We start from the raw sequence: 218,945 nt of genomic DNA, 5'->3' as shown, positions 1-218,945 counted from the left end.
TCTGCTCAGCAGGGAGCCTGCTTCCTCCTCTCTCTGCCTACTTGTGATGTCTGTCAAATAAATAAATCTTTAAGAAAAAAAAAGAAATCTCAACTTTTAGATCAAGAAATTGGGTAATTGATTTAATGAGGAGAATTTTATACACCAAGCTTCTCATTTGGGGGGATGCAGCTCTTTTGGATAAAGCATAGAGACTATTATAGTATATTATTAGAAATCGGTTATGACTGTCCTAACCAGTAAGACTAAGAAAGAGCTAATACAGTTTTCTTTATGTTATATAAACAAGTGATTTTATTTCTAGGTTTTTTTTTTTTTTTTTATTTCTAGGTTTTGTGTTCTATCTATGGCTTTTAATTGTAATCATCTTTTGTTCCAAATACCATCTGGAATATGTTAACAGGAAATTCTTCTTTTGAGAATTACTCAGGACAAAATCTTTAGTTTGGCAAATCACCAATGGTTATTAGCCTACAGCTACCCAAGAACTCTGACTCAGTTGCTGACTGGCCACATCCTTGAGCTTTTGCAATAAATAGGGAGGTGCATATATCTTTTTGAATTAGTGTTTTTGTTTTCTTCAAGTAAATACCCAGAAGTAGAATTACTGGGGAAATGCAAATCAAAACCACAATGAGATATCACCTCACAGCCGTTAGAAAAAAAGACAAGGAACAAGTGTGAGTAAGGTACAGAGAAAAGGGAACTTTTATTCACAGTTGGTGGGAATGTAAATTGGTGCAGCTACTATGAAAAACAGTATGGAGGTTCCTCAAAAAATTAAAAATAGAAATATGACCCAGTAATTCCACTAGTGGGTATTTACCCAAAGGAAACAAAAACTAATTCAAAAAGATACATGCAGGGGCGCCTGGGTGGCTCAGTGGGTTAAAGCCTCTGCCCTCGGCTCAGGTCATGATCCCAGGGTTCTGGGATCGAGCCCCACATCGGGCTCTCTGCTCAGTAGGGAGCCTGCTTCCTCCTCTCTCTCTGCCTGCCTCTCTGCCAGCTTGTGATCTCTCTCTCTGTCAAATAAATTAATTAATTAAAAAAAAAGATACATGCATCCCTAGTTTATTGCAACATTATTTACAACAGCCAAGCTATGGGAGCACCCAAGTGTCTATTGATAGATGAATGGATTAAGAATATGTCCTTAAAATTTATACATCACAACGTGTAGTTGAGTATTAGCTTACGTATTCCAAACCAGTGCTGCTTTGGCTCCGTACATATTTATCCACATCCTTTTCATTTCTAATATTTTATAATAAAATACTTGAGAAGTAAACAGATCAAACATGAGACGCCCCTCCCCCACCCCACAGCATTGGCTTACCTTTCTTGATTTGGTGAAGCTAATCTACTAGAGGATTTAAAATACTGGAGATTTGCTCCTGTTTTCATCTGTTTGTGCCCCAGACTAGTGGGAAACAGCAGTTTTGCCTAAGCGAATCTTCACTGAACCAAACTTTCCCTCAGGTAGACTGTTGCAAGATCTGTTTGGAAGATGGAATATTAGTGAGCCCTTTTCTCTACAGATACACACCCATTTTCCCAATGACACTTCCAGTATTAAAGTTGATATTTTAAGCTCCCTTTATATGTCTCATAACTATTTCCCAGGCTTAATATGATTCAAATTTGATTATTTGAATAATTTGATTCAAAGCTTGGAAGGGAAAAACGGGGTATTGTTTATTTGCCTTCTAAAGCCTGGTTCTATACTTTGGGTTAAATGTATTTTTGTATAATCCAAATGTTTGAAATTGAAAATGCATATTGACACTGAAAAAGAATATTCTGTAAGTCAAAATAGAGAGCTCTTTTTCCAGTTTAGGAAAGTGATAGTGTGCTGTACCCTTACTAGAGATCTACCTCTTAGCAGCAAGTGCACAAAGATGATACAGTATCTGTAGAATTTAGAGCCAGCCTACACAGAAACACCTGACTTGCGTTATAAACCACGGCTAATGTGCACATCTGTGTACTTGAAAAGAGGTCCTGGGAAAGAGATCCAGCACTGTTATCAAATACAAGGACCTCTAACACAATTGCTGTTTGTGGCTAGCAACATCTTGCTAGCTCTGCCAGAAGGATCACTTCATGATCCAACCTGCAAATCCAACACCTGAGTGGAAGCAGAATTTTAATTGTGCAAACACAAGATGAATGCCACCAAGCAGAACGTTAGACTGTAATTAGTAACTTCAAATGACCCTCTTAAATAAAAAATAAGGACATCAAAAATAAGAAAAGACATCAAAAATAAGAAAGACATTCATGCCCTTGAAAACATAAGTAAAAAACTGATACATATATAAGGTGAATGTCCTATATGTATTTTCATTTATGTATATGTATTTATAAATACACAGAAGAATTTACCTATGACAGCAGCTTTTATCAGAGTTTTTAAATTATTGTGCTTAGGAGACTTTAAGCATTTAATTCACCTTTTAACATGGAATCACATTTAAAATCATCCCAGATATTTTTTCTTTGAAAGATGTATTAGCAGTCTTCCATTTTATTTTAAAACCCCATATTGGCAGGACATGTACCCCATGTCTGACTGACCTAAATCTGAAATGCTATGGATTCTGTCATCTTTGTCTTTTTTGATCTTCAGTAAACATACCTCCTTATCCCCATATTTAAAAGTCCATGTTCTAATCAGTTCTGTTCAATAGAAATAAAATGTGGACCATATATGTCATTTTAAATGTTTTATTAGCCATATTTAAAAAAGTAAAAAGAAGCAGGTGAAATAAATTTTTTTTATATTTATCTCCCCAAGGAGCAATTTTTTTAAATTATTATATATTTATTTGACAGAGAGAGAGAGAGAGAGATCACAAGTAGGCAGAGAGGCAGGCAGAGAGAGGAGGAAGCAGGCTCACCGCTGAGCAGAGAGCCCGATGCGGGGCTCGATCCCAGGACCCTGAGATCATGACCTGAGCCGAAGGCAGAGGCTTAACCCACTGAGCCACCCAGGTGCCCCAATTTTTATAATATTTTTAAAATCACATTATCATCAGAAAAGTCTTTTTTTTAATTGAGATTTAATTGGCATACATTATATTAGTTTCGGGTGTACAAATTTGATATTTGTGTATATTGCAAAATGATCACTATAATAAATCTAGTTACTATCCATTATCATTAGAACTTTCTTTCTTGTGGGGAGAACTTTTTAAGATTTACTCTCTTAACTATTTTAAAATATGCACTACAGTATTATTAACTATAGTTATGATTTTGTATATTGCATCCTCATGACTTTTTTATTTTATAATTGAAAATTTCCACCTTTGACTCCCTTTACCTACTTTGCCCAACCCCCAAACCCCAAACCCCATCTCTCGCAACCTCCCACCTGTTTTCTATTCATGAATTTGGTAGTTTTGTTTTGGTTTGGTTTGGTTTGGTTTTGTACTCTGGGTATAAGTGAGATCATACAGCATTTATCTTCCTTTGTCTGACTTATTTCACTTAGCATAATGCCTTCAAAATCCATTCATATGGTCACAAATGGCAAGATTTCATTCTTTCTCTTTTTTAAAGATTTTATTCATTTATTTGACAGAGTGAGAGAGAGAACACAAGTAGGCGGGCTGGGGCCGGGGGCAAGTAGGCAGGCTGCCACGGTGGGTGAGGGGGAAGGCTTCCTGCTGAGCAGAGAGCCAGATGTTTTAGATCCTAGGAGCCTGAGATCCTTACCTGAGCCAAAGGCCAAGGCTTAACCCACTGAACCACCCAGGCCCCCTGCAAGATTTTATTCTTATTTACGGATATATATACATATCTATCTATCTATCTATCTATCTATCTATCTATCTATCTATCTATCTCTCTATATATATATACCACAGTGTCTTCATCCATTCATCTGCCAATGGACACTTAGAGTGTTTCTGTGTCTTGGCTACCATAAATAATGCTTCACGTTAGTTTTCATTTTCTCTGAATAAATACCCAGAAGTGGAATTGGATCATATGGTAGTTTTATTTTTAATTTTTTTGGTGAACCTCCATGCTGTTTTCCTCAGTAGCTGTGCCAATTTACCTTTATACCAACAGTGCATGAGGGTTCCTTTTTCTCCATATCTTCACCAACACTTGTTATATCTCATCTTTTTGATAAGTCTTTCTGACAGGTGTGAGGTGATACATTTTGTGGTTTTTGATTTGCATTTTTGTGATGATTAGGAAAGATAATTAGAGAAGATGTTGAGCATCTTTTCATGTGCTTGTTGGCCATCAGTATGTCGTCTTTGGAAAAATGTCCATTTGAATCCTCTGTCAGTTTTTTAATCGGATTGTTTGGGTTTTGTTTTTTTTTTTTTTCTCTATTCGGTTGTATGAGTCCTTTATATATTTTGTATATCAGCCCCTTATCAGATATATGGTTTGCAAATATTTTCTCCCATTCAGTAGCTTGACTTATTTTGTTGATGGCTGCCTTTCCAGTGCAGGTGAAATCAGTTTTTGTATTTTCAACCGAACATATCAAAATATTTTCATTTCAACATGCACTCAATATAAAAAGTCATTAATGAGCTATTTGCCATTCTTTCTTTCATATGAAGTTTTCAAAATTTGTGGTATATTTTTTCCATACAGCACACCTGAATTCAGACCAGCCGCATTTTAAGTGTTATTAGATACCTGTGAATCATGGCTACCATATTCAATTGCATAGTTCCAAATGATTGCCCTTAATTTTTTCCTTAGAATTTAGATGAATATTAGACTCAGGTTTGGCTGCACTGAAAAGAAAAAAAAATAATCATAGCTTTATAAAGATGGAAATTTATTTCTCTCTTATACAAAATTAGGAGATAGTGGTGTGGGCCTTGTAAGGTGTCAGTACCCAGCTTCCTACCTTGTTTCTCTTCTGTGTATGTCCTTTATTAGCAGGGTCACCTCATGGTCACCTCAAGATCCTTGCTTCTTCTCCAATCATCACATCTGCCTGCCAGCCAGCAGATGGCGGTGGGGAGGCGGGGGGAAAGAAGGAGAAAGTTTTATGTAATAATTGTATACTATCAGCCAGAACTTAGTGACGGGTCCACAGATTGCTGCAAGAGAGGCAGAATATTTAATGTTAATTTAAGGTAGCCCTATGTCCAGCTCAAAATCGGAGCTTTTGCTACTGCAGAAGATAAAGAACTAGATAAGGAGGGAAAACCAGTAATCTTTATTTCAAGAGGGTCTTTGAAAAAACTCAGTAGGATTTCAAAAAGATTATCTTAAATATACCCACCATCAGAACTAAAACAGACCTCTTTAGGGTTATACCTTCTTTAGTAGAATTAACCCACAGATTTCTTAGTTTACTGGCAAACCTACTGATATTCAACATTCTATAAGGTAGAGATTCCAACAGGTTGTGTGACCTTACCACTTGAACAGCACAGAACTATGCTTGGGTGATGAACATTCAGAGAAGTTTCTGCCATAGTAGAAAGGTGCCCTCAGTCTTGCTTTTAGCCAGATCTTGTGACATGACCCAGTCTTGTATTCCACATGCAGATGTTTAATTGCCCAGTTATTACATTTGGGTTGTATTAAATCAAGAATTTCTCTGAATGTGGAACTGTTTTCTAGGGAGAAAATGGGCTAAATGGAGGATAGTGTCACTTTCCCCCTTTTGGCAGGTGGATTTGCTACCATTTAACCATTTTGTTCGGTATCTTTTTTTCTGCTTAAGTATCTATAAATAACCAGAAGGCAAGGGCCTGTACATTATTGCTTTTGTGTTTCCCACACACAACTTTAGTATTTAAATAAACAGATATTTGATATTTCTAATTAAACCACGGCTCCTTTAAAGCTATGAGATCTAGGGTAAATACCCATGGATCAGGGTTACAGATTGTACAAACACTCAAAGCCATACCCTTCCTGCTTTTATTCAAAGCCAATTTGCCTACTTTCTCAAGATATATCTTGAAAGTTGAAATCAAAATTCTCTCATTCTTCCTCCCTCAGTCAATATTCTTGACTTCTGATCCCACAGAAAGCATCACTGTTCCAGAAAATTATTTAAATTGTGTGGAGACTTGAAGCCTGGTGATAAGTAATTGAGTTCCCAGCACAAGTTTTATTACAGTGACTTGAGTAATCTAAACAGATACAACAAAATTCTTAACATGAACTCATTTTTACTTAATTTAGTAAGTGAGTGCACTAATAGACAGCTTGGGTTTGTTTGAGAAAGAGCAGGAGAGAGGAACAAATGAAGGGAAGTAAAATGTCATCCAGTCAAATAAATGGGAGAGATTCACTACGTGCTTTTGAGCCTCACTGCTATTTTCTCTACCAGACTGGGCAGCCCTCAGGGAATGGGATCCCCCTCTCAATCTCTGTCTTCAGGCCTCAGAAATGCTCTTTCCACATAGTGGTTAGTGGGCAAGTGTTAATTGTGAAATGATGGATACTCTTCCTCATTGCAGTGGCCCCAGGAAATATTGGCTGAAATACTGCCAATATCTTTTTACTAACCAAAGGTGGTTGAGTTAAAAGGATAGTTGAGTAGAACACCTGGGTGGCTCAGTTGGTTAAGCATCTGCCTTCAGCTCAGGTCATGATCCCAGGGTCCTGGGACTGAGCCCCACGTTGGGCTCCCTGCTTAGCAGGGAGTCTGCTTCTCCCTCCCCCTCTGCCTGCCACTCCCCCTGCTTGTACTTTATCTCTGTCTCTGTCAAATAAATAGAATCTTTAAAAAAAATGATGATTTTAAAGAAAGCACTTGCCCTTCCCACACCAAATTCTTTTTAATGTGTTTAATCATGGTTGTGATTCTCATTTAGAACTATTTCTGCAGCCTCTCAACTGGGTTCAAAAAGGGAAAAGAAACTAGAAAAGATTGAAGTCCCTTCTAAAGATGTAGATCAGAGAATGGAGACGAGAGAATAAATGAAATGCTTGCAGATGAATCTTTGTGTTCTTTGGTTGTAGATGTTTCTCCTTCCCTCGGATGCACTTTCTGTCTTGAATTCTTCACTTATCATCTTTACTTCTTCTTATTCAGTTGAAGTGATTATTTAATTCATCTGCAATCATTGTTTTGAATGCCCCAATGCTTTAAATTGCCATTAAGAATTTTCCAACCGGAAATTCCATTGGAAGAAAAGAAAATGTTCATTTCTTCAAGGCTTTTCAAAACATTCTTAGATTTTTATCACTAATTTTCTTCCCTTTGGTTTTATTTATTAATTTCTAAGTTCAATTTAAATGTGTTCCTAAGCATTAGGGGTACTATTTGAGCCATAAATATAGGGACTCATGAGAGAGCGATACTAGACATTCATGAACAGCTGTAATGAGTGACTGACAGTTACTTCAAATTACAAGTTTATTGTGTTGTGGGTTTTTTAAATAATAATAACACATTGTCCTAATTTGCAGAATATCCCTGTCTTTCCCAGTTTTCTAGACTATCAAAGCATATTTACTAGAGAGAGCTTTAAGTTCTAAACTTCATTACAAAATTTTCTTAATTAGAACAAGTATTCTCAAGCTTTTGGGTCTCCTTTATACTCTTAAAAATTACTGAGAACCCCAAAGAACTTCTGTTGGTGTGAGTTATACCCAACTGATACTTACCATATTAGAAATTAAAACTCAGAAATTCAAAACATTTTTATTTTAAAAAGAATAAATGATTACAGTTAGCATAAATAACATGTTTGTACAAATAATTGTACTTTTTGAAAGAAAAACTTTAGTGAGAAACCCAGCTTTGTTTTACAAGTTCTTTAGTATCTGACTTCAGAGAATATGTCTGACTCAAGTGTCTGACTTAAGATTCTTACATGTGCTTTTGAAGTTGGTCTGTTGCAAAATCTCAGCTCATGTAGCTTCATACACTCATAAGAGAATGAGAATGAAAGGCAAATTACACCCTAATATTGTTATGAAATAGTTTTGATCTCATAGACCATGAAGGTCATCCACCACACGTTGAGAACTACTGGTCTTGAACAACATTTGGGCCACGAAGAAAAAAATTTTAATATTCATAACTGAGAGGAAAGGAGTTTGGAATTCTAGGCCTAGAAGCTACTCCATTAGTTATTGGAACAATTGTTTTAAATCCATTTCAAATAATGTCCTCTCTATTTTGCTTGTGAAGGTCAAGATCCGTTTCAAAATTCTAAAAAATTCTACATATGTGCTTGGCATTATTGAGTATATTGACATTATTGACATAATATAAGGATATATACACACATTGAGCAGAACTTTATTTTTTTTTAAGATTTTTTAAAAAATTTATATGCCAGAGAGAGGGAGAGAGAGCACAAGCTGGGGGGGGGGGGGGGCGGCAGGCAGAGGGAGAAGCAGGCTCCCCGCCAAACAGGGAGCCCAATTGGGGACTCGATCCCAGGACCCTGGGATCACACCCGAGCCAAAGGCAGACGCCCAAGCGTCCCACATTGAACAGAACTTTATAAAAAAATGTCATCAGAAGTTGTCATTGTTGTGATAGTACTATTTTAAGTAGTTACCACCAACATATTGCCCAATAGTGTCAGCATGGTGCTGGATAAACAGCTCAAGGTTTTGAGTTGTAACTTCAACACTGACTGGCTTTGTGAATGGGCAAGTTACTTCACTCCTCTAAGACTCAGTGTCCCCCTTTGTAAAATGGGAATAAACGCGCCTGTGTTGCAAAACTGTCAGGACTGGAGGGTGTGTGTGTGCGGATGCGCGTGCGCAGGGGAGAGTTAGCGAGCTAACCGCTGGGACTAGGGGGATGAAGCTTCCGCCTCACAGCTGAGCATGGATTTTGACCGACAGCCATGCTGAATTCCACCTGGAAACAGGTGGGGGCAGTGGTGAATTGCACGAGTAGGAAGGCTTTGGCAAACCTTAGCGGCAGATCGGCTGCAGAGACCCTACTGATCCAAGCAAGAAGTGGCGGTGGCATCAGAGGAGTGCGCGTATCAGTTACCCTGAGGTACAGAGACACAGAACCCAGTGTGAACCAAGAATGAAAGCCAAAGGGGCGCCCGGGCGGCTCTGTGGGTTAAGCCTCTGCTTTCGGCTCAGGTCATATCTCAGGGTCCTGGGATGGAGCCCCCTCTGCCTCTGGCTCTAAGCTCTGCGGGGAGTCTGCTTCCCCCTCTCTGCCTACTTGTGATCTCTATCAAATACATAAATAAAATCTTTTTTTTTTTTTTTTCTTTTTTAAAGGAAGAATGAAAGCCAAAGAGCAGGCCGCCACATCATCAGAGCGGAGAGTCGGATCAAGGCCAGGAATTAGGAACAGTTAAGGACCGGGAGAGGATGCAAAGAATCTCAGGAGAGACATTTCAGGATCTCTTTTGAGGTGGAGGCGTGGGCAGTCATACAGGCCCCGCCTGATCTAAAAGACAGCTCTTCCCAGTGTGGCCATAGAGAAGGGGAAGAAGCTTTGACCATGCTTCTGCTCAGGCGCCGGATGAATCCGGCCTGGGTGAAGTAAATACTCCCCATACTCCAGCCTCTCTCCTTCATCTTGTAAAGGAAGTGTTTATTCCTGTGGGGAACCTCGTGCCACATAGAAAAAGTAAGGTGGCCAGTTTTCCCAGTTTGACTGGAACTGAGGGGATTTCCCAGGACATAGACTTTCAGCTTTAAAACTGGAAAAATTCCTGGGGTGCCTGGGTGGCTCAGTGGGTGAAGCGACCCACTCTTGCTCTGGGCTCAAGTCATGATCTCAGGGTTGTGAGATCAAGCCCTACGTGGCTCTGGTGGCTCTGGCCTGGGTGTGGAGCCTGCTTAAGATTCTCTCTCTTCCTCTGCCCCTCTATCTCCCTCTCTAAAAAACAAACAATCTGGGAGAATTCTAAGCAGACCGGGACATGTTGGTCACCTTGGCCCATAGGACAACCAATCCCCACTCTAAAGCAATGCACATATCACAAGTGAGGCTGGTGGAAGTCAACCCCCGAGAGTGTTCTTTTCAGAGCTTTCAGTAAAGACATTTCTATGGCTCCTGGCTGAACTGAGTTAGTGGGATGGATGTCAGGATCTGCCAAAGGTAATTTCCACCACTATAGCAAGAATTTCTGTCTGAGAGATAAAGAAAAATCCTGATCCCTGATGATCATCTTGATCCAGCTGAGCCTGAAGCAGCACTACCCAGGGAGCTTTCAGTGACATAAACTTACAAATTCTTTCTTCTGCATAATTTTGGATTTGATTTCTAGCCCGGCTTAATATAGTGGGTACCTTGAACAGAAGGCAGCTTATAAATCATGGCATACACTTAGCTACTAAGACCCTTTCGCACTTTGTGAGAAATTAGAGCTGACTGGGTTAAAAGCTATAATAAGGGACTCCTAGACTATAAATAGCTCTGCCTTTACCAATGTCCTATGACTGACTGTCTTATATTGACTTGATGTGTCTGGTAATATAGCCTTTACTAGCTTAGCGTGTTTCTCAAATTCTGCTGGGTATTGTCAGTGATGTCTTCCTGCTGTAACTGTCCTCACACACCCCTCTGTCTTAACTCTTCTAGCACTATACCTTGGTTTAAACCCCATTTCTCCCAGCTACTTGCTAGTATTTAATGCTCCCAGCTCCACCAGTCTTTCTGGGTTCCTAGCTATAAACACTTCTTGACCTACTTGACTACAACTTGGCCATGGTTACCTGCTCTAGTCTCTGCTTAACTTGGTCTGCCCTGACCTTGGCAGGCCAGTAGGGACTGACAACCAGTGAATAGAACTTTGGCTTAATCTTCAGACACTTGACTGCTGTTCTTGGTTGCAACAGCCTGTTTTTGTCATTATTGGAAACACGGTCCTTTTCCAAATAATTCTTTCAGGCTTTATGCTCCTTTAGTGGTCAAGAACTTCCTCTAGTTCTTGACCAGAACTCGAAGTGTTCTCGACTAGGTGGTTGGGTAGGGCGGGGGATGGGGAATGGTAAATTTGCAGAATAGATTTGTGAAAATGATGAGTCAGGGCTGAGTAAAGAAGGATGCTGCTACAGCTATAGTTTTCAGATTTTAGTGACTATAAGAATTACTTGAGGGGCTTATTTAAATTGCATATTTCTGAGCATGTTTCCAGTGAATCTGACTCAGTAGGTCTGGATAGGGCCTAGGATTAAGCATGTTAAGCAAGAATACCAAGTGATTCTGATGTAGTTAGTCTCTAGAGCATACTTTGGGAAATATTCCTCCATGTTGTGTTCAGAACATGTGCTTGGGGGAGGAAAGACCCCGATAGTTTGGGTGTGCTAGAATAGCTACAGGGGTGGATAATCTTTGTGATTTTCAGATCCTTTTGGATCTTTTATGATGCTTGGCTTGTTTTCCATAAGCAGTTTGGTAAGCTTGGAAGTCAGGATGGAGAAATATGGAGATATATATATCTATATATATATATATCTCCCACAACTATGCCATAATATTCCACAAAACCCAAATTTACCAGAGACTTGGAACTCGATGGCCTGCCTAATCCATGTATATCATTGAATGTCTTGGGGGGAAATGATTCTAGAGAACTGGCCTTTACAGTATTATATTTTGATTGATTCAGCTCAGCAAAGAACCAAAATTACTAGCAGCAATTCAAGGTTATAAGAGAGAGTGGGCCAGGTCCCTGGAGTTGTGAGACAATCATCCAGAATACAATTGTACCTCAATCCAACATGTACTGAAAGAGGATATTCCTGTTTGCGGCACCTTCACAGACTGGTTGGAAGGAAGTTTTGGAGTAACTGCATCTATATTCTGGGAACAATGAACATGGCTCATTAGAACCGGGGCTGCTAGCACCAAGAAGGTAGCTTCCACGATACCACAAGTGTTCTGGAATTCTTGACACTTCCAGCATATCTCAGGAAGGCTTTGTTTGGCTGATGGTTTCTGGACAGAATCCAGGAAAACCACAGACCTATCTAGGGGAGCAAAGTGCCAGGTCTACCCTAGACCACAAATTTTGGCACCTATATGGAAAAGTGAGATACATATTACACTAAGGGTTAGAGTCTTTTATAAAACTGAATAATTATCAGGAGTAGCTGGTTTGTCAAGTTTGGCCACCAATGGTCTCAGTTTCAGTGAGGCAACAAAATGGCTGCAGCATTTGGCTTTTGGAACCTCATCCACATAGAATGCAATGGCCATGGAGCTCCATGTAATATTTGTATTTGTAAAATAATAACACTGGGGACAAGGTTGTATAAAAAGAAATGTGGTCTCTAGTTATTGGGCAAAGTGTATAGTTCCTGAAACTAATTAGGTTGGTAGAACTTTTGGAGGATGTAACTTGATAGATGGAGGTCCTGGGGTGGTTCTATGATGAGATTTATCCTTTGATAGGGGCCTCATTTACATCAGCTGATTTTTTTTTCTTCTACTCTTTCTCCACTGGGGCTTGTAAATGGCATAGTGCCTCACCTGCCCAAGCTCAAAGAAGAGAAAGGTTGGAGCCAAGTTAACTTAAGTGCATCAGTTTAAGGTGACCCCAATGGAGGCCACCAAATTGGAGCATAATGAAGACACCTGAGCTGGTATTTAAGGGGCCTTGAATCAGCTTCAGTCAGTAGGCACAGTAATCTAGACGGAATCACTACAATTTCCACTTGGGTGGCCCACATGGATTATTGAGAACTTCCCAAAACTCATAAAGTGGCTTTATTCCAGTCCAAACTGAATAAGCTAAATGAAATTAGCAGTATAGGCTAAGACTAAGCTATAGCTCTGCTACTATTAGCACTGACACTTCCAGACCCATTCATCACCTTTTGAACATCCTTCAAAATCCACCACAATTAAGCTCTGGATTACCCAAAACAGCAAAGTGAAGAACTGTATTTATTATTGTCAGAGGTTTTGGGTTTTGGGGTTTTGTTGTTGTTGTTGTTTTGTTTTGTTTTTTCATCTCTCATCCTCCTGGAGTGGTAGTGTATGAGGAAGTCCAAACTTTTTTTTTTTTTAAAGCTTTTATTTATTCATTCGACATAGAGAGATCACAAGTAGGCAGAGAGGCAGGCAGAGAGAGAGGAGGAAGCAGGTTCCCCGCTGTGCAGAGAGCCTGATGCGGGCGGGACTCGATCCCAGGACCCTGAGATCATGACCTGAGCCAAAGGCAGAGGCTTAACCCACTGAGCCACCCAGGCACCCCGAGGAAGTCCAAACTTTAAGGCACCTGTGCTGGTCTATAGTTCTATAGCTAGAACTAAAGCCATGCCAACAGGCTGGACAGGGTCTTAATGTTTCTTTCAAATGTATTTGGGAGGCTAAGGAGAAAGATTACAGGAGAAACCAGAGAATTAAGTGAGGGACTTCAGTTTTAAAAATATTTAGGAATGGTATGAACTTCTACATGACCTTGAGCTAGAGGTAGTATTTCTCTATGCATATTTGAGGTCAATGGGTAGCATAGGCACAACTGACAGAACCCAAGAGGTTAACTTCAGAGACTGCAGGTACCAGAGCTGCACAGAAACCTCTATCTCATAGGTATCAGATGTAGAGAGCAGAAAGCCAAGGAGTAGAGAGCCAATGACTTGGGTTTCACTGGGAAATGGGTGGAGACTTGCAAGGTAAAAGGAGGCTGAAATGAAACTAGGGGAGGGCAGATCACCAGAAGTGAAGCCATATCTGGGGAGAAACCAGGACAAGCAGGGATTAAAACCTGAAATCTAAGTCAGTTCGTCTCCAGGAGGAAAAGAATAGTCAAAGTCAGGACCCAGAATATCACAGTATCTGGAGGTGCCAGGTAGAGATGTCTCAGGGTTGGAATGGAAGAGCAGCACCCCTTAAGGAGGTGATCCTGCTTAAACTAAAAGATCCCCAATGTGTCTTCCAATCAGGACACCACACTTCACTCATTTATTCATCTATCATTTATTAAGTATCTACTATATGCTAATCTATAAATCAGTGAGAAAAAAGATATCCAAGAACTCAGTGCTACTCTGTTCAACACAATATATAGGAAGCAGTTCATTTTTATAGGACCAAAATAACTCCTTTAGTCAACATGAATCCATCTTCACGATGCTCTTTCACAATCCCTCTCCTGGCAGCCGGCCCAGCTGGTCGGCCCAACACTGCTGTTTCCTAGCATTTCTTAACCAAGAAGGACCATCATTGCCTGTAGCTCTGTGTTCATTGATTTTTATGGTGTTTCTTCAGCTTGAAGTTATATCACTTTTTGGTTCATGTCAGAGCAGCTACTTAAAATCTTGAGAGCATTCATGCTTTATATGTATCTGCTCAGATGCAGTGTTAAATGCACCCTTATCTCTAGCATATTTTAGTGTTCCAACTTTCTACAACTGTGTAAAAACATATTCCATGAACCATAGTTGGAATGCTGGCATTGCCAATTAGACTTTAGGTAAACCAATGTTTATTATTGGATCAGAATCATCTCGAAGAGACATTTGGAACATTCCCTTTAGAATAATTTGATACCATTTATTGAGTCTTGACTATACGTCAGGCATTGTGCTGAACATATCATAATAGTAGTGTTTATTTAGAACTCACTATAGGGGCACCTGGGTGGCTCAGTCATTAAGCGTCTGCCTTCAGCTCAGGTCATGATCCTAGGGTCCTGGGATTGAGAACTGCATTGGGCTCCCTGCTCAGTGGGGAACTTGCTTCGTCCTTTCCTACTCCTCCAGCTTGTGTTCCCTCTCTTGCTGTCTCTCTCTCTGTCAAATAAATAAATAAATAAAATCTTAAACATTAAGGGCTTTATATTATCACTCAATCTTCACAACAGTTCTCTGAAGATGGTACCCTTAAAACAATTTTGAGTTGAGAAAACTGAGGCATAGAGGCTAGCTCACCTAAACATCTCACAGCTAGACTGTGGCAGAGCTGGTATTCTAACTCAAGCAGCCTGATTGCAGAGCTTGTGCTCTTAACCCTAAATTTATGATCCACCTCATGGAATGTTCACAATAATCCTATAAGGTCTACATTAGGACAGCTGCTTTATAGGTTATAATACCATTATTAAGGATGTTAGAAACAGGTTTTCGGGGAGTCATTTGAGCTCATTAATTCACAATTTGGACCCAGGAAGTCTGATGCCACAACGTCCTTCTGCCCTTTTTTGCTTTACTATACTGTCAGGACGTGGCACAATTGGAAATCAAATCCTGCCTGACTTCAGAGTTCCTAACCATTTCAATATCAGTCTGTTGCACACAGTTCTCTTTGTGTTTGTTTGTTTGTTTTGGTTAATGATTTGTACTAAGTCTTAGAAGCAGTGGGCTAACTACTGCAGCTATTTTACTCCACTGGAATTATTGAAGAACTTTTAGAAATAGAATATCTTAAAATGCTTTATGTATGAAAGTTCAAGTTGATTATTCATTCGACTATATTGCCTTCCAGGGAGAGCATATTAGAATCCCTTTGATTAAAAAAACAAAACAAAACAAAACAAAACAAAAAAAAAAACAGTCAGAAAGCTCTTTGATAGGGGCGCCTGGGTGGCTCAGTGGGTTAAAGCCTCTGCCTTCGGCTCAGGTCATGATTCCAGGGTCCTGGGATCGAGTCTCGCATTGGGCCCTCTGCTCAGCAGGGAGCCTGCTTCCCCACCTCCCCCCTGCCTGCCTCTTTGTCTACTCATGATCTCTGTCAAATAAATAAATAAAATCTTAAAAACAAAACAAAACAGAAAGCTCTTTGATAATGTTGCCATTCTCCATTTGAAGGATTACAGTCTAGCAGATCGGAGGACAAATGTATATAGTCGTCAATTGGAAAAAGCAATACAAATTACAAATATTGGGCTTACACACAACCTTTTCTATTCTGAAACCCTTTGATTGCTGCCTTCATGCACTGACCATGACTCGGCCTTATACTTCACTGAAAAGTTATAGGCCATTTGACTTGAACATCCCTCATCTGCAGCTCAGACTTTTTTTCAGTATTCATCTCCTTTGTGTTCTCTTTTCTATCTCTGAGAAAGATGTAAATTTCCTACATTCTTTTCTTTTTTTTTAGTTTTCATTTAGTTTTAGTTTATTTATTTATTTGACAGACAGAGATCACAAGTAGGCAGAGAGGCAGGCAAAGAGACAGAGGAGGAAGCAGGCTCTCCACTGAGCAGAGAGCTCAATTCGGGGCTCGATCCCAGGACTCTGGGATCATCACCTGAGCCAAAGGCAGAGGCTTTAGCCCACTGAGCCACCCAGGCACCCATAAATTTCCTACACTCTAAATTTTTTTTTTAATTTTTTTAAAGATTTTATTTATTTATTTGACAGAGAGAGATCACAAGTAGGCAGAGAGGCAGGCAGAGAGAGAGGGAAGCAGGCTCCTTGCAGAGCAGAGAGCCCGATGCGGGGCTCGATCCCAGAACCCTGAGATCATGACCTGAGCCGAAGGCAGAGGCTTTAACCCACTGAGCCACCCAGGCGCCCCATCCTACACTCTAAATTTAATCCTTGCCCTTAAGGGCCTGCACCAGGTTGGGGGTCCTATGGAGACTAGATTAAGTAGGATGTTTTAGCTGGCCAAATTCTAGGGGGTGAGTGTGAGCTGTGGACCAAAAAGGCGAACATTAGTATTAGAGGTAAATATCAAGCTCCCACTTCAAGGAGAGCCTTCAAGGCTATAGCAAAGCGGGCAGGATCAAAGAGAGGCGGGAACTGACCAGGAAGTGGAGTTCTGGAGGGTCCAGATGAAATAGTTTAGGACATAGGCAAAAACAAAGAGAACGAATGATAAGTTGCTTCTTTTGGGTGATGAATATAGCAAGTGAGGAGAACCAGGTGCTGATTCCATCCTCATCCACTGGCTTCATCAATATCTCTTCTTTTTCTTGAATCTACTGTTTTTCCTCCCCATTTTATATTTTCCCTTAGCCTATACACTTTTTCTCTCCCTTTCCAAAAGGCCACACTGTCCCTTAATCTTTTTATTTCTTTAAGCAAGTGTCACCTTTTCCCCTCTTCCCTTCCAGTGGCCAAATTCAGTGGCCAATTGAGTTATCATCACCAACAGGCTCTCTGTAGCATTAAATATTGTTGAAAGTGTCCGCACTTGAATCTCCTCCCTTGGCTGTTCTTTCCCGCTACCTCCCTGGATTTTCTTCTCCTTTGGACTCTTAAATATGTATTTCTTAAGAATATGTTCTTGGCCTACTTCTTAGCCCTTTACTGTCTGTCTCCCACAGTATACCTATCAAACCTTATGACTTGGATTACCCTCTCTACCCAGGTGATGCCTCCATCTGAATCACCATCTTTGACTTTGGCCTCCTTTTCACATTTCTAGTATCCTGCTAGGTACCTTCATCTGTGTCTCATCTGCACATTAAATTCTGCATGGCCAAACATTAACTATTTATTCTTCCACAACCAGCTTCTCTTCCCATGTTTTTTTTTAATTTCCTGTTAATGACACTTATGAACTCTCCATCCCTCAAATTCAGGACCTTTGGGTCAAACTTTACTCTTACCACATTTAATCAGGTATCAAATTCTGTTGGCTGAAATATTTTTAATATATGTCACCCCATTTCTATTATTATTTCCTTTTTCCCAGTTGCCCTTCATCAAAACAACTTTAATAGCCTGATAGCTAGCCTCCCTCCCATTAATTTTTTTCCACTTCAAACCATTTTAATTGCTACTACCTTTTCCTGAATAGCATCTGTCATACCTCTCATTGAAACTCTTATCTATATTTAAAAAAAAAAATCCCAACATCTTAACCTAGCATTCTAGTTCCTTCACAAGCCAATTTTTCTGTTTTTATTTCTGACTTTGCTGGACCTTTGCTCTAGAAAAAAACAGGCTTATTCTTCTCTGTAAGTGCCCTGTAATTTCTCTCTCCCACGTTCTTACTGTTTCTGAGACCAGAATTGTCTCTATTCATCAGCTCTTCATGTAGAAATCCTACAACTTTCAAAGCCTAGCTCAAATACTTCTCATCCCATGAAGCTTTTCTTGATCTCTTCAGATAGCAGGAATCTTTATATCTTCTGATTTACCATAGCACTTTATCTGTACCTTTTTCCTAGTGCTTATCACCCTCTACCTTCTTCTTATTATTATTCACATGCACATTTTATTATCTTTGTGATTTGATTAAATAAATATTGAAAAACAGATTCATCTTTGTAGTCTCAAAGTGCCTGGTATAAATATTTGAACAAATTTGATTGGACTCGCCAAATATTCCATGTACTTTTTAATATTTTACAGTATCCTTTGCCATTAGACTTGGGGCATATGACTAGTTCTGGCAGATCTCTGTAAGCAGTTACATGCAACACTTTCAGTTTGAAGTATTTTGGAACAGATGAGAATTCTCCACTCGTTGTCCTTCTTCTCCTTCCGTGGCAGTCCACAAGGCCATGTGTTCCAGCTGCAACTTGGTAGAGTTTCTATGTCTGAGTCCTGGTTGATCGTGTGGATCAGGGTCCCCCATGAACTGTACTAGATGTGAGTCTAGGAATTCTGTAGTGCTAAGCCACTGAAATTTCAGAATTAATATTTTACTGAAGCATAGTCCACCCTAACCTGACAAATAGAGGAAGTATTCAATACATTTACGAATGAGCACATAAAGAGGGTGTCTATCAGATAAATTGTGTTATTATTCAAGAATTATTATTATTATTCAATTATTCAAGAGGCTTGATCCACAGTTCAGTTTGTAGGCGATTCGTTTCATAGGTGTCTGCACCAAAGGACAATATCACATTGTAAGTGGTCTACCATTTGATATCATTCTCCTTATGAATATCTTATAAACCTTTTGCTTTAAAAAATTCATTTGGTAGTTTACTGTGTATGTAGTTTCATGGGTTTTTGGAGGGGGTAGCAAAATTTGAAGTTAGGTATTAGAGATGCATTGCTCATTGAATGGTATATGTGAGGTTTTCTTGATGCAGTTGAATGCATAATCCTTATCTTCCTCTGGCTTACTGATGGCTTGTAGTGCTCTTTTCATGAATTGATTCTTTTTTCTTTTTTAAAAGATTTTATTTATTTATTTGACAGACAGAGATCACAAGCAGGCAGAGAGGCAGGCAGAGAGAGGGAAAGGGATCAGGCTCCATGCTGAGCGGAGATCCCGATTCGGGGCTCAATCCCAGGACCCTGGGATCATGACCCAAGCCAAAGGCAGAGGCTTTAATCCACTGAGCCGCCCAGACGCCCCATGAGTCGATTCTTGATGCTTAAAATGACTTTATCTGAAAAATTTATAAGCAAAACTTCCTAGCATCCAAAAAATGCTGGCCGTTTACCTTTGGGACTTTTAATATAACTGCTTTTTCTTCTTAGGGAGTTCAGAAAAAATAAAAAACATTTAAAGAAGAAAATAAATGTTTTCACAATCCTAGAGATAATTTCTGTTACAATATTACAACCGGCAAGGATTGGTAAATAGGTTTATAGTTTGTAGAAATGAATTCAGTCCTGGGGAAGTTAAGCATCTTCCTCTGATCCTCAAGGGGCTGCAGTTGTAATACTGTGGACTGTCTTCCCTGGGTGATGTGGAACACTTTGACTCTAGCCTTCTCTCCTTATCAAAATCTAAGCTCAGCTTAGTAAAGTTATCTGGTAATTCTCTATGAGATATCAATACTATGAATGCCAAGTTACCATTTCTGGGGATGCTACCATTTATAACAGTACTGACCTGACACATTTATAAAGTCAAATTGTTGTATTTCCAATACCAATTACAGGCTAGAGTAGGAGCAACGTTTGGCATAATTCTGTTGAAGAATGACATTATTTCAGAGTAACAACTTGATGCTTCTGCAGAGCAGTTGTCTAAGATAGCTGACCTATTGCTTATAAAACAGGAAGCTAACCCCATGACTGATGCTGTAATATGCTATACCCATTTCCAAGAGACATAGTTCAAGATTCTCTTTTTCTCTTATTTCTTCAAGTGAAATGAAACAGATCCAAAGTGCTTCTGTCTCTTGGTTATGTGATAGATATCCTGGACTATCTTCATGCTCAGGAGTTTTATTTGGAAGCTTCTACCATCATCAGGATTTTCACTTAGGTTGATTTGCCAGTCATTATAGGTTTATCCTGATTTATTACTATTTTACACCTTACCCCAATAGGGCTGCAGTGAGATAGATGACTGATGTCTCAGGACAGCTCATAAGTGCATACAAGCCACAGAGGTTTTTTTAAATTTTTTTCTTTTCCAAGTTCTATTTAAATTCCAGTTAGTTAACATACAGTATAATATTAATTTCAGGTATAGAATTTAGTAATTCTAAGCCATAGAGTTTTGTGTGGTCCCATCTGCTCTATGACACCAGTGGGTCAAACCTGTGTTAATGGTATATATGGAATCATAAAGATATCCTGGCTCTGAGCACTTTTACATCAGTATTCCCCTCAACTCTTCCTGGAACTCTCATGTGAACTTAAGCTTTTGCCAAGTAATGTCTCAGGACACCACTTATAGTGGAGTTCCTGCCAGCCCTTAAATTTGATGGAAAATCAGCTTTCTAAATAAATCTCTAAACAAGGATAGAAAGAAACAATTTCTCCTCAGACTGGACTAACCCCTAAGGAGCCCCAGGTAACTTGAATTTCTTACTATATTGGTCAGGCCCAAAGATGAGGCCATGTCACCTCACAAAAACAACAGACTCTTGGAAGATGGTATGACATTTTCCTCAGGAAAGACTGAGGCCATATGAATAAGGCCGGTGCCCTTTAAGTTGGGACTTACTGCATAATTTTGGACCAACCACAACTCTGGAGTTTTACTAATTATAGTCTGAAGTTAGAAGAAAAGTCTAGCGTTTGGCTAAGGCGCCTACTGAGCTGTCCAGGGTTCTGACTTCCACACACGCCATCAGTACCTTCTTTATCCTTGGTCTTGATGCTGATAATTTTGCTTTAAACCTGGAATACTTTGGATCTACTTTGTGATTCCTAATCTTGAATACCTTTGTGGTCTCAATGAGCTCTGCTGGACCAGGCTCTTGTCAATGGCATAGTATATGCAAACTGAGAAATTGATTATGCTATGTCAGGATTTTAATTTGGAGAGCTTAAGTCCTAGAGTCAGAAGGCTCAGAGTTTAGTGACAGCTGATATAGCCATGTGACTTTTAAGAAATCTCTGAAGGTTTTTTCAGAACCTTGGGTTTTCTCATCGTGCCTGAACAATAAAAGGTGACAAATATCTGCAACATAAATGACAAAAATAAATACAAAGAGCATTTTAAAATATTTAAGGAAAAAATACCTGATTAGAAAAGGCAATTGGACTGGACACAAAAGGCAATTCACAAAATAAGAAAGATAAATTATCCACATGATATATAAAAATTAACTCAAAATGGGCCAAAGACCTAAACATTAGTGGTAAAACTATGAAACTCTTAGAAGAAAATTTAGCTTTATGTCTTTGGACCTGGAATTAGGCAATGGTTTCTTAGATATGACACCAAAACCATAAGCAGCGAAAGGTAAAGTAGATGAATTGGACTTCATGAAAATTAAACACATTTGTGCTGCAAAGGACACTCCCAAGAAAGTAAAAAGACAATCCACAGAATGGGAGAAAAAATTTGCAAGTCACATATCTGATAAAGACTTCTATCCAGAATTATAGAGAACTTCTACAACTAAATAATAAGAGACAAACAACCCAATTTAAAAGTAAGCATGGGGGCGCCTGGGTGGCTCAGTGGGTTAAAGCCTTTGCCTTCGGCTCAGGTCATGATCTCAGGGTCCTGGGATCCAGCCCCGCATCGGGCTCTCTGCTCAGCAGGGAGCCTGCTTCCTCCTCTTTCTCTGCCTGCCTCTCTGCCTACTTGTGATCTCTGTCTGTCAAATAAATAAATAAATAAAATCTTTTTTAAAAATAAATAAAAGTAAGCATGGGATTGAATAGATATTTCTCCACAGGAGGTATCCAAATGGCCAATAAGCACATGAAAGGATGCTGAACATCATTAAGTATCAGGGAAATGCAAATCAAAACTAAAATGTGATATTACTTCACACCCACTAGGATGGCTGTAATAGAAAAAGGCAGATAATGACAAGTGCTGACAAGAATGTGGACAAATTGAAACCCTCAGACACTGCCAACAGAATTTTAAAATGGTGCAGTTAATGTGGAAAACAAATTCTCTAAAAACTTGACAGTTTCTCAAACAATGAAACACAGACCCTATATGACCCAGCAATTCTAATCCTAGGTATAAATGCAAGATAAAAGAAACATGCTCCCAAAAATCTTGTATGCAAACAATTATAACAGCTTTTTTTATAACAGCCCAAAAGGAGAAACAACCTAAATGTCTATCAACTGATGAATGGTTAAACAAGTCATAGCATATTCATACAATGAAGAGTCCATGCAAGAAAAAGGAGTGAAGTACTGATACATGTTATAACATAGGTAGACTTTGAAAACATCATGCTAAGAAAAGAAGCCAGTCACAAAAGGGGTCATAATGTATAATTCCATCCATATGGAATATCCAGAATAGGTAAAATTATGGAGTCAGAAAGTAAATCAGTGATTGCCTAGGACTGCATTTGGGTTGTGGGGGTGGAGAGTGACTACGAAGGGGCATGAAGTTTCTTTTTGGAGAATTAAAAATGTTGTACAGTTGATTGTGGTGATGGTTACACAACTATGTGACTATACTTAAAACCATTGCATAAGACACTTTAAATTATATTGTATGCAAATTAAATCTCCATAAAGCTGTTATTTAAACAAATAAATACAAATTACCAAGAACCACATTTGAGATCTTCTAATTCATTGGTCATCAAATAAATAAAAAAACTTACTGGGAGGATACCATATCTCTCATCATATTTTGGAAATTGAAAGTTGGCATGTGTGTGTAGTCAATGAGATCTGTTTGCAAAATGCAAAGAACTGTTCAAAGGCAATTTACCTCCATCGTGCAGATTTTGGTTTGCTTCTCAATCTCAGAGTATCTTAAAAGGTGTTTTGTGATTCCAAAGCATGGAGAATTCATGTTACAGATCTCCTAATTCATGTTTTTGCCCAAAGAAATAGCACATCTTTGCAGTTTTGCTCAAATTCACAAATTCTTTAAGAAAACCAAAACTGGACAAGGGGAGATGGAGAGGAGAAGAGAGTTGAGGGAAATTGGAAGGGGAGGTGAACCATGAGAGACTATGGACTCTGAAAAACGATCTGAGAATTTTGAAGGGGTGGGGGGTGGGAGGTTGGGGGCACCAGGTGGTGGGTATTGTAGAGGGCACGGATTGCATGGAGCACTGGGTGTGGTGCAAAAATAATGAATACTGTTATGCTGAAAAAAATAAAAAATTAAAAAAAAAAAAAAGAAAACCAAAACTGGATTACTGAAAAGCAATCAATTCTCTTCTTTCCTTCCCTACTGGAGGACATTAGAAGCATCTATGTTTTATTCCCTTGGATGGCAGAGTCAGAAACAGCAGCCATTCCCTATGGAAGACAGGAACCTGGTGTGTTCCGAATGTGTTGTCAGACATTTGTGAGTGTTGTAGTGGTCTCCTGGAGAAAACACAGCTGTCTTGTGCACAAGCCTGTGGTCTCTATAAATTAGTTTCAATCTAAATATTCTTTCACTGCCATAGGACATGGAGGACTCTTTTCCATATAAAATTCAGGAGCTTCCATCCTTGTAGTAGAGTAAAAACCATGTTGCAAAATGAGCTTGGTGCTACAGACATGATAAGCTTGAACCAACCCCCCACACAATGATTTCATAAAATTTGAGGCTGCAGAATGAGTCTCATCGTGAGTCAAACACTTTATCTTACTAAGTCACTGGGAGTGATTTCACAGTTGCATTCTTTCCCCAAAAGTTTCAAAGGTAGAAACTAGGTTTGGGTGTTGATAAACATATAACCCAGAGAAGGCAAATGTGTTGGCATATGTGGTCACCTCTCCTTCACTTGCCTGCATGTAGCTATTGCTTATCCTTCTAGGCACTGTTTCCTACTGAATCTGAACATAGCCCAAGACTCTCAGTACAGTGCCCCAGGCATTCAGTACTATTCAATGATTTCTATTTGCCATTCCCATACCAGCTATTCCAAGTTGAGGTGTGTGTGTGTGTGTGTGTGTGTGTGTGTGTGTGTGTTTGACAGCTACTTCAGAGAACATTTGAAGTATATTTATCTTTATGTAAGTTTTGCCTTTCAGAATTATAGATTTTTCAAGTGGAAACAGACCAATAGTCACTCAATATAGGGGAACATTTCTCATCTAATTTGTTTTAAATGCCTTCAAATTGTTTTAAATGAATTCTTTGATTCTTTGGCATTGACTCTTCGATCTTTGCAAACATAAAATCTGAAGGCAGAGCTTTTACCAATAGAAGCCATTTTCTGGAAATAATCTGGCGTGTGCTCTTCTACGTTAATAACATACCTACTATGTCAGCCCGTTTGGTGCTCCCTCAAACCCTGTACAGATGATACTATTAAAATCTCCAGGTTACGGTTGAGGAAACTGAGGCACAGAGCTCTTCTGTAACTTTAATGTTGAAGCTGGAAAGGATTTCATCTTGGTTAAAATTTGTTACTTGTGGTGCTCTTTTTGCCTGTCCCTATACTCCTTTCCCCATAAGGTTTGGTCTAAGTTAAGAAACTAGGGATAAATAAACGCTCCTCACCACATTCCTTCTTTTGAAATAATGAACAAAACTTTTCTAAAGAACAATAGCTTTGTCTTTGAAGACAAAACCTGACAGTTCTTTTATCTCAACTCTTCTTGCTAAGAATTCTTTGTAAGTGAGAACCTTATTTTTCTTTTTTAATCTCCAAAGCATGTTAAAGCATTCATAACTTAGAGCAACTACGCAAGCCCTGGAATTCCACATCTGACCGTGTGTTATGCCCATAAATCTCCAAAATAGTTAAGCTTTGTCAGTACACAGGTGCTCAAATATAAAATAACACGGATAAACATTGGTAATTTCAAACCAAAGCACAAACCTGAAAATTTCTTCAACCAAATAGGCAATAATTTATATCCATCCAGAGGTGGAATCTAAAAAAGTAAAGATGGTTGCTAAGACTGAAAAGTGAACACATTTCTTTTCAGCAGAGCAAAACAGAATCATTTATCAAAATGGAATTTCAATTAAATTGGAAATGAAAATGGACAATTTCAATTTCCTCTAACAAGTAAAATTCAAATGCACTGGCTATTTCCTCCTCACATTCTCAATTAGAGTATTGATCAGCATCTGATGAAATATGGAAGATAATTAGAATCCTATTCCCAAATTTCTTATCTATTTAGGCATAAGGAAGTTAAGAGGCTTGCATAAATACTCCAGTTTTTAAAAAATTTTTTATTTATTTGAGTGTGTGTGTGTGAGAGAGAAAGAGAACATGAGAGAGGTCAGTGGGAGAAGCAGACTCCCTGCTGAGCAGGGAGCCTGATGTGGGACTAGATCCCAGGACTCCAGGATCATGACCTGAGGCGAAGGCAGTCACTTAACCAACTGTGCCATCCAGGCACCTGACACTCCAGTTTTTTAATGATGACTTTCATTAGTGCTTCCCAGGGAAACAAAATAACACACTGTGTAATTCTGTATGTAATTGCCTTACCCTAACAATTTTCAAATGTCCAGTACCCATCCAAAACTGCTTAATGTTACATCAGTAGAGTTTACTGTGTTCTTGGCATGTTCTCAATAATGAAACTGAGAAATTCCCATCTGGTATTTCTGATGCATCAAGGAATTCTAAACAATAGATCTGAGAAAGTCTCACAAGTACCCCCTGATTATACAACAGGATTAAGCTCCATGGAAAGACAGTAGTAGAATAGCTTTTCATCTTAAAGATTTCTTAAACAAAGTTTTTTTTCCCATGGAAAGATTTCAAAAACTATGATGATTCATGATAACCAAGAAGTTTTTTGGTGGTTTTTGTTGGAGGGGGTAATTTTTTATAGCTTTATTGATATAAATATATATATGTTAAATTACACATATTTATAGTGAACAATTTGTTTTTTTAAAAGATTTTATTTATTTATTTGACAAAGAGATCACAAGCAGGCAGAGAGGCAGGCAGAGAGAGAGGAGGAAGCAGGCTCCCTGCTGAGCAGAGAGCCCGATGCGGGGCTCGATCCCAGGACTCCGAGATCATGACCTGAGCCGAAGGCAGCAGCTTAACCCACTGAGCCACCCAGGCGCCCCTATAGTGAACAATTTGATTAGTTCTGACATATGTATACACCTGTGAAGCTATCACCGTTATCAAAAAAATGAGCGTGTCCATGATCATTTTTAAAGATACCAGTAATGCAAAATTTTGGTGATCATCATCTCTCCAGGGACATCCGGCACTAGTAGGCCATATTTATTGTCTACTGAGTGAATGCATTTTTTCTAATTTATTATCACTGGACATCTTTTGGACATTAGTGTACTAGAAGAACAAAGGGTTGGACAGAATTAGGCTTTTAAGTATCAGCATTTTAGAGGAGCATCCGAACAGTGCTGAAGTTGGCCTTTGAATATAAAAATGAAAAGATATGGGTGCCTAGGTGGCTCAGGGGTTTAAGCATCTGCCTTCAGCTGAGGTCATGATCCCAAGGACCTGGGATGGAGTCCTGCGGCTGGCTCCATGCTCAGCAGGTAGTCTGCTTCTCCCTCTGCCTCTCCCTCACCTCTCATGCCCGTGATATTTCTCTCTCGCTCTTGCAAAAATAAATAAAATCTTTTTAAAAAAAAATCAACAGGTATGAAACCCTTGATAGGCCTATGGTGGCTTAGCTGTCTCACCATATCCCAAGTACTTCTATTCCATGCCCCACCTTTCTGGAGAAAGATCAATGGATAAGCCTATTCTTCTACCCTGTGTGTTGGCTTGAAATTTATTTTTTCCCAAACCACCTCATGTTGTAGACAATTTAGGAAGAAACAACGCACAAGTTTTGTTTGAAAAGATGGGTCCATATATGGGAATAATACATCATAAGCCAACTTCTCTGAGTTCGGTTTATCTTTCAAGTATCCTCCACTTTGTCAGAGACAGCTGTAAAGAAAAAAAAAAAAAGCAAGCAGCAGCAGCAGCAGCAGCAGCAGCAGCAGCAGCAGCAGGAAGATTCCCCAGATGTCCACATTCTCAAATAAAATAGACTGCCCAGGCAGCTTATCTTTTGTATGGCTTTTGGCTCAGTGTTTCTGAAAGGAAGCATAGCCGCTTTTTGCCCTGCCTAGTGAGATCCTACTTGCTTTCAGTGCTGGTACGGATAAGGTCTGGTAAGCTTTTCTCTTCGGAGGCTCTCCTGGTAGTTCTTTCCCGTACTCCACTGTTTTCAGCCCTGTTCTGGAAACAACAGTTTTTAAGGACTCAGGATTTAACCTCGGGGTTGCACCTCCCCCTCTCCTGCCAACATTCATCCTCAGCCTTCCCCGCGCAAATCCACGTCCCCTCCACAGCTGATGCTGGTCATCCTCAGAACCGTGGCCTGGAGGTCTCTAAGCTCCCTTCCTTTGCCCTGAGTCCGGGCTCAACTTTAGGAGTTGGGAGGGCGTCTTGCTTCATCCGTTACGCTTCAGCTGGGGACTGTTTCCACCTGCTCATCTCCTTAGATTATCACCCCAAAAGAGAGGAAGATTCAGGTGGATTTGGCCCATCCCCTAATCGGGGCCTGCCACTAGCAGGCCGGGGGCTGGTGTGGGCCGAGGGAGACTAGGACGAAGCAGGCCATTTCCACCTGCGTAATAACAGGCTTGGGAGTAGCGAAGCGGCGGCGGCGGCTGGAGTAGGAGGAGGAGGAGCGCAAGCAGCGGGCCGCGGCGGGGCCGGGAGGAAGAGGAGGGGGAGGAGGAGGAGCTGAAGCGGGGAGAGCGGCAGCCAGCAGCTCGGCCGGAGTTGCAGCAGCGGCGGCGGCGCTGACACCGCAGCTTCCCCGAGCCCCGAGTCCAGGCGGGGACAGCAGCAGGGAGAGCCCGGTCGCACAGGCACCGCACCTCGGCCCCGCCAAACCGCCCTCGCTGCGCCGGGCGGGACCGCCAGCCATGGCCACGCCGCCGGATCCCCGAGACGAGCAGCTGCCGCTGGCAGGCTCCGGGTCCCAGTGGTTCGGGGACCGGGGGGAGGGGGAGAACGAAGCGGTGACGCCGACGGGGGCCAAGCCGGCGCCGCAGGCGGGGGAGCCCGGCCGGGGGTTGGGCGCCGGGGCCGGGGCCGGAGTAGCGGCGCCGCGGGAACCGGACTCGGGCCCCGCCCGACCGCCGCCCGTTGCTATGGAAACTGCATCCACAGGTAAGGCGGGCGTCGGGCGCCGCTGCCCCGCAAATGGCGTCGGGGACCGGGTCCCCCAGCCGGTCCCCTTCTCCGCATCTCGGCTCTGCACCTCGCTGGCGCTCTCTACCTTGAGCACCAACCTCAGCCCGCTTCGCCACGGGCGACTGTAAATATTGGCGCACTGGTAAAAAACAGGAAATTTTCTTTTTTTCCCTAAAGGCTCGGAAGAAAACGAAATACTATCTATTCATTTTATTTTATTTTCATTGTTATCTCGGCTTTAAAAATTGTCCTCGGAGGCAAACAGCAGCATCGTGGCTGCTGGCGCGCCCGCGTACAAGTTTCTTCCTTCTGCCAAGGGGTTGGGGGCTGTAGGGCCCGCTTGGCCAGTTGCAATGATTTTTTGGGGCGTGTTTGCGCTCGGCGTGCGCGCCGGCTACGAGGCACGCTGACAACAAAGCGACCGGCAGGCGGGCTGCCACCACATCCGGCCCGGTCCGGGGCAGAGATGTGGCTGGAAGTGTTCCTTACCCCTTCCCTCCACAATTCGCCACACCCTACTCCCTTCCAGTTCCCCCTCCCATTCTCCATCTCCCGCTGCCGGCCGCGGAAAACAGAAATCCCAAGGTGTGCGTGTCTCATTCAGGAGGGGCAGCGTTGCAGGAGGGTTGGGAGTTGTGACTGTCCTCGCCCAGAACTGCCCAGATGTCCCCATCTTGCTGAGAGCATTGAAACTTGGAACCCACAAAAGCGGCCGGCCTGGCTGCGGTGTGAGAGGGCTTGAGTGGTGGTGGTGAGTGAACGAGGCACAGCTTCTCTGCAGTCTGGACCCGCCTGGGCATTTGGAAATTGCCTTGGGTTCGGTCACCCTTAGCCTTCAAGCCCGAGCGCGCGGGTGCCCAGCTGGGACCAGGGCGTTGGAACATCCCGACCAAAGGATTCGGGAGGCCAGCTTTGGGGAGGGTCTGCCGGCCTGGGTAGTCCTGTGTTTCCAGGAAGGGGGGGTTAGAGGGGGCCGTGCTGTGTTGTTTTCTGAAAAAGCTTTGCTGTAGTGGCATGGGAGTTGTGTAGATTTGGACAAGCAACCCTCGAGGATCTGGGGTGGTGGGTGCTTCCGGAAGACGGAAAGGGGATGGGACTGCTTGCGAGTTCTTGGCAGCTGACTTAGGGAAACCCCTTTCTTAAGCCACCGCCTCTCTTAAGGGTCGTGTGGAGTGCGTTAGGTAGTCTTTAACTCTGGTCGAGTCAAAAGATTTGTGCTGAGGAAAGGAGGTTTAGGGAATGCAGTCATTAAAACATAACATTCTGATGGGAAGAGAAAAAATTCGGACCATGATTAGGAAAAAAAGGAAAGAAAGAAAGAAAGAAAGAAAGAAAGAAAAGGAAAAGAAACGAAACTCCAAGGCAGAAAACCCCATTTGTCATATATTATTTTATGAGAGTGCGGGGGTGGGAAGGATTTGAGACTAAGAAAGGCTGCCTAGCCTCTCTTTCAACTTATTCATCTAAATGAAAACAAAACTCCTTATAATTGCAAAGGAAGATGGAAGAAGATAAAAGACAAAGGGAGGTAGCTTTTTTGTTGGTTTGACATTACTGTTCTTTGTAGGGTATAGTTTAGAACCTTTATCCACCATTATCAAAGTAAATTTTTTTTTTAATAAATATTTCTCACCTCCCACTAGTGTCACCAAGGTTAGGGGAAGCTGGGAAAGAAAGCTAGTGCCCTGTGTTCCATAACACACTATACACTAAAATGAGTTGCTATATATAAAATGTTTGGAGCAACTCCTGTCACAATGTAGCCATTTGCAATTTTAACATTATTATTATAGAAAATTATAGAAACATTTACTTTGCTGAATATATTGGGGGTTTCCTGTTCTAGATAACAAATACACGAATGACATGGAACATGATGATGCTGAGTTTGGATAGGAGGGGGATGAAGGGACTGGAAAGGAGCATATATTTTGCATATTTATATAGAATATTTTTAGTTTATTATTGCTGCTTGAAGGAATGTCTCATATAGCTGTTGATTGTTAAATGTTTTAAATCCATATGTTTCATATTTCTTATACTGGAGAGACTGCTGTAAGAAACCTAATTGCTGGAAATAATATCTAAACAGCTAGGTCTTGAAAAATCCAAACAGATTCTGGGCCAGCTTCCTTGTCTGTTACCATGATAATTTTATTGCTATAAGCAAAGTCAGTAACTACATATTTAACTTTATCAGAGACAAAGTCCAGAGAGAGCCTATTAAGTACACTGATCTACTTTTTGAAAAAGAATGGTGTTCTTTGGGACTCAAACTAAGAAGTAACTTAGGCTTTGAGCATGATGCACTGTAAACAGATTTTGTTTCTTTTTCAGATGGGATTATGAAGTGTAAGACAGATATTGATATTTTAAAAGCTTTCTTTTTTCTGAAAAACAGCACTAATCATGCCATCTGGACAGAAATTCTGTTATTTATTTTTATACATTGATGGTAATTAAAGTTCCTAAAGAAACGTTTCCGAAAATATTTCTTAGTAATGTCCTGCAGTGAATATATGTTTAGACATTGTTAAAACTCCACTGTATTTTCAGGTATTCTCATTTCTCCTGTCCCTTTTGTGGATTGGAAATGTTCTTAATCAAAAGTAATGCTTTTTTTTTTTTTGTAATGCTTTCTTTTAAAGCTACAATTTTTCATGTTGAAAACTGTTAATGGCTGAACACCTGGGTAGCTCAGTTGGTTAAACACCTGCCTTCGGGTTGGGTCATGATACCAGGGTTTTGGGATCGAGCATGAGCATCGGGCTCCCTATTTGGTGGGGAGCCTGCTTCTCCCTCTCCCTCTGCTGCTCTGCTTGCTTGTGCTCTCTCGTTCTCTCTGTCAAATAAATAAATGAAATAATTTAAAAAAAAAGAAAATTGATAATGGGCATGTGAAATGATGTCTGTTGCCAAGGGAACATTTAAAACACCATGTGTAGGCTATAACATGTTAAAGTTGTTAAATCATGAATCAGCACTGTCATCTAATAACTTCATACAAAGGATGGTAAGAGCAACTGTTTTGATTTCTCATGATCATGATTATTTTATTCCTGGAAACTATTCAAAGGTAGCATACAATAACACAAGGATAGAAGAATGGCCCTTTGTTTAAAGGAATAATTTAAAATAGAACATTTGAACAAAATGCAGTGGTGAGAAGTTAACTCATGATTGCTTTGGAAATTAGCTCATCGTTTGCTGCATGCATGCAGGCAGAAGGAACAGAATGGAGAATGGTCCAGAGAAATCAATATGTTTGGCTTCTGTAATATTGACTTACAGATAATTTGACTTAAATTTCTAGATGATTGGAGAGAGATGTTTTTACTTTATTTGGACCACAATGCTCATAAATTTATGTTTTTCAAAGGCTGAATGTGATACTCTGTTGGAAAAACTCTCTCATAACTTAAGTAACTTCAGAATATTTATATACGCTGTGTTTATTGTTTAGTATAATAAATTTGTACTGTATACATCACTGAGATCATCTTCTAAAATTCACATGGAGGCTGGATTGAATCTCTTGTGGGTGTGTTTGATAGATGTGTCTACATTTTTTTAATTTGGAGTCATTCCCAGTAATCCCCTTCAGAAGGTGTAAATTTCAATTTTCTGTTTTCTTTCATCTTTTTAGAAAGCTGCAGTTATGTTGAAATGAGAAGGAATACTACACTTAACTTTTACAATATTTTACAGAACATTTAAGAAGAATAAAAGAGTTTCTAATGTAATTTATTTCTCTGGACATAGCCTCTGGTTACAATCAGTAACAAATTTCAGCAGAAAGTATGGTATATGGGGGCACCTGGGTGGCTCAGTGGGTTAAGCCTCTGCCTTCCCGCTCAGGTCATGATCTCAGGGTCCTGGGATCGAGCCCCACATCACATCGGGCTCTCTGCTCAGCGGGGGAGCCTGTTTCCTCCTCTCTCTCTGCCTGCCGTTCTGCCTACTTGTGATCTCTCTCCCTCTGTCCAATAAAGAAATAAAATCTTAAAAAAAAAAAAAAGGTATGGTATATGTCCTTTCATTTAGGGAAATTTTCATTCCTTAAATTTTCATTTAGGGAATTCAAATCCGGGTGAATTAAAATTTAGAAACACTCACATGCCCTAAAAATACATTAATAATAAATTTTATCAAGGCTTCCAGCAGCATTTCCTCTTCATGAACTCACCCTTCCAGGATACCCATCCTGGTTGTTACCTCTCAAATCTACCATAGGCCTTCTTGCCTCCTGTCTCTTTTCTAGGGTGTTCATCTACTTCTGTTCCTGCAGGTTTGGAGACAAGTTGTGGCTTTTCTTACTCATTATACTGTATCCTGAATAGCATTGGTTCCAGAAAGTTTTTGTTACCTGTAAAGTGAGAAACCATTGCAGTTCAATTCAGTCTAGTAAACATTCATTGGAGGCCTCCTTTTTGAAAGTTTCTGTGCTACACCCAGATCATGGTTGCTGGGAGTAGTGCATCTGTCTGTTTCACATTAGTATTTAGTTTAATGAAACAGTTCCTTTGGTGTCATTTTTCATTTTCTTTATTCCCAAGTCATCGCTGGAAACGTGACTAGAAGGGCATTATAATAATCTAACCCCATGGGCACAAGGGCATGAGTTAGTTTTCGGAGGTCAACACGGGATAAATAAACATGAGCACAACTTGCTCAGACCACACAGCTGTGGGAAAACAAAATGTATCTATGTATCTTTCATTCTATGGGATTGAAAGAGAAGGGAACCTTTTATTTATTTTTTTACTCTGGGGGATTTTAAAGCATATTTATAAAGTGATGGCAAGATGGATAGTGTAGGAGGGAGAGTGTGTTTCCTGTAACTGAGTAGGTGAGGGGAATGGATCCAGGGTACGGCAGAGGGCTGCTGTTCGATGGACTTAAGGACAGCTTGTGGATATAATTGAGCAAAGACAGGCAAGCGGGGCATAGGGGTGGGACACAGAACAGCGACAGATCCCTTCCAGCTGCTTCTATTTGCCATGACCTAGGAAGCAAGGTCAAGAGAAGAGTGAGGGCAGGAGTGGAGTTGGAAGTTTGACAGGAGGGGAGAAAGTATAAAATTGTTGCTAGAACGGGAGAGTGAAAGCATTAACGGAAATGGAATTCTGAGCTGTCATAGGGCTCACTCGGAGTTTGTGGTCATGAGCTTGATGTGAGACCAATTTACCATATATGTTATCTATTTTTTTTTCAGCCATATTCAGCTGCCTGAGTATGGTTTGGAGTAAGTGGATGGTTGAACTGGTTTTATTTATTTTTTTCCAGTGAGCTGGACAGGAAGAGAGGTGCCATGGAGGTGAACAGTGTGTAAGGCAGTGAGGATACTGATGGGTTATAGAATCTGGGGAGGAGGGAAGGAGGACAAGAGGGGGCTGATGCTCAGTGAGAAGATGATATAAATGGTTTGCATGTGCTGGTAGGGTGGGAGAACAGATGGGACAGGGATTCCTGAATAAGGGAATTGCGAGGATAAGAGTTGGTGCTTTCAGAGTGGGTGTTTGAGACAGAGATTAAAGAGGAAGTGCAGTTATTGAGTAGGAGACCGAGGTGGAGTGGAAGCCAAGGTCATTTGAGGAATAGAGTCCAGAAGAATGGCAAGGGCAGGAGTAAAATAATCACCTGTATGATTGCTGAAATCACAAAGAACTGTGGCAGAGATTGGAGAGAGACAGTGAACTTGATGCTGGTATCTTTAGGAAAGTGGCCTGGGCTTCAAAGCTAGTGGTTTCTGGAGGGGGGAGGGAAGAACAGTGGCCTGTAAAGTGATAAATGTAAAGTCCTGACTGTAGGTTCCACAGACTTTGTTTAATATGTACAGAACGTAGGAAATGCAACTTAAAATAGTTTATTGTGGGGGATGGGAACTCTGAGGGTTAATTACAACCTAGATATTACAACACATACCTAGTGGTATGGTGAAATTACTAAAAATCTCTTATGTAATTTTAGATAGTATTAATAGACAGTCTTGGGTACACATTATATAAGGTAATAATTCCTCTAGATTTTGTTCTAGCCAGATTTGGAGTCTTGTACTTAATGATGGGTACCATGCTGTGAGAGACATTAATGAACTGCAGAATGCTGAGAGGTGTGGCTTCTAGACTGGTGTGGCTTCTAGAAAAAATGCCATTTGAGAAATGGCTGAAGAAATTAATAATTTTTTTGCCACAAGAAAGGAAGAATTAAGGGAGATTTGAATGTTAAATTCAAATACCAGAAGCACTCTTCTGAAGCCCAGACATGACCCAGACATTTTCACAGGGCACAGTTGGGAGAGTGGTCAAATTAGAGATGCAGTTTCCTACTTAATGAAGGAGAAAGTTCTACTAAGTAGTACTACCTGGAAAAGAGATAGGTTGCCTGTCAGTTAATGGAATTCAAGCAAAAGTGAGGTGGTTGTTTATTGGAGGAAACTTTGAAAGGCAGGTATTATTTATACCAAGACCTTTATACCTTCCTAAAATGTGCCTAACTTACATTGTGGTTGTTAACATGGGCATATTTCTCAAAAGTGAACAGCTTCCTAATGAGACCAGAAACAGAGTCCACCACAAAACCCATAGTTAACTTCAAATTGACTATCTAAAATGCACTCTCCACAAAATTGTGGCCTCCTTGAAATTCTGTAGTTCTCCATTGTCGAGAAATATTCCTTAATGTAACATACTTGCTTAAGAACTACACAAATTAAAGAAAAAAAAGAGAACTACACAATATTATCCAATTTGGGGTTATTAACCTAAATGAGAAGCATGATATTTGCAAGTATCTCTTTTATTTTTTTCTTGAACTATCTTTTCCACTTTTTGTTAATATATCTAATTCCATAGATACTCAGCATATTCTAAAATGTTTGGAGAATTCATTAAATAATTCTTTAGTGCTAAAAGAATCATCTGAATCTCTACTTAGTCCTCTGCCTCCCTACCTGTACATTTTTGTGAGATTATTCATTGTAAAACTATGTTTGCTGGGTTTCCTAATGAATTACCTTACTAGCTGGAATAGTTCTGTTTTAACTTCCATCTCGAATCCCCAAATGGATTTTCTAATTCATCTACTGCATGAGATTATTAGAAAACCAGTTATAGATGAAATTCTTGCTTCTTGAATGTAGGGAATTTGTTGAATATATCCTATCTTTCAAAATACCCAGACCTAGAATTTTGTTTCGGGCATAGGAAATCTTCATGCGTTTTCAAAGAACAACTCTTGGGGCGCCTGGGTGGCTCAGTGGGTTAAGCCGCTGCCTTCGGCTCAGGTCATGATCCCAGGTCCTGGGTTCGAGCCCCACATCGGGCTTTCTGCTCAGCAGGGAGCCTGCTTCCTCCTCTCTCTCTGCCTGCCTCTCTGCTTACTTGTGATTTCTCTCTGTCAAATAAACAAAGAACAACTCTTGGATAACAAAAAATTGCATGTGTTCAAGTTATTGCTGATCTAGTTGATGAGCGTAAGAATAAAAACCAATGTCACGTCTATCTTTGGCATGAATTTTGCAACCGATCCTGAAAAATCAGGACTTACGAAAATGTGGTCTGTAGACTGTCTGCTTCAAGATCACATGAGGTAATCCACAGACTTCTGACTAGGGAAACAAGCCTGCCAGATGCATATTAAAACTTCAAGAAGCACCAGTGTATCGAGTCTCCTCCTTATGCTTGGCATTTTGCTAAGAGCTGTGGGGGAATAGAGAACATGAGCTATGTCCTCTTTTCCCCATTCTTCTGAGCTTACTGTCTAGATGGGAGATAAGACTAACTCCCACAAAATGAAGGTAAACAAGTCAGAGTACAGTCTGCTGGTTGGACGGATGGTATAACCTCTAAGTGCTGGGCACAGTTCATGATTTCATGGGTCCCAGAGTACCTGGTCTTTTCAAAGGGTGGAGTGTGACATACATATAGGATAGACAAGGATATAAAGATATAAGGATATAATGGAGTAGGAATAAGCAGAAGTGAGCTGAAAGACAGTTTGGGTGAGGGGAGAAACATGGGTGATATGACCTGGGGATGACCAGTGACTAGACTGGTTTAACCTGTCCATCTGGGTGAGGGGAGACAGATTCTGGGGGGTTTGAAAGCTACAGAAGGGACTGTAGACTTCTTGTATATGGATTCTGGGACCTTTGAAGGTTTATGGGTGGGGGAAGTAATATTATAAAGCTGTGTCAGGGAGGATATTCATTGGCATAGAATATGAACTTTGTGGGGAAGGCTGACCCACTATCAGTGTCAGGGCCTTGAATAAATAGCCATGGGAAGTAATAGGAAGAAAGATGAGTGGCTTCCCAGGAACGTTCCATAAGACTTGTGACTGATAGGATGTAGGGTGTGAGGAAAGGAATAAGTCAACTCTATAAAGTTCCATGTCCTATGGCTGGGAGAATGTCGTCATTCTGGGGAGGTAAGAAGGGGGAACTCGTTTAGGATCATGGAGTCATTTTTAGTCTTGATATGATGTGGGGCTCGATACGGTGATATGCCCCTTGAGTGGAAATCTCCACTTGGCACTGAAGATAAAGGAATGGAATTTAGAGATGAAAACAGGATTGTTGATATAGATTTAGAAAGCTATAAGGGAAGTCATAGTAAAATTAGATTTTTGAAAGAGTATGTTGTATGGGATGAAAAAAAGGCCAAGAAGGGAGCACGAGCTCCTTGCCTCTTACTAGTGGTAATGCTGAGTGGCATTAGGCAAGTTTTTGAACCTCCCTGAGCTTCAGATTCCATAGTAGATATATGGTACTGGGTCTTGCAGAGGGTCTGGCAATCAAATGGTAATTACTCTTTTTAAAAAAAGAAGTTTTTATTTATTTGAGAGAGAGAGAGTGCACATAAGCAGGGGGGTGGCTCAAATGGTAATTACTCTTAGAGTATCATGGAAGACAAAATGGCGTGGTGTAGAATGAGCTCTGACTGAGAAAACAGATATTTAAAGAAGATTTATTTATTTATTTCAGAGAGACAAAGCACATGAGCAGGGGGAGGGGCAGTGGGAGAGGGAGACAGACTCACTGCTGCGCAGGGGGCCCATCACTGACTGGCTCAGTCTCAGAGCCCTGAGATCATGACCTGAGCCGAAATCCAGAGTCGGAAGCTTCTCCAACTGAGCCACCCAGGCGCCTCTGAGAGCTTTATCTCCTCTTGATTTTGGCACCTAATATCATGGCAATGTGGGCAAATCTGCTTTATGTCTCAGTTTCTTCATGTATAAAATGGGCATGATACTGTTGTCCTGGCTATGTTACAGAGGTGTTGGTGAAGATAAAATTAAGTAACATGGGGAGGTAAAAGCAAATTGCAAATAACTAATAATCTGGAAGATGCTATTAATAGGAAACCTGGTGAGCACACTGTCAGACGCAGAAGAGAGGTCTAGGAGAACAAAGACTGAGAAAAAGTCATGCTACCATAGTCTTAGGCTTTTTAATAGAAAATGCTTGTTGTGCTGACCTGGACCTCAGCCAGATCTCAGCAGGGAGTGGCAGGAGAGCATGAAGGATGGGGGAGAGGAGAAGTCCGTTCTGGTGAAGCAGAGAGGAAGACATTTTGACTTCGGGGAGTGCAGCTAGAGCTGTGACTTGCCTCATTCCTCAGGTCCTAAGGAGGGGTCTGTGACCGGAGCAGGGTTGAAGCGTGCCAGTGGGGGCCAGCTGGAGTAGATGCAAACAGCAGGCGGAAGGGCAGTAAATGCAGGAAGCTGTCCTAGGTATGCGTGGGAGTTGGTCTGAAGGAGGCTGCTTCTCTCACCAAAGAGGGTATGACAGTGAAAGCCAGCTCCTGCCACTACCTAGTCCCCTCACCCCCCACCTCTTACCCCCAGGGCAAGACTAAATCAGCTGATCCTGTGGGCTCCTGGGTATATGCCTGCTAGTCCTAGAGCTCGGTAGGTTAAAGTCTTTTATAAATAGACTAATGCCTCTGGAAAGATGGAGCAAATACACTTTTCGGTATCCTCCTGCTAAGTATAGCCAAATGCCTAAACATTGTGTATAAAATAAACATAAAAAGACTCTGAAAGGTGGAGAGAAGAAGGCAGACTTACTAGGGACCTTGGGACCTGGGAAGGGACACAGGGTGAGTTCTCTGGGTTTTCCTTTTCCCTCATCTAGTTCAGACTCGATATGGTAGAAGCCAGCCATAGGGAAAAAGGCCAATGGGCACAGACAAAAAGCACATACAAGAAAGCCTGTTCTCTTTAGCCAGATGACTAGGAAAGGAGCAGCCTAGCAAGACTGAGAACTTTGTGACAATAAATTCTCTGCTCCAGCTAAACACCATGAAATAAACTGCTTGCCCCCATCACTATCCCACCAGCAAAAGCCAAGCATGGAGTCTAGACTTCACCCCTCTGAAGCTGTAAGAGGCACCCCAACAACCCTCCCCGCCCCAAGTGCCAGTGGACACCACGTGGGAAGCCTAGACTACCACTCAGCATAGCAAGGCTTTGGACCTAAAAGGCCTCTCAGCTAGTGTGGTGTCAGAGGAAGCTGAATGGAGAGGCAGGCGTTTTAACACCGCTCACTGGTAACCAGACTGAGAGGAGAACCTAAACTCCACCCCCCTCCCTGCCCCCACCCCAATTGGTGGTAATAAGGCAGCACCCTTCTTCCCTCTTAGTTGTGGCATTTACATAAGATCTGTAGTCTCATAACAAAACACCCCAAATGTCCAGATTTTAATTGAAAATCACTTGTCATACCAAACCCCAGGAAGATCTGAATGTAAATGACAAGGGCTAATCAACACCAAGATGACACAGATGTTGGAATTATCTGACAAGAATTTTAAAGCAGTCATCACAAGAATGCTTCCATAAGCAATTATGAACACACTTGAAACAAGTAATAAAATGGGAAGTCCCGGTAAGGAAATAAAACGTTTCAGTGAAAAATGTAGAAGATATAGTGAAGAACCAAAGGGACATTTTAGAACTGACAAATATAATCACTGAAAAACTTGAAGAGAAAAAAAAACACAACAGTTCAGCGGGTGAGCTCAGTAGTAGAATGGAAAGGATAGAGGCGAGAATCAGTGAACTCGCAGATAAACAATAGAAATGACCAATCTGAACAACAGAGAGAAAAGAGACTGGAAATAAAAGTGAATGAATAGTAAAACCCTTCCAACTCTGTAGCTCAGGCATGTTTTCCAGGCCTTGTGTCCTTTCTCCACTGTTCCCTGAGTGTTCACGGTGAAAACAGACTGAGAGGTATGTACCTCAGCTTTGCTAAGTACATCAAGTCTAAGCTGTGTTGGTCTGGATGTGGACTGTAGGAAGAAGAACCCAATAGCACTATTTTAAGTCTTTGAGCTATTTTCTGCATTTACAATACTCACTTGGTTTTTGACTCTCTCGTACTTAGGTAACTAAATAGATGAACATATTACCTAAAGTATTTATTTAACAAACACTTACATAGCACGAGTTCTGGGCTCCTTACATTTTATTGTTATTGTTATAACTACCCAATGAAGCGGGTGTAGTTGTCTCTTCCATTTTACAGATGAGTAAGTGGAAAAAGAGGTTAAGTGACTTGCCTCAGGCCATACATTAGTAAGTGGCAGCCCCGAGATTTGGGTCTAGAGTCTGTACCCTTAATTAGCCCACCCTTGCCTATTTTGGGCTTTTCTTACGCAACATCTTTTTTATGATCCGTGCAGTAGAAGTTGCACGCTCAGGAAAGCCTATCTGAACTAGAATGAGAGAGAGAGAGACGCTAGGTGACGGGGACATAGCTAAAATGTGGATTGATAGAACTTGAGAGTCTATAGGAACCTCAGGGGAAAAAAACTGGTTACATTTCAAGTGGAAGTTTGACAAGGACAGTTGTCAAATGTTGCGATGGGATCGTCAAACTATTAAAAAACAAAATGGGAGGGTCATGGGGAAACTGTCACACATAGAAAGAAAAAAAAATGCAGTGATCTTACTTAACTAGAAGTTAAGTTACTTCAGTGGGGTGAACCAGCTGCCCCCACGGTGATGGTTGGTCTCTGTTTAGCAGGGGTATGTGGCTTGGGCTGGGGCAGGGGTAAGGGGCTGCTGGGTAGGTGCTGACCACCCGTGTGGCCAGGTGGCGTCCCGAGTGCAGTGAGAGTGCCAGAATGGAGATGGTGCCGATGGTAGCAGAACATTGGCTCTGGTTGAAAGAACTGAGGGTTTGCAGCCTGCACAAGGAGAAGATAGGATGGGTTATGACAGCTATCTAAAAATACATGAAGAATGTCAAGTGGCATAGGCACTGAATATGTTCTGTGTGACTCTGGAGGATGGAGCTGTGGTCAATCAGAAGTTATGCTGTGAAATATAAAAGCAGCCAGGACCACCCCATATGGTGATGAGTTTCTTGTCCCAGGAGGTATGTAAGCATACCTGGACCACTCAGATATATGATAGAAGGGATATAATAGGATACATTGGGTTAGTAATTCTTTATCTTTTCAGGTTCATAGACCGCCCCCCCCCTTAGAGAATATGATGAGAGCTTTGTGATCTCTGCCCAGGAATATGCACTTATAAACACCATTTTGCACACCGATTCTGGGATTTTTCAGAGGCCTTTTATGGATGGAGGAATTAAATAACTTTCTGACTCTTAGCAATGGATCATGCCAGATAACCTTATATAGATCACTGTTTATACAAGGCCACTAGTTTTACAACTCAGTAAAATCTCAGTGAATCATCCATTTATTTATTCAACGAATATTTATTAAGCACTCTCTAGATTGTGTGTGTGTGTGCGTGTGCAAGGTATATACTAGGTACAAGTAGGTGACACTTAAATGCGTCGCTAGAATATAAAAACAAATGCAGGAGAATAACAATATAGCCAGACTACAAGGAAGAACAGTCTATATTAAGGAAAAAGTCTACATTCCATAAATGTTGTGTCGTTAGTTTCAAGAATATGCCGTGACTGAGTTTGAACTGAATCTCTCAAAGGGTTACCAAGCCATGCTCTTTCTAAACCAGCTGTGGCGAAGTGGAAGAGAGTGTGGACTTAGAGATGCCATCCCGGATTCTAGTCTCCGCTCTTCCAATGTCCAGTAGCTAGTCGTCGCCTCTGTGGACGGCTAAATGGTGGCTCTAGGGTGAACCTTCAGTCTCCAGATAAATGAGGTATCACTTGTTCATACGCTGCTTTTGTGTATCCTGTACTTCTGTGCACACTTCAGTTTTCGGAACCAGTTACTTAAGGCAACATCCTTTTACTGTCAGTATCAGGACATGCTTGGGGAAGGGGTAAGAGAAGACATTCCTTCTCCCTCTAGTATCCCCACCAGCCATCAAATGCTAGAGTAAGTAAATAAACAAGCAAACAAGTAATCTCTGATGTGGACAAGTGATGTTTTCTCAGTTTGATGTAAAGTGTGCATACGATTTTTAAAAATTCTGTACTGCTTTTATTTGTGTCTGAATACATCAGTTGTCAAGGTAGAAACAGGGTGATTGCTGCCCAAAGGTAGCTTCAAAATAAGTCACCTGGCTCTTTCTTCTCCAACTAGCTTGCAGCCCCTAAGTACTACAATCTAGGAAAGTTTGGAGTGGCCCCTACTATTAATTTGTTTATCAAACCTTTTATTATAGATAATACAAGGGTAAATTGTGACTCAGCATGTTTGCATCACCGGACTTGAACTTGAGTGAGTTTATTTTTTTAATCAATCCATGGTGTTAGAGAAGTCTTTCTATTTTATTTCAGCAGGAATGTGAAAAAGAACAAACACCATTTGTTCTTGTAGTACCGTTTCCTAGAAATTGCATAACCTTTTAAAGGCCAAGCAGTTTATAATTTGGATGCTTGCATATCAGAAGTCTCGGAAGAATCAGTTTCATTTCTGTAAATGATGTGGAACAATTTTTAAAAATTTGTTTGAAAAGGGAGGCAATATACTTTCTAGAGAAATGAGCCCCAGAAATGTCCTGTCTTGAAGGTAAATGCGTATTAGGAGTAGGGAACAGTTTTTGGTGGGCTGTCAGGCCGTTTGTGTTACCTTTTTTTTTTCTTTTTAGGTATAGTACTGATCTCTGTGCTCAATACTTATTTAGCCATTATAATAACTTCCAGGAACATTGGTTCCTAAATGAAATCTCCACCAATTTGTTAATCAGAAAGTTCTGCCATTCTGTCAGGTAGGGGCCTCTCAGAGTATCACTTAACAAATTATGATTGGGTTTCCCCTGTGATCCTTTGTGTGAAAATGTCTTCTGGGTATTGATTTGATATTGAAGTGCTCCATTATATAATGAATCTTGTGAAGTATAATTTTCAGTTCATAAAAGGGAAAATTGGCACATAGGTTGAAAACAAGAGCCTAGAACTTCTTTTCTTTTTTGAAGGGCCCTGTCTTGCAGGGGAAAAAAGCAATCAGCAGAGGACTGTGTATAAGTTTAATGGAACTTAATTCAGTTGATTTTCTTAGTCATATGGAAATATTTAATTCCACAACCTTGTCTTAAAATTATAGAAACAGGGGCATCTGGGTGGCTCAGTCACTTAAGCATCCGACTCTTGATTTTAGGCTCAGGTTGTGATCTCAGGGTTGTGGGATCAAGCTGGGCTCGGTGCTTAGCAGGGACTCTGCTTGAGATTCTCTCTCCCTCTCCCTGTGCTCCTCCCCGACCCTGCATGTATGTGAAGGCATGATTTCTCTCTCTCTCAAATAATAAATCTTTAAAGAATATATGAAAACAATGTTTGCAAGAGAAAAAACTTATCATCTCCTCTTCACACACTTCCCTAGAGTCAACCTTGTATAGTGATTTGAAAGGTCAATGAAATATTTGTAATGCTTGACACTTAGGACCTTGTGTTTGCCATTTTTATTGTTGTTTTAATTCCCTATTAATTTATTTCATAATAATCACTAACCTATAATGCATAATAATCACTAACCTTCCTTAAGTGCTTTAGAATGGATGAAGTGCTGTTGTTGTTTATCTAGTGATCCTCATTTTATAAATGTCAATTCTGAGAAAGAGGAAAACCACATCTCTGACTGAGGTGATGGGGAGGAGGAGGGGGATGGTGATGGAGGGAGAAAGCTTGACACTAAATAGACTAATGAGGGGAGGGAGGGAAGGCGGGGAAATAGATATGTGCATTTGTTGGGGAAAAAAAAAGGAAAAGAGAGTTTTCTAAATTCTGGAATTGAAGTTCTTGGTCTTACTTTCCTCTGAAATTCTAATTTGCATCTTTTTAATTTTTTAGAGACTTTTTCTAAATAGAGTGACTTCAGCAGGCCCCTGGGGCTCAGGGGTAGAAACTTGAGGTGTTCTATGTAGGGCTGCCCAGAGATTTCTGACCCGCAGGCTGAATGAGACCAAGTAGTGGGCTGAATCGGGCCTGGGGGCTAAAATGTTCCTTCTTCCATCTGGGGAATTTCCAAAGGATTTACATTAGCTTTATCTAAATGGAGAAAAAATGAGCTCAGAGTTTTCTCTTGGAAACAAGGGATTATTTGTAAACTTTTCTCTGTGCAACCAGCCCTGAGGTTCACAAATGCTATGGTTTGGATAGCAATATCAGAGAATTAACTGGTTTTCCTTTACCATACTCATGTATAAAAATGTACTCTATACCTTGACTGAGAAGTGGGGGTGGTCGAGGGAAAGAGAGGAAGCAGAACAAAGTGAAGAATTAAAATTTATTTAGCGCATAGGGCAACGCAGGCAGCACATGATACACATTTAATATACCTTCTTAGCTTTAGTATCAGTGGCCTATTGAATAGGTAGCAGAAAACTACATTGTCATTTGGTTTAAACCGAGCAGCAGTGACCACTAATTTTTTTTTTAAAGATTTTATTTATTTATTTGACAGAGAGAGAGATCACAAGTAGGCAGAGAGGCAGGCAGAGAGAGGGAAGCAGGCTCCCTGCTGAGCAGAGAGCCCAATGCGGGACTCGATCCCAGGACCCCGGGATCATGACCTGAGCTGAAGGCAGAGGCTTAACCCACTGAGCCACCCAGGCGCCCAGACCACTGATTTTTATAAGTCCGTTTATCTGCTTCAGAAATTAGACGTAGAACAGGAGTTGTCCATTGAGATCGCACTAGGCTGCTTAGGAGAGGGGACAGTTGTTGGGTTTTGAGTTCTAGCTGGTGATACATAGGCATTTTCAGGAATGTTTATTTAAACCCCATTCTCTTTGGGGGGGCCTGCTGAAATAGCCAGCTAAGGATTTGGGGTCCTCCCCATCTTTTATCAATGATCATTTATGTATGTGTACTTGTTCACACTGCATTGAGTACAGGAATGTTTTTTCTCCTCATCTAGATGGAAGCCCCCCGAGGCAGGCGTCATCTCCAGTAATCTATAATCCCTAGCAAAGGATCAAACACAACAGTGTCAAAATTTCATCATTTGATGATTTATTTCATTCCTTGCTTACATAAAAAGATCTCAATATCATACTGGGGCGATAGCACGTTTTCATAAGCTTTCAGCAGTCACAGAATCGATGACAATTTGAATTTAGAAGTAAGAGATTGGATCTTTTTGTATAACTCATGTGGCCACGATTACAATGTAAACTATTATTCCTGTTTATATGATTTATAAGAATAAATGGCAAAAAATTGTCATATGTCCTACCACTTTGAATTTCTTTAAAAACTCTCGGGTGCTGACTTAAAAAAAAAAAAAAAGAGTCCTTGGCAGTTATGATTAAAAATGATGATAAATGAATTCTGTTAACATTTTTTTAAATTAATTGAGTGGATGCCCTTGATGAGGTGTTCAATTATCCTGGGAATTCACATAATAAAATGCAGTAGTTTGTACCGAGATTAGTTTGACACAATTGTCATTAACAGCCTCTCCTTAACACCTGAGGCCTCACCTGGCAGCTCAGCCTTCAAACAGGGCATGTGGCATTGGGTCGCAGACCATTAGGAATAGCAGTGGTGAATTAATCTTTCATTAGTTGGTAGGCAGCAAGACATCACAGTCTTTTCCATTCCATTCTCGCCCTTTGAAATCTGGGCATTTACTTGGGATGAAAGAGGCTCCACAGAAATGGGCCTTGAAAACAGGCTTGGGCCTGGTGAAAAAATTATTTCAGGTAGCCTGGTGAAGATGGCCTGGCTAGAAGTCCTCGTATGGGATTTGAGAATCAGTTTGGGTCTTGGGCCCACTTCCTGCCCGCCAGGTTGGCCACTCTGTGCCAGCTTCCTCCATCTCTCCTCGGCCCTGCCTGTGTATGCTGCTGTCTCTTCATGTGGCAGGAACCGTCTGTGGGTTCGGCAGTTAGACCTGTTCAGAAGCAAACAGAGCAGGAAGTAGGACATTCTTCATGTGGAAGGTTTGAGCAGAGACTGCATGATCTCTTCTCAGCGATGTTTAAGAGGAGGCTTATTTTCGAGTGGGAAGTTGAACTAGATTACTTCAAATTTTCTTTATATTCCTTTTGTCTCAGGAGTCCATGATTTTACCATAAAAACTGGGATTTTGTATGCGCATGTGAATGACTCTAAATTGCCACATACATTTTTAATATCGGGGCATTATATCTTGAGCTAAAACTTGCAGGAGCCCGTATAAGTAAGCCAAAGCACAGGTCATTTTAATACTGAAAAACATTTTCTACTTGTTATTTTTATGGCATGGTCTGATTAAGTGTCTTTGATTAGTAAAGTGGAAACGTTGATTAATCATTATGTTCTCTAAAATGCTGTTGGTAGACAAAAATATTTTATAAAGTAGTGCTCATGAGGGGCAATGATGAAAGACGGGCACTAAATATTCATTATTATACACTTAAATGTCAGGTATTATGCTAAGTGCTATTTTTAAGAATTTAAGAATTTTTTTAAAAAACTCTTTTCTCAAGAAACTGATAGCTAATGAAGGAGATAAGTAAGGCAACAATTATATTTTATTGTGAAGGAATATGATAAAAGTATCTACGTAATGCCTTCTCAAGCATCTTAACAGAAGGGAAGGTTGGAAAAAGTTTTTACTGCCACTGCTTCTGAAACTGACTTTTAAAAAATGAGGAATTAGCAAGATAAGGCATGGGGAAGACCATTCAGAAAGAACAGCCCTGCTTAGAACCATATTTCTCCCTTCTTGCTGTTTCAGAAAGGAATCCTTTTTTTTTTTTTTTAAAGATTTTATTTATTTATTTGACAGAGAGAAATCACAAGTAAGCAGAGAGGCAGGCAGAGAGAGAGGAGGAAGCAGGCTCCCCGCCGAGCAGAAAGCCCGACACGGGGCTCGAACCCAGGACCCGGGATCATGACCTGAGCCGAAGGCAGCGGCCCAACCCACTGAGCCACCCAGGCGCCCCGGAATCCTTTTTTTTTTTTAAGAGTCTCTCAGACTCTAGGTTCTAGAATAGTGATGAAGGGGTACAGAGCTCTTTTTTTCCATTTGTCTTTAAGCCTCTGAATTACTCCTGGTTCACAAGCAAAATCAGCTGCCTTGAAGTAGCTGCTTCCATGAGAGAGTGTATAGTTTACAGAACTGGACAGACTGTATGTCACAAACAGGCGTGCAGACACCCGGCTAAGGGCCAGGGGCACTCAGAGGCAGACTAAACAAAGTCAGTTTTCTCCAGTAGTAAGCCTTTTAAGATATTGATTTTTATTATAAAATAAATGGATGTATTAAGGAGGAAATTCACATGCAATTGACAAATGTGAGACTTTAAACTTCATCATGCATTTAGGTTTCATTCAGGAGCCCTTAGGATACATACTTCCTCTTCTTTTTTCTGTGATGCTTACTTTGTTGGAAATATTTGAGGAACACCAGGCAGAAAGGTGTCTGTGTAGGTGCTCTGGGGTGAGGACTGAGAACCTCAAGAACAAGGTGGCAGATGGGTATGTATGTGTGTGTGGACATGTGTATGTACCAGCTCATAGGTATGGGTGCTGAGAGGAGAAGAATGCCATGGAAAAGAATGCTGGCCTTGATGAGTGATGTCTGCCACGTGTGAAAGTGAGAAGGGAGAGAAGGAAAGCTGGGCCAGAATTTATCCCTTGGGTCACTTTATTTCTCTTTCCTTAAAAGCACCAGTGACCCTGTAGCCAGGAACGGGTAGGAAAGATGTCACAGTTCTGGTCCTGATTCTTTCTTTCAGGATCCATTCCTTGTGCTCCCATGTCACTGACCAGCTCTTATATCCTACGCTGGTTCTTGGCCCTTAATGGTCCACCCCCGACTGATGGCTTATGGATGGCAAGGTTGCTGTTATAGAGGGTTTTCAGGTTTTTGCAATTGTTCCAAGTTTATTTTTATATAAAGAGCCTTCATCAACTCTATGTTTATCATTCCAACGACTGCTGTTCCTAATCTACAATAATGCCCGCATGTATGACACTGGAGTTCAAGGGACTTTTTCTCCTCTAGCATGTGCTCTACAGAATTGTCCAGAATAGTCATGCCTGAACTAGCTTCTTTCTTTGGGTCTAGAAGAATATCCTGTGCTGGAAAATGGTGGGGGAGGACTTTTTAGGAAGAGGGTTCAGTGAGTACAAATGAATCAACTTGTAAAGTTGGCATGAGGGGATACAGACAAGTGGTTCCAAGTGGTTCTGTGTGTGCGGAGACTCTCCTGGGAAAACAGGACGGACAAGGGAAGGCTGGAGAGGGATTGGGGCAGTGAAACACTTGGAACTGTTGGATGCTACACTAAGAACTTTAAGTTTTATTTTCTGTTGATAATGGAGAATCATTTGAGGTTTTCTCATCGAGATAGGAACTCCCTCATTTGGCGTTAAGTAAGCACTCTGGCAAATGTGGAGGATGGGAGTGAGGAGCACGGCAGGTGGTGGGAGGTGAGTTAGGGGACTTCCATGGCAGTCCCATGAGACGTAGTAAGACCAGAACTGTGGCAGTGAATAGCAAGAGGGCTTGGGATGGAGAGATTTTAGGAAGTACAGTGGATAGAACTAGGAGATGAGAAAGACTTAAAAATTATTTCTGTTCCTGGCTTGAACACGTGGGTACACAGTGATACTGTTAATTGAAATGCAGATACAGAAAGAATCAACGTAAAACACTTTCAGAGATAATAGCACTCTATTGCAAATGTAATATATTAATATTAAAATCACATTTCACTGAACTTATCTTTAAGGTAATGGTCATCCACAGTATTGATTATACAGATGTAGAGAAACCATTAGGAATCACAAAGCCAGTGCTTTTATAAACACCATAACAAAAAATGCAAACAATAAACCCTTTTAATTTTTAATTGATGCAGAGAATCTACAATGTCAAGTTCATGTATAAGATGATTAGATTTTACTTTGGTTATAGGTCTTACTTTAGTAGCAATTTATGATATGGAGAAATAGTAACCAGTCCTGACAGAATATAGGTTGATTGTACAACTGCATCCTTATAATATCATTATTTAGCATCCATAAATATTAACTGAAATTGCTAAGTCTTAGAGAACAAATAAAGCTTGACAAATTCTAAGAAGATGTATCAGAAAGATATTTGATTATATATTAACCTATTTGGTAATTTATTAATATTTTTTAAGGATTTTAATTATGTATTTGAGAGAGAGAGAGTGAGAGAGAGCATGAGCAGGATGAGAGGGAAAGGGAGAATCTGGCTCCCTGCAGGGAGCCAGATGCAAACTCCATCCCAGGACCCTGGGATCATGACCTGAGGTGAAGGCAGACGCTTAGCTGACTGAGCCACCTAGGCGCCCCCCCCCGCCCAATTTGGTAATTTATTAAAGCAACAGGAGGATTCATTACTTTTTTAACTTTTCCCCATGATTATCTTTTTAAATATTGTTTTAAACTGTGGTAAAATGCACATAATGTAATTATCATCTTAACTATTTTAAAATGTACAGTTTACTGGTATGAAGTACATTCTCACATTATTGCACAACCATCACTGCCATCCATCTGGAGAACTCACACAGTCCATGAAACAATGGCCCGCCATTCTCTCCACCCCCAGTCCCTGGCAACCAGCATTCTATTCTCTGTCTGTAAATCTGAGTACACTAGGAGGATTCACTACTTTTTTAGCAAGAGAAAATAATAGCGTTTTCCTCTAACCTCTGGCTGGTTCTCTGTGTTGGCTCCCATGTAACTGACTCATTGTCGGAGTAACTTTTAAAAGGTCTTAAAGCAGCACAGTGCAGTGGGCTGGGTAGAAAAGTCACACCTTGGTGATCCTTCCTTGGACAGGCCCTTCAGATGCTGCCCAGTTCAGATCAGGAGCTAACCAGCAGTCTCCTGAGAGCATAGTATCTGGAGTTGCTTTTGGTTCAAATCAGGGGCTATCATTTCCTAATTGTGCAACGTTGGGCAAATTGATTGAACTTCGAGAGTCCCAGTTTCTTCATCTGTAAATCAGTAGAACCTTCCTTAGAGTGTGGTCGAGGCTTCAAATTGTTATTCTCTACAAAAGCATTTAGAACAGAGGCTGGCTTACCATAAGCGTTTCATCAATGTTAAATACTATTATTTCTCAGTTGAGCTGTTACTCCTAGTGCCTTGTGTTGTCAGTCTGAGCTGACCAGGGAGCACAACTGAATCATGGTTATAGAATATTTTAAAACATTGCTGCAGTGTATTTGAAATTAGCTAGAACTGGAATTGTGAACTATGGTCATGGTTAGTAAAGTTTACGGGGTTCTACTCGGCCTGATGCACTTCTACAGTTTTAATAATGAAAATATGAAGCATGAAAATTAAGAAGGCCTTAATGGGTCAACTCACACCCCTGAATACACTGTACACTATTCAAAAAGATTGTGAATCAAAGCATCACATACTAGAGGGATTGCCCAGATTCCTCTGTATCACAACAGAATCTTGCCTTGAGGTAGGCTGTGGCCCCAGGTAGGGATTTTCTTCCCTTTGATTAGCTGGAGCCCTCCTCCCTCTCCCGCAGGGCATCGTGGAAGAAATGAATTGCTCTAGTTGAAAACTCTAGAGTTTTCCCCCATCCCACCCTATCCTTCCATAATTTTTATCCCATTCCACATTCACAGACTAAAACAGGGTTGTTCTTTCTCTAAGGATAGAGGTTTTGACCATCACTTGTTCCAAATATTTGCTGACTGACGTGGTGAGGCAAAGAAGGATTATATCAGCAGCTGTATAGTCAGAAACCCAGTGACAGCAACTTACTTGTGAATACCTGGTTCATTTTTCTTGTTTGAAAATTTTATGTTCCCTGAAGTCTAAGTCTAAGCCCTAAAATTTCCAGGCACTCCATTTAATTCTTCCCTATTAAGAAGGTGAAGCATGCTTCTTCATTGTACCTTGCCTATTTTACTTTTGTATTTTTCTATCTTAAAACACATTTTTTTAAAACATAATGATCACGAACTCTTTTTCTTCTCATGCAAGTAACAAGGCTACTATCACAAACTCTTTTTTATCCCCCTTCCATCCTGAAGTTGTGTTAGAAGACCCGCGTGCTTGTGCCCATGAGAACACCCACAAGCTTTCCTTGTTCTTTTGCCCAGACCAGACTCAGTCCTCAATTGCTAAACCAGCTTGTATTTCCTGCGGAGGGGCTGGGAGTAAGGACATCCCAAGAGGATGCCGAGATTCTCAAAGCAGCTTTTTTCATGGAGCAAATTAAGGACAAACACAAATCATTGTGGGATTTTGACCTAAATCTTAACCCATTTATTTTCTTAAAATAAATCTCTTTTTTTCTAGTGCCTCGAAAATGTTTGTAAAAAAGCACTACACTCTAATTGTTGCTTTCTACATAGAAGACTGTAAAACTCCAGTGGCTAAGTAATTTATGAACATTTTATGAAGTTTATCTAACAATTTATAGGGCACGCACTCTACAAATTTTGTATTTTTTCCAGCGTCTCACTTTTGTGAAATTGCAAGCACAAATTCCTTTCTTAAATCACAGGTGCCTTCCTTTTTCAATTTGTTTTAGCTTATCTTTCCAAGTGTGTACAGTGACACTTGCTAAGCAGATGTTAGTAGCAGATATTTAAGTTAGAATAACATTAATAGGTATAATCTGTTAAATGTCATCAGGCTGATTTCGTGATTTAACTTAATGATACCATTTAATCTTTTAAAAATACAGAGGTGTACTTTACATATAGAAAAGTAAACAAATCTCATTTGTTCTGGTAGGGGGCTGCACACTCATGTAACCATCACCCAGATCAAGAAAGAACATTTCCATGATCTAGGAAGGCTCATTCATACCACTTTTTCCAGTCAATCCTCCATTCCCAGAGGCAACCATTATTCTGGCTTCTATCACCACATGATAGTTCTGTCTTTGAACATACACAAAGGGGAAATTTTTGTATTTAGCTTTCCCCCCTTCTTTTCTTTAATTCCAGTTAACATAGTGTTATGTTATTTTCAGGTGTACAATAGAGTGATTCAACAATTCCATACATCAGACCGCGCTCATCCCAAGTGCGCTCCTTAATCCTGTTTCACCCATCCCGCCCACCCCCTCCCCTCTGGTAACCGTCAGTTTGTTCTCTATAGTTAAGAGTCCAGTTTCTTGGTTTTTCTGTTTCTTTCTCTTTCTCTCTTTTTTTTTTCCTTTGCTCATTTGTTTTGTTTCTTAAATTCCATACAGGAGTGAGATCATAACGGTATTTGTCTCTGACTTATTTTGCTTAGCATTATACTCTCTAGCTCCACCCATGTTGTTGCAAATGGCCAGCTTTCGTTAGTTTTTATGGCTAAATAATATTCCAGTGTGTGTGTGTACATGTGTACCACAGCTTCTTTATCCATTCATTAATCAATGGACACTTGGGCTGCTTCCATATCTTGGCTATCATAAATAATCCTGCTATAAACATAAGGGTACACATATCCCTTTGAATTAGTGTTTTTGTATTTTGGGGGTAAATCCCCAGTAGTGCAATTGCTGGATCACAAGGTAGCTCTATTTTTTAACTTTCTGAAGAACCTTCATATTGTTTTCCACAGTGGCTGCTCTGGTTGGCATTCCCACCAGCAATACAGGAGGATTCCTTTTTCTCCCCATCCTGGCCAGCACTTGTCTTTTGGTGTTTTTTTTATTTTAGCCGTTCTGTCAGGTGTGAGGGGATAGACATCCTGTTGCAATTTTGATTTGCATTTCCCTGATGATGAGTGACGTGGAGCATCTTTTCATGTGTTTGGCTTTTTTTTCTTTTTTTCCTAACAAGATGTTTTTGAGATTCATTCAATGTTATTATGTATATTGAGAGTTTGTTATTTTTTGTATTGTTGTGAGATATTCTATAATATAAATATACCACAATTTGTTTATCCATTTACTTGTTGATGAACATTTGTATTCTGCCTTATTTTTTGGCTATCACGAATAAAGCTGCTATGCACATTCTTGAACATATTATTTTATGGACCTGTAGAAATATTTCTCTTAATTATGTGGCTAGAAGTATAATGAAAAGGCATAGGGTGGGTCTTTTTTAATTTCACTAGGAACACCTGAACAGTTTTCCAAAGTAGCAGTATCTTTTTACTCCTGTCAACAATATATAAAAGTGAAGTTTTCCACATCTTCCTCATTACTTGTTATTGTCAGACTCCTTTATTTCAGACATTCCGGTGGATGGGTCATGGAATCTCCTTGTGTTTTTTTTCCCCACTGAAATGTATCAAGATGTAATTTACATATAATAAAATACACCCATGTTAAGCAAATAGGTTGATGAGTTTCCAAAAATGTATAAAACTGTGTAAGTACCACCCCAATCCATTTTTAGGTATAAATGTTCTGTCTGTAATTGCCAATTGGGTCAGGTTAATAAATAATGTTTTTCATATCTTCTGTACCACCTGCAGAAGTCATAATCTTTTCTTTTTTTAAAGGTTTTATTTATTTTATTTGACAGACAACGATCACAAGTAGGCAAAGGCAGGCAGAGAGAGAGTAAGGGAAGCAGGCTCCCTGCTGAGGGTCTGGATCCCAGGACTCTGGGATTATGACCTGAGCCGAAGGCAGAAGCTTTAACCCACTGCGCCATCCAGGCGCCCCCAGAAGTCACAATCTTAATGCATCTGTTGTATGGCTCTGGAATGGTGTTAGTTATATACCATCTTTGGAAAACTTGAAAAAAAAAAGTTATTCAAAACACTTGTTAAGTGCTTAAATTTTTTTTGCACAATTCTAGCTCAGGAAGGCTGTTTGCTCTATGCCTTATCGTTTTTTGTCTTATTTTAACTACTTATGAAAGAGGGAGTTTTAAGTTTCCAATAATAGTTGATTTTTCTCTTTATCCCTTTAGTTTTTTCAATCTTTGCTTCATATAATTGAAGCTCTGTTATTAGTTGGATACATGGTTATGAATGTTATGTCTTTCTGATAGTTGTCCTTCAAATAATTATAAAACTATGCTAAAACTCCTTAAAGTGTACCTCATCTTGCTTTCTCATGTTTATTGTCTGAATGTATGTCTTTGTCTATTCCTCAACTTTGTCTATCTAAATCTTTATAAAGCATGTCTCTTATAGACAGCATACTTTTGAGTTTTGCTGTTTTATTCAGTCTAAAAATCCCTACTTTTTCCCCTTCAATTTTATTTTTATTTTTAAATTAATTAAAATTTAAATTGAAATATAGTTGACATACAATGTTACCTTGGTTTCATCTACAACATAGTGAATTGACAAGTTTCAATGTTATGCTGTGCTTACTGCAAGTGTAGCTACCATCTGCTCCCATACAATGCTATTACTAACAATTTTTAATAGATGGAGTGTTTAGATGCTTACATTTATGTAATTTATTGATACTGATATTTAGTGATATGACTGGGTTTATGTCTACATTTTTATTGTTTTTATTGGTCTCATCTGGTTTTTGTTCCTGTTACTTTGTTTCTTTCTTCTTTTCAGTTGATCAAAAATTTATTACCACCAGGGTGCCGGTGGCTCAGTCGGGTAAGCGTTGCCTTCAGCTCAGGTCATGATCCCAAGGTCTTGGGATGGAGCTCTGCCCTGGGCTCCCTGCTTAGTGGGAAGTCTGCTTTTCCCTCTGCCTCTGCTACTCCCCCTGCTTGTGCTCTCTCTCTCTTTGTCAAATAAATACAATCTTAAAAAAATTATTACTATCAATTTTATTTCTTTGATTGTCTTTTTTAGCTATTATTTTTAATGGTTGCTATACAGCTAATATCCTTAACTTATCAAATTCTACTTGGGATGGAAATTAGCATTTTTAACCACTTAATCTTCACATCTGCTCTGTGAAGTATGTATTATTATCCAGACTTTCTAGATGGATGAGAAATCATGTCCAAAGAGGTTATGTAGGTTGTTGAAATATAGGAAGAGGTGGAAGAAAGACAGCATCTAAAGAATGTGAGGTGCTTAAATGGTCCTGATGATATTTATTCAGTAGTTCTCTCTCTATAGTCATTGCTTCTGCTGTTTACCTTTGTGAATAGCATCCAAAAAATAGTTGTGCTGAGGACTTAGTGAAAGTTCTGCTTGATTGGTCATCAAATGCTTCTCATGAGAGAAACGGACATCTCGAGGCTATAAGACTGAATGGTTTCTCTTTGAAAGATTTCTTTAATCACATGGAAATATTATTGGTATGTTTCTCCAAGAAAGCCATCCATGGAAGGGAAATAATAGAGGGAAAATAGTGAATATTTTGAAGTTTGGAGTTGGAAGAATATTTGATTTTGGATATTTTATGAGAATGAAAGACTGAAGTGATATAAAGTGATCATATACCATGTAGTGCTTTTCAGAGATCATCACATTTTTTTCTCTTTATTTCTTTATGTATGTTGACCAAGGTCTTCCTATTTCCTTTACCGCCTAACCTCTGGTAACTATGCTTCTACTCTTTGCTTCTGTGAGTTCAAATTTTTTGGCTTCCACGCAGAAGTGAGATCATAAAGTACTTATCTTTCTATATCTGGCTTAACATAATGTCCTCCAGGTTCAATCATGTTGTCATGAATGGCAGGATTTTCTTCCTTTTTGAAGGCCAAGCAATATTTCATTATCTATGTATATTCTGTTATATATTCCATTATACATATATGTATTCATTTATCTATTGACAGGTAAAGCTCATTTACACATCTTGGCTTCTGTGAATAATGCTGTAATGAGCATGGAAGTGCAGATATGTCTGTGATATGTTTTCTTTGGATATGTACCTGGAAGTGGGACTGCTGGGTCCAGATATTAACAACTATACGTGGTGGGCATGTTTTTATCTCTAGTTTGCAGATGAGGGAAATTAAGGCACAGAAAGGATATGATGTGTCCAAGATCACACACCTGGAAAAAGAGAGAACTAGTCAGGTCAACTTGAAAATCTGTGTTCTTAACCACTATGTAAATTGAAGGTAGAGAAGAGAGGGTGGTTTTCAGTCTACAGCTCTTCTGAACTCTATTTCACAGAGGCCTTACAACAACTTTCTGAGGTTGCCGATAAATGCAGTTATTTTAATGATGGGAAGATGGAGACAGTGGTTAGGTGAGCTCAGCAACATCCAGTATTGCCTTCCCTGAGTCCAGAACTCCTCTTGGTCATCAGGATGGGTCTGTACTGGGGTGGAATAGAAGCAGAAGAGGCGGACCATGTCAAATGAAGAGCAGAGAATGCAGTGGGTTCCAAAGGTTAAAAATGGAAGTGGTTGACAATGACTCTGGATACCTATTTTGAAAAGTTTGGGAGAATAACAGTAACAAAAAGGCCAAAAGGTGGAAAGAAAGTTTAATTATAGAGCACAAAAAAATCAGGTAATCTTAGAACCTAGGAAAGGCTACATTTACAATGCAGAAGAGATCTAATTAAAATTTTTTTCCTGCTTGTTTAACACTAAAAAAGAGATTTTCAGTTATTCTGTATATGAATGAGAATTCTGCAAAGGAAATTCACTGTCTAAAATTAATTCTATGTATTAGAGAAAAAGCTGAGTTTTCCCTGTAGGTGAGGCTGAATTTATTGAAGTTTTGGCTTTAATTTATAGAAAAAATTTCCTGCTTCACAATTGAAGTTAGTAAGGGTTCTGAATCACTTTTGATATATTTCTATTGATTTTCTTATAAGTATATAGATTCATACTTTGCAAAACCGCAACATATTTTGCTAATGGCCCGAACTTTTTCTTTTTAAACCTATAAAATCAAAGTAAAATAAGTGTTTTAGAGAGTGCCAAAGGACAACAGCCCAACAGTTAACCTTGGTTCCTCAGTAGAATGGATTTAGTGGAGGGAGGAAGATTACCAACTCTTTCAATTTTTCCGAGCTGTTTGAAGGTTACAATAAACAGGCATTGCTTTGAAATAGCAATAATTATAATAAGAGAAGGGAATCATAATGTATTTTATGAGCTAAAGCTAAAGACAAGCTCATGTGCATTTTGAACGTCTGAGAGGAAAAATGGGTTTATTTAGAAAGTATTTTTTTAAAGATTTTGTTTATTTTTTGAGAGAGAGAAAGAGAGCACAAGCAGAGGGAGGGGCAGAGGGAGAAGGAGAAGCAGACTCCCTGCTGAGCAGAGAGCATTAGGAGGGGCTCAAGTCTAGGACACTGAGATCATTACCTGAGCCCAAGACAAACGCTTAACTGACTAAGCCACCCAGGTACCCCAGAAAGTATTTTTGTAATAGTGGATATATTGAACTTTGATTTCTAGTATAAACTGAGTTACATCTGCATATATTTGTTAGGAACATGAAAAAAAATAGAAAGCAAAAAAAAATCTGAATATTATCCATTCAAATGAATTCACTTGATAATCCAATTTTATTGATCGTTTTCAGTCTTTCTCTTTGATTCATAATGAGGAATCTCAATGAGAAATCTGGGAGATTTTGCTAGTAAAATAGTCTGGAGAATGCTTCTCTATTTTTGTCTGTGGCTGTCTCTTTATCAAAGCTTTAGTAATAAACATTTGGATTCACCTTTACCTACTACGTCCAAATCCTTTTCCCTTTACAGTCCAGCTTCCACTTTTATCTCCTCTTCCTCCCCAACACAGGCCTTCTGCCCTGGACAATCTGGCCTTCTTGCCTTCCCTCAGTGAAGCATTTTAGCCTTCCTGCCTCTACCTCTTGGTTCACATACTTCTCTCTGTCTGGGTTATCATCCCTCCTGTTTTTTTCTACTAGTCGCAAGTTGTAACAGGTCCACAGATGAGAAGAAGAGACTACGGGGGTGCCTGGGTGGCTCAGTGGTTTAAATAAAGCCTCTGCCTTCGGCTCAGGTCATGATCCCAGGCGCCCATCTGCCTACTTGTGATCTCTGTCTGTCAAATAAATAAATAAAATCTTTAAAAAAAAAAAAAAAGGAAGAGACTACGACCTCTGGACACCATGAGTTATGAAGAAGAGTTGTGAGAACTGACAGAATTAGGTATATGACCTGGGAAGGCCCTTAATGCTCCTGAGCCTTAAGTAATCATTCTGTAGAATGGGGACAAGAATAGGACCCACCTCTTATGATTAATAAGGACCTTGAGGTGGGGGAGATTATCCTGGATTATCCAGGTGGGCCTCATAAGGGGCCTCATAAGAGAGGGACCCTCATAAGAGAGGGTCAGAGTCAGAGAAGGAGATGTGATTACAGCAGCAGAGGGCAGAGTGATGGCAGGAGGGGATCAAGGCAGGGAAATGATTCTCCCCCAGAACCTCCAGAAAGAACGAAACTCTGATGACAATTTGATTTCAGACCAGACTTTGGATCGGCATAAATACAGGCTAAAACACGTGTGTCTAAATCTTAAGCCCTTTAAGCTTGTGGTAATTTGTTATTGCATTAGTAGGAAATGAACACAGTGCTATAATTAATTTCATCATCATCATTATCATAATTATTAAACCTGGAAAAAAAAAGTCTTAGGATATGATCATAGTTTTAATACATTTAACAGATTTTCATATGGAAGAGTGATTCTGCATGGTCCAGGGGGCAGAACCAAGGTCAATGGTTGGAGATTATAAGGAAAGACATTTTGAGGTGATTAAAAAAATGACTTCCTGAAAGTACAGTAAAGGTAAATTACTGCTCTATTAATCGAGGCAGCCATGGGATAACCTCTTATGGAATAAGCTGTACGTGCACCTTGTAGAGTCAGACAAAATTTCAGTCTTTGAGCCTAGCTTGCATGCCTTTCCCTTTAGTGTGTTTTCATTGTCATGCCAGCAAAAGGAAATGCTTATGCACATTCTCTCTCTCTGCTACTCCCATTACTCTTGGATGTGTTGCTTCCATGGTATTCATCACATAAGACCTTATGTTAAATATTTAGATTCAGGGCTCCCGAAGACCTGGGCAGCATCTTGCACAACTTGGTAATTTACACATGGTTTGGCATGGTTTCTTTGAACTCACCAAAAATATGCTGAAGGAAAGATGGATTTCATCACAGTTCAAGTGTGTAAAATATCCAAACTTCCGTTCATCTTCCTTTGAGTTGGTTCATGGAATTAGGGACTGTTTCCGCAATTATTTTAAGGTTGATTCAAATTTTTATTTTAATGAAGTTATGAAACCCAGGATATGTGGGTCATACCCGTTGACAGGAATACCTATTTCTCTGCCTTCGAAACTGTAAGATAATTAGCATTGTTTGTGGGCTTCCTGTTATTGAATGCTTTCCCCTTGTCTTTTATATGATTTGCCTATAGGATTTTTGAAATCCATGTAGTCTCCTGGAACCTTGAATTCTATTCCTGATCTGTACCAACTTTAAACCCAGACCAGTGGGAACCCTGACCTGAATCTTGCTCTTAAGAGGGCTCTGTTTATCACGAACACCAAGACACTAAGACTTAAAAAAAAAAAACACAAAAAAAAACCCCTCTCTTCCATCTTGCAAAATTCATCATTTTTCCAAGTTCAGAAACCAGCTGAGCAAATGAAGGGAGTGTTTGAGCCTTTTGCCCAGGCAAGGACTCAGAAGTCCTTGGGGGATTACAGAAGATTGTGGGAAGTCCATAAAGGAAGGAGGAGAAAATGAGAGCTTCTGTCCTACATAGCAGAGGGTGCTTGAGCAGATGGAGTGCCCCAGGTACCTGTGCTCCTGCTGTTTGCTCCGCTCACGCAGTGTCCTTTTGGGAGGCACCCCGAGTCTGGGAATTGAGGCTTGTGGGAGAAGCGTGGTTCTGGTAGTCCTCTCCGGATTCAGGGAGGGCCAGCTCCTACCCCACCCCGACACGTTCATGCCCTCATTCAGCTTGCAGGGAGCAGGGCTGGCTCACTAGGAGCAGATCCTTAGCCTCTAGCTCTTGGGGCCCAGGAGAGAACGTGGGCTGGGAAGAGGCACGGTTTGATTTATTGCTCTGATATATTAAATTTGTGCTGTGAGCCTCTATTTGCACTCTTGCCTCAGGCCCAGCGTTATGTTAGGGGAGGACCCGTTCCTGACTCTCTCAGTTTCTAACTTTTTTCCTGGACTTAAAGTTTAAGTAATTTAAAAAAAAATAAAAATGAAGATCATGTCTTTGCTTAGAGAGGAACACAGAATGGATTTTGGTCTATTTTGTTCACTGTTACATCCTATGTCTACTGGTGCCTGGCACACAGTGAGTGCTCAACACATTTTTGGTGACTAAAGCTATGAAATTGTTATTTTCTTTTTTAGAGAAATAGTTTTATTGAGGTACAATTGACATATAATATGCTACACATATTTAAAGAGTATATTGAATATAATATATATATAAATCTGTATAACCATCACACCGATCAAAATAATGAATATTCCCATGCCTCAAAAAGTTTTTGGTGCCCCTTGGTAATCCAACCTCCTACTCCTACCCCCAGTCAACTTTCTTTTAATATACAAGTTTACATTTTTCTAGGACCTAATATAAATTCAAGAGCACAATATGTACTCTTTATGTATCTAGCTTCTTTTATTCAGTATAATTATTAAAAATTCATCTGTATTGGGGCTCCTGGGTGACTCAGTGGGTTGAGCCTCTGCCTTTGGCTCAGGTCATGATCTCAGGGTCCTGGGATCGAGCCCTGCATCGGGTTCTCTGTTCATTGGGGAGCCTGCTTCCTGCTCTCTCTCTCTGCCTGCCTCTCTGCCTACTTGTGATCTCTCTCTGTGTCAAATAAGTAAATAAGGTTTAAAAAAAAATTCATCTGTATTATGTGTATAAATATTTCACTCCTTTTTATTGCTGAGTCCATTACATGGACCACCAACATTTGTGGTCAAATTCACACACCAGAATTTGTCTTTCCATTTTATCAATTGAGAACTATTTGAATTGTGTCCGGTTTTTGGCTGCTACAAATAAAGCTGCTATGAAGGTTACGTACAAATCTTCCTGGGCACATATACTTTCATTTCTCTTAGGTAAACACCTGGGAGTAGAATGGCTGGATCGTAAGATAGGTATACGTTTAACTTTGTAAGAAACAGCCAAACTTTTTTTCTTTTTTTAAAATTTACTTAACAGACAGAGATCACAAGTAGGCAGAGAGGCAGGCAGAGAGAGAGGAAGGGAAGCGGGCTCACCGCTGAGCAGAGAGCCCAACGTGGGGCTCAATCCCAGGACCCTGGGATCATGACCTGAATCGAAGGCAGAGGCTTTAACCCACTGAGCCACCCAGGTGCCCCGAAACTGCCAAACTTTTTTGGAAAGTGCTTGTATGAGGCTTGCGGTGGCTCAGTCAGTTAAGCGTCTGCCTTTGGCTCAGGTCATGATCCCAGAGTCCTTGGATTGAGAACTGCATTGGGCTCCCTGCTCAGCGAGGAGTCCACTTTTCTCTCTGATTCTGCCTGCTGCTACCCCCGCTTGTGCTCTTTCTTTCTCTCTCTCTCAAATAAATGAATCTTTTTTTTTAAAGGTTAAAAAAAAAAAAAAGAAAAAAGTACTTGACTGTGTCCCTTCCCACCACCATTGTATGAGAGTTCCAGTCCCTTTATAGCCTCACTGACATTTGGTACTCTCAGTCTTTTCAATTTTGGCCATTCTGATAGATGTATAGTGATATTTCATTGCAATTTTAACTTAAATTTCCCTAATGACTCATGATGTTGAGGAACTCCTTTTTTCATATTTGCCATCCATACACCTTTTTTGGTGGAGTATCTGTTCAAATCTTTTGCCCATATTATTATTAGATTTTTATCTCACTGAGTTTTGAATGTACTTTACATATTCTGCACACAAATCCTTTATCAGGTATGATTTACAGATGTTTTCTCTCAGTCTGTGACTTGTCTTTTCATTCTCTTAACAGTCTCTTTGAAGAGCAGAAGACTTATTTTGTTATAAGTCCAATTAATTGATTTACTCTGTTACAGATTGCTGTCTTTTATGGATTTTCATCTTGTATGTAAGAAATCTTTGCATAACTCAAGGTTGCAAAGGTTTTTTTCTATTTTTTTTTTCTGGAACTTTTATAATTTCATATTTGCATTTTGGTTTAAGGTCCATTTTGAGTTAATTTTGGATGTGATGTGAAATATGAATAGAAGTGTTTACTTTCCTTCCTTCCTCTCTTCCTCCCACCATCCCTCTCTCCCTTCCTTTGTTCCTTTCTTCCTTCTTTCTAACAGTAGATATCCAGGTTTGGGGGGCACTATTCATGGAAAGACACTTCTTTCTCTGAATTGCCTTTGTTGAAAATAAGTTGTCCATGAACCCTCTTGCATTGTTGCTGGGAATGCAAACTGGTGCAGCCACTATGGAAAACAGTATAGAAGTTCCTCAGAAAGTTAAAAATAGGACTATCCCGTGATACAGCAATCATACTACTGGGTATTTACCCAAAGAATACAAAAATACTAATTCAAAAAGCTACATGCACCCCAATGTTTTAGCAGCATTATGCACAATAGCCAAATTATGGAAGCAGCCTAATTGTCCATTCATTGATGAATGGATAAAGAAGATGTGGTATAGAGACACACTGGAATAATATTTAACCATAAAAAAGAATGAAAGCTTGCCATTTGCAATGACATGGGTGGAGCTAGAGAGTATAATGCTAAGTGAAATAAGCCGGTCAGAGAAAGTTAATATACACGTTTATATATAGTTAATAAAATTTATTGTTATTTTTTTTAAAGGTTTTATTTATTTATTTGACAGACAGAGATCACAAGTAGTCCGAGAGGCAGGCAGAGAGAGGGGGGAAGCAGGCTCCCTGCTGAGCAGAGAGCCCGATGCAGGGCTCAATCCCAGGACCCTGAGATCATGACCTGAGCCGAAGACAGAGGCTTTAACCCACTGAGCCACCCAGGCGCCCCGAGAATTGTATTTAATAATAATAAAAAGTTAATATACAAATATACATATACAGTTAATATACAAATACCATATATAGTTAATATATATACAAGTTAATATACAAATACCATATGATTTCACTCATATGTGGAATTTACGAAACAAAATAAACAAGCAAAGGGAAAAAGAGAGAGACAAACCAAGAAACAGACTCTTAACTATAGAGAACAAATTGATGCTGACCAGAGGGGAAGTGGGCGGGGGGATGGATGAAATATGTGGTGGGGATTAAGGAGCGCATGTGTTGTGAGGGGCACCGGGTGTTGTATGGAAGTGTTGAATCATTGTATTGTACACCTGAAACTAATATCACACTGTATGTTAACTCTACTGGAATTAAAATTTAAAAATTTTTTAAAAAGTAGTTCATGTAAGTGTGGGGTCTATTTCTGGACTCTATTCTGTTCTATTGATCTATTTATCTTTAAACTAATACTACACTCTCTTGGTTATTATAGCTTTACAATATGTTTTGAAATTAGGTAGTGTTTGTCCTCCAACTTGGTGTTCATGATTTTTAAGACAAATGATTTTTAAGTGAAAGGAAAATTCTCAAATATTATTTAGAAGAATTTTGGAATGTTTTAGACTTGCATTTGCTTTGGGGAGCAAATATATCTCGTGACCTTTCTTAATGTTTGTGCTCTGAGAAAAATGGAAGTTACCGTATTATTTACTAGAGCCTGCATAGTCTCTAAAGCTAATGTATAAATTATGTCATTAAATTTTAACTATTGTTTAATGTTTTCCTACAGTTAAAAACTCTATTACTACTTTGAATATTTGCCAACCATGAGATAGTCAATATTTATTCTTTTTCTTTCTTTCTGTACCCCTTAGATTTATATCACCCATAGGAAACTCATGTGGATATAAATGTCTCATTTTCAGATAAATCTCTGCGTTATGAGCCATTTCTCTAGGTTTGTAAGCACTGGGTCTTGGAAAATATTTGTTCAAGCTTCAGTTTGGCAGTTACCCAGATGTGTCTTGTTGTTTATTTTTCTCCTGAGGCCCTTTGTCATATTTTCTTCCAGACATGGTCTGGGTACCTCACTTATAAAGATGCTTCCTGATGGGTAATCTTTTTAGAGTGCAGTCTTGACTTTCTTTGCATAGTTTTTTTTTTTTTTTCCCCTTGACTACCTGTGCTCTAAGGGGAATGAGGGGGAAAGTGACAAAGTGGATTCAATGATTTTTCCTAGGTAAAAGAGAAAAGATACATACATTTTCTATAACTTATTATGGATAATTATAAATAATTAGGAAGTGAAGAGCAAATATAATTATTTTTATCTTTATAAAAAATTCAACCTTTTCATCTTTTTTCAACCTTTTCATCTTTATAAAAATATAGATATCATATAGATATGTGATATATGATAAATAATGATATCATATAGATATCATTACTTATATTCATAGGTAAATATATTGACACTTTTCTGATCCTTACAGCCCTAATTTCAGATTATAATTTTTCCTGTCTCTGCTCATCAGGTTCTTGGTATGAGCTGTGACTCTTGGAAGCCCAAGGTCTTGAGTCTAAATCAGATTTGCCAGGGTGCAGGGAGATTGTCAGTGTGATGCTAGGGAAATGCTGCCTCCAAAGGCTTCGACTAGAGGGGCCATCTTCTGTGCCCCAGAGGGTGAGAGGGGAACAGGCAGAGTGTTGGCAGTGTGGCCCTCCTTTCAAGTACAGTGGAAGGCAATTGGTTTTTTTTTTCTAATCTCAAGAGGCTAGCAAAGTAATAACTTAACATTTTTTCTTTTGATTTATAACCTGTAATTTTATCTTTTATCTTTAAACCCATACTCACTGGGCAACTGATCTAAAATACACTTGTATCTTCTTGCGAACTTGTCTGGGACACAGAGCTGAGAGTTCTAAGTGTTGTTCCTGTGTCTCTGACTTTAAATTACTAATAGTAATAACAATGATAATAGTAGGTAGTAATTATTTAGCTCTTACTACATACCAGGCACTGTTACATATGTTAATTCATTTATTCATTACAACCACCCTGTGGGTGACATCTATTTCTATCCTTATTTTACAGAAAATTGAGGCACTTGAGAGGTTAAGCACTTGCTGATGTCATACTGCTAGTTAGGGGGCAGAGTTGTTATTTAAACACGAACGATCTGTTTCTTTTTTTTTTTTTTAACTTTATTTTATTTTTTCAGTGTTCCAAGATTCATTATTTATGCATCACACCCAGTGCTCCATGTACTACCTGCCCTCCTTAATACCCACCACCAGGCTCACCCAACCCGCCGCCGCCCTCCCTCTCCAGAACCCTCAGTTTGTTTCTCAGAGTCCACAGTCTCTCAAGCTGCGTCTCCCCTTCTGATTTTCCCAACTTCCTTCTCCTCTCTTTATGTTTCTTAATTGGGAACAGGCTCTATTCTCTGATTCTAAAGGAAGAGGGGATGGGAAGAGGGTAACTGATTTGCTGAGAGGCACTTGACCTCTAGGAAGCAGAGCTGGGAATTGTCCTTGGGTACCTGTCACCCCCCTCTAGGGTGCTTTTCCATAGTGCTGTCCCTCAGATGCCTGCCCAGACCCCTTCCCCACATTGAGCACTTCCCCTTCTCCCTGCCTGGGCTGGAGAGCTCCCTGAGCTTCCGGCCTGGCTTTCGGGAACAGTACTGCAGGTATGTGGGTGAGGGTGTCCAGACATCTCTCTTGTGGCTTGCTGTTGGGTCATTTCCTTACAACGTGCACTTGAAGAGTCAGCACAGAGCATCTTTAATGCTGGCAGTGAACAAGTTTGGCTCCTATCACAGTCAGCCTCCCGTCGGATGGAGCCAGGGCTGCTTTCCGGCAGGCATCTCCTACATCGATCCAGATTCTCTACAATGCCTTCTGGAAAGCATTGTAACAGCTGCGTGCTGCTGGTGGCCAAGAGAGTCGAGCTGGCAGAGATGCCTTCCCCGCTGCTCCCTCTGGGGCTGGCTTGTTTGTGTGACTGTTCCCGTGGAACTCATTTCAGAGTTTACTCCGTTGTCACAAGAAAATCATCCTTAAGAGCAAACATGTGCCCCAAACACTTACTGTCTTTCATTGAAGACTCTTAAAGAACCAGTGCCCAATTATATACAGTTTGTGTCCTTTGTGTACCGTAGTCCTTAGTGCTATTTGCCAGATGTTTTTGGTTCTCCTCTGGGCCCATCCCTATTCCCTGAAAGTGAGGAATGGCTGTGTGATTGGCTTTGGATCCTGGAACGTGAGTGGCAGTGTCATGCGCTTCTTCAAGGTGAAAGCTTCCAGAGCCACGTGTGCTCCAAGATGCTGGCTTTGCCCTGCTGGGTGCAGAGTATGTGTTGGGGGGTGCCCTCCCACCGGTCAGGGTGTGAGGACCCCAGAGCACCGTGCCCAGCCAGCCTGCCTGCACAAGCTGCAGGAGTGAGACCTAAATCATTGCTCTTTGCTCCCTCACTTGCCTGTTTATTTGGACTTTTCATCTTGCAGTAATTACAGATTTATAAGAAATTGCAAAAATAGTACAGAGAGGTCCCTTGTACCCTTCACCCAGTTTTCCCTAAGGTTTCTATCTTACATAATCATAAAATGCTACTTTAAGTCACTGAGATTTGGAGGTTACCTCAGCATTAGCTATTCTAACAGAGATGTTTTCCTTTTTAAATGTATGTACCTTAATTGCAGAGACATGAAACTCTTTCAGACTCATCATATTTTGATTTCCTCTCTTTAATCAAACAGAATGCTTTTTTCCTCCTATATTGTAGTCACTCATCTATATATTTATTCTTTTTCAGATCACAGGCTCCCTAAAAGAGCACATCTGATTAGCCTTTGAATCTTTCCCAATACGGTAGTGTGTGTTGTGCACTCTAAAATGTTTATTAGTCAATGAGTACTGGATTGCTGTGTAGGTGCCAGCTTCTTAGGTAGAAAGGATGGGAAATAAGAAGCTCATCTGTGGACCTAAAAGGTGCTAAATATTCAAAGGTGCTGAAATTCATCATTATCCAGCTGCTTCAATATTGTGCTATGAGATCAACCGGAGATAGGGTGAAAGCCTAGGACGTTGCATAATACATTATTTGGCAGAAGTGGGGCTGGCAGGGAAGGCACTTACCATACAGCTTTACTTCATTAGGCATAGTATTCTGCCCTGCACCATTTATAGGCCACCTTGGTTCCTTATTGCCTATAGCTTTTTAAGTGCTTTAGAAACTTCATCTGTGAATGTATGTCTTTTTATAGTTGGATTTTCATACTGAAATCATGATACCTCCCCCTCCCCCACTATTCGATTTTTTTTTTTAACCATCTACCTCTGTGCCATGGGGAGCAAAAAATCACACTGTCATTTGCAGCCAGCAGTGCATTTCCCCCTAGCAGAGGGCATAGTAGGGAGGAGCTGGCCGGGTGTCACACGACAGAGGACTCTTCCATAGCGGCATCGGTAGCAAGCCATCGCCTGAGACAAAAACTGGGACATATCTGGACCACTGGTATCTGATTTTAAGGCAGTTTGCAATTCCTGTGCTGCTGGTATGCAAATGGAGGCTCAGCAGCCCTCCCTGCGGGCCACATAATACCCGCTCATCCTCACCAATCTCTTCTTTCAGGCTTCTGTCGTCTTCTGTCTGTGCTCCTATCTAGTGTCTTCTGCAATCCTCTTAAAGTGGGGTTTGTCCAGCCCAGAAATGAGCACAGCTCTCCAGGGAGAGTCAGGCTAGTCGGAACATAATCCCTGGCTTCTGCTGAGGTATTACAGCTAGCCTCTCTCTCCCCCACCCTCTCTCCCTCCCTCGCCCCCTGGTCCTCCCCCCACCCCTGCACCTCCCCTCCTCCACTAATGGTAAACTTAACCCAATACTTCAGTACTGAGAAAATGATTCCCTCATGGTGTATACTTGATCACCTGTGTTTAATTCTTTAGCTTTCCTTTTAGAATAAAAACTAAGGACAAATGTTTGAAGGTCTTTCTTCGGGAAATAATAGCAAAGACACACAGAAAAAAATAACCGTGGCAGGAGAGATGATTCTGAATGGTCGGTGAAGACGTAAGGTTGCATTTGCCAAGCTACATTCCAACATGAGGTGAACAAAAGTAAGGAAGCCTCCCCTGAACTAATTTCTTGGGAGGTAAAGAGGGTGATAACTTATTTTGGTCCTACATGGCCCATTAAACATGAAAGTGCCCTGTCCATTTGCTCGCATGGGAGAACTTAAAGTAGGTACCAGAGATGAGTAGGAACAAATCATACATAGGCTACAACTGCTGGGAGTACGTCTTTACAAAGTATCTGAAATCAAAACACTTGCCTCAAATGAAAGTACATCCAGAGGAAAGGACATAAGGAAGTTTGACTACAGGGCAAGGGAGAGAGGAACATTGTAGGTATCAGGCAAGGCTATTATGACTCACACGGGTTGGCTGACGCCAGCCTTTTGCCTTTTGTTGAAAGCCAGGTAGAATCTGGTTTGAGAAGGCTGAGCTTATTATTTGTGAAGGAGAGGCAATGACTGAGGCTTTCTCCTGGGGTAAGCGTGCCTGATTTATTTTCAGTTACAGCCAAATAGTCCTTGGAGCTGATGTAAAGAGTATGGAATCTATTGTTTTCTCAATAATGTTTCCATGACTAGTTGCTAGGGTTGGGGATGCAGTGAGTGTGGGCTGGTGAGTGACTGGGTGGGCAAAATAAAATGGTCTGCCCAGGTTGCCATGGTAGCCAACAGGAGGGCAAGTCCAGTGAAAAAATGAACCCAAATGATGCAAGGAAGAAGAGTGCACTAAGAATCACACTTAGTGCCCCCAGTGTACTTAGTGCCCCCAGATCTTCATCTGGTTGGATGCTTCTTGCCATCCAGACACCAGCTGGGATGTTACTTCCTCAGAGGGCTCCTCCTTGACTAAATACCATGTTCCATGTCCCATCGCTTTCTGCCAGTCAAGTCTGTTAATTTTCTTCTTTGTACTCTTTGTCAGCTGATGTTGTGTTTTCGCTTATTTGCTTGTTGTCACTAGAATGTAATAACCATGAAATCAGGCGCTTGTCCTTCCTCCATGAGATCTATCGTCAGAGCCTTGCATAGATCCTAACACAGAGTAGGAGCTCAGTAAGCATTTGCTAGATGACAAGCTGTATACTGCTTATGGGGGAAACCTTGTGTTACTCATCTTTGAGTTTTAAATTTCTGGCTCTGAAACATTTACTAGCAAATGTAGGCTCCTGTCAAGCCGGGAGATGATTCCTGTGACCTTTGTTTTCCTTGTCCCTTGCACCCAGGAGCCATTTGCCCACGCAAAGTAGTGAAGGAACTCAGAGCTTCCAGTGAGCTGCTCAACATTATGGTTATATGGTCAAACTGGGTTTGGACATGGAGGGGAAACAGACACAGCTTGCTGGAATACAGGACAATAATCACTAATAGTTACAAACTGCTTACTATGTGCCAGCTACTCTGCTGAGCACTTTATAAACACTGTGTCACTTACTCTTCACAACTGTATAAAAGAGTAAGTTCTAGTGTTGTACCCATTTTATAGATGAAGAAGCTGAGGCACAGAGAGTTTAAGTAACTTACTATACAGCTCACCAAGTTTTCAGTGGTGGAACCAGTAGTCAAAGGTACGTCATAGGCTCATGTTCAGTACTGAGAGGATTTACTTAAAAATGTGGTTTGTGTTCCTAAATGTTTTTTCTTCCTCCCTCCTCACTCTTTCTGTCTTCTTATTGCTACTGTTCTGATTCCTTGATATTGTGGTTTCATGCTTTTCTACCAACTTCTCTCTTTTATCTGTCTGGTGGGGAAGTAGATATATACTATAGATTTAGTAGCTCAGAATGTGCAGGTGCACAGAGAAAAGCCAGTGCTGAAGAATGAAGTGTGAAATAGGATCCTGGGAATGGGTGCTACAAACTGTTGGGTGCTTCCTCCCACCATGCCTGGAATGAAGGCCATGAGGTCTGTCTGAACTCAGCTGCTACATAGCTTTGTGACATAGCGTATGCCATGTAGCCTGTACAGCCTCTGTTTTGTTTTCTCTAGAACTGAGGTTCAGGTGGGGCCTTGAGGCAGATAAACTTGAACGTCTATGTGACTTTAGGAATGCATGATAACTTTGTCCTACAGCCTCTTGTGCTTTGTGTGGACTCCAGGGTCTGTGGAGCACTGCATTTGTGTGGCTGGAGCCCTGAAGGCCCAGATGTGACCCTGCGGTATTCTCACACTGCAGGCTATGGAGCAGACAGCTCCCCTTTGGGCTGATCAGACTTTGAAAAATCAGAAAACACATTTAACGACTTTATTATAATTTTACAGCAACTTACTCAGAGTTAAAGCATTTTCCTGGATACCCCAGGGTTTGGACAGTAGGGGAAACTAGAAGGAGAGAAAGCGCAATGTTTGCCTAAAACATTTTAGAGCTGGCAAGCGAGGGTTAGAGGTCAGAGAGCCCAGAGGTTGAGTTCAAGAAGGTTACCTAACTTTCTCAATAGAGGGAGTGATTTTCTCCCTGAGGGACATTTGCTGAGAATTTTGATTGACATGACTCAAGAGTGCCATTGGCATATAGTGGGTAGAAGCCAGGGATGTTGCTAAACATTTTACAGTGCATACGACAGCTGTCCACAACAGAGAGTTATCTGGCCCAAAATGTCAATAGTGCCAAGGTTAAGAAACCTTAAACTATGGTGAGGGGGAATCGCACAAAGAGTCACAGCTAGAAAAATCTGAGATCAGAGATCAGGAACAAGGTAATAAGCAAACTGAATAACAGGAGGGCAGTCAGTGCAAGGTAGGGGGTTTGGCCCATAAACTTGCAGAAACCCAGCTAAGGATTAGGATTTAGGCCACACATCTGGAAATAGGCACAGACCACAAGCAGCATGAAACTTCTAATGTGCGGTCTGTTGTCTGAAGTAGGAGCCTCTTTTCGTTTTTTTCAGGACCTTGCTGATACTAGTTTCTTGCTTCAGGTCAAGTCTGGGATCAAGAAATAGGCATACAGTTCTCGTGTCTGATCCTCCCTATAGCTGCTTAGGTATGGCCCAAAAGATGAAGATGGCCATTATTATTTCCATTTTATTGCTGGGACTTCTGAGGCTGTGGGGGGCTAAGTGGTTGCCACATACGACACAGTAAATAAGTAACAGAGTCTTCAGAGCCCAAGTCTTGCAGTTCTTTGATTGAAAAGGGTAGAGGGCAAAGTCAGATCATGTGACCAGAGCAGGTGAAGTTAGGGGGTTAGGATGAGGGTAGCTCTTCAGAGCGTCCTCCATCAAAGCTGAAAGATGAGGGCGCCTGGTGGCTCAGTCATTAAGCGCCTGCCTTCAGGTCAAGTCATGATCTCAGGGTCCTGGGATGGAGCCCACATTGGGCTTCCTGCTCAGTGGGGAGTCTTCTTCTCCCTTTCCTACTCCTCCTGCTTGTGTCCCCTCTCTCACATCTTTCTCTCTCAATAAAATAAATAAAATCTTTAAAAAAAAGCTGAAAGATGGTAAGGAAGTGGTCAATGAAGGAGTGTGGGATGTGTGCTCAGATTTTAGCATATAGGGATTTGGGAGAATTTTGTCATCTTTTGTTGAACAGATCTCATTAATGAAAACAGGAATTTCATATATTCTGACAACAATTTTTTTTTTAAGATTTTATTTATTTATTTGACAGAGATCACAAGTAGGCAGAGAGGCAGGCAGAGAGAGAGGGGGAAGCAGGCTCCCTACTGAGCAGAGAGCCCGATAAGGGGCTCGATCCCAGGACTCTGGGATCATGACCCGAGCCGAAAGCAGAGGCTTTAACCCACTGAGCCACCCAGGCGCCCCTCTGACAACAATTTTAATGATGCCTTGAAGTTGAGGGTCTAGACTTCTCAGTTGGTAAATAAAAAATCATAAAGTAAAATGGAGTACAGTGTCTTTTTGAGCTAGTTGCTGGCCAAAACTTTTTGTTGCTACAGTTCCTTGAACTATATTTTGAAAAAATTAGCTACCCCTTAGATAAAGAGAGGACTTACAGCATGCTGATAGCACATTTTCCTTCAGGATCCCAAGGCGGGTATTTCCTGAACAACAGATTTTAAAAGGCACCACAAATAGAAACATTTGCATGTAAATACTATACGACATCTTACTTTTCTAGAGATCACATTTTCGGCAATTTTAGGAAATGATTATGAACCAAAGCCTGAGCTCTCTACCCCTACCCTTCCCCCCATAAATTTAAACCATCAATACAGGAGTCACAGGATCCAGAAAATAAAGCTGAAATACTAGCAGAGGTTCACGGGCTCTGCTTCAAAGTGTATTTATTTTACAAAGACTTCTCTTTACAATAAGAACAGGAGCACTAAAATAATAAAGAAAATGGCAGAATCAGAGAAAATATTTTTAATCATTTTGCCAGGTTAATGTTTATCCCATGAAATATGAGAACTTACAAAGGTAAAAGAACACCATTAAATTGATGACAGATAACTAGGCAAATAGTGATCTACTGAATGTTTGCTACACCCTAGATCCTGGGTTTAGCGCCTCAGGAACATTATTTCATTTGATCCTACGCAACACTGTAGGGATAGCTACTCTTACCCCTATTTGACATATGAAGAAGGTTAAGCTTGGAGAAGGTAAAAAAAAATTGTTCAAATGACATAAAAGGAAAAAAAAAAAACCAGTTAATCAGCTTTTGAAAACTGTTTGACCTCATAGCAAAGAAGCAAGAGTTAGACCCGTACCCCTGAAACAACTAATACATTATATGTTAATTAAACAACAACAACAACAACAAAACCTAGCTAACTAAGTAAATAAATAAATAAAACTTAAAAAAAAAAAAAGGCAAGAATTAGGCTTTGGGTTGTATCTTTTCAACTAGCAAAAATAGAGAAGCCATTTGAAACGGGTTGCTGATAGAGCTGTGGACGGCCAGGAGCAGTCCGTGGCCGTCCGCCATTGTGCGCAGCTGCCAGCGTCCTGGGCTGGCAGTGCATTGTGGGAGGCGCGGAAGTGCTTACCGTGCTCACCAGCGCTCCCATTCTCCAGAATTGTTCTTGAGGCAAAGAAAATCAGAGGAAGAAGAAATACGTCCACAGATGTTTTAGTGTGTTCGCCACGGCCCATTAATAAGGAAGCGGTGAAGAGAAGGGTGGCGTATGTGTTCAGAGGGCGGAGTGTCGGTCTCCACAAACGAGAAACATGAAGATGCTCTTCTTCAGGATACCCGCTCTTCGTCAGGATCTTAGAACGTGGGCTTATTTTCACAGACAGTTGGAGGAGATTCTAAGGTAACTTGTTGGTTTTTTAAGAAACTGATTCAGATATGCTTTTCTTCCCCCGCCTTGTTTGGAAAATGCCCTTTCCTGCCTACAAAACATCAGTCCGAATATAGGCTCATAGCACCCTTTATTTTTTTCTTCATATTACTTGTCACCATTTCTAATTATATTTTTATTTTCTTTGCTGCTAGTTCATACATATCGATTTCCCCCACTGGACTATAAGAGGTCCCCTAAGGACAGGGACCATCACTCTTGTAACCCCTAGGGTTCGGCTTGCTGCCTGTCACACACAGGCACTTAGTAACAATTTCCTGAATAAGTGGGTGCACGTGTATTAGAACCTGAGCTCTATGTTTGACTGTTGCCTTCAGAACAAAAATACCTCTTAAGCCGTTCACTCTGTTTTCTTGTGAGTTTACCATGTACCGTTCATCACACTGAGATTTGCCTTTAGAACATATATGAAACAATCTTTATTAGTACTGGGCATTTTATAACTTGATCCTTCACAATATTATTGTTTCACAGCTCTTCACCAAACCCCTCTCCCCCAGCCAGGTCTTAATTTTATGCTGGGTTCTGGCCACGACCTGGTTTGTTTCCTCTATCGCAAAACTCACTTACACATGCAGTAAATATTCCTTAAGCCCCTATTCTGTCTCAGGCACTGTGTGAGGGTTGGAGATATGGAGCTAAATCTGATTCAGTTCTGGTTTCCTAGGAGCTGCTTGGGGATCAGAGAAGGCAGACTGCATACCACATGGCCATGTGGTCAGCTCTACAGTGAGAAAGAAATGGACAAGGTGCTAGTGGAGATGTATGAGGGTGGACAGTGGTTTCCCAGGGTGATGGCTGTTTTATTCTTTTCAACAGATCTGACTCAGCATGAATGAATCACCTGAGCTGCTATTATCTTTGCATTTATGCTTATGTGTGTGGGTATGTACGTTTATTTACATATCTTAGTCTCAGAAATTATGCATGTAGTGTTAAAGATAATCATACAAAGAGTAGGAGATAAGGATCCTGCACTCAAGCATCAGGGAGAAATTATGGTTCTTTGTATCAGGGGATATTGAGTAAAATAAGTGGTATGAGGATTCATCAGGGTAGGCCACATGGTGGTAGTTAATATCTAAGAACAGGTGGTAAAAACAACTTGACATTGGTAGAGAGAAGCCGTGATAATAGAAGTGGAACCCTGAGCAAAGTCTTGAGGAGTTGGTAAACAACACAGGAAATAGCAGATTAACTGGGCTACTGCAAAAGGATGCAGAACCAAAGCGGCCCAAGTTGGGGCTAAGGGAATTTCAGGGCCTGGGAATCAGAATTATGGGAATGAGGAAGAAAGGAGGGCTCTAAGAAGGGAGGAATGGTATTGAGCAGGCTGACCCCAGGACTGGGGGTAGGAAGGGAGGAGTGTGAAATTTCTATGGGATGGAAGAAGCTCTGAAGGATGGAAAGAGCTGGGATGAAGAAGGAGAGTCCATCGGGGAGCATCTTTGTGTCCCTCCAAGGGCACAGGGAAGGTGGGGGTCCGTAGATACCTTCTGCAGAAGTGCCTGCCTGGCTCAGTTGGCATTGGTTGATGGACCAGGTGCTTGTGATGAGTTGAGAGAGTGGGAGTTGAGAGGTGAAGAGAGTGTAGATTACCTACTGTCTAGAACTGACGTGAAGAGATGAGATAGGAAGACCCTGGCACCTGCAGGGGCACATTGTGTTTGGGAGGGGATTCTTAAAGTCAGGAGAGAGTTTTCAGGGCAAGAGAGACTGAGGATGAGCATTGGGGTGACATCTCCAAGCAAGCTGCAGGAAGGGCTCCTGTGGGCTGGAGGGAGACTTGGACTCTGGATCAGGAGGCGCCAAACTCTAGTTCTTCCAGAACTATTACCCTCATAGTGTAAAATCCAAAATTCTGTTTGTTTCAAGTTACAGAATGGAACTTTATACAGTGCAGTGTGCAGGAGTGTCAAGAAGAATCATCATTAGGAGGGTTGTCAGTGCCCGTGATGGTGACTTTAGAGAGAAAACTCTTTGAGAAGAAATCACTTTTCAGAGTAAATATGAGCTGTCTTGCTTTAAGTGGTAGCTTCTCAGAAGTAATGTATTATATGTTTTGTTTGGAGTAAATGAATAATGCACAAGACTTTTTGAGTCTTGAGCAATATAAAATAGTTTGGACATACTGAGCAAGTGATGTGTAATCTTGACCTTAAATATTACTATTTCTGCTAGTTGAGCAAAGTCGCTGATTCTATTACAGAGCAAAAATCTCAAAAATACTACATATGAGAAAATCAGGCAGAACACAAATCAGGACAACTTTTCCTTATCGGAGTAAAATCATCCCAGAGAGAGCTCGGCTGCTATTCTAAGCTGTGGACATTCTTGTATTTATTTCTTTGTTTGGGCTGCCTGTCATAGTTGAAAATCATTGAGGTTGTTTTACATGGACGAATGAATGAGACCATTCATAAGTGAATTGTCAGCATTTCCAGTCAGGGTTTTTCCCAAAGAGTATTTTGAAGTTGGTACCAGTCTGGCTCTTCAAAGCCATTTCAGATGCTCTGATGCTCTGATGCACTGTTGTTCACAAAAATAAGCGAATGGGTTAAAAAGTGTGAGAGGGAGTAGGATGGAGAGAGGTTCGTTTGGCTTTTCTTTCCGATAGTCTTCATCAACATTGAGCTGATGATTCTTTCCAGAGAAGTGATGACTTGATGTCTTCAGAGCCTGCACTTTCCGATGGAGAGCCGGCTCCAGGCTGTTGCCACTGGGGACGCCACGCCCTGGCCCCCAAGCCCTAGGACACAGCTTTCCTTGGCCCCTCACCAACCCACATGTACCAGCCAGTAGTCATGATTCCTGCTCAGTTCTCTCCAGTAACCTTTGTTGAGCCTATCCGTCAGCCTCTGACTCTGTTGTCTGCCTTGATATAGATACAATGCAGAAGGAGTTTTAGTTGATCTCCTGGGATTATTTTTCCCCTGGCTGCCTAGCCCTGGGTTATCTGTCCAAGCTTTTAGCGAATGTGTGTATTCTGTCTTTTTTTTTCTTCACCTTTTCTTCTTCATCCTGCCTGTAAGTTGGACACGGTGTTTAAGAGTGCAGCAGACATCTTGTGTGCATGAGGGTATATCCCTACATTAAATAAGGCTTTCTGAAAAGATAGAGGTTTGGAACTTTCATGTGTCTCAGCCTAGGACCACCTGCATTTGGGCTTCTTTTTGTGGGAAGATTAAACCTCTAAAGTAGGATTTCTGATAACTTGGGGCTGAATGCAGTCTTTTTTTTTTTAATTTATTTTTTTAAAGATTTTATTTATTTATTTATTTATTTTTTTTTTTAAAGATTTTATTTATTTGACAGAGAGAGATCACAAGCAGGCAGAGAGGCAGGCAGAGAGAGAGGAGGAAGCAGGCTCCCCGCCGAGCAGAGAGCCCGATGCGGGGCTCGATCCCAGGACCCTGAGATCATGACCTGAGCCGAAGGCAGCGGCCTAACCCACTGAGCCACCCAGGCGCCCCTTTATTTATTTATTTGACAGAGATCACAAGTAGGCAGAGAGGAAGGCAGGCAGAGAAAGAGGAGGAAGCAGGCTCTCTGTGGAGCAGAGGGCCTGATGTGGGACTCGATTCCAGGATTCCGGGACCATGACCTGAGCTGAAGGGAGAGGCTTTAACCCACTGAGCCACCCACGTGCCTTTTTTTTTTTTTTTTAAAGCGAGATCAAGAGTACCCGTGTGAGCAGGGAAGGGACAGATGGAGAGAGAGGAGACTCTTAAGCAGGCTCCGCACTGGGTGTGGAACCTGATATGGGGCTCGATCTCATCAGGTCTCATGACCAGAGCCAAAATCAAGTTGGGCCCTTAACAGACTAAGCCACCCAGAAGCCCCTTGAACACAGTCTTATTTATTTATTTTTTAAAAAGATTTTATTTATTTATTTGACAGAGATAGCAAGAGAGGGAACACAAGCAGGGGGAGTGGGGGAGGAAGAAGCAGGCTTCCTGCCACGCAGGGAGCCGGATGCAGGTCTTGATTCCAGAACCTGAGCCAAGGCAGAGGTTTAATGACTGAGCCACCCAGGGGTGCCCCCCCTCCCACCCTGAATGCAGTCTTAACTGCTTCACCTGTCTGTGGTCCCTCACTTTTTTATCATAATGTCTAGCAGTTAAAAAAAAAAATTGAAAATGGATTTCTACAAATTTATGTGCATTCTTATTAATCACCCATGTGTACTAGTATATTAGACATAAAGAGATAAAGACAAAAAAAATTAAAAATAATTTCATATTCTATTCTGTTTATTAATGATACAAAATCTTTTTTATTCTCAGTGGTGAGCAAAATAGGGAACAGTGTGACATGATTAATACGCTTTTAATGTTTTTTTTCAAATTCTTGAGAGTCTTAACCTAGCACTGTTGGAATGATCTGAAGGTCTGTCTTTAAGGTTAGCTTAGCTCTATGCTTGGTTTTACTGGCTGTCAAATCTGAGAAAGATGTCTCACAAAGATACATATTTTCATAAGGCATAAGTAGGGCATTGGTTGAACTTATTAAACATGGATACTCATTGTTCAACCCATCTGTCAGTAATGCAAAGTTGTTTTTTTAATTGTTAAATTTGGCTGGTAAACTTCACTCTTTCCTGATGACTTTCCATGAAGACTAATTGGGAGTGATTTTTTTATGTTTTCAACAATTGGCTTCAAAACACAGAGACAGAAATTCCTCAAGTGGAAGATTTTTAGACGGTTTGGGAAATTCAGTTTCCCATTTAATATGTGTAGATATGAGCATTTTTATATATGAAACACATAATTTTCAGCAAAAAAAAACAAAAAAACCTAACAATGGAATCATTTCCAATTATTCACTTTCAAAATGCTCCCTCCAGAGCCCTGATCTCTTTTAAAAAATTGCAGTTTCAAAAAAAAAAAAAATTGCAGTTTCTTCTTATGATTCAAATACCACCTTCATGGTGAAAGGAGACTTTGTGTGTGTGTGTGTGTGTGTGTGTGTGTGTATTTTTATTAAAACTTCTGCTTGGTACCATAACACAAAAGGCATTTGTCATACCAAGAGAGGTCGGCAAATTTAGATTACTTTTGTGTCTGTGGGTAACTCAATTTAATGTTAGAATTCTTTCATTTTCTTTACAGTGAGATAACCAGCAAACCATGATGTCATGGAAAATATTTTCTTAGGCATTGTCCATCTCATTGCAATTGTTCAAAGACTATGCTATATTTCAGTGTATTGTTTCTGTAATCTAAAGCACAATCAGTTATGCTATAAAGCTTATTTGGAAATGTGAGTTTGTTCCAATGCAGTTCATATATTAAGGAATACTTTGAACATAACACAAATTTTGTGTTTGTTATGCAGTTTCCTCCATGAGAAACCAATGGTATATGAACCTAGTTAAATGCAGAAAATACCTGAATCAAGACACACACACACACACACACACACACTCAGCTGTCTACCAGCCACCTCATTTACCATGTTGTGTCCCATGTTATGTGTGTTATGAGCCATACTTCTTTACATCTTTCCATCCAATTTCAAATAACCCTTCTTTACCACATCACGATAATCCACAAACTGCACCTATTTCCACAAACCTTCAGGCCTTTTTCAGTGCACCAGATTTAGTATATATTTATGTATTTCTTAGCCATCAAACCATGTAAAACTCTGTGCTTCTGTTTTTATTATATTTCTACCCTTTTAAAAAATTCATCACTGATGACTTTTTGGATGTTTTGGGTATTTTCTGAATAAGCCTTATGATTTTTCTTACAGTGTTGCATCATATGGTGCTGTGATTTTTAGGAATAGATAGGTCATGTTGTAACAGAACTGACCATATGTTGATGACCTCTGGTAGCAGTTTGTACAATCCTGTCTCTAACTGCTTTGCACAATAGTTTGCTTGTAAATGATTCAAAAATGGGTTTCGTGGTGAGATGTTATCACTGCAACCTTCCTCCCTTTTCTCCTTCCTAATGCAAGAAGTATTTACAGTGATTCTGTTTTAATTGGTCTGGGAAGGGACCTGATCATAAGCATTTTTAAAATGTATTCAGTTAATTCTAATGTGAGGTTAGGGTTGAGAATCAGTGCCTCAGTCCTTCATCAGAAGTAACTCTTTGTGTATTTAATTACTGAAACAGAGTCCAAATACTGTAAGCTAAGACATGTTGAAACCCTAGTACTTTCATCTCTGTAGCAAACCTCCCACATTGTATAATTTGTACTAATACAAGTCTCTTCAAATATGCAGCAACATCTTAATGTATCTTCCAAAAATACTTTCTGGGTTGAAGCACATAATAATATTAAGCAACATTGAAAAAATTATAATTGTTGACTCTGTGTTTAGTATGCTTGGTTTTTAAATGTCTTGCTAATTGTGAGGACTTGACACCAACATTAGCTAATGTATCAAGATTCAACAGACACAATGCAGTTCAACTTTCTCCATCATGGATATAGATCCATATTTCAGTTAACAAGAAAACGAATTCCTGTGGTCGGATCTGATTAAATTGTCATTGATTATCATTTGTAATGTAGCTGATGAAGAAATCAGACTAGAAGTGACAACCTATTTTCAGGTCGTTTGTGTTTGCATTATTACTGCTATGGTCCGTCTGTGGCTTCTTTACGGGAATATTTTTAAGCCATTTGTCCATGTTGTGAGGGTTAGCTTCAAACTGTGTAGTCTAATCTTCACCTATTCTTCACTCAGTGTTCAAAGACAGCAGTGTCCCAACATGCTAAAAGGAGTTTCACACTCTCAAGGATCCCCTATATAGAGATCTTTATATAGATCTATATAAAAGATCTGTGTAACCTGCAAGATCAAAAATACAGATCATCAAGTGAGGGAGTCAATGTCTACAAATTCAATACTAATAAAATTAATTATTTTTCTTTTTTTAAAAGATTTTATTTATTTATTTGACAGAGAGAGATCACAGGTAGGCAGAGAGGCAGGCAGAGAGAGAGGAGGAAGCAGGCTCCCTGCTGAGCAAAGAACCCGAGGAGGGGCTTGATCCCAGGACCCTGGGATCATGACCTGAACCAAATGCAGAGGCTTTAACCCACTGAGCCACCCAGGTGCTCCTAATTATTTTTCAATAAAAGACATATGGAAAGGAAAGGAAATATATGGAATATATGCAAAAATAAAGGAAATATATGGAATAAATATTCCAGTCTATTTTTTGAAGTGCTGCAGTGGATTGCCTCATATGTCTTTCTTTGGAGACCATAGGACAACTAAGATTTCGGCTCGTGGGAGGAGATATGAGGGCTCCATGAGATATAGAATGGTAGATAACAGTTCCAGCCATAGTCTGGTTCAATCCTGGATTCACACTTGATGCTCCTTTCTGGCATCTCCCACAGAGTTGGGAACATAATGGGTACTCAGTAAATATTTGTTGAAGGATGATTGAGAGCAGCTGGAAATTGGAAAAAAAAAAATAGGGGAAGGAGGAAATTAAAAAGGGCCTATTTCAAAAGGTTTCCCTTCAAAAATCTTTGAACAGAGATTAATTTCTTTTAATAGACATCAAAATCATCAAAATCATCCTGAAATTCTCTCTGCCTCACTAGGCACATCTGAGGTGCTCTGTTGTGCCCTCTTGCATTTGGGAAGTGCCCAGCCTTCATTCAGCTGCTCTGTGGCAGTGGGCCCAAGGAGGGAGACTTTCACAGAAAAACCACTGACCACACTTCTAGGTAGCCCTGGGCAGGGGGGTAGTGGGTGGGTGGGGGAGATAGGGGGATGGGGTGGGGGGAGATAGGAGGATAGGATGGGGGGAGATAGGAGGATGGGGATTGTGGGGGACACGACTCTTATTTCCTTATGTTAAAGCTAAATACTGAATGCTGATGCCTATTACAAGGAAGGACAATTAATGGACTCATTAGTTAGGCTTCTGTTTACCCTTATATCACAGTAAATCATTAATTTGTATAATTATGGCCCTTTTCCTTGGCTCAGTGATATTAGCATAAGAAAGAATTTGCTAAATCTGACTCCTGGTGTAAAATATGGGGAAATTCCAACATGCTTGTAGAGATGAAAACCCACTTTTATTTCTTACAACTAAGAACCAATTAATAATGTACTTCAGGGTGTACTGAGGTAACAAGGCTCATGTAGCTCAAACAAAAATTTTACTCCTACCCCGGTCCCCTTTCCTGTCCGTTTTGTGGGGCAAGTTCTTCCTTGCTTTTTTGATGAATGCTAAAGTAGTTCCATCATTTTTCTGGTCATAGTTGGAAAATAAAACATCCTCAGCTACACTGAATAGCAAAACTGTCACATTTTGCATGTCCTTGTAAATGTGACAAACCATCATGTCCTTGTAAACTTCATACCAGTTCCTTGAAAGTCAAAGTTTTCCCCTCCCACAACCTGCAGGGCTATTCCATGTGGGAGGTTGCAGTGGAAAAGAGGAGGCCAGTAAGGTTTTTTTCCCTTCCTTTTTTTTTCTTTTCTTTTCTTTTTTTTTTTTTTTTTTAGATTTTATTTATTTATTTGACAGGGAGAGACACAGTGAGAGAGAGAACACAAGCAGGGGGTGTGGGAGGAGGAGCGGGGAGCTGGATGTGGGGCTTGATTCCGGGACCGTGGGATCATGACCTGAGCCAAAAGCAGATGCTTAATGACTGAGCCACCCAGGTGCCCCCCAGTAAGCTTTTCCATGACTCTGTCATGTCCTAGTGCAGCCTGTGACTTTCCAAGGTTAAGGTGGTGCTGGGGAGAGAAAGCATCAGGAAAGGTTTCATTTGAAAGACATTGATGTAAAGGGCTGTTGACTTCTGAGTGGGGCAGGTGTTGAAAGCCATTATGGGGTATGAGGGATTCTTTGTAGATTGTCCCCTCCCTAAAGATCTCTTTATAGATTGTCCCCTCCCTAGAGATCTCTCATCTGCAATTACTTTGCATCTCTAGTGGACTTTCACATCCTGAGGACCAACTTTGGCCTCATTTGGCAGGAGTGTCCTACCAGGTCCAGGCTGACCTCTGGGAATGCTTCTAAGACAGTGCAGGTCAGCTTGCCTTGGCTGTAATAAATAGGATGTATTTCCTTCTCCAACTCAGCTCTCCACTCTGCAACCACATCCGCCCTTCTGGGCCACCAGACCACAGTGCTTCCAGGCGTTAGAATATATACCAAGGTTGGGTAGGTTTCTCCTGGAAGGCACTGTCATGACTTGAAGGCACACTGACACCTTCCTTCACTGAAACACTCCTTTCAGTTGGTAACTCTCAGCCAGCCCAACTTTAATGCTTTAATCACATTGAATGAGTTAGGGGCAGAGTTACAGATTTAATTTTCCCATTTCATTTGAATTATGGGAGTACTAGCCACCTAGTCTTATTCTCAGCCTTTGGGGCCCCAGCCAAATCTGAGATAAAGAATCTTATTTAAAAAATTTAGCTTTGAAAGGTAAAATATAAAAATACATTGCAATTTATGGTTGTTTGTTGGATTTTGATCAGACTTAGAAAAAAAAATCTCCACAGATCAACATTGAGAAGAATGATGCATAATGGGAAAGAAATATAATTTTATGGGCTGTGATTTATAATTTGATTAAGTCAAACATATATAATTACTTATGTATATAAGTAATATAAACCATAGCAGACACCTGGTCCCAATTTCATGGATGCCTTTCAAGTAGGATTGAATTCAATGAACAAAATGAAAGACATTATGTATTGTTTATTTTTGCTTTGTGCTCTTTCTTTTCTGGGTCTTCTTGATATAATTTTGGGAAAGTACCAAATAATGTAGAATTCATGATATTTCCTTTAATTGTAAAATCAGGAGGTATCATTTAGGAAACCTAACTAATGAAAAATAAAGTCTTTTATAGAAGAAACTTTTTTGTTAATTGAGGTGTAATTGACCTACAAAATCATATTAGTTTCAGGTGTACAACATGATGATTCGTTATTTGTAGATATTGTTAAGTGATCACCATAACAAATCTAGTTAAAGTTCATCCCTACACATATTTACAGAATTTTTTCTCTTGATGAGTACTTTAAAGATCTGCTCTCTTAGCAACTTCCAAAGATGCAATACGGTATTTTTAACAATAGTCACCATGCTGTACGACGTTACATCCCTATGATTTATTTGTTTTATAACTGGAAGTTTGCACCTTTTGATTCTTTTTATTATTTGGCCTACCCTCTTCCTCCAAAATTCTGGGAACTACCAGTCTGTTCTCTGTATCTATGAGCTTGGTTTTTCATTTCTTAGATTCCACATCTAAGTGTTTGTATTCTACATGTAAGTGTTCCACACGTAGTACTGATCTTTCAGTACTTTCTGTCTGACTTATTTCACCTAGCATAATGCCTTCTATGTTTATCCATATTGTTGCAAATGGCAATGATTTCATTCTTTTTTATAGCTGAATAATAGTCACTGTATACATATGTATATGTATGTGTGTGTATATATATACATATATATATATTTCTTTATCTCTTCATCTGTCTATGGACCCTTATATTATTTCCATATCTTGGTTATTGTAAATAAAGTTGCAGTGAACATGGGGGTACATATATCTTTCTGAGTTAGTTTTCTTTTGATAAATACCCAGAAATGGAATTGCCATATCATATAATAGTTCTATTTTTAATTTTTTGAGGAACCTCCATACTGTTTTCCATAATGGCTGCACCAATTTCCATTCCCTCTGACAGTGCACAACTGTTCTCCTTTCTCCACATCCTTGCCAACAATTGTTATCTCTTGTCTTACCATCTTTTTGATGATAGTCATTCTGACAGGTGAGAGGTAATATCTCATTGTGGTTTTGATTCACATTTCCCTGATGATGAGTGATGGAAAAAACTTTTTGACAGTATTTTAGGTCAGACTTTGTCATTTTGTCATAATCACACACTGTAGGCCTTCTAGGAAAGGTTCATTTGTAAGTGTAATTCATTTGAGCATCAGTGGTTTGGGTTCTAAGTTGTTATATGGTCCTAATGTTTTATCCTTTGATATAAATAAGGCCTTATTGGGAGGGAGGTGGGTGGCCATGTCAGTGGTTAGGTTCCAGTCAGGATGTTCAGAGCAGAGACTTGACCAGACATAGCCAGGTTCTTGGGTGCTCCGGGCCTGTGACCTCCCTCTCTTCCCCTACCTTGCTTAAGCCTGTAAGTCAGTGTGCCAGAAACCATTTTGGAATTTGGGGGCAAAGCAGTGAACCAAGAAAAGCCCCTGCTATTGTGGAATTTACATTCTAGTGAAGGTAGGGGAGTATAAAAAACAAACAATGTCAGAGTGTGTAAGTATCACCAAGAAAAATGACCAGAATAAGAAGATAGAGCCTAGCGCTTGGAGGTGCCATTTTTAGATGAAGTGGTTAGGAAAGACCTCCCTGTAGAAGGGACCTTTGTACAAATAATACTCTCCATGAAGATAGATTGTGATAAGCTAAAGTCTTCTATAGTTAGAGAAAATCACAATATTTTGACCTGCTAACATGCTAGTCCATCTTGTGCAGCATTTCCTAAGTGTCCGTGAGTATGGAAACATTTCAGAACTCACTTGTGTCCCAAGAGATGCAGTTTGGCAGTGGTCTGGATATAGCACGTCATGGGCAGTTGAAGTTTTTGAAGCATCTGGTATAATGACTAAGGTTGAGTGAAATCTGCAAAATAAAGGGGGGAGCGCTATTTTTCTCTTTGACTCCATTTACTGACTGGCAAAGTCATGGAAAATTTAAGGATTGATTAATTAAAACCCAGATAAACAGAACTGTGGTCTTTTCAGAGGAAGGGGCTAGAACATTACTAGGCAAAGTGTGGTCCATAGCCTAGCATTACCTGGGAGCTTGTTTGAAATGCAAAATTTCATACTAAGCCAGAGACTTCCTGAATCCCAGGCCAGATTGGGCTAGAAAAATACATGGCACTGGGCTGCAGTGGACTGGAATATGACTTCTTCTTTATGCTTTAAATCTACCTGAATCTGAGTGGTAGAAACATCAGAATTTGCCTTTGCTTCAATGACTGGTAGAAAAAACCCTTAATTCAAATTCTGGTTGTTAATACACACTCTTTACACTTAATGTATATATGTAATTTCAGATGAAATTAGCATTTGAGATTTAGTAATCTGAAATTCAGTAATGCACTTCAAATATATGTATTTAACATTTGAGGTTTTCTTCAGTTACCATTTTCAGTATTTAAGCAGCCACAGCAAAGAAGGAGGCTTCTGGATTGCCCACAAACTTCACCCCTGGGGAAGCCTCACAGGTTTTGCCCTCCCACTCTCTGATCATAATTTAAACCAATATCTTACTTGCTAAAATGGCAACAGTTTTTAATTGCATTACCAAATCTTTTGTCTTTCTCCAGAAGACTGTCACCATCTTGCTAAAAGAGGCAGGCCTGGTGCTATCTTTTTTGCTTGTCTCAAAGTAAAAATAAAATGGAAATAGTCCTTTATAAAAGACGGCTTTTACAAGGAGGAGAAAGGGAATGGGGAATTGACAGCTGACATTTAGTCCTCTCAGCTTTCACCACTTAAAAAAAAGGAACCTACCCAACAATCCACCACCCCTCTGGTGAAATTGATAGAGACAAGGACCTGTCATTTACTCTGGGATAAGCACACAGGCCAAGCAGAAAATAGCTGTCTGTCTACATGAAATCACAAGGAACGGCTGCCTCCTTTCTCATTTGGCCAGAAACAGCTGGAGCGAGGACACCTGTAATCAGAACCCCCTGGAGCTGTGATTCTGGCTGGCTCGCCAGACTGCCGAAGGGAGGGGAGAGCAGAGTTGATTCCATACCAGACACTGAGCTGTCTGTGACTTGCCTCTACGCTCAAGGAGTGTACAATTGAGTAAAGGCCTTCGCAAGCTAATAATTCAATCCAGATGTGCAAAGTTTCCAGACCTGTCAGTAAGTTTTCATCCTCCAGGAAGGGAACGAGTATCTCAGGGAATGGATGGCCTATTTCCCTCGAAGGCCAAGCCTCCACAGTTAATGCAAAGAATGAGGGCAACTATCCAGATAATTCAGGCCACCCAAATCTACGTTGGCCTGAATTATTCAAATGAAAAAGCAACCTTCTTCGCAGGATCTGGTCCCCCATATAATTGAGGGGGGTTGAAATCCTCCAGCATTTTCTTACTTGGGAAATGGGCATCATTTTCTGCCTCAGCCAAGAGAGGTTAGAGTATTCATGTAATCCACTTACCTCTGTCCTCTGGCTCTTTTTGCCTGGATACATGACACTTTCTGTTCTAAATAGCACTTTCCTTTCCCAAGCTGTACTACCTGTGACCTGAGGGAGAAACAGTAGTAAGTAGCAAATGAGGCAGTAAGCAGGTGGGTGGTTTAGGACTCTTGACTTCGAAATTAGAAATCTGAGGCCCCAGTATTCTATGCTCTATTGTCTGTATGTGATACAGACTGTCTTTTATGCTGAGGATTTTTTTTTTAAGATTTTATTTCTTTATTTGACAGACAGAGATCACAAGTAGGCAGAGAGGCAGGCAGAGAGAGAGGGGAGGAAGCAGGCTCCCTGCTGAGCAGAAAGCCCGATGCGGGGCTCGAACCCAGGACCCTGGGATCATGACCTGAGCTGAAGGCAGAGGCCTTAACCCACTGAGCCACCCAGGTGCCCCGATTTTGTTATTTTTTAAAAAATAATTTATTTAGGCTGCCTCTCTGCTTACTTGTGATTTCTCTCTGTCAAATAAATAAATAAAATCTTTAAAAAAAAATAATTTATTTAAACATTATCTAGAATAGTTTGGGTTTGCAGAAAAGTTGTGAAGATAGCATAGAGTTTCCATATGCCCCACACCCAGTGTCCTCTATTATTAACATCTTACCTTAGTAGGGTACAGTTACAATTAATGAATTAACATCGATATACTATTATTAGCTAAAGTCCATAATTCATATCTCCTTAGTTTTTCCCTAGTGTCCTTTGTTTGTTTCAGGATCCCATCTAGGATGTCACATTCCATTTACTTGTCACATCTCCTCAGGCTCCTCTTGGCTGTGACACTTTCCTCGTTTCTGATGACCTTGACCAATTTGAAGAATACCGGTCAGATATTTTGTAAAATTCCCTCAGTTGGAGTTTGTCTGATGTTCTTCTCGTGATTTTGCTGGGGTTGTGGATTTCTGGGATGAATGTCATAGAGTATGATGCCATTCTCAGCACATCAATCAGCAGTGTAAGATACTGACAATACTTATCATGGGCCATGTTAGTCTTGATTACCAGAGGTGGTGTTTGCCAGGCTTCTCTACTGTAAACATACTGGTACAAACTCTTAATGTCACACTTACTACAAATCTATATTCATTTATATCTAAATAATAGTGTATTTTAAAAATACTGGCCCTTAAAGTACTTCATTTTAAAAAGAATTATAGAACACTCATCTCTTTAGTGAATTCTAGAATCTGAAGAAGTAACTGTGGGCATAAAAGATTCAAACCCCAGGTTCTAAAAGTATTTGGATAAATGTTTTATATGAGTGGAGGTCATCAGAATTATTATGAAAAGGCATGCAAGAACTAGAAAACCATCCACTGGCAAAACTGGGTGGAAGGTGAATTTTCTTCTCGAAATTCAGCAGTTTTTCAGGTGTAAATTCTCAGCCATTACCTTTTCAAATATTTTTCTGCCATATTCTCTCTTCCCCTTCTGAGATTCTAATTACATATATGTTAATTATTTGATGTTGTCCCATAGATCTTGGATGCTCTGTTCTTTTTCCCCTCCACTCTTTTTCTTTGTTTATTCTTGTAATTTCTATTTTTTATAATGTCTATTTTTATAATTAAAAATGAATTACTATTTACTTATCTGTAGTTTTCTTTCTTTTCTCAGCTGTGTTCAGTAACCTGATATGCTTGTTAAAGGAATTTTTTTACATCCTTTATTGTATTTCTAGCATTTACATTAAAATCTTTTAATTTTTTAAATATCTCTTTTATTTTTTCTAGTTCTCTGTTCATTTTTTTCCCTACTGGATCTGTTATCATGTGAGTCCGTTATTTCAAAGTCACTGAATGGTATTTTTGACATCTGTGTCAGCTCTTGGTCTGATTCTGTTGATTGCTTTATCTCTTAACAATTAACAAAAATATATTTTAAGGGAGCCTGAATGGCATAGTCGGTTGAGCGTCCTGCTCTTGTTTGAGCGTCATGATCTCAGGGTCATGGGGTTGAGCCTTATGTCAGGGCTCCACACTCAGTGCAGAGTTCCCTTGGGATTCTCTTTCCCTCTGCCCCACCCACTCATGTTCTCATTATCTCTCTCTCTCAAATAAATAAGTCTCTCAATCTCTCTCTCTATATATATGTATTTTTGTGTTTCCTACAAATTTTGAATAAATGTCAAATATCACATGTAGAAGAACAACAGAGAATGAGGTAAACCACATTGATGCCTAGAAGTGGGCATACCTTTCTTCTGGAAGGGTGTTAGAGTCGGGAATTGAATCAGTGGTTTAATTAATTAGTCTTTGGGTTTTGTCATATCTGTAGTTACTTTCATTGTCTCACACCTTCGTCTTCAAATTCTTTTCACATTGGGTTACTGTTGCTTTGTGCTTACTGTGGTCATGTAGTGCCAAAGGGGTTTTTTAGTTTTCCAGCCTCACTCTCAGCTTGCAGCAGGCCTACATATTTACTCCACAGAGGGAGTCTCTCTCTCTTTGCTTTTGTTTCTCCCAACCTGTCGACTTTTGCTTATTACTTGGTGCAAGACTTGTTGAGGTGGGAGTTCTGCTGGTCCAGCTTTAGTTTGAGGCACCTCTTCTGTACTTAGAGCTTGAAGGTAAGTCTTTTTCTCAGTGTTTTCCCTCTCCTGCTTTGGCTCTCAAACTTTTGTCTTGTATCTCTGGCAGCTCTTGGAAAGTATAGATTCTTCACCCCAGCCACTCCTTGTGCTGCCCAATGAGTGCAGACCTATGCTCAGGACCCTGGCCCCAAAAGGTTTTCCTGCCCTTCCTCCAGGAGTAGAGGGCTCTTATAACTACCCTTCTAGAAGTAGAAGATTTGTGTTTTAGTTTTGACAGTGGGAAGGTTTCTTATCCCTTCCCCCAGTGGCTCAAGTTATTTGCTTTGTAGGAGAGAAGAGTCTGTTGAAGTGGGTGTTATTTCTCATCTGCCCCTAACCAGCAGCTGATCACCGCCTGAAAACCTGTGCCACTCAGGTGGGACTTTCCTGGTCTCTTGCCTTTTACAAATATTTCTTGTGAGCACCCCAGAAGGCCAATGGAGAAGAATGTGAACTCTTTGTATTTGGGAATCCTGGTTATTTTAAACTTACGTACTAGCCCACATTCAGCCTCTACAAATTCTTTAAAACTTTAGCTGATCTCTTATGGTGGCTTTCTCTGCCTCCATGCTCTGGCAATGGTGAGAGAGTTTTTGTGCCCCATATCTTCTTAGGTAAGATGTTCCTCTTTGAAAATCAGTTCATTGGTTGCCTTATAACCTCGGCTCTCTGATAGGCTTGAGACAATTGGTAATTTTTTAGATCATCCAAATATTCCTTGATGTTAGAATGGGAGTGATGTTCTCTTGAAGTTTTCTTCTTCTGAAGAAGGAGCAGAGTTCCTTCCTTCACGATTATTACAGTGAGTGAAACATGATGAGTGTGGCTCAGTAGTTTATTCTCATTCCATAGATATTTTTTCATTCACAGTTTTGTTGTTGGTCTGTTCTCTGAGTGCCATTTCGAAAGAATTTTAAATACTTTTTTAAATCTCAAATTGTGGGGCGCCTGGGTGGCTCAGCGGGTTAAGCCGCTGCCTTCAGCTTGGGTCATGATCTCAGGGTCCTGGGATTGAGCCCCGCATCGGGCTCTCTGCTCAGTGGGGAGCCTCCTTCTTCCTCTCTTTCTGCCTGCCTCTCTGCCTACTTGTGATCTCTCTCTGTCAAGTGAATAAATAAAATCTTTAAAAAAAATACTAAAAAAAAATAAATCTCAAATTGTGAGGTAGTACCCCAAGTTGTATAAAGTAAACCATACATTTAGGGTAGTATAACATTTTTTTGTGAGTCAAGTCATAATTCACCTGTCCTCATTACATTTTTACAAAGTCTGGGAATTATTCTTTGAGTGACTTTGGCAAATCACTGGCTGTACTGGGGATCTAAGAATCCTTTGCTTATTCTCATATTAATAGTTTGAGTCGCTATTTAAGTCATCAGTATTTGAAATATTTTATCTACAAATTTATTAATCGCAATACATTATAGACAGAATAATGCACTCCCCCCCCCAAAGATGTTCATGTTCTAACCCCTGAATATGTTACCTTATTTGACAAAAGAGACTTTGCAGATGTGAATAAGTTACATTATGGACAATAAAATAGAGAGATTATCTAGGTGGGCCTAATGTTATCATAAGTCCTGTTAAGAGAGAGATAGGAGGGTCAGAGTCAAGAATGAGGAGATGATCAAAGCAAGGGTCATAGATCAGGAGATGCCACAGTGCTGTCTGTGAGGAAGGGAATGGGCCATGAGCTGAGAATGTAGGCAGCCACCTCTAGAGGGTAGAAAAGGGAGGGAAACTGATTTTCTTCTAGAACCTTGAGAAAGAATCCATGCCTACCAACACCTCGATCTTAGGACTTTTGACATTTGTAACTGTAGGGTAATAAATTTGTGCTGCTTAAGCCTAGTGGCTAGTTATAGCAGCAATAGGAAAGTAACATAAACTTTGAAAGGCTAAAATCCCCTTTCTTATACATTCATAGCATAAGAAAAGGAATTATCCTGTGGATGAGACTATTTTAAATAATATTCATTCAAGTGAGTATTTAGTTGGTAATCCTAAAATAGGTCCTTTACACTGTCACTTGAGCTGCTTAATGGATTTTGTCCTATGATTTTAGCAGATATAAATTCATGATAAATGATTCATTTTAACGAAGGAGGAAAGTCATGATTTTTAGTGGCCTCTTATCTGGGGTAATATTATACCCTTTATTCCAGAGATTTACTGTGATGTCCTTTTGTAACATGGATAATAATGAACAACAAAATATCCTTATAATGGGGAGTGTATTTCCTGCTTGGTTTTTTTTTTTCTTCTTGGCTTGATATATATATATATGTTGTTGCCTTTTCACTATAGAATTTGTGGCCATGCTGAATTAAAGCTGAGCCATTATTATTTGTAGCAGTAACAACAATAGCAAAAATAAATTTCCATTTACTGTGAGTCATATAATATGCTGGGTACTAAACATTTATCTCATATAATTCTCATAGTTACAGAAATAAGTATTCTTTTCACTATTTTATAGTAATTAAAGCTCAGAAAGTTGATGTAACTTGCCCAAGGTCATACAGCTAGTCACTGGAAGAGCTAAATTTGTACTAAGAGAGCTAGGTCTCCAAATCTTATGATCCTCATTGCTATAATAAAATACTGCTCAGTAGTGCTAACATAGATGGCACTCAGCAAAAGTAATAAAAAGGTAGATTTTTATCTTTAATAGGACTTGAGTCCCTCTACTTCCATGTGAGGAAGGAGTAGACCTAATGCCTTAAACCAAAGGAATGACTCATAATGGGCAGATAGTTGGCAACATTCAGACCTTTTATTATATCTTTAATGTTATGCCATGTAGGTAGCTGCTGCTAATCCCTGGGTTCTGCTTACTAAGTGATAGATTCTGGTTACTGGTTGCATGAGGGAATCAATCTATCTATCATCTATCTTTCTTTCTTTTTTTCTTTTTCTTTCTCTGTTTTAAAGATTTTATTTGTTTATTTGACAGAGACACAGCAAGAGAGGGAACACAAGTAGGGGGAGAGGGAGAGGGAGAGGGAGAGGGAGAAGCAGGCTTCCTGCCAAGCAGGGAGCCTGATGCAGGGCTTGATGCCAGGACCCCGGGATCATAACCTGAGCCAGAGGCAGATGCTTAACAACTGAGCCACCCAGGTGCCTCTAAAAGTTTTCATTTAAATTTCAAGTAGTTAGCGGACAGTGTAATATAACTTTCAGGTGTACAATGTAGTGAATCAATATTTCCATACCACACCTGGTTCTCACCACAACCTATTTCATCCATCCCCCACCCACCTCCCCTCTGGTCACCATTAGTTTGTTTTCTATAGTTAAGAGTCTGTTTTCTTGGTTTGCCTTTATTTTTTCCCTTTGCTCATTTGTTTTGTTTCTTAAATTCCACATATGAGTAAAATCATAGTATTTGTCTTTCTCTGACTAACTTATTTCGCTTAGCATAATACCTTCTAGTTGCATCCTTGCTGTTGCAAATAGCAAGATTTCATTCTTTTTTATGGCTGAATTATAGTGTGTGTGTGTGTGTGTGTGTGTGTGTGTGTGTGTGTACGTGTACCACGTTATCCTTATCATTCATCAGTCAGTGGACATTTGGGCTGTTACCATAATTTGACTATTCTATGTAATGCTGCTATAAACATCAGGGTGCATGTATCCCTTTGAATTAGTATTTTAGTATTCTTTGGGTAAATACCTAGTAGGACAATTATTGGATCTTAGAGTAGTTCCCTCCTTAACTTTTTGAGGAACCTCCATACTTTCCACAGTAGTTGCACCAGCTTTTATTCCCACCAACAGTGTAAGAGAGTTCCCCTTTCTCCACATCCTTGCCAACATCTGTTGTTTCTTGTGCTGTTGATTTTAGCCATTCTGACAGATGTGAGGTGATATTTTGTAGTTTGATTTGTATTTCCCTGATGATTAGTGATGTTAAGCATCTTTTTATGTATCTGTTAGCCATCTGTATGCCTTTGGAAAAATGTCTATTTACAACTTCTGCCCATTTTCTACTTGGATTATTCATCTTTTGGATGTTGAGTTTTATAAGTTCTTTATATATATTTTAGATACTAACCCTTTATAAGATATGTCATTTGGAAATATCTTCTCCCATTCTGTAGCCTGCCTTTTAGTTTTGTTGATTGCTTCCTTTGCTGTGCAGAAGTCTTTTATTTTGAAGAAGTCCCCACAGTTTGTTTTTGCTTCTGTTTCCCTTGCCTCAGGAGACAGATCTAGAAAGAAGTTGCTACAGTGATGTCAGAGAGGTTACTGCCTGTGTTCCTTTCTAGGATTTTTATGGTTTCATGTCTCACCTTTAGGTCTTTTACCCATTTTGAATTTATTATTGCCTTTGGTATAAGAAAGTGATCTAGTTTCATTCTTTTGCATGTTGCTATCTGGTTTTCCCAATACCATTTGTTGAGGAGGCAGTTTCCCCCCATTCTTTTCTGTTTTGTTGAAGATTAATTGACCATATAGTTGTGGGTTCATTTCTGGGTGTTCTCTTCTATTCCATTAATCTATGTGTGTATTTATGTGCCACAGTACCACACTGTCCTGATTACTGCAGCTTTGTAATATAGCTTGAAGTCTGGAATTGTGATGCCTCCAGCTTTGCTTTTCATTTTCAAGGTTGCTTTGGCTATTTGGGGTCTTTTGTGGTTCCATACACATTTTAGGATTGTTTGTTCTAGCTCTGTGAAAAATGCTGTTGGATTTTGGTAAGGATTGCCTTAAATGTGTAAGTTCCTTTGAGTAGTGTAGACATTTTAACAGTTACTTGTTCTTCCAGTGCACGAGTTTAGAATGTTTTCCATTTCTTTGTGTCCTCTTCAATTTCTTTCACCAGAGCTTTTATAGTTTTCAGAGGACTGGTCTTTCACTTCCATGATTAGGTTTGTTCCTAGGTATCTTATTATTTCTGGCGTGGTTGTAAATGGAATCGATTCCTTGATTTTTCTTTCTGCTGCTTCATTATTGGTGTATAGAAATACAACAAATTTCAGTTGATTTTGTATCCTGTGTCTTTACTGAATTCATGTTACTAGCTCTAGCACTTTGTGGTGGAATCTTTTAAGTTTTCTGTATAGAGAATCATGTCATCTGCAAATTGTGAAAGTTTACTTTTTCCTTGCTGATTTGGATCCCTTTTACTTCTTTTTGTTGTCTGATGGCTGTGGCAAGGACTACCAGTATTGTGTGAAATAGCAATGGTGAGAGTAGACTTCCCTATCTTGTTCTTGACCATAGAGGTAAAGCAGTTTTTCCCCTTCGAGGATTATATTAGCTATGGGGTTTTCATAGATGACTATTAACATATTGAGGTGTGTTCCTTCTACACCTACTTTATTGAGGGTTTTATTATGAATGGCTGTTGTACTGTGTTGAATGCTTTTTCTGCATCTATTGAAATGATCCTGTGGTTCTTTCTGATCCTTTCTTTTCTTAATTTAGTGTATCATGCTGATTGATTTGCTAATATTGAACTACCCTTATGACCCAGGAATAAATCCCACTTGATTGTGGTGAATGATTTTTTAAAATGTATTGTTGGATTCAGTGTGCTAGTATTTTATTGAGAATTTTTGCATTCATGTTCATCAGGGATATTGGCCTGTCATTTTTTTTTAAGTTTTATTTATTTAAGTGATCTCTACACCCATAGTGGGGCTCAAACACAATCCTGAGATCAAGAGTCAGATGTTCTATCAATTGAGCCAGCCAGGTGCCCCTGTATTTCTCTTTTTTCATGAGTCTTTATCTGGTTTTGGTAACAGGGTAATGTTAGCCTCTAGAATGAGTTTGGAAGTTTCCCTCCTTTTTTATTCTTTGGAATAGTTTAAGAAGAATAGGTATTAACTCTTCTTTAAGTGTTTGGTAGAATTTGGCTATGAAGCCATCTGGCCTTTTGGAGTCTTTTGATTGCTGATTAATTTCTTTGCTGGTTATCAGTCTATTCAAATTTTCCATTTCCTCCTGTTTCAATTTTGGTAGTTTATATGTTTGTAGGAATTTATCAATTTCTTCCAGGTTGTTCAATTTGTTGACATATAATTGCTCATAATAGTCTCTTAAAATTATATCCTTGTGGTGTCGATCATTATTTCTCCTCTCTCATTTGTGATTTTTTATTTATTTGTGTCCTTTCTCTTTTCTTTCTGATTAGTCTGGCTGGAGGTTTATCGATTTTATTAATTTTCTCAGAGAGCCGTCTCCTCGTTCCATTAATGTGTTCTATTGTTTTTTGAAATTTCTCTATCATCTATTTCAGCTCTAATCTTTATTATTTCCTTCTTTCTCCTGGCTTTAGGCTTCATTCATTGTTCTTTATCTTGCTCTTTTAGGTGTAAGGTTAGGTTGTTTGAGGTTTTTCTTGCTTCTTGAGGTAGGCCTATATGGCTATGTACTTCCCTCTTAGGACTGCTTTTGCTGCATCCAAAGGTTTTACTCCATTGTGTTTTCATTTTCATTTGTTCCCAAGTATTTTTTTTTTTTTAATTTCTTCTTTGATTTCCTGGGTAACCCATTCATTGTTTAGTAGCATGTTATTTAACCTCTATGTATTTGTGGTCTTTCCAAATTTTTCCTTTTGGTTGACTTCTAGTTTCATAGTGTTGTGGTCAGAAAAGGTGCATGGTGTGATTTCAGTCTTTTTGTATCTGTTGAGGCCTGATTTGTGACCTAATATATGATCTATTCTGGAGAATGTTCCATGCACTTGAAAAATGTGTATTCTGCTGTTTTAGGATGGAATGTTCTGAATATATCTGTTAGGTTCACCTGGTCCAGTGTGTCATTTAAAGCCATTGTTTCCTTGTTTATTTTCTGTTTAGATGATCTGTCCATTGATGTATGTGGGGTACTAAGTCTACTAGTGATTTTGTGTTATTATCAATTAGTTCCTTTATGTTCGTTATTAAATGTTCTATATATTTTGGTGCTCCCATGTTGGGTGCATAAATATTTACAAGTGTTATATCTTCTTATTGGATTGTCCCCTTTATTATGATATAGTGCCCTTCTTTGTCTCTGGTTACATCTGTTTTAACATCTACTTTGTTGAATATAAGTATTGTTACTCCAGTTTTCTTTTGACATCCATTTGTGTGATCAATGTTTCTCCTTCCCCTCACTTTCAATCTGCAAGTATGTTTAGATCTAAAATGAATCTCTTGTAGGAAGCATATAGATTGGTCTTGTTTTTTTTTTTTATCCATTCTGACACTGTATATCTTTTGATTGGCATATTTAGTCCATTTGCATTCAAAGTAAGATTGATAGATATGTACTTACTGCCATTTTTTCTGGAGATTTTCTAAGATAACTTCTCTGTTTAAAAAAAAGTATTTATTTATTTAAGTAATCTCTGCACTCAACATGGTGCTCAAACTTACAACCTTGAGATCAATAGTCATATGCTTTTCCAAATGAGTCAATCAGGTGCTCTTCTGATCCTTTCTTGTCTTTGTCACCTTTGATCTCTCCTTTGAACTCAAAGAATCCTCTTTAATATTTTTCGCAGGGCTGGTTTAGTGGTCACAAACTCCCTTAGTTTTTGTTTGTCTGGGAAACTCTTTACCTCTTCTTCTATTCTGATTGATATCCTTGCTGGATAGGGTATTCTTGGCTGCAGATTTCTCCATTTAGTGCTTTGAATATACCATGCCATTCCTTTCTGACTTGCCAAGTTTCTGTTGAGAAATCTCCAGCTAGCCTTATGGGTTTTCCCTTGTAAGTTAAGGACTTCTTTTGTTTTACTGCTTTTAAGATTTTTTCTTTATCACTATATTTTCCAAATTTAATTATATTACATCTTTCTTTGGGAGATTTTATTTATTTATTTGTCATAGAGAGAGAGAGTGCATACACATAAACAGGAGGATCAGCAGGAAGAGAGAGAAAAGCAAGCTCCCTACTGAGCAAGGAGTTGGATGTGGGACTTGATCTCAGGACCCTGGGATCATTACCTGAGCCAAAGGCAGACACTTAACCAACTGAGCCACCCAGGTGTCTGCTAATTACAATATGACTTTGTCTTGACCTGCTTTTGTTGATTTTGATGGGAGTTCTTTATGCCCCATAGATCTGGATGTCTATTTCCTTTCCCCAATCAGGGAGGTTTTCTTCTATGATTTCCTCAAATAAACTTTCTGTACCCTTTTCTCTCTCTTGTTCTGGGACTCCTCTAATCTGAATGTTAGTACATTTGATGGAGTCACTGAGTTCCCTAAGTCTATACTTGAGTCGCATAATTCTTTTTCCTCTCTTTTGTTCAGTTTCAGTGTAGTCCATTATTTTGTCTTCTAAGGTCACTGATTTGTTCCTCTGCTTCTTCCAGCCTGCTGCTTATTGCATAAAGCCTGTTTTCAATCTTGTTTATTGCATTCTTCATCTCTCTTTTTTTTTTAAGTTTATTTTTAAAAAAGATTTTATATATTTATTTGAGAGAGAGAGAGAGAGGGCACAAACTCCTATTGTTTTGTTTGGGATAAATTCCTCCATCTTGGCATTTTGTCTAAGTCTCTGCCTTCTTTTTGTGTATTAGAAAAGCCAGTTATGTCTCCTGCTCCTGAAAGTAATGGTTTCATGCAGAAGAGGTTAGGCGGTGTCTAGGGCTTGGTGCTTCAGGCGTGTCTAGCGTGTATTTCATGTGCTCTGCTGTTATGTTTTGGCTGCCATATCTTGTAGGCCAGTCATCTGCAGAGACTCTCCTTGCACAGTGGACTTTTGAATAACTAAAAATAAAGACCTCTCTATAGCTTTACAGGAAAGAAAACTGCTGGATATTGCAGTGCCTTTCAGAATCAGAATCCACTGTTTCCTAGTTTGACTTGCTCCAATTTTTATTTTTAAATGACATAGTAGGTTGCATTTTCAATACAATTAGCCTATTCGAACTAGAGAATCCAACATGGTTGTTGGACAAGGGGACAGTGTATCACTGTCTCATACTCTCTGTGCTTGCAGAAGTTGCTCAGAAAGTGGTGCAGAATGGTGATGATGAAAATTTATTTAGTGTTTAGCAATAGGTTGTTACAAAGAAAAAGAAGTTCACACTGCTTCATGCCTAATAAATAATGAATCTTCCAAAAGAACCCTCCTTGAAAGCCAAAAGCTTGTGTTATTCCAAACAATGATGAAGGGAGACATTCAGAGAATTCAGGTAATTCCCTTAGAATTTGAAGAAGTTATTGAGTTATGGTAATTTGCATTGAGTTCATTTACAAACTTAACATATCGTATCTTTTATCCATTAACTCAACAAATTTTTGTTGAACTCTTACATTGTACAGGGCACTATTCTAGGCACAGAAGATATAAAGAGGGACAGGATAAAACTACTGCCTCTCCCCCAATCCCAGAGCCCACAGTCTAGTGAGTGAAAGAGTTCAGTAAATCAAAAGTTAGAAATAATTCAATTTATGCAATCAGAAAGAATGATTTGTTTGCATAGAATTAGAGTACCTAATACTGTTTACAATGGGGGGGAAACTTTCTTTCCAAAGAGGATAAAACCGGAGCTGAATGTTGAAAAATAAATAGCAACCAAGGAGAGGTGGAGTTTAAACAGGCTGAGGTTGGAGTTTATGCAAAGGCATGGAGATGAGAGACAAGATCGAATGTTCCTGCAGCTACAAGTGTTGATATAAGGATAAGATGTAGAGTGGTACAGGGAAGTGCTAAGTGAACAACAGCCGATACATTATTAAAGTCCTGTGTATCTTGCCAAGAAGTAGGGGTAATTTCCTGCAAGCAATGGGGACATTGAAGGTTTTAAACACCACCAACAAAAATGAGATGAGCAGTGCTTTATTGATGCATGACATTGGCTTTGTGACCAGACTGAATACATCACAGGGGCAGGGACTTTGTCTCATTCCTCTTTATCTGACCCAGTACATCACACAGTACTTGGGATTAATATATGATTTTTGGATTAATGTAGATTATTTTAATGATCATATTTATTATAAAGCCCAATTTTGGTCTTTTCCTTATCCCATGTTTCTGTTACATCCCAAGTTCCTATTAGATTCCTGGGATGAGAGCAAACTCATGTCTGTGACATTAATCAGCAATAGTTACATGTATATACATCTAAATCTGTCAGTCCAGGTGTACCTATGTGCTCCTTAGGTACCAAATATTAGTGTCAAGGTCCTTTGTCTTTTGGTGAAGACCTTAATAAGATGTTTGCTTTAAAACTCCATACGTGAGTGTAGCTTCCTAGATGCCGAAAAGTTATTTATAATAAACTATGAACACTAACATAATATAAACAGATATATTTTATGTATTAAACAAGTTCAGAATTCTGGCTAAGGTTGCCATTATCCACAACTGTTAACATTAATTTAGTTATTTTGAAATGGTTAAAAAAACAAACCATTCTTTTCTTCTTTTCTTTTCTTTTCTTTTCTTTTTTTTTTTTTTTTTTGTAAGTAGGCCCCATGTTAGGCTCAAACTCACAACCATGCGATGGAGACCTGAGCTGAGATCAAAAGTCAGATTCCCCACCAACTGAGCCACCCAGGTGTCCCTAAACCATTCTCTTCTTAACTGACCTTAGAGAGTAAATGTTCACACTTATTATACTACCATTCCTTAAAAACCTTTAATGTCATTAAGTGAAAACAATTTGGGCTAATTCCAGTATGTCCTATCAAAGGTTAAAATTAGTCCTGGAACATTGAAATTAGCCGGAGTTTGAACTTTAATTGGAATGCACACAAACATACACACAATATGGAATTATTTTCATGTAGAACTCAGCAGATGGAATTGAAATTCTGCTAAACTGGAGTGGATATTAAATAGGTTTTAAAAGAACAAATAGAAATGAATTGGTTGGGACGCCTGGGTGGCTCAGTTGGTTAAGCAGCTGCCTTCGGCTCAGGTCATGATCCCAGCGTCCTGGGATCGAGTCCCACATCGGGCTCCTTGTTTGGCAGGGAGCCTGCTTTTCCCTCTGCCTCTGCCTGCCATTCTGTCTGCCTGTGCTCGCTCGCTCTCCTCTCTCTCTGACAAATAAATAAAATCTTAAAAAAAAAATAGTCAAAATCTGTTAGTCCTTCCCTTTATTTCTGTAATTGTTTAAAAAAAAAAAAAGAAATGAATTGGTAGATCATAGCAGATAGATTATTGCACCATATGTGACAATCTGGGTAAAAGTCAAGGTGCAGAATTAGTAGTTCTCTTCTAACATCCATTCTTTTTTTCTCCCACAATGGAAGACTTTTTAGCTGAACATACGGCTGCCCAGATAATGATCACATATCTCAGCCTCCCTTATAGTTAAGTGTGACCATACAACCATCCGCTGGTCAATAGACTATGACGACAAGTGCTATATGCTACTTCTGAATTGTACCCTTAAAAGAAAAGGATAAGCCCTTTCCTTTCTCTTTTTCTCTTCCTCATCCTTAACCCAGGAACAGAGACTTGGTGATAAGCCACCTTCAACCATTCAGATTACAGCATATCCAGAGTGTGTCAGGGCAATAAGATATTAATAACCTGGCCCCAATACCATAAAGCGGCCATACTGACCTTGGACTCAGTCGTTGTTATTTTGGATAACAACTATTTTGGACAACCAAAAATTTATTCTAATACAGGTAGAAAGGAGGAGAAAGCTGTTGTGTTGCAAATAACAGAAACTCAATCCAGACTGATCAAAACAATAAGGGAATCTATTGGCTGATGAATGGAAACTCTAGAGGCAGACAGGCTTCAGGGGTGATTTACTTCAGTGGTTTACAATACGTCAGGGCTGTGGTGCTTTTTGTCTGTAATTTTTTCCATTTGTCTTCCTCTGCAAGTCAAAAGATACTGCTGGAAACTCCTAGGGCTACATGCATTTTTGTTAACATTTTGAGGGCAGATCGTAAGGGTGAAGGTTCTTATTCCTCTACCCATGAACAAAGAAATTGAGTTTCATTTTGAATGCAACAAATTTAGATCTCATGTCTACAACTGAATTAGTCACGATGGCCAAGACAATGCCATATACTTACTTGCTTGTCTCTAGGTTATCAATAATTGTAGTAAAGGGGATGTACCATCCTGAATAGTTTAAGCCAGTGGACATCCCTGGGCCTGGAGGAAAGGTCAGTGTAACTCAAGTTTCATGGCTGCAGCTTAGTGGGAGAGGAGTATAATGGATGCCAAGGAGGCATCTAGACAGTATCCACTACCAAAGGTGAGCAGACTGAAGGAGAAAGCATGGGGCTTATGGGGTTCAGGAGTATGGTATATATGTTAGGATATAGAGGCAATGTGCATAAAATTGTGTGGGGCTCCTATAGAAAGTGTTTGAAAGTCATAATCAGGATTTTGTATGTAACTTGAACATTTGGACTAAGGCAAGAACAGGACTCAATGAAGGCGATTTTTTTTTTTATTTTTTTATTTTTTTAAAAGATTTTTATTTATTTATTTGACAGAGAGAGAGAGTACAAGCAGGGGAGCAAGAGGCAGAGGGAGTGAGAGAAGCAGGTTCTCCACTGAGCAGGGAGCCCGAAGCAGGACTAGGACCCTGGGATCATGACCTCAGCCGAAGGCAGCCTCTTAACTGACTGAGCCATTCATGCGTCCCTGAATATGAATTAAAAAAAAAAAAAAAAAGATTTTATTTATTTTTTTTTTTTGAGGGGAAGGTGTGAGGAGCAGAGGGAGAGGGACAAGCAGACTCCATGCTGTGTGAGACTGCAACCGGGAGCTTGACCTCACAACCCCGAGATCTGTACCTGAGCTGAAATCAAGGGTCGGAGCCCTAACTGACTGAGCCAACCAGGTGCCCCTGTAGGTGATTTTTGATAGTAGCACAACAGCAAGTGGAAATGAGTATCATGACCCCTAAGAGAGTCAAAGAGGATATATATCTGGATAGCTTTTTGATCTTGTGACTCTGTGTGTGAGTTTGTGTGTGTATGTAATCCTGAAAAGGTAATGGAATTTTTGTGAATTCTTCGTTAAAAGGCCCTGGGCACAGGGGATGAATTATATATGATTAAAAGTACCCCCACATACTTACATATGATAACCAGTCTCTTACTACATTTTTAAGGTTATGAGCTGGGTATTTGTTGTTGTTGCTCTTGTTAGGATTTGGCCTAAATTATCCAGATAATGGGGGCACTGGGTGGCTCAGTGGGTTAAGCCTCTGATCTCAGGGTCCTGGGATCGAGCCTCACATTGGGCTCTCTGCTCAGCGGGGAGCCTGCTTCTCCCTCTCTCTCTGCCTGCCTCTCTGCTTACTTGTAATCTGTGTGTGTGTGTGTGTGTGTGTGTGTGTGTGTCAAATAAATAAATAAAATCTTAAAAAAAATTATCCAGACAGTGGACACAATTATCTACTTCACCTCGGTTAAACAGACTTGGAATGGAGACTGGTGCTGCTTCTGTTGCACTTACAATTTAGCTTTTCATCTTACGACTCTTCATCTTCTGGGTGGCTGAAAATAAAGGCGGCAACTGTAGTTTACATATCCGGTGTCACTAGCAGTGTCTAGCACAGAGCTCTGCTTCTGTTACCTGGTGGGATGAATAAAACTGGGAAATCAAGTTTCTATGGAAAAATAATCACAGTTTTATCCAGATCAAAATAAAATACTCTATAGTAGTTTAAAAATGTACACTCTATGTTAATTATTAAAAGTAGTTCCGTCACAGGGAAGTCTTGGTTTCTCAGAAGAGCAACTATAATATATGTTCAGATTTTGCCAGTTTCAGTAATTCCTACTTAGGGTTGTCATGGCTTGACCTTGGGGCCAGAGTGGATCAGTTGCTTTAAACAGCATTTTTAGAGTTTAAAAAAGAAATCAGGCTAAGATTATCATATGATTTCAGATATGTTTTCATTGTCTTATTATATTGCTGTTGGCTCATGAAATAATATAGATCATCTCAACTCAGCAGGACAGAATATCAAAGAAACCTTTGTGTTCTTTCTTGGGGCCACAAAAGAAAATGCCATTTAACAATTCACTGATAGAAAAAATATTTGCTAGAACTCCCAGGAAATCTGGAAAGTATTATTGACAATTTCTTTCTTCCTATGGGTAGTATTTGAAGGATTCTGCTTTTACATTCTGTTTTTAAAGTTTTTACAATAGTCATTAAGTGTGATTGGGTGGAAAATATGTTGACTACACCTTGACACTTCTGGTGAAATTGGAATGATAGTAAATACAAAGAAAGCATGAAATGAGGGATTTAGACCCCCTTTTCAGAACTGAGCCATAAAGAGTACTGTTGATCCTCGTTTAAATTCCCTGGTGATACGAAGGTAGTTGTTACCTTATCATTTTTTATAAATACCTACAGCGTATCCAGTTAGGGATGTCCAGTTCTCTGTTTGACTTTCTTATTTACTTAAACAGGCACGCACATACGTGAAGGTATTTCAGTAGACATCTTACCTCAGAACCCTTTTTTCATTAGGCTGAATTGATATTTTTTAAGTTTTTAACCATTGAAGAGTAAAATTTACTTAGAGTTACTTTTGGAAGGAGAGCCCCAATATATATAACCTTAACTCTTCTTCCCAGATAAGGTGGCAGAATGAAGCTTAATCACAGAATCCCCTCTCCCAAAAAGTCCTCAGAAAGAAACATGACTCCAGGAACATTCATGCCTCTGAATTACATTCCATTTCTTCCTGCTCCCAGGCCAGTGAGGGAATAGGATGAGAGTGGAAAATGCCCTAAGTTTCTCCACTATTCCTCAATTTAGGTAGAGGCAATCCATGGAATGTGTAGGCAGCCCTGGAGAAGAATTTGAAAAGCCCTTCCTATGCCCTCAGTGTCTCACCAAAGGAAGAAAAGCACCATGACTAAACTTTATGAAACTGATCAGGTGGAAAGAAAGCTGAGAGAGAATTGGTAGTGACTATAATTACCCTGGGCAAATGATCTCCAACACTAACTGGGGATTTAGCTGAATGGAGGATGAAGGAGGAAGTGAAGGATAGAAGTAGGAGCCTGGAGGAAGAGGTCCTTGGAGAGGCCAGTTGTTAGACCATAGCAGGATGTGACTGCAGCCAAAATGCTTTACTTTGGTCTCTGTTGGCTGGGAAGAGAGTGAGAACCACTGCCGGTAGAGGAAGGTGATACAGAAAAAGACACTGGGTCTGTCTACATGAATTTTCCTTTGGGAAATTGGGAAAATGAAGATAACATCCCTCAGCATGGAGAGAATCAGAAAGTGTGCCCTGAGATGCAGGACCTTTATTTATTTGGAGCAGAGGTACAAGAACAGAGGCGAGGTCTGCTAACCAGAGCTGCGTCTAGTCCCAGCTGAACTCACCCCTGCTAGAACCTGAAATTCCCAACTCCTGGAGAATAAAGAAAGGAAAGGATGAAGGGGTCAGATAATATGGAGGACAGCCAAGAGGCAATTACATGGTCTTGACAGAGCTGTTCGGGTTAAACATGAGTAAGGGAGAAAGAAAACACATGGCAACTGGGCAAGGGTGAAAGAGCAAAGAGGAAAAACAAGAGAGAGGAAGACTGAATGTCAATGAGAGAGAAAGAATTTGTTCTGTAAGAATACTAGCTATGAAATAGAAATGTATGATCTAAATGTTGCTTTCTGCTATAAAGAATTTAAAAGACCATGAATTCCAGGAAAAGGGCACCAGACACAAGATGACAGAGCTATAGAATGAGATAGAAAAGGAAATGTCAGAGTCAAGGAAATAATGGAGGGCCCAAATAATATTGTTACCCTAGTGATAAATAAATTGGAAATAGGAGGAAGAGGATAGGCATGGATAAAACCTGAAATAATGACATAGAAGAAAGGTTTGAAAGAATCAGTGGGTGTAAAAGGGAAAGAGATTTAAGCAGAAGATAATAGTTATGGAGCTCAAAGATGGTCACAGCAAAGGGGAAATTGGTATGTCTGTGTTAGAAAATAGAACAAATGGCTTAGAAAAATATTAAAAGAAATGACGGTCCCAATTCTGAAATTGCTGATTCGCCAGCTCAAAAGAACATACTATGCCCTAGGAAGAAATGATACAGAATGCTCAATGCCAGGATATATATTTCTTGGTAAAACTGAAGCTAGAGAATTCTTCAGGCTACTTCTTCACACATAAAAACAATCACTTTGTGAGTAGGAAAAATCTGGCTTACCTTAGAAGTCTCTAAAACAATGCTCACAGCAAAAGGCAATGGAGCAAAGTATACAGGATTCTAAAGAAAAAGAGTCACTCAAGAATTTCATATAACTAGTAGGTTAAAATTTAAATATAAACACACAAAAAAGAATACAAAGCCCTATTGCTTACTAAACAAAACAATGATGGCTACCACTCAGAAGTAATTACTATTAATGGTTTGTCATATTCCTGCCACATTTTCCTAAGTGTGTGAATATGTGTATCAGACATTGTGAATGACTACATTGTTACTATTTAAAAAGTTACATGAATTACCTTCTGGCAAAATAGGAATGGATGAAAGTTTTCTTAAACATTAGTGAAGAAGCGCCTGGGTGTCTCAGTTAAGTGTCTGCCTTGCGTTCAGGTCATGATCTCAGTGTTCTAGGATCAAGCCCCGCGTGGAGCCCTGCACTGGGGCTCCCTACTCAGCAGAAAGTCTACTTCTCCCTCTCCCTCTACCCCTTCCCCCACTCCAGCTCACTCTCTCAAATTAATAAATCTTTAAAAAAGTAAAAAAAAAAATCAATCATACATTAAATTTTTTTCCCATTAAAATAGTGAACAAATGCCATCCATCTTTATTATTTAGCATTTTTCTGTTTTGGCAAATGAACTTAGACTAAAGAAAGAAATACTGCTTGAAAGGAGGCCAAATACAGTGTATCAAGAAAAGCTGAAAGAATCAAACTGGAAATTGTGCTCAAAATGTTGAGAGTATGGTGAGGTGGCTCATTACATAATCAGTAAGGAATAAATAGGAAATATGAAAGAAAAAGAGATCCTATAATCATAATAACCAAATGGTAAAAATGTATGGGAGAAATTCAACATTATTACACAATATGCAAAATGCCAATGTAAAATGAACATTAAAAGTCCACCAAAGGACATACGAAGATGACTTATGTAAATTTGTATCTTACTCTTGAATAGGAAAATTCTGAAAGATGTTGTTTCCCCCCCCCCCAAATTAATCTCTAAATAAATATCAACCAGAAGTCAAGGTATCCTTTATGGAATTTGACAGAATGGCAATCAAGACCATCCAGAAAAATAAGCCTGTCAGAATAGCCAGAAGATTACAGGGAGAACAATAGCCAGTCAAGACAAGAAATAAGCGAAGGATAGCCAAAGCTACTTAGAACTGAAAAAGAAATTGATCAGTGGAAAAGAAAAAGATTCTAGAAGCAAACAAAAATTCATATAAACACTTGGTATTAGAAAATGAAGCATTTCAAATTAATATAAGAAAAGATATGATACATGGGCAAATTAATTTAGTGGACAAAAAGGAAGGTCAAAACCTTTCAAAATAAAAGAGTGGACAATTCTTATAAACAGGAGTTTCATAGAAAAACAAAAAGAGGAGTTTTTGTGGCAAACAAACATGAAAACCAAATATGATAATTATATTATTTATAACCATTTATAACCAAAGAAAAGCCAAAGAAAATGGTACGTTACTTTTTGTGTATCTGATGGCAGTGTTTTGAGCATTTGCTAACACTCAGTGTTGGCCAGGGTGAGCGGAAGCAGGAACTCTCATGCTGCGGTTAGGAGTGCAAATTAATGCATTATTTAATGGGAAAATATTTGGCAACATTTCTCAACAGAAAAAAAAAAAGCATATATCCTTTAATTTAGCAGTTCTGTTGCTGGAAATTTACCCTCTGGATGAATTTTGCAGAAACACATAAATTTATGTGTACAAGGATGTTTATTGAAGTGTTATTATAAAATGCTGAGAAAAAATGACATGTTCACTGATAGGGGTCAAATTAAAAATATTAAAGCACATTCATAAAATAGAATACCTCTGAATTATTACTGAGAACAAGACAGTTGTATAATTGCACATGTGGAATGAGCTCTGAGATGTGTTATTTAATGGAAAAGGGAAACAGGTGGGGAGGCTCACATGTCCATGGTTCCTTTCTGTAAATAAAGAGGAGGTGGTTCTGACTCAGGTGTAGGGCTAGAAAGTGTATGGAGATCAATGTAGGCTAATAAAAGCATATAAAATTTCCTGAGGGACACAAAGATATGTTTCACTAGGTATCAGAAGGTGAAGAAGAATGTTTCTTTCAATCTTACGCCTTTTGTCCAGTTTGCGGTTTTTAAAAAAATTAACATATAATGTATTATTTCTTTCAGGGATACAGGTCTGTGATTCATCAGTCTTACACAATTCACAGCACTCCCCCTAGCATATACAGCCCCCAATGTCCATCACCCAGCCACCACATCCCTCCCACGTCCCTCCCCTCCGGCAACCCTGCTTGTTTCCTGAGATTAAGAGTCTCTTACGGTTTGGTCTCCCTCCCTGGTCCCATCTTGTTTCATTTTTCCCTTCCTTCCCCTATGATCCTCTGTCTTGTTTCTCAAATTCCTCATATCAGAGAGATCATATGATAATTGTCTTTCTCTGATTGACTTTTTTCACTTAGCCTAATATCCTCTAGTTCCATCCATGTCGAGGAAGAGCAAGCATTTTTCATTGTGTGTGTGTCTGTGTGTGTGTGTGTGTGTGTGTTTGTAAAGGTTATCCGTTACACCCAGCCTCCACAGGACCCAAGCAACAGCTGTCCTGCTGCCAGCCTCTTGTCTTTCTCTCTGTTAGGGGAGGACACTTCCAGCATGTTCTGGGTTTTACTTTAGTGCTGACTTCACCCTGGCAGGTAAAACCTGCCTAAGGAAGATGGAAGATATCAGGCCCGCATTTCTACACCGGTACTAGTTGTCACTGATGTTTACTGAGTGCTAATTGTGTTGAGCACTTCCCAGGCCTGGTCTCAGTTCCTGCTCACGGGGGCTCATGAGACTGGTACTATTTTCACATCCACTTGACAATTAATCTTACCATTTAGAACAACATGGATGGACTTAGAAGACCTGATGGTAAGTGAAATGAGTCAGTCACAGAAGGACAAATGCCTCATGATCATGAGATATCTAAAATAGTCGAAGGTATAGAAGTATACAATAGAATGATGGCTACCTGGGGATGGGGGTAAGATAAGGGAATTGTTCAATGGCTATAAAGCTAGGGTTATACAAGATGAGTGTGTTTCAGGGATCTGGTGTATAACACAGTGCCTAGAGTTAACAATAAGGTATTCTAGACTTAAAAATTTGTTAGGAGGGTAGATCTCATATTATCTGTTCTTACCATGAAAGACAAAGCAAAACAAATAAAAAAGGGACACAAGGAAACTTTTGGAGGTGATGGATATAGGTTTATGACCTGGATTGTGGTGATGGTCACAGAAGTGTATACATATTTCCAAACTCATCAAGTTGTACACATTAACTATGTGCAGTTTTTTTCTATATTCATTATATGTCAATAAAGCTGAGGGTGGGGTGGGGAGACTGTAGACTGAGGAGTATACAGATATGAGTACTTGTCCAGGCCCTTACCTATCTAAAAAGAGGCAGGTCAAGTCTTCAAACCCCGGTGTGCATAACCCCAGCTAGACCTTTTAATAGTATCACTGTACCACCATTTCCCTCTTCAGAGGACAGCTCAGCCCCAGGGGGAGTCGAATAGCATTTCCTAAGCCCAGGCAAACCACCCTTATGACTTCTTTTTCTTGATGGGGATATGTGTTTCAGGTTCCAAATACTGACTTAAATGGACTTGGGGAAATGTAAGTCCTTTATAAGCTGAAAACCATTCTCAGCTTAATATTCTTTTCCCTTCAATAAAACATATATATGGCTAGAGTTCTGTAAGTGCTTTACTGTCCCTTGTTTGCTTTCCCCAAATAATTTCTGATTGCTCAATTTTATAGCCATCAGGACTATTTTTGGAACTTCAAAGGTGTATTTTTGGAATTACTCATTTTGCTTTAGTTCATTTACTAAGTTCTAACACGATACCTCTTATAGCTAAACATCGTTTCAGGCCAGTCACTATTTTTCTCTCTCAATGGCTATGTTGCTTCTATAACAAATGTAAAAAACTGGCCCAGCATGATAGTTTTAGCCTACATAGTAATGAGACATTTTGAACAGATATTAAAGAGAAATTTTCCTTAGGCTGTACAATTTTGCCTTTTCCTGTTTTTTTCTTCTTAACCTGATCCTCCCTCTTGATCCTATATTCTCACGCTTTCTCCATAACTCTTACTGCCCTTCCCTAAAATCCAGAAGCTGGGAGGCAACTTGACACGGCCAGTTATCTTCCCCACTAATGTAATAGTAGTAATAGTAGTAGTAGTAATAAAACTATTACTTATGGGTGCCCATGATGAGCCATGTATTGTTTATTTTATTTTATTTTATTTTATTTTATTTATTTGAGAGAGAAGGTCAGAGATAGTGACAGAGAGCATGAGTGGGGAAGAAAGGGAGAACCAGGCTCCCCGCTGAGCAGGTAGCCTGACACCAGGTTCCATCCCAGGACCCTGAGATCATGACCTGGACTTAACGGACTGAGATACCCAGGCCCCCGAGGCATGTATCGTTGTAGGTACTTTATATTCAGTGTCATTTATTTCTCTGCATCAGAGAAAAAGATGGTCAGACTTATACTTCTGCTACTAATAATTCTAATTGTACTTGCTATTTATGGAGTGCTATGAGGTGGTTTTATTCACTCCATTTTACCGTTTAATATAGGCTCTAAAAAGTTGTACCCAAAGTCACAGAGTAGTAAATAGTGTCACTAGAATTCAAACCTAGGCCTACCTGACTTCAAATCCTTTGTTTTTTTTCTGTGGATTCCTGTTCAAAATAGGGTTTCCAGTAGGCCGTCTTGGACACATGGATAAATTTGGTGGTATCTAACAAGGTGCTTGTCCCTTTTTCTCATCTAGGTTGCCTGTGGTCTTCATTGGGCCATTAAATTCTATGGGTTATTGGTGGTATCTTTCACTTTCTAAGTGGTGAGGCAGAGAATTTTTTGTGTCCTTCTGTTCATACTGATTAGAGGGGAAATTTTCTGAGCCTTTGTGGCCAGTAAGAGGAAGCACAGGGAAGACTTTTGGCAAAAAGAGGAAAGGTCTGTCTCTGTGGGGTATCAACCCTTAAAACCTCCCTCAAATCTACTTTTTCCTAGGAGGTACCATCAAGAGCCCCAACCCTGGAGTCCCAAACAACACCATCCTGACATTCATGGATGAGTGTGAGCATGGAAGTGTTATGTATTGGAAAAATCAGGGACAAACTAGATAAGACAGGTTCATATTCCCATTATGCCACTTAAGAACTGTATGACTTTAGGCAAGTCACTTTACATTTTTCATACTGAGTTTCTTTATATGTATAACGGAGATTATAATAGTTATAACATGAAGTGTAATGGGGCCTAAATAATAAAGTATACAAAGTTTCTTCAAATAAAGATATTTGCCATTTGATACGGAAGTCATATTAATTCTGGGACAAATGTTAATTTGCTTAAATAAGTTTCCAAACAGATGGGAGAGAAACAAATGTACTTAGGTAGAGACAAAGCACCAGATGACAAAATTTGTCTTGGCTCTCAGATCTTCTGTGTTTTACTTTTGTTACAATTTTTCATATGGATTTTAGCAATGTACTTGTATCATTAGGCACTAAAATTAACTCACGTCATGCAAAATGAGACTGTTTTAAGAAGAAGAAAAATAAAATCAGTGTTGCAGGAAGAATAAAGATGAAACAGTTTGAGCATTGGTGAGTTTTATTAATTCAATTAACATAATGATTGGAAAACACATTATTTTGTTAGTGGAAAAGTATCAAGGCACAGCCTGCTACATCAGGGTTTGTAAAACACAGCCATTTAGAGCATGAGCTGATATATTCAGTGTTGTACGACATAGACGCAGCTGTGTTTGAATCAGTTACTGCAGGATTTATTCAGTAAGGTAAACTCTGGATTAAGTTTTGCAACCATTGTAAGATCTATGAAAACGGGTCAAGTTGGAACAAAAGTGACAGCTGTGGGATGCCTGGGTGGTTCAGTCAGTTAAGCGTCCACTTTCAGCTCAGGTCATGATCCCAGGATCCTGGGATCGAGTCCCACATTGGGCTCCTTGCTCAGTGGGGAGCCTGCTTCTCCTTCTGCCTGCTGCTCCCCCTGCTTCTGCTCTCTCTCTCTCTCTCTGACAAATAAAATCTTTAAAAAAAAGTGACAGTTAGGGCGCCTGGGTGGCTCAGTGGTTTAAGCCGCTGCCTTCGGCTCAGGTCATGATCTCAGGGTCCTGGGAACGAGTCCCAGATCGGGCTCTCTGCTCAGCAGAGAGCCTGCTTCCCTCCGTCTCTCTGCCTGCCTCTCTGTCTACTTGTGATCTCTCTCTGTCAAATAAATAAATAAAATCTTTAAAAAAAAAAAAAGTGACAGTTGGAAATATATTTAAATCTATTAGGAGATTCAGGAAGGTTATCTATTACTAAAATGTATCAATTAAAAGATAGAATTATATGCCCCAAAAGTTTACCAGTTCACACTCTCATTTTCAATCTTGTTTTCCCTGAAACATATGCCCCAATAGTGATCATTACTTACTTTTCAGCCACCAGGAGTCACTTAGCTATCTCAGCAATATGAATTTGCATATGGCACACAGTTTCTTTCTACCAAAATATTCAAATTAAGAAAAACAGAATAACATGTTTCACGAAGGTGAATTGTTATTATGAAAAAGAAACTTCTGAATCCTCTTATCAAAAGGCTATACCAAAGCATTCTCCCAAGTGTGCTCCAGTAATATTTTCTGCATGATACGTAAAACCCAAAAGGCATATCAACAAAGATACAGATTTGACCATAAGGAAACCAAAACTTCTGTACAACCAAAGATACCACAAAGTTGAAAATAGTGTGATAGATATTTTAAATATATAAAGACAAGATCAATAATCATAAAATATAAAGAGTTCCAACAATGTAACATAACAAAGACAAATGACCTGATAGAAAATATGCAAAGGGTATGAAGAGTTAGTGCACAGAGAAAGAAATGACAAATAACCAATAAGCATTTGTAAAGATTCATACCCTTTCTGGAAACCAGGAAAATAGAAATTTAAATCATGAAACAATATTTTTTGGCCACCAGATTAGAAAATTATAAGATAAGACTATATTACCTACTTTTTATCATTTATTTGTTTATACTACACTGTTTTGTGTGTATGTGTGTGTGTGTGTGTGTTTTTTAAGACTGAATTCATATCAAATATATTTTCCAACCACAGTGGCACAAAACTAAAGATCAACAATAAAATAAAGCCAGAAAATCTACAATGTAAATATTCAATATTTAATATGTAAAAATTAAACAATACCTTACTGCACAAGCAATGGGCCAAATAAGAAGTCAAATGGCAAACCAAAATATATCTCAAAACAAAAGAAAATATGATATTCTAAAACCTATGGGATGCAGCAAAAGCAGATGATAGAGTGAAATTTATGCCATAAATACTTGTATAAAAGGAAAAAAATTTCAAATAATATTATACCACAAGGAGCTAGAAAAAGATATTTAGCTGACCTTTAATAGAGGAAGGAAATTACAAAGAAAAATCAGAAATAAATAAAATAGAGACCAGAATAAACAATAACATAACATTGAAAGTAATGATCAGTTTAAAACACACACACACACACACACACACACACACACACACACACACACATACCAAAATTGGCAATGCTTTAACTACATTAACTAAGGAAAAAAAAGAAGACTCAAAAACCAAAATGAGAAATGGAAGAGAAAATAATACAACAGAAAACCATAGGCACACATAGTGTGATAACAAGTTACTATAAACAATTAAATGCTAACAAATCAGATAACTTAGAAAGAAAAAAAAGATGATTCCTAAAAATGCACAAGTTACCATGATGAAATCATGAATCTCAAACCCAAGAAATAGGAAATCTTCCTAGACCAATAATAAGAATGAAAGTTGAATTTGGAATAAAAAATCTCCCAGCACACAAAAGCCCACAACAACTGCTTTCACCAGTGAATTCTACCAAACATTTAAAAATATAATTAATGGCCATCTTAATCAAAATATTACAAATAATGGAATAGAGGGAACATACTCAGAATCATTCCATGAAGCCAGTACTACCTTGTCACCAAAGCAGGATAAAAACAACACACATAAAAAAAGTCTAGTTTGTCTAACCATAAGTGACTCTTAATCTCACAAAACAAACTGAGGGTTGATGGGGGGAGGGGCTTGGGAGAGGGGGTGGGGTTATGGATATCGGGGAGGCTATGTGCTATGGTGAGTGTTGTGAAGTGTGTAAACCTGGCAATTCGCAGACCTGTACCCCTGGGGATAAAAATATATGTTTATAAAGCTGTAAAAAAAAAAAAAAAAAAAAGGAAAGGATGAATCCCCAAGTTTTGTAGCAACATGGACGGGACTGGAAGAGATTATGCTGAGTGAAATAAGTCAAGCAGAGAGAGTCAATTATCATATGGTTTCACTTATTTGTGGAGCATAACAAATAGCATGGAGGACAAGGGGAGATGGAGAGGAGAAGGGAGTTGAGGGCAATTGGAAGGGGAGGTGAACCATGAGAGACTATGGACTCTGAAAAACGATCTGAGAATTTTGAAGGGGTGGGGGGTGGGAGGTTGGGGGCACCAGGTGGTGGGTATTGTAGAGGGCACGGATTGCATGGAGCACTGGGTGTGGTGCAAAAATAATGAATACTGTTATGCTGAAAAAAATAAAAAAATAAAAAAAAATACATAAAAAAAAAAAGTCTAGTTTGTCTGATGTAGATATTGCTATTTGGACTTCCTTTTGACATCCATTTGAGTGATCAGTGTTTCTCCATTGCCTCACTTTCAATCTGCAGGTGACTTTCAGTCTAAAGTAAGTCTCTCATAGGCAGCGTATGGATGTTGTTTTCTTATCCATTCTGACACCCTGTATCTTTTGATTGGGCATTTAGTCCATTTACCTTCAAAGTAATTACTGAGGTATGTATTTATTGTCATTTTATTATTTGTTTTGTTGTTTTTGGAGATTTTCTGTCCTTTCTTGTCTTGGTCACTTTTGGTGTTTCCTTTGCACTCACAGAATCTCCTTTAATATTTCTTGCAGGGCTGGTTTCATGATCATGAATTCCTTTAGTTTTTGTTTGTCTGGGAAACTCTTTACCCCTCCTTCTAATCTGAATGAAACCCTTGCTGGATAGGGTATTCTTGGCTGCAGATTATTCCCATTCACCATTTTGAATATACCATGCCATTCCTTTCTAGCTTGTCTGGTTTCTGTTGAGAAATCTCCAGCTAGCCTTATGGGTTTTCCCTTTGAAGTTAAGGACTTCTTTTGTCTTACTGCTTTTAAGATTTTTCCTTTATCACTGTATTTTGCCAATTTAATTATAGTATGTCTTGGTGTTGGCCTGCTTTTGTTGATTTTTGTGGGAGTTCTCTGTGGTTCCAGATCTGAATGTCTATTTCCTTCCCCAGATTAGGGAAGATTTTTGCTATGATTCCATCAAATAAATTTTCTGTCCCCTCTTCTCTCTTCTGCAACTCCTCTAATATGAACATTAGTACATTTGATGGAGTCATTGAGTTCCCAAAATCTATCCTCATGTTGCATAATTCTTTTTGCTCTCTTTTGTTCAGCTTCAGTATAGTCCATTATTTTGTCTTCTAGGTCATTAATTGTTCCTCTGCTTCTTCCAACCTGCTGTTCATGGCATCCAGTCTGTTTCCAAATCTTATATATTGCATTCTTCATTTCTAATTGATTCTTTTTTAACTCTTTTATCTCTGTGGTAAGGGTCTCACTAAGGTCTTCTACTCTGGGGTCTCTGGGTGACTCAGCCATTAACTTTCTTCCTTCAGCTCAGGTCATAATCCCACGGTCCTGGGATTGAGCCCCGCATCAGGCTCCCTGCTCCATGGGAAGCCTGCTTCTCCCTTTCCCAATCCCCCTGCTTGTGTTCCCTCTCTCGCTGTCTCTCTCTGTCAAATAAATAAATAAAATCTTAAAAAAAAAAAAGTCTTCCATTATTTTCTCAAGTCCAGTGAGTATGCTTACAATTGTTGCTTTAAATTCTCCATCAGGCATGTTATTTATATCTATTTCACTTAAATCTCTGACCGTGGCCTTATCTTGTCATTTCCTTTGGGATAAATTCCTCCATCTTGGCATTTTGTCTAAGTTTCTGCCTTCTTTTTTTTTGTGTGTTAGAAAACCCAGTTATATCTCCTGCTCCTGAAAGTAATGGCTTCATGCAGTAGAGGTCAGGTAGTGTCTGGGGCCTGGTGCTTCGGGGAGTGTTTCTGGTGTGTGTTGTATGTTCTGCTGTTGTGTTTTGCCTGCCTGCTCCTTCAGGCTAGACATCTGCACACTGTTTTAATTACTCAAGGTATATAGTGCATTTTGCTCGCTGGTGAGGAAAATGCCCCTTCATTTGTTTTTTCTTTGTGTATTCCCCAAAGGAAGGAACATTATCCTTAATGTCTTGGTGATGACCTTCAGTGATACCCCCATGTTATTCATATGTCACTGGCCCCACTCCCTTCCCCCTACTTGGTATAAAGAAAGTGGAAGATTTGCTTTCACTGTTTTCTTTACAGTGTGTGATTTTGAGTCTGGAGGCTGTTTTTCACTGCTCTCAGGAAGGAATCCCAATACCTAGAGCTTTTGTAAGTTCAGTCTCTGCTAAAAATCAGAAGACTGTGAGGGAGGAATCCCATCCCACATCGCACAGCTGTGACTACCCCACCTCCTGTTCTCTCACCCTCCACCCCTTACAAAATTCAAGTGAAAGTATTCCTTAGTGCATCCAGCCTCCTGGGAATATAATCCAGGGTGCATTACAACTGTTTCTCCTATGGGTTGTGGCCTTACCAGGGTAATTTTCTTACCTAGCTTCTTCTTTGCACCCCACCTCATGCAGAATTTTGGTGGTTCTGTTTTCCTCCATCTTATGGCGCATACAGTAGAAATTTGGAGATCTTTGTGACTGACCAAAAACATAAACATGGGCATGTAGGGAGGTTACACAGCATAGGGTTCAAGGAATAGTTCTGGACTATGTGTCCTTGGACAACTTCCTTAACATTTTTGTCTTGTTTTCTTCCTCTGTACAGTCAGAGCAACAGAGTTTTCCTTATGCAGTTTTAGGGCGTAAATGAGATGATGTATGCAAAATGTACCAAGTGTTTAGCACAGAACAAAGGGTCATGGTAAGCAGGGCCATTGCAGCCATCACCAATATAGCCACTGGGTAAACCTGGATTCCACTATTTCTACTACTCTTCTGTGGGTGATGATCAAACAATCATTTTGCTTAAGATTAAAGGGAAACTTGTGACTGAGACAAGAAAAAAAATTGCACCAAAGATTTAAGTGCTACAAGTCAGCAATATTACATAGCGGTTGCTTGAAAAAGGTATTGGTGAAGTGCATGCCTTTTCTTGTAGTTATCAGGGCAGCTATAAATTAGGGCCCTGACCTAAAAAAATAAAAAAAATTATAGAAGGTAATGATCACATATTATCCTATCTTAACCATTTGGTAACATTTTTCTCTCTCTAGGCTCTTAATTAATTTAGGTAAAAGACTTGGGATAAAAGGCTGACTTGACTTCTTTGCATTTCTGCAACTGTGTGCAGTGAAGTTTTATTGGTTCTTTAAGATGGTTCCAGTTCTGTCAACCCAGGGGAAAATTGCAGTAGCTAAATTGATAAGAGTTTTTAGCCCTTTCAACTTGCATTCTTATTCCCAGCTACTTTCATTGTAAAAGAAGAGCCCAAAGCCAGGAGATTAAAATGAGAATATATTTTCTCCTTCCTGTGCATAGATTTTGAGGGATAGATATGCTGGGTAGCTGTCTTCCAATAACAGTACCCACATGACCCACCTTCCTCTGTGGAGTCTATACACTCTTTCATCATATCTTCAAGAAATGTCTGTCTTTCATCTCAGAGGTATTTTAAAAGCTATCTGTTATTTTTGAAATCTATTTCTTATCCAATCTACTCCAACACTTCTGCAGTTTTAATCAAGTCATGTGTCCCTGGAACTCCATGTATAAGAAAAGTGAGGTTTAAATGCCAGGCACTTTAGAAATTCTTATAATTTATAAACGCCTCAATGTCAATTAATAATAAATAGGAATGGAGGAAAGGGTACATGAAATCTGTCTATGGTTATTCAGAAGGAAACCAAATAATGGCCGGAATAGAATATTTTATAGCCTTAAAAATGACAAGTGGTATGAGCCATGTCAGAAGTTGGGGTTAGATTTTAAAATAATACAGAGAAGAAAAAGCAGAGACTCGAAATTATATCCTGATTACCACTGAGTAAAACATTAGCATTATAATAACAACAACTGGAATAGAACAAGACCAAGTACATAAACAATTGATAACTGAAATTCTGGAGATTTTTGTTCCTATAAAGATGGTAAAGTTTACAGTGAAGTCATTAAAAAGAAAGAAAATCATCCACGAGGTCTGTTCTGATCTTTGTTCTGGTTTGCTCTGAACAAGTAGAAAGGAGATGAGTGATGGAGAGCCTGGGCCTGGATTCAGATCCCAGCCCCATCCTGTCCATGTGACTTTGGTCTAAACACTTCCACTTCCTTATGTGCATCATGGGGACAAGACACCAGTTCCACAGAATTGTTGGGAGACAAAATGAGGTGATAGAAGTAAAAGGTGCTTTTCATGGTCTGCTCGTTATGATGATGTAATTAGTATGTATTATTGTATACTAATAGATTTGCCTCCCATGCAGGTGCCTGGAAGTAGAGGCTTTCATAAATATTTGTGGAACTAATGGCATTGCAGCACCTTTATGTATTTACCTTGCTCTCTCAATTATATATTGGGTTCATTGCTGCCAAAATGAGCGTATGTTATGGTAATTCACAGTCCTTTCTCTCATTTATTTGTAAGAAACAATGAGAAGAAACAAAATGGAAATGGAATTTCCCTTAAATAGTTGAGAAAAAGAGAAAGGAAGACAGAGAGAAAGAGAAAAGAAAAACTAGTGAATTGTATGAGATCTGAGATCTGCACTAGACATTGGCTCTCTACTTTCAATAGCTTCTTCATTCAGTTAAAATGAGTCTGTTCCATATTCTCTCTCCAGTTTGATAACCATCAGCTTTGATTACCTCTTGGATGGGTTGGCACTGTGGACTACCACTTGCTTATTTTGCTTTTCTTCTTCCAAACTTCCTCTCGATTTCATGACATTTGGATCTAAATCCAAGGTAATGTTAAGTGTTGTTAATATTGGACATAGATTCTCTTTAATTTATTTTAATTTCTTTGCTTTTATGGTGATATTTACATGCTAAGAAAGTCAGGTCTTAGTACCTTTAGGTAGAATTCAGCACCCTTTCTCCACCTTCAGTGACATCTGCAAAGACCTCTTTCACAGCATGAATCACAGTGTTTTCTGTCAACCTGTCCAGCCTCCCAGCTGCCTCAGAGGTCCTTGAGGACAAAGATCACGATGCCTGACATAAGGGTGGTGAATGAAGGACTGAGGCCAGAAGGAGCAGGAAATGCCAAGTAGGGGATTATTTACGGATTTTTTTCTTTTAGTCCTGGTAGAATTTATTTGTAGGAAGAGAAATGGATGATTCTGGGTTTAAATTCTTGCCTTACTATTGACTAGCGATGGAATCCTTGCTAAATCATTTAACATCTTTGTGTTAATGTTCTCCTCTGAGACTGCAGTGTGGAGGTAGGGAAAAGTAGAAAAGCAATGAGGTTATAAGCAATAATGAAAGGACCTAGCAACACATGGACATTTAAAATGTGTAAGCACAGAGCTGGACTAGGTTCTCCAAAAGAAATCAGGCAGATTCTCAGAATCACTAAGTAACCTGGTAAGAATGTGCTAAAACAGCATGAAAATGTCCCAAAAGGAAATATAATGTATCAATAGGAGAGTGTGATTTTCTTAATGTAGTAGGAACCATTTTGCATTCTTTATTGTTTAAAATAAAAATGTAGGGGATCACTGCCTTCTTTACTGACTCTAACTCATCAGTCCACACCAGAAATGTAGGTTTCATTCCTTGGGATTTGGCTTCCCTCCCTCCAGTCTTCTGCATGACATCATTCACATCCGTGGCTTTATCTACCAATGCTGAGCTGAGGTTTCCTATCTTCATTTCTCTAGCCCAGAGGCAGCTCACTCACAAGTTTCCTAGGCTTTTTAAATTCCATGGACCCCCAAATAGAATTTGTTTTCTGTCTTCCCAAACCTCTCTCTGCCCTTAATGTATGGGAAAGTTAAATTAACTTCCACCTAACTAGCCATGCCTCAAACTCAAGGATCACCCCAGACTTGTCCCTCACTCTTTGCTTTCACACTCAATGGGGTATGACATCCTGTTGATTTCTCTTCCTTTAGTATCTCTTGTATCCATCTTTACTGTTACTGCCCTAGTTCTGATTGTCATTACTGTTGTCCTGGACCACGGCTTGATCTTCTATTCTGATCTTATAGTTTCCAGACTTGCCAGTCCCTAATCTGTCCACCCTCCCCACTTCCAGAGTGACTTTTCTGAAATATAGTTGGATCTCCTTGCTTAAGGCCCTTCAGTGACTTCCCATAGCTCTAGCCTAATGCCCAAGGTTTTTATATGGCATATGAAGCCCTCTCTGACCTGCTCATGCCTATTCATTCTAGCCTTAAAACCTGTGTTCTGACTTGGTGTCATAGTCTTCCATGCCTTTGCTTTCAGGGCTCCTTCCATCCTAAAGACCTTATTACTAGTCTGTTTGGTAAGTGACTTGCTTATATTTCAGGATTCACTACTCTTCTGGTAGACCAGTCCACCCTCTCCTATGTATGCCTGCTATATGCTAGTTCGGCAAGCATCTTAACCTGTATGATATTTTATTTTACTTATTTTTTTTGCAAACCTCTCTCATTAAAAAGACTTGGGTGCTCCTTAAAGAATTGCAGCTTATTTATTATTTTATTCCACTCTCTGGCACAGAGCAAAGCAGTGAGCACTCAATAAATATTGGATGAATGCATAAAGAAGTATGGTCTTGGGTTCCATCACTTACAGTGACTTGGACAAATCATTTAGTCCAGAAAACAATATTCCTTTATCTTAAAAAATTAAATTTAAAATATCTATAGCACAAGATTTTCTAGGATCTTTTTTTCTATTTTTTTTTCAAGATTTTATTTATTTATTTGTCACAGAGAGAGAGCATAAGCAGGCAGAGTGGCAGGCAGAAGCAGAGGGAGAAGGAGGCTCCCTGCTGAGCAAGGAGCCTGATGCGGGGCCTTGGGATCCCAGGACCCTGGGATCACGACCTGAGCTGAAGGCAGTCTCTTAATTGACTGAGTCATCCAGGCTAGGAATTTATTTCTGGGAATAAATTAAAGCCACTTATTCATTAATTCAAAACATGGCTTAAAACGCTATGATGAACAAAAGCGTATCTGGACCCTGCTGACATGGAAGCACACAATCTAGTGAGAGAAATAAAATAATCACAAAAATAAGTGTAAAATTACAAGTGTAACCAGTTCTGCAAAACAGAACCCCATGGGGCCTGGAGAGTCTAGGTCAGAAGTACTGACCTAATCAGAGAAGTCAGGGAAACCTTTCTGGAGAAATTGAGTGATCTGAGGGATGAGGAAGAGCTGTTAAATAAAGAGGAAGGTAACATTTTCCAGGCAGGAGACAATCAGAGCACAGCACATCCAAGGAACTGAGAGAAAATTTATGTCCCTGAGTTGCAGAGGGCAAAGGGTGAACATGCAATGAGAAACAGAAGCAGGTGGAGGTTACACTGTGCAGCCCTTGACTTGGCACAGGAAAGACATGTAGTTTTCCCTGCCTTGATTTTTCCTCATCCTTGAGTTCTAAAGACAGGAAAAAAAAAAAAAAAGGAGGGAAAAAGAATATTCTGTTTGCTGAAATTGTAGCATTAATCTTAACAGACACCCATTTGTTTCCCAAGAAAGGTAGGACATTCCTTTGTTCCTAATAGTGGTCCTGAAAAGGGGCAAAACTGTTGGGATTCAGAGTTGAGCATTAAAACATCCTTAGCTGAGCCAAAGAAGCCATCGCTGACTTCCATTTTACTCCACAAAGATTTTTTTGGAAGAAATGTTCCCCAAGTTAATGACCAAGACGAAGAAAGAGCCAGCAGTAGGGACCAGTCATAATAGAAGGGTATTTAGACAACAGAGTCACTGGGTTGGCATAAGTTGAAAAGGAGATATTGCTAAGATGGAATGTGGTCTCATTCCTGCAGCTTCAGCAAGTGTAATGTTCTCTAATTCCAACTGACCAGAAACTATTACTGGGGGAAAAGAAAGTGTTGAGAGGTGAAAAGTCTGCGGGCCATGATGAAAGACAAGCAGAAAAAGCAGATTCCCCAGGATTTTAGGGTATGCTTCTAAACCAAGAGATGACAGATAGTCCATCGTGCCCATGACAATGATGGGTAGCATTTGCTCTCTTCCAATAACGTGGCATCAGACAAAGGAGAACGCAAGGTGGGGGTCCTGTGTGGTCTTCTGCGATGTGGGCAGAATCCTTGTATTGAGGTTCCCCATGCCCAGGGACCACGTTTGCTCATGCTGACACATTTAGTCTTAGGTGAGGGGCTTGTGGCCCCATGATGAACACTCGCTCGTTGTTGCCTGTCAGTGATGGCAGGTGAATTATTTTTAGTTTGGGAGCTGTAACTCAATAAATAATTTAGATACCAGTGGGAGTTGCGGTGTTGATTAGTCTCACGACTTCCTCTCTGAGTTCTGAACCATTCTAGTCAGATTCAAACCTTATACAGTTGCTTTCTTTCTGGTAAACCTGGGTTGGAGAGCACAGCCTGGAGCTGTAGTGGTAGAATGGACTTCTTACTCCTCCTGAAATGAATTTCCCATCTAGTCCCCAGCAGAGACTCCTCCTGATGACAGAAAGGAGGGGTGTGCGGCTCTGAAGGAGAGTCAGAGAGGATGAGAGGCAGGCTCTGGGAGGCAGGCTCAAGCTCCTTAGCTTCATCCAACAGAAGAAAGCTCAGCCTCTTCTTTTGGACAGGAGCAAATGAGGCAAAGAGCAGGGCTAAATAGTTTTTTCCCCCCAAAACACTTCCAAGACAAAGGACGTTCCTACTTTATGGACCTTGTCAGAAACCAGGAGAAAGAACAATGGCTGGGCAACTGATGTTTTTCTCACAAGTGTTTGCACAAAGTACTTATTCTCCAAGACACCATAGGCTTTTGACTACAGAATAAAAAGGAAAGTGACAGAAGGCAGCTAAATTATAATTTGGCATGCTATTGAACCACATTTTATGTCATTTTTAATATTGGATATTATGTATATGAATTGATTTCTGCTACCCTTAATTTAAAAATGTTTATTCCTGATTGTGAAAGCAACAGTTCAGCCTTCAAATGGCTTTTCCTCTTTATTTTAATTATTAGAGGCAATTTACTGTTCCATGAATGAATGAATGGTCTTTTATTTTTTTTTTATTTTTAAAGATTTTATTAATTAATTAATTTTTTAAAAAGATTTTATTTATTTGTCAGAGAGAGAGAGAGAGTGAGAGTGAGCACAGGCAGATAGAGTGGCAGGCAGAGGCAGAGGAAGAAGCAGGCTCCCCGTTGAGCAAGGAGCCCGATGTAGGACTCAATCCCAGGACTCTGGGATCATGACCTGAGCCAAAGGCAGCCGCTTAACCAACTGAGCCACCCAGGCATCCCTTATTAATTAATTTATTTAGAGAGAGAATCTCAAGCAGACTCCAGGCTGAGCATGGAGCCAGACGCCAGTCTCTATCTCACGACCCTGACATCATGACCTGAGCTGAAACCAAGAGTCTGAAACTTAACCAACTGAGCCACCTAGGCGCCTCTGAGTGGTCTTTTTAATAAACCAGGCCACCAGTCCACAATTTGTATTGCCTATTTAAAAAGTATATTAAAATTTATAATAAAACAGAGGACTTTGGTTTTATCATATAAAATATAGAATACAAAATGCCTTACTTCTGTTCTAGAGATGCATCATCTGGTATTTTAGTTCAATTTCTGTTACTGTGTATTCTTAACCTCACTGTGCCTCAATTTTCTCATCTGTAAAATAGGAATAAAGAATAGTACCTACCTTGTGAAGCTGTTATAAGGATCAAGTTGATACCTGTAGAGGATTTAGAATATGTGTGACTCACAGTTAAGGATTCATAAGTGTTAGATATCATCATCATAATCAAGAGGCATCATGTTCAAAATGTTCTGATAGGCTTTCTCTAAGTTACGGTGATGGTAGTTGCTATTAAAAAAAAAGATGTTTAATTTCTCAAACACAGTAGAAGTTTATTTCTCACTCACATAAAGTCTAAAATGTGTGTTTCTAAGCAGCCTGCCCATGGCCCTCAAATGGTGATTCAAGGACCCGGGCTTCTTTTATATGTTACTTCCACCATCTTTAATATAAGGTTTTCAGTGTTATGTGGGACAGCAACATTCAGCCAGTAGATAGAAAAGAGGGGCTGAGATACTCCCTTTTTAACCACCTCAGTCCAGGGGTGACACTCATTACTTCTGCTTACATCCTGTTGGCAGGAACTAGTCCCATGGTTCCACCTCATTAGCCATCTTTGCCATACTGTTGAAGGAGGTTTTTGTTTATTATTATTATTTTTTATCAAAATATCATTGACATACAATGTTACATTAGTTTCAGGTGTACAGCATAGTGAATTAGAAGCTCTATAGTTTATGCTTTTCTCACCACAAATGTAGCTACCATATGTCACTGTATGATACCATTGACTATATTCCCCATGCTATACTTTTCATCCCTGTGACTTATTCATTCCATAATGGAATAACCTCCCACTCCACTTCACTCATTTTATCCGTCCCTCTCCCCTCTGACAACCATCATTTTGTTCTCTGCATTTTTTGTTTATTCCTTTTATTGTTTATTATTTATTATTATTTACTTATTATTATTTATTTATTTTATTGTTTATTCTTTTTTATTGTTTGTTAGATTCCACATATAATCATACAGTATTTGTTTCTCTCTTTGTCTTATTTCAAGTAGCATAATACCCTCTGGGTCCCTCCATGTTGTCACAAATGACAGGATCTCATTCTTTTTTATGGCTGAATAATATTCCATATCTTCTTTATCCATGTATCTACTGATGGACACTTAGGTTGCTTCCATGTCTTGGCTATTGTAAATAATGTTGTATTTTTGTAAAAAAGTCTGTAATTTTATAAATAAACATAGGGGTGCATGTATCTTTCCAAATTTGTCTTTTCATTGTGTGCAGGGGTAAATACCCAGTAGTGGAAATACTAAATTATATGGTATTTCTATTTTTAATTTTTTGAGGAATCTCCATACTGTTCTCCACAGTGGCTGCACCAATTTACATTCCCACTAGCAGTGCACCAGGGTACCAGTTTCTCCACATCCTTGCCAACATTTGTTATTTCTTGTGTTTTGGTTTCAGCCATTTCTGACAGATGTACTGCGATTAACTCACAGTGGTTTTGATTTGCATTTCCCTGATGATTAGTGATGTTCAACATCTTTTCATGTTTCTGCTGGCCATCAGTATGTCTTCTTTGGAAAAATGTCTATTCAAGTCCTCTGCCTTTTTTCAATTGAATTATTTGGATTTTTGTTGTTGGGTTGTGTAAGTTCTTGATGTATTTTGGATATTTAACTCCTTATTGGATATATCATTTGCAGATATCTTCTCCCATTCAGTCTGTTGCCTTTTTGATTTGTTGATGGTTTCCTTTGCTGTGCAAAAGCTTTTTATTTCAGTAATTATAGTTTATTTTCACTTTTGCTTCCATTGCCTAAGGAGACAGATTAGAAAAGTGTTGCTAAGACCTATGTCAAAAGTTTACAGCCTCTATTTATTATTGCAACAATTTCCCCCTGAAATGTTAATTCAGTAAAGCAATATTGAAGTGGTTACTTGGCCATCTTTGCCTCTTTGATTGATGAGAAAAAGATGATATTTTAATTATTAGGAAAAAATTTTAGAAGAGTGAATTCCACTCATCCCATCTCCAATTTGGAGACATTTTTGGAAATTTTGTGAGTTGGCGGTTGACTGATTGTTACCATACCACTCCTCAGAGCTCAACTTTGGTGGTAGAAAAATATTGTGACCAGATTTATCCATATAGCTCATGGTTTGTTCAGAAGGGAACATTAAGAACACATATGTAAGGGCACCTGGGTGGTGCAGTCAGTTAGATGTCTGACTCTTAGTTTCCACAGAGGTCGTGATCTCAGGGTCGTGAGATGGAATCTCTGGTCCAACTCCATGCTCAGGGCGGAGTCTGCTTGAGATTCTCTCTTCCTCCTCTTCTGTCCCCCTCCCACTGCCACTCGTGTACTCTCTCTCAAAATAAACAAATAGGATGCCTGGATGGCTCAGTCGGTTAAGTGTGTCTGCCTTTGGCTCTAGTCACGATCCCAGTGTCCTGGGATTGAGCCCCACATCGGGCTCCCTGTTTAGTGTGGACTCTGTTTCTCCCTCTCCCTTTGCCTACCTCTCCCCCTGCTTATGTGTTCTCTCTGTCAAATAAATAAATAAAATCTTTAAAATATATATATCTTTTTTAAAAGAATATATGTGTAAATATTAGATTCTGTGTGGAAATTACTTGAATTTCCTTGACTTCACATATTTTTATTTGAGGCTTTTTGGGGGGAAAAATAAAGAATTGGACTATTATGAACTGAATTTATCGGTGTAGAAAGAGAGCACCAAATAGTTTATTTCTGTCATATTTTTGGCATGAATTATTTGCCTAATTACTTCAGCTCTCAATTTTGCCCATGTCGACACAGCTAACCCAGCAGGTGACACAGCTCAAATTGCAGAGGTAGAACGAAACGAGCCCCTCGGAGCCAAATTACAATATTCTCTATAGCGCTGTATAGGTTATACGTCACTTTTGTACTCTGAGTTGATTCCATGTTCTACCTGGTGGGAGGCAGAATGCTTTGGGGGGAAATTCAGCAAATTTTAAAGTCCATTTAGGAAATAATGTGCATTATTTTTTGGCCATAGAATAGCAAGAATATATGCTATCATTAACTCAGCAGTTGTATTATATTTTAATTCTGCCACTTAAGACATTTAAAGTTTTCCTTTAAGTGGTACTAGCAGTTCAGTATAGATATTCTTTTACTGTAGTGGTGATACTAGCCCAAGGTTTGTAAACCTAACATTCTAGTTAGCAAACATGTATGCATGTTTATCCCAATCTTTCAATAATGGAAAAATAACAGTAATCCTGTTACTAATACAAAAGAAAGAAAGGTGTAGGTGGATAAAATCTTCAGATAGTCTGGGGTGCCTGGGTGGCTCAGTCAGTTTGACTCAGGTCATGATCCCAGCGTCCTGGGATCAAATTCTGCATGGGGCACCTTGCTCAGTGGGGAGCCTGCGTCTCCCTTGGCCTGCCATTCCCCCTGCTTGTGTTCTCTCTCTCTCTCTCTCTCTGACAAATAAGTAAAATATTTTTTTTAAAGATTTTATTTATTTACTTGAGAGACAGTGAGAGAGAGCATGAGAGGGGAGAAGATCAGAGTGAGAAGCAGACTCCTCTTGGACCTGGGAGCCTGATGTGGGACTCGATCCCAGGACTCCAGGATCATGACCTGAGCTGAAGGCAGTTGCTTAACCAACTGAGCCACCCAGTTGCCCAAATAAGTAAAATCTTTTTAAAAACTTAAAAAAAAAATGCTTCGGATAATCTAAAATCCTTCTTTCAGTCACTATATCCCATCATCCTATTATGCTATCCCTTCCTGAATATGCCAAAAATGAAGTACCAGAGAATGAGCTGAATATTCCTTTCTTTTCCTGTCTTGTCCTTTTCTTTCATCTTTTCTTGTGTATGATAATTAATGAGATTGCCAGAAAGCAGGGTAGAAAGGAGAAGAAAGACAGTAAATGAAAAGCCAAACTATATCATCCCCTACACACCTGAGGAATGACAACACTCCCACCTACTTCTGCGAGCCTGTGTCGTACCCTGGTCCCCACTGAATCTTAGACAGAGAGGGATGAATTGGTAGCTCAGGTGAGGACACAGCTGTGTTTTTAGGAGACTCTTCATGTGATAGAACAACTGTTTTTGATACTTGATTATGGAAGTTTTAGCTTTTGTGAGGTATTTAAAGGTTTAATCCAAAATGAGAATATTTATCCCCTGTAAATAAATATTGTTATTTGTTTAAAGTGAGTTGCCTTTGCCATGCTGGTTTATTTTTCAGAAATCAGCTTTTGGCATCAGAATGTGCATAATAGAGATAGAATACTACCTTATTTTTTTCTTGGAACCACAGCAGTAAATTACATGATTTAATACTACCTTTAGCTTTTTTTAAATCGGGCTTAATATGGTATTCTTTTTACTGCAACAAGAAATAAATGGTGAGGATATTTTTTCTCATATGACTAGGCAAGGTAATAGTTCTATAGTTCTATAGCTAATGAGATAGAATACCCTTTGAAATATAACTCACAGATTTGAACTTAACTGTCTTTGGGTCTCTTCTTACCTGAGGAACCACTTCAAATACTTCAGGAAAGGATAATGTGGTTAAGGCCTAATTTATGATCTACCTTAAGGTAAGGAATTAGAGCCTTTAACTAACAGTTTTAGTATTATGCTAATTTATAGCAAGCCATGTGAAATTCATTGCTCTTGAATTTTTCTGTAACAGTCTGTATTCACTAGAGACAGAATGCAGTATGAATTGGGCATGACTTGATCCTTATCCAAAGGAGCACAGTGACTGGTATACCAAAAAGCTGGACCATTTACCTGAAGTTCAATCACAGGGACCCACAGACATGACCATAGGATTTCATTAAATAACAAATCTTTTAATATTTTTTTCTAAGCTTTAAATTTTGTCATAACTAAAATGGCAAAAAGAGCTCCTTATTGACCAATAAGGATTTTATTAGTGGGTTGCCTACGTTTTTGAGAACCTGAGATATTAAATAATGAAGGACAAGAGCTGTGTCTCAGTCTCATTTATCTTAGGGGGTGAGTGTTTTTCACAGCCTAGGAGCTTCCTTGAGCTTAGCAAGAACCTAAAAGATGCCTAGTCATAGTTGCCTGATTTAGCATCATGTTAGCAGAAGAATCAGCTAGAAGCGAAGATTTCCTCTTATTGCACCTTTTTTTTTTTTTTCTTAGATCGCATGGAAAGAGAGGAAGGAATTAGGCTGTCATGGAACTTAATTTGGAAAAGCTGTTATTTTGACCTTCTTTTGCTTCTTCGGCATCTTAATTTCCAACTAGAGTGCTGAGCACCTTGAAGACAGTTAAATGTAATTGTTGATAAGTTGAACAATGGAATTGAATTATAGTGAGTACATTTGTAAATGGAAGTAACTAAGGAGTTACAAAAAAAAAAAAAAAAATCCCTGAGGGATAGCATTACTCATTCAAAAGTAAGACTATCCCAGGATCATTCTCAAAATGTGGAAACAACAGGTTGATTAATACAGTTTAGTTTTTTAAAAACCAATTACATGATATAAAAGCAGATTCTTTTTTGATATTCTGTAGATGAAGCATCAGTTGACTGACTAAAAATTTTATTTTCCCAGTAATTATGTGTGTCCTAGGTCTCCAGATAGAAAAAGTCATTTCAGTGCTCTTGTCTTCAGTTCTATTTGTTGAGCTTTTATGAAATATTTTAGTCTATGTATTCTCAGATGTGATTATAAAAGGCAATAACAATAAATAATGAATAGTATACTCAAGTCTAAAATAAAATGGTTCTTCGGCAATTTTAATGTAGTCGTTCCTTCTCACTGCGTTTTTTTGTGATCTCATAATTTTAAAAAAGTACAGTGCAAAGTGACGTGAATCCATACATGAATAATTCTTCTGAGAGTGTCTTGTCATATCCACAGGAAGCATAATTGGACTTGCATATAAGCTTTTTATTTACTGATAAGGATAATCGAACATGAAGCACTCCAGTGACGATTCTACATGGGAGAAGTTACCCCATTCCTCTGTTTATTTGAAATTTATGGTGAGAATAGTGACAGTGAAAAAATCTCTATGGCCTCCAGCAGCAGTTGGGCATTGTATTATGAAGTATTTTCATGGCTGAAGACACAGCATTCTTTTGCTAATGCACCTCGAACACTGCCATGCCTATGCAGTATGTGGGCGTTTAATAAATACTATTTGATGATAAGACTTAATTTAGGCATGACATTTTATTCATGCTTATGATTCACACACCTCCCTGGTACTCACAGATGCATTTGGATTTTAATTTTGTAAAAGTTAAGGAGCCAACTTGGCACCTTAGAAAGCAAAGCATGCACCCCTTCTGTGTACATAGTTCAGATGGATCTACCAGCAACTCTTGGTTATTCTTAGCCTGTTTGGTGAGAAGCACACTGAAGATCCTTACAGAGGCCTCTGACTTTGATGGGTTCCATACAGGTGGCTCTCTGCTCCTACTCTGCCATTCTGCAAATATTTGACCAAAATGTCAGTTGGGGAATGAAAATGTAAAAGGGTCATCATGAGTCCGTCACAGCTTTTAGAAAAATAACTCAAAGTACAGAACCTGCTGATGATCAGTGACTTTGATAGAAGAAGAGCTCATGTCATTGCACAATTCTTTTTTTTTTTTTTTTAAGATTTTATTTATTTATTTGACAGAGACACAGCAAGAGAGGGAACACGGACAGGAGGAGTGGGAGAGGGAGAAGTAGGCTTCCCACCCAGCGGGGAAGCCCATGCTGGGTTCCTCCCAGGACCCTGGGATCATAACCTAAGCCATAGGGAGATGCTTAACAGCTGAGCCACCCAGACGCCCCCTTCCTGTATCTTCTGTCCATTACCTTTCATCCCGGTGGCAGCTGATGTACCATAAACTCCTGGAGGGCAGCAGCAGACCACTTCAGCCCTTGGTATTGTGAGAAGTGTTTGTGGGGGCACCTGGGTGGCTCAGTGGGTTAAAGCCTCTGCCTTCAGCTCAGGTCATGATCTCAGGGTCCTGGGATCGAGCCCCGCATCAGGCTCTCTGCTCAGCGGGGAGCGTGCTTCCCCCTCTCTCTCTGCCTGCTTCTCTGCCTACTTGTGATCTCTCTCTGTCAAATAAATAAATAAAATCTTTAAAAAAGAAATGTTTGTGGATACAGTGTCTTCTGCAGATGGGCTGCCAGTAACCACATGATAAATCAAGGTGGATTTTTTCCCCCTGAACCAGCCAAGAGGTGCCTAGGTGTATGGTGTTTACAGAGATGACGTAAGATTATTACGTGATAAAAACAAAGAGAAATAACTCTTTTTCTCTTACTTCTGTTTTAAGTTTACTCTTAGTACAAAGCAAGATCTGCCTGGCTGATCTTTTGAGACTGCATTTGTGCGTTCTGCTTTCTCAGGTTCTTGCCCCATGGGACGGGTTCTGCATGGAGCAGGCCTGCTCCTTCAGTCTTCCCAACACAGTTCTTGTCAGCTGTTCTGGGATTCTAGAGGCAAAACAACTCATTGCTGGGCAAAATGTTCACAAAAAATGTATTTCATTTCTAATGAGGTTTAATAGTGTATCTTCATATTCGTGTTTATAATATAGAGCCTAATAAATGCTTGTTATGTATTAATACTGACTTTATTCAGGTGCCAAATTAAAAAAAAGTCTTACTTAGAGGCACCTGGGTGGTTCAGTCCGTTAAGCATCTGACTCTTGATTTCAGCTCAGGTAATGAATGATCTCAGGGTAGTGAGATTGAGCCTCACTTGGACTACACACTGGCCGTGGAGTCTCTCTCTCCCTCTCCCTTTGTCCCTATCCCCCCACCCCCAGCTCTCTCTCTTTCTCAAAACAAAGCAAACATCTCTCTTAAAGTACGTATGTTAATAGTGTTTTGAAAAACCCTTAATGGCGAGATTGCAGTGCATAATGTGATGACTTCATGTAAAGGACTTTCTGGCTATCACTGTTTTCACTTGCCATTTACCAAATACCCTAGAGAGAATTTTCATTCTCTTTAGTAATTGTCTTCATCAGCTCAGGCTGCTATAACAAAATACCCTGCAATGGGAAGCTTATAAACAATAAAAGTTTATTTCTCACAGTTTATGGAGGCTGGAAGTCTGAGGTAGGGTGCAGCGTGGTCCAGTTGTGGTGAGGGTTCTCTCCTGGGTTGCGGACCTCTCGCTCTGTCCTCCCAGGGTGGAGAGCAGACAGCAGCAAGCACTCTCACAACTGATGGGCACTAATCTCAGTCATGAGAGCTCTGCCCTCAAGATCTCATCTAAGTCTATCACCCCAAAGTTCCCATCACCTTGGAGGGGAGGGTTTCAACATGCAAATTTGGGAGAGTTACATTCAGTCTGTAACAATAACGAACACATTTAAAAAATCAAGCAGTGTGACATTGTGATTAAAAGTGATTGCTTTAAAAAAAAATTGCTTTAGGGCACCTGGGTGGCTCAGTTGGTTAAGCATCTGTCTTTGGCTCAGGTCAGGATCCCAGGGTCCTGGGATGGACCTGCATGGGGCTCCCTCCCCAGGGGGGAGTCTGCTTCTCCCTTGCCCTCTCCCCCTCCCCCTGCTCATGCTTGAATGTATGCATGCTTGCTCTCTCTCTCCCTCTCAAATAAATAAATAAAATCTTAAAAAAACAATTGCTTTAGAATGCAACTACCCAGGGTCAGATTCTTCACCTACTTACAGTATCATCCACTTGTTTCCATTTGTCCAAGACATTCCCACTTTTAGCACTGAAAGTCCTATGTCCTGGAAAAACTCCTTGGTCCTAACCAAACCAAGATGACTGCTCAGCCTTTTATCTTTTGTTTGTTTCCTTCAAAGCACTTATAACTATAAGCTACTTGATTTATCTGCTGTATTAATTAGAGAACAACCTAAGCTGCTATAACAAAGAGATACAAAAGTAGAGTGGCTCAGACGAGCTAGATAGAATTTTATTTCTCTCTTATGTAACAATCCAGAAGTGGGTGAGGGTCTGTCCCAGGAGGTGATCCAGGACTTGATTCCTGCTGTTTTGTGGTCCATCACCCCCTCATGTGTCGCCTCCATCTGCATTGCTAAAGCTGGCTCAGTGGGACACTGTTGGTGGGCTAGCCCATGGAAAGGGCAAAGAGAGGATTGAGAGTAACCAGCTTCTTCTTTAAAGACGGGATCCAGAAGCAACACACATGGCTTTCATGTACATCCTTGTCACATGGCCATACCTAGAGGGAGTTTGGGGAGTGTAGTATTTAACTGGGTGACCATATGGTAAATTCGTGGGGGGTGGAGGTTGTCTATTGCTAAAGGAGAGAGGGACAGAATAGACATGGGGGGGACAATTAGCAGTCCCTGTCATGCCTACATAGTTGTGTTTTTGTTTACAGTTTTTAAGGAAAAATTAGGTTTGTTATATCATTATTATGTTTGACTTTAGAATACTTATTGATTGACATGCTGGAAACTTTAAGCATTAGCAGAGTGACTGGCAGGCACATAGCAAGTAGTCAACAAATGGTAAATTTTCCTTCCATTTTTTTCAGTCAAGAAGAAAAGATTCATGTATAGGATATAAACATATTTTAAGAAATAATACTGAAACTGTTAATTTTGCTATTCATGGAAGAAATCTGAAGTCTTAAAACATTCTTTTAGGGATGCCTGGGGGGCTCAGTTAAGGGACAGACTCTTGATTTCAGTTCAGGTCATAATCTCAGGGTCCAGAGAATCAGCTTCCCCGGGCTCTGAGCTCAGCACAGAGTCTGCTTGTTCCTCTCCCTGCCCCACCCCCCAGGTTGTGCTCGAGCACACCCACTCCCTCTCTCAAATAAATTTAAAAAACAAACAAACAAACAAACAAACAAAAAACCTTAGGAAAAAAAACAGAATTCCCTTAATGAGTATCATTTTCAAGGGTCTCTCTGAGATCTTCTGACAAATTAGCAACAGCTAACAGGCAATTGTATAGCTGTTTTAACCTGTGGTTTCTTTTCAAAATATAAGAGCACCTGCCTTACAAATGTCCAGGTAAATAAAAAATACAGTTGATCCTTGAACAACTGAGCTTTGAACTGGAAGGGTCTACTGATATGAGAATTTTTGGATAAATATAGTACAGTACTATAGATGTATTTTCTGTTATGATTTTCTTAAAATAACTTATTATTTTCTTTTCTCTACTTAGTTGTAAGAATGCAGAATATAACCCATAGAACATACAAAATATGTGTTAATTATTTGTTACTGGTGAGGCTTCTAGGCAACAGTGGGCTACTAATTAAATTTTGGGGGACTCAAAAATTATATGTGGATTTTTGACTATGCAGGGAGTTGGTGCCCCAACCCCCACTTTGTTCAAGCATCAACTGTAATAGGTTTGAATAATATACATGAGTTTGGAACAAAGATAACAAAACAGAGACAATACATCGACTCTGGCCTGTTTCTACACACTTTAAGAAAGAGGAAACTTGATTCTCTCTTTTCTTTCCAATTGCTCTCTTCAAGAAGCATTCATTTTGAAAAACTACTTTGTGTTGAGGGACAGATTTAAGTTCCAGCTAATTGTTAACCAATTTTTTAAAAACACACACTTAAATAGAATTGACTTTTGTTTGTGGCCCAATCTGTTAATTCAGTCCTTAACTGGAACAAAGTACAGTTCGTGGGAGTCATGATTAGAGGGTTCCAAACACCAGATGCCAGAGATGATGTCCTGCAGATTGTCTTAAAGAGTTTTTAAAAACTATGAAAATTTAATGCTTATATTGAATTATTGACAGAGTAATTGGTTGCTGGTTCCTCTTCCAGGACACATTTGATGGAGGCTTCTGCTCTCATTTTATGGATCTTACAGAACAAAGAAATGCAGTGGCCCCTGTAAGCTCTTATTTATTTGTGGTTTTACTCAGACAGTTTTAACTGTTCACATACTAGCTTGTTTAAGGAATCATCTTTTTCACCTCAAACACAACAGATTCGTTTCAGACTATTCAAAAAAGATGACTGTGAGATGGTGTTCAAACTTCAGATGGAATATCTAGAAATTCACATAACTCTGTGAATGTGTTTGACTGAACATCAAAGCGCCAACACTTCCATTCTTAGAAAAACTTTACCAGGGGTGCCTAGGTGGCTCAGTTGGTTGGGCAACTGCCTTTGGCTCAGGTCATGATCCTGGAGTCCTGGGATCGTCCCACATCAAGCTCTCTGCTCAACGGGGAGTCTGCTTCTCCTTCTGACCCTCCCCTTCTTGTGCTTTCTCTCTCTCTCAAATAAATAAATAAAATCTTAAAAAAAAAAAAAAAAGAAATACTTTACCTATTTTTTAGCCTGTATGAATTCTCCACATCCTTCAAGATGGAGCTTCAATCTCTTCAACTCTGTGATGCTTCCCTATCAGGAACTTCTGTGTTAAAGTCTTTCTTTTGAACCCACCTACTCTAGTCTCTCAGAGTTATTGGGTTTTGAGGTCTGGAATTCCAGGCTGTACTTCTATGCAAGTCCTGGTGTATGGTTCCTGTTTTTCATAGCATCTGGTGGAACCACTCTTTTTCTTAGCCTCTGGACTATTGAATCCTGCTCCTTCTTTGCTTTGTTTTCTTCTAATGCTTCCATTTTGACACATAGAAGAATGTTTTACTAGGCCATTTTCAAATATCTGTGTAGTAAAGTAGAAAGACAGTTAAAACTATTTACATTCTTGAGCCTCAGTGGTCCTATCAAAAAGTCATATACTCAAAAGATGGTCATTGCCATAATTAGAACAGCAAAAGAATGGTGACATCATAAATGTCCAATAGAAGGGGAATGCTTAAATGAATTTTAGAACATTCATTCTGTGGAATACTGATTCTTCAAATATAAAGTAGGTCTCTTTCTCTCTCTCAGAGTGACCCAGAAGTAGGGATAGGAACTGTAACTTTTTAACTTGTGTATGTCTATATTTTAAAAAAAGTATACTGATCATGTATTATTACTTTTATAATTTAAAAAAATCACACATTTATTTGACATGCCCCCCCAAACCTGTATGTTACCATTGTGGAAGCTATTTTTAGACTAATTGCTCTAAAACAATCACTGGATCCCCCCACTTTTATAAAGCCCTCATGCTGGCTCCATAATCCCAGCCACTCCTTCTGACTGGAGTTTGTTCTGGTTCCCAAACTCTCCTGTTGGAATTGAGATTCTTTCCTACTTATTATTTTGCCCTTGACTTTGCTATTATTTCTTCCCCTAAAATAACTTCCAGTTGCTTCTCTTTGCCTCTCTAAAATGATACCTATTTTCAAATCCCCCAAGCAAGTCTCTATTCTCTCAATAGCAACCCTTCTCCAAATTCCTAAAAACGGGGCGTCTGGGTGGCTCAGTGGGTTAAAGCCTCTGCCTTTGGCTCAGGTTATGATCCCGGGGTCCTGGGACTGAGCCCTGAATCAGGCTCTCTGCTCAGCTCCCTGCTTCTCTCTGCCTGCTTCTCTGCCTACTTGTGATGTCTGTCTGTCAAATAAATAAATAAAATCTTTAAAAAAATAAAAAAACCAAATTCCTAAAAACACAATATAATGGTACCTGGATGGCTCAATCAGTTAAGCATCTGACTCTTGATCTCAGCTCAGGTCTTGCTCTCAGGGTCAGCATGAAGCCTACTCAAAAAAAAAAAAAATTAAAGAAACACCCCACAATGCATTTTTATTGATCACTTAGGTAGATCACACTAGAAAAACCCAATATTTTAGTTACCCCCTTGGAATGTACAGATGATTGAAATTTTATATGAATTTCAGAAATTATGTATGTTTTGAATTTATTGCTTTTTGTTTACTGTCCTTTTTCTTCCTGGGGAAAGAAAGTGGGAAGAAAAGAAATCTTGCTATAGTTTCCTGATTTAGCACTGAGTGCCACTTGGAGCAATGCTCCCAAACTCAGGCACATCAATGGCTGCGTTATGGTCTTGTTTGAAGGACACAGTTTACCTCAGCCCACAGATCAGAGAGCTCAGAGGAGCAAAATGGATGTTCTGTTGATAAAGGACATTAATCTTTTTGTCACTTTCGTTGGTTAGTATGGCTACATCTCGGGCTATTTTCTATACACCTAGTAGAATAAATTCTCTACATATATTTTGATCTTGACTCCATGTATGTGTGTGTGTGAAAGTCAAAGGATCTACCAACTGATGTGTCCCAAATTCCAATTTTTAGCTAATTTGTCCCAACATGTCATTCACATATTTCTGTTTTATAAGATATGTTCCAATATGAGATAATGTTTGAAATTAGGAATGCTCAAAACCCCAAATTAAATTTCAAATATTGCATGAGTCGCAAAACTTAGGAGTTAGATTTTGAAAACCTGAGGAAGAAGAAATGCTGTAAAAAGGCAAAATGGTAGCTAATGATAATCACATTTCAAAATAAAAGCCTTCTCTTCTACCCACATACCTCAAAAAGGCAGTCAGCCTAAGAATTTTTAATATCCACTTTGATATTCTCTCAGTTAAATCCTAAGTACTAGAACACACACTTTCTTGCCACAGTCACTTAATGATTTATGTAAGGAATGAACATTGATCGGCCATTGAGTCTGCCTTGTGCAGAGACTGTGCAGAGACCATTTCTTTCTACTTGGCTGCATTATTAGCTGTGACGTGACTCCAAATTAGATCCATCTAGCTTTGCTTAAGAAGGCAGCCACAAACTGTTTAGTCTCCTTTAATCCTCCAGGCAATTCTGAGAATAGTGCTAATGGCATCTGCTTTGCAGTCCGATTAGCCCTAAATCCAGGTTCTGGTCCTGTCCTTTCTGGTTGTGTTCCTCAGAGCAAATTCCTTGACCTCTCAAAGCTTCAGTATCTCCATCAGTAGCCTGAGTGTGGTTTACAAAAAGAAAAAAGTCTCATAAACTGTTAAAGCTTAAAATGAGACAATCTGCTCAATTAAACTTGTTTGGAGCATAGTAAGCATGTAACTTAAATGTTAATTATTGTGGTTAACTTCCTCTTTTCCTGAGAGTTTAATGCCGGTAAAGGTCAGTAAGTTGATAGAGATGGAACTCCAAGTCCTCTTGATGCCTGTGATTTTTCTGTCCCAAAATGCCATACCCAGAAGCCCAGCACACCATATGCCATGTTGTATCATGCCACCATGGCACGGCACATGGCACCACACCACACACAACACCACGCCACGGCATGCTGTAGCATACTTCATACCACGTCAAGACACATGACACACCATGTCATCTTTCTAACACTGGTTTCCCTCAGTTGACATCCTCGTTTGTCCTTCCTTATGTACCCCTCACAGCTTTCCATGACATTGTTTTAGATCCCAGGGATCTTTGTGACCTATGTTCAATGCCCAACACTGGCACAAAACCCAAGACCTTTTGCAGAGGTTGCAAGCCTGTGGTGTAGATCTGTGTCCACCCGAAGAAGAATATCTTTTTTTTTTTTTTTAAGACAGTGTGGACTGTGGATAGCCCTACAAGGATGGCCCCAGGCTTTGTGGCCATACATTTCCCTTTATAAGACACATTCTAATGAGAAGATCCTAAGTCCAGCATCAACATTAGCTTGATTTGGGGGATTATTCCAGACTGAGGTAAATCCCCTTCCCAGGGTCTTCTTCAGTGTGTTCAAAGTGATAGATGCAGGTCATAGGCATCATTATCATAGGTCATTCATTATTATGAATATTCTTTGCCTCTGTCTTTGATGTCTTTCAAGGTTATGAAGTACACCCAGTACTATGGTTAAAACTACATTTTGAAATTATGCAGTCATTTAGAGGGAAATAAAAAAACCTTATATTATCCACATGTTTTGGTTAGCTGCAAAAGCAACATGAGCTAAGAGTTCATGGTGGCAAGTGTAAAAATTTGTGAACCAAGAAACAAACGCTTAACTCTAGAGAACAAACTGATGGTGACCAGAGGGGAGGTGGGTACGGGGATGGGGATTACGAAGCCCACTTGTCCTGATGAGCACTGGCTGATGTATAGAAGTGTTGAATCACTATGTTATAAGCCGGAAACTAATATAACACTGTATGTTAACTATACTGGAATTAAAATTAAATTAAGTGAAATTAAAAAGTGAATAAAAATAAGAAATTTAAATCAAGGGGATCAAAATTGGTAGGGGAAATTGTCTCACTGTCTCATTCTTCTCATCGACTTATAGTCAGGTCCAGCTCAGATTTTAGAGGGAAGAGGACAAACTACAGTGTATCCATCCCCCAGTGGAAACCAGTATGATGAGCTTGGAAACATATTTGTTCATTCCATAAGTATTTACAAAATAAAATCTATTTGCTGGCAACTGTGCCTAGCACCAGGGAAGCAGTGAGCACAAGTTGTAGTCTGTGTCTCCTCAACTCAGTGGGAAGAGAACACAACATGTAAAGGAGAAAATGTGATTTTAGCCTGAGCCATCAGAACAGAAGAGAGGACCTCCCTGTCTTCACATCTTTGTCTGTCATGTGCAACAAGGAAGCTGGGTTGGGGCTTCCCATCAGAGCTTGTGCCACATGATTACATTAGTGTCTTATCCTGCATTGTTTTCTTTCTCTTTTTTTCAAAATGAAATTAATATCTTAAATAGTATACATTCTTTTGGGAAAAGGAAAATTGTTTTTAAAGAGAAGGACACAATGAAAAGTCTCCCTTGTATTTGTATTACTCTCTATCCTGTTGCAAGCCCATGGTTAATAAATAATTTCTCAAGTTTTTTTCCAGTTTCTTTATGCAGATACAAACAAATGACAAATATATATTCTTATTTTCCCCTTTGCTTACAAGAAAGTTGGCATTCTGTAGATCTGTGTTTATATCTATAACCTATTTTGTGCATCTTCTCACTTAACAATATTTACCTGGAAATCTTTCTATATCAGTACATGGATGTTATCTTCATGCCTTTGTACAACCACACAGTATTCTGTGCGAAGAAGTACATAATTTATTTGACTAGGCCCTGATCCTGGATTTTTGAGTTGACTCCAATTTTTGTTATTTCAAACTATGCTGTGATGAATGGCTTTGTTCACATTCACTTTTAAACACGTGCAAGTATGTCTATAGAATAATTTCTGTAAGAGTGCTTGTTCAAAAAGAAAATGAGTTTATAATATGGAGAGACACTGCCAAATTACCCTCCCTAGGGGTACATAATATACCAATCCTACATGCCTGTGTTTTGGTATGAGAATGCCTTTTTCCCCCCGTCTCACCAAAGAGTGTATAGCCAAACATTTTTTGAGTTTTACCCAGTCTGAAAACGGAGAAATGTTATTTTAAGGGTTGTTTTAACTTGCATTTTTATATTCCGAGGTTATTTATATTGACTTTTCCATGCAAAGTATTTATTCTTGTCCTTTGTCTATTATTAAGTAAATGGATTGGTGGCTTTTTCTTCTTGGTTTCTAGGAACTCACTATATTTTAGGGGGATTAGCTCTTTATATGCCATATTGTTTACTAATTATTTGAGGTATCTGTTTCCACTAATAGAATATGAAGACAAACCTGGGACTAAAGGCTGAAAGCAATAGGAGGTATATTTAAGTTAAATTTTAAAAACAATAATGAGTCCTTCATATGTATCAGCATGATGCTTTGTGCTTTGATTCCAATATCTCATTTAGTCTTTGTAAAAATCCTAGGAGGTGGTAATTATTGTTAATAGACAAAACTGAAGCACAAAGGCATTAGGAAATCTGCCCATGTTCACACAGCCAGTAAATGTTGGAGTTAGTATTCAAAGTCCTGAATTTCACCCCAGGGTATAGGATCTTGACTATAACACTTACTAATAACTAGGTTTGCAAAGCAAGCAGTGAGATACCATCAATGCAAATATTCAAAGTAAAGTTGGGAAATAGTTGATCTTAATCTCGTGAATGTTAGATTCTGGGATTAGATGACCTCAAAGGAACTACCACCACTGCCGCCCCCCCGCCCCCTGCCGCTTTTTATTTTTTAGAGAGAGAGTACTCGCAAGGTTGAGGGGTCAGAGGGAGAGGGAGAGAGAGAATCTTAAGCAAACTCCCTGCTGAGCGTAGAGCCCAAAGGTTGGGGGTGGGGGGTTGCTTGATCTCATGACCCTGAGATCATGACCTGAGCTGAAATCAAGAGTCAGTCACTTAACTGAGCCACCTAGTCGCCCCTCAAAAAACCATTTTGTTCCTTCTTTATTTTTTTCTGATAACACCATGACTGACCAGAAAAATGAATCAGAATATATTAAATGGCCGGGCTCCTGATGAGACCTCCCTGCTCTAGTTATGATCCCCTCAAGCCTCATTGCCATAAGCAGCCAGGGGGACCTGAATTCCTATTTACAAACAATGGCTTCATGGTGAATGTTTGCGATACAGCAGGTTACTAAGCCTACATAAGCATAGGAATGTCCTTCATTCTGGTGCTTTGCAATGACTAAGTGTTCAGTAAATTTTTAAAATTGGATTAAATACATTAAAAGCTCATTCTAAATGCTCTTGAATATGACTCAGTCAGATGGTAATATGGAGGTAGTCATCCAGTCAGTAATTACTGAGTGCGTACTATGTGTAAAGCACAGTGCTAGCAACTCAGGGATATGAAGAAGTGTAAGACACAGGTTTCCACAAGTATACAGAAAAAGAGCTGACAACAAAGGCAGAAAAGCCAAAGAGCCCTAAAGAAATGGTCATGGCCCTTGGAGCGGGGATGAGGGAGAAAGCACTGAGAAGTGGAGAGGTAAGGGGAGAGAGACTTCCTAGAGGAGATGAGACATCTTCCGTGACTTTATTTGTATTTGGGGAGGAGTAAACGACCCCTTAAGTTGAAGGGAAGGGCTTGAGTAAGGGTTATAGAAGTTGAAAATCTCATGTTTGTGGGCTTGATCAAATGTGTTTCCTGAACAGGCTCAGATGTAAAACCATAAAGGCGGACTGGGACCTCATTGAAGAGGATCCTGAGTTCTAAGCAAAAGCATGGGTAGAGACAGCCACCAGAGACTTTGGAGTAGAGAAGTGACATGTGAAAGTAGTGTTTTAGGAAGAGGAATAAGGTAGCCGTGTGCAGAGTGGCACACAGAAGCAGTGAAGCTGGAAGCCAAACGCTTGGAACCTATCAGTCATTCAAGGGGAAGGTGGTTAGAGTCCAGCTGAGAAGGTAGCCATGGAATGGGAAGTAAGGGAGAAAGATCATGTAAAAGGAGCTATGGGAATTAACTAGATAATTCTATGTGGGGAGAGGGAGCAAACGGACCAGTAACATACAAACAAATTTATAGTATACCTTTTTTTCCCTACTATTCATGTATATATAAGCATTGAAGTCATGTGACCAAAACCAGTTATTTTCCTCTTTGGAAATCAGAGAGCAATGTTCTATCAACAAATGATAAATAGGATGGGATGGCTCTTGTTTATGTCCCAAAGGTAATTCTTTGGATGGCTGGGGTAACTGGGGTAAGTGAGAGCTTTCTCTGTATTGAAAGCATCAGGGTAGAATGCATCTGAATTAGGGGGGTACATTAGATAGCGATGATGGTTGTATAACTCTGAATATAAAAAAAACTACTGGACTCTACACTTTATGAGGGAATTTTATGGTTTGTGAATATAATTCACATAATAAAGCTGTTTAAAAAGGCAATGGGAAGTCTATATAGGATTCGAAGGACTTTTTCTTAAGATCTAAGTAAATTCCAAATATTTACCTCCCCTTTCCTCCCATAAATGATTATCCCCCAAAGAAGGTCATAGAATCACATTTTCACCTTTGGACAGCAGGCAAACTATATCCCATACTTCCAAGCTCATCAGAATTCCCACTCGCATTCCATCTCAGTGCTCTGCAGCTTTGTGCTTTCCAAGGCACTGCTGAGAACTGTCGTAGAACTTAGACAGTGGTTTGTCTGCCAGGCCAGGTTTTTTCCTCTAATAGAATTTTCTGTTAAAGTAAAAATTCTTTAACAGAATTTTCTGCTAAAGTAAAGGCAGTGCAAGTCCTGGCTTTTCATATGGGGGGAAAACACACCCACAAAAGACCCAAAACTTGCTGAATCATTTTTTATTAAACATTAATTTTGCAATCTCAACAACTAAATCTATTATCCTGACAGGCAAGCTTTAAATAAGGCAGGAAATTGGGGAAAGAAAGAGTAGTTACTTATCTTCTTAATCCTCCAAACTTGCCATCAGCTTTGGCTTAGAGAACGCAGGCTCATTTTTCTTTGTTTCTCTTTCCTTTTTTCTTCCTTTCAACGTTATTAACTAATCACATAGATAACATTTTAAAGAATGGGTATACCTGGATTTTTCAACACCCATTTTTCATGTTAAATCACAGACCACTTAATTTCAGAAGGAGAATGTTTTCTGGGTGACAGAGAGGCCCTGGTATATTCATCCCTCATAAATGGCTCTGTTGTCAAGTGTGTCACAGCCGCCATACTGTGCGCCTGCTGATATCTCAGCACTCAGAAAAATGAGTGGGAGTTTCAGGGAAAAAGCCTCACAGCCTAAACTCTGTGTAGGCTACAGCCATCCATTACATGGGCAGCCTATGGGTAAACGATTATGGGGAAAATGAATGCAGATTCATTCCGGGTCACTGCTTCTGGCCTCTAATTCTTGAATTTTAATGTGTATTTCTCTCCCTACCCCCGCTGACATTCCAGCTTTTTTTTTTGTCACCCCCCCCCTTTTAAAAATATATTTCTCAATTTAATTGGACTAATGTTCCCTATATCTGTAATTATTGGCTCTATTCAAACAATAATTGATGTTTTCTGTTTTGTTTTGTTTTTAATCCTGGGGGAAGGGTAAACCAGATTTCTCTAATGGAGCATATGTACCTCTGTGCAGAGAAACCTTTTGGTATAATCAGTCTTTCTTTCTGGCATTTTCTGTTGCCATTTCAAAGCAGTATAAAGGGCTTTATTGAGATATAAAATATCATCTTATACCCTAGACCCCTTCTCATCTCCCTGAGGAGTCAGAATGGGCTCTATCTGCAAGGAAAAGCTCATCCATGGACGCTGAATATGTCTGTTCCTTTTCTGTCTGTTGTCTTGGTAAATTTCAACTTTTCAGGTTCAGGTCAGTCATCACCATGTCCATGTGGGGATCTATGTCTGTTGCATCACTAGATAGTCCTCCAGGAACAACCACCTGCTCATGAGGCTGCACAGACAGCCATGGCCTTGCTTTCTGGGGATTCTAGCATTAAAGGCAGACCCAAGAGAGTAACCGGTGTGTGGAATGGTTAGGTGTAACTTGTGGCCCAAAAGACCCTGATCACACCTCCTTATGGATAAAGTCCTAAACTAATAGACAGGTAAGAATGTGTTACAAAGGGTTGGTATCCTCTTTGAAAAATGGAAGTAATAATAAAATCTATAGCTCTCCTTTATTGAGGGCATACTATGTGCCAGGTGAAGAGCTGAGTAAGCATTACGTCATTTAATCCTTGTAACAGACCAATAGAAGAACCACTCCTGCCTGCATTTTCAAAATGAGTAAACTTATGCACAGACAGGCTTCCACAATCTCCCAACTGACAATGGTAGAGCAGAGTATAAAACCAGGCTCTAGGTTGCCAATCCAAGGAGCTCAATTCTGTGAGGATGGGTCAGAATTTAAGAACTAAAGGATTTGAGGCTTGAAACTTTCCTTGGGAAATGTAAGAGTATCTTCTGCAAGTCATCTTTACCATCTCATTCCTCAGTACTGCCAGAGAATTAAAGATATAAAATAAAATAAAACACCCACCCTTTATGAAATTATTGAATTTGTCTAGCTCATGATTAGTACTTCTGACCTTGAACATGGGTGGATGCAAGAGCCTGATTTTATCCACACATGTGCTCCAAAGACAGCAGTTTTAGCTTGTTTTCATTCTTCTTCCACTTAGCTTTCGGCTAGAATTAGAGGTGTGGGAATCCTTCAGTTTTTTATTGTAAGTACATTCCTGAAAAGTTACTTGCAAATTGAAAAATTTAAAGTTCAATCCCATTTTAAATGCTTCCAGGTAACTGAATTTGCTGTCCCCTGCAGTCCATCTGCCTCCTTAGGCAGCATCTGTGGGTCCACACACTGACTCTCGATGTAAACCAGACTTCTAGATGACCAAGGAAACAGCTAGAGAGAATGAGGAAGTCAGATGTTCCAAAGGAATCTTTGGTTATATAAAGAAAGTAGTCATTTCTAGTCCAGACAAGGAAAGCACTTTTATTTGATGGATTTGTATTTAACAATATAACAATATTGGTTCCAACCTGGGGCAAATGCCTTTTGCTCCCTGCCTGAGTTCTTACATCTGCCAACTCTGCAGGAAGCCCTGACAAGAATTAATTGGCTTTCCTGAGCCCTGAGGCTCAGCTCGGCTTCTCTGTTCTAACAATCCCACAGGACTCTGCTCTCACATAATTTACTGTATAGAAGGACTTTGTTTTTATGAATTCTATCTGATAGGCACTAAATAATGTATACGCATTTCAGTCAGTTATAACCTAGAGAAACTTTGAGGGTATTCAGCTCAGTTTAAGAAAATGGGACATTATTTGTTGCTTTTACAAGAGCCCTGACATGGTCCCATCCAAAATGTGTGGTTTATACAATGACTTTCTTCTTCTTCTTTTCCTTCTTCTTCTCTTTCTTTTTCTCCTTCTTCATTTTAAGATTTTATTTATTTATTTAGAGAGCAGGCATGAGGGGTGGGCAGAGGAGGGCAGAGGGAGAGAGAAACTGAAACAGACTCCACATTGGGTGCATGGATCTAGTCATGGGGCTCGATCTCATGACCCTGAGATCATGACCTGAGCCAAAATCAGAAGTCAGACACATAACCATCTGAGCCACCCAGGCATCCCATGACTTTGTTCTTCTTCCTGTAGTTGGTGGTATTTGCAGAGTATGGCAAAATGGCCCTTCCAGTTTTGTGCTAGGCTCTTTGAACAAGATCAGCACTGATAGGATAAAAATTTTGGGAGTGAGATTTCTTCCTAACTGTTGGTTCTATTTATAGACTCACAAATAATGTAAATGGGCTCTAGATTTTATTCCTTTAGTTATCTCTACACATCTGGGAAGCCTCTATTCTTTGCAGCATCACCTCAGGGAAAATTATATTGATTCTCTTTTACTGGTAAGGGAGAAGTAAAGGTAGGTTTTGTCTGACTGTGGGAGCAGCCAATGAATGTCAAAATCCAGCAATTTGAAAGGGACTTCTGCAGTTATCTCAGCCAATCTCCCAGCAAATGCTTGTTCCTGCCTAGACAGATGCTGGGCCCCTCTCTGAGCGCGCAAGGGATCAAAACACTCTCCTTCCTGGGGCGCCTGGGTGGCTCAGTGGGTTAAAGCCTCTGCCTTCAGCTCAGGTCATGATCCCAGTGTCCTGGGATTGAGCCCCGCGTCGGGCTCTCTGTTCAGCAGAGAGCCTGCTTCCCTTCCTCTCTCTCTGCCTGCCTCTCTGCCTACTTGTGATCTCTGTCAAATAAATAAATAAACAAAACAAAACAAAACACTCTCCTTCCTGTGATGCGGCCCCACCCTCTTGTTGAATAACTCTAAATCTAGACTGTCCTTTCATATCATAGATTAGAAACACCTGCTTTGTAACTTGCATCAGTTAGTGCTAATTTGTTTTCAGTAGCCACATAGAGTAAGTCTGCTCCTTGATGGATGGGTCCATTCATTCGCCTATTCATTTTGTATCAGGTGCCTACTGTGAGCAATATAGTGTGTTAGACGTGAGCCCAAACTCCAAAAGGTGATGGGTTAGTGGGAGATAACATGGCCACATCACCTGAGCAGAATAAATTAGCTGCGACAGGAAAAAGCAGGGAGGACAAAAAGGAAGGGGTCAGGTCCAGACAGGTATGGTCAGCAAATTCATCATGGAGGAGGAAGCATTTAAAGCTACTTATCTGTAGGGGCACCTGGGTGGCTCAGTGGATTAAAGCCTCTACCTTCGGCTCAGGTCATGATCCCAGGGTCCTGGGATCGAGCCCCGAGTCGGGCTCTCTGCTCAGCTGGGAGCCTGCCTCCCTCTCTCTCTGCCTGACTCTCTACCTACTTGTGATCTCTCTCTCTCTCTGTTAAATAAATAAATAAAATCTTAAAAAAAAAAAAGCTACTTATCTGTAAAGGTTTGAACTTAAAAGGCAGAGATTTGGTTGTGAAGATTGGAAGGATAAAGTGTTGGTGATGCGATGGATTTTTTAGACCTATCCAGAGCTCAGAGTTTAAATTGGCAAATGGAAGTCAGTCTAGAAAAGCCGGCAGCGTGCATGTGAGATTGGGAAGGGCTTGGTGTACCCGGAGTGGAAGGTCAGTGAGAGGAGCAGCAGATACAGGGCTGTGAGTGAGGTCGTGTGGCCTTCTCATCATCTCAGATGCCCGGCTGCAAAACTGAAGGATTTTCCGGGGAGACAGGGCAGAGCCCTGAGGCCAGTGGCTGAGTAGTGGACAGTGTGTGCAGTATGAGAACTGAAGGCAGGAGACTGGGTGACGAGACAGGAAGAGGCCGTATGGCCCAGAGCCCTGAGGTGGTCCCTGCAGTGGAAGCACCAAGTGGGGGCTGAGTGATAATAACTGTGCCACAGGCCTGGAAACCTGGAAACCAAGGCTCTTTATAGCCTTGGGCAAGACCCTCCTCACTTTCTGGTGAATACTTGCTTACTAACACATGGAAGTATGTCCAGAGAATTGTGCTAGAGAATCCCCACGTCCAGATGTGTGTAGAGAAATACCTCAGGATTGATTCCCCTGCCTCCAGTGAGATCTACATGTGGACAGAGCCCCTGTCAGAAAGAAGCTTTAAAGTAATTCCAACATATCTTCTCACAATCCTGTTATCTGTGTTTTGTTCTAAACTTCAAAATACCTTTTATTTGGCAAGTATTTGAACACTTACTGTGTGCCAGGCCCTGTTCTAGGTTTTGGACTGCCTTAGTGAACAAAATGTTCATATTCCTGCCCTCATAGAACAAACTTCAACAATCAAGAAATAGATAATAAATAAATAGGTTAATTAAGTGGTATTTTAGAAGGAGACAAGTGTTGTGGAAAAAAGAAAAGGTAGAGAGAAGAATAGGAGCACACAGGATTGCCAGGGAGTAGGAAGGGGAGGGCTGGTTGCAATTGGAGAGAGAATGGTTGGGGTCATCTTCCTTAGGAAGGTGACAGTTGAGCAGACTTGGTGGTGAAGGGGGGAGGTAGGTGGGTATCTGGGAGAAGAGAGCTCCAGGGAAGGAAAACAGGGTGGGAGGGACTAGACGTGATACGCTTTTCCATTCCCCATAGAAGACCAGTGACTTGAGCCACCAAGAAGAGAGAACACAAAATTCGAGTTTATTTGTAATAAAACTGATTTAAAATTACTTAAAAAAAACCTTCCCAATCTGATTTAAGGAGGTGCAGAGGGTGTTAGAGAATGTTTCCTGACTTTGAGACTTCTTGGGTTTGAATCCTGGCTGGGATTTCCTTGTCTGTAAAATGTGGCTATTAATAATATCCATCTTCTTAGATTGCTTTGATGATTAAATGAATAAATATTAATTAAAAGCTTGGAACTGTCTCTGACGCATGGCAAACATGCAGATATTAGCTATTAATATTATTATATTACTGCTACAATTTTTTTTTACATTTCTGGATTGATGCCTTGGAATATTCTTTGCGTGTGTCCTAAGGGCTTTGTGTTTGTTGGTGTGTGTGTGCAATGTTTTGAGAGTGAGGGGCTTACTTTATAAAAGAGTTGTGAAAATTAGGTAAAAATTCCGCTGCTTAACACAAGATTAGGCCTCAATAAAAGTTAGATTTCTTCTCCTTTGGCAGCATTTTATAACAAAGAAAAATTATAGAGGGTTTCCCTCTTCTGCTTGTTATTAGTGAACTTTTTGGCTGTTTTATGAGTAGAATAAAGGCCAGGTAAAAACATTGCATAGACTCAAACTTCAGAAACTTATTTTGCCCTTAGCACCACCAGTGGAACAAGAAATTCCCATTGGGTCATTTTGAATATTACTGGATGGTAGAAAATGGGTAGTAGGTGGGTAAATGAGGAGGGAAACAAAATGAGGAGAAAATTAAAGAAATAAAGAAGTGCTTATTAAGGTGATACCACTTTGGGATGAGGCCATGGGAAAACTAGGAGTCCTTTTTTCTGAGGACCTTTAAAAAGAGAAGGGACAGCACCTGTCTGGGTGAACCAGGTATTCCTGACTGAAAGGGCCAAGCCAGAGGGTTTCTTGAGGCCTTTCCCTGCTCTCTGAGTCTCCAAGACAAACCCCTCTCCCCACTTGGCCATCCCATTGTTGCATCTACAAACCTGAATTAGCCTACATTTCCAGCTGTATTTAAAGAGTCATTAATACTTGAGATACAAAGAAGGCTTCTACTGAGTAATACCAAGAAGGACCATGTCACTGTATACTGAGATAGATTTTGAAACATCAGCTTTCCCCTCCCCTGAGACATGTCCCCAACTATTCTGGGTGTGGCAGCTCGTGTGGACCTGTGTGCTCTGCCCCAGGAAAACACCAGTTCCATGGGCTGGGAGGGAGACAAGGAAAATGAACTTGAGTGTGCGCCAAGGGAACTCCAAGGGCTTCAGGGTGAAGGACACAATGTCTCCACAGGATGTGGGATGAGGTGGGGGCAGGGGGTGGTTAGACAGGAGAGCGAAACGAAGACAGACGCCCACTCACTGTCTGCTCTTGTCTTGATTCCTAGGTACGGCAGATGTCTCCAGTGCCATGGAGCACACCTTTTCAGCAGCATCAAAAGAAGGGGAAGGATCGTGTTACACATCTCTGATTTCCAACATCTGTTACCCACCTCAGGAGGATTCTACATATTTCACAGGAATTCTTCAGAAGGAAAATGGCCAAGTCACCAGTTCTGAGAGCCCTGAGGAGTTGAGTACCCCCAGGCCCTCCTTACCAGACGTGCCTGGGACGGAGCCTCGTGGCTTATTTAGTTCTGATTCTGGAATTGAGATGACTCCTGCAGAGTCCACCGAAGTGAACAAGATCTTAGCAGACCCCCTGGACCAGATGAAAGCAGAAGCCTATAAATACATTGACATAACCAGGCCAGAGGAGGTGAAACATCGGGAGCAATGTCATCCCGCGTTGGAAGAGAAAGGCTCGGACTTTAAGAATAAGGACATTGGTATCTCAACAAAATCTGAAGAGGCCCGTGAACCTGAGAAACCAGTTCCTGTGGAGGGAAAACTTCTCAAGGACCATTTATTTGAAGAGTCAACATTTGCACCATATATAGATGATCTCTCTGAAGAACAGCACAGTGCTCCTCTGATCACTGCCCCTGTCAAAATCACACTGACTGAAATCGAGCCTTCTGTTGAAACCGCGGACCAAGAGAAGACCCCCGAGAAGCAAGATGTCTGTCTGAAACCAAGTCCTGACACAGTCCCCACAGTCACCGTCTCAGAGCCTGAAGATGACAGCCCAGGATCTGTCACGCCCCCATCTTCTGGGACAGGTAAGGGAACTCGTGTTCCCTGCCATGGGAAAATGCAGGATGTGGAGATCTGAATATTAAAGGAATGTGAATCTGTATTCAATATATTTTACTATAGGGTCCCTTTAAGGCTCAGTTTAACTGGATTGAATTAACATACCTTTTTTTTCAGTCCTGTGCCCATGGTACAAAGGTTGAGAACTGGGATTTCGCTGTAAGTCCTATCAGATTTGTCTCGTAAAGTGTTTCTTCATTTGAGGGGAGAGATAAGGATGACACGATGGAACAGGAAAAGCCTCATGGGGCTCCATCATTCAGAGCAGAGAGGCAGGTGCTACTCTGCTTCTAGTTAGCTTCCCACATGGATTTCTGGGACCCCGGAGGCATCACAGAGAGAGCACCATGCTTGTCCTCCCCAGACCAGCTGGGTCACCAGGGACAGGGCATGGCACATTCCTTGTCCCAGCTCCAAGTCCGTACAGTGAATGGGGGCCAGGGTACGCTTCAGGGTCTTTAGGCGGACATGGGCAGTGAGAGAAAACAAACAAAAAAAGAATACTTTTCCTTCAACCTCAGCAGGGTCATTTTTGTCTTTTAACTTTGTTTAAGTTCTCCATATAGTTTTATTTTTTTTAAACTTAGAGGATTTATTTGATTAGAATAGAAAAGTTCAGAATTCACTAAGCTCTGATCTTTGTCAACTTGAAAATTGTCCTACTGTGACCCAAGGCAGGGTGTTAAACCATACTCAGTATATCCTCTCAAACTTAAAGGGGTCTCCTGTAGCCAGGTGATGGGCCAAAGTGGTAGCAGGAGTGTCCCCAGCCCACCCTGTACCACCCCATCTGTGGTGGCAAAAGGGAAGCCTTTGCACATCTATCTCTTTTCAGTGTTCACGAGGTGTCAGAATGGAGAGAGGATGAGAGGTCCTTGGATCTTCCCCTGCCTCTAGTGGCTAGCATTCTTACCCGACTCAAAAGTGATTTGCAAACCTTTCTGATTTAAAAATATAATTTTCAGTAGTCAGGTGCAGGAGCTTTTACTGAAGTCTTAAAACAGAGCCAAAGCCTATTAGGAGTCAGGGCTCTAAATCCTCATAATGCAGTAAGTCCAGGTGTCAGAGACAACTTAGAGGAAGTGCCTCCAGTCTTGTTTCCCTAAAGATTTTAGCATCAATCCCCCCTTCCCCAACCTGACTTCAGACTCATTCAACTATAAAAGCTCCAAGGGTCTTAAAGATCCACTGCACCATGACCCTGATTTTCAAATTCATTCATTCTCTCAACAAACATGTTCTGCATACATTCTTTTGGTCAGACACTCTCCTAGGTACTGGTGAGGCCAGGACTGAAAAAACAAACAAAAACAGTTTCTGCCTTCCAGTGGAACAGATGACCATCACACCCCAGTGTGATTTGTATTCTGAGAGAGGGAAACATAGAGTGCTGAGGAGCATTGGGAGTCCAGCAGCTCCCAGGTGAATGGAGCAAGAGGAAATATACAGGTGAAGAGGAGGGGTAGGAGGGCCTTCCAGTCCAAGGAGGTTCAAGGAGATGGAGGGATGAGTCCACAATGAATTTCCATGCAATGTAAATTGTTGTCAGTAGTGACAACAAATAAGGAAACCGAGGCCCCAAATGGATTAGATGTGACTTATCTCAGATTATGACATGAAGTAGCAACATATCTGAGTCCTGAAGCCTCCTTATGGTCTTTGTGATAATATATCATAAAACCGTTCTGTTATTCAATGATATAAAGATATTGATACTCTGACGAGGTAAGCTGTATTATTAGCTGTGTTTTCTCAAGCTATGGGGTTGTCTGGTGGTGGTTTTTAGAAGAACTTCAGGAAGAGGGAAAATGTCCTAGCACATACAGGTCCATTTACATGGCACATGCCTCATGTAAAAATTAAGTTTGCAGACCTGATGAAAAAGACTTGCTGTGATTCAGAGTTTAGGGATTTTTAAGAAATTTCCCTTTTTCTTTTCTCAGTAGCCATAGCCCATTGAGGTTTTGGAGCAGCTTCAAGATAAGACAAAGACAGATCTGGCTGACATGATCTTGGAGTTTTATGACCTTGGGTTGTACACTTCACAGCATTGGATTAGGGCAACGGCTTTTTTCTGCAGTTGCTCCAAATAAACATTCTTTTTTTTTTTTTAAAGATTTTATTTATTATTTATTTGACAGAGAGAGATCACAAGTAGACAGAGAGGCAGGCAGGCGGGGAGAGAGAGAGAGAGAGAGGGGGAAGCAGGCTCCCTGTCGAGCAGAGAGCCCGATGCGGGACTCGATCCCAGGACCCTGAGATCATGACCTGAGCCGAAGGCAACGGCTTAACCCACTGAGCCACCCAGGCGCCCCCAAATAAACATTCTAAGCAAAGTTTGTTCAAGAAAGAAAAAGTCCCCAGATCCAGTACATAGTTCTCTCCCATGTTCAGCTCCTCTCTCCACACATGCTTCACATCATAATACCTGAGTCAAATGACAACATATAAGAATAAAATTAACAGGAAAGTTAGGAGAAATTACCTTGTCACTAAGGCCTTTCTCCTTGTTCTTTCTATCCTAAGAGGTTACCCAGCTCCCTCCCCATCTTGTGATCCCCTGGCACTCTGGCCATGTGACACTCTGATAATAATAATAATGATTCTAATTATCTATCTAATTCTAGTAATTCTAATTATGTGAATTATGAATCAGGAGAAGTTCTCATTTATAACAATTTTAGCCACAGACCCTGAAGCTTAAACAGTCTAACATATTTCCTTCAATTCCAATAAATTATTCCATTTTTTAATTTTCTCCAACGTGCTGAACTATTTTCATCATGTTAAATAATATACTCTGAGGTCCAGAGGCAAAAGTTCTTACAGCTTACATATTGAAAGTTTCTTCTCAGCCCAAATCAGTCATGAATACAAGTGAAGCACTTTAAGAAAACATGCTCAGTGTCCTGAAACATGCCAGACCATTGACCCGCTGGCACCATATTGTTTCTGACACAATGCCTAGGACTACATTATGGTGGTCATGGATATTCTTCGAGGTGTTAGCCTCAGAAAGGACAGTAATTGAGAGGTCATTATTAAACTGCTCTATCTTCCCTTAGTAAGAAATAAGCAGTAAGAAGTAAATCAGTTTCATAGTCTCTGAAATTTCACAGTCTGACTCGTATAAGGAGTGATAGAATGTTGGGTGTGAAGGGGTCAAGGATGGCCTCTCTGAGGACGTGACATGTGATCTGAGATCTGAATGAGGAGAAGGAGCCCACAATTCAAAGGAAGAAGTAAAAAGGAGACTCCAGGTACAGAGGAAAGCAAGCACACAGGCCCCAAGTCTGTGTTTTTTAGGAATTGAAAGATGGTGTAAAGAAATGTTGACTTTAAAAGTAGTTATTTTGCCAGCAAACATTGGTTTATTCAGGAATAGCAGATCATTAGAATTCAGGACATGCTATCTATGGTAAAACCATAGGCAAGTCCAACAGAAGAGAGGAACACTGTTTTATTGATAAGACAAATGAAGTTGGGAGTGGTTGTTTTGAATGAGAGTCCATTGGAGAAAAGCAAGAGTTCAGGTTCAATGATGGTTCCTCCTTGGCTGAGTTGCAGAGACAATCAGCTTCTCCTAGAAGATTCATGTACCTCTTTTTCTGTTGGGGCATGTAAGTGAGCTTCCCTTCCTATTGATGATTCTTCTGTTGAGGTCTATAATTGACAGGTCTTTAATTGCCTTTGAGTGGTATAGTGGCCCCTTCTTGCTTCCCAGCTCTACATTAATGAGGTTTCCCTTTATTAATTTTTATAAAAGCAAAGGATAAGTATGACAGAGTTGCAGAGGTTGGCAGGGCCCAAATCTTTCAGGGATTCATATGCTAGGATGAAGAATTAGGATGTTGTTCCATATGCAATAGGAAACCATTGGAGGGTTTTACTCTGGGAATTGACATTCATTCTTTCATTCATTCATTCATCCCTTCACTTAACAAGTATGTGTTGGCCATTTTATCCATGCCAAGCATTGTCCCATCACCACTGGGGATACAGTGCTGAAACCTAACAAGATTTCTGTCTGCATTCTTATTGGGAGGACTTACACACAAATAAATAAATATATAATATCAGATATTTATAATGGTAATGAAGAAAAATAAAGCGACATGCAATGTAAGAGAGTGATGAGGGTGGTTGGGAGGAAAGGTTTTTCCCTGATGAGGGCTCTGAACAGAGACCTGAATGGGGGAGAGGGGAAAGCAGCAAGCCATGTAGATACCTGAGGAAGAGGGCCCAGGCTGAGGGGACAGCCAGTGCAGAGGCCCCGAGCCAGGGAATGTCTCCTGTGTTGAAGGAGCAGCTGCAAGGTCAATACGGCCTGAGTGGGGAGGAAAAAGGGAAGAGTGGTGGGAGCGGATGTATGTTTTCAAATGATCCCTCTGTATGTTGAGTGAAGAATGAGCCCGGAGCAAAGGCTAGACCCGAATGTCAGCATCATTTACAGCTGGATGGTGGCATCTGCAACTTGGCAACCTGACCCATGTTCTCCTTGCTTTTTATCATTTTAAATTCTATCATCATAATTATAAGCAGCAGCGGCAAACACATCTCCCCAGGCAGCGCAGTTCTAACCTCAGTTTTTATAATCTGTTCTTGCATTTTTGTTGACTGTTGCTAGCTTTGCTGTATCAGTTGTGACACATAATAACCAATATCTTAACCAGAGGCCCATGAATTTTAATAGTGTACAAAAACTTCTATTTTGTTCTCATTTTTTTCCCCCGATTCCTCTTAGCACTTGGTTAAATTTTGGTTCCCATTAAGAACGAAGGGCAAATATCTATTAATTTCTACTGAGAAGCTTTTAACTCATAATAAGGTTGGATTCTCTTCAGGGTAGTACCTTCACCTGCCCAAGATGAAATACATCAGGCCCTTCTGTCCCATATCCCACAGCTGTCTTATACCATCATTAGTCTTGAGTAAATGAAGCAGGATCCCTGAGCTTTTTCTGAGTGCTCTACCTCAGTGGTTTTCAACTGGAGGTAGGGTTGCTAATAAAATACTAATAGTTCATGGGACATACACTTAAAAAAATTCAGAGTTTAGCAGAGATTCAAATGTAACTGGATGTCCTCTATTTTTATTTGTCAAGTCTGCCAACCCTAACTAGAGGTGACTATTAGAATTTCCCTTGGAGGGGCACCTGGGTGGATCAGTGGGTTAAGCATCTGCCTTTGGTTCAGGTCATGATCCCAGGGTCCTGGAATTGAGCTTCGCGACTAGCTCCCTGCTCCATGGGGAGCCTGCTTCTCCCTCTCCCTCTGCCTTTTGTTCCCCCTGCTTGTACTCAGTCTCTCGCTCTCTCAAATAAATTAAAAAAAAAAAAAAAAAGAACTACCCTTGGAGTTACAAAATTCAGATGGCTAGGCCCCTACAGACTTACTTCAACTAAGGCAAAATTTCTGAGGGGAATTTTGAGTCCTACACATGAGTAAGAACCACTGTTTTGAAGATTTGAGCTAGTCCTCACATTAGCCAGACCCTACACTATGTGCTGGAGATATGACCATGAACAAAAAGATGTTGGCTCCCCTTTGCCCTCCTGGGGCTTTGGTCTGGGGTCAGAGAAAATGGGGAAGGCTGAAGAGACAGATGTTAATCATATCATCACATAAACAAATATAAAGCCTCTCAGGGCTCCTGGTTGTAGAAAATGAGTGGACACTAGCCAGTCTCCTGGTCCACAGAGCTCTAGGCCAGTTTGCTCACAGGGCAGGCTGCCTTGCAGGGCTGCTTGTAGCCTCTGAGCCCCAGGCCCTGCCCGCATGCTTCCTGGTCTCCTAGGAATGTTGTACAAGCAGGACTTGGTGAGATCCTTTGGGCATCTGTGATACCTAGAAATCATTGCCACTCCCACCTCCAGGCCTTTCCACTACAGGTTCCCTTTGTTTGGCATGCTTCTTCCTCTGATTATTGTCATGAGTCACTCTCTTGACTCCTCAAGTGTTGAATGTAGATTACCTTCTCAGTGAGGTCTGTCTTGGCTACCGTATTTAAAATTGCAGATTCACGGGTGCCTGCGTGGCTCAGTTGGTTAAGCATCTGTCTTCTGTTTGGGTCTAGATCCCAGAGTCCTGGCATCAAGGCCTGTGTCCTTTTTGCTCAGCTGGGAACCTGCTTCTCCCTCTTCCTCTGCCTACTGCTCCCCTCTACTTGTGCTCTCTCTCTGTCAAATAAATAAATAAAATATTTTTTTAAAAATAAAGTTGTAGTTAAATTCCCATCTTCTCCTGGCCCTCCTGATCCTTTCACCCTGCTCTAATTTTTTCACAGCACTTAATATCTTACCTACTATATGCTTTAGTCATTTACTATATATAATTATGTATTGTATTCTCCTCCCACTAGAATATAAGCAGAGGTTTTGTTACCTATTTCATTCACTAATATGTCCCAAATACCTAGAAGAGAGTCTAATACATAGTAGGTTCTTAATTAATAAGATGAATGCTATATGGATAAAGGATAAAATCAACTCTGCTTTATAAAGAATTGGACAAATCTGAAATGTTTTGTCCATGAGGGTTCCCCCACAATCCTAAAGCAACAGATTACCTAGCCATAGTCTGTTCTCCTCACCCCCCAAATATGTGACCTCAAAGCTTTGGAGAAATGATGAATATTTCTTGCTTATAAAAGGGCTAGAGACCACTGTCTGGGATATTCTGAAATAAGGCCCTGCTGTGTGACAAGGGAAAAACCAAGCTCCCCAAAACAGTTGTCATGGTGATCCCAGGTAGTCTCATCTAAGGGAAAGAAATATCAGCAAGATTGCTGGTGAAGTTTTCTGGCCATCTGGATAAACATCAGGCAGAAGGCAGGCATTCACCCAGGGGACTGGGGGTGACTCTTGGGTTTTGTTCTCAAGAGGAGGGGAAGAGAGGAAAATGAATGATCGTGGGCCACGTCATTAGAAGCCCGGGGCATTGGGCCTTATGGTCATCTTCATAGCCTGCTCAGTAGAACTGGCAAAAATTTTCTCTTATATTGCTCTACTTTGTTGTACTTTTCACTAAAAAAAAAAAAAAAAAAAAAAAAAAAGAGTAAAGGTATTGGTTCTTACAGGAAATGTAAAGCTCAGAAGTCAAATTGCATATACGGATCCAGACTAAGCTTTCTTTTTCTTACTGAAAGGGGAAACATGAAAAGCAAACAATGAATAAGGAGTAATGGGTGTCTTTTCAGATTTGTTGATATTGGTGGCCAAAATAGGCAGTTTGGTACATCACATTACCTGAAGAAATCTGTGAACCTGGAAAACTTCCTTGAGGGAATGAATCAGAAATTAAAACCATAACTTCTAGAATCTTCACCATATTGAATTAGAAAAACCAACTGAGGGACTGTTGCTAAGAAATTGCTTTGTCCTTTTTTTTTAAGTAGCTAGATGAAGATAGATAGGTACGTAAAACTCTGATTAATTGGGCCATAATAGTAATTAGCCTTTTGCTTCAGGTGGCCTGCCTTTTCAGCAGAGCCCTGGAAACAGACTCTTTCTGTGCTAATGAGATACGTGTTTCTCAAGCAACAAGAAAACATCTCCCCTAATGGAATTTTGTTTTATTTCTTCTGTCTGTGTCCATCTGTCTGTCCGTGTGTGTGCCTCTCTGGCTCTTTCTCGCTTTGTGGGACGACAGAACCATCTGCTGCAGAATCCCAGGGGAAATGCAGCATCTCTGAGGATGAGCTGATCACTGCCATTAAAGAAGCAAAGGGGTTATCCTATGAAACAACGGAGAGCCCACGGCCGGCGGGCCAGGGGATCAACAGGCCTGAGGCCAAAGCCAGGTCCGGGCTGCCAACCATCCCCAGCCCCCTGGACCATGAGGCCAGCAGCGCGGAGTCGGGGGACTCTGAGATCGAGCTGGTATCCGAGGACCCGCTAGCCGCGGAGGACGCGCTGCCCTCGGGCTACGTGACCTTCGGCCAAGTGGGCGGCCCGCCGCCGTCGCCGGCCTCGCCGTCCATCCAATACAGCATTCTGAGGGAGGAACGCGAGGCCGAGCTGGACAGCGAGCTCATCATCGAGTCGTGCGACGCGTCCTCTGCCTCAGAGGAGAGCCCCAAGCGGGAGCAGGACTCGCCCCCGATGAAGCCAGGCGCCCTGGACGCCATCCGGGAGGAGCCGGGCGCCCACGCTGAGGAGGGCGCAGCCGGCCGCCGGGGCCTGGCCGACCCGGGCCCCTTCCTCAAGTTCCCTGCGGCCACCCCCCACGCCGGTCCCGAGCTGCCCTCTGAGGACGGAGCCCCGGCGCTGCCGGAGGGGCCCACCACCCAGGGGAAACCTGAGGAAGCCGCGAGTCCCAGCCCAAGCCCGGTGGCCTCGGCGAGCCCTGGGCTGCGAGGTCCTGGAGTCGACCCCCCTCTGCTCTTCCTCAGTAAGCAACAAGGTAAAGTGACAGCTCTTCTCACTACAGCAACTTGGTTGCTAACTGTTCGTTCCCTGGGTGCTCTGACATCCGCAGAGCGGGGATTCAGGCCCAGCCCTATGGCCCTGTCCTGGCTGGTCCAATAGCTGACCAGAGAGCAACCAGGAGAGGATGGGAAGGAGATGATGGGGAGAGTCAGAGTCGCAGTCGGGACTTGGGTGGCAGAGCCTCTTTCTGCAAGTAGCCCCACTGGGCTGACTGAATCCTGGCATCCCTAGTCATGAGTGCTTCTGTATCCATGCGGAGATCTCCTGGGTGGAGTGAATGCCTCCTGTCTTTCATCCCTAGTTGGATTTCCTTACCTGGGAAGGGATGGTTGCTCATTTCTATCCTCCTACCCCTCCGTGATGGGGAGTGGCTCCAGCCCTGTAGGCTGTAGTGAGCACCCCCATTTCACTGGCCGAACTGGTTCATACCTGGGCCACTTGGATCTCAGCACCTTCCTTTCTCTTACATGAGGAACAAGGGATTTGGACCTTGATGAGGTCCAGATTTGTGTGTGTGTGTGTGTGTGTGTCCTGGCTAGTCAGGAAAAACAGGGACCAAAGTTAATTCCAGAATTTTTTTTTCTTCTTCAGCAAGACCTAAGTTAATTTTTAAAGTCACTTATAACTTAAGAATGATTTTAATTTGGCCATTCTACTTTTCCTGCAAGAAGTCTTGAAGTCTTCAAATGCAGGAGAAATGGAAGGTGTTATTTTATCTTTCAAACATTGTATGTGAAGAATGTGTAACATTCTTCTTTCCAAATCTACCACACCTGACTGCAACTGTTTTACGGAATTCAGGAAAGGAAGCAAAGAGTGAGTGAATAAATTAGGCCCTGTGCAGTCTAGCACGTGGACTACATTGTGTGAAGGAGGGAACATCTCTCCAGCTCCTGGGTGGAGAACACCCAGGTAGAACTTTAAAACCAACCCCCAAAATCACAGCTTTATTCAAAGTCCCCTCCCGCCCATCTCCTCTGCTTTCTGCTTCTTTCAAAGTATTTTGCCCTTGGGGGATAAATGATTTCAAGGGTATACCCTCCTTCCTGTATATATGCTAATAACTTCAGTGATACTGGTAGCAATTAAAGTGTTTCATATAAATACAGAGTGCAAATCTTTCCCTTTGTAGATTAGAAGCAGCTTCTAAATTCTTCAGCACATTGGAACAGGGAAACCGAGAGGGATGTGATAAAGAGATAACACTTGCTGTGTGGTTGCTTGGTGGCTTAGACACATGGCATCATGTAGGGTCCCATAGAATTGGCCTTTGATTTCCCAAATAACTCTTCCCTGAGAGTTTGAAGTGTCTTTAGTGCATGCAGTAGTGAGGATATTTGATGACAGATTTAACAGTGGGAATGCATGTTTGTTAGGTGAAGATCAAAACCAATTTTGGATTCTTTTGCTTCCACTCTGACTGTGAAGGGGAAGGACCCTGCAAGTTGCAGGGAGCCCCGGGAAATGGCATGAGCATGAACAGTCTTCCATCCCTTTCATCCTGAAGCAGTGGAGCTTGTGTCTTGAGGAGTACAAGTTCATATCACTGTACTTGAACGGACCTCTGTTTCCATTTTATCCTCCAAATAATGTCTCTGAAAGAGTCACCATGTGTGCCTTGCTATTTAAATATGTTTATTCTCAGAAGCAAATACATCGGAAGGCTAGTAAGGAGAAAATTGTGCAGGCCCATTTCTCTCCCTAATAAATCTGAGAGACCAGTGCAACAGCTGGGACTGACAGAGTGACCCGATGTCTGATGAAGGGTTAAGGCGGAGGAAAACCACAGCTGTGAACGCAAAGGCTTCAAGCATCTTTCTGGCCAACTCTGGTGCCATTCTCATCTCTGTGCACGTTGTCCCATATGGCTTGGACCCTCTGCTGCCAAGTTTAGACATGAGAGAGGAGAGAGTGGCAGTCTTTTTAAACAAGTCAGGCATGCCAATGTGAATAACCTCTGCTCTCTGCACTGAGGGGTTCTTTGAATTCCAGTCTCCTGCCAGAACGGACTGCTCAGCCGCATTCTCTGTAAAGTCTAGAAGGCTGTTCTGGGGCAGCCAAGCACCAGAGGTCTTGGGAGACTGACTCAGTGCTGCCAGCACATTATTTGAGCTCCAAGGTTCCTCCCGTTCTCACCTGCTCCATCTCAGCAGGTGAGAGGATCAGTGTTGCCCAGCCTCCCCCAGGCAGTTCTTAGTCACTATCTGTGGACCTAAGGACTGTGCTCAGGTCAAGCAGGACTCCGTCAACAGTGAAGTCAGGTCGGCCCCTATGGTTGCCTGCTCTTGCCCACCGAAGCCCCTGGCTTTGGAGCTGTGTGGCTGATGCTGAGCTAAGTGGCAGAAAGGTCCAGAAATATTTAGAATAAGGTCTGGCGAATATCTGATGGCATTGTAATATGGACTGTCAAGGAGTGCCAGGGTATCCTGGTGCCCGTGGCTTCATAAAGTCTATTTTTGGATCTTTTGCGCCTCTCAAAGGCCTCTGGTGCTGTTGCACCAGAGACAAAAGGCAGTTTGTCATGTTGGCAGCTTCCCTCCTCTGCGCGTTCCTGAGCTCTCGCTCCCCTGTCATTCTGCTCCCCCACACCTTCCAGGAAGGCCTTTGAGAGCGTAGGGAAGTTCTCACTGCTGCAAGGTTAGCCCTGACTGTCAGGGACATCTGAGTGAAAAGCCAAGCTGGAGATTCTCAAGAAAACACTGACACCCAGTGTGACTCATCAGGATGGCTGTGTGGGATTCACCAAACCTGTTTAACTGCAGAGTTTTTCTTATTGGTGTGTTCCTCGGGGTTCCTCTTCCAGGGAGCACTTTTGGGGAAATAGTGGTCTCTTCATACTCATCCACTCCCAACATTCTGATTTCTTTGCCTGGCAACTCAAATGTACAGTGCTTGGACCATCCCCTTGGGTCATATGTGGGAGCCTGTTAGAAACCTCACTGCATGGGGTGCCTGGGTGGCTCAGTGGGTTAAAGCCTCTGCCTTTGGCTCATGTCATGATCCTAGGGTCCTGGGATCAAGCCCCGCATGGGGCTCTCTGCTCAGCGGGGAGCCTGCCTGTCCTCTCTCTCTCTCTGCCTACTTGTGATCTCTGTCTGTTAAGTAAATAAATAATAAAAAAATCTTTAAAAAAAAAAAAAGAAAGAAACCTCACTCCATCCCAGACCTATGGAATCAGAGCCTGCATTTTTACAAAATCCCAAAGTGATTCCTATATCTTGCAAAGCCCGAGAAGCAGTGTTTTAGACCAGGGTAGCCAGCTTTCACATTCCTACCTGTAACCATCCTGATAAAGGTCACAGGTGACCCCTTCTTGCCCCTAAAATGGCCTCTTTTGAGTTCATCTTTCTTATCCTTTCTGCTAATTTGAGATCATAGTGCTGGCCAGTCCTTAAAATGTTAGTGAGAAAGTAGTATACATTCATAGTAATAAATATAAGTGGAACAAAATCGTGCCAAATAAAAGTTATAGTTCCCCTGCTCCGCCCTCCTGATCTAATTCTTAGAGATACTCACAGGTTTTTTTGTTCTTGTGCCTTTCAGAAATTTTCTGTAAGTATTCAGGCATATACAAGTTGTGACTGCACAAGTGACACAGGTCACATTGGACAGACTGCTTTCTCACTTGCTTCCTGGACTTGCTTTCTGTGACAGTAAAAATCAAGAACAGTACCCACTCACATGAACACTGTTCTCTCCTTCTTAGAACTTTTTCCTCCCTTATCACTCTGGTGTCTCCCCTTCCTGCTCTACCCCTTACTCTCTGACCTCTTTTCCCATCTTTTTGCTACCTTCCTTCCAGTTCCTCTGTCTTGCCTCTGAGTTCTGTCCCTGTTTTTCTTTTTCCCTCATTTCTTTCCTGTCACCCACACAGGTTTTCAGCCACTGCCTTATGGGTAGCACATCCCAGATCTCTGGCTTTGGAGAGTTCTTCACCTGAGCTACAAACCCATTTCCCCACTGTTGTTCAGACAACCCGTAGACCCTCCACATGCAATTCATTGATGTTATTTGTCAGAATCAGCTCCTTTCCTTCCTCTGTGCCCTTCCTGAGCTTATGACAGGATATTATTTGGGCTTCACTTGGGCTTGAACATTCAAATCAGGTCTGGATCTAAATAAAACTCACTATTCATGTTGTAAAAGTACAACATGAATATAAACACTTAGAGGAAGTCTCATGGCAGTGTTTGGTTATAAAATTATCATCCAAATGACCCAGAATGTTCTTTTTTTTTTTTTTAAGATTTTATTTATTTGAGAAAGAGAATGCAGGTAGGGTCAGGGGTTTGGAAGAGGGAGAAGGAGAAGCAGACTCCCCATTGAGCAAGGAGCCCCAGGCAGGGCTCTATTCCAAAACCCCAGAATCATGACCTGAGCTGCAGGCAGATGCTTAACTAACTGAACCACCCAGGATCCCCCAAAATGTTCTTAAAATATGAAAGATTGGGGCGCCTGGGTGGCTCAGTGGGTTAAAGCCGCTGCCTTCGGCTCAGGTCATGATTCCAGGGTCCTGGGATCGAGCCCCGCATCGGGCTCTCTGCTCAGCAGAGAGCCTGCTTCCCTTCCTCTCTCTCTGCCTGCCTCTCTGCCTACTTGTGATCTCTGTCTGTCAAATAAATAAATAAAATCTTTAAAAAAATATGAAAGATTATTAAAATAAAAATATAAAATATGAAATTTTTTTTTGCCACACTCCCAAGAACGCATCCAGTGACACCAGTTTGAGAAATGTTGCTTCAAGCCAGTGGTCCCCAAAGTATTGCCCAAGCACCAGCTTCCTCAGAACCTCCTGGAGTACTGATGAAAAAAATGGAGGTCTCACTCCGCTCCTGCACCAGGACCGCGGAATCCGAATGCATTGAAAGCAACCTGTGCTTTCAATAAGCGTGGTGAAGGGTAAGCAGATGAGCTGAGTAGCCCAGATCTGTAGTAAAAAACCACCTTGGTGAGCATGCCCGAGGCATATGCTGTTTTTTAATTAGAGAGACCAAGGGGGCACTCAGCTGTTTCTGTCCCTTCCTGTGCCCTGGGAAGCAGACCCTTGTACCTTCCGTTTGTGGACACCAGCTGCAGCGGCCTGAGCTTGCAGGACTCAGCCCCTTGTGGCATGGAGAAGCTGATCTCCCCCATGGGGGCGTGATTTCCTGGAAGGCTACCAGATGGAGGTCTTCTAAATAGACCTAACATTTATGAAGTTTATTATTGCTTCTCATCATTATGCCAAATATTGCTTCTGTCCTAAAATATTCGAAGGAACCAAAATAGGTGTGACCCATTTACTTTTCATGTAATTTGAAAAACAAGTCATCAACTTCTAGTCCCATGTTTTTTTGCTTTCATGAGATGGAATTAATAAATCAGGCTGTAAAGATTCTTGGAAAGTCTCTATCTTTCACAGTGTAGATTTCAGAATCAGCCTGAGGACTTGGGCTGATTGCCCCTAAGCCATTGTAGCTGTTGCCCCTAAGCCAGCTTTCAGTAAGATGGACCAATAACTGCTAGATAAAGCTTGGCTTCTGTGAGGACATATGCAATGTACTACTTAGAGGGAGACGTTGAGCTTTCCATCTTAGACTATTCAAACCAATTAAACTGCTTTTGTGAGACATCCCAAATAAGGCTGCTGGTAGGCAGCTCATCTCACTGGCTTTTCCATCTGAAGTAGTTGCAAGGTTAGCATTGTCCCAGACTGCATATTGATCTATGTTTTTAAAATGGCGGCTTTAAAACTGGGGAAATTTTCTTCTCAGACTTAGATAGAAACTGCTCCAAATCTTGGTGGCCCCAGAGCTTATTATTTCTAGGGACAAATGTTCTTGATATTTCAACAGGGTGTGTGTATTGATCTGAAATGGTTATTATACCTCTAGTGTTTCAGTCATTTTTGGGGATGTGATAAACCACAGCTCCCTAATAAATTTTGCCTGGGCACAGAAGGGGGCATAGGCAAGCTCCTAAGATGGATTCAAGTCAACATTGAACTTGCCTGTAGAGATAGAATTCACAGATGGAAAATATTACAGTGCCTCTAAGAAATAATGACCCTAATAGATGGTGATCCTGATTCACGATCTAGCCCCTTTACCCCTCACATAAATCATCCTTTCTTGCTGATGTAATCATGCATCTTGGAGGATATAATTCACATACTTCTCATTCTCAGAGCCAAGACTGACTCCAGAGGATTCTCCATCCCATTTAAATGCTAACCTCACCTTCCACTAAAGTCTGGGTGGGATACTCACAGATATAGTCTCTGTACTTCTGGATTCTATCTTTGCAATCCCACAAAACACTCTAATACAGAATGAAATAAATTTTATCTAATGTCATGCCAGCCTTGAAAATGCAAGACCTTACCAATTCATTCAACCTTCTTTTGATTCAACCAATAAGTTATACTACATTCCTGATGTTATCAGTATAATGGTGGCCAAGGCAGACATGAATCCACCCCTCATGGGGTTTGCATTGGTGGAGATGTGGAGGTTTCCATTAAAAAGGAAATCCATAGAATGATGTGTGAGAGAGTGAGAGAGTACCTGGCCGTAGTCATACTTAAGTAGGAAGGTCAGAGAAGGGCGAAACTGTGTGACCAACTGTGGCAAGAGATAAAGAAAATTCCAAACTATAGAAAATACAAAGGCCAGAGGAAGGAAAGTTCTGGGTCATTCTAGAAACTGGGGGGGGGGGGGGGTCTGCATAGCTGGTATGTGGTAGGCAAAGGTGCCAGTGGCAAGAAATGGGATTGGAAGGGTGGCAGCGTCCTTTCCTACCCAGCCCAGGGTGCAGAGTTTGGCCTTTATACCAACCATTGCAAGAAGATAACAATAGTTTTAAACTAGGAAGTAACATGACCTGCTCTCCCTTTTTTTTAAATGGTCACATTGTCTGCCATCGAGGGACGGGGTGGGAGGAAGATGAGTGTGGAAGCAAGAGGACTGATGAGGAAGCATGGGATGATGGTGACCGGGACAGGGTGGTAGGCATGCACATGGAGAAGAGTGGACGGATTTGAGGTAGAGTCTGCAGACTGACTTCACAGGACTTACAGAGGCATTAGATGGGTGGTTGGGGTGACTTGATTCCCAATACCTCACAGTGTTTAGTCACCATAATGATTAGAAGTAGATGAGAAAAACACTTACAGTGGAGAAAAGATAACCCTAAGCTTAGTGCTGTTTCATGAGTGATTGAACCCATTTTTTGTGTCCACTGTTAGAAAGCCATCCATTTGTGTGATGATGGCACTGAAATAACTCTCTCACAGTCTGACCTCTGTACCTAGTGTATCTCCAGGGCCAAGCCGCTGGGGGGTCTAATGGTCATCAATATGTTTAAATGACCGTGATGTTTGGGTGGCTGAGACTGGAGCTGGAATGAGGGTCAAATATGGTACCTGTGGAGGTTAAATAAGGCCTGTAGTAAGGAGGGAAGGGATTGTGGACAAGCAAGTTGGTTATCTAGATAGAATTAGGTACAACTTTGGCTAGGGCCAGGAATTTATAAAAACTTCAGAAAGCCTAAAGTACAAGTCCCAAATATGGATAAAAATTATACTAGCAGGCAAAGAAAAGATAGCAGTCTGCCAGAGAGCAGAGATTAAAGTCAGAGAAGGCTTTAAGACAAACACTCAAATTGGGGTCTGAAGTAGGGACAAGCACACCACAGGGTCTGGTTACTTCGTCTCAAGGTTATAGCTGACCATGGTCTTTATCTGTGATTGCTCAGAGCTTTCTGAGTCAACACTATTTCTGTAATGCTCCTTCTGGGTTTGAAATGACCTAGGCCTGAGGTAGTAGTCCTCTTCTGCCCAGAGAGGTATTGATCCAGGAATTTTCTCTCTCCTTGTGGAGATTTGGGTCAATTGGTTGGGAGAAAGGATGAGATGCTCAGTGGAACTGTTTGGTTTTTCTCGACAGTGTTCCTCAAAGTGTTGTTGTTGGACAATTTAAATATATCAGAAGCTGTTTTTTAGAATACAAATTCCTAGGCTCACCCCGCAGTCTCTTAGGGAGGGACTGAGGAATCTGCTTTATTAAGTAGGTCCCATTGAATCCTAGGCACACCAGAATTTGAGAATTATTGTTTGAGGCACTGTGTTGAGGCTGAATTTCCAGAATACTCAGTAATCTTTGGCAGTTTTTTCCTGTAGTTCCCCAGCTTCTTCCAGGGCCTGAAACAGAATCCTGAAAGTTGGATTTTCTTTTCTTTTCTTTCTCCTTTCCTTTCCTTTCCTTTTCCTGAAAGTCGGCTTTTCTGTTTGGGCTCAGATATTAGTTAAAATGGCTCATGTGATGGGTTTAGAATGAAATTTATATTGTTAGCTCTGAGACTTCCACCTCTTCATGGGAGAAGTAGAGGGTAGATAATGTGAGTCTTGGCAGCCTACTCAGAAGGATGCTCCTAACATCTCTCCACCTCACAAAGCCTCCAGAACAAAGACCCCAGAAGGATATTGTTGGGGACACAGATAGCTAAGCATTCACATTCCTAGTAGTTTAGGGCCTCCTGAGTCAGAAGGGTCCTCCAGGTGGCTTGTTTATAGCTTGGAAAAATCACAGGAGAGAGAAATGGCCTGAGGGTGGAGTTAAGCCCCAGGCACAGGTTGTACCAGGCATAAGTGAGGATTATAGGCTTGATTTTACACATGATAAAATATCTCACTGTCACTAATAAATAATGAAGTTGAAAGCTGCAGATTATGGTAAGTACAGCATGCTGGCTTACGTCTTCCCTTCTGGCAGTTACCTCATTTTCTTATAACCCTTGGCTGAGCACTGAAATCATAGGGGACTTTTCTACACACAAATCACTTGCAAAAGCAGATGGTGTGTCTCCAAACTAATTCTTTTACTTCCAAACTCACTTTTATTTTAATCTCCCCCTAATACCTCAAGGAGATTTGATTCTACATCTAAAAGTGCAGAGGAAATCAAGTAAAGCAGAAGAGTGGTTTTTTTTATTATCTCAACTCAGTGTTAATGTCGGTTGCCATCCAGTGGTTGTGATGAAAATATCCAACCTTTACTTTTTAACCTCATCTCAAACCACCAGATTTGACATTTACAGCTCTCTTGGGTTATGATGTAAGAAAACATGTCTTTGAATGATTTTACAGTGACCACTGAATGGCTAAATGACTAGACCATTTATGTGGTGATTGTTCGGTTAAATCATTAGCCATATTTTCCTTGGAACAAGAATGAGGACAGAGTTTCCAAAAAAAAATTTCCCAATGGGTAGCTTAGTTTTTACCAGAATTAATTTTAAGCTATACCATTTGGCCTGTACCAAACCATAAAATATAATACCATGTAGAATTTGTGAACCATAGTTTCCTACTAATTGGAGTTTTTGGATCAATGTCCTTGTTTTAAATGGAAGTCCAAGATTGATATATATAGATAGTTGTTCCAGGTGTTTCAGGGTCAAAAGAAACAGGATCTGAAATAAGATTTGACTCTTATCCAGAGCCCTTTTCCAACTAAATTGATTTCCAAGTAGTTAACTTGTTCATAAGAAAATCTAAAAGTTTTCTATGTCAACTTACTTTAGTATTTGAAGATTTACTATCATTTGTGTATATTGACATAAAGGACTCTCACAATAGTATACACTGTGTGCAGCTCGGTCAAGTGTTAGCACTGTCAGTAAACTGGAAATTTTCCAGTTACCTGGAAAGGATTTAATTTTTCTTCAATTTCAGGTTAGTCAACTGATGGTGAATCAATTTCACATTAAGTCATAGTTTTCTTCAATGTTGGAAATTTTTTAAAAAGTCACAGGTAATTTGATTCTAGATAATTTTGCTACAGGTAAAATGGCCTCATTGTCAATTTGTCCCTTTTATTTTCTTTCTCTTCTCTTTGTTGGGGTCCACATTCTTAGGCCCTCTTTTATTTCTCTGAACAGAATCCTGAAATTTGGGGTAGATTTTATATATTCTGCAAAGATGTGCTCTAATTCCAAAGCTGAAAATCTTGGCTTTGGCTTTGATTTCTAAGCCTCTCATGGTTTCCATTCTTGTTCCTGTGGACACCACACTTTTCCCTCAGATCCCATGAGTGTGGCTAAAAACAGAAGAGGACTTGCTTGAGAAGTCCCTGAGCCAAACCCTAGAGGCTGAGGGCTAAGTTGTAGTGAAAAGATACTTTTCAGAATTCAGCCTTACTGTTCATCTGTCACATCTGGATTGATATGCCTCTAAGATGAGAGGCAGACCATTTACTTGAATTGTAAGTTTCATCTCTCCAACTATATATAATGTTTGCCCTTATAATGTATATGAGTCCCATTTTGTAACAGATAAAGCTAGGTAACTTTCCACCAAGTTGAAACTTTCTCTTCCACAGTATAGAGTCATTTCTGAAGTGGCTGATCAGTTCAGCACCACATTTCATAGACCTTCCCTCTAGGTGAAGCTAGGATCCCAATTCTTTTTTTTTTTTTTTTTAATCTTAATGTTTTTTGTTTTAATTCACATATAATGTATTAGCCCCAGGGGTACAGGTCTGTGAATCGCCAGGTTTACACACTTCACAGCCTCACCATAGCACATACCTTCCCCAATATCTGTAACCCAACCACCCTGTCCCTACCCCCCTCCCCCCAGCAACCCTCAGTTTGTTTTGTGAGATTAAGAGTCTCTTATGGTTTGTCTCCCTCCCGATCCTATCTTGTTTCATTTATTCCTTTCCTACCCCCCAAGTCTCCCACGTTGCTTCTCAACTTCCTCATATCAGGGAGATCATATGATAATTGTCTTTCTCTGATTGACTTATTTTGCTAAACATAATACCCTCTAGTTCCATCCACGTCGTCACAAATGGCAAGATTTCATTTCTTTTGATGGCTGTATAGTATTCCACTATATATATATATATATATATATATATATATATATATATATATATACATACACACACACACACATACCACATCTTCTTTATTCATTCATCCGTTGATAGTTTGGCTATTGTGGACATTGCTGCTATAAACATTCAGGTGCACGTGCCCCTTTGGATCACTACATTTGTATCTTTAGGGTAAATACCCAGTAGTGCAATTGCTGGGTCGTAGGGTAGCTCTATTTTGAACTTTTTGAGGAACCTCCATGCTGTTTTCCAGAGTGGTTGCACCAGCTTGCATTCCCACCAACAGTGTAGGAGGGTTCCCCTTTCTCCACACAGGATCCCAATTCTTAGCAAAAGCTCCTTCCTAACCAACACCACGTTGATCTATTAAGTTAGCTCAAAATAAATTTCTCCTGTGTGAAGCCTCTGAAATTTTGGGGTTATTCCTGTAGCTAGCCTCATCCTGACTAATATGGTCACCCATGATGTAACATGAAGTTGGGAAAGACCTGTAGTTAGAATGTATGTTAGAACATTTGTCTTGTTTCTCCTCTTTACCTTTTTACTTTGTACTTTCCTTTGCTGATGCTAATCAGTCCTACTGCTGAAATTACTGTTGCATAATTCTGAACCTATTAGAAAAAGACAATCCTGTCCTCAAGACATTGTATTGCTACCTAGCAAAATATTGTCATAAAAGCCAAACAGATCTTTAATCTGTAGTTGTGCAAATTAAGAAGTAGCCCTTGTGACCATTAGGTTCACCAGAACAGAAGCATATCAAGTTTTTGTGAGGTAAACTGCTAAGAAAACTAGAGAATTTCCTCTGTCTAGGGCTAGCCCCAGGCAAAATTGGGGACTAGGAAAAGAAATTGGGAACTAGGCACAGTATCTTGGGGTCCCCTGCCTCCCACCACCCTTGTAGCCCTCACCTCAATTCTCTCCCTCAGTTACTTGAGGCTCCCAGTGTTCCTGAGCTCTCCTGGCTTCCCCTTAAGAACACGCATTCCCAGGCGCCTGGGTGGCTCAGTTGGTTAAGTGACTGCCTTCAGCTCAGGTCATGATCCTGGAGTCCTGGGATCGAGTTCCGCATCAGGCTCCCAGCTCCATGGGGAGTCTGTGTCTCCCTCTGACCTTCTCGCTCATGTTGCCTCTCACTGTCTCTCTCTCAAAAAAATAAAATCTTTTAAAAAAAATGAAAGAACATGCATCCCCTGTATTCTGAATCCTTGGAGTCCTTCATGCTCCCCATTTCTTAGGGTATACCATACAGCTGTAATTTGATAAACCAATTCTTTTTCATGTGTTAGTAAGCTAGTGTGTGATCCCTCCTATGCAATAGATCTCCAGAATGAGCCACCTGAGGGTAAGACTAGTCCATGGTTTTAGGGAGTAATTTCCTCAATCTAAGGCTCCATTCTCAACAGTATGTGTTCTGAGACACAAACATAGTAGAATCTGGTTTAAGTCAGAATGCCCTTTCTAAACTTACACTGGATATGTACCAGGGGAACACCATCCTAGTGTGGAGATCATCAGTTCACTGTAAATTAGAGCAAGAAAGTGGAAGTCTTCATTGGAAATTTCCATCTCACTTTCACAACCTGTGAACTGTTCTTTAAGGACTGGGATCCTCAACTAGAATCAGAAGAATCCCTGAGCCATGCCCAAGGTCCTTTCCTCTCCAGTGGCCCCTTGTCTAGATTCCCCTTCTCTGGATTCTGTATGATGTTGATTGTATATCCTTCTCTTCACTGGGGCAAGGACGCAGGGGTTAGCTGGGTTTGGAACCTAGTTCCACTACTTAGTACTAGCTGTGTAATTTTGGGCAAGTTAACCTTTCTGTACTTCAATTTCTTCATCTGTTCAAAGGGGAGAATAGTACCTACATACAGGATTCTTGTGAGGATTAATTGAGATCATTTAGGTTAAGTAATTATGCTCTCATTTTATTACTATTTAAATATTTATGTTAATAATAATTATACAATGAGAAGGACTTTGGAATAGTCTAGCCCAGTTACTGATTTAATGCGGGAAATTCTTTCTGCAACATCTTCTTTCATAAAATTTCAATTGATAAGTTTATAGGTTTTCTTTTTATGTCATAGTTTGAGTGGCTGCTTTTCAGTGATTTATAGGAAGTTGACTTGATCTCACTAATAAGCTCCTTCCCAAACATATTGTGGGACAGGTTGCTTCTCAGAAGGCTTCCTAAAGCCAACTGGCCCAGTTTATCCTCTTCTGTTGAGTATCGGTTTTTTACCCAAAATACATATGCTTAGACCCCACCCTAAATATCCCAAAGTATAATCTTTGTGTGTAATGTCCCTACATCAGAATTTTTTAGAATCCCCTAGGGTGACCTAAAATGTCTGTACAAGGTTTGCCGCCATTGAGTTAACCCCAACTGTGGCATACGGTTCCCTGAATCTTTAGTCCCATTTGTTGTTTCTCCCCAGGCTCTGGAATTTTGTAGTTTTTTCACTCCGTTAGCCCATGCTGGGGTAGCAAACCCCCAAATCTCAATGGCTTAGCACAAGTATTTATTTCTGGCTTATATAAAAACTGATGCTAGTTGGCGGAGGCTGTTTTTTGTCCAGTTACAAAGGCATCCAAGCTCCTCCTTGCCTATGCCACTGAATATCAACATATATTTTCCCAGGTTGTCATGCCAGGAGAAGAGAAAGTTGGAGGGGCACATTAGTTCTACAAAGCCTCTTCCTTGAAGTGACACATGCCACTTTTGCTTATGGCCCATTGAACAGAATTAGTAACATACTCTCCTGAAGAATGGGACACACTAGAAATTTGGTGAGCACTAAGTCCTTATCGCAGACCTCTTGCACAATTATCTCTTGTTTCAGAATTTCATAGCACTTATCATTACCCACTATATTATATGTGCATTTGTTTATTTGTTTATTGTTTGTCTGTACCATGTAGATTTGAAATTATTTAACATCACACACCTTGATTTGCTGCTTTGTCTCCAAGGCCTACAGTGGTGCCTGGTAAGTAGGAGGGACACAAATAAACATTTGATGAATAAATGAATAATGACTCCAGATACGTAGATGAAGAAGCTGAAGTATATTATGGGATTTTGTTATATGTCAGGGTGCTTTATAACTGTGCTCTTTCCCAAGAGCTCATTTAAATGTTACTGAGTCCAGTGAAAGTTTAAAGAATAATGGGCCAATTAAGAAGAGAATATTGTGTGTGTATCCCCTACCATTTCTCATGAAGAACATTTACCTCTCAGCTGGGCACTCCTGGAGTGATCATCCCAGGAAAAGGCCAATGGAGTCAGCAGAGAAAGATGCTTTTCTGAGGTTCAGCTGACATAGCCAATAATAGATTTGAGTTGACAAAGCAGAAGATGACATCACTGTAGGCCTGTGTTCAGCCTTTCTTTGCTGAGCCTATGGAATTTGTACAAGTCCAGTCTATTGAAACTTTATAACCCCTATAAAATGGAAAAACTTCCTGCAGTGAACACTTCCTGTTATTTTGAACATGGCACAACCCAATTTAAAACAAAGCTTGTTATTAAGGTTGATATGGGGACAGGCAGTATTACGTAGTGACTAAGGCATGAGCTCTAGAATAGACAGACACGGGTTTGAACCCCAGTGTACAGGTTGCTGGCCTAAAATTTCCCACGCCTCATCTGTAGAGTAATAATTCCTACTCCTTAGAAGAGTAATGAGATTTAAATTGAATTCATTAAATAATGTTTTAAGGGCTGAGGTTAGTAGAAGACCTGGCACAGTGTAGATGGCAGCAGTTATTATCACGTATGGTTGGATCGTGTTTTCTGTACTCGATAAGGCTGTACACCCAGGTTATAGTCAGTCATGGTGGTTGCCAAGGCTACGAGAGAATGTGAGGCAGCAGGGGTGGGCTCTCCTCAGTGGATCAGCCCCCTGTTCTCAGAGGCTGGCGATGTGGCAGGTTTCAATGGCACCGCAGCGGCAGCGGGCCACGCACCTGAGCTCCCCCAGCAGCCCATCCTCCTTCTGTGGACTGAGCACTACCACTCCCTGGGATGGGGAGGATCCCAGTGGGCTGCTTCATTACCTTCAACACTCACCTGTCACAGCCCATCTCAGGGATGTTATTGTCCCTCATCAGCATTTAGTTCAGCCCCCAATGCTGGTAGTTTCAGGCAAGCAGGATGGCTTTCTCCCAATACAGAAGAATGACCAGCAGCTTTAGCAGAACTATTAAGGCTACTTTCCTCTAAAAGGGACTAAATTCACCGCAAGCTGAGAATTGCACATTCTTCTTTCCCATTTCCCAAAGCATAACTCTACCCACAAAGAAAGTTCTACCCTATGATTTATTTTTATGGAAAGAACAATCAAATCCTTTAGGAATATTTGAAATGATGTTTGGGGGAAAAGTTTAGCTACGTTCTCACAATGATAAATGTGGAATAACCTCTTTAAAATGGGTGAACATATCCTTGAGGATTTGTTTCTTACATCAAATGCTGCAGATGACTGCCATTTCTCTCAAAAAGCTCTTCCATTTTTATTATATGCTTTCAGTAATCCCAAGTGGGAAGTCAGTTTTGATGTGCTTGCAATTCAGGGCAGTCTCATCGTTCAGTCCCATACAGGCAGGCGGACTGGCACTGGCCTGGGAGAAGAATTTACACAGAATTATGTCTCCATCTATGGAGGTTTCTTGTAATATCTTGCTTGTGTAGTGCATTTTGCTTCATCTTCCTTTTCCATCATTTTTAAAAAGGTTTATTTATTTTACAGAGAGAGGGGGTGTGCTTATGTGAGCGGAAGGTGGAGACGGGGGCAGGCTCTGCACTGAGCACAGAGCCTGACACAGGGCTTGATCCCACAATCCTGAAATCATGACCTGAGCCAAAACCAAGAGTCCAGCGGTCAACAGACTGAGACGGCCAGGTGCCCCTCCACCATTTTCATACTTTCAAAAATAATTATGCATCATTTAACTCCAAAAATCCATACAAGATATTTCATAAGCACTGACAAAAACTTGTCATCCATAAACTAGTATGTATGTTTTTTAAAGATTTTATTTATTTATTTGACAAACAGAGATCACAAGTAGAGAGGCGGGCGGGGGTGAGGAAGCAGGCTCCCCACTGATCAGAGAGCCCGACGCACGGGGCTCCACGGGGCTCGATCCCAGGACCCTGGGATCATGACCTGAGCTGAAGGCAGATGCTTAACCCACTGAGCCACCCAGGAACCCCAACTAGTATGTATTTTAATTATCCTTTAAAGAAGACAAATTTAGGGTGCCTGGGGGCTTTGGCTCAGGTCATAATCCCAGGGTCCTGGGATCAAACCTCACATGGGGCTCCCTGCTCAGCAAGGAGCCTCCTTCTCCCTCTCCCACTCTCCCTACTTGTATTCCCTCTCTCTCACTGTGTCTGTCAAATAAATAAATAAAATCCTTTTTTAAAAAAAAGATATTTAGAATATGTAATTATAGAAAATTGTATACAGATTGAAGAAAACACTATTATGAACTCCCACATATAGATCAACAAAATTTATCAGTCATTACCATTTTTTTTTCAGATTCATTTCATTGAAGCATTTTAAAATTAAGTCACAGCCATCAAGAAATGTTACCCCTAAATGCTTTAGTGTACATCTCTAAAAATAGGTATATTTACTTATATGACTATGGGACCATTATTACATCTAATAAAACAAATACCTCCTATCATCTAATGCCTGGTTCATATTCAGATTCTCTCAATCCTCCAGTTTTTTCCAGCTGGTCACTTTTTTTTTAAGATTTTATTTTTTTATATTTTTTAAGTAATCTCTACACCCAATGTGGGGCTCACACCCACAACCCCGAGATCAAGAGTCCCATGCTCTACCAACTAAGTCAGCCAGGCACCCCTTCAGTGGGTCACTTTTAATCAGCCCATGAGCATATATCTCTCAGCTTTTGTTTTTCTGCTACATTGACTGTAATACAAACAAGCAACAATGAAAGTCCCTTTGATTTATATATTATATGATGATCAGATGTATTTCCTTTTTTCCCAATATTTTGTTATAAAAATTTTCAACCATACAGAATAGTTGAAAGAGTTCTTCAGGGAACCCTTGTTTACATGGTTCTATTTTTAATTCTTTCTCTGATTTGTGGAGCTGACTGGGATTGGATGGTCTTCATACCTCAGATCCAGTGAGAAAACAAATGTTCTATGGCTTCTTTTTAGGTGGAAACCTTAAATAATATTTGCAAAGCAGATAGCAAGTGTTCTTATTACTTCGCATAGTTTATAAATCTTGAGAGTATCTTCTCCAACTGGATAGCTCATGCCAGCCTGTAAATATTATTGAGCCTGACTTTCAGCTGACAATATTTTTCTGGGGTATCCCTGGAGAGCCAGGTGCTGTGCACTGTGACAGTGGCATTACATTGTGGGTTAATGAGAACATGACAAGCCACCCTAATACTGAAGCGATTGGAACCAGCAGTGTGTTTACACCTTATGCAGTGTCAGTTGTATTTCAACATTATCCAAAAATATCATGCAAAGGTACTTGGAAAGGAGAAAAACAAATCTGGCTTCTAACGTGTATGTCTGAGGGTTGCTGCTGTTGCTATGGAGATCAGAGAAGCAGATTTTCATGGCTTTACCACACTGAGCTTGTTTTTGAACAGATTCATGAGACCGTGGGCTTTTTTCTCTCTCTCTCTCCTCCTATTCTGGGTGGTTTTGTTAGACGTAACCTTGCCTGAATAATATTAACATATCGCTTGTGTGAAAGCACATTCGATGCTAATGCTTGGAGTTGTTTTTAGCAGAGCGATTTAACAGTACAGGATTCGTTTTTCATTTGAATGTTTTAAAATAGACCGACTCTCCTAATCAGCATGAACATAGAGCTCAGCTTGGAGCATAAGGAAATGTTAGTTTAATATTTTAGTGCCATCTGCTGTAAGTTTCGTGGCATTCTACCCCATCTGGCTTATTTGCAGCAATCCCCCCCAACCCCCACCCCCACCGCCACTTTCTTTTTTAAGAACGCAGCAAGTCTCTTTCCAAATCTTCTATACCAATTGACCCTGTTTCTTCCTACTGGTCACTGGATGAGGCTTTTGTCAGAAAAACATAATTCCCTTGGCTCTAGGTGTCCATTTCCCGGAGACTCCTGCTTCAGCTTAGCGGGTGTGCGCATGCGTGTATGTGATACTTGTCAAGCAGTTAACACGTTCCTAGACCTCTCTGCTTCATCTGGAATGAAAGCCTGACTCTTTGTGAGTGAACAATTGTAAATTCAGCAGCATCACTAAATAAATAACTGTGGAAAACCTATTACTTGCCAGGTTCTTTCCCGGGCATGGTGAGTGGTAGGGAAAGTGGAGAGGAAAGCAGACACCCTCCTTCCATGGAGTTCCGTTACAGGGGAGACTAATAGTACACAAGTAAACACACATGGGGCGGTAAACGTTGTGGATTAAAACTAAAGCAGGCAATGCTATTTTAAATAGGATGGTTAAAGATGGTTCATGGGATTAAAATATTGCAATGGACCCCTCTCCTGTATTAAGACTGCCATCAAGGATACCAGATGTGTCCTCAAACCCTGAGGCTCTTGTTCAAGGCAGAGACTCCTTGTTAGTTTTCTTTCAACATTAACCAGCAGCATTACACAGATGAAAAACAAGTCTGTCCTTTGAAGCTGTCAGTTTCTGGTATTGCTGTGGAACTGGGTAGACATTGGACTTGACTCAGTTTGACAATTCTTTAATTCAGCACATGGTTATAGTTTCTCTGTGTGTCCAGTTCTTTGTTGGGTTCCATTGGGGAGCACCAGAGGATTTCAAGTCAGAATGTGCTCTCCACAAGTTGCTTTTCACTGAATACTTCACCAACCCTCAACCCATCCAGAGGATAGAATAAATATATATGGGACATTTAAATAAAAATGCCAGGTACTTTTGCAATTAACCCTCATAAAAATGCTACCGAGCTTAAGTGCAATCATGTTGGATTTCAGAGAAGGGAGAAGTGTTAAAATGTCCAGTGCATTTCTCCCTGCCTCCCCTCTTTAAATGTCAGTTTGAGCTGAACAGTAAGCCCCATAGAAACTACTAATATCTCTGTAATTAGAAACAAAGGAGATTTGGCGGAAATAGAACCATGAGTAACACATTTTGATTTCTCTGTATGTGCTTGCACTCATTTGATGCAACATGCTCATTCATTCATTCATTCATTTAAGAATCAAGTCTCAGGCACCTATCACATGTGAGTGACTGGGCTGTGGCCAAGGAAACTAGGATACATAATGCCCACAGGTTTCTGTAGGGAGAAGAATATAGACAAACTAGTGCAATAAAGTGTTACAGGAGCAATGAAGCTATATTTGTCCTAGCCTTGTCTGTGTTATTGATTTATGCTGCAGTGGCTGATACTGCATGAGTGTTCTAACCTTTCTGTGCCTCTTTTCCCATTTCTTAAAAAATCTGGGGCAGAGAGAAATATTAGCCGAATAATGATTCCTGGCACTTTCTTGGAGTTGAATTGTCCCAGAGTGGTGAGGATATTAGTTTTGGCTTACTGGGAAATAAGCCACATAAAGAGAATCACTGTTTTAGTAGCTGGAGTAACATTACCAGCATTACCAGACACTGTAGTGATAGCACACCACTGGGAGAAGCAAACAGTAAGAAGGTATTATCTCCCTGTTTTCCTGTTTATACAATATACATGGAGTTACTGGATAACTTTAGAGACTCATTAGCCCTCTGTACCGTTCAATGTCAGTGCTCACCCCAGTAGAGCCTGATTGCAGGCTAACTGCAGAATGAGGTGGAGGGGGGTTCTGTCCTCCCTCCTGAGCATGCAGTCTTCCCCTGCCCTGTGGCTGGGAGCACTGGGGGAGCTGCGCCAAAGCAAGGGCAAAATTGAGTTTGGGAACATGATGAGATTGTTAAATGTCTTATTTATTTCCTATGCTATGGAGAGCTTTTAATGTTGCTTTTCTGGGCGTAAAAGACAGACTTAAGTCCACCATATTACCCTTACTGTATATGAAATTCCTATCCAGTTGAGTACCACTTCTCAAAGCCAGGAAAATATCTGTTGGTCTAACTAAAGCCGTAAATACGGCTTTGTGCTGAGTGTTTATATCGATGATCCAGCCCTCTGATTACCCACTTCTCCTCTTTTCCCCAATCCAATATGCTTGGTTGGCATCGAGATGCTATTCCCTGGTCTCTGGCACAGGCTTTGTGAGAGATGGATTTCCCTCCTGTGTGGGGAAGATCAGTGGTGGCGGCAGTGAGTCAAACTCCAGGATCAGCAAAGGCTCCCTCCTGCCTTTAGTGACATTTCTCTATCTTCTCTCCTCTCTCTCAGTAGCAGGCAGTTTGTTCATTTCTCCAAAGTTCTTCACTTCTATATTCTCCGCACAGGACAATGCTGAATTGAAAAAAGACAAACCTGGCAGTCACTTTATTCTATGGTAGGGACACCCCGTCTGTACAAAAGAGGACGAGTGTGTAAACTCCAGTGACTCCCTCCCTGCCTTTGGAACTCTGAAAGCTGACTCTTTAAGTGCCCCCGATTTTCAAAGCTCTGGCTCTTTCTGCCTCTCCTTTTCCCGATGGCAGACCATATTGTACTCACTGCTCTTTCATTCCGCCCTCACAGAGACAGAAGGAGTGGTTTGCTGAGAGGGAACGTTGTTAAATATTGGATGGGCTTTCTGGGCAAGGCTAAATAATCTTCTAAGTAGATCTTTGAAGCTGACAGGGATTTGACTATTTTGAGAGCCTTCCTTGAGGAATTAGAATTCAGGGATTCTTTTGCTGGACCCCTGCTATGGTCTGAATATTTGTGTCCCCCCAATTCAGATGTTGAAATCTTATTCCCCAAAGACACTGGTCTTAAAAGGCAGGGCCTTTGGAATGTGCTTAAGAAAATATTGTCTAATCCAAGGTCACAGTGATTTGCTTCTATGTTTTTTTCCCTAAGAGTTTTATAGTTTTAGCTCTTACACTAGGTCTTTGGTCCATTTTGAGTTAATTTATATTTAGTTTGAGATACAGTTATATTTATATATAATTTATATTATATTATATTATATTATTTATAATTTATAATTTATTTATAATTTATAATTATTTATAATATAATTTATATTATATTATATATATTTATATATAAATTTATATTTAGTTTATAGTTATATTTATATGTGTTTATAGTTTTATTTAGTTTGAGATATAAAGGAGTTCAACTTCATTCTCTAATATGTAGTGGGTATCTAGATGTCTTGGAATCTTTTTTTTTCCTTTCTGTTTTTGAGAAAGAGAGTGCAAACTGGGGGTGGGTGGAAGGAGAGCGAGAGAATCTTAAGCAGTCTCCACTAACAGCATGGAACTCAATGGGGCTTGATCTCATGACCCTGAGATCATGACCTGAACCAAAACCAAGAGTGGGACACTTAACTGACTGAGCCAAGCGCTCCCTGGAACAATTTTTTAAAAAGATTGTTTATTTCCCATCAAATCATCTTATCATCCTGCTCAGAAAATAATTGACTAAATTGACTAGAATAGTTGACTAAGGATTTATTTCTAGACTCTCAGTTCTATTCCATTAATCTGTATGTCTAGCCTTATGCTAACCACATTGTTTTGATTAATGCAGCTCTGGAGTAAGTGAAATCTGGAAGTGTAAGTCCTCCAAAGTTGTTCTTTTTCAATATTGTTTTAGCTCTTCTGGGTCCCTTGCACTTTCATATGAATTTTAGAATTAACTTGTCAATTTCTGAAAAACAGAAATTGGTAGGGATTGTTTAGACTTTGATAGAGATCCATTGTTAGGGATTTCAGTAAATCTATAATTTGTGGAGTATTGCCATCTTAACAATATTAAGTTTTCCAATCCATGAACATGGCATATCTTTCCATTTATTTAGGTCATATTTATCATTGTACAAGTCTTGCACTTCTTTGATTGAACTTTTTTTGAATTACTTCTTTCTTTTTGATGCTATCATATTGCCACCTGTTTTTTAAAATTTTATTTTAAAATTTTATTGGAACACAGCCACACTCATTTGCTTATACATTGTCTTTGGCTTTTGTGCTGCAAGGACAGAGTAGGTATAGCTGAGACTCTATGGCCCACAAAGCCTAAAATATTGACTATGTTGCCCTTTACAGAAAACATTTGTTAATTGACATAATTTGTTCTCAGAAATGCTTATTCTTGGGGGCACCTGGATGGCTCAGTCATTAGGCATCTGCCTTTGGCTAGGGTCATGATCTCAGGGTCCTGGGATAGAGGTCTGCATTGGCCCCCTTCTCAGCGGGAAGCCTGCTTCTCCCTCCCCCACTCCCCCTGCTTATGTTCCCTCTCTTGCTGTGTCTCTGTCAAATAAATAAATAAATAAAATCTTAAAAAAAAAAAAAAAGAAAATGTTGATTCTTTTCCTTTCCTCCCTCAGAGATTCTGTTTGGTAAGATGGAAGAGGAATCAGAATCATTTTATTTGATAGTGAGAAATACAAATAATATTGCACAGGATGAGTTTTGGAGTTAGTGAGATCTGGGTTCAGATCCTGGGCCTCACTTTTTCTATTTGATCTCTCTGATACTCTGTTTCTCTTCCTTGAAATTTTAGTATCCTTTTCTTATGAGGGAAGAAAATAACTTGTTAATGTCATATGTAAGAGCCAATGTCAAGAACTGGGCCCAGATCTTGGCCCAGAATTCCAGAACATCTACCTTTTTGTCCGTTTTCATTTCGATGACTTAGAAGTTAAATCTCTGCCTGGGAGATGTAATTTAAAAGTTGCTCCTTCCCACACTAAATTCTTAGTATTGTCTCTCTAGTTGTGCCTTTATTAATTATTTATCATTTGCTTCTTTTTCATAAAAATTTTAGTGCAGGAAAATATGTCGGTCACTCAGTATTAGGTGGTATGGGAGCAAGTTTTGTTTTGTGTTGTTGTCCCCTTAAGGAAAAGATGCTACCTCCATTTTATAGTAATGGTATTCTCATTTGGCTCATCAACAGTAGAACACATTTACATTAGATGTAATGAAATGGAAAATGTAGTGGTTTCAGCCACCAAAAGCACGTCTCCTGCAGTATCTGTTTTGTTGGTATAGATAACAGACTTCTAGCTGGAACAGGTTCAAATGGGTTTCCACTTATTCCTTTTTTTTGAATCTGCTCCAGAAGAATGTTGACTGTACCAAAACGGATTAAAATATTACTCAACAACTCCAGTTGTACACATAAAATGCAGACATCTAGTCACAACTGAAAGTTTAAAAAGACTTTAAAAATGTAACCTTGTGGTTCTCTGGGAAGCAAACCTTCCCAGAGAAATACAGAGGCCTTACTCAGTCGCAATGTGTTTTTTAGCTTGATTCTCAATGCCTTATGAAAAATTAGCTGTTTAATCTATTCATAAAATTGCAGGTGATTATGACTACTCATTCTTTCCAGCAGGAGATAATATTAGAAATGTTCATGTGTTGAGATAATTTTTTTTTTAACCTGACTGATCAAAGAGCTGAGAATCAGAGAATTTCTGGGTTTGAAGGAACCATTACAAAAGACCTTAGGAACATTCTGAGTGACAGGTAATTCACTGCCTTCCAAACTAACTTTCCATTCTTGGCCACTTCTAAAATTTATCTCATAAATTGATGTTACTTATCCACTAATCCTATTGTACCATGTAGGGCCATAAAATAAAAACGTAAGTGTCATACTAACCTTGCATTTTTGGTTATCCAAAGTCTAAATTTCCATTGCTATTAACTGACACAGATTGGTTTCAAAACCATGTGCCATTTGTTCTCTTCTGTATGCCCTCTAGTCCCTCTAGTCCCTCTAAATCCCTTCTCTGAGTGTTATGTCCCAAGAAGAACATCTTTCTGAGTAGTGTGTGAGCCAGTTAGTGCATTCCACAGCAAGACCCTGGCTTCCCCCACTGTGGACACCCAATTTTCACCCATTCAACCAGTTTTCACCCGTTCAACCAGGTACATTACCTGTTTGTCAGCTGCATCACATCGTTGACTTGTGCTGAATTTACATCATCTAATATCCTTAAGATTTTATTTATGTGTGCTTATCAATAAGCTCTATTTCTTATATCTTACATTATTATGGTTGACATTTTGGAAGGAAAAACTAGACCTTGCATTTTAACTCTACTAAAATTAATCTTGTTAGGTTAACTCCATTTTCTTAGTTTGCCAAGATTTAAGAGGAGACTGTCACTCAATATATTTGCTATCCCTGCCAACTTTTGTATTATTTATAGACACAATCACTTGATTTTTACCTATCATTGATGAAAGGTTTGAGAGCCTAGATCCTGTGATTGGCTATTAGAAACTTCTCTCCACAATTGTATTTAATTCCATAAACATTTATTCAACATGTATTTGGTAATGAACTATAGTCAGAGTTCAATGACAAACAAGATAAGATGGTAGTCTGAAGCAAAATCACTAGAGTGGAAGACATCCAAACAAATAGACAGAGTATACAATGAGGAGTACAATAACTAAGACGTGAACAAGGAACACAGAGGAGAGGTCAGTAATTACCCCGGGAGGTTAATGATGTGTGCCAAGACAAGATGACAGTTGAGCCTACTCTTGAAAGAGGAGGAGCTATTTGTGAGAGGAAAGGAAAGTCTGATTATCATTCATTAATCAACATTTATTCATAGGAGAACAAAATGTTATTTTCCTGAGAGTTCTTCTGATGAGGAGCAAGTAGATCAAAAGTTGAGACTCTACCACTATAGATAATGTTAGCCAACCTAATCTAAACTCTGGAGTATCTATCCAGTGGTTACTTCACAATGATAACAGCAATCACACTTAATGGAAATTTCCATTTAAAAATTTTCTAGATCACGTGTTTTCCTGGGTTCGTTTTGGGGTTTTTTGTTGTTGTTTGCTGTTGTTGTTGTTTGTTTGTTTTTTGCCTCTTGAGGGTGATTAGAAAACTCTTACTAAAATGTTCCTTAGATTTAGGTTCTAGGAGCCAAGAATAGGAAATCCTGAAAAATTATTTCTTGGTGGCTTATCTTTATTGACCCAGATCTCTCTTTTGCGACAGACTTCTCTGTCTTGGAGGAACAACTCACCCAGATTAGATCCTCCAGCAGCTAGGTTACAGGATCTTCCAGCCTCTTCGATCAGTACTTGGGACGCCTGAAACTCACAATGGACTCCATACCTTTCCAGAAATTCAGAAATTTGTTGCTGACAATAAATGGATTTGTCACCAGCCCCGCCAGCCCTAAAGCCAGGACCAGCTTGTGTAGCTGTAGTGAATAGCATTTTCCATTTAGTATCTCTACAAGGACAATCAATTTAGCAAGAGATTTTCTCCTTTAAAAACCAAAACAAAATTAAAGCTGCCTCTCATCTTTCACAATAAGACCTGTAATGTAAAAGTACTTGTCATTTTATTAAGTTATGCTGCTGACCTTTTAAGTGATGTTTTGGCCCTGGGAATGATGAGTGACTTGGGCAGAAAGCCATCTCAAGACCAAAGTAATTCTCCTGCAGGCCAAGTCATTCATTTAGTCAGAAGTTGCCACACCATTTAACAATGATCCTGCAGCTTTTAAAAGCAAAGTCATTCTAGCTGCTGCCTCAGCATAAAGGCTCATGACCTTGTCTACTGCCAGGCAGGTAAATGCAGGTATTAAATTGCTGTTGATAGCAGGTAAGTGGAGAAGTTTAAAATTTAGCTGGATTGTTGGAAACTTAGCTGAATAGTTGCTCTGACTTCAACAAAGTCACCTGCTAAATCTGTTTAAATCTCCAGGGAAGCCAAGAATAATATGAGGGCTCTAAAAAGTAAAAATCTTTAAACTGTGTTAAGCTTCTGGTAGTTTGCTATTCTTTATAGCTTTTATCATGGGTTTTAGTTGCAGATCTGTCCCTGTATTCCTTCATTAATGATTGTGTTCCCAGTAGAGTGTAAGCTCTAGGAGGGCATGGATAGTTTTATTTGTCATTGTTTAAATGCTGACTACCTGACCTACTACTGACTACCTTTTTTGATGTGAAGCCACTCAAGGTTCAGTGAAAGAAAAATGACAATTACTAGTTGCTCCTACCTCTGTCTCTCGAGCCCACAGCCTGACTTCCTTCATGGCTTTGTACATATCGGCCTTGAGGCTGAACGTTTCTAGAGCATAGTTCCACTGGTAGATGTTCTTAAGGCAAAGTGAATACCAGAGAAGAATCTTCCTTGGCCATCTTATTGCTTCTGGGAGGCAAAAGCAGAAGCAGCATTTAGAGACTTATGTCTGGGATATGAGAAATAATGAAAGTAACTCACGTGTATCTTCTCTTAGCCTCCTTTTTGGCTGTCGTTTAAACCATTGGTAGGGAAGTCCATTGTGTATACATTTATTCTGTCATTCAGTCAATTAATATTCCTAATTGCCTATTATTTACAAGCCCTATATTAGACACCACTTGGAAATAAAGAATAAATAAAAATAGGAAAATCATACCAGCATTTCCCTCTGGTGGTTCCCTACGAGGCTGGGAGGATAATGTATCTGTGGAAGGTCAAAGTAGAATGTTGACCAGGGTGACAGGAAGGATTTGCTTGAAAAAAGTGTATGTGATGACATATACCTGTGGGTACTTGTCAGATGTGGTCTCCCATTAGTCTGCCACCTTTGGCTTTTCTGCATAAAAGGCTGCTTAAGATTACCATTTCCCTCCCCCCATCATTATAATGCATGGTCAATATATATACTGTAAGATTTGGGGACAAATAAACATAACATTTGAATACTTTTCTATAAGCTCAGTAAGATGCTAGCATTTTTCTGAGATAGATAACATCAAAATATAGCAAAATAGTGCTGAAATAATCAAAGGTATTTTTAGGGATCAATAGTTAAAGTCAGATATTATTCCTCTGAGGAAAAATGAAAACTATCTTTAACTTGTATGGATAAAACAGATGGTAAATCCTTCTGCCACCCTCTAAGTCAGTGAGTTCTTCAGCTTTTTCTAGTTTAAAACAAAGAAGCCCCAGACCTCCGTGCCTTACAAGAAATAGTTTTTCTTCCATACCTTGCATCAGAGTTTGACTCTGCTAAACTTTTTTGGTCTCTGCTCCATTGGTGTTTTTTGTTTTGGGGGGTTTTTTTTCCCCATTTTGGAAGCCAGGCTGAAGGAGCAGCCCCCATCTAGGACGTGTTCTTCTGGTGCAACAATGGGGCAAGATGGCACCAACCTAGCCACATCATCACATAAGTTTCTGCTCAGAAGTGGGGAGTGTTGTGTTCCCTCACACCCCATTAGCCAGAACATGCCACAAAGCCAAGCCCGACATCAATGGACGGATAAACAAGGTAAAAGAAAGGAAGGAGACAATCATGTAAACAAACAATTACACAGCATAGCATATCAGCATCAGAACTGTAGTCTGACTTTTTGGACTTTCTAGCTTCTGGCTACGTGGCTATAAAAAGTGTTGTTCTGTTTGAGAAAGACCTAACTGAAAACAAAAACCTTGTTGTTCAGTTTACATTGGGGCAATCTGTGTTCTTGGGTCAGAGCCACGTTTCTTTTTATTGCTATATACTTAAGTTTGTCTTTGTATTTGCTACAACAAGTCTACTCTCTCTCTTTTTTCCAAAATTGACTTATCATACTGAAATTTTTGTTAGAATTGTACTGCCTTTGTATATTTAGCTGGGGGAAAATCAGCATTTTTATAATGTAAACCTTTTCATTCATGCAGGCAGTATGTATCTCCACTTGCTGGAGTCAGTTAGTTGCTTATTTGTGTGATGATTCAGTAGAATTTGAACTTTTTCTACATAATGTTCTTCTATCTTTTTAGGTTAATTCCAGTATTTTCTGTTGCTATTGTAAAGGCAACATACTTTTGTTGGTTATTACTGGTATAGAGGAATACTCTGTGTGGGTGTATGCATATATACATATATATTCTATATCTGACAAGTTTGCCAAACTTGTGTATTAGTTCCATATCATATCTGCTGACCCCTTTAGGCTTTCTATATAACTGATCATACTTTCTTATGCCTGATCATGAAGGAATGCACTAAGTATGATGCCTGTAATTTGATTTGACATTTAACCTTTATGAATGAAGTTTCCTTATATTCCTAATTCTCTAGTATTTTTCAGTCACAGAATAGGAATTTAACTTTAAACATTTTATCTGTATCTATTATGATAATCATGTGATTGTTCTCTTTTGGTCAATTAATGTAGCAAATTAAACTGATAGATTTTGTGAAGCTAAATCATCTTACATTTGTAAAATAAACTCTGGTTTGATTAGCTGCTATTTTATGTAGCATTTTAGCATCTGTTGGTTAGCTAATATTTATTTAGAACTTTGATAGTCATATCAGTATTAATAATTACTAACACTAACAGAATATTTACTACATCCCAGACACTGGCCCAGGACTCTACATATATTAACTCAATCCTCCCAACAATCTGTGACATATGTACTAGTATTTGCCATTCTAATTTTACTGATGAGGAAGCTGAGGCACAAAGAAGTAACATTCCCAAGGTCATACAGCTAGTTGGTGGTGGAGCTGCTATTTCAACTCAGAGAGTCTGGCTCTGTCATCTGTGTTCCTACGGGCTGTGCTTTACTGCCTCTTATCAATGAAAGGAGCCTATAATCGTTGTTGCTTCTATTGCCCTCATCCCATTTTGGAATCAAGATTATATTTGCAACATAAAATTATGTGGATAGCTTTGCCTCTTTGTCTCTTCTAGAGCAACTTGTATAACACAGGCATCATCGAGTCTTTGAAAGTGCGGTAGAATTGAAGCTGTAGAATCACCTGGAATCCATGGGTTTCTTTTAGGGAGGAAGTCTTTGATTACCATTCCAGTTTACTTGAGTATTGTTGTTTAATGTAAGATTTCTATGCTTCTTTGTACCAATTTGTACAAAATTTTCCCAAAATGTATCTATTTTATTCCAGTTTTCAAATTATTGTTGTATAGTCACCCACAGTATTGTTTTGTGATTCTTGTGTGTCTGTAGCTATTTCAGTTCTTGGTCATGTTGCGTTCTATTTGCTGCTTCTTTCTCCTTTTCTTTCTTTTTCTTTTTTAAGATTTTATTTATTTATTTGACAGAGAAAGAGATCACAAGTAGGCAGAAAGAGAGAGAGGGAGAAGCAGGCTCCCCACCAAGTGGAGAGCCCGATGCAGGCCTCAATACCAGGACCCTGAGATCATGACCAGAGCTGAAGGCAGAGGCTTTAACCCACCCACTGAGCCACCCAGGCACTCCTCCCCTATGGTTTTTAATTTTATTACAGTTTGGTTGTTTTGAATATCTATAATGTTGATTTTCTAGGATTTGCTAAGGTTTTGGTCATTCTCTAGCAAGTAGTTGATTTTTGTGAATATTTCTTGTATACATAAAGAAAGTGAAATGTATATTTTCTATTGGATATAAAGTTCTTTATTAATTGGAATTTATTAATTATGATATTTCAATCTTATGTATCTTTGCTAATTTCTGTGTTCCTAAACTGAGAATTTCTATCCAGGGTTTGTTAAACTTTCCAATTTCAACTTGTGATGAATGTATTTCACTCCATAGTTTGATCAGTTATGCCTCATGTATTTTGAGGCTCTAGCTGCGCGCCTCACAGTAAACCTAGGGAGTGTCAAAGGGAATGTTCTTCAGAGTAGAAAGCCTCTCCTCTTATGATCTGGGTTTGACTTTCCTTCCTTCTCTACCTTATCACTACCTACCATTCCCACCTCATCACTCAACTGTAAAACTACCAGGAGACCTTGTCTTTCTGGAATCTCTCGTATCTTCCCCCTAGAGGAGGAGGGAATGGTGTTACTATGACAAGCTGGTATTGCTGTTTTTCTGCCCCAGTGACCTATGCCAGAGTAATAAAAGGGAAAAAAAAAAACTAAAAAGCTCCAATCTTAACTCTGTGAATACCCACCTTCCCCAACTCTGGACTGCTGTCTGCTGTCCACACTGAAACCCAACCACTACTCTTGCCTGAGAGTTTCCCTGTTTCTATATAAGTTTCTAAGACCGGTCAGCCTCCTTTTCCTTTCTGTGGCATCTCCAGTGTTAGGCTGAAGGAAGGAAGAAGCAACTAATGTACCTTCACAATCTTATCAGGCTACTTGGTGTTGTGTAACTAGTAATTTGCATATCCTAACTATAAATTGATCCATAATGTTGGGAGGTTGGCAATCAATTTTGAATGTCAGATTAAGTATAAGAATACAACAGAAATTCTCTTTTCAACCTGAATCTTTGAGGTTCTAAGATACCATATGGCATTTTCTCAGTTTTGTAATTGATGTAGTTCAATGTTTTTGCACTGTGCAAATTTTCAGAATTATTTTCAGAAATTTGTAATTAACGTTTCTTTAAAAATATATTTAATTATCCTTGTCATATGAAATATATTTTGATGAGATTCTGACTCTCAAAAGAAGAGTGCACACACATTCACATATGCTACTTCTTCCTTCCATTCTTGCAGCATTTGTCAATCATTTCTGCCCTTTGGGAGTGAATTTCCCCTCCCTCCCTTTCCCCTGTCCTGAACTGTGGCACTCCTTGTTTCTAGATAGATAATCTGCTACAATTAGTTGTCATGCTGGCATTACTTTTATTGAGTATTGACTATGATCAATAGTTTACTGAAGTTAAAAAATCTGGATTTAAAGAACAAAATTGTGACTATATCTGAGGAATAGGAGCTGGGTAACAAAACACCTGACCGAAGAAGGTGAACACAATGAAGACCCTATGCTGAAAGGTGCTATTTAGAATTAAAGTAGCGTTTCAGAACCCAAATGGGCCATGTGCATTGAGATGCGTCTCCATTAAACCAAACTGAGGGGTGGACACAAGTGAAGGCACTGAAAAAGTCAGTCTGGTTCTGAGCATGTTGAGTCTGGCAGAAATCATCTTTAGATGTGTTGCCATGGAGCAAACCCACTTTCATTTTTGGCTGAACTCACGAAGCTGTTTGGTATAGACTAGCCTTAGTGTGGATTCTCCAGGTCTCATTTATGGAATGCTCGTTGTCTGAGTGCATTATAGACAAAATTAAGGCACAAAGAGAAAAACAACTTTGAACAGCAGTATCCATATTGATTCGGACTATTAGAGTCAACCAAACTGTACAAAACAGCCAAAACCAGGAGCGATGTTCAACGACACGAACATACAGATGTTCATTAATATTCTAGTAAATGCTACAAATGACGAATTGTGCAAAAATTGATCTTCAAGATAGCTCATTATTTCTTATTGGTCCTCTGCTTCCACCCTGGCCCCCTACAGGCTGTTCTCCACATGGCAACGCTAGAAGCTTGAATCAGAGGATGTCAACTACTAGTTAAAAATGATTGATTGTCTTCCCAGTGTTCTTTGAATAAAATCAGTCAGTGTCATATTTCTGAATGGCACATGAGAAGGCAGAGACACATGATTTCAGATTTATGTGGAGAAATGATTTTGAACCTAGACTTCTATATTCACTCAAACTCTTGTAAAAGAGCAAATAAAAGAGCAAAATCAAGGTATTTTCTGACTTGCAGAACCTGAAAGGTTCTCCACTCAAGTACCCCATATAAAAAAAAAAAAAAATTCTCAAGGAGATAAGCTTAACAAAACAGAAGTAAATCCAAGAAAAGCCTAGAGTAAAATATAAGAAAGAATAGTAGCTGAATATATAACCTATAAGAGCAAAGACAGTTGAAATTAGTAGAAAACATATTGGATTTTTTAAATTACTTTTATTTTTATTATTATTATTTTTAACTTTTATTTATTTATTTGAGAGGGAGCTCAGGCCTGTGCACTTGGGACTGGGAAGGGGGAGAATCTCAAGCAGACTCCCCACTGAGCATGGAGCTCCACCTTATGACCCTGAGATCACGACTTGAGCCCAAACCAAGTGTCAGTTGCTTAATGGACTAAGCCACCCAGGTACGCCCCATATTGGATCTTAACATTTAAGGCTTTTTTCTGTTGAGCAGAGGCCGCTTTAGTGGTAGATTATTATTTCCCCTTTTTTTTTGAGTCTAAACTCACTACTGATTCTTGTAGTAAATAATATTTAAATAGTTGTAGTGCTATAAGTATAAATACCATAAATTTTAGAATCACTTCTGTGGACAAAGCAAAGATGTCCTAATTACAGCTCCTTAAAAGAATGTAAATTTTAGAGGAGCTGGGTGGCTCTTAGTTAAGCACCTGACTTTGGCTCAGGTCCTGATCTCAGGGTCCTGGGCTTGAGTCCCTAGTTGGGCTCTCTGCTCAGTGGGATGCCTGCTTTTTTAAAAAAAGAATGTAAATTTTATAAATCTTGGCACTAAAAATAAAGTGAAAAATCAGTAACAGGAAAGGAAATGAATGATAGTGAAAGTGTATTAATTTTTTTTAATTTTAATAAAACAAATGCTGCCTAAAATTAGTAAATCAAGAAATGATTGCAAGATAGATTCATTTAAATAGATCACAGTAACTATCATACATAAAATACAGAAACTAAGTAATGGGTGGAGTGAAGAAAACGTCAAAGGAAAAGCCTATACTAATTAAAATTCATAGTTATATTATTATACCATTGCAAACTAAATATACACTCCATATATTTTGCTTGATTTATTACAAAACTCTAAATGCAGAAGCTTTCTGAGCCTATGAAAGTCAATCACTAAAACTACTTTTAAGAAACTGACTCAAAGCACAATGCTTGATAAGAAGAATGACACAAAGACTATCAAAACACTAGGGTACTATTCATAGTGAAAGGAGTTGGCTTTGACAAGAATAGAAAACCAAAGAAGAGCAAATTAGATGGATCATCAGTTTTCTTTCATGGCAGACAAAAGCCGAAAACACTTTTCTAACTAATAAGGTCAACTACCTGAAACCAAAGAGGAAATAAAGAGTAATTCTAAAGCAAAAGAAAGGAGCCCTTCAAGGGACCTGCTATTGAGCTAGAGTATCTAATCTTTCAGGAAATAGAATGAATAAACAGATTTGTAACTTGGCTCACCTGGTTTGAGGAACAAAGGAAGTTTTCAGAAGTTGTGGCAAAACCGATCATTTGTGACATTCAATTCTACAATGAATGGATCTTAGGAAAGTACCGTAAAGTGTTCTGGTACCAGTCAAAGATGTACTCTAACCAAGATTCTTTTAATTTTCTAAAAGAACATTAAAAAAAAAAAATTCTAAATGCTTAATAAGTTGATAAAGATTAATGCATATCATTTTAAATATGCAAAATATATTTTCCATCTCAACCATTTTGTAAATGTGCAGTTTTTACTTCCCTGATCCTAGAATGATTCGGAAATATTTAGATAAATAAGTCACTGTGTGAGTCCCTGAAAATTAATACCACCTTTGCCCATTTTTGTTGGGAAGGGGGTATTCCACGGAGTTACATTTATTTCTTTAAACATTACTCAGTGCTCATCATAATAAGTGTACTCTTTAATCCCCATCACCTATTTCACCTATCTATCTCCCTGTGGGTTTGATTTGCATTTCCCTGACCATGAGTGATATTGAGAACCTTTCAAGTGTCTCTTGGCCCCCTGTATGTCTTTGGAGAAATATCTGTTCACATCTTCTGCCTATTTTTATTTTTTTTAAAGATTTTATTTATTTATTTGAGAGAGAGTGGGAGAGAAAGCACAAGAGTGGTGTGAGAGGCAGAGAGAGAAGCAGGGAACCCGAAGTGAGATTTGATCTGGGGACTCCTGGGATCATGACCTGAGCCAAAGGCAGACATTTAACCAACTGAGCCACCCAGGTGCCCCTTCTTCCTATTTTAAATTGGATTATTTGGGGGTTTTGGTGTTGAGTTGTATGAGTTCTTTATTTATCTTGGATACTAACTCTTCATCAGATAATATCTCTTGCAAAAATCTTCTCACATTCAGTAGGTTGTGACATTTTGGTTCTTGATTAATATTTTAAAAGTCTAATGACACAAAATATTTGATGACTTGTGTTCTATTTGATTGACTGTGAACGGGAGTGCTAGTTACCAGAACACAGTCTAAGGAGAAGGCAGTGCAAGTGGGATGAGTTTGTAGAGGCCGATGAGACACTTAGGGTGATCTGTTTAGTGAGCAGTTAGTCACCTGAGTCTGGAACTCAAACAAGATCCAGGCTAGGAATACAGACATGGTGGTACCTGTGTCTGGTGTAACATGAGCATGACTGAGATAGTCCAGGGGGAAAAGATAGAATGTATAATCCAGATTCCTTACTTCCCAGTACCTCCTGCTGTGTAGGTTCATCATTTAGAGATGGAATTGATATGACTCTCATTGTCTATAGTCATCACTGGAGCTAGAAAAAAGGGTTGGAAGCAAGTAGGATGGTGAAAATTTTGGTATTATCAAATTACCATTTTTTAGATTTAGAGGTGTTTTTTTTTTCTACTGAAAGATAGTAAATTGTAGGGGGAAAGATCAATTGAGAACCAAGTAATTTAAAAGCAAAGTGACTGAATTTTTGTTAGAGAAAATATCTGTTCATATGTCCAAACTAATAATTGTTTCTCTAATAATGCTTAGTACATATTTAATAGATGGGTGCATGTAAAATTCTAAATTTTATACAGTAAATAAGCAGATAATAAATTAATTTTCATTTTATTTTATAGACATTTAGAATGAAAGGAAAGAGGCAAAGAAAAGAAGAATGAGAATACATCAATATATTAGCTCAGAAGTATATAGAGGACAGAAATAGTTCTCATCCACAATGCAACGACCACATAGGGCAATTATCACCAATTTCAACATTTCAATTCAAACATTTTCCAATTTTTTTACCTACTTTATATATTATATAAATATATATATATAAAAATATATAAATGTATAAATATATATATATATTTACCTACTTTATAATATTATATATTATATATTTTACCTACTTTATATATTATGCTGTATATATAATTTTGTGTGCTTCTTTTTTTAAACTTATATGATAATCATTTTCCTAAAGTATTAAGAACTTTTCTTAAACGTGATTTTTAGTGACAGCATAAAATGCCCATCACTTTCTAATTATTTGTTTGCTATTATTTGTTCTTTATTGTTCTACATTTAGGTTTTTGTTTTTTCTATTTTAAATTCTCTAGGGAACATCTTTGTTATAAAGCATTGTGTCTATTTAAAATAATTTTCTTTGCATAGGTTCCTTAAAAGGGAATTACCATATTAAAAGGTGTTAATAGCCCAAATTTTTGTGTCCTGCGAGCCCCCCACCCCATCACATATTGAAATTCTGTTGCTGAATGTGATATTATGAAGGGGAACCTTGGGAGGTGCTTAGTCATGAGGGTAGAGGCCTTGTGAACAGGATTAATGTTCTCATAAAAGAGAGGCCATAGAGATCTTCACCCCCTTCACCATGTGAAGACACAGCAAGAACACACAGGCTATGAACCAGGAAGAGGGCCCTCACCAGAACATGTCCGTGCTGGCGCCTTGACCTTGGATTTCCAGCCTCCAGACTATGAGAAATAAATGTCTGTTTGTTTGTTTGTTTGTTTTAAGATTTTATTTATGTGTTGGACAGAGAGAGAGAACTCACAAGTAGGCAGAGAGGCAGACAGAGAGAGAGAGAGGGGAAGCAGGCTCCCTGCTGAGCAGGGTGCGGTGCGGGGCTTGATCCGAGGACCCTGAGATCATGACCTGAGTGAGCGGAAAGCAGAGGCTTAACACACTTAACCAAGGTGTCCCAATGTCTGTTGTTTATAGGCTACCCAGCCTGTGATATTTTGTAACAGTAACCCAAAAGGACAAAGCTGCAAGATATGAACGCTTTTATGTTCTTAGTGCCAAAGTGCTTTTTAAAAAGATAGTATCAGTACACTTCTGTCAGTTTTATACCACAGTGCCATGAAGCATACTACAAAGTCTGTATTTGGGATCATTGGGGAATTGGAAATTGGCACTATCCTTGTACTCTATTGATTCAGTGAAGACCCTGTTATAAGGTCAAATTAATGTAAAGGTTGTCTTATTTTAAACAATCACTACTATCTCTTTTCTTTGCCAACCTTCATCCAAAACAGTCTTAAAAATGTAGTTCAAATCACAGTACATTCCATACACTTTGTATGGTCAAAAAGCTTGGAAATGTTTCTCTGAATGAATAAATGAAGAAATGTTTTTCTAACTAGTATCCAGGGGAAGAGGGTTTGTTTTTTTTTTCTTAGTAAAATTAAGCAGTATTTAGCAACAATTTTGGAGGGTTTTTGTGGCTTTTTAAAAACAGACAGTGGCCCATTTATTTATTCAAGAGCAAAGCTTTTAGAAGGCAGCAGCTAAGGGCTCTATTCCTAACTGATAGTTTGCAGGAGTTCTGCTCAGCTACCATGGTGATAGGTACCATGGAAATAGACACACTTTGTCAGATGCATTGTACATGCTTTTCGGCGTAAGGGCAGCAATCGCTGCAAACATTTTATTATTGCTGTGTTGCAGAGGTTATACAACATACTAAAGCTTACTTAGGTTCCCTTGATAGGTCTGATCTAGATTAAAAAGAAAGGTTCCTTTAAAAAAACTAACAAAAGCAAATTTAACCTATGAGACCTAAAATGAAATGAAAGCAATTTGCAAGGCTCACAGCCGTCGTTTAAGAGAATAAGCAGATCTGTGTGGAAGCTGCAGGAAATCATACGGTATTCCAAAGAACTGTGAACTTTGTAGTGTCTCTTACAGTAGGTGATAGGCAGAATGTAAATAATTGAAATCCATAAATAATCCCGGACTTCAGCCAAGCAGCTCAGTTTTTCTTCATTGTTAATTTCTATAGTGACAATGTGAAATGAGTAGTAGTGGTTACTGGTATTAATACCCATTTTGTGCCCTGCTTTTTTCACTCATCAGCCCTCTTTAGCAGCCCTAAAACATGCAAATGCTGGTACTAGAAGCATGGCCATTCCATAATGGTGAAATTAAGGTATAGAGAAGAAATAAAGACCTCACAGTCTCAGCTGAGATGGGTGGAGTTTGAATTGATGAAAGTGAGAGCCCAAGCCCAAGCCTTATTTTATGAATATCGATACAACGGCAGAGACAAAACCTAAGTCAAAGGATGTATGGGGTCATCATCATGGTTCTGATGAATAGATAATGCAATTTAGCAGACAATGCTGTTGTTTCCTTTGGGAGCACCTGTGTGACTCTCAACACTAAAGAGGGAAATGCAGAATGCTTCCCCAATTCACACCCAAGCCACTCTGACAGTTACAACTGACACATGATACTCGTTAAGTCAGGGTTTACACTTGTCTTTTTTACTTGATTCCTACCTGTGTCCAGTTCTTCCCAAATACGATCCAATCTCTCACTTTCCAAATCCCAGGAACAAGCAAGACCCAGATGCTGTCCCTTGCTTTTTTTTTTTTAAGATTTTATTTATTTATTTGACAGAGATCACAAGTGGGCAGAGAGGCAGGCAGAGAGAGAAAAAGGGAAGCAGGCTCCCTGCTGAGCAGAGAGCCTGATGTGGGCTCCATCCCAGGACCCTGGGATCATGACCTGAGCCAAAGGCAGAGGCTTTAACCCACTGACCCACCCAGGTGCCCCTGTCCCTTGCTTTTGAATTCACCATTGAACTCAAGAACCAAGTAGATTAGAGAGTAAGACTTTGCACCTGTGGTCATGAATCTTAAACCCATCTGTATGTAAGAATTACCCGGGGAATTTGGCTCAGGTAATGATCTCACGGTTGTGAGATGCAGCCCACACTGGGCATAGAGCCTGCTTGGGATACTTTCTCTCCCTCTGCCCCTCCCCTTCTCTCCCCTCATTTCTAAAACACACAAACAAACAAAAAAGAATTACCTGGAGAACATGTTAAAAATGCAGATTCCCCCTCCCCATTCTGACTCAGGAGGCCTGGGGTGGGTCCAGGAAGGTGCATTTTGACAAGCTCTTGTGATGCTTCTGAAGCAAGTGGTCTGTAGGTCTCACTTTCAAAAACCCGAGAAGCAGCTTGCCAGACTGTTAGAGCCTCATCCAGGCCTGCGGTCCCAAACTTAATGGGGAAAGTGGGGAGTTTGGGGAGGTGGCACTAGTGAGAAGGGAGGCCTGTGCCTCTGTGCCTGGGAGCCCAGCAAGGAGCCTTCTGGCCCAAGGTCCCAGCACGTGCTGTGATCCAGACCGGACCGGGTGTGAAAAGCAACAAGTCTTCAGTATTTACAGAGAAAGAGGCACAAGTTAAAAATGGAAACAGGAATGCAGCAAGCCACAATCCAAGTCAGTGAGAGTCATCTGTAATTACTGAAGTGTTTAAGTCAATTTTTTCCTCCCAGATAGTAGAAGCCAGACCATACTTGAAACAAAGACTAGGCCCCAGGCTTTTAGAGAAATGGAAGGTTTTGTGACTCATTGGTGGCTTCAGACTTGCTGTAGGAAGGGCTGGCCAGTGTAGCTACAATAATTGAGCTGGGTCACTTTAGCGTTACCATGCAATCCTTAGATAAAGCTTTGGAGAAAGGCCCTTTTCTCACTCCCCACATGCCCCCCTGCCCCTACCGCCTAAGCTTTTGTCAGCCTTCCAAACCTTCTCAGAGCCCCAAGCAGCACTTGTCCCCTTGGCTTATTTTTCCAGGGCTTATGTGACGCCCTTGTTCCCTTCTTGGCAATCCGAATAGAGCTCTCTCTCTCTCTCTCTGGCCGCAGCAGTGGTAGTCATTGTTGTAAATAGCTTTGACTAATTTATCTTTCTGAAATGCTTAGAATAGCATTTAGATGCCAAGATACTTGGAGTGGGAAAAGACAGTTATTTTTGTGAGAAATACTATTTTAGGGGATTGTTCTAACATTGAAAGGCAGAAATGGGCCAAATGGTTTGTTAAGAAATTTACTTGAAAAAAAAAAAAAAAAGAAATTTACTTGCAAAACTAAAATCCATGTTACTTCCTTATATGAGTGGGGTGGCTAGTCACTTTCCCACTTGCTCTTAAACAAGGTCATGATTCCTGAGTTACGGCCACCTCTCAAAGTTAGAAGAATGCATGAGACTGGTCAAGTAAATTGACTTAAGAGAAAGCCAGCATAGGCTTCATTGATTTCCATCTACCTGTGGAAGCCAGGCCCTTATCTTCCTTTGGCAGAGCAATTATGATCACCTGTATCATCTCCCTCCCCAGGGCCAGATTTTGTTTTGTTCTATATTTTTGTTTTGGTGATTAAAAATCTCCAGTATTAGGGCATTTGGGTGGCTCCTTTGGCTAAGTCTCTCACTCGTGATTTCAGCTCACGTCATGATCTCAGGGTTGTGAGATCAAGCCCCACATCAGGCTCTGCAATGGGCACGGAGCCTACTTGAGATTCTCTCCCTCTCCCACTGACCCTCCCCCTCTGACCCTCTCAAATAGGTAATAAATAAATAAATATCTCCAGTATTCATATCAATCTCGTTTCATTTCTTCTATATCATATTCTACCCATTTAATGCAGTATTTGGCTTCTTGAACTACATATCAAATTCTAAATTTCTCCTCATGCCTCCGAAAAAAAAAAAAAAAGGATTTTTCTTGTTTCTTTGTGTATTGCTTTTATCTTCATATATAAATCACTGTTTCCTCATTGACCAGAGCCATGAGGTCCCATCATCCCTGGAAAATGATGTCCTGAATAGCCTACAATGAAAATCAAATGGAGAGAGCCTTTGCCTGTTAGAAGCTCAAAAGCTGAGAAAAAAACAAACTGGTGTTGCTTTTTAAATTCAGAATGTATGAATGTATCAAATCAACCAACTTAAAACCAACACCTACGGCTTTGCTTCTTATAGAAGGACTCAAAGAATGTGGTTCTGGAGGAAGGGGTTTGGAAGGCACATCAGAATGAAGAAGGAGCAGGGCCTTCAGACAACTCTGAGGGGGCATTCAGTGCCCATCATTTGGGGAGACATGTACAGAGGGCCATAGAGCAGGTGCACAAGTAGATTTGTGGTGACATCTGCTTCTTAGGTAGGGTATGGAGAATATGATGCATCTGTCCTCATCTGAATTCATAAAGCCTTTCCAAAAAATCTCTCTGGGCTCTGCATCTTATCTCTTAGAGAATAAGCGTATCTAAACCTCTTCTCTGTCTGTGCTCTTGTTATTTATCACGTTTCATCGATTTAAGAACTAGTGGGTCACTATTTTTTCAGTTCTTAATAATAACCCCCAAAGACCAGTTAAAATACAAGTTCTAGGCTTCATCCCCTGTGGTTCTGATTTGGTTAATCAAGGATGGATACAGAAATTTTCATTTTTAATGATTATACCAAGCTGATAGTTAACAGAACACTGCCCTACTCTACTTCCTTTTTCCTCCATCTTTAATACTGTCCTGCCTCCTTTTTGGCATTCTTTCAACACACACCATGTTTGCGTATGTGCCCTTTGCCCTCAGAAGTCTTTTCCAGTCATCAGTCAGCTCGGTACCTACTTAAGCTTTAGCCTATCTCTCGGGCCTCTCCCAGAATTTCATTAATTTTTCTTTGCATCTAACTCTGACTTCTCTCAGGCCATAAACCTCCTGGTAATTAATTGAACCTGTTTCCTAATTGCTGCCACTGCAGTTACAAATGATAATGATATTCTCAAAGTCATTTATATGCTACAGAAAATAAACAGCATTTGTTATATACACAGAACCCTTTGAGGATCTGGTATACAGGTGTCCCCCACTACCCGAAAATAGAGCATTCTTATGAAATTTTTCGTGAGCTGTTGTGGAACAAAGTGGAGAGGCAATTAGCATTTCATAAAAGTGAAAACTCTCTTTGAATTTCTTTCAGTTAACAAAAAGAGGTACTAGTGTAGGTCTTTCATAAAAGCAAAGTGGCATAAAGCAAACTTTTAGAAGAATCTGTGTACAGAAGACATTGACTCATTAACCTGTACAGTCTCGGCAAAAACTAGCTCACATCACTTTATCCACTTACCAACTGAAGACAGTTGGTCATAAGCGTATATTCCAGTGTTAACTTTTCTTATTAATCTTGATTTAGAAAATTCGTCTACTGGGTATTTTAAAATTAACTGCCATATGAGAGGCTCTGTACTAGGTTCTAGTGACATAGTGATAAACCTGCCCTCATAAAAGCTTCCAGGAGAAGCTTTTAGAGAGCAGACAAAAAGCCAAGGGGTATTATGAGCACATACATGGTGGCACCTAGCCCAGTAGGAGAGGGGGCAGGACTGTCATGAGGTATCTGGAAAGAGTGAAAGTTAAGTAGGACTAAAGGTCTGAATGGGGGCTGAATATGTTGAGCCTAGATCATGTCTTCGATGCCTGGTTTCATTTAAAACAAAATTCTAGAATTTATTTTCTTATGATTTTTATATTAATTATGGAATTGTGATAGATAACAGATAACAGAAAATAACCCAGTTAACTGAGGACCATAGTGTTGGAATTGGACCCCTCTGAGTTTAAATTCAAGCTCTATCCCTTATACACGGTATGACTTTGGACAAGTTACTTAATCTCTCTAAATCTTGGGCTCCTCATCTTTTGTGAAGCAAAATTAATCACCCCTAAATCACAGGGTTATTTTGAGAATTAATATGAGGTGACACACAAAAAGCGTCCAGTGCAATGTCTGGAACATAGTAAGTACTCAATAAATTTTAATATTCTTCTCTCCCCAAAGGCTGTCATTCTCCAGTAATTACATTTTGTACTTTAATTAGTCTCTTGACCCCCAAATTAACATGCTGGCTTCTTTCTGAGCACTCTGACTTTTGCCTCCAGATTCCCTGGCCTTGAGGACTTTGTGCATTCCCTCGCATTTTCTCTTTCCTCTCTCCCCCACCTCTGGCCCTATATGCACACATTTTCTGTGTGACTTAGTTTACTTCTCCTTCAAGACCCTGCTTAGACACCACCTCTTCCCGGAAACCTTTCCTGACCCTCTTCACCACATCTTGATTTGCCACCCCTCTCATGAGTACTGTAACTCACTGTTCTTCCCCTTGAGAGGACCTCTCACGCTGTCTGATAATTGCGTGTGCTCATCTGCATACCCCGCCTCCTGTGCGGGGCCTAATTGTGTGTGACTTGCTCTCCTTTTTATGTCCAGCACCTGGAAGGAAGCCTGGCCTTTGGTAGGTTTACACTAAGTATTTTTTAATGAATGAATGAATGAATGAATGAATAAATGTATCACTTTCCCCCTAATTTCAGCTGAAGAGGTATATAGTTCATATTCGTTAGCCTTATTAGGCTTCTCATTGTAATTTTTTACAAATCACTTGTCTTTCCACTGTTTGCCATTTGCAATTTTTGAAGTACTTATTTACCTCTTCTGCTGCTTCCTCCATTCTTGCCCAAGTGTGCTCTGTTGTATGCATCCTTCAATTTAGAATTATTCCTATTCAGTTGCTTTCTTTTCAAGTATGAAGCTATGAACTTCTCTCAGTATGAAAAGAACTTTCAGTAGAAAAGATGAAGATCTTTCAGTATGTTGAATGCTGTATACACACACGTACACACATGCACACACATACACACACCTCTTTATGTCTGGGTTTTTTTGGAATGGAATTTGTGAAATAATCCTTTTTGGTAGTAATTTTTTTTAAAGATTTTATTTATTTATTTGTCAGAGAGGAGAGACAGATTGAGCACAGGCAGGGGGAGCAGCAGGCAGAGGGAGAGGGAGAAGCAGACTCTTTGCTGATCAGGGAGCCCAGTGCAGGGCTTGATCCCAGGACCCCAGGATCATGACCTGAGCTGAAGGTCATGACCCCGGGGACCTGGGATCAAGCGCTGCACTGAAGGCAGACGCTCAACCGACTGAGCCACCCAGGCGTCCCCAACCCCCCTAGCTTTAAGTGAAGTCATTGTTCACATAACACTTTTAGTAATTGGTAATTTTTAGCTATCATTAAAATAGTTCTCTGTCTCCAACCCTTTACTCCTTATTCTGTATTGGGAACCAAATATTTGAAAGAAATTGTGATATCACCTGCATTGTAATTACTGCTTTACTTTTCTGCCTCCCAATTACTGATGAACACTTGTACTTCATTCATCTGTATTTCTCCAGCACCTAGCACATGCCTGAAACACTGGGCACTCAACTCAACAACTACTTGTTGAATTAAAATGTGGCAAAGTGCCTGCAACAAGTATGTCTCCTCACTTCCAGGAAAGATGCCATATTTGGTAACACATAGAGACACCATCAACTTGCTTTCTGGCCAGGTTAGCTGACATCTCCAACAAGGCTGTGATGAGGCTTAACCTTGTTTCTAAAATATTTATTCATTTGTACTTATCTCCTATGGACTTCCAAGACATACAGGAAATAGGCCTGATAAAAATAGAATTAAATGTAAGAATATTGTGCAAGGGGAGTGTGGTTAAAAAGGGGCAACAGGAGAGAGTTTTATGGTGTTGCAACTGTTCAGTGTCTTTAGTGTGATGATATATATACAAACTTAACAAGTGATAACACTGTAGCAAGCTTAACACACACACACACACACACACACACACCCCAGAACAAGTAGAGAAGTGTGAAGAAGGTTGGGGAATTGAATGGATGTCCACACACAGATTATGCTACAGTGTTACAGTTTTGCAAAATGTTACCGTTGGCAGAAACTATGCAAAGTGTACAAGTATCTATGTGTATTATTTCTTAAAACTGCAAGTGAATTTACAAGTGTACTAATAAAAGTTTCAATTAAAAAAAAAAGAAATTTGGGGCTTCTGGCTGGGATCAATCAGTAGAACATATAACTCTTGATCTCGGGTTGTGAGTTCAAGCCCCACACTGGATGTAGAGCTTACTTAAAAATAAATAAATAGGGGCACCTTGGTGGCTCAGTGGGTTAAAGCCTCTGCCTTCGGCTCAGGTCATGATCCCAGGGTCCTGGGATCGAGCCCCGTATGGGGCTCTCTCTCAGCAGGAGCCTGCCTTTCCCCAATTCTCTGCTTGCCTCTCTGCCTACTTGTGATCTCTGTCTGTCAAATAAATAAATAAAATCTTTTAAAAATAAATAAATAAATAAATAAATAAATAAATAAATAAATAAAAATTTAAAAAGCTTTAAATGAAAGTTAAAAAAAGAAATTGGGAACCAAGTCCATAAAGAAAAACAAGTGAAGTAAATGTGCTAAGATAAATTTTAGTATAGCTCCTCTGATTTTATATTACATTTGACTTTGAGCTCCCTGGTTGAACAAAAAAAGTCAAGGTGAAAAAAGAATGCTTCGTATTCATTCATTCATTCATTCAGCACCAAGTTATTTGTTAAATAACTGTCATTATCTACTAAAACATAATTTATTTTATAAGGTAATACCTCCCTTGATATTAATTTGGAAAATAATTAATTGGCCACATGGTGGATCCTTTGTGTGGATTATATTCAGCTCAAAACACCGTGGTAGAAAAAATAGTGATTCTCCTTGGAACATAACAGTGTTTTAAAGTAACATCCTTCAAGGTCCTGAGGTAACTTAATAGTGCTTTACTCCCTACTGTGGAATGGTTTTTTATGTTGAGGTGGACAGTCTCGTTTTGCCCTCTTCTGAACTGGCGGCAGCTGCTGTATACTGAACACCTGGCCTATTTACCTGTGTGTGGTAAGCATTATCTTCTCTCTCCTGCTGATGAACCTGAACGCAGGGAAGTCAAACTGTGTGAAGGAGTGAGACCAGTACATGGCTGAGCCAGAACTCTTTCTTCTGCCATTGCTGCGTCTTAAGCAGACTAGATTCACATCCCCAAGTCCAGAGAGAAAGCAAGACCAACTTCAGAGACTCCCAGCATTTGTGTGTCCGACGGATCACTTCCTAATCGCTGTGGCATCAAGTCCTATGGTGTCCATTTCAAGAAACAGAAAGGCAGGAACTAGGAGTCCGAACTGTAGTATCTGAGCTGTCTTGTTTTCATTTTGTGCACATTAACCAATGACTAAACAAAACAAAACACTGAGCACACCATATCCTCTCCCTTCATTGAATTCTGAGCCCCAGTCCTGCTCCATAGAGGATGGAGCAGTCCCTTACCTCGGGATGGGCCTTTTCAGGTTCAGAAGTTTTAGACCCTTTGTTTGCGCAGCCGTTGGCTTCTCTGGTACAGACAGAGGGTGGTTGTTAGGAAATGTCAGGAGGCAGAAAAGTATTCTGGATCACAGCCGGTGTTCTGAAGCTTGGGAAACCTGGGTCTGAACCTGACTCTGCCACTGAAGGGCTTTGGGGGTTGGATCAAGGTATGTAATTGGAGCCCCAACTTCCCCTCCCCTCTGCAGCCTCCCCACCCCCATAAAATGGGAGTATTAACAGCCCTTCTTTATAAGTTCGTTGTAGTCAAGGAGAGAATCCACGTGAAATACTTAGCCCAGTGTGTCACTTGGTATATATTAATGACTGTGTGCTATTATTGGTGTCACTCTTATTCTTTTGAGATTGGAGTGGTTTTCTCTGCTCTTTGATTCATGTATGAGTTACACATAATATTCATTCTGTGTTATCTGACAGCTGGAAAAGGAGGAATAAGAAGGGCTTTTTTCCCCCACAAACTCCTGATGGTTTGCCTTTAACAGAGGTTAAAAATAGGAAGTAAGACTCCTCCACACATCTGGTAAGACTGTATAAAGAAGGATGTTCAAAGAGGAACAACTTCAACATTGGATGTTTTCCCCTTTCACAGATTTGACTCTTTGACATTATCTTTGCAGGACAAACATGTCTTTGAAAACTTAAATAACAGCCTTTTCTCCTCCGCATGCACACTTCCATACATACCAAACACAGGCTGAGCCCATTTGTACCGCTGCTGAGTCCCTAACTCAGAGCACGCTAGGATGGAGGGGGGGGGGGGGGGGCTCAGTGTGACAGCACTGCGGTCAGCTCTGTGTGGTAGTTTAGGTGGCAAAGTCCTCAAAGAATATTGTGCAAACATAACTTGCCCAGTTGACTTCTATTTTCATGGGAATTACTTAAGAAGACTCGGTTGGGGTGCCTGGGTGGCTCAGTCAGTTAAGCCTCTGACTCTTGGTTTCAACTCAGAGCATGATCTCAAGGTGGTGAGACTGAGCCCCACACTGGGCTCTGCACTGGGCGTGAAGCCTGCTGGGGATTCTCTCTCTCCCTCTCCCCCTCCCCAGTTCCCATGCTCTCTCCCTTTCTCGCTCGCTCTGTCTCTAAGATAGATAAGTAAGTAAATGTCTTTTTAAAAGAAGACTTGATTAATAATCATATTGACATTTGGGACATTCCAAGGAGACTACTTCTTGATTATAATAAACACCTTCTGACATGGCCCAAAATACATTGCAAAAATATACTAGACATTATGATAATTGGCTGTCATTTACTTTCTTTGAGCATACTGATTTAGTACATACACACTTGTTCAGCTCATACTAGCACATATGTTTCATTTTCAAGCACATGGATGGGCTGAGAGATGGCCGTACTCCCATGGGGCTGCTAACACGTGTGGTTGAAGGAGATTGGTCAAAACACACCTGATCTCTTCTAACTTCAAGTATAACATCGGATGTCGGTCTTGCCGATATTACCTTTAAGTCAGTGTCTCTTACCTTCAAGACTCTTAAAAACCATCATCACTTAGATTAAAGAAAAATAAGAATAAGAAAATAAGAATAGAATTGGGGCACAGCTCTGTATTTTATACTACAAAAGTAAGTCTAATGCTAAAAACACTGAAGCTGAGGCAAAAAGCGGCCCTAAATGTATTTCTGAGATTAGTACTCCTGTAAGGAGACACCGTCTGTGTAAATCTTCAATTAGTCAACTTCAAAAGCACTCCTGCCAGGCCCCTGGACAAGAACAGAGTCATTTTAAGCGTCTTTTAAAGTTCACCTCACGAGTTTTTTGCCTGGGACTACTATGGCCATTATTCTGAAAGAAAGAATACCTGTCTGGTCCCTGAAACTTCTAGACTTACACTACACAGACACCACCCAAAACATCAAAAAAACAGAGGTGTTCCATGATTGTTAGGCTAGCTAAAGGTGAAGAGATATTCATAGTTTAGGAAGCATATTGATTCAATCTTCATGCTTTATTCCTTGTTTTTATTACTTTGTGTTTGTATTCCTTTTATTCCAGTATGGCTGTGTGCTACCAAAATTTGCAGGGTTCTTTCCTATTACCCACAATAATTGACTCTTTTTGTCCCTTGCCCATTTATTTTTTTCCTAACACAAAGCCCTCTCTGAAATTCCAAACCTTATATAGTGAGACTCTGGTTTCGTGGATTCAGGTTGTCTCTTGCTGAGAAAACATTTCAGTGCTGCCTCAGCAGTTTCGTGGGCTCTCAGATTCACATTTTTTCTAAAAATTTCCTTATAGATCTGTTAGGGGTGGTTTGCAAAATTGTAACTGTTTGCAAAATTTACTGCTGTGCTGTAAATGTTTAATGAAATCATTATTTTTAATCCAGTTCCTGGTCCTTGTTCATTAGTGCATGTTCAGCAGAGGAAACTTTTTTTTAGATGGGAGAGGGTGACTTTGTACTAATAAGCACTATTGTGAAATCATCAGTATCTTCGTTGTATGATGTATGATTTGTTGAAAATGTTTCTTTTACACTGATATACAAGGCACATTTTTGCCATAGCAACCCATTTCACTAGTTATTCTATTTGCTGTAGCTTTCTATCAACGTGGTCAATGATGACCTCCAAAGAAAGTGGTTGAAAATATTGAACTCGGGGTGCCTGGGTGACTCAGTCAGTTAAGCGTCTGCCTTTGGCTCCGGTCGTGATCCCAGGATGCTGGAATCAAGCCTGACATCAGGCTCTCTTCTCAGTGGGAAGTCTGCTTGTCTCCCTCTCCCTGCCATTCCCCCTGCTTATGCTCTCTCTGTGTCAGATAAATAAATAAAATCTTTTAAAAAAAGAAAGAAAGAAAAGAAAATGTCTAACTTATTCACAGTGAGGATACAATTGCAGGAAATGGAAAGAGAAGACCTTGTTGCTCATCACTGGAACAAAGAGTCTATATAATAATCGAGGGATCAGAAAAAAAAAAAATACCAGCGTTAACCCTGCTACATATAGAAGCTCAGTTAGTGACCTGTCAGTAGGAATGCTTCTGGCTGCAAGTGAGAGAAAAATCCAAATATCAGTGTGAACCAAAAGGACATTGAGTGTGCACTTAAGAAGAAGTTTAGAAGTAAGAGAGGGGCACGTGGGTGGTTCAGTCGTTATAGTGTTTCCCTTCAGCTCAGATCATGATCCCAGGGTCCTGCTCAGCAGGGAGCCTGCTTCTCTCTCTCTCTCTGCCCCTCCCCCCACTCATGCTCTCTCTCACTCGCTCTCTCTCACTCTCTCTCTCTCTCGCAAATAAATAAAATCTTAGGAAAAAGAAATTTAGAAGTAGAAGATACCAGAGACACTGATGGTTCAATACAGCCACAATATTTGGGCATTATACTCTTCACAGTTATCATGGCCTTCTCCTCATGATCACAAGATGGCTGCAGCAGTTCCAAGTGACATGTCCTCAAAGAAAGCTGGGGGCAGTGAGGGTGAGAAACAGGTTCTCCTTGCTTCTTAATCAGGAAAACAATCTTTCCCAGAAGCCCTCCAGCAGACTTTCCTTTCTGTCTTACTGGCTAAAACCTGGCTTTATTGTCACTGCTATATGCAAGGTATTCTGGAAAAGCTAGTCTGTGTGTGTTTGCGTGTGTGTGTGTGAGAGAGAGAGAGAGAGAGAGAGAGAGAATAAGAGAGAGAGAGGAAACATTGTTACATATACAGTTAGCTCCTGACCAACAGGTAGCAACAAAAGAAACAAAGTCTGGAGTCACCCACAGTTAGAAGGCTGGGATGTATGAAAGGCAAGTCTGAAGAATTGAATCCTTAGTAAGGAAAAAAGTCTGCAAATAGAGTCATGCCCCTGGCTAGTGGAAATGAGCAGACTGCAAAAACCGATTCAAGTTATGTCCAGCAATAGAAATTCTGAGAAATGTGGTGGGAAGGGAGAACCAGGAAAAGGACAGCAATAAACTCAGGTTGTCAAGGAGCTCCGGAGAGCAATTTTGGCTGGAGCCAGAGTTGTGCTGTCAGTAGAGGCTGAGACAGAGAACAAGGCTGGCGGAGGGTGGGCTGAGTAGTAATCCAAGCTGCCATGCAAAGTTGCCAGGTTGTGCCCTTTGTCAGAGTGCCTGGCCAACATGGCAAATGAGGCTTAATTCCCGCTCACACTCTGTTCACCAAGCCTCATGCCGAGATGCAGCATTGCAGCCATCTGGAGGAGGAATTTTTTTTTTTAAACTGCATATAATCCTTTTTATGAATTCCAGTATGGTTAATATACAGTGTATATTAGTTTCCAGTGTACAATATGGTGATTCAGCAGTTCTATACATTACTCAGTGCTCATCATGTTAACTGTACTCTTAATCCCCATCATCTATTTTACCCATTCCCCTACCTACCTCCCCTCTGGTCACTACCAGTTTGTTCTCTATAGTTAAGAATCTATTTTTTGGTTTGGCTCTTTTTTCTTTGTTCATTTGTTTCTTAAATTCCACAAATGCGTGAAATCATATGGTATTTGTCCATCTCTGACTGACTTTTATTTCACTTAGTTTTATATACTCTCTAGATCCATCCATGTCATTGCAAATGGCAAGCTTTCATTCTTTTTTATGGCTGTGTAATATTCCACTGTGTATATCTATACCACATGTTCTCTATTCATTCATCTATCAGGGGACACTTGGGCTGCTTCCGTATCTTGGCTATTATAAATAATGTGGCAATAAACATAGGAGTGCATGTATCTTTTTTTAATTACTGTTTTCATATTCTTTGGGTAAATACCCAGTACTGGAATTACTAGATCATCTGGAAATTCTATTTTTAACTTTTTGAGGAACCTCCATACTATTTTCCACAGTGACTGCAACAGTTTGCCTTCCCCCCAGCACTGCCATGTCTTCTTCTCCACACCCTTGCCAACACTTGTTTCTTGTGTGGTTTTGTTTTATTTATTTATTTTTAAGTAATCTCTACACTCGCTGTGGGGCTCAGACTCACAACCCTGAGATCAAGAGTTACATGCTATTCGGAATAAGCCAGCCAGGTGCCCCGGTTTCTTGTGTTTCTGATATTAACCATTCTGACAGATATGAAGTGATGTCTTAGTTTTTTCACTTCCTTGATAGTATCCTTCGATGTACAAAAGTGGTTTGGTTTCTTTTGGAAGTCAAAAAAAGGATCAAAATTGAAATCAACTTACCTGTTTTGTTTGGTGTGCTTTGGTGTCATATCTAAGAAACCTCTGGTTTGTCCAAGATCATGATAATTTATGCCTGTTTTCTTCTAAGAGAGATCTAGTTTTATCTCTCACATTAAGTCTTTGATCTATTATGAGTTTGTATAGCAAGTTGTCCCAGCACCATTGTTGAAAATATTGTTCTTATCTCCATTGAATTGTCTTGGCACCCCTTGTTGCTAATCGGTTTACTGTATATTTTAGGGTTTATTTTGGGACTTTCAATTTTATTCCATTGACCTATGTGTTTAGTCTTATGTCGGTACCACACTGTCTTGGTTAATGTAGCTTTGTAGTAGGTTTTGAAATCAGTAAGTGTGAGACCTACAACTTTGTTTCTATTTCAAGATTGTCTTGTCTGTTATGGGTCCCTTGCATTTCCATATGAATTTTAGGATTAGTCTGTTGATTTCTGAAAGAAAAAAAAACTTAGCTTGGATTTTGACAGGATTGTGTTGAACCTATAGATTAATTTGGGGAATATTGCCATCTAGCAATATTAAGCTTTTTGATCTATGAACAAAAATGTCTTTCCATTTAATTAAGTCCTCTTTAATTTCATTCAACAATTTTTATAGTTTTCAAAATATAAGCTTTATACTTTCTCTGTTAAATTTATTCCTAAGTATTTTATTCTTTTTTAAAAAATATTTTATTGGGGCACCTGGGTGGCTCAGTGGGTTAAAGCCTCTGCCTTCGGCTCAAGTCATGATCCCAGGGTCCTGGGATCAAGCCCCACATCGGGATCTCTGCTCAGCAGGGAGCCTGCTTCCCCTCTCTCTCTCTGCCTGCCTCTCTGCCTACTTGTGATCTCTGTCTGTCAAATAAATAAATAAAATCTTTAAAAAAATAAAACAAAAAATAAAAAATAAATAAAAAAGATTTTATTTATTTGAGAAAGAGAAAGAGTGAGAGCAAGAGCAGGGCAGAGGGAAAAGGAGAAGCAGGCTCCCCACTGAGCAGGGAGCCTGACATGGGGCTCAATCCCAGGACTCCAGGATCATGACCTGAGCTGAAGGCAGATGCTTAACTGACTGAACCACCCAGGCACCCTTATTTTATTCTTTTCTATGCTATTATAGATGTAATTCTTTTATTAGCTTCATTTTTGGATTGTTCACTGCTAGTGTGTAGAAATACAGTTGGTTTTTGTACACTGATCTTATATCCTGCAAACTGCTAGACTTGTTTATTGCCTCTAAATATTTTTTTTTATTCTTCATAATTTTCTATCTACAAGCTCATTTTGTCTGATAGTTTTACTTCTTCATTTCCAATCTGGATCAGTTTTATTTCTTTTTCTTGTTACATTGCCCTGGCTAGAATCTCCAGTGCGATACTGAATAGAAATTGCCAGAGCAAACATCCTTGTCTCGCTCCAGATCTTACAGGGAAAGATTTCAATCTTTTGCCATTTAGTTTCCTGTTAGCTGTGATGTTTTTTTTGTTTTTTGTTTTTTGTTTTTGAGATTCCTTTTTATCAGGTTAAGGAAGTTTCCTTCTATTCCTAGTTTGTTGAACATTTTTTATTGTGAAAGGGTAATCGATTTCTCAAATGGTTTTTTCTGCATTGAGATGATTACATGGGTCTTGTCCTTTATTCTGTTAAGTTGGTATATTACATTGGCTGTTTTATCACTGGCATAAATCCCATTTAGTCATGGTGTATCCTTTTTATATGTTGCTGGATTCAGCTTGGCTGTATTTTGTTGAGAAATTTTGCATCTATATTCTTAAGGAATATTGATATGTAATTCTCCTTTTTCATAATGCCATTGTCTGCTTTTTATCAGGGTAATAGTGACCTCATAGAGTGTGATGGAAAGTTTTCCCACTTCCACTTCTTTTTGGAAGAGTCATGAAGGATTGGTGTTATGTATTCTTTAAATGTTTGGTAGAATTCACCAGTGAAACCAGGGAGACCTGGGCTTTTCTTAGTGGGAAGTTTTAAAATTACTAATTTAATGTCTGTTCATCTCAATCTATTCTTATTTTCTCCCCTTGAGTTGGTTTTGGTAGTTTATGTCTTTCTAAAGTTTTGTTCATTTTCATCTAGGTTATCGAATTTGTTTGTCTGTAGTTGTTCATAGTATTTCTCTATAATCCTTCTAATTCTGAAAGGTTGGTAGCAATGTTCCATCACTGATTTTAGTAATTTGAGTCTTTATCTGTTTCTTCTCAATCATTCTAGTTAAAGGTTTGTCAACTTTGTTGATATTTTTAAAAAACCAAGTTTTGGTTTCATTAGTTTTCTATATTGTTTTTCCTATTTCATTAATTTCCATTCTAATATCTATCACTCCATCCATCTGCTTGCTTTAGGTTTAGGTTGTGCTCCTTTTCTAGTCTCTTAAGGCAGAAGTTTAGGTTGTTGATTTCTTTTTTCCTATCATAGGTGTTTACAGCTATACATTTCCCTCTAAGTATTACTTTGGCTGTACCCTCTGGATATTTGTTTCATTTTCATTCATTTTGAAATATTTTTAAATTTCCCTTGAGATTTCTTCTTTGACCCATTGCTTATTTAGAAGTATATTAAGTTTCACATATTTGTGAATTTATAAATTTCCTTGTTATCAATTTCTAATTTTATTCTGAGTGGTTAGAGAATACATTTTGTACAATTTCCATCCTATTAAAATGTATTGTTTAAATGTCTATCATATAATTGAAGTAATATGATCAACCCCTCACCATATCTGTTAACAGAAGAAGAAGTGAACCCTTTTTTGTGGGAAAATAGCATAACTGCCTATCTGTATGGTTCTTGAATACACAACATCTATCATACTGTAAAACGTTACTTGACATGTGAGAGAGGCAAGAACATGTGACTGATAAACAACAAAAAAGACAATAGGGATGGATCTAGAGGGTATAATGCTATGTGAAATAAGTCTGTCAGAGGAAAGACAAATACCATGTGATTTCACTCATATGTGGAATATAAAAAACAAAACAAACAAACAAAAAAAAAGACAAACCAAAAAAACAGACTCTTGCCTAGAGAGAACAAACTGATGGTGACCAGAGTGGAGGTGGGCAGGCAGATGGATGATGTAGGTAAAGAGGATTAAGAATACACTTAATCATGATGAGCACTGAGTAACATATAGAATTGTTGAATCACTAATTGTATAGCTGAAACTAGTATAACACTGTATGATACCTATGCTGGAATTTAGAAAGACAGAGACAATAGAAGCTGACTGATAAGCTGGATATTGAAGTTAGATAAAGTCTTTTAAATAACTATTATAAATATGTGAAAGAAAATGGATAAAAAGATGCAAAATTTCATCAGAGAAAGGGTATTTATGAAAATAAAATCAAGTGCATGTTCTAGAACTAAAATTTCTGAAATTAAAATTTACTTAGCTCTTTGGACACAGAAGACGACAAAATTAGTGAATTCAAAAATAGCTCAATAGGAAATATCCAAAGTAGTGAAAAAACTGAATAAAAATATGAAAAGAACAAAGTATAAAAAACTTGTCAGAAGGCCAGACCTATGAATAATTGGATTTATAGGAAAGGAGAGAGAAAATGGGGCAGACAGAATATTTGAAGAAATATGGCTGAGACTTTTTTTTTTTTTCAAAATTGGTAAAAGGCATCAATCAATATACGGATTTGAGAAGCTCAATAGACACCAAAGGAAATATAACCTTATTATAATCACACTGCATAAAACCAAAGCAAAGGATAAAAATCCTATAACAAACCTAGCTTAAAAACCCTGATACAAAACTTAAGAAGGCTATTACAAGAAAAGAAAGGAAAAGGACAGATCTCATGAATATAGATAGAAAATGTCTACACAAATCATTAGCAAATTGACTCACATTTGAGTAGCAATATATAAAAAGAATGTCACATCAGTACAGAGTAAGGGGAGTTTACAGTTGTAAGATTCTTTTATTGCATAGGAAATTGTGAAAGTACTATATACAATAGACTCCAGTAAGTTAAGGTTGAACATTATCATTGTAAGGGAATCACCAACGTATTTAAAAAGGTGTAACTAGAAAATTATTGTGGGAAATAAATGGATTAATAAAAAACATACTTGATAATTTTGAAAGAAGGCAAGAAAGGCAGAACAAATGAGCAAGGAGATGTGATAAATAAGAAATAAATAGCAAAATGATGGACTTAAATCCAACTATATTAATGATTACATTAAACGTAAATCGACTTAATACTCACCTTCAAAAAACAAAGATTATTAGCTGGAATTAAAAACAAGACCCAAGAATAAACTGTTTTTAAGAACATCAAAAGATACAGATAGTTTGAAAGTAAAGGATGGGAAAAGACATATCATGCAAACACCAACCAAAAGAAAGCTGTTGTGTATATATCCATATCAGCCAAACTAAACTTTGAGTCAAGGAGTGTTACTAGAGATAAGGAGGAACATTTCATAAAGATAGAAGGGTTAACTCAACAGTAAGACATGGTAATTCTAAATTTATAAGAGCTCAATATATATAAAGCTATATAAATGGACAGAATTGGAAGGAAAATAGGTCAATCAACATGAAAGTTAGATGTTGTGATATACTTATTTCAATATCTGGCAGACATACAGCCAAAAAATTAGTAGGGAGATAGATTATTTGAAGAATGCTGTTAACCAGTGTGACTAAATTGACATTTATAGAACACCCTTAAAACTTTAGAATATGCATTCGTGTCCAATTAACACATGTATCAAAATTGATCATATTTGGGAATGCCTGGGTGGCTCAGTCAACTAAGCCTCCAACTCTTGACTTCAGCTCAAGTCAGGATCTCTCAGGGTCATAATATCAAGCCTCATGTTGGGCTCCACACTCAGTGCTGAGTCTGCTTCTCTTCCCTTCTCTTCTCTCTATCTCTGGCCCTCCCCCTGCTCGCTCGCTCTCAAATAAACAAATAAATCTTTTAAAAAGAAATAGATCATATCCAGATTCTAAAGCAAGTCTTGACAAGTTTCAATGGATTAAAATTGTATAGCGTTTGTTGTCTAACTACAGGTGAATTAAACTGAAAATAAACAATAGGATAGTTAGAACAAGCCTCAGAAGTTTATAATCCTTATAATCAATGGACCAAAGAAAAAAAACCACAATGACTGTTAGAAAATATTTTGAACTGAACAATAACATGAACATAATGTATCAAAACTTGTAGGTTGCCACTAAAACAGTGCTGAGAGGGAATATTACACTTTTTTTTTAAGATTTTATTTATTTATTTGACAGACAGATTACAAGTAGGCAGAGAGGCAGGCAGAGAGAGAGGAGGAAGCAGGCTCCCTGCTGAGCAGAGAGCCCGATGTGGGGCTCGATCCCAGGACTCTGAGATCGTGACCTGAGCTGAAGGCAGAGGCTTTAACCCACTGAGCCACCCAGGTGCCCCAGAATATTACACTTTTAAATGAATATGAATATATTAGAAAAGAAGAAAGGCTGAAAATAATCTAAGCTTCTATTTTGTGGAGCTAATGAAAGAAAAATGAAAGTAAAAGAAGGAAATAATAGTAATAGAATGAAAAAGCATATACAAAGATTCACAAAGGAGAAAAAAACAAAAGAAAAATTTTATTATTTGAAATTAATTCATGCAATTGATCAATCTCCAATAAGATGATTAAGAAATGAGGAGAAAAAAATAAAACTGACCAGTATCACCACTGAAAAAGTAGACATGGCTATAGCTCCTTCAGATTATTAAAATGTAAAATTATGATGTTATGAAAATTTACAGCAATACATTTGACAACATATTTTAAATGGATAAATTGATTTGAGGAAAATGAAACTTGCTAAAATTGATATAAACAGATTAAAAATCAAAATGTCACATTAGAACCATATGGGGTATATCCAAGGAGTGCAAGGTTGGTTTAACATTCAAAACTCAATCCATGAAATTTATGTATTAACTGAATTAAGGATGAAATCCCTGTGATCATTTCAGTAGCCTCAGTAGAAGCACTTGATAGAATTGAGTACCTATTTATGACAGAAACTCTCAAAAAAATAGGGATAGAATGAACTTGCCCTAATCTGATAAAAGCTAAAATATTCATGGCCAACGTCATATTTAATGGTAAAATTTTGAGCACACTTTTTCCCTGAATCCAGGAGTAAAACAAAAATGATATACCCTTTACCACTTCTACTCAGCATTATATGTGGAAGTACTAGCCAATGCAGTTAAGTCAAAGTAAAGAAGTAAAATCATAAAGATCAGAAAGGAAGAAATAATACCACATTTATTCAGAAAAGATATGATAATGTACATATAAAATTCAAAAGAATCCACAATTAGAGTTAGTAAGTGAGTTTATTAGCCAGATCACTATCCAAAAATCTATTAACCTGGTATAGTTTTTTCTGTATCTACTTTTAACTTTACTGTGGCAGTATGTTTTAGGATTTTCTTTTATAAACATCCTTTACCTAGATTTTTTTCATCCAATCCGAGTTTCCATCTTCTTGGTTAGCATTATTTGGATATATTTAGATGTTTTCTGCTACTTTGTTTTATTCTTTCTATTTACTTGTTCTCTACTTTGCTTCTCATATTTTTCCTTTCCTGACTTCAATTTGATTTATTAATTACTTTGTTTATACATTTTATTCATTTAGAAGTTATATGTTCTAGTTATTTCTGGTGATGACCCTTGAATGTTTAACTTACAAATTTGAATTTTCATAGCCTAAAATTAAGATCTAAAAAATATTTTAAATTAAATTAAGATCTCTACTGTTCTCCTGAATAGTACCAAGACGTTAGGATGCTTTTACTTTTATCACTCTGTCCTATCTTACGTTCTATTTTCATCTACTACTTTAATTTCACCTTTCTTTCACAACCCCCCCCCAAATTAACCATTGTCAATTTTTACAATTAGTGTTCTTTCATGCATTTCCCTTCTTCCTTCTAAGTTTAGTTTTCTTCTTCCGGAAGCACCAACCTTGGTCGCTTTTTCCGCAGAGTTCATAATTGGGAAATTCTCTCATTTCTTACATTTGAAAATACCTATATTAGTCTTGCTGGGTACAGAAATCTAGATGATAGTTATTTTCCCTCACTACTTTGAAAACGTTATTCCATTGCCTTCTGGCTTCAGTTAATAAAAAGACTGCTGCTGGCCCAACAGTTTCTCAGGGCAATGTGTTGTTCACTTTTGCCTACTTTTAAGATTTCCTCTTGTTTTTGATGCCCCGCAGTTTCACTTTGATGTGGGTCAGGGTATTGATTTCCTCTTGTCTTGCTCAGGGCCAAAATGTATGTCTTTTAACAATTCTGGAAAATCCCAAGCCAAATCTGGATAAATTATTCAACTTCTCAAGATGTTATTCCTCCCCCTTGAAACTCTACAGCGTTTCCTTCATTTACTGACAGTATTATTACTTGGCCCTGTCTCACTGTCCCCTGCAGCTGTCTGTGTTTTAAGTTTCCATATCTGTATGCCAGGAAAGCCTCATCACTCAGACTGGTGATCCTATTTTTTTGTTCATAACTCAGCTTTATTATCATCTATTTTCTGAAGCCTCTCCTAAGACCTTTTCTTCCCCTTAATCACTGTGTATCTACTCTTTCCTGCTCATACACCTATCTGTTGATTGCATTTATGTATTTATGTGTAAATCTCCCCCACTAAACTCAAGTTTCCAGTGGCAGTTCCTTTTGTATTTACAGAATCAGGCAGTTTGGGCACCATAAATGTTTGCAGATTGAATGGATGAATGAATCAAGAAAATGAAGGTAAACGCTATCTACCTCATAAGGGTCTAGAACAACTAAGTATATACCATATGAGAAAGCACCCAGCAAATAACAAGTGCTAAGCTCTTGTTCAATTTAAAGGCAATTTATGCATTATTTTGGTGCAGTGGGTTATGTGCCAAATTGGTTGTTACTTTAAATTTCCTTATTCCATATGGCAAGGCAGAGTTCTGAGTGTTCTTTGATCATAATGAAGTACTTTTTTTGGTTTTGTGCCTTTTCTTCCAATTGCTATATTTCTCAGAGCATTAAATACACACACACACACACACACACCCCAAACATGGAGTTCTATGAGCTGCCTATAGTTTACCAGCTATTACATTCTGTCCTGAAACTCAGTGCATCTGTAAATGCTCTTCTCTCATATAGCTAAATGGCCTTCTCCTTCTCTTTAGTGTGGCGTCTGCTTTAATTTTACCTTACGAGATAGGCCTTTGCTGACCCTCCTCATAAAATAGAAAACTTCCACCCCACTCCCATTCTCTATCCCCTTTACCTGCTTTATTTCCCCCTGTACACCTGTCCACAAGTGAAATATACATTTACCTCTTTTATTATTATCTGCCCATCCTACTAACATAAAACGTCTTAAAAGTAGCAATTTTGCAGGGCCCCTGGGTGGCTCAGTGGGTTAAGCCTCTGCCTTCGGCTTAGGTCATGATCTCAGGGTCCTGGGACTGAGGCCCACATCGGGCTCTCTGCTCAGTAGAGAGACTGCTTCCTGCTCTCTCTTTGCTTGCCTCTCTGCCAACTTGTGATCTCTCTCTCTTTGTCAAATAAATAAATAAAACCTTTTTTTTTTTTTAAAAAAGTAGAAATTTTGCTTTATGCCTATAACAGTGTCTAAAATACAGTAGGTGCTCAGTAATTACTTATTGACTAAATATGTCAATATAGGTGTACTGATTCTCATCAGTAAAGTCCTGGAGCAACAAAACCCAGGTGCCATACAGCCACTCTGGGCATGGAGGTCTTCAACATTTCTCTTGATCTGGAATGAGATTTCAAAATTTGACAATCTTGTTTTTCCTTGAACCGAATGCCTGCAGCATGATTTCATCCTGAAAACTAAAGACATCACTTCCCCTCCTGGCAGGCACCTAAACCAAGTTCTGAGCTGGCTGTGTACAAAGCCCGTCTGTTCTCTCCTGGTTTAAAGACAGTGGCAGTTCCTGCCTGCTTTTAGCAAGCTTTATTTTGCTTTCTGTTTTCTTTCACCACTCAAGGACAATTTACATATCTTTTCTACCCATTTTATCATTTTGATCTTGGCAAGAGATTTTAATTAATACTGTGTGGGTACTTGTGCAAAGAAAGTACCTGCTTACAATGTCTGCAAAAAAGAAATTCTTATTATTTCACAGACACAAGCATCTAAAGCTGTAATTCATTTGTATAATTCATTTCTCATTGTGAGAGAAAGGTCCAAAGGGGATAACTACTCGCTGAAGGCCACATAACTAATTTCTGCCACGGAAGTGGGTCTCAACACCCACATCCCCCAATTCTCAATCAAGTTCTTCACACTTTTCTGCCTGATTTTTCTTTGATACATTCATTTATGTTTTCTCCTACCACCTACGCCTTAACCTAAAGCCCCTCAATACGTATCTCACTGCTGTGTGTCTCTGTGGCATCAGATGCCTTACCTCAACCTTCAACTATCAGACTGCTGTCTTGACTTTCTGGGCATCATCAAGCTTCTGTTCTTCAGATTCAGCATGACTGAAAAGAATGTGGTCTTTCAGCACAGCTGACATTCTAAGGTCAACTTGGTGGCCCAGGAAAATACATGGCCCAAGAAAGCTGACAGAGCTCCCCTCCACTTGAGGGAGAGTTAGCCTCTTCCTGCCCTCTCCAGCCAGGGATGTGCTGCCCTCAGCTCACTGCATAGTACCACCCATCAGATTAGCCGTGAACGGGGGCTCTGCTAACATGGTGGACTCTTAGTACTCGCCAGTAAAGGTAAGGCGGGGGTGGGGGGCACCAGCTGGACTTAGGACTGATGACTGGGGCTATCATTGGACTGGCAGTGCCTCCTAGTGGCCAAGGCTCCAAAGGTTTTCAACTGAAAAGGAGCCAGGATAGGCAGCCCACATGGCAACCTGCTTCCTTCTGAGTCTTATTCCCACCTGTTTTTAGTTTGTCCAGCCCTACTTCATACAGCGAGAATTCACTGCTGGTCAGACCATCACGTACATGTCTTTTCAGTATTTTCTGACTGAATTCCCAAACATGACCATGATGATGAAAAAAATTTGGGGTAGGGTTGGAAATATAAATCTAAAAACATCACTGCAGTCACTGGAGCAGGTCAGTTTGAAAAGTGCTTTGTAATAACTTTTTTCCTTCCTGTCAGCCCCATGGGAGCTCTGACACCCCTTCTTCTTGTAGGAGATTTCAGCTGCCCAGAAGTGCCAAATCATCCTCCTGGTCTCATTCTTATTAAGCTTCCTTAGTAATTTCAGTTATGTTACAGACCAATGGAGAGAAGCTTGGTTTCTCTGGAAGCTTGTATTTTAATAAATATATATATATATATATCCCAAAGATCACATTTTAAAGTGTATACTCTTCATAAAATGAAAGATAAATCATAGCTACAAGCATAACCTTGAGACTACTCTCTTTAAGTCCTTGCTGATGCAGTATGTGCAAATGTAGGTTTGGGTCTGGCAAGGAACCTCTTCGGGAACTGTGGAAGAATCGTGAAGACTCCATTTATCCTCAAGGGAGAGAGAGAAATACTTTATAAAAGATGATGTCATGCCACAAGTAAAATGGAGACTCTTCCTTCTCTATGCCCCTGTAGTTCCAAAGGTGTCCTCTGGCCCCATGTTATATTTTGTCTCCCCATGGGTCCTGCCACTAGGACTGCCTTCCCCAGACAATGCCCAAATTCGAGTCCTTTCTCTCTGTCTCTACATGTTCCTCATCAAAATGTACCTATTCCCCGCCCCATCCATTCTCTCAAGTTCTTGGTGTATAATCTGATAAAGTATATCATGGTGAGATTTAAATAGTAGGTCACCACCCACTGTTCTCCTCCTCCCGTTGACATCTGCATTGTAACGGGGGACTTGAGTCTCTTGACTCACTGGGTTTGGAAACTTACTTTCTATCTCCCAAATGATACAC

General features: G+C 39.8%; 1 protein-coding gene across 1 annotated transcript; it reads left to right on the top strand.

The window, feature by feature from the left end:
- The first annotated feature begins 8,813 nt into the window (after window positions 1-8,813).
- LOC125104525 (reticulon-1-like) lies at window positions 8,814-157,911 on the top strand. The gene is made up of 6 exons (XM_047737091.1): window positions 8,814-8,971; window positions 10,846-10,906; window positions 27,325-27,660; window positions 27,755-28,253; window positions 148,562-149,335; window positions 157,019-157,911. Exons 1-6 carry the CDS (start codon window positions 8,814-8,816, stop codon window positions 157,894-157,896), a joined length of 2,706 nt encoding a protein of 901 aa, XP_047593047.1. The 3' UTR covers window positions 157,897-157,911.
- Window positions 157,912-218,945: the final 61,034 nt, after the last annotated feature.

The sequence above is a fragment of the Lutra lutra genome, chromosome 7 (assembly GCF_902655055.1).
Source record: "Lutra lutra chromosome 7, mLutLut1.2, whole genome shotgun sequence".
Lineage (NCBI taxonomy): Eukaryota > Metazoa > Chordata > Mammalia > Carnivora > Mustelidae > Lutra > Lutra lutra.
Note: the sequence above shows the minus strand (reverse complement) of the source record. Positions and strands in the feature narration are given on the sequence as shown.

Bases quoted from the DNA above. Each gene is read 5' to 3' on its own strand.
- LOC125104525 (XM_047737091.1), top strand. From the start codon at position 8,814: ATGCTGAATTCCACCTGGAAACAGGTGGGGGCAGTGGTGAATTGCACG. The intron at 8,972-10,845 runs GTACAGAGACAC...ATGCTCCTTTAG, and splicing joins CGCGTATCAGTTACCCTGAG to TGGTCAAGAACTTCCTCTAG. The intron at 27,661-27,754 runs GTGTGGGCCGAG...CGGCTGGAGTAG, and splicing joins CACTAGCAGGCCGGGGGCTG to GAGGAGGAGGAGCGCAAGCA.